The sequence below is a fragment of the Melozone crissalis genome, unplaced genomic scaffold (genome assembly GCF_028551555.1).
Source record: "Melozone crissalis strain CALT ecotype California unplaced genomic scaffold, PUWL_Pcris_2 ptg000009l_1, whole genome shotgun sequence".
Taxonomy (NCBI): Eukaryota; Metazoa; Chordata; class Aves; order Passeriformes; family Passerellidae; genus Melozone; species Melozone crissalis.
The window spans coordinates 5,103,952-5,336,057 of NW_026535787.1; the positions used below are offsets into that span (position 1 = coordinate 5,103,952).

At 42.6% G+C, this 232,106-nt stretch overlaps 6 protein-coding genes and 2 non-coding genes across 14 annotated transcripts; 4 read left to right on the forward strand and 4 right to left on the reverse strand.

Annotated features, from left to right (window-relative positions):
• Nucleotides 1–4,604: 4,604 nt before the first annotated feature.
• Nucleotides 4,605–78,485, reverse strand: DCAF6 (DDB1 and CUL4 associated factor 6). 4 transcript variants are annotated; one of them, XM_054270250.1, is made up of 21 exons: nucleotides 78,358–78,485; nucleotides 62,513–62,574; nucleotides 56,263–56,355; nucleotides 53,487–53,672; nucleotides 50,041–50,154; nucleotides 48,854–48,989; nucleotides 47,792–48,006; nucleotides 45,927–46,020; nucleotides 44,506–44,625; nucleotides 44,044–44,289; nucleotides 40,062–40,229; nucleotides 33,106–33,165; nucleotides 27,521–27,626; nucleotides 25,511–25,626; nucleotides 24,695–24,778; nucleotides 24,220–24,529; nucleotides 13,848–13,986; nucleotides 10,723–10,879; nucleotides 9,124–9,212; nucleotides 6,521–6,626; nucleotides 4,605–5,049 (listed from the first exon to the last, which is right to left on the reverse strand). In XM_054270250.1, the coding sequence occupies exons 1-21, from the start codon at nucleotides 78,449–78,451 to the stop codon at nucleotides 4,985–4,987; spliced, it is 2,760 nt and encodes a 919-aa protein (XP_054126225.1). In that variant the 5' UTR covers nucleotides 78,452–78,485; the 3' UTR covers nucleotides 4,605–4,984. The 4 variants fall into 4 exon arrangements, with proteins under 4 accessions (XP_054126225.1, XP_054126223.1, XP_054126222.1 ...); XM_054270248.1 differs by lacking the exon at nucleotides 40,062–40,229 and having other exon boundaries at nucleotides 24,220–24,526; XM_054270247.1 differs by lacking the exon at nucleotides 40,062–40,229.
• A 661-nt stretch (nucleotides 78,486–79,146) lies between these two features.
• Nucleotides 79,147–86,146, forward strand: MPC2 (mitochondrial pyruvate carrier 2). Its single transcript, XM_054270469.1, has 5 exons — nucleotides 79,147–79,317; nucleotides 82,593–82,633; nucleotides 84,097–84,181; nucleotides 85,299–85,410; nucleotides 85,906–86,146. Exons 1-5 carry the CDS (start codon nucleotides 79,212–79,214, stop codon nucleotides 85,943–85,945), a joined length of 384 nt encoding a protein of 127 aa, XP_054126444.1. The 5' UTR covers nucleotides 79,147–79,211; the 3' UTR covers nucleotides 85,946–86,146.
• Nucleotides 86,147–88,759: 2,613 nt separating this feature from the next.
• MPZL1 (myelin protein zero like 1) lies at nucleotides 88,760–122,190 on the reverse strand. Of its 2 annotated transcripts, XM_054270351.1 has the most exons (6): nucleotides 122,114–122,190; nucleotides 108,325–108,485; nucleotides 105,019–105,232; nucleotides 101,062–101,194; nucleotides 99,438–99,511; nucleotides 91,947–92,035 (listed from the first exon to the last, which is right to left on the reverse strand). In XM_054270351.1, exons 1-5 carry the CDS (start codon nucleotides 122,187–122,189, stop codon nucleotides 99,478–99,480), a joined length of 618 nt encoding a protein of 205 aa, XP_054126326.1. In that variant the 5' UTR covers nucleotide 122,190; the 3' UTR covers nucleotides 91,947–92,035; nucleotides 99,438–99,477. The 2 variants fall into 2 exon arrangements, with proteins under 2 accessions (XP_054126327.1, XP_054126326.1); XM_054270352.1 differs by lacking the exons at nucleotides 99,438–99,511; nucleotides 122,114–122,190 and adding an exon at nucleotides 97,666–97,771 and having other exon boundaries at nucleotides 88,760–92,035; nucleotides 108,325–108,630.
• Nucleotides 122,191–126,023: 3,833 nt separating this feature from the next.
• Nucleotides 126,024–126,095, forward strand: TRNAP-AGG (transfer RNA proline (anticodon AGG)). The gene has a single exon. It is a non-coding gene; the product is annotated as a tRNA-Pro (tRNA).
• Nucleotides 126,096–126,482: 387 nt separating this feature from the next.
• On the reverse strand, nucleotides 126,483–126,554 carry TRNAP-CGG (transfer RNA proline (anticodon CGG)). The gene has a single exon. It is a non-coding gene; the product is annotated as a tRNA-Pro (tRNA).
• A 2,908-nt stretch (nucleotides 126,555–129,462) lies between these two features.
• Nucleotides 129,463–152,452, reverse strand: RCSD1 (RCSD domain containing 1). 2 transcript variants are annotated; one of them, XM_054270423.1, is made up of 6 exons: nucleotides 152,345–152,452; nucleotides 136,421–136,528; nucleotides 133,940–134,029; nucleotides 132,630–132,701; nucleotides 131,117–131,311; nucleotides 129,463–130,577 (listed from the first exon to the last, which is right to left on the reverse strand). In XM_054270423.1, exons 1-6 carry the CDS (start codon nucleotides 152,348–152,350, stop codon nucleotides 129,870–129,872), a joined length of 1,179 nt encoding a protein of 392 aa, XP_054126398.1. In that variant the 5' UTR covers nucleotides 152,351–152,452; the 3' UTR covers nucleotides 129,463–129,869. The 2 variants fall into 2 exon arrangements, with proteins under 2 accessions (XP_054126398.1, XP_054126399.1); XM_054270424.1 differs by lacking the exon at nucleotides 133,940–134,029.
• Nucleotides 152,453–160,191: 7,739 nt separating this feature from the next.
• CREG1 (cellular repressor of E1A stimulated genes 1) lies at nucleotides 160,192–165,987 on the forward strand. Of its 2 annotated transcripts, XM_054270364.1 has the most exons (4): nucleotides 160,192–160,567; nucleotides 162,501–162,620; nucleotides 163,909–164,093; nucleotides 164,467–165,987. In XM_054270364.1, coding segments are annotated over exons 1-4 (633 nt in total). In that variant the 5' UTR covers nucleotides 160,192–160,240; the 3' UTR covers nucleotides 164,468–165,987. The 2 variants fall into 2 exon arrangements, with proteins under 2 accessions (XP_054126339.1, XP_054126340.1); XM_054270365.1 differs by lacking the exon at nucleotides 164,467–165,987 and having other exon boundaries at nucleotides 163,909–164,094.
• An 8,213-nt stretch (nucleotides 165,988–174,200) lies between these two features.
• CD247 (CD247 molecule) lies at nucleotides 174,201–219,615 on the forward strand. Its single transcript, XM_054270467.1, has 8 exons — nucleotides 174,201–174,480; nucleotides 213,833–213,939; nucleotides 215,099–215,152; nucleotides 216,396–216,479; nucleotides 217,126–217,161; nucleotides 217,829–217,885; nucleotides 219,077–219,118; nucleotides 219,550–219,615. Exons 1-8 carry the CDS (start codon nucleotides 174,201–174,203, stop codon nucleotides 219,613–219,615), a joined length of 726 nt encoding a protein of 241 aa, XP_054126442.1.
• Nucleotides 219,616–232,106: the final 12,491 nt, after the last annotated feature.

Sequence of the window (232,106 nt, forward strand, 5' to 3'; positions counted from 1 at the left end):
CGGTATAATTTTATCTAAAAAGAAAAAGAAACACCTGAGAAAAATTGGAAAGAATTTTGAAGTAGCTCTTCCATGTCCTTGTGCCTGGAAAGATGCTGTAGTGCAACCAGCATCCAAGCCAAAAGGTTTTGTCACAGTGCCTAACACTATTTTTGAAGCTATGTTCATTTAAAGAACTCTTCCTTGCTCTTTCTAATCCTGGGTAAAATAACCACAAATTATTTTAAAGCACAGTATTTCAAATTTGAATGCTCATGGAATTAAGTAACAGTCCCAAACACTCTCCCATGAACAAAGTGCTGAATGAGCATCCTCAGAGCTGTCTACTGACAACTATAACAACATTAAGTCGGCAAGAATTTGCCCAACTCACCTTGCACAACTATGAATGGTCATCACTCTCTGAGGAACTGAAACTCCATCTTGCAACTTGGCCAGTGTCACATTCAACCCAGCATTAAAAGTACCTAGTGTTAATTATCATTCCTTTAGATGACTTGACTGTGACAGGTTTGTTTTAAAGGTATGTGGTTTTTAACCAAAGTTCTTAAGAAATGAGGTGAGGAAGGGGAAAGTCTTGGAAACAGGGTCTGAGCATGGAGTCATCCTGCAGAGGGGAAGGAGAAGAACTGCAGTGCTGTTTGTGAACAGCTGCAGATTCCCTGGGATTTGTTTTCCAATTAGTTACAAAGCTCATTAACAAACTCTATTTAGAGGGTTTTCTATTTAAGTGAGATTTTCCTAAATTAGTAGCCATCAGTTCTTATTTGGATAGTGAATCTGTCAAATTCCATGGCCTATGCCAGTGTACAGCCTGCAAAAAAAAAAAAAAAAAAGGCAGCATTATAATATGGGTAGAATAATAATCAAGGAAAAAAGGAGCTTGCTTTGAAGAGTAGCATATCCCTATTTTTCCTCTCAAAACACCTTGCTGTGGGTTGTAGTAGTAGTTGTTTTTTGAGCTTCAGTTTGCTTTGCCAGTAAAGGGAAATTAATCTAGAGGGGAACATTGACAGAAAGTTCTTAAAAGGCACCAAGAAGGTGGATGGTGCCTTTTCATCAAAGAGAATGCAAATGCTAAAAGGAACATTTAAACCTGTGGAAAATAAATCTCTATTACCTTAAATAACTCAGGCTCAGCAGTACAGAATGCCACTGAGAAGACAAACTGGATACTCACGCAGATAAAGGTATTTGTGCACTTCATAATTCATGGAAAGAGCTTAAAATTGATTTCACCCCACATTTCAAAGACTAGTTCAGTCTGTCCTTAGGCAGGCAGTGACCTCACAGATGCCTCCTGTGTCATTCCCTGTGCTTCAGCTGAGGCTTTTGGGGGTGGCCTCTTGTTGAGTGTGTGACTGGATCAGGAGGAATATGGGCTGGGATCCAACTGCTGCTAATTGCAGCTCATTTCTTCACAGTGCTGCCAGCTCTGCCCACGGAACAGGACTATTCCCAAGGATTGTGAGTGATGGCCTGAGCCTGGCTCAGTGGGATCTTTCCATAAAAAAACTGGCTTTCCATAAAAGAGTGGCTCAGCTCTCCCAGGCACCCCCTCTCAGTGTATTCATGCCCTGCACACAACCACACACACTCAGTGGTTATTTTGTTGGTGCAAGGCCAGTGAAATCCCTATTGAACATTTACTTCTGGAATTTCTTCCTCAAAAACATCGTCTGGGATATTCTCAAAGAGCTAAAGGTGAACACAGTAGCCTACTGTAACATTTATCTGCTGCTTAGGTAAGAAAAATTCACAATCCAAGTGATGCAGGATGCCTTTAACAAACCTTGTCCTGCCTCCATCAGGGGAGGCATCAACGGCAGAACTCAGAGTGGTTTGTACAAGCTCAGCATCTTTGTCATTTAAAGGAGATTCTGTCCTACAGGGACCATCTGCCCAGGCTTCAAAACACCAAATTATTTACCAGGAATTGTGGCAACATATCAGAGAAGTTGCTTTTGATCTTTGCAATGGTGTTAAGAATATCCCTCCTAGAAGTGACACCTGAACCCTTGCTCTTCCCAGTACACAAGCAATGACAGTGCTGAAGTGGACGTGCAATCCTCACAGCAGGAGAGGGTGCTCCCTGTATCCTTATCAGCATGCTGCCCATCAAATTTGGGCTGCTATTAGACAATAGAAGTTTTGGATATGTCCAAGAGCAGCAGGAACGGGGCACTAGAGGGAGCTCCAGCAGCACCACCCACCTCCGAGCCCCAGCCTGAAACCAGACCCCGAGCAGAAATTTCCTTCTCCAGTTGTGATGCTTTGGGATGGCTTATTGCCTTGACTAACTTCTCTGCACATTTGGATAACATTTTCCAATATTCTTTTGCAGCTGCAAACTCTGGAATTGCCAGCATTCCCCATTTCTGCCAACAGCTCCTATTATTGTATGGTTCTAGGAACTCAGATTTAGCCCATTACATAAATGTTAATTAAAAAAAAGCCAACCCAAACACTATAGATATCTTTGTTTTAGAAAAACTGCCTGAAAAGCTTAAATGAAATTTGAAAAACCCTCCACATATTACATTTTTTTCCCTTATTGAGATTAAATCCTCCTTTTAATCAGTAAGCCAGCAGCTGTGCATCAGGAATTAAAGCTAATATTTAGCTTTTGAATAAATAAGAGACATTTTGGGAATAATGTTCCTACTGGGGAACTGTGGGGAAAAAAAGACAAGATTATTCTGTTGGTATGCTCTTTGCTGGCAATTGCTATAGCTAAAGCAAAAGTGGCAGAAGCAGCTTTTTTATTTTTAGAAAGACATCCACAGTGATTTATTAAACCTCTCTGGGGAAGACAAAAGCTATCCTCTCTGTATATTTACTTGAGGAAGAATTTATTTTCAAGGCAGAAAACTAATAATTTCTAAATAAGAAGAGTCAGGCTTCTGTAGAAATCCCAGGGCTAATTTTGGAAGAAATTATCTCAAAAATCAACTACAGAGAACCCAACTGCATCAAACAGTGTGTTACTCTATTTCATTCACAAAATTGCTCAGGAGCCCCAGCAGAAAAGCAGAGAATCCTTTTTTATCTATACACTAAACACCTTAGATATTTCCTGTATAGTTCTTTTAAATCTAATAAGAGCAGAACCCCTGTTATAAAAATTCAAGCTTAATTTACATGTGATAGAAAAACATTGCTCAGTGCAGTGCTATGAGCAGCAAGGTTTGAATAGTGCTAAACCCCTGTGTTCCTCCCTTTCCAAACAGATCCACCATAAACTCATAAAACATTCTTTCATTTCTTACTGATCTAAACATGATTAAAATGTTATCTCATGAGAAAAAAAAAATCCTACAGTTATGCTCCCTTCTCCCACAGAAGGGCCACTTACTCCACCAGAAAAGACAGATATCCATATTAGCTGTTCCTCCCACTCCATTTCCTTAACAAACAAGCACCTTACCTTGACATTTTCTCCTCTCTCCTGCTGATGTTAGGTGAACATCAAACACTGAGCAGATCTCCATCCTCTCTCTGTGGCACTGACCTCCTCAGGATGTGATGTTTCCTGGGTTTCGCAGCACTCCAGTGTTTGAGGTGTCCGTTCTTCTCACATCCTCTGCCTCAAAAAACCTCTTTCCCCAACAGTTATTTTCTCCTTTGCCAAATTCTCTTCACTGCATCACTTCCAATGATTTCTTAACTGCTCCTTTAAAACAAACAAGGAAACCACCCAGCCACCCTTATCCATCTCCTCACACTTTTCCTCTCCCCTTATGTTATTTTTCCTTTGCCCAAGGGAATGTCTTCACTGCTACTGCCAGCTGAGTTCCATATAATTCCCACTTCTCCTCCCTCACAAATTTCTCTTTATCTCTTTCAGTTGTTTTAGTTTTCCCTTTATGTCCCTTCAGCCTGCCTGCACTGTGAATCAGGACATCAGAATGTTGTGCTAATGTTCTTTTTTATTTAGTCTGGGGAATTCCTTTTGTTGATGTCAGCAAAGTTTGTGCAGCTCGTGTGATGAATGTGTATTTGAATGTCAGAAGGATAATGAAGCCTCCAGTACCCACATCCCCCTGATTTAGAATTCTTCCCAGCATTCTGTATTCCCCATGGAGCCTCTCAGCATCTGCCATCCTTGGCAAGAACTGCCATTGAGCAAACAGCTCTTTCCACTGCTCCACCTTCCTTCCTTCACTTTCTCTTCCCCAATGCCATCCAGAAATGTGTGCAGGAAGGTAAAGCCCATAAAACAGATGGAACAGCCTTCCCAAAGAACTGCTCCTAGGAAACAATGCACAGGAATTTTTAAATTCACGTTCCCTAAATCCAGTGGAAATGAAGATGTACCTGCTGCTGTTGCAAAGGCAGACTCAGATCTATCAGTGAAATACAACTATTTCACAGCTTTACAGACCCAAGCACAGAGAGATAATTTTTGCCTACATAAGTGTGGGAAATGCAAGAATCAAGAGACACGGGGTCTTAAAAGTCCCCAGTGCTCACTGCAAGAAATAATTGTGCTTGTCACTTCACAAACACTGTAAGAAAGAATGCAAATACTGCAAAGGCAGCAATGGGGTTGTAGTTACAAGGTGATAAACCAATTGCTGCTCAAAGAAAAACCAGAAAACTACTTAAAACAACCAAATCTTTTAATTAGAAAGCAACAAACATGCAAACAGCAGGTATAGAAATTTATTTGAACCAACGTTTTTACTATAATGAAAGTTACTTTAAAACATTGATCCAAGCTCTCACATTTGCTGTTTAAGGAAAATATTGCACTTGGCATCATCTAGCACCCCTCATACATGGCAAAACATTTTAAAAACATTTTTGTTTATTTTAACTTGCACACTCTCCCCAAGTCATGCACACAGTCATTCAAAAAAACAAAAGGTTAGGTTATCCAAAAGCAATACCTCAGAATTGCACTAAAGCTCTGTAAGGAAAAATATAATTAATGTCTTATACAAATTTCATTGACTTCCAGGTGCTCACACACAAGTGTTGGTTACTCTTCATCTTCATTTTCATTCTCCTGGCCAGATCCTTCTGATCTGTCACCTTCCAATCGGTCTGCAAAACACAGATTTAGTAAAAAGAACTTGCAAAATTTTCTTTTTCTGGTAAATATTTATTACCTGTTGCCTCCCTAGACTATTACACAATGGGATATGTCTGTGGGTTTTAGGGTAGAAGAAAGTCTGTGTGCACTTACAGCAGAGAGTGGGTAGAAATGTTACCACAAGAAAGAAGAAAAGGAGAAATGCCCTTAAGGATTTCCAGGCATGAAAGCAAAATCTGTGTACAAAAGGAAAAACCTTGTAGCTGCTGACTGGCTGTCAGCACAGAAAAGATGAATGCAAGTATAATACTAAAATGAGATGGTGAGTACCAGGGACAGAAATGCTGTGCTGGGGAGCTGAAACTACAATAGCTACAGTTAGAAATGTGGATAGTCCAGAAAGTGGGGGATCACTGCCTGTCACTACAATACATCAGAAAAAGTGCCTTTGGATGTAAATATTTAGAGAAAGGCAAATACAGAAGTGTGTGAGGGAACATGACTGGCTCAAGAGCAATCACTCAAGCAACATGCAGTCAGGTTTAGAAACACTCCACCCAGCCATAACAGATTTTTGCTGAAATTGTTGTAGCTGAAGTGTTGGGCAGTTCTTTTAGCATTTCACTCAGAAGAGATAATGACAACTGAAGGAAACACAGGGGCATGGAGGTGCAGCACTGGGCTGGACACATGGCACCCTCCTGGCTCCCAAGGCTCACAGAGCAGCCAGATGCGAGAGAGGAGCAGCTGCTGCCACCAGGCACAGCTTCCTTCACACCTCACCCCTGCCAGCCACTGCTCTGCTCAGCCAAAGCCCCCAAATTCACTACTTCCCATCACTTTCACCTTCATCTACAGGTCTGTTGGGTTTTTGCCCCATATACCATGTCAGCCTCCCAGAACTTCATCTCCTTGCTTCCTACACAGTGTGTGATGTCGCTCCACTGTCCTCCATCTTAGGGTCAACCCACTGCACTCAGCTTCTCCAGCACCAACATCCAGTTCCCAGTGATGATTCTTCCATGCAACTCTCTTATCTCCAGTTTCAGCCCCATGGGAACTGGAGGGACGTCCTGCAGCCCTGGGAACAGCTGCCACAGCCTCAGCAATGCCTCCCACACTCCTGAATCTTCACACCTTCCTTCGCCCCTAGACAACTCCCACACTCACAGCCAGTCCTACAGTTCATTCCACTCCTCCCCAATAGTTTTCCCATCACACTCACTGGAAAGATCACTCCTGAAGAGAGCATCTAAAAATATATTTTGCTCTTTTCTTGAGATGAAAAAAAACAGCTGCAAAGATGTTGCAAGTCTCACAGCAAAGAAGCAATTCCTAAGTATTAAGAGAACCTTGAACAACCCTTGAATCTCCTCACCAGCCCCAAGTACAGCCACAGCAACTGAAGGTCTTGATGATTTCCCAGCCAAGCTGCTCTTTCACAGAGCAGTGCTGTGGACAAGCTCTTCAGAGGTCTCTCACCTGCTCTTATGTGATTCAACGAAGCCAGCATTCGGAGCATGAAGGAAGCTGGAACAGTGATGGTGTTTCTGGTCTCCTCCAGCATTAATTCATTACGAGTTATAACCTGCAGGCAGGGAAAGGAAAAAACCAGCATCAGAAATAAACACAGAATTGTACTGCATTGACAGGGGCTTGTAGATACGAAGTTTCTGTGCAAAAGCTATTTTACAGAACCCAAAATTACCATAAGGGAGGAATATTTTAATAATTGCTATTGAATGCTGTTGTCTCTGGTAAGAAAAGTCAGCCAGTGGACTCTGCCTGCAGGTGTCCAATTATCTGTCTAAAGAATATTCCAGTAAGATCATGGTTCCATTGTCCACATGCACGGCAGATACTGAGATAGTGACTAAGAAAAACTTTCTAAATCTTTCATGAAGTAAAGCAGATTGATGAGAGAAAGAGCTGTTTCCAAATGGCAACTGTTGTAGAGAACAAAGTTCTAGCACCAGTGCTGGCCAAGAATGTGGGAAGGAAAAGAGATGAGGTTACCCTCAACTCCTACCTTCATGCTGCTTGAAACTTTTGGAGAAAATCCAAGGAACACAAGCCATTTCTATCCCACTTCAGGAACATTCTTTAGCTCCATAATTCTTTGTAAACAGAGCTACAGCTTGCCTCTAAATGACTTGAAAGAGCCAGTTCCTACTGTCTCATTTTCAAGGAAAAAAAAATCCACTAATGAATACTTTAATTTCTCTTCCTCATTCCTTCCTCATGGTACTTCCTTGCCATCCTTCTTTCTTCCTCCATAAATTTTAATCCCACACTGTAGGTTATCCCACCTTTTAGACTATATTCTTTTGTTATCATTAAGCACAAGAATTTCTTTAGGTAGAGACAAGTCATGACCATTTTCAGTCTTTGCTCCCAGACCAGCTGCTGTAAGACAGGAAAATAATGAAATTCTTGTTCTCTCTGAGACTCTTCAAGTCTGTTCCTCGTGTGAGGAACATGTTCTTGCAAATGTTTGCAGTTTCTTCTCCCTTCCCAATCAAAGCACCTCTTTTCTGTCATTCCCACCTGTTTGCCAGGCACTTGGCACAGCTGATCCCTCCCTAACAGGAGCAAACTGAGAAGGCAGCAGGCTGTTCTTTATTCCTCTTTCACCCCATATTTCTGCAGTGGATCATCAATAACCCCCCTGACAATATGGTGCTGAGGCTTTTTCTCCATTCAGAGGTTTGTCCTCATCCCCACCGTCTTTCCCTATTCACTGAGGTCATGGCCTCTCTCAATTTTAAATACATTTCTGTATCTATATGGAACTTCCCTCAAACACAGTGTTTTCTTCTCAGACTTCCCCCCTTCTCTGGAAAATTCAGTTCAGGTATGTTGGACACTTGTTCCAGCCAAACTTAACATGCTGAGAATTATTTTATTGCTATGAACATCTCCTGTCCCCTACATAGGTCTGTCAATACAGGGAATAAATTAAAAAACAAAAACCATGTAAAATTACAAACAGCACTGCAGTCAATTCTTCTGAGAGTTCTACATTTTTATTAAAGAAAACATAACTGTCTAAATAATTTGCAATTATTAGAAATAAAGGAAGGGAACTAAAGTACAATAATTAATTTTAGCACACAAGCAATACTTCTAAACCCCAAAGGCTCCAAAACATGTCACAACTAAAGCTGTCACACAATATGCAAGGAAGGGTCTCTTCACTCAGTGCTAAAATAATGGCAATGGTTCAAAACTCACAAGTGGATGGTTTGGGGTTTTTTTCAAGGGATAAGGGTTGTGTGTTTCTCTTTGTTTAAAATATATTTAGCACTACTACAGAGTAATTAAATTATTTAAAAATGCCCAGTCTTCTCTTTCTGTAGTGCCCAAGAGATTTCACAAAAAAAGCCCTCAACCTGACCACCCCATAACCAAATCTGTCCTATAATATTATTTACAGAAAACCATATAACATTTAGATACATTGTGTTATATAAATCACTCAAATATGATTATTCAGCAGTCAGCTATATGGTCACCCCAGGCCAGTTGCTATATCCAGTTATTGCTCTGAGGGCAACATGAAAATAATGAGCTACATAACTTCACATTGGACTTTTATAACTGATTGGGCTTGCAATATTTGCTTTATTCCATGAGGTTCCCATGTGCAATCTTAACCTTTAAGTCCCTTTTATGTCACTGAATATTTAATAGGATTGATTTTTGTACTCTGTGCTTTTCTGTATATCCTTGTATTACCTTCAGTTTATTTTCCTCATTTTCCCTTCATTTATTAGTTTAGAGACAGGCACTATGTTAATTTATTAATTCCTGCCAGTTTTCCTTCTATATCTGAGTGTTCACACTTCTTCCAACTCCTTTCATGTACATAATAGCAGATCATGTTATATAATTTCTAGGAGAGCTGAGGAAATGCAAAGTGCCAAGGATATGAAAGTCAGCTGTTCTGAAGGGCAGCTTTTTATTTGTAGCTCATTTGCTGAACATTAAATAACACTGCTAATTCAATATCAGTAATTTGTACCAGAGGCTTTTATAGAATTAAAGACACAACATTACCATGAAAAAGGAGGAAAGGTTCTTACCTCATCTGCAAGTTTTCTGTTAAAAATCTTGGATTCTTCCAGTGGTGACCAAATTTTTATATCATAATCAATACCCGAAGAGGCCAGAACTGGAAGTAAATAACAGTAATTCTAAATTAAATGTGTTATGTTTATTGGTATTTTCTGCTCTTAAATGGAAGAAAAATATTTCACTTGAAGCATTTATTTGCAAATGTCAGATCTCATGCTGAACAGAGCTTGTAATTACCAAGTCTCCACATGAGGTCTGCTCCATAGATTATTTGTTTTTGAATCTATCCATATAGATATGAAGAAAACAAATGCAAACATCAAGATTCCTTGTTTTAAATTTGAAAAAAATCACCGAAATATACAAAAGATAGAAGCAAAAAGTAAGAGCAAACCCAGCCACTACTAATCCATTTCTGCTGATAAGTATATGCATTAATAACAAAGTTTTAGAATTTGTAGATCCAGTACAAAGGCAGAACCAAGATAATTTCAAATGCACCTTTGATAATTTCAGTGAATTTCAAGTAAATTTACTTGGTATTTAAATATAAAGATGCAAGAGATGTTGTTATAAATAAACTATGAAAAATAGGAAAAGCTGCAGAACATTCTCTAGATCATTGCACAGCAGCCACTGTAAGAATTAAAATTCCATGGAAAGCTCTCAGTAACTGGGAAGCTGAACAAGAGTAACTGTCCTGGAAGGAGGAAGGATGAACTCTCTTAGTGGTGACACCTTCAGAGTGTGACACACTCCAACAAGACATCAGCAAAGCTACAGGGCACTTTGAAAGGTGCTTCCAAAGGGAGTATCCAGCCCAGGACCTTTACAAGAACTCAATTTCAAAAAAAAAGTTCAAGGCTTGTAGGACAATATTCTACGTTCCCCTAAACTATTTGAAAAACCTCCAGCCTTTTTTAGCATTATTATAACAACTTTACTTGCTAATTTACTAATAGCTGACTCTTACTACACAGCCAGGTAAGCTGTGAAAAAAAACAAACCTCACAAATACTTTCCCTGACTGTGTCAGAGGCTGGAGGATGGTTCAGATTTCCCAGCTACATGTGATTCCTTCTACTGCTCTGGTCCATCTTTTCTATGAAGGATTTCGTCTAAACACAAATTATTAGGATTCCTATGAATTTTATTAGCTATTCTAATCTCACAATGCCAGTGAGAGGGAGACACCCACTTCCACTGCATTTTTTGAATAGAGCCAAAAAGAGACCAGATTCCAATATAATTTCCAAATATTGCTGGCATTTCAGCAACCCCATATTTCTCTCATTAGTGTCATAGAAAACATTTTATGTGTTGAGGGCAGCAAAAAATTGAGATTCTTCTTTTTACATCTGACAGTATTTCTATAAATTCTGTGCCAGGAGTAGTTTGATTTCAATAAATTTTTGAGTAAGAAGGGATTTAAGGGCCAAAGGTCATTAGTAAGAAACAAAATTAAAAGCACTATTATCTGAATTATACAGGGAAATATGAACAACATCTCACTAATCATTGCATTGCTCTGTTGAGACAGAGTTTAGGACTGAAATGCTCTAGTGCAGATAAGCTGGATGTGCAGAGAGTGAGAATGCTGCCCTTACTGGGGTCAAAGGGGTGAGGCTGCAGGCAGTTCACCACGTGGTTGTCAGCCTCCAGCAGCATCAGGTGCTCAGCAGTGTGGCGGTCCCAGATGAAAATGTGGCCACAGTCTGAGCCACTCATGACAAAGTTGGATCCCCAAAAGTTGGCTTCCTTTATCTGCAAGAAAAGCAAAACTTTGTAAGGCCCAGCCAGTGAAAAGAGCACACTCCTGTGTCTGTACGAACAGTGCTGCTGAAGGAAAGCTCAGCCCATGCAGAATTGAGATTGAAGAAATTTTAAAGGAAACATTTAAAGAAGAGTGATTTAAAAAATGAGAGTTTAGGAAGTTTTAGATTTCCTGAGCAAAATAGCTGCAAACAGGAAAAAAAAAAGAGACAGGAGTTGGGGCAAACTGAACAGTATAAAAATAAATGTCAGTAGATCTGCCACTTTCTGAAGTCACAGAAATTATACTGGAGACAGGGGTATGCAAAGGAGTTTTTAGGAAAAGTTTGGCCAAGTTAAAGTTTGTGACAGGCTAATCCATTGGGCATTGGGGGGGGGGGGATTTTCCACTACAGAGAAACAGGAGACAAGACAGAAGCTTGTGATACCCTCTTCAGAAATCCCTTCTGATTTTACTCAGCATAGGACCTCAAAATAACCATTGTGAAATGACATAAATTTGCTATCCTGTGTCCTCTACAGGTGAGAGGCTTCATGGGGTGGCAGAGGGAGCAGGGACATTGCTTCAACAACAGCCAGAAAATTCAGTCACAGTCACAAATGTGAGCTGAGAGCTCCAGAGCACTGGTGTTTGTGCTGCAGGAACAAGCCTGGAAGGCTGAAATGTAGCTTTGGTAGCCTTGTGTGTAGAATGTTATTTTGAGAGCCAGCAGTGCCTCCTACAAACTCTTTTCATTGACATCCAAGGGGCAAGAGAGGTGCCTGTGCAAGCAGGAGCAGCCTGGGCAGCAGCTTGGATTCACACAGAGCCTTTACAATGCTGGAAGTTCAGTTTGGCATTTAGGAGTAACTCCAGCAGAAGGGACAGAATTTTGAGTTTGAGACTATTTACACAGAACCCTGCTATGAATTGTTTTCCAGCTAAGGCTCTAAAGAGGGCCATGCCTGGATCCTTATCTTTCTTTTTGCAGACATCCCTCAGAAAATGCCCTGAAGAGAAGGGCAGAGACGTTGCCTTGCTCTGTGCTTTGCCTCAGCTACCTTGATACAGATTCATTAGGAAATTGAACCATTATGCTGTTAGAAATATGTGGTTTATTTCCAGCATAAGTATGCCCAGGTTTAAATTTCAGGCTTGGTAGATCTTTGTCTATAGAATATGTCCCAATGACTGCAGTCAGTGCAATAAAGTCATCCTGATGTCTAAAAATAAACCAGAGAGGCTGCATTCCTGTAATGAATTCTGATGTATTAATCTTTCAGCAGCTTTTGTCTTATAGCTCCTTTTAATACATATTTTCATTATCCTGTTACATCTAGATTATCCCCAATAATAAAAGAAAATTAATTTTCTATTTTAATTTTCAATCATGACCTCTTCCTGTGTCATGTGTGTTCTCTTACTCATACTTCTCAATACTCATAAAACCTAATTTTAGCTCCCCAGAAATGAACAGAACAGAAATTCACATTTAAAAATTTTGGTTTTCAAACATTTCTAAAAGTCATTTTTTTTAAAAGCAGGACTATAAAAAAAATGTAAGATTGCCAAATTAAGTTTTTAAAAGTAAGGAAGAACCAGAATTATTCCATTTGCTTGCATAACTTGAATTCACTATATATGCATATACACACACTCATATGTGTGTATGCACATGTAAAAATTATATACATAGATATATAAATGGTTCATGTAATTGACAACACAACTTTATCCCTGGGCTGCTCAGGTGTGTAGGAAACAAAGCTTTTTTAAGCTCTCTCCTTCATAAATTTGAAAGGGAAAAATCATTAGCTCTTGCCTTGCAGGAATGAGGGCATTACTTAAACCAGCAGATCAAAAAGAAGTTTGCAACCATAGAGACCAACAGGGAAAACAAAATTACATTTTCTTTCATTCTGTGCATTCCTTGCCATAGGTGCTTGTGTGAAACAAGGGCAAAAAGACCAAGAAACCAAACAACAAAATCTCTTAAATAATCTATATAATAACAGCTATGCAGACAGAGACTGAATTTAGATGAACTCACTTTTAGTACAAAGTGCCTGATGCCAGGAATTTTAAACTAATCAGGGTTTGATCAATTCAAATACATTTCTGTAATACAGTGCAGAACTCCTTGTCATTAATCAAAGTGTATTCTAAACCCTGTTGCTTATGTAGACTGAAATATGAATTTAGTCAAGCATTTTCCCCAGTGTAATCAAAGCTATTCACACAAACCCTAGAAAATGGTTTTTTGGGGGTAAAGGGACTACTCCTCTCATCAGCTGCAAAATAACACACCAGCTATTTCTGCAAAATACCACCTAGAACTCAGAACTTCACATCTTCAAAATATTGCAAAAACCAAAAAGAAGAAATAGCAAGGAAAGCAGCATCTGTTTTTCATGCATTATTGCTTTACAAACACAGTAACTGCGTTTTTCTTAAAATACAGGATTTTGTGTGAGAAGTCGAGGCATCTAGTAGCTAAATTGTAATTTAATAACTAGCACTCCTTCCTTTTTGTAATTCAGAGATATTAAGGTTCTTCAGAACTCTGATTTGATCCTCACTTTCCCTTCCAAGCTCTTTAAATTGAAAGATTAAATACTAATTTTGAACAGCATGGAAGGGAAAGTGAGGATTAAATCATAATTTGGGAAATAGGCACATTTTACGCAACATAAGCTGAGAGAGAAAATGAAAAAGAAGAAAAAAATGAAAAAGAAGAAAAATAGCCCAAATTTCAATGGATGTTAAGAGGAGAGAATCTTAAACTCAGGAGTATTTCAACGCCATTCACAGTGGCACGCGTCACACTAATGTTAATTTTCACAGAGCAATTCTGTGCCTTGCAAGTGACACAGAAGGCACAGTGCTTGCAGAGCACCCCCAGATCCCTTTGGGCAGGGCCAGCAGGGGCAGTGCCCTGGGGGAGCCCCTGAAGCCCCAGCCCCAGCCCCGAGGCCGTACCATGGTGCGGGAGTTGCGGTGCCCTTTGTAAACCATCTTGATCAGCGGCCGCCGGATGTTCAGCGTCTCCAGCTCCTCCATCTCCTTCCTCTCCTTCCTCCTCCTGAAGAGCTCCTGGATGCGCGCCACAGCCGAGCGTCTGCGAGCCAGAGAGAGCAGCACTGAGAGCCCAGGCCCTGCCAGGGGCTCCCAAACACCAGCATTAGGCACTCCACCACATTCTCCATCAGTTTGACACAGACATCAGCATCATCCCAACTGTAAAATTACAGACGTGAATGTTTTCCATCCTGGCTTACAACAAGAATAGCATGCAGGACAGTGGAATGGCAAGTGATGCCAGGTTTTGTTCCCCTCCATAGAACAAACTTCAGCTGCTGGCAAAATTCACATGCTATTTTATTTTCATCCTCCACCCATACTGAGGTAGCAAAATTCTGTAGTGGGAAAAAAAAAAAATCTATGCCAGAACAGAGCAGAAGTTTTTAAATTTTAAAAAGCCATTAAGGATCTAATGTGTCTCTCAGTGTGATTTAGTTTTTTATAAGATCAAAAATTTTTTTTAAAAAAATCTATGCCAGAACAGAAGTTTTTAAAAAGCCATTAAGGATCTAATGTGTGTCTCAGTGTGATTTGGTTTTTCATAAGATTTTGTCCAATGTATTTCTCATCATTATTTCTCTATAACAAGATTCAAGATTTAGACAGCTTTTAAGAAGTTCCTACTAAGGAAAACATAATTTGAGATCAATTATTGGAGCACCTATCCTATATGGTAGCAGTAAGGTTTACAGCTGGAGATTTCCTAAAATAACAGAGGAAAAAACAAAAGCCAAATTATGCAATTTGTTTTGTGAATGTTTAATTCCAGGAATTTAATTTTTTATTAATCTGTGAACAGACTTTGGCGTCAAATTTTTCCTGTTTAGCTGTTCAGTTTGCAGATCGCCATAATTCCAGCTATGACCAGATAGTCACATCTCAGTTCTTTTTCTTCTGTCATTCCTTGTCATTATTAGCTTTAAGGTCCTGAACAAAGTCCAACGGGAATGTCACTCTCAAGAAGAAGCAGGTACAGATTTTAGCAGAATGCAAGAGTGAAATTATCACAGCAATTTATATGATCCTAAAAATTAAACTGATGCAGGAACCTCACTACACTGCTGCCCAAAAGTAACTTGAATTTGTTTCTAAATAATGTTTTCCAATGTTTTAGTCACTGAACCTGGAGACTCCAGCAGCAAGTCCTCTACTCCAGAAAAAACCCCCACCAGATCTATCTCATCACTAATTCTCTCAGGCAGTGATCTGCTTAGATTTTTGTCCAAGTTTTTGACACAATTGAAAGTTGCACCAAAAAGTTAAAGGTGAAATCAATATTATGCTACAGCTAAGCAAAGGAGAATGAATGTAAGTCATTAATGCAAATTTATTTACTATAAAAACAAATAAACGAATGAACCACACAGTTTTACTAAGACTGATCACCTAATACAGCTAAGCTTTCCAAATAAATTTTAATACTTTTTTTATAGAAACCAGAAGAGTTTTGAAAGCACCAGCCAATAGATCCACTTAACAGTGTGCTATTGATTATAATAAATTTCTCAGATGTTTGCCTAGCAAACAGCACCAGAAAAAGTAGACTACTACTACTTTCTTGGTGAGAGTTTTCTATCCTTTCAATCCCAAGACAATTTCCTGCTTCATCTTTTTTATACTACAGTAAATAAACACACTGTATTTTTTAGTTATTCCTTTTAATATGCCAGCTTTCAACTTTAATCTTCAACAGATTTAAGAGAGTTCTTCACAACATCTTCATACAACAGAGGAGTAGAAAAAGAAGTCTATGTTCTTTATCTACTGTGCTTTAAAGATCACTGAGTTATCCTCCTCACCAGTTTGCTTCTACATAAAGGAAAAAGGGTGACAGACACATGATAGGCTGCATCAAACACTTACAGAAACTTCATTCTTTGTGCAGATTTAGGTTTTACTTGCTTTTAAAAAAAGATGGGGTTTCTGTGAGAAAGTAAAAGCATCTATCATTTACTGTGGTTCCTTTTTGTAATTTTGGTGCATTTATTTACCTAAATTAATTAAAGATGTGCAGTGAAGAGGCTGGGAAGTTAAACATCATTAGGACTGAGAGAGCAGTAGACTTGTCCAGCTGTTTCAGAAGGGTTACTTGCTGGACAGCAGTAACAAGTCTTGGGATTAGAAGATGATATTAAAGTAGCTAATTGGTAAAGCAAAGTACCAATTTCTTGCACAATTTTTCATCCAAACATCTCTATGAAAATTGATCTCCTCTTCTCCATTTCCCTAGGCTGAAATATGCAGACATTACAAAAAAACCTCAGTACGACTCAGCAATCAGAATCATGCATTTTTAAATAAGAGCAGAAGCACAGAAGCAATTTTTGGTTAAAACTGTCTTTCAACTAAATGGAGCTCTGAATTTAACCTCCACATTTGGGGCCTCATTTCAAAAGGCAGGAGTGGATTTCTATTTAGTTTCCTTGGAAGCCAATGATTACCTTCACCAGGGAGAAGGCAGCCAAGCACACACAGCTGTCATACTGGGATTGAGCTTTGCAGAAAGCAAGAACATGGCAGAGGCTAGTCTGCTCCAGAAAACATAAACATGAGCCCAATTTAGTGACATTTCAGAAGAAAGATCATTACAGGAAAAAACATTACAGGAAAAAACCCTCTCTCTGAGATAACTACAGATTTTCTAGAATTATTTTTAAGTCATACACGCGCAAGAATTTTAAAACCTGACATAGCTGTTTTCATTTGTATTTGTGATGAGCAATTCCTGCCTTTGCCAACACAAACACAGAAGCAGCCTCATCACTTGGAGCATCAGTGGGTACAGAAGTGTGCTGTGCAATTTGAACTGTTCTGAGGTCAGCTTGAGCTGAGCCTGGCTGAGAGCTGCTGCTTCCCTTCCACACTGCTCTTCCAAGCACAAAATGTCAGACAATGGAATTTAACACATTGAGTTGGCTCTCCTCAGGCAACCCCATCAATGGGTACAGCTCTAGGAAGTATTCACAGAGCACTGCTTTTCCCTTTATGATCAGCCAGGTTTAAAGCCCTCAAAGTTAATAGTTGTAATTAATTATCAAAAGTCCATTTAAATTAAGCCCGAGATTAATGGAGTAGGGATTCAGAAGTGAAGCCATATTTTTTTACTTAAACATAGGTTCAAGATAGGCAAACAAAAAAACAAACCCACAAAAATTCTGTGATGCAAACTGATCCACAGCTATATATTATAAATGGAGAGAAATGGAAAATATGTATACACATAAGCTAAGTCTTAAAATATATACGTTGTCACATAGGGTGATTTCTGTATATTTAGAAGTTCTGAAAAAAAATTCTGTTTTTTAAAAACAAGAATCTGTACAATTTGCACAATTAAATACCTGGTTTGTTTGTTACAGGACAATAATGTAGTGGCTGCCATAAAACTCATCTGGTACCTGAGATAACCCTGCTTCTTCCAAACACCATTATCCAGGCCGATAATGGTCAGTCTCCTGAGCTCAGCTCATGTCTCCCTGCTTCCTTGCTCCATCCCTCCTGTCTCAGCTCTGCACTGAGTATTGAGCTCAGTATTGATTCCTTCAGTACTGAGGATTTTTTTCATTTCCCAAGTTTCCAAATGTAATCACACAAACATGGTCTATTTTTCATAGTAGACAGCTTTGGGCTGGAAGAGACCTTAAAGATCATCCCCCAGGCCCCTGCCAGGGACAGAGAGATTTTCCACTGGACCAGTGCTGAGGACCACAAACCCTGATTCCTTCTCTTGAGCTCTCTGATGTTAACACTTAATTTTTTATCCACTCTTGTTGCCACCTTCTCCTTTGCACTGTTTTCCCTATCCAAAACAATTGCAGAGAACCTAAGGCTTATAACCATTAACTTAGATCTTATTTCTCCAGTGCCTTATGGTCATCTGGACAATGCTCTCAGGCACATGGTGGGATTCCTGGGGATGTCCAGTTGAGTTGGACTCACATCTGGGTCCTTTCTAACTCAGGGCATTCCATGGTCCTGATATTATTTGTGTGTGTATCTAAACTACTGCAGCAAACCTTGATCCAGGTCTGGCATTTCTTCATTGATCCTGTAAAGGAATCCAGTTGCCAGCTACCACTGATCTGCCCAAGAATTCCAAAGGCTTGTCTTACCCACCATGTTAAAATAGATTCCTTGACTAAATGCCAACATTTGATTATATTTCTGATATTGATGACTTCCTTTAGGAGTCTCTGAACCTGTGGAAGAGATTTACTGCTGCTGTCAAATTTCAAGCATTAAGACAGCTCAACACCAAAGGCAAAACCATCCTGTTAACAGCACACTGATACTACCCCTAAAGCCCAAGTTATTTCACTGTTGATCATACAAAACCAAATGTTTACTGTAATGCCCTCCTAGGTAATTCCCCAGCTTTCAAACACAATCAATGTTTAAACTATTCTCAGTTCCAACACATTTAAAAATTTTCACCTGATATGCTGATGAATGATGATAAAAAGCAGAGAAAAAAAGACTGATAAAACATTCTATGCTGAATGCATAATTTATTTTAAATTAAATTTATAGCAATATGAAACTAATTCCCCTGGGCTGTGCTGAAGAGCTAAAGAACTCCTTGGTAAGCATGCTGAATATAGAAAGAATGCCTATTGTAAAATTGCAAGTACAAACAGCAAAGATTCCTGAACCTCTAAGAAAGCTGACGAGTTAAATCCAGGTATTCCAATTGCAGCTATGATGAAAATATAAGACAAAGAAATACAGATCTGCACCACTTTCCTGGAGGCATTTAAAATAGAGGACTCAGGCTAAGTATTTTATGGAACCTTATCCTGCACCTTTGCCTTTTCAGCCACAGAAAGCCAAGATGTTAATTTTCATCATTGTAACAACTTTGGGCCATTTCCCCTCTGAATGGCCTCTGGCTGAAATCACAGCAAAAAGTTTCTCCCTCTTACAGCATGTGGCCAAACACAATTACCCAAATTGCCTTATGTGTTCTTACAACTGCTTCCCTCAAGTATTACAATGAAGAATATGAGATCAAGTGATTTTTTTTTCATTTAACTTCATTAAAAGCAATATAATATAAAATTTAGCATCTATCTTTCTAAATGTGTATTACCCAGTATAGCTCTAATAATTATGCTTAGTTCCATAATCTTGTTCAGGCAAAAAATATAAATGGTTTTTGATCCATGTAGTCTTATATTTTTGTCCAGAACTGGATGTTCTCTACTACCAGACAAAGCAAGTCAGCAGTAGTCCATGCAAATAGAACTCGTTCCTCAGCAGCTCAATTAAAAAGAAATAAAAGGAATATTTCTTTTCACAAGCTACACACTTCTCAAATTCCATTAATTTCTATGGCACACGATAAAAATGTTAATAGGTTGTAAAATGTATACACTGCCATTTCTTTTCAATTTCCATGCAACACATGCAGCTAAATATAACTCAAGCAATATGCTCTGTAATTCATAGCATTTGAAGTACAGCAATTCTTAAAATGCCAGTTAGATATGAAAAACCAGAACCTGATAAATCCAATATATGGCAAGAAAAAGGAGGGGGGGGGGGAGGAATAAAATAATTAATTACCTCATTATTCTATCACCTATCGCTGTTCCTCTGATATTATATCTAGTAAAGGGAATAACAACTGAAGTCATTCACAAATGCTAGGCACCATGTTTTTCAAAGGTTAGCATCTCTTACAAAATGTGCTCTATGAATTCCAACTGAGAAGGCTCCTTCCCAGTGTATGAGTCAGTATATGAGACTACTTGTATTTCAGCAAAAATAGTATTCAGATTATATAACAGTACACAAAGTAAAGTTTTAAAATGCAGTAATTCTTCATAGATCACAGCAGCTGTATCATCATTTCCATTTTACATTTGTATTTCTTTCATTTTAACCTTAGTTAAAGCTAGTTGTAGCTTTTTCCAGGCTTAGCCTCCGCCCCCAGATCAACTTCAAAGTCCAGACAAAATTAATTCAGTCATTTAAGTAGGAAATCAGCCCTCAGAGAGCTGTTTTGACTAATTTGTAAAAATTAAGATCAATCAATTAAAAACTGCACTCTCTGTGTATGAAGAACATTTTGCACAGATTTTTTTTTCCCCTCTCCCACAGATTACAAGGTACCACCCTCTGTTTGAACTAAATTTACTGGATTCAGGAAGTTTTAAAGGAGAAATGCCCTTGCATATGTCCAGACTGAAAGACCTGCACATGTTGTCTTATTTGTCAGAGAAGGCACCTTTTCCTGGGGATTCCCTAAAATACACAGGAGGTTATTTACTCTGGTGAGTATCTGGCAAAACTGCTCTGCTGTACAAAAGAGGTTTTAAATTTTTTTCATTTTAAAATATTCTGTGCACTTCCTTATCCATTTTGTTAAAAAGAGCATGCATTGACTGGCCCAACAACATGAAAAAATGAAATAACTGCTTAGCTTCTTCTAGTCACTTGTGAAGATCATTCCTACAGTGATATCAGTGGTTACAGAAATGCTGCTGAAAAAGTCTCAGATCTCACATTCTCAATTATTTCTTGTAAAGAAATGTCCTTCTGTGTCAAAACTCTTCCTAGCTGACTCCTAGTCACCATGCAGCTGACTTAGCTAATCAATCTAAGGATCATGGTATTTCTCCACATTTTGTGCTACTATTTAAAGTTCTTTCCAAAATATTAAAGCAGGTGCGGACTTTGCCCAGTCCTTCCTGATAGCTCAGTTTTAGGTTAGTTGGTGAGAAACCACCTATTCTCATTATGTTTTGAGATTATAAGTATCCACAATATGAGATTATTTGAGAAAAATATCAAACCCTCAGCTTGAAAACATTACAACTACAAATAAAATTCAAATAATGGGAGCCTTGTACAATTAGATTTGCAAAATAAACAATATTTTTTAATAAATCTGGAATCTACATTCATCTTAGTAAAATTAAGGTGAGATGCAGCAGGAAGTTCTCAATTTATTTAGAGCTCTGTCTAACAGAGCTATCAGAACGGTAATTCTGCCACTTTTTTCTTTAAGAGGAAGCTACAGATCATAATTTCAGAGTACAGAATCAGAAATCTAGCCTTCTGTTTCAGTGGAGAAAACTGTACTTCACAGTGGGAAAATGACTCAGACAGATTCCTTGATCTGTAGAATATTCTGCTCAATGTAAACAAGAGCTATTTGGTTTATGAGAAAACACAGCCTAAAGAAAAACAAATTGATTGCAGACAAAACCAGTAATGCTACATATTGGAAAAGGCTTATTAGTCAAACCTTTTTTTTCATTCTGTTTCAGAAGGCTACAACAGCCTTTTAAAAAATTTTTTGTCCTATAGAAAAATGAAACTTTTTTTCTTCATTACATAAAATATGTTCACAAAAGGTAGATTATTGCAGCCTGGTCTTTCTTCTTCAGGAAAAAAAATAAAACACAGCCAAACCAAACCAAACCCACAACAAAAAAGACCAAAGCAGCTCCCCCTAAGTATTCTACAGAGAAAAAAAAATCTACTTTATTACTCAGATATTAATGTCATTAATTATCTTATAAGATGACACATTGGAAAGTAAAGTATTAGATAAACTCGGAAAAAAGTGAGATTTAGTAAAGGAATTGTTAGGTAACACAATTTACTGAGTGAGGAAAGAGAAAAGAAGCCTCTACTCCCTGGGGAGTGGAGCCCCAGACTTGCAGGCAATTGTGTGCCCTGTATTGCTACTGGTCCTTGAGCAGGGGGTAGGAATGGAATCATGCAGCACATTGAGGGTGGGGAGCTTATTAATAGAGGGGACTGTAGGGCCTTGAGAAAATCAGCAGCATAAAATTGAGTTATACACCTCTGAGCTTCCTTCTGGTGAAAGGGAACACTCATTAATTAGGAATGACAAAGTAGGGAAGAGTGCAGGGTGTGTCTGACCACAAGCCCCCACTGGAACAGTGACAGGCAAGAGAGGAGGAGGACTCAGCCCCAGCTCATTGTGCTCACAGAATCCTCCCTAGACCAAGAGTAACAACCACAGAATTACTCCAGCAAAACCCAAACAGTGCAGGGGGCTGGGCTGCCACATTCAGGCAAAAAGTGAAACGTGAAGAAGAGACAGAAACCAGCATGATGGCAGGAAACCCATGAATTTTTACTGCTAAGAGTGAGAAAAACTTGGCACTCAGTCTGAGGAGACAAAACCTGAAAATGGACAGGATGAGCATCATTCAATGATGAGCACTGGGTGTAAAAAATTATTTCAATCAAAACAGAATGTTAGCACAGAACAAAATGACCAATTTTAGTTCATGTACTCCCAAGGTAGCAGCAATGTTTTGAGTTAGCTTCCTACTCATTAAGGGACATGGGGGATTTTATATAAATTTGATCAGTTTGTGAAAGGGATTTTAGGTTATAACAACTGCCACGGTACTACTAGAGAGAACTTCCAGTTCCTTTCACTCTAATATGAGATATAAATACCAAGAGGCCTTAGAGCTATAGCTTTTAGGACCATCAGTGTCTGCTTCCCTTCTGAAAATCCAAATTCCTTTCAGCACACACAGGATGTCTTACTTTTCCTTAGTGTCTCAGAGTGCATTTGGAAACTCCTGAAACCTGAAGAATAGGAGGGAATGTAATGCTCAGTAGCTAAACTGGGAAACTTCACTGCTTGCACACACACAAAAGCAGAACAAAATGATCTGGTCAGGCATTAAACCTGAGCAATGAAAGCCTACAGAAAATCCTAAACCAACTGACTATGAAGCAACTTTTTTTCAGATTTTATTTGGGGGGAGAATAAGGGAGCAGGGGACTGCATAAAGGATTTTAATGATATCATTCATTTGGGTGAATGATCTTTCCTAGGAGATAAATTTAAACTGTTACAGGAAAAAAATCTCACTGCACAGAGAGGAAAGGAAGCATGTCAGATAAATTGTAACTTCATTTAGGATGCCCCCACTAGTAGGAAATTGTAACAGCTGTGTGATACCTGCAAGTGTAATTCTTTTCACATTGCTACAGAAACTATTACATTGTAGAGACAACATGGTGCATGAAGGGAAGCTATGAATCCTGCTTGAAAATGGAGATGGGATTAAAATTGCAGGGCTTTTCACAGCTTGCTCTTCAATCACTGGATCATAATGAACATTGGCTCTGCAGGGGAAAATATTTCTGCCATTCCATATCTGCCTACAAATACTTAGTACTGCAGGGAAAGTTAATGGGTTAAGACAGAATCTGTGTATATTGGCTTCTTCATAAAAACTGTCATTTAGTGAGCAGAATTACTTGTGCTTTGTAATAAACAACCACTGACTGTTCTTTTTGCCACTACTGACAATGTGCTGGCTTACTATTTCTATTGTAATTGCAAATTATTCAAAACCTTCTCTAGAAACAGCTATTAAATTCTTCCTGATTTCCTAATGAATATATATTGTAAATTCCTGTGAAGAATCTTCATTGCTAGCATAAGAAATTAATAGCACTGTCTTTGAACAGAAGTACAGCAAAGGTATGTGACATGAGGTTAAATTACATCTACAGCTAGTAAAGAGGTATTGTATGAAGTCAAACAACAGAAATGTTGCTTAAATAATTTTATAGTTTTGAAACTAGTGAAGAAAGGTATTAAACCAAAAATAGCAAATTGAGGGTTCAGCTTACTGAATGATCAAACAAGTATGTACAGCTCTTCATATAAAAAAAGCACAAAGCTTACTAAATGCATGTTTTATTCATGGTAACAGCTAGTCTACCTTTTTTTAACTGACATACATAGTAATATTTAATAACCAACAAAAGGAAAAGGATTACAGTTTCTCTTTCAGAGAAAAAGAAGAATGAAAAATTGAACACATCCATTTTAATATATGTACTACAAACACACCATTGCTGCACAAGAGCAGTTAAAAGCTCTTGCTTTGCCAGAATAAGAACACCTAAAGTATAACTAAAAGAAAATGATGGTCCCTGTCCCCAAATCTATGAACTTTCTATAGGTATGACTAGATATGCAAATACTTAGCACTGAGGTATTCAGCAGGCAAGAGATCAGCATAAGCAGGTATTAGATCTGCCAGAGCCTTCCTGGCTTGCAGGGAAAATGCAGCTGTACAAATCTTACACATAGGCAAATTACACTCAGCCATCAAGCTCTTGGCCAGTTGTCAAAGAACAACTTTGAGGATATGAGGGCTGAGTTTCTCCATCTTTCATTCAAAGCAATGAACAAGAAAAGAGAAAGGAAAACAAAAAGCAAGAAGCATTTGCCAAGCAGAGCAGGCGTTGGCCTCACCTGTGGCCGGGGCCTCCCCGATACCTGGCCCCGGGGATGAGGACGGGGTCGTCGTCGCTGTCGTCGGTTTCCTGCAGCGCCGAGCTCCGCGCGGAGGCGTCGTCCGGAGCCGCCAGCCCCGAGGGTTCCGGCTGCGTCTGGGGCTCCTCGCTGGCCACGGGGCTGGGGGCACTGGGGTCACTGCTCTGGCTGCACAGGGCTTGCTGTGCCCCCTGCTCACTAGAGCCTTCTTCCTCTGTGTTCCCAGAGACAGCGTCGGGTTTTTCTGCTTGAATTCCGGAGTGCGCAGGACCAGCTTTATCTGATACTGCTGAAGAGCAAATATTGGGGAAAATAAGTCTCAATAGCAACTATAGTCTATTTTAGAAATGGTCAGCAAAGTTAAGTTATGCAAACTGAGTTCATATTTCATTCTCTACTTCTTATAACTACTTGAAAGAGTACAGATACACACTTGCTATGTACAGATACCTACTTGCTTCTGTTGTCTCTGCAGCTTCATCTGTATCTTTCAGCTCTTCAGCACTTGCATCTTCCTTAAGAGATTCATCAGAACCCCCTAAATTAAGCAATTTAATGGAAAACCACATGATTTCAATTAGATGCACACTTGTAATGTAAGCAAGTCTAAACGACACCAGCACTCCTAGAAGAAACCAATCCAAGCAATCCACTCCAAAGTCAATGTCTCTACTGAAATCTCAGCTATCAGTCACATAAAAATCAGTATATATAAACCTATCTAGTTGACCAGGTCAACACACTAACTAAGAAAAATGTAGTCATTTCTTGTTCCTTAATGTATTTAAAAGCCTATGCTATGAGGACTTAAGCAGCAAAAATAGCATTTGTACTCTTAACACAGACACTAACTATTATTTCTGAACACAAATGAAGTTATCAGTCTATTAAAAGGGATTTTTTTTTGGTATTTTTCTGGAGGTAGTCATTTGACTTCACTGCACTTTTGGCAATGAACTGAGCAAGACAACACATTTAATAAAACACAGTGAAAGCTTGAAGGAAATGTAACAGAATTCCAAGCAATCATTTATGACTGCAAAGTGCAGTTGTTCTATTTTCCTATACAAATCAAGGCACAATATCCCCTAAGAAGAATAATGTTTTTACAACTAAAGACAAGGTAAGTTAATGTTTATATTTATTACAGCTATCTCAGGTTAATGTCTTCTTTCCTAAAAAAAATTCATGCTTTATTATGGCAATGGGAGTCAGGGACATAGGAGGGCAGAATTTTTGCCTTAGCATTAGAAATCCCAATGTTTCTTACTTGTTTCTTCCCCATCAGGCCCTGATTCATCCAAAGCTTTTGTTTTTACAGAGTCTTCTTGGCCTTCAGTTTTGCAATGACTTCCACTCCCTCTAGAGCTTGAATTTATGCTGCTCCTGGCAACGTAACATGGAAAAAGAAAACCATTTAGGATCATGTAAATACACAAATAAATAAATAAGATCATTTCAACAGCACAGCCTGACCAACATTGTCTATCTCACTGCAGTAAAATGAGAGCTCCTGGCAGCAGCTACAACCAATTCTCAGCAATTTCAAAATTCTCTCTTATTGTGTCCATTGCCACTCATCCCACACAATTCCTCTGCATCACAGAACCTTGTTCTCTCCTTCCTATATTTTTTTTTTACCTTTAAAGAATATTGTCATTGCTTTTCCAAATATTGTAACGATTTGGTTTATTTCACTATTTGCACACTTTTTAGATGTGTAAAAAAATCAGAGATCATCTTATTAGAGGTATGACAAGCTATCAATTGAGCACTAATAAATGTTATCCCATTCAATTAAAAATTTGATTCAGATAAAAGTCTCCAGGCCCTTCAACACTAATTAGCATTCCTCTACCTTTCAAAGTATGGACTTTCAGTTCTCAAAGTTTTGTTATTTCTCAAGATTCACTATAAGCTGGTATTTGACATTTACTCCCCATTCATGTTTAGATAATTATTGTGGGACACCATTTTCTCTTTACAATATGGAAAACCAATCCTCAGGAAATATGTAAAATGTCCTGAATGTCACTGAAATTCATGTTTTTAGACTCTCTAGCAAAGACTTTCAGGAAATGAGGTCTTGTTGCTGAGCTTTCTAATGTGATGTGGCCTAAAACTCAGGCAAATCATTGGACAAAAGCAGAATTATAAGCATGATTCTCAATAATTTAGAGTGTCTCTTTACAAATATCTTCTGACTTGTGGATGTTATTAGCAAATATTTAATATGCTACATTGCTAGAAGCAGCACAGATCATGCTTAGTTGAGATTCTTGAGAATTCAGTCTAGACTTCAGGAATTTTATGTCTTATGTTAAATCAGAGCTTTTACTCCTTTTTTTGAGCAATATTCTGTGTATTCATTGCTGTACTGGATTTGGAAGCTGTAGGCATAATTGTGTTAACCCTTTCAGTATTTCTTCTAAATCCAGAATTTTCAGCATTGCTTCTGAATGGCCAGACAAGAAGGATACTGCTAGACACCAGGTGGAGGATTTCTGCTATTTTATGTCTCATCTCTCTATAAACCTTATCACAGCCTAAGCAGTAAAATATTTTTTTGACTTGTAGGATTTACATGTCTTCCTCTATTTCATTTTCAAGCCTTCCAATTCTCAGATTAGGGAGTTATTTGTTCTCAACTGCATCATTTTGTCAGATGGAATTGCATCCTGCTCCTGTTGCTCCACTCTTCAGCACAATGTTTTTAGTCAGCCTCTGAACTGACAATGACTTGCAACTTTGTCCTACCAGAAAATGCTCCTTCCTCTCACTACCCACACCACACTACCCACCACCAAACTCCATGGAATTTGCTGACTAACTGCAGAATTACATAAAAGCATCACAGCAAAACTATTTTTTTCAAAGTTTGCTGGATATTGGAGGAAAAATCAGTGTTTCAAGTTTCCAAACTGTGAGCAAAGTGCATGTGTTGTGTCTAAAGCCACAGCACTTAAGAGTGGCTAAATGTGGCAATTTCAGTGTTTACAACTCAGGAACTGAGTCACAGAAAGACTCACTTGCAGAATAATTATGTGATTATAGAGATTCACAATAAATACACAAAAACAAGTCTCTTGTATAAATTTCACATTAGAGTACATCTGTCTTATGTTCTGAATGCATTAAGACTACAGCCATTTCAAATTGTGTAGATACATCTAAAAACAGACATAAACCACAGGAAAAATAATTTATAGCTGTGACAGACAAGTGTTATTGATATGTGCTAATCATGAACTAGTCAAAACCAAAATTAACTTGTTCTTACCACTCATCAGTGAAGTCCAGTTTTATTGTGCTTGTAGTTGTTCCTTCTGTACTGTAGTGCAAACTTAAAACTGGTTCACCTGTTCCTGTTCGTGGCTTATCACTCTCTGTAAATATGGGATTGATAAAGTTTGAACAGGCATTAGAAATGTACATAAAGTTGCTAGAATTCTGAAGATTAATTTAATTATCAAATGTGGCAGTAACATATATATTGTCTGTTTAAGATCTCTTACAGCCCAAGCAAAAAGTTAAAAAGTTCCAGAGTAAACACACCAAGTTTGCAATGCTTGTAAAATGGTCTCACATTGTATGTAATTATAAGAGCAAACAAAGGAGATGCTGTCCTTCAACATGCAAGTAAATAAAATTTCAGATAGGTATGTGTACACACAATATAATCATTAATAAGCAGATCCATTTTATAGCAAATATATTAATAGGATTATTTTTAAGTGGTATTCAGTCTTTTTGCCTTAGTAAATACACATGAAAACAAGATTATAGATCTAGACATAATCTAGACATCTAGACATAATCAGCCTAGAAAAATCACCATCCTGGACTTTGTTGCCTACTTAGAACCCAGACAACTACCAGTACCCTTAGCCTGCTGTAAATTGTCAGTCACTTGTCATAAAAATACTGTAAATTCATGTTTCAAGAGTTTTATGCTTAAAACCTTATTTTAAATTATGATAACTGCAAGCAGAAGGGAGCACTTGTAAAATGGGCTCATTCACAATTTCCAAAAGCAACAGAAGTGAATGGAACTGAAAACTACAGCATACTGGTCACTCTTCTGCTGCAGAGATGGTTCTAAGGATGTTAATGGGCTCCTTCAGAAGAGAACTGCTCAGTGCCATCCATCCATCCATCCATCCATCCATCCATCCATCCATCCATCCATCCCCTTAAAGTTCATGGTCACCACCTATCCACAAATGGCAAGTTTGCCATCAGTCCTGAAGCTGGGCATTATTAAAAAGTTCATGGAAAGCAGCATCAGATGGAGCCTCACTACACAGGTGCCATTCTCTCAGAGGAAAGGTTTATTTAGTGTATTCAAATGGCCACTAAAAGTCTCTGCAGTCTTGCTTTTCCTGACTACTAAGCCTTTTATCTCAGGATTATTTGGACAAAACCTTCTGTCCTTTCTTCAGTTTCTAGAATACAGAAATGGGACTATAAATATCCTTGCAGTATTGGCAGCACGCTGACAAGTGTAATAAAGGAAAAGCTGCAGATCATCTTTGGAAGTCAGTTAAAACCTAATGTTGCATTCAAACACAAGCCTACAAATTTCCCCACTAAAAAGGTTGTTGTCATAACAGTAATGGCTACAATATTGGCACAGGACACTTAATTTTAAAGACACAATTAAATTATAGCAACTATGAGATAGCACATCAGAATTTAAGCTAACAATCAATGCTCATATTTTTAAACTGCTGACAGGCAGAAGCCCACTCACAGGATCAGAGCAGTGATCAGCTGTGCCAAAGAACCTTAAATATGCACTTCTACATGTTCTGAAGAGAAATTTAAAAACCCAAAACATACTACAAAACCCCTGAAAAAACAAATTAGAATACTTTTTTTAAAATGAAAGAATTAACCAATTACAACCATGACCCCAATAACGCACAAGGTATGGGCCCCACTCCATGGGAAGAAAAGCTTATAGCCCTTTAAATTAAAAGTTCCAGTTACATCCTTGTTAGAGTGGAGCAAGGATAAAACTGATTAAAGAAAGTTTATTTAAGGAACTAGGAACCTATGAAATGTAAGGAAATATTTTATAGTGCTATATAGACAGTTTGAACAAAAGTGACATTCTTCCTTAACTAAATGGGTTCTTCTCTATTTTTTGACAATCTATGATTTATAAAATCTCTTTTTATAAATGTCTGTTCAGACTTCAAACATCCCTTCCTCAGCAAGTAGAAATATTGATTGATCCCACATATTGCACAAGTCACCAGGAACTGACACTGAAAGCCAAAAGTGAGAGTGGGAGAATTCTTCAGCTTCCTTTTAACAGCCTCTGACAAGACAGATCTTTGAGCTGGGAACCCAGCTAAAGACAGACAATTTCCTGCTGTGAATAATCCAAGACAACCCCCAAATAATGACTTTACTCATGGACTTCCTACTGCTGTGCAAGGTTGGCTTCAGCACAAAACCACTTAATGCTGCCAATCAAAGTAACCAAACCTGGCTAACTGAATACCAGGATTGTATTTCTTAAAATCTCAGGGTCTGAAAATCCAACCAAGATGCATAAGGACTGGCTGCACTTACTCTGGAAACAATGCTTGTACTTGTCTGCACCCAAAAATTTGGAAGAATTGCTGTAGACTTCACTAAAGAGGACATTGACTGACAAATTATTCTTACAAGTTTCTGGGAACAGATAGCTGTAAAACCAAACTGGATAATAGCATTTTCCTAAATCTACAATAACACCAACTAGAATTTGGATGGGGTCAGTTTCTTCTTTCGAGTAGCTTTAGGGCATAACACAGACACTACTAAGAACAAGAAACCTTTTAAAAAGATGAGAGAAGAATCTGATAATAAACTGCAGAGAATTAGTTGTGTGGTTCAATATTTGATATTGAATTTACACTGCTAATGAAAGTTGACTTGGAGCATCTGTGAAGAAAATGCTTTGCCTCCTACATAACTGAACATTCTTTCAGTTATGAAAGAATAACATAAACCCTACAAATCTTGAACTCTGTTTTCTGGGAGAAATGTGATGGCTAAAGACTGCCCAGATTAGAATGAAGCTCTGTTCTCTTCTTCTATTAATTCATCCCATCAGAGCAGATCTACTTCACATTGAAAATGAAGGGAAGGAGAGGAAAATGGTCCAAATTCTGTGATATAGGCAGTTCAGTTTATTAGTCTGGTTGCCAACTCTAGCAGAGTAATCATTGCTACAAGAGAAAGCTGTAGCTTGTCAACACCTTACTAAATTTCATTCTACATTCCTCAAAAATACCTTGAAACTTTACTTAATTTTGCAGCCAAACACAAGATATTTTGAAGATACTAACAACACTGTCTAAAGCACACTCCCATTAAATGGTCCATTCTCCAGGTGCCCACAGCAAGGAGACACTTTTAAACTATCACTCTTAAAACTGAAGACAAATTTTCATTCATAACCTGACATGAAAAACAAATCCACAAGCCAAACTGCATAACTGACAGCAACAACCTTCACACCCACTTTTTCCCTTAGAAAATGAACCTGTGCAAGTGTAACTTCACAGACACTGGGGCTGTCAACCATAAAGAGTCAAGTGCATAAGGACAAGTTTACAGATTGCATTTCCTAATTAAACTAACATTGTAAGGAACTTCAAGCCAGTTTGCCACATCTCAGATGCTGCCCTGATCACTCATCCATTGGCAACCTCATGAGAAGAGGATAGATAACTTCTCATTTAAAAAACCCAAAATAATTCCTATCCAGCACTATGTTCTGTGTGAAGACCTAACAGAGATACTTCTGGAAGGGAGAAAAATTGACCCAAAGAGGAGAAAATAAGTTGTGTATTTCATAAAAACAGGAATTCTGTGAGAATTTAACACATGAAATTCAATCAGGCCTCAGGTTCCCTCTTTACTCATTCCAACTAAGGCAGTACCTTAAAATCCTAACACTGCAATAGATCTAAAGGCCAACCCTCCACTATGACAATCTCAGTCCAAAACACTTTTAAAAAATCAAGTGTAGATGACTGTGATCCACTTCAAACTATTTTGTACACACAGCAATGACTTCTGGGTTCTGCTGGACTATCAGAATGTTGGCATTATAAATGGATGGGATTGCAAAAGAATAAAAAGATCTTTAAACCCAAAACCATTCTTAAAACATGAATGCCAACAAGAGAAACAAGTCCAACAGAAGACAGCTGATTCAATTCCAAATTAAGAGAAGGCAGGAATAAGAAGGAAAGGTAATTCTGTATGAGAAGAACTGTTAAGACCTCCTTCATTAACTATTTACACTGTTTTGAGACTTCAAATGGAAGTGAAACTAATGCAGTTAAACTTCAGAAATTCAACTAGAACTCAGCAAACTATTCTTTTTGGATATCATTTGCACAAAAGATTTCCTAATAAATTTGCTCCTTTTTCAAGCTCCTAGTTTTACAAATTAGAAGTAACATTGTCTGCTAACAAAGCAGAAAAACATTGCCTTAAAACAACTGGAGAACTGGTGTACTGAAAAGCAAATGTATTTTGGGTTGGTTTTTTTCTACATATTAAAAAACCTGAAGTGCTTCTATGAGAGGAAATCTCTTAGTTCAAGTAACTTAATGAGGAAAAAAAACCCCAGTTTTCCTAAATTTTTAGTTGTAAGAATCTTAGGAAACTTACAGACTTTCTATGTTAGTTCTAAGTTATTCTACTCTGATCAAATAATGTTTTATTCTGAGTTTAGAACTGAGATCATAACTTGGCCACTTGTTATAAGCAAGGTTTCCATCTAAATCTGATTGTTGGAATGATGTAGACTATTAAACCATGAATAATTAACAAATTTACACATGGAGGTTGAAGGTTACTTCATCCCAAAATGTATTTCCACAAAAAGAATTCATTTTGTCAAGGTGCAGCTTGATTTCCCCCCCAACATTCTGGCATCCTAAAGGAAGCCATAATCTCAATAGTTGCCAAACAGATATTTTTCAGAAGAGGGATTTCAAAATGGCTTTTTAGTTTGGAATGTGAAAGAAGACAAAGCTGTTTTGTGGGGTTTAAGCTATTAAATCTCTACAGACGCTTTGATATGGAAGCATAATGCAGAGTGTATGGCAATCTATTTTTAAATTAGCATCTATCACTCCTTAATTATTCAGCCATAAATATTCCCTACAGATGACATTGATGCAGCTGGAATAGGGTCACCTCTGGCCACTGCAGTGCTCACAGTTTGGAGACTGATGCATAATGGGCACAGAGAAAGCTCCCAAGCATTCTGTCCACCCCCAGTCCACAGGGATCCTACAAGAGACACCAGTACCTGTTCAGCAGGAGGGGGGAAGGACAAGGGATACAGAGGGAAGATGCACCTCAGTTCAATGGGTGCTCTGGAGTTACTCAAACTGTGCAGGAATCACAAAGCTACATATTACTCATGCATGAGAGAAATAATATGGCATTATGAAATTAAAGGTTATTGCAATCTCGATATCTGCCCTTTGATCCAAAAAGAACCATTCAGAAAAAACCCCAACCTGTTTAAATAATTAATTTTACTTTGCATTTTACAAAAATATTCCAACTGTCTGTAGAACACATGAGACATTTACTGTATCTACACTGAACCGTAGTAATTGCATGAAGAACTGAGCTTAGGATGGTTTTCAAAAACAACAATTAACCTCACTCAGTTAAACATATTGATCATTAAATAATGAGTTTCCAGCAGATCTGCTTACAGAATTCTACTATATGTGGATGAACAGCATTTTTAGACTGTTTCTCATCATGAAAAGCAACTTTAAAAGAAGCATTGCAATCAGCTATGGCTGGGTATAGCGCATTTCCTGTCACACGCACCCTGTGGCTCATCAAGTGACATGGATCCAAGCTGTTTGTTAACCACTGAAGAAGGAGAATCTGAAACAAAAACGAGATTTCAACTTAAAACATAAGCAGCAGAGAACTGCACAGCAATGTCACGATCATATGTTAGTTTAAAATAAAAAAGCAGCAACATAAGGAAGCTTTGGGTTTGTTTAATGAGCAGCCAGCCATATTGCATTTTCTAGGCATGACAGAAGCAAAGTCACTTGTTTCAAACCATTATTTATTCACTGAACAGCCTGAAGCTTGCTGACATGTTGGTAATGAAAATGCCTGTCCATTACCAAATATTTTACTGTGTTCTTCACACTTCTGACATATCAGGAAAAACACGGAAGAGTCACGACTCCTAAAGTCTTTGCTCCAGCTACCAAATGACACCAGTATTTCACACCATGTGCAAAATGTAAATTTCAGAATATTTATACTTCAGCATAAAATACTCCATAGCATACCAGTACCTCCAATACTTAAACACTCTTTTAATAATACTGTTTTAAACATCAAAGCACCAAAATACATCCCAATTATATGACACTTTGGTAGTTCTGCATTCTTAGATGCTGCACCTCTAGAGAACAAGTCTTGATCAGTTTATCACAATACCACACCCGTCAGTCTTACAAGCATCCTCATCAATCACATAAACAAATAAATAGAATAATCATCCCCCTCAGCAGATAAGTGCCTTTTTTCCCCCTGGACACTACCAGTTAATAACTATCACCAGCACTCATTCACTGCACAGACACAACAGATGCAATATTCAGTATTCAGTATCTTCTGTGAAACTATTTCCCTTGTCACCTCTGAAGACCAGATCTTACTTCTATATTATTTGAAGATAAGCTGATGTACATAAATTAATGCAGCATTCTAAAGATATTGGCTAGAGTATCATATCTTGGTTCCACTTGATAACCATCTATTATAAGCAAATCCATCCTAAACTGAAAGGATTTAATATCCTGTATTACAAACTGAGTCACAGTCTGCCAGCATCACAGCATGCTAAGTGACTTTTAACATAAATGTACATCCTATATCAGGAAAGCAATGAAATAATACTCTCTCCTACAGGAAGCTCCCTTCCAGCTTTGAGCCAGACTCACCAGAGAGACCTGTTTTACAGTACAGCCATTAGACCTGCAGAATTGACCAAGCTGCTTCAAACACACATATTCTCAAGCAGTTGTTCACTCCCAGGCATTGGTGGAAGCAAGGCAGTGTGCTCCTTTGCCACACTGACATCCAGGAGCAAGGAAGGGGAGGAGGAGCAAAGGAGAGAGACCTGGAAAGTCTGAGGCAGTGTGCTCTGGAGGGTACCTTGCTTTGGGAACATGCACAGCTTATTTCTATAACTGAGGAACATTAAATTGGTTCTGGTTTGTCTTCCTTGCTCAACCATGCCCATGCCTTGCACCAAGCACACCTAAGTTAGACCACAGAATTTATCATCTAGATTTATGGCATGCAGCTATTAAGTAGATGATTTGTAGCATTAATATATTTTACTTTCCAAAACTGAAGTGTGCTTTATATATAATACCTAAATCAGAAGAGAAGGATTTACAGGGGAGTTTTTTCAATGGACTAATAAGCCACTTTTCATAAGGTAAACCAGAGCAAAAAGCTGGTGTACAGATGCTCCACGTCATGAGATGATCTTGTGTTCCAGCAGACTCAGCACAGGAATCTGTGCCTCTTTCAAGGGCTGGCTTTGATTTTGGACTCACAAAGTTCCTGGCTGGGATTAACTTGTATCAGAAGGGCTAAAGGGAGGGCAGATCCTGCACTAGAAGCTGAGAAACCTAATGCATGCAGTGATCCCAGCCACGCTCTGTTCCTGACCTGCAATTCTTTCCAAAAGTTCATATGCCCTTGTTTAAAAGGTATTTTGTGCTGCCAAATATTTCACTTGGCTGGAAAAGTTCATCTCATCAACTCTGTAATTCAGACTTGTATGATCAGAAGACTGAATTAACATATATTAATTAGAAACATTAAGAAATTACCTCTACTACCCTTTCCAGCATTTCTAATTTTATTAAGACCTCACTCTATACAGCAGTAATTAAAAAAGTAGGTGTGTTTTGCCATATGCATCATTCAACCACAGTAAGTGAAAATGAAAAGGTTTCCAGGTAGAAGTCCATGCCAAAGGAGGTTTAAACCTCCCACATCTCACTGTTACACCCAAGTCTCCATACAACTTCGTGAATGCATTTCACTTTAATAAATGAATATTTAACCAACATATAGGAAGCATCCTAATTACCTGAATTAAGAATAGAATTGTTTGTAGCAATTTGAAGCCCCTTTGTTTCCTTTTCCAAGCACCCTGAAGCCACAGATCACCAGCACCCCTTCAAGTGGCTCTGCAGTCTGGAACCCCCACCTCAGGCAGGGGAATCAGCATGACCATGAAACCAGCCTAGAGAAGTTCAGGTAAATGCCTCTTTTTTTAATATATGGCTTTGTTTTGTAAAAAAATCTGAAAAATATACTTTCATAATTTCTTATAAAGCTTTTGAAAAAAAAGCATTACCAAAACTGTGCCATATAGTTAAAAAAACAAACAAAAATCCAAACTCTTACCTGAGCCTTCACAGGCTGGGTCTACATCCCAATGCAGTTCACCACTGGTTGTAATGTCACCAGTACATTCTAAACTGGAGCACCACTTAAAGAGGGAACTGGAGATTCATAAATTTGGGGAACCTCAAACAGAAAATAGAAGATAATTTTAAGGTCAGTTATATGCTGAAGGATCTTCCTATAGTTTGGGCAATCAGCACCTGACTTGACCAAAATATTAGCATGCCACCTCAGTTTTGGTTGAAAAAAAAATCTTCCTTGTATCACCAGCTTCAAGGTGAGGTCTAAAGCAGTGAGAATTGTTTTAAAGTCCTAAACATGATCCATGTAGAGGAATCTAAGAAATTAAATACTTGATTTAATTACTGTAAATAATTGCTTTGCACAGTGAATATGCTCTCACTTATATATTGTGCACTTCAAATATTATTTCTACATCTTCAAATAAAATTCCTACATTTGAGTGTTAGCAAAGAATCTAATGATCAAAATTGCTGTCATTCCCTTGTTCTCCTCCAAAAGCTTTAACACAGAAATTAAGGTCCAGTTTGCTCTGCTTTAGAGACTCAATGTATAGATCAACCAAAAGCTTAAAAAAAAAAATCAATTTGCAGCACAGGTTCTGCAATATGCCAGCATGCACATGTATATATCTGCATTCCACAGCAAATGCAGTACAAATCAAATTTTTTTCCTCTAGAAAAAAAAAGGCTAATATTGATTCATGGTTTTGTGGGTAAGATTAGGTACAATGACCACTGCAGGAAACCTTGATCTATAATATGTTTTTTCTTTTTCACTTCATGACCAGCTGGTTCACATTTCTGTTACTTTTCAAATTGGATTCCATCTCCCTGAAATTCTCAGAATGATAAGTGATGTACTAATGGTGATGCATATGTGGCATAGCAGCAATAACAACAGGTTAAAAAGGCTTACCTTCTTTGTTATTTGCATATAGCACATAATTGCAGTTGTTTAAATACTGCACAGAATGTAAATGTTATGAAATGCCACAAAAATGCAAGGAAAAACTAGGTTTTTGAGGGAGAAATCATACAATAAATAAAAACCCAACTAAACTGAAATATTTACTGCTGTTTCCCTAATCAAATAAAGTGGCAACCAAAAAAATCTGAATCCATTCAATACCTAAGCAAAGGCTTGAAGACAAAATAGATCTGATCCATGCAGCAAACACTGCTTCTAAAATTCAGCCAAATTCCAAATTTAGTATCCACCAAAACAAAATCTCTCTCATCTGAGACCTTTTGTCTCAGAGTCAAAACTCATCTCCCTTTCACATTCAAAACTATAAACTTTTGACCATATTTTTCTAAATAGGTTAACTACTACAGATTGATCTTACAAATTCTCATGTAACTGGGAGACAGAATAACTACCACACAGTCTAATTTTCTATTAAACCCGTAAAAGCTTTCAGCTCTTGACATTTTCTACTTGTAATTTCTTACATGGCTGGGATATTTTTCTCTTCCTACTCAAGCTTCTGTGCCTGCAAAGATAAGGAGTAATAATGAAGTACAAATCAGAAGAAGTGGCCATGGTCTCACCCTGAATTCCCTCCAAAACTGCAATTGCAATTTATACAGGTTTTATCAGAGCAGGGATTAAGAACCTGCAGACACATTTTGTGGTGTAATTTTTTTGTTTGAAAATTTACATCTAGTATGTGCCTGAAAACAGAATATCTGCTTCATGACAGGGCAGCAAAGACAACCTTTCAGGAAAAAAATAGAGATTGTCTCTGTATAGGAATTTATTACTTTTAAAAGACTCCAAACAATTCAAAACTACTCATTTATTTCTCTCCTACCATATTTCTGAATAACCAGCTAAACACAGGGTTAGAAAGCAATTGTGTCTATGGAGAAGCAAGGAACCAAAAATGTGCAGCACTGGTTTTCCAAAGGAATAGATTGTGAATAAGCAACTTGCAAAAATCTTGGGAGGTCAGAAAAGGAAAACAAAACAAAGAAACTTTCAAAAAAAGAAAAGAGCAAGTACAGAGAATATCAGAGAATATCTCCATGTCCAGACTGCAGAAATCTTATGAAGTAAATAAGAAGTGCAAAGGAGATCCAGAGTCAAAAGAAATGAGCTTCATTTGTTCCCTCCAGAGCAGAGGAAGGAGGAATGCAATGAAAGAAGCTGCAAAGCACAACAGGAATATATTATTTTTACACATACAAATAGAAAGGAAAAGAGAATGTAATCTTTTATCAAATTTCTCTAGAACTAATTGGCCAAACATATTAAATATTTTCAAATTTAAATTTCTCTTTTTATGACTTCCACTGCCAATACTGCTGAAGACAACAATTCCACCCACCAGACCAAACCTCAAGAAGATACATCCCAATGAGCTGGAGCTCAGGGAGAAAAATGGCTCCCTTTCTGTCTCCCCAGAAATAAATGTTTCCACAGCACTGAGTAAATCTGTCTTTCAAAGCAATTATTTAGTAAGTAAAATGGTTAAATTTGCAAATTCATTGTCATGTAATGCATGATATGACAATGTAAAATGTAAATGTAAATTAATTTACATGCAGAAAGAGATAAATGTTTGAATATTAGTTTCCTCCAAGGCTGTGTCTGTGGCTCCTGGTGATCCCAAACAAAAGGATTGAATGTTTCCAATAGTTCCCCTAAAGTTCTAACCATGGGGGAACTAAAAAAACTCCAAGAGGCAGTCTTGGGGAGGTCCAAATTAGGTACAAGACCCCTCTGTCTCCCAGTCAAAGCATCAGCTAAGCCTTTCCATTTGTGGCACTATGGATCCCACAGTGTGCTGTAGGAACCCCACAGGCAACAGGGAGTAAAAATATTACCTTGCATCCTTGAAGAAGCACTAAGGAAGAGATGGGAGAGATGTACCCAGTGAAACCCAGACCAGCACACCCTTCAGAGGTAGCAAAATCCCCACAGATAAACCTCCAGACATGGCTGTAAACAAACTTTATTCCTTACTTCAATTCCGTGGGAAGCAATTCAGCAAAAAAAAATTTTAAAATTAAGCCATTCCAAAAAGGAAATGGGAGATCAAGATTTATTGACTGTGTTACAATTTTTTCTCTATCAATACTTAAATTTGAGTTAATAAATTCTGATATTCAGTTTGCTGGGGAAAAAAAAAAAAAAGACAAAACCAAAATTGGTAGATTTTTGGGGTGGTTTTTTTTTGTCCTGGCAGGAACCTGCAGCCCCCTAAAATGCCACCACTACCACTGCTCTTCCTGTTCTGCTACAGGTAAACAGGCAGCCATGGGTGCCATCCCTAAGATAGGCACACACCCTCCCAGGATGGACTGGGTTCCAAAACCCTCTAAAACCTCATTGCAATATTTTCTAGTGTAGAAAGTTATTCAAAATTCAGTAACTGCATGTTGTGACTGGAGCATCAGCCACTGTTACATTAAATTGTTCTGTGGAGCTCCAGATTAAGGAATAGACTGAACCATAGCAAGATAGCTGTAAATGTGTGACACAATCCTTAAAAGCAATTTAGCCACATCTCAACTGTCACAGGATTTATCCACAGAAGAGACACTGCTAGACATGACTTTGCAACACAAAATACACTGAATTCTCACACTGCATGCAGCTCACTCATTTTTACATGGTGCCACAACAAAGTTTGCTTCAAGTTTATGCTTTAGGGTTTGCCTCTTTATGCATATGCATGCTTCTGCCCTAACTTTCTCAAATATGTTATTGCAAACATATTTGAGGCTTTCTTATGATCATTTTTAATTTCAGTAAGACAAGAGAGAAAGAGGATGGTGAAATGACAAGTTGCTCTGTTCAAAAAATGAGAGCATATCTGGGCACTTTGGCTAGGTATAGGTATTTTCACTACACTTATTGTAAAGCCATAGCACCGAAGAGTGCCAGAACTCTGTTTTACTGAATTGTTCCTCTGATTTAGAACACATGCTACCCCAAAGCCAAGTTGTAAACGTTAATGCTGGATACAAGTAGCACCAAAATGTAATTTCAGTGTGCAATTCTCCTTCTACTCAGAACACAGCAATTTCTTGCTCAGCTGCTCTAACAGCCATTGCACAAGCCTGATACCATGCACCTAGAAAACCATTTCCACATAGTGTCACTCAACCCAAACACGTTAGATCAATAAACCTGTCCATCCAGGTTTCCCTGCCCATGTGATGATAAACACCACCACATGCAAGGCAAGACAAGCAGCGAATGCAGGAAATGCCTTGTTCTGCAGGAGAAGCATCTCAGCAAACAACAGCAGCACAAGCTACAGCTACATCACTGCTGGAGAAACCTTGGCAAGTGACAACCTGCTGCCTGAGGGTCCTGAGAGGAGCCCTTAGGGGTGGGCTGCTCAGAAGAGGAGGGCTGTGGTGCAGAGCCCTCAGCCAGCTCTCGCTGTCTCTGCTGCTCTGCCTTCTTAAGCCTCAGTCGCTGCAGGCCCCTACGGATTATTGCTAACTCGGGTCCCATTAACTCTGACACACAGGGAGGGAGACACACAGGGGGGAGAGAGAAGCAGTGAGCAATCAATATTTGGAATATAGAGGAGAGGTGAGGGACTGACTAAAGGGACAAGCAACAGGCACTAAGTGTCATTACAGTGGAAAAAAAAATTACTAGCAGCCAGAAATCATCAAATAGAAATAATGAAATTGGTTTTCTCTTCGTAAAGGCATCAATCACAGGACTGAAATATCCAGGATTTGTGCCATACAATACAGCCCCTCCCCATCTCCAGCAATGAAACCATTAAACAAAGAATTAGTTAAGGAAAATAGATACAGCCTGGTTACATCAAAACAAAGCACACAACAGATGTATTCATTTTTTTTTCATTTCATTTTGATGACCCTAACACACAGAATAAATGGGAATATTTGGTGTAAAACTATGCAACTGTGGTCTACAGGTAGTGTTTCAAAATGAATGTAATAGCTTCCTGATGGTTCAAAAAAAAAAAAACAACCAGGTAGATTTTGATCAAATCAAACCAGTGCAAAAAGTAAACTGGAACTATGAAAAGAGGTGGCAAAACAACAGCTAAACCAAAAAATTGACTTCTCTATGAATTCATTTTTAATTTCAGACATTGCCTGTGCTTAAGGATTCACAGTCTGAAATCACTGTTAAGTGGTCCTACAGACAAAGTAATTTATAGGATCAGAAGCAATCCTTAGTAGCATCCTGTTAATAGATTATTCTTTTAGTCCCATCTTTAGAGGCTTCACTGTTTTCATCATTTTGTCTTTATTCATTTGCCAGTTAAACTATTGTGGCATGTTAAGTTCATTGCCTGATTACCAGTACTTTTGCAAACTGCTATAAAATGAGGTGACCAAGCAATTTTTTATTCTTTCCATGCTCTTTGCAGATTTCCTCCACTTACACAAGTGCTGTGTGGCAAGTGCTTCTCTTTAAATAACACAGATTGTGTCTTTAATAGCAGTGCCTGAATCACACAATGTTAAAATAGTAGAGAGCATTACACTGGCATGGGGCCTTTCAGCCAGGCAAAAGCTTAACAAATGTTCTGTAACCCTTATCCATACAGTGAAACAAATTTTCTTTTATAAAGAGAAACAAACCCAAAACTAGAATCTAGTAATTGGAAAGTCAGTGACAAGCACCAGTTAATACTGAATGGTCATGAGGTTTAATGTACTTAGTCTAATATCATTTCTGGGAAAAACATACTCTCAGTTTATGGTTCATAAGGTGTAACAAAAATAAAGATATAGTTCCTAAAAGGAATGTGGCATCAGGGAGATTTGCTCTGAATTATTTTCATGTCCCAGAACCATTTATTATTTGGAACCATTTTTATTTGGAAAGAAAAACTCCAAATAGCCTAGGGAATACTTTTATGGGAATTTCAATGATGCCTAAAATTGCAGTTTTCAGTACTTGCTGCTGATTCAGTTCCACTGAGTTAAGAGACAGCCACAATTTAAGATGTAACAAGAACTACAATACTAAATCTAAAAGCTGCTATCCTGGATATGCTCAGTGACAACACCTTTCAATACATTCCAGAATATCTAAGCAAATGTTTATTTTGCCAGCAAATGGAGTGAAGAAATAGAAATAAATAAAAAAAACTCAGTTATTGTCACATTTCCATTCAAAATTTAAAAGCAGTTACCTTATATCAGAACACATATTAGGGTTAAGCTTTGTACTAATTAGCCAACTGGCCCCCTGCATCGCCTCCCCATGTGTATCTGGAATTTTATTTATGAGAAAAACTGTATTTTATTTTACTGTTTGTTGTACCTAGTGTTTATTAGTGGTTTAAAACATCAGCATCTTAAAACTAATATACAAAAATTAAGTTTCCACTGAATGGCATAAGCAGGGCAAGAAAATAAATTTGTAGTATTTTTCCTTTGTGACAAGCATGACAATCTCCAGCAATTGTTCTCATTAGATACATATATTAAAAATTATTCAAATGTTCTGGCAGTAACAAGCTACTGAGATTTTGCACTGATTTTGTTGTTTAATTGTAACTTAAATGTTCCAACTTCTAGAATACATATTCTGCTAAAGAAATCTATCCCACCAAGACCCAGCACCAAACCATTTCTGTACTGACTCATTTTTGAACAGGCACTTCATCTCTTAATATTTTAAAAACTAATTCAGATATAGAAGCTCAAATGCTCATCACATGACACGTTTTCTGGAACACCAAACCAACAATAAATTGAAACTGTATACTTATGCAAAGGTTCTGTGATTTCAAACACAGGATTGCCATGAGTGCCTGTGTTGAGTGTAGAAATGATTTATGGAAAGCTGTTTACAGGCCTGGGTTAGGAATTCATGCTCTGATTCTAAAGAAGTTATTTCCTGAAAACAAGTTCTTCATTTGCTGATTCTTTGCTACAATAGTCAAACTTGTATCTGCCATGACTTTACACAAAATAGGGGCTGAAAACCTTTTTTCCTTTCTTCCACCTTCCAAAATGCCTCCCCAGTCACCCACTTCTTACAACATACCTCTGTCTGGCCTTCCTACTCAGCCCCACTGTACTGAAACTATTCCTATTAGCACTTGCCCTCTCCTGTCAGCCCAAAAAAGCAGCAGGTTTTATTCACCTTTAAATGCAGGTGAACAAGGTCAGGGAATCCTGTCCTTGATGCAGAAGTCAGATTTATAAACTACAGACTGTGAGTCAATAAAATTTCACATCTGAGCACAGCCACAGGATACCAGGGTACTTAAACATTGCAAAATGGACATTCCCAATGCAGCCTGCTCATTCACAGACCCAGTGCTACTCCCCTGCCCAGGAGCTTCCCCTCTTCCTGAACTCACCATGTTACCCAAAAACTTGTTTTACAGTCATTCTAGTATCCCTTTTGCATTGCTTCTGAAACAGGATGCTTATAAGGTGTGCAAACACCTTGCTCTACTACATTTATGCCTGCATGAGTCCTGTAGACAATTTTAAGCTGCCAATCTGACACCCTGGTTAGATTTAGTCAAAGAATCTAACAAATATTATATAGCAAATTAAAAAGCATCCATTGTCTGTCAACCAAACATCACTACCCCTTTCAAAACTAAATATATTCTGAAATCTAAAGTAAGACTGAAAAAGAAGAAATACTCTTAGAAAAGAGCTAGACTAAGAAATAACTTCAGCTTCATGCTAGCAGAATAAACTTTTGCTTAGAAATTCAAGCACATTCAGAGAAAAATATTTTTCTGGTCAGCACAGATTTCTTAAAATGCAGGCTAGAAAATGCATCACAATTCTAGAAATCCTCTCTGGTGCATTGTATTTTTGAAACTCAAAAAGTTTCAATGACATAGCTTGAAGCAATTATGTTTAATATGGTAGATTCTGACACTGAAATGTTGAGGATGGAGGTTCCTCCTGAAGGAGACATTCCCCATCTCCCCTGATTTTAACATGCACAGGTTCTGCTATTCATTGCACTGGTGCTGCTACAGCCAAATCCCAGTGGAAGAGGGCAAGATGTCACTATACTCCATGAAGACAACAACAGTAAGTTTAGAAAAATAGGCAAAAAGTTTTTATTTCTACCTCAAAATACTGGTGAACCCCTTGCAAATTTCCTTTTCAGACAAAGCTATACAGTTGATGGTTTTACTCTTTCTTTAAACCACAGCTGTAACCACTAGGTAACTATAAAACACTTTAGTCTCATTAAGGATGTGCAAAGAAGAAAACAGATGGAGATCCACTACCCAAAATATCCTAAAAGAGAATTGTTTCTTATTTTTCACAAACAATGACAAGATGGATTTCTTCTCACCAGACTGATGCAGCACAGGCTGAGTTGAGGCCCCAAAAGAAGGCCTTTGCTCATTATCAGGAGAGGACAGTAATGAAGTTGAAGGGGGACTTTCTGTTGAAGATGATGTTGAAGGAGCTTGAGCTGACATGGTAGAAGAGGAAGATGATGGAAGCTGTTCAGAACCATCTACTTCCATTGCAGTTTCTGATTCTCTACTAGGTGCCATGTTATTAGTAGAAGGAGCATCAGTCCGATTAGTCCCACCTTTGATCAAAAACAGAACAAAAAAGCAAGAAAAAGAGCTCAAAAGTAAACTTACTCTGCCTCTAACGATCCCTGTGCACTATCATTCCTGTAGCAAATAAATGTGCTCAGTTTTTCAGTGCACTAAAATTTTATTTACACCTAGGAAAGGCTGATATTCCAAGCCTGCACATCCACTATAAACACAATTTCTGTAGTTGAAAAGAAGGAAATCACCTCTGGACCGTGATCTTCCCCGTCCTCGATTGCTCTGTGCAACTTCACTGGCTTCTTCAAACCACCTTGACAGCATGTCTGACATCCTCTGCATCAGAGACACATTGGGACTCTGCTCCCCTGTAGAACAAGTGGTGCTGAAGTTTTATCTGCAAGTTTACCAAAAAGTACCTTTCCCCCCACATTTCTTCCAGGAATGGAGACCACCCCTCACTCCCTTCTCCCACAAGAAACAATTCCCTTCAGCCTGTTCCCAATGCCCCTGTCTGTCCTCATTTTCACAGTACACGTCTCTGACTCTCTGCTGGGATCCCTCATTCCCCTCCTGTACAGCTCTGACCTTAAAAAATGGAATTGCAACAGCCAAAGAAAACAGACTAAAGGTGGTTACAGATGCCATAAGGAATATTATCAACATATTAAAAAATGTGTTTCAGAAGCCCATAGGCAACAGAACCACATGCAGATTGTAAAGGAGCAGATGGGATCACATCCCCCAGTGTTTCTAATCCACTAATTCCAAATAATGGAGGAGCAAAAGACAGACTAAGAGGACAGGCTCGTGTTCTCTTCCTAAACAGCATCTCCTACTGCCTGTGTCAGGTACAGAATCCCAGACACTTCTACTCTAGTTTGGGGAAGCAGGAAAACGAGAACAACACAGATAATCTGGAAAGGGAAACTGTAGGCAGAAAAGGGAAGAAGATTAAAGGGAACTAGAGTCAAATACTTGGAACCCCACAGCTTGTCAGATTTAAACAGGAACACATTATAGATGAAAATTAAGATGAGTGACAAAAAAGGCTCTGCCCTGCTTTGGTATTCCAATTTTTGATACCCAAGCATTCTTTGGAAATGCTTTATTTACTAAATTCTCAAGCAATTGAGTAATATATTCTAAACATGAAAATTTAAGCGTAAAAATTTGCCACCCTGTGTTACTAAATGACATTGTAAAAATGAAAAGTATAACATAAAAATCCTATTGCTTTGAATTCCAGTCCCCTAATGCAACCATTAAAGAGCATTTCATTTGTAATTGTGATTGCATATGAGGTGTGACTGGGAAAAAAAGAAATAAGTGCTAATGTTAGTCCCTGAGCAATGACAATGAAAACAAAAGCTCTCCTTTACTTACAGCAGCCTAAATGAAACAATATAATTTTCCTGGTAAGAACATTTTCAATATTTTCAATTTTAAAAATCATTGTACAATAGCAGCTCTGTGCTAAATTCTAAGAATTCCATCTTAAAGCTTGGCTGATTGTTAACTCAAGGACAATCTGAAGCACGTATTTTGGGAATACGTCAGAAAAACTGGAAAATAAAACCCAAACCAAAGCAAGAAAAAACCCAAAATGAAACAAAAACCTAACAAAACACAGCAGCAAAGACCCCCCTTCAAATGCAAATGCTTTTACCATCTCTCTCCCTCTCACTCTCAGGCCTTGCTCTTGGCCCAGTATCTGACCAATCCCCTCTGAGCCGCAGACGTTTAACAGGAGGCTGACGTAACTGGGGGAGAGAAAAAAGGAGAGAAAAGCATCACACAGCTATTTATGTTCCACAGTACAGGATTCTGAGCCTAAAGATAAATCTCTATTTTTTTAAGTCACCTAAATTCATATCTGTCATCAAACACAGAACGTCAGCCTTATGTTCAGACTACCCATGAATAAGCACAACACTTATCAACAAAATGCACAAGTTTTAGCTTTAACAGTCTGAATAAATGACTCTCAGAACCAATGCAGCTTTTATTTTAAACTAGCTTCATAATGTTGAATCTTTCTGTAGTGACCAGTAATAATTAAGGTTTTCTTAAATTCAGCCTGAATTCTGCAGAAATATTCACCTCTTCACATTAAAAATTATATAAGAGTTTCAGCTTAACAAAATGTGGATCTGTAATTAAGCAAAAGGAAAAATACCAGACATTAAAAAAAGAGAACATTTTATGCAAATAAACTCTGGTTTATTTTCAACCTAATTTCTTTTAGCTTTTATAATACTTTTTTTACAGCAAGAAGTATCAAACAATCTCTAAATGGGTGGTGTTATTTTCAGCAGCTTCAAGAGAAACAGGGAGTGCTTTGCTCATTTAGAAAGGCAGGTCAGAGTTTGAAGTCAAGTGTATTGGCTGGATACTTCTGGCCTTAACAAAAATAAAGAAACCAAACCAAACAAAATCAACCAGCCAACCCAGAAACTGCTGACAATTTTAAACTAAATCCCCTGTGGTGAAAGCACATCAAAGTTTTAATTTTCATGACTCCACTAGCAGATTTCAGAAGAAGTCTTTACATTTCTTCTACTGTATACAACTTTAAGCCAGGCTGAAATAAAAATACTCAAGCAATAACATTTTTAGGGACAACAAGGACAAAGAATAAGCATTTAAAAGCAAAATTCCTGACTATTCCTGACTAAGAAAACACATAATGTAAAATGTGTTTGAAAACATTTAAAAATGGTTCCAAACAGATTCTAAGAAAAAGGAGGAAGGAAATGTCAACATCACACTTCTCACAGCAAAAAGGAAACAGGAATCATCATCATTATCATCACACTGATCCTGCAGTTGAGGACAGCAGGATGCTGACAACTCATTGAGAACTCCCTTGTGGCCTCGGACTAAAGACGAGGAACTCAGGATACAGAGTTTGTGAAAGGGTGAGCAAAAACACCAGTGAAAAAAGCAGTGGATTGTTGGAAGAGTGCAGGGAGAGACAGAAACAACTTCACTGTAGTTAAAGGCATTTTTTTAATATTAATCAGAAAATTTAGATTGGAAGGGTCAGTATCATTGTAACTGAGCTTATAATTGACAAGTGCTTGAGTTTTGAAAATTTTAATACTGCTCAGTAACAGTGGCTTGCCTCCTTATTCTAAACAACCTGTACTCCCTCATATCTGCCAGGAAATGATAGCTTTTACCAAGGAGTATTAATATTTCATTTCAAGGAATATGCTTCTCATGGCATGAAAGTAAGAGAACACAGAGTGACCTGCCAGCCTTGCTGGCCTTATGCCCCAAGGTTCAGGCAGATGCCTTCTCATCTCTGAGAGAGAGGGAAACCAGACGAGAAGGAAAACCAGAGTGACAAAATATGGTAAATAAATACATAAACAAATATGTATTAAAAATACACAATTTTTGTGACAATCTACTTGTCACATCAGCAACATTATTTTCAGATTAAAGGGGAACACAACTGATGGTATTTCTTATGTGCTGCAAGCTATAAAACATAAAAGATGAAAGGAAGTCATCTTAACCACTTGCCTCTTCCCTTCTCTCTTCTGCAGAAGGGACTTTAAGCTCTCGTGCTGTGTCATCCTTGGGATCAAACAAGTAAATGTAATCTGAGGAGTAGCTCACAAGGATCTCTTGGCCATCTTCACTGTAACACAGGGATGTTACCCTGCAGGATTTGTTGTTGAGGTGAGGAGGGACAAAACGCGCCACCATTCCAACAGTGCCCCTGCCAGCATAATTCCCTTTATTAAAAAAATAAAAGAGGGGAAAGAGAGGAGGATGAAAAGAATTACACATCTACTATTGCAAATTTTCAACAGCTTCAATAAACCCCTTATTTGAGATCCAACAAAAGAGAATCAGGGAAAAGCTAAGTATCCTGTAGTTTCTGCAATAATTTTGATCTGGAGAATGACATATCAGATTTTACAATCTTTATTATTTTTGTTTATAAATTCTACATACATTAAAAATAATAAAAAATGAAAACACACTCACTTATATAAATGTCTCACATACCCACCACATGATGTTGTATGGAAGCTATCTGTCAAATGTGGCACAAATGGAATTTTTAGAATGAAAAATCACAAAATAACAATGCAAATCTATATCTACACACAAATTAGAAAGAAATTTAGTGCCTTTGCACTACAAAGGCAAGCACAGTGCAGGATATTATGGATTTCATGAGATCTCCCATAACAACCATCAAGCTCCACCATGGTAGAGTACAAGACAAGAACTTAATTAAATTTCAGGTGGACCACTGGAGGCTGCAATCCCTGGCTTTTTGGAATCCTGGAATCACATGTTTCAAGACAAAATAAGAGAAATCACAAAATGTCCTTTTCTGCACTCAGTACACAATGCATTCTGAGATGCATGAAGAGATTAGACTTACTTTGAAGATTTCTACATTAGCAAATATAGAGTGAAGTGACTCTACTGTTACAAAGCACAGCTCCCAGAGAAGGAAGCTACACTTCTGCAGTGTTCCACTTGAGCCATTCACCACCTGTTTTGAAAATAACCTGAACTGGGCACTGCTAGTGGGTAGAAATGGTCTCTGCACCATGTGGCTCCTACCTGTTGCCCTTGTGCCAAGCATTCTCCTGTCATAGATCCTCACTGAGCTGTCAGAACAGCCCACAGCCAGGTAGTAGGGGATGGGTGGACAGATAGCAACAGAGGTGGCAGCACGACGACAGTTTATTAAAATATCCTGGAACACACAAAAATACAGCATTGAAACAATAGCTTGAACATTTGAAGTATAATTTTTTGTTTTGTTTTGTTTCACTACACAGGGCCCTCCCTTAGTCAAGGAGATTTTGATAAAATAGGTCTGGCCTGTGAAGACAGATCACAAATGTGTTATCAGAAAAGCCACTGCACAGAAGGAAAACTATCAGAGAAAGAAAGCTGGTACCAGAACAACTGAAAAAGAAACCTAATCAAAACAAAAACACAGGAACATTGAAAAATAGATAAGCTAAACAGACTTATAAACTACGTTGCATCTTGGATTTCCTTATGGAAACACAGTAACTGTCAAGGTGGAAGAGCACAAAATATGCAGAAACACTTTAAATCAATTAAAGGATTAGAGTAGGTTCCATCTACAGGCAGATAACTAGGTAAAGGAGAAAAATGAAAGAAACCCCTAGAACTGGTAAATGTGCACAAGGCTGACCAAAATTAATCAAGACTAGCAATACATACTTTGATAATTTTGTTCCAATTCAATATTAAAATTGTTTCTAAAATTCAAAACCAGTGGTCACTGGTAATACCAGTAATCTAATATAATTCATTACTAAATCTTTTATTACAGAGGGACAAAGGATGCTCAAGAATACAAGGTTGCAGGTGATTCTCAAGGCTCATATTTTGCCTCCAGTTTTAGTGTAAACCACACTAAAAGATTCAATTTCAACATACAATTTTTTTCTACCATATCTGAAGCCTCACACCAAACATTTTTATATTTTTTTTAAATTAAAAAAATGCCAAAAGAGATAATAAATTTTAAAAAGAAAAATGAAAAAAGCCTCTGCAAATTTTATTGTTCCTTGAGAAACATACTGTCATCTCCACCAATGATCCTGAAATCTATTACTTCTAAAATTCTTCAAAATACTTCAGAATTCATATCATGAGTTTGTGTGATGCACAGCTCTACATTTAGGTAATCTTTATTAAAAGATTTTTATTTCCATTTTATTTTACTTATTATTATTATTGAAATCTTTATTAAAAGGTTTCATCCTTACATCTTTACAATCTTCCTTCGTGCAACTTGTTTTGATGCGAGTATCAAACCATCTCACAGTGCCATCCTCACCACAAGAGAGGAACGTGTAGGGATCATTTGGTACTGTCATAATCTGCTCAAAAGAAAAAAAAAATTATTAATGCCTCCAGAAAAAACACTAAATTAAAAATAACAGGATCAATATTTGGAGCAGCAGTAAGGCTCAAGGACTCAAGTCAAGCTTTCCAGTGAAGTAATGAGAAAAACAGAAAAACTGATGATGTTTCTTCATTTTCAAGAAAAGGCTTGAACTGTTGAAGTCAAAGGAAACTTTTAAATGTCACATAAGATTAAATATCAAGAGGTCAAGGTTTACAGTTGTTTCCATTATCTTTTAATACACAACATATATTTACTGCAGTCACTTTTCAGATACCTTATCAGTTTGCTGCAACAATCCACAAAAGCTCTGTTTATTCTCTATCAAGTAACAGAAGACAATTACAAACAAAGTCCTCAGAAGTCTGAATGCCCTGAAAATACTAAATGGCTTTTATTCCCATTGGGTTATTCCTTTACATCCCAGGTAGTTCCCTGCAGCAAGTCTGCATTAAAGGCTGCTACCAAGCTACCTCCTCACTGCAATATTTTAATTTCTTTTTTGAGACAGCACTGTACTGAACCATTTTCCTAAGCTCAGCCCTTGTCCAGCTAGGGACAACTCAGATGGAGTCTCACATGAATGGCTTTACACAAAGCCTCCTCAAGACAAAATAAAAAGGCAAGTGACCATAATGTTAAATATGACCTGAATTCCACAGGTCAGTGAATGCACAGGAAATATCAGTTTACTCACACTCTGTCTCTTAGAAGAGAAAACAGATAATGTTGTGGCACTATTTTTATTTTCCTACACTCCTGCTACTATCAGTAGAAATTCATAAAGCAACAACAATGGTTAATAGTGTAATACATTCATGGAGCACAGAGCATGAGTGATTCTTTAACATTTTAAATGAGATGATTTATCACTCCCACCTCCCAAAATTCTTAATAAAAGTAACTTATGGATATCTGCAAATCTCTCTACCTGAAATGGGGTTACAAAGGTAACAGCTGAAGGCTTCAGCCTCTCTTCTAAGGCTCAGCACAGTAACTGAGACAATGCTTGCTGTGCCAAATAAGAAGTGTAACTTGCAGAACAAAGGCAAGGTTTGAATACCAACAGAACTGCTGAGCTATGACCACAATTCTTCAATGTATCAGTGTAACATATTGAAGACTGGTTTTCACTACATATTTCATTCAAATTAACTTCATTTGCATAGCTATAAAAGTTAGCAATCCACTAAATTCTTCAAGCATTTAGCAGAGCTTCCAGTGAAAACATTTTGCTCCAATAATGTTGCTGAATGTGAAAAGCTCTTATTTTTAGTAGCTGTGTTTTATTTTTGTTCACACTGATGCAATTTCACCCTATCCATGTAATATAACTTGCACATGGCAACTTTTATGTCCAGTGTTCACAAACATCCTAAGTTCTTTATAAGCACTAAACCAAAGAGAAATGGAGAAGTGCAAGCCCCAATAATTGAGTCAATATTACTACATTTAAGTTCAACAAGTACATTATAAATATAAAATTGGTTTTTTACTAACTAAAAACTTGTTTGCTACTTAACTTTAAAAGTGTATAGCTGTATGATCACTTCACTGTATTTAAAACAAGAAAATAAGAGGTGTTCATAAAAGTACATTCCCTTTCTGAAATGTAATTCACATGAAGGGCAATAAAGAAAAGATTTGGCTGAGAAAAAACAAACTTGTCAAGGTCTTGTACAAACAATAATTTTTTCAGAAGCATGTCTCAAGAGCCTCTCCCACTCTTAATCTATTCTCACTCAGAACTGAAAACAATTGTACGAGTATCTCACAGTTTACAACAATCTACACCAATTTCCACACTCCTCTGTTTCATGTTTTTGTAATGTCTTGAACTGCCACAAACTCCAAGGGCTGCATAAATCCAAACCACATTCAAATTTAGAATTGGTACCTCAGGGGCAGCTTTTAGCTTTTGTTATTTAGAGAACCCAGTGAGTCAAAGTTCTATATTTAACATGATGATGTGGTTACATACAGCTGGGCAGTACCATCACAATATTTAGAAATTATCTCTCCACTCCAGGAACCTCCCAACCTCAGTGCAAAACAGGATAAGAAAAACAACCTCATAAAGGGACAGAGTTGTTAAAACAGCCAGTGTCATATAGAGGTTTTGATATTCCTTCCATTAACAGTGTTTAAAAGCAGCAAAACCCACCAAAACTGTATCACACTCCTGTCATTCAAAACAATAATAATGCCCTCTTGTTAACATATTTGGGATGATTTTTATTCAGCAATAAAGACCATTTTGATGGTGCAATATAGCAGGGAAATGTAATTGGTGTAATTACAACCATAAGGACAATTTTACTACAGGAACAAAAATTAACTCTGGCAGTACTTCAGCCACTTTCTTGTTTCACACACCTCAATTCTTTTTATGAGAAGTTTTAAAGATTTTATTCATTTAATATGCAAAGAAAGTGATCTAAAAGCTTGCTATGAAATCTGAGCTGGATAAATAAAAAACCAATGGATTTGGGATTTTTCCCCTGTGTGTGTACTGCAGTAGTGTTAAAAAAGCCCCAACAGATAAATAGTGAAAGAAACAGGAAAATTTATAACCTACCAAAAAAATTACAATTTTCTCTGTTTTAAGCATAGTAAGTTTTGCAAGAAGCATCTTTTGCTGTTATTTAAAAGAGGCAGATAGACCAACAAATCTTTCTATTTTCCTAACTTAAGTAATACTTTGCTTCCTCACTGGCCTAATTTATATGAACAAAACTTCCAAGGGAGGACTGAAAAGACTGTGGCTCAATTTACACCTGAAGAGTTAACTAGAATACACAATAGAAAAATTATCTACAATTCTAAACACATTTTTCAGATTAAGTTATTTACACATGCTGAGTTAAGCATTTCTTAGAAGAATCTAAATTGTGAAAAAGGCATGAAACTGCTGAAAAGTTCAGAAGAGAGGGGAAGGGCAGGGGGGAAGAATAAAAATGAAAAAGCAAAACAGTCACTTCCCCCACCCCCCAGCCTACCTCAGGAAGAAATTCAGAGCTCAATTTTAATCTGTTTTGCTCAGCTCAGTGAAGGTGAATTCATATGTGCAAAGTGATGTTAATAGCACCGCTTTCTGCAAATTTCTCAATTTAATTTAGCACATTTCTCTCTTCAAGTCTACTTTTTAAATGGGATAAAAAAACAATTCAAAAAAGACAGAAGAAAATTTGTAACTCTCACTGTATTGCAACAAAGTTCTCAGCAGTCTGGTTGAAATCTTGGGCAACAATACAATAAAATACATATTTTACTGATCTTAAACTTCTGATTTATTTCAGGAGGTACCTCGTAGGTAGTCCCATAGTGGCAGGTGTACTGGCATTGCCTGTTGGTCTCTGCATCCTGTTCAACATTCGTGTAGAAAATGACTCCGTCCCCGGAACAAGAAACAATCTGCTTGTCATTGGTGCATGGCAGGAACTTTGCACTGAAAATATTGGCTCTGTGTCCTGAGCGAATCGTTGTGAGAACCTAGAGAACAAAGGAAAAAAGGAGGCTGCAGCAGGTCAGTGTTTTCCAAGCAAATAAAGCATGGAAAAAACTCAGACTGTGAAATACCAGTTATGCACAGGCTGCCAGGGACCTACAGTTCAGTACAACACAACACACAAGCTGCCTTTACACCAAATTTCTTCTAAGAACAAAGTGGTTCTACAAGAGAGATTTGCTCAGGCACTTGCACGAAGCAGTCTGCAAAATGCAAGGGCAGGAATGCAGCTGCCACCTTTGTTTTTGCAATGCTGGTTCCAGAGCCCATCAGGTTTCTCAAAGTGAAACATTAGTCAGGGTGACGGTGCAGCCCCTCAGCACATCTGTGAGGAGAGGCTTAGAAGATCTGGGACATTGTAAGCCAAGAAGAATAAGGTACTGCAATCCAAGCCAACTTTATAGACTTTAAAATTTGATGTTACTCTTCAACTCACTCTAAAAAAGGAGAACTGATGTTTATAAGCAAGAATGTTTTGAAGCTAGCCAAAAATAAACATTTAAGGACTTGATTATACAGGGAAATAAACCAGGACTTGACTTATACTCATTCATTAACATTAAAGCAGAGAAATATATGATTTACTTCACCATCACAGCTGATTTTAAACACTTTTTAGTGACTCTTTATCCTTCCTCACATATTTAGTTTACCAAAACTGAAAAAACCTCCACATGCTTTCCTGTGAACAAGTAAACGTTATATTCTTATTTCTCCCATCTGCAGCACTTGAAGCAAACTGCATTTTCACCACTCCCATTAGGAAAGAAATACTCACCAAGTTGTTTACAGTATGAAAATTACTTCCAAATTTCCACTCAATTAACTTAATCAAAGGAAGTGTTTTGCAAATGAAGTTTTTCCGTCAGTAGCAGCTCATGACTAACAGTTCAGGAGTGCTATTTCACACCTTTTAAATAATTCCCACAAAAAAAGTTTAACAGTTTATCTGCATATTCTGAAAGATACAAAATATTGATGGCTGAAGTCTATTTTTGCTACTCTACCTAGATAATAACAGTAAATATGGAAATAAGGATATTTGCCAATATGACAGAATTACAACACAATAATGATACCAATTTGCTGCCTTTTCCTGTATAGATTCTCTTACTCAAGCCAGAAAAAATTAAGCTAACATAACTGTAACACTCATTAAAAATCACATCTCTAGTACATTTCAGGAATAACACTGATTATCGAGTCTTCTTGCTGGTACCTGCTGTTTTATAATTGCATTTGCATGTACTGGAGAAAAAAATAATTCAAAAATCATCTTCTCCTCTGCTGTTACAAAAAATAAATAACTCAGCTAACTGAGTGAAAAATAAAAAAAGAAAATAAAACATCTCCTGCATTCCTCATTAGGTTTAAATAGACAAGTAGCACACAACAGGGGGGGGAAACCGTCCCATGAAAGCATAAAGCTTTAAATTGCAGCACCTTTTAAAATTTTAAAATATTTTAATGTAAAAATTATATAATGAGCAACTCTCCCTAGTAGGATATGAAAATAAACTCTGCACAGTAGATAACATTGAACATCCTTTATTTGCATGAAAAATTCTTACTCTGCAAGTCACTCCACCAACACTCACTTTGGAATATATCCATCATCCTCTTCACAGCTGTCTCTGATACCACTTTTCCAGCAGAACTCCCAGTCCAAGAGAAACCCTACCTAGTGATACTGATCTGAACTTTCAGGCTGACACCAAAACTGAAAGGAAGAGATGAGGTTTGGAAGCTCTGGCTTATTTGGGGAGGTGAGCAAAAGGACCTTACCCATAGGCCCAGGCAACACTCCAAACCACCACAACCCTTCAGGAAAGCAAACTATTATTTTCTACTCAAACTCTCTTCCACCATACCTTCTGTTTCTCCCACACATTTAATTTTTGAGCATATCCTCGGGGTTTAGTTGTCAGCCTCTGAGAGGACACAGCTCAGAGCATCTGTTCTACCAAACTACCAGCAGTTCCTTCAAGGGAAAGGTGTGGGACAGTGCCACTACCTGATGGATGCCAGCTGGCACTGCTGGGAGTCTTTCAGCTGCATGGCAACCCTTATTTCAGTACAAATTATTCTCCATCCACATGCAGGCACACCAAGGCAATGTAATTTTTCATTGGAGTGAACTATTTTAATCAAGATTGACACCCCAACAACATTACACAGAAAGACATTACATACAGTACATTACACAGAGCAAAAAATACAGTATTTTAAAAGTGAGAGGAAAACAGTTTATCTGACTACAAGATTTCATGAGAATTACTGAATCCTATTGCTGGTCCTGACACTAATCTGTGGTGAGACCATGTTCCCTTTGTGCCCAGCCATGTACCGTAAAATGGGATAATACCAATGTCACAAAGGATTAGAACTCTCAAGTTTTAAAGCACTGTGAGGTTTTATTCCCATTTATATACACTAGGAAGTGCATGGTATTATCTTTTTCACATAATAATTAATATCTGAAAACTGATATATTTAAAAATATCTTTTAATACCTTGAAAAACAATAACTGGCATCCTATTTGAAAATCAACAAGCAGCCAGAAACAAACCTACCTTTCTGCTATAGGGATTAGTAATGACCAGGTTGGTGTCATCTGAACCAGATAAGATATATTCTCCTGTATCATTCCAGCAAATTGTATTCACCTGCATGAATAAAAAAAAAAAATTGTTTAGACTTACATTAATTCAATTTTCACCATATTACAACATCAAATTCATCCAACACTACAGAAATAGGAGTAAACAAATTCAACTGAAATGATGTCATTTCTAAGCAGCTAGCATTAAAAAAAAATTTATGTTTTTAAAACAAATTGATAAGGGAATCACCTGCTTCACCTATGGCATCTCAATTACTCCCTCTGCTCCTCAAGAGTTCGTCAGGTAAATTAAGCTTCCCACAGTAGCCACAATTTTACACACTCAGGTGCTTTAATGAACCAAATCTACTCCACAGAGAGTTCTCTGAATTTGAACTGGAGGGCATCACAGTGCTCTCATTCCTGCATCTTCACCATATCCAAATTCTGACAATCCATTGCTTTGCACACTTTTCAGTGACCACACCTTCTCAGGGAAAAGCACTGCAGAATCCATCCCAGATCCCTTTTGAAAAATGTGAGTAGGCTGGGAAAGAAGAATCCTACAGTGAGGTACAGAATTGTACTGGGAGAGCTTTACAACACATTTCCTTATCAATTCTCCTTGTCACAGGACTGTGCTTAATAATGTGTCAGTGAAACAAAGCTGTGAAAGCACTCAAAATCCAGGAAGCTCAAGAGGTATCCTCCAAGCAGCAGCTCATGCACAAGCACCAAAGACTGCATGCAAGACCATTATTATTTCAAGTAAGGCTCTAAAATACCTTTTAAGTGTCAAACTGCAGCCATCACCATTTTCTGCTGGCTAGATTCTGTTGGCAGAACAGCTGCCTTAGTGTGATGCACCAGACTGGATTACAGAATTGGTAAAAAAACCACTTCGTTCTGAATTATTTTCTTATGCCTTTTTAAAAATTCACATGTTTCAAACTGAGCCCCCCAATAAAAATATTTTTTGTTTAAAATAAACACACCCATTCTAGTTGCTGTTTTAATGACAAGTTGAGTAGACTTTAGTTGCAAAATCAGAGTTAGCAGTTTCAGGTGGATCACAGGGACAACAGCACCTTGATATTCTCAGGTGCAGGAACTTGAAGAGATCTTGGTGTTAAATAAACATGCCTATGCCAGGGCTACCTCAGTGCTCAGAAACAATCAGATATTGTCAGGATTTATTAGGAAATGCACAGAAGAGCAGGATATACATCCATGCATGGCAATCCCACATGTCCCACACTACGCAGTTTGGTTCACATCCCACTCCTGTATTATCCATTTCCATTACTGCCCACTTGGAAAGAGAAATCATGACAAGGAATTACTGGGGTGCTCACAGATATCTAACACTTTTTATGGCAAGAAGCAAATAATTTGTACTACTCTAGGGAAGGGAAATGATAGAAGCTTATGAGAACATGAATGACACAGAAAAAGTAAAAAATAATTTTTTGTGGATCTTCACAGTACAAGAAATGGAAGGCCTTAAATAAACAATCCAATGACATGTGGCTTTTTAATGAAACAGGAAATCATTGTTATAGAACATCCTAAACACCAGAAGTGGAAGGATATACATATTCATCAAAGAGAAATGAAAAATGATCAGAAACAAAGGTGCAGCTTCCACCTCTATCTACCCATTTAACATGATGTGTTCTCCAGAACACCCATCAAATACTGTCTGCTTGCCCTGTCTCAACTTCCCTCAGAAATATGTGCTGGCCACTTTCAGGGCCAGGTTATCAGGCTCCACTGAGCTTGGGGATGACCTTGCATGGCTACTCTTATGATTTTATAACTCTGGCTGCCAATCACCAAGAACCACAATTTCAACTAGCCCCCAGAACCATCTATCATTGAAATAACCTGTCCTGACAATGGCTGTACTCTAAAATGTTGTCAAACATTGCACAGCACTACAGCCAGGGCAAACACACAACCCAGCAATGTTTATTTTCATCTACATTTCCTCTCAGGCAGAGAAGTATTATTATCATTGCCCTAAAGAAACCAAAATGCTAATGTAAGAACACAGGAATAGAAACAACAATGAAACACTGAAAAAACAAGGAAGCTACCGAAAAATTTAAAGTCATGATATGAGAAAGAAAAGTTAGCACAAATGATGAAACAAATTGAGGAGGTGGATGTGTATATTTATGTATAAACCCAAAATCTGAACGACAGCAAAGCAGAGAAACATTGAAGATGCAAAGGGGAGATGAGATTGTCTAAATTGCAGCATCACAAGTCTACACAAGACATCAATCATTCTCCTCCAAAATTCCAATTTCATTGCAATTATTGCCTCAGTTGAGCAATTTTAATATAGCCTGACCAGACCAAAGTTGGTTCAAAAAATAATCCTGAATGACATAACCAAATTACTTGAGGTCTGTAACTAAACAGGTTTTTTTATTCTGTACCCAATCACCTTCTCAGCACTGCTGGCAATAAATAACTCAAAAAGTAAGGAAGTTTTTCAGTGAAATCAGCTTGTTTAGAGTGTTTTTCACTCCAAACTAGAGACTTTCCAGTCGATATACACAGTGTTCAGTACAACTCACTGACCAACACTGAATAACCCAAATAAATTTGCATATGGATCACTAAAAAACCAGAATTTTAAAAAGTTCTCTTCTCATCCCATGGTAGTAAACTACTAAAATTGCTTTAGAAAATTGCTTTTTATTTTGAAAACATATTGTACTACCTGCATTGTCACTCAACACCCAACTAAAAGTTTAATGTAACAGTTACTATTCTGAGTTTGGAAACCTTGGGAAAAGGTATTGGACCCAGAAGAAAGGATACAGCAAACACAAATGACAGACAATTACTAACAAGCTAAGAAAAGCCAAAGGGTGTGAAATTAGTTTTTTCTATTAAGTACTCCACATTATTAATTGTATCTAATTTTATTTGTCACTCATCTAGCCTTGCAAGGAGTCAGTGGGCACTTCTGATTCATTAGTCAATTAGTCAGATATAAATTTACTATCTCTCAAAGACAGTGCAGGAGGCAGTGCAGCCAATCCTTAAAAAACAAAAAAGCAAAGTCCTCACTTCCATGCAAAGTGACCTCAGAATCAAGTCTTTTGTGAACAGAAGAGATCAACAGAATACCAAAATAGAAGAAAAGAAATTTAAATGGCTGTAGATATCCAAAATATCAGGAATGTCCCCCAGGCAAAGAAGGGGTAAAAAAAGGCAGTGCTTGTCATCTGTGGAGTACAAGGTGAAAATTGTTTCTAAGAAAACACAAACTCCCTGTACTGGGTTAAGCCTGGCTTTGAGGAGGACATCTGAAAAGGACTTGTTCCCAAGTGCCATCCTGAAGGAGATGAATGCCATGAAGAATGCTGGTTTGTTATTGATCTGAAAATGAGACTGTACATAGAAATGAGAAGTTACTCCTTCAGATAATATTCTTTATTTCAAAATGTAGTATTTACTCATGTCAAATGCTTCATCTACGTCCTGCATTTCAACCTTCCTCAGCTTTCACAGGACCAAACCAGGAAGAAAATAATCTGTATTTTTACTGCAATTCAATGTGTTTTAGAGTTTCTTTATCCTCTACTTTCCTCACACTTCATTGCTGCTGGTCCAGATTGCTTCTCTTTCAACATTTCTCCTTTGGATTTAATCACTTTATACAGAACAGCTCACCTACCTCTGCACATTTCCTCATCTTCTTAAGATCCCTTTACAGCTAACACAGAAAATGGCAAGTTCTGGCATACAAATGATCTTACTGAATTTGACCATGTGAACCTTGTTCAAAGAGGCAAATCCTGCCCTGGAAGGAAGATAAGGCTACTGGCAGACATCAATAATTCTGCAGAACCAATTCAATTACTTCAAACAGTGCTGCTAGACACTGTGTCTTCAAACCAAGGGGAAAATGGGACTGTTTCAAAGGGAATTGTCCCTGAACTCTGATGTGAAAATACTCAGATTTTAAACAAAAGATAATATTACTGTTACAAGAGTGTGGATATGTGAAGTAATTCATGGAATATTCCCTTCCTCACAGATATCCTGCCTGGGTATGATTATACACACAGTTCTATCTCCCACAGGATCTCTCTTCTGTCTAACAGGCAGGAACTTGGACTTTATTTTTATCCTCAATTAGTAAAAAAATTTCTTGCCTTAAGTAAGTTGTCCACCGTGTCCAATTACACAGCATGCTTTATACAGAAAATACAAGTCACAGCTTATTCAACAGAGCAATGAAAAATTCTTAAAAACACCAATCAACCAAACAAACCCAAACCCCTGCCATCCAACCTTCATTAAAAAAACCCAACCACCCAAAAACCAAATGCAGAAACACCTTTTAATGGGACATTATGTCATTAATTCCCTACATTTGAAATGCACGCTAACAGTTATAGGAAAAATAAAAAAAAATAAAGCCTAATTACCATTGATGGTAATAAGGAGCTTAATCAGTAGAAGCATTGTAATTTCATTGATTTCTATGCCACAGATTTTTTAAAAACAAATAGTAAGAAATTATACTGGGTGGTTGTTAGCCTTAAAAGATAATTCCTTGCAAAAAATCACACAGTAAATGAGGTAGTACCTCCCAATATCCCATTCCTTAAAGCTGGAGAGTTCTGAGCAAATTTAACTTCTAAAGACATTTTTTCAAACTGTAGTATTTTAATACTGTATTTAAATACTGTAGTATTTTAAACACCTGCAGACAATGCTGTAAGTTTACAATTTAAGCATTTTCCACCCACTGAAACAATTAGGCCATATGTTAAAGCATACTTTCAAAGCTAACATAATCACATCAAAGTTAGTTTTCAAATAAATATCCATCAGGTAGATTAAAGCAACATCAACAGCCAACACCAAATCTGCAATTTCTATTACATGACACAGAGGCAGATAATTGAATAGAGATCAGTTGCTTAACATTTAACAAGTAGTGAAGAAATATTTTCCTATATTCTATTTTAATAGGAAAAAAATACTTTTTTTACAAGGAAATAAAGAAAAAATAAATAAAAAGCCCTAACCAACTTCAGGAAAAGAAACTTGAAAATTTTAATCTTAAGTATTTGAGGAGATGAAAAATTACTAAGAGAAGAAATTTGGAAGCAAAGTATCACTGTTACAATCTTGAATATGAAAATTAATAAATACACATAGAATCATAGAATTGTTTGGGTTGGAAGAGACCGTATATAATCATTCTTGTAGCATTTCTTGAAAAAAACTAGAAATGTATATATTTGTTTCATTACACCAACAGCATCTGAACCAGAACATTGAACTTATAATGTAATCAACACAGGAAAAGTAGCTCACATTTATACACAGCAATTCTGTGTATAAATCCTGGCCTTTCCCAGACTTCCCAGGCTCACAAAAACACAGGCACATCAAAATCATACTTCTGATCCTGAGAAGGCTGGATGTTAACAACACTTGTTCCTTAAAATTACTACTGGGTTAGTTTAAAATTATATTGCTCCTCAATTAATTAAAAGTCCAAGCAACTCAAGCTAAAATAATCATTATGTTTGTACAGTTTTAGAAATACACATTAAAGTACAAAAGCTTGACTTATATTTTCTTTTTTATAGAATAACTTCATTTTTCAGATATCTTGTACAACAAAAACCATAAATTTCTGATCTAATCCTCAAATGTAACATGGCAGCCTCTTTGTCCTGAACCTAGTTTAGGTAAAAGCTTTATTTAAAAGGATATGTTTTAAAATATCTGGACCCCTTTCAAAAATTAGTGTTAATATTCAAATAAGCCTTTCAGGAAGGCTTAATTTTGTTTCCATTCCCTATTAGTCAGCATGTAGCACCTGATGATTTGCTTTTTGAAATTGGAAAATAAATCACTCAAAACACTAATAAATTTTTAATTCAATACAGTATAGCAAAAAAAAAAAAAAAGACTTCATTTCAAGGTTTAAGATGAAAATGTGAGAATGTGTTTAAATGGCAGAAGAGATTAATTCAATCAGCAATAGACAAAAGATATTCAAGAAGAAACAAACAGCAAGAGAATTCAGATGTGGATCTCCACAAGCAGAGTGGTCCTGCTAGGCTTTAATGTACAAATAAAATATATTTGCCTTTTTAGGTTGAGGGACTATTAAAATGGCAACAAAATCACAGTTTAACAATTTTTAAAAAACAAAAAAGCAACAAGTGACTTACACATCCATCATGCACATTCAAGGTTGCTTCAAGTTTTAATCTTTGGATGAATTCTCTTCTCCCTGTGAAGAAAAATACCAATTACATAACTTCTAAAAACTGAAGTAGTTAAGAGCCTGCTAATGACTACTCACAGGTAAAGAACCAGAATATAAATTTAAATCTTGAAACAATTCATATGGTTCTCCTTTTCAAATCCTAAGACAAGCATGACATTTACTGGTTCTTCCAACACTTTTTTAATAAGAGTGCAGAAATGCAAAACTAACATTTCACAGGTTCACAGGCTGATGCTCCCTCTAAAACTAATAACAAGAAAAAGGAAATTAATCCTGTGGTTATTTGGTTCACTTAGCTGAGAGGGAGCTATGATGACACAGTTCAAGCAGTACAACCCTTGCATTTGGGAAATTAACATTTAAGACCAGTAACATTCCATTTCATACCAAGTATGTGAAAAGAAGAGATGAAGGATAAAGGTGAAATCTATAAACACATATGAAGACAAAGCCCCAGGAACTTTCATGTCTTTATACCCTATGTACAAACTGATTTTATCACTGCACTCAAAAGCACTACTGTACTAAACACATGAAGAGGGAAAACAAAAGTACAGTGACAAAAATGTGGTCTTTTCCTGAACTACATGTTTCAACACATGGCTTCAACTCTCAGGTTATACTGAATCTAATATTCCCCAGAAAACACACTCAGAAAAGAAAAATACTGGTAAATCTAATATTTTTAACTTCAATCCCCAAAGCTCTTAAACTCAAGGACCATTTCCCCTTTTTTAATTCTGTTAATACATGTCTCGGAATAAAATTCCAGGTAAGAGCATCAGACTGTAAGCCTATGCCAGGCTGCACTGCTTCCAAATATGTAACCGTGAAATTCACTCAAAATGAACCTTAAAAACCTAGAATCAGGAAAAGAACAGCAAGAGACTCCACATCTGAAAAATCCGACATTTGTGAATTTGCTTTGGTTCAGCTCAAGGCAGAGCCATGTGAGAGCTCAGTGCTGTCTCTGGCAGTGCAGCACATATTTGGAAAAGTAGCTTCTCCTCTCTCCTCTTGCTGCTTCTGAATGCTTTTCATTTCTCCCATACACTCTCCAGCCCTGCAAAAGAAGACCTACTATCCACAACTGGTCCCTCCCAACCTGTCTGGAAGCAGGCACTGAGCATCCCTGCCCCTCTCCCTCCTCCCAGGCCAGAACACCCTTCCAGCAGCACCAGCTCCTGCCCCCCATCCAATGTTCACGCAGCCTTCCCCCACCAGAAGGTCTGGGCGAGATACCTCAGTTTGGCTGGAAGTAGAAGCCACCTCCAGAATTCAGAATTGCTCATAACACTGCTTAAATACCACATTAGATGAAGATCATACTTGGGCAAAATATTTTTTCTGTTTCAAGAGGAGGTACTTAGTGGGTGAAATGGTTATAAAGTGCTTGCACTTAAAGCACATCTGAGCCAGCTTTAAAATGATAAAAGCCAGACTTCCCTCATGCCTCAGTCTATAAACACTGAACTTGTGACATCTCACGTGCTACAATTTCTGCTAACCAGGAGTAACCATAATTAGAGAAAAATTAAAATAATGACATCTCAAGCGTCATGCTCTATTAGCAAGAATGCATTCTTGGATTAGGAATACACATCTACCTAGTTCACTAGGCTTTCTTTACCACTTCTCCTTACCCATTTTCCCCCCTCCAGGAACACAATCCAGCTGTAGATTCTTAATTGTTGTTTTATTGTACCTTTCTGTGAAATCCTATTATTTTTTCACATCAAATGATTTCTGTGCTTTCAATGAAGATTCCTACTTTCAGATTAATTTGATTTCTTCAATTGCTTGCAAGTAAATGTGAGTGCTAAGGTGGGAAATATCACCTGCTGCATGCTTGGGTATCATTTTGCACAACAGAAACTTTAAAATTTGCTTCTGGGGTGCTCCTGTAATGCAAAATACAGAGCAGAAATACATGACCTCCAATAGGATAACTTCATTAAGAACTGTATACTCCATAGACCAACACAAAAATACAGTGTTTGCCAGAGCCATCACACTTTCATTGAAGAACAGAAAAAATCTGATAGCAGTGGATGATTGTTGGGCATTGCATCACGTGCATAAAATACATGTGGAACAAGGTGATGTCTGCAGAGCAACAGGCAGGTGCTTGCTGAGAATCCTCTGTACACACAAACATCAAAGATGATTCAAACTAATTTTTAAAAACAAACAGAACAACAGATTTTTCTCCTTCCTGTATGCTCTGGTTTTAATCCAAATCACTTAAACCAGCAAGTAAGAAACAGTAGCTGTGTTCAAATCACATTTTCAGTTTCAATTTGTATTTCCTTACAGAAATTTGTTGACAAAAGATATGAACAATTTGTTGCTGTTAGATTAGGATTTTTTGTCTTAATAAGAACACAGTAACCATACAAATTTTGGTAAACCTGAGACACAGGCATAAGATGTCTCATACACTCAACACTTGGCCATTTAAAACATTATTTTAAAATTGTTATGATTGCATATATGATTTGTTATATATGTGTTTAGTTATTTATCCTTTGATCACTTTTTTATCTAAATATTTGAGAAAGGAATTAAATGCAAACAAAATTACAACATAAATAGTTTCTATATTGCCTAAAGGAAAAAGGGAACAAGGAAGAAAGCAGTTAAAATGTTTTTCCTCCAAATCCCCTCTTATTTGATTAAGTACTAAAAGCAGTAAGACTACTGAATGGATTGCTTGTAGATTATCTGATCATTCAAAACTAGAACCACCAGGTCTTAAGTGGTGCTTTTACTCTTAAATAAAAACCTGAACAACATGAATAAACTGATCTGAAGAAAATACTCCCTCTGCTTTTGCTTTTGTTAAAAGCTGAGCAAAGTCAGTGAATCTGTGCTCCTTGTACTTCAGCAATGACTCCCACAGGTTCACTTGGTTTGATAAAAATGCTTAGCAGTAAGTATTAGAATTTGTCACCTGAATATTTTTGTCACTGATCCACTTTTATGACATTGAAAAAAATTAAGAAGCAGTACCTCTTGGTTTGTTTTATATTTACTCTTCAGCATCTCAGCTTTAATTGCTGGACTTCCTAACAGTCAGATGCTCCACATCAAGGGCTCTGCTCTCCCAAGTGACAAGAATCTTCACAATCCTTAATTCTCACTCACCTAATCCAAAAGCTGCCTGTTCCCTCCACTGTCCTACAAAGGCAGCTCTCCTGGCTCCCCTTTCAGCTACAATGATGGATGAAACCCAACCTTCTGGCAAAACCCCAAAAGTACTTTCCTCTTACAATATCAGCATCAAGACCTCTATCATGTTTAGATTTTTCCCACCCCAATACTCAGAACAGGCTCTCAAGCAAGAAACTTCTTTCGCCTTAACCATGTAGTACCCCTAGAAAGGCAATAATTTAATTCTGTGAAGGTGCTTCAATATATTGTTTCCTATATTCAAATAAGGTCTAGGACATGGATCAAGTGATCAAGCTGTCATGACCAAGATTACCTCACTGGACACATGGGGTTTGTTCAAAACTGCGAAGGTGAATTTACTAACAAGAACACGATAAAGCAAAACAAAAATTAAGCCCTGGTAAATTTCAAATGGCTGTGATGACCTCCCTGTGTTTACATAGCTGAAATTTGGAAAGCTGCCAATTTAATGCTCCACCCACCCCCTTTCACTAGTTATGCACCAAGTGAAGCCTCAAGGTTCAGTGCTACTCTCAGTACAATGACCAATAACATTCTCAGTTTTTAGCCATCCACCTGTTCTCACCAAACATTATGCACTACTGAAGCCTCAAGGTACAGTGAAACTCTCAGTGCAGTGATCAATAATTTTTTTAGTTTATATTAAGCAGGAGATTTAGGGATCATTCTTTGTATGAAAGAAGCCTCAACTTGAGTCATTCATGATACAAATTTAAATATGAGAAAGCAGGGGAAAGAGAAGCTGCAACTGTTTCTTTGTAACTTTATGTATTCAAAACATCCACTGCGCACAAGGTCAAACCAAACACTGCCTTGCAATTCCCACCTGGAGAATTACCCAGCCTGGGTGTCTGGGCAGAGCTCTAACCTCACTTCAGGGAGCAATACCAAAATAAAACAGCATCCCTTGTACTCCTCACTCACAGTCCTTACAACACCATTTAGGTCACAATCCTCAGTTTAAGAATTGCTGATCAGGTGCTTCCTGTGTGCCTGTTTTGGCAGAGAGACACATACCTTTCTTTTGTAAGTAACTTAAGTCAAACCTGCTCCAGAACTGATGACAGCAGACAAGTTAGATGCTCTGAGCATGCAAAACCTTCATATATTTAAAACTGGGCTCCAAAGTTTCCCCTTGAAGAAGTACAGATCATTTCATTATGAAGGTTTAGCTTTAAAGCTCACTTGTGCTCCACAGAAATTTAACTAAACTTTGATCCAAAGCAGCACCAGCACAGTATAAGATGTTAAAAGACAACCCTTTTTCAGTAATAGACCCCATTTATCAAATGAACACTCATTTATATCAAGCTGGCTCTTTGCAAGGCCGAGTCCCTCAGCGCTGGCTCGCTGTGACATTTGGAATGCCCTAGTTTAAAGCTGAAATGGAGCCAGCATCTGTTCCCAATGCAGAGGACATGGTATCCTGCACTCTGAGTGCATTTCAAAACTTCTCTTGGTTTTTCAGGGTACCATTTGGGCATTTCTGAAGTAACCCCATTTGTATATAGATTATTTTGCTGGATTAACTACATCAAACTCTTCTGATCACATCGCAACACAATTTTTCCAGCAACCAGAATTCTCCATATACCATAAAGCAAACAGGATTACACATAATAAGCACTGAATTAACTTCCATCAAGGTAAGTTAAAATTCTTGAAGATTAATTACAACCTTAAAAATCACTTGTTAGTTATGTAGGCCAACACTGGCCCTACTTTATAGTCATTGTGACAAAGGCTCAAGCAATTTATCAAAGGAAAGAGAGGAAAGAGTGAACCAGCAGTACTGCCAGAAACCAAATCCATGGGTGTGACCTCCAATCCTTTGAACAATGCTCTCTGTTATATTTCCTCACTCTTCTGCACAACTGCAAAAATGCCAAAAAATATAACTCTTGGTTCTGTCAATGTTTAAAAGATCACCTTTCAAGAGACTATGATCAACTATTTCACTATGGTTTAAGTTCAAAGCAGATAACTCAAATTATTCTTTGTTCTTAGTGATACATCACAAAGCCTGAAAGAATGAACAATACGAAGAAAACACAATTTTTTTTTTATTTTCTACAAAGAGACTTCTTTGCCATTTTAATATGTCAGAGCTTTGCTACTAACCAGCCAGCATCAAACAACATTGTGCTAATCAAGCCTGTACTCAAATCCTAAGATAGGCTCAAGTAATGAGCTTTAGGTAATAAGAAACACAAAACTTTCAGATATTATAACACCAAGACAGAAACTACAGAAGACAGGACACTATGCCCTAAATTATAAATCAGCAACCTATAATATCTTATAGTGAGCATATTAATATAAAATCTGATCTCAAAAAACCCACAAACAACAAAAAAGACAAAGAAAAAACAAAAAAACACCAAACCAAACAAAAAAACAACCAAAAAAGAGATCTGCTGAAGTTTTGAAAAAAAAAGTAGTTCAGCAATGTTATACATTTTAGGGTAGTAAATAAGTATTTTGGGAAATACTTGTGTTTAGGTTTGCTACTACAGAATCTGCAAAAACAGGTTCCTGTAGGTAAGAGCATGGATGTTTGGTTAGTACCAACAGCTGTAATTTAACTTTGAAACAAGTTTTGGATAGTGAAAGCATACACTCCCAAATATAAGCCTCCACTGGGCTCCATAACTGGGAAGGTTACAAGCATTTGGGCTTTAAAACAATGTCTTTGATTTCTGTTTGATATTTACCATGGTTTATGCCTGAAAGATAAAATTTCATAAAATTCAGCTGCATTAATACAAAGTATTTAAGGTGTTCTCAGTGACAAAAATGGACAAAAAAGGATAAAGTACAAGTACCTTTCTCAGGGAAGGCACTTTATCTGTGCTGTACTGACTGCTGCTAAGTGGATTTCATTCACAAGTACACCACATTCTGACAGATATCCTTGCACTTCCCCTCACACTGCCCATACTTGTCTTCTGTATTGTTCTTGCCACAGATTGCAAGAGAGGTTTTGTGACAGGAGGAAAAATATGCCAGTTTTCAGCAACTTTGGTATTTATTCAGTCCTTTAAAGTAGTCTGATGATCAAATAGAAACTACTCACTGAGACAAAAGGCACTTGAAATTTTTATATTATGCCACAAATATTTCTGATTTCTATAGAGCAGAGGACAAAATTCCCATGACAAAACTAAGAGCAGCTCTATCTATGTAAAAGATAACACATACCACCTTACTCCTCTAAACAGAAAACTATCTGGCATAGCTCAAGTGATTAACTGGACATAGGATTAACTACATGAAAAAGCTTTTGCTGTTTTCTCCACTAGCACTAAAATAGGACTCCCAAAGAAACACCTCCAAATTCCAAAACAGATATCAACACAAAAACAATAGTTACCAGATCAAGAAAAATACACTTTTGCCCTGATTTCTTCTCCAAAGACAAGTCAAAGGAGGCTTCTATTAACAGAAGGGAAAAATAAATATTACTCAGATTGTTGCAAGTTGGAGTAAACAGTATTACTGTAGGTTTCAATACACCTTTGGAAACGCTTTCCTTTGACTTTTACAAGTCTTCATCTGAAACTATGTGGGCAGCAATGTTGAATACTTTCTTATAAAAATGCCATCAATGTAATAACCCAGCCAATCCTTAACACCACTTGGAGAAATACACATCAGGAACTCTGCTTTATGTTCCCAGGTGCTACTGAGCACTGTGACACCCAAGGTTCATTAGGAGCTGCACCTCCAGCAGGAAAAGATGATGCCCAGGAAGCTGAAATGCAGTGCTGCTCCACCCCAGTGCAGAAGTTAAAATTGCTCCTAGCAGAACCAGGGTCTCTCACCTCCAAGCACTCGGGCAAAATGAACACTGGAGCATGTGGAATGGCCAGGAGAAGGAAAGAAAAAGTGGAATTTGCTTTTAAGGGATGTTCTCTTTCCTGCTGAGGAGGTGTGTGCCCCCACTGTCACCCAGTCCTGCCATCACCTGCCAGTGCCTGCTGCTTCTCCCACTCCACCAGCAATTCCAGACGAAGGCTCTGGGCAAAATTAAAGCCTACTATTTAAAGTTGTTTAAGCTAACTCAATACTCATCTTTAAACAGATTAAGAAGTGATGATACAGAAGCTTACCAGCATATCTATAGCCATGTCTTCTAGCAAAAAGCACCCCAGGGCCTGCCTTTCCCTCAAGTGAAACTGCGAACTTGGACAGCATGGAACTCAATTAAGGCATTTGACATTCTGCACACCTGCCTAATTTAACACACCATTTAATCCTGGTAGTATAGGAATTGTACACTGCTGGGTTTGTTTGGGGGAACTTGGCAAATAGATATATAGATACTATAACAGATATGGGTCATAACCCCATGAGATTACAAATGCAAACAACAGGAAAACTGACCAGGATTAAAGACAGATTACATCAAAAATTGAGCTCAAGTAGAAAGTTGAGCCTTGATGGTAGATGACTGTTAATTTAACAGTGAACTGACATAGGTTATGTTATAGATGGGTATTTAAAAACAAATGAGGGGGAGGGGGAACCTTTTAAACCCCCTTTGTTTAAAAACAAATAGGGAAAAAAACCCTTTTAAAATTACATTGCCTGTTGCATTAAACTACATGTATTCATCCTAGGCAACAAAAACCAACCTGTTTAACTCCAAAGACTTTTTTTTTAGTGAAGAGCATTCTCAGGACATAAGTGTTTTTAAAATAAAACCAAATTAAAAAGGATCCAGATTTTTTCCTCATTTCCTAGAAAGGTAAATAACAGGAACAGACTGCAATAACTGTAACAAAGCAATGCAACCTAAATACAGAGGTGGATTTGGTTTAACAGGTTAATTTTAACAGTTCTTTATTTTGGTGACATTTCAGCAGTCCAAAAAGGGTTGGACAAACACTGATGGCTCAGAACATGAAGTTCACAGGGAAGAGAAGGGGCAGATTCTCATCTTGCCCATGATATCTGTTAGAGAACAGTCAGCATTAATGACACACTCAATCTTCCCAGAGACAAGCCTGCAGATCCTTGAAGAACAAGAGGAGGAAAATAAGGGGTTATTAAAATTCACTGACGTGACTCAGATTCCATCTCACGATATTCACATTCAATATTTAATGATTCACACACACTACAGCACTTGGGACACATCTGAATCAGCAGCTCACAAAGCTCCAAAGACACAAAAAAGCCAAGACTTGCACTCAAACAGTGAAAAATGCAGCTTTGCTCAAAGGCTGACAGAGTTTGTGTCTGAACTGATCCCTTTCCTTAGTGCCAGGACAGGACTGGTCTCAAGTGTCAACAGGTTCCTGGTACATGACCAGTTATATCCCACCAGACTATTCTGGGAACACTCAAGGATAGAAGATCAGGAATCACATGTAAAGTCACAAGAACTCACAGAGCTGCAGTGCAACATCTTGGAAGTGACTGAACACAGGCAGGTTTAATGGCCTGCCCTAATGCAGTTAATGGAAGCAATCCAACTGGAAGAAAGCTATGGGAGGAAAAAAGATTTAAATAAATAAATAAAGGAGAGAGATCTAAAGGATCTCTCACATCACTGCCTCATCCTGAAATACAAATCCAGTACATGCTGTACACCACTTGTTTTTGCAGCGAGAGACAGCTTTCATGTACCAAAGCTCATTATTAGAAGATCAAGGTACAACTTAACTACGAGGCTGTCTGAAACACTCAGCATCAAGGCAGGCACTTATTTACAAAGTAAACACATTTCCTGTACAGTCTTTAACAGCACACAATGTAAATGCAGTGAAATATTGCAATCAAAAATGAAAATGTATTAGAAGTGCACACAAATGTCTGCAGTCTTCAGCTGTCTGCAGAAGAACACTGAGGCTCCAAAGGATATAAAGCAAATACATTTGCATCCTAAGACTGAGTATATTTCAAATATTATAATACATGCAAAGCCTTGGGACTACAACCCACTTACACACACTCCTACTACCTGGCAGCCATTAACACACATGATTAATGTTCTGTTAATCACAGATATTACACATAAGGTTAATCCCTTAAAATCAAAAAGTACATCTGCATAGTTCTCTCCATTTGAAGAAATGATGACAAATCTGCAGACAATCAGAAAGGCCTCCTGAATTTCTGAAGGACAGAAAATCAACAGTCTGAAACAGTTGTTTTCATCATTTCTTTCTGGCCAAATACAATGCCAGAAATCCACCTTCCATTTTAATTCATATGTCAAAATGCAACAGCAGCAAAGCAGTTGGTGGTTTAGAAAATTAAAACATCAAAACTCAGTAAGTAGGTTCATTGATAAATTCTGATCTAGGCAGTAGTACAAAAGATTTTTAAAAAAGAAAAAGAAAACCCAAAAAGCAGGTTTCTGCAAAGTAATCCCACCAAAGAACACAATAACGTGATCCATAAGGGTCTTCAGTTTTACACAAACAGAAGCTGTGCTACTCTGAATCCCCAGCATCCTAAAAACAGCCATTGGAAATAATTCTCTTATTTCAGGACAGAGTGACAGAAGGCACCAAGTAATCCCAGACCCTGCATGAAATTCTTCCTTCTTTAAAAAAAAAAAAACACATAAAAATGATCATCAACAGGTTATCACTGAATGGAAGCAAAATGAGCCAACACTGTGGAAAAGAAGCAGTAACAAACCATATCAATTAAACCACAAAACACACAGGAAGATGAAACTGAAAAAAGGTCAATGATCTCAACCACATGCAAAGATTTCTAAGACAACAGCAAAACAAGCTGCCAAATGTACCTAGATTAATGCTACATGGCTGTGCCCCTTGCAGGTCCCAGGGGCTCCTGTCCTCCACTCCCACAGCTCAGTTAGCCTATGCTTGAAATAAGCCCAAAGATAACAGAAGGCTGATTAAACTGAAATTAAAGCTAAGCATTCAGCACTTAGGCCACAGAAATACTCATCTAACCTTAATCCTTCCTCCCAGCTCACATCTCTTTCTGGTTTTCTGATATGTACTAAATTATTACCAGCCAGCATTTTTTTATTTGTTGTTTTGTCCAGATGATTCTGTTACACTGTGCTTTTATTATCCTTTACCAACATTAAAGGCTTTAAAAGGGGTGTCTTTATTATCTGAGCTGATTTACTTTGAAGTAGGAAAAAAAATCATTAATCCTGTATGTTAGGACCACCCCTCATATCTTTCCCTACAAGCTATTTAGACATACATATAGTGCCCTTCTGCTCCTTGGCACCAATTTAATGAGATAGTATCAGGGAATTCATTTCAGACACAGTCTCTTGATTAAACTCCTCCAAATTCAATTTGTTATCAACAAGTCTCAATGCCACGTTGTTCTTTCAATAGCACATCTGTAATTTTTTAAGGACTGTAGTCACTAAGCCTTGATTTTATTAACAAGGGGGAAAACTCCAAAGATATCCAGTTTAAGGCAATACCTGATCACTGTCCTGTCTTGTGGATTTTTCAATTAAAAAGCTACATCTCTTTTCTGCAATGCTCTTAGGCATCTTCAGCTTTTCTACACAACCAGTGAAGATCCAATGACTACACCAAATTTCCTGCCTTGCTAATGCTTCCTGCCTCCTTCCAGTATTAGACTGAGCATGTAAAAATTGTTCTAGATGTGTTTTCCTCCAGCTCATTCATTACACAGTGAACTTCAATTCTGCCTCTGCCTATTTCTATTATTCAGAAATCATTTCTATTGAAAAAAACCTGAGGAGTTCACTTACATCTTTCTATCCACGTCAGTTAGTCAAGTTCCACAAAGTATTTGATGTGTAATAGAATATATCACTACAGAACTGTGCTCTCATAATCAGACCATCAGGTACATTTATAATGCTTCTTTTTCAAGCAGCAGTTAATCTGTTAGACTTGAAGAAAAAATAACATAAAACACCTCTACCAGATCTGGAGTTTAGCTATGACTCCAGATGAGTTGTTTTAACTCGTGGTGGAAAACAGAATTAATTCCAGAGGTTTAGGACATGAAATCTAACAGTGTACCAGAAAAAAACCTAAACATCAAAAGTATAATGCAAAGAATTTAAGAAGAAAGGCTGATTAAATACTCTGCCCATCTCCAAGTTGACAAGAACACCAGCTACAAAGCTAATCATGTTAAAGCTGTCTGACCCTTCTTACTCTGCGTTATTTTCAAAGACCAACATATCACATATTAAAATACAGCTGGAGCAAAAACTGGGGAAAATAATGCCTTTCTTTTTGGTTGTTGTCCCCAGCATTCAAGTTTCCCTTCTGCTGGATTTGGTTGCTTTGTTTGTCCAAGGAAAGCAAAACAGAGAATGAAAGTTCACAGTGTTTTAAGGAAGTATGTTAATTGCACTCTCACACTCTGGGCAATGTGTTTTAGGAAATACCAAATGTTCAACAGCAACACCCAATTCTATGTTCATTCAACCAGCCACTACTGCTTTTATAAACTGACATGAATGGAAGGCAGTCAGTATCCAAACTAACCAGTTATAACAGCAATTCTTGCCTGGTTTTCAACCCTACTTATGAGCAGGGCAATCAGCTAACTTCAAAACTGTAATTAGCTCTGGGGTTACTGTGGTTCATCCCTACAAACAGGGAACTGTTGAAACCTAAGTAGCTCAGTGAGTTCTCCCTACATACAAATATTCACAGATCTCTTTTTAGTAAGAACTGCTGAAGCTTTACAAAATTTGATCACTGGTTTCCTTACAGCGAGTCTTTTACAGACTTCAAACTTTTCCCAAATCTTAAACACCAGGATGATAAAAACTTAGTAAGATATGAAACAATCTTTTAAGAAGGGGGAGTGCGAGCTCATGGGAAAGCATCACAATGCTATCTCTAAGAAATTTACTAAGCTTAAAAGAAAAAGAAGGAACCAAGATTTCAGAAAATAGTATCTGCATGAAGATACCAGAGATTGGGGAGAGCTGATTATTTTGATATTTGCTCCTGTTGTATCAAGCACCACAGCTTCCAACAACCACTGTGAGCTAAAATACAGCATCAGTTCCTCTCCTTTTAAACTGAGAGATTTTCTCTGGATAACCTGCTATGTCAGACAGCAAAAACAAACCAGTGAAACAAAAACCCCAAAACAAACAAATAAAAATAAAAGGGAAAAGCCTTCATTCTTCCTGCTGTCCAAACAGCCATTCTTGGCAGCAGGACCCTTCACAGGAAAGCAAATAAACACATCACATTAAATACTTCAGAGGAATTATGGATCCCTCTTTCTGCAAGAAACCCATGTTGCCATTTCTCTAGCCAAATTATTATCTGCTATATTTAATCCACACAGAGGCCTTTTTTGTGCTGGCACAGAACACTCCACCTGCCACCAGAACAGGTTTGTTCGCTGGTGGCTGAAACATTGCCACAATGATATAAAATTGCAAGATTTGGAGATTCCTGTGAAAGTATCCTCAGTAATTACACTTGCCAGCTTCAGGGCAGAATTCCACTTGGATACTACAGTTTGCACCAGTGTTTTTCAGGGTAAAAGCCCCACCATGAGCTACTGAAAGCAGTCTGAAACTCAGTTTCCATCTGTGATCCAGCAGCAGGGCTCCTCACACAGTAAGAGGACCCTAAACTGAATTAAAGAGAGCTACTGACAGCCTCCCCCTGGGCTGCCTTCCTCTGGAGACCTCAAATACAAGAAGTGTCTGAAATTGAGACTAATTAGCCTACAAATGCAGAAGGAAACAGAGCCAACAGAGACATTGCTGAGAGCCACATCTACCCCCTGTCAGCGCAGCAGGAGCTCTCACCAAGGGATAACATCTGAAGGACACATCCCAGGGACGCACCCACGGCCCGTGCCCATGAGCTGCTCCTCTGGAACTCTGTCCAGAACTGACCAGGCTTCAGAGCAATTACTGAGAGACCTTGCAAAATCAGACAGTTTTTTTACAAGGCAAAATAAATTCCAGGGGTGAGCTATCTGCATGGAAAGGTACATTACACAGATCCTTCCTGGAGCAGCTGTTTTCAGAAGCTGAGAGAGGCTATTTATAGAGTGCCACTTGATTGCCAGTTCACATGAAGCTAAAACACTGAGTAAATAGGAAACAGCAATTAGTTCTCAGATGTCTTACTTCAAAACATGGTCACTGTCGATATTTCTGATATTTTACACTGTAGCGCAACACAACCATCCCGGTGAAGGGCTCATTAAGCAAACACCATTCACACAGACACATCTCCCTCCCAACTGCGTTGTTAGTCATGGATTTGCTATAATGTTTTTCCTTTGATTTGGTGGTTGAAAAGGTGCAACAAGCAAAGATATATATAAACTACATAATTTTGTACCTCAATCCATAACTGTTTGGACAAATTTACAAAGAAATTTTGCCCAAACAAAAACCAAAAAATGCACATGGACAATGCTTCGAGTCTCCCACTACTCCTAAGTTACAATGAAATTCCTGTCCTCCATTTGTTCTGTCTGCCAGATTGTTGAAACTCAACTAAAAAAATAAATTATAAATAGGAAGAAGCCTCGCTTCCGACGCAGATCAGACCAGCAGTGACCATCAAGCAGTGGCACCCAGCCGCCCACTGCAGTCTGGACCAGTGGGCCAGAGAACAAAGCTCCTACACAGGAGTCTGAAAGAGAAAACACCCACACCTACACTGCCCTGCACACAAAAAGGCACAGCAACAGGCCTCTTCTCTGGGAAATCTGCACTTGAACAAGCACACCTGACCAGCAGCCCAGTCAGTGGGTTTATCAGGGCCATAAATGCCATTTGGGGTAAAAGTGCAGTGGTTCCACAAGACAAGCACACCCTGTGCCAACCCCTGGTGAAAATCAGGAGTGAATAAGGACTGAGCACGTCTTGCCACCACCAATACAGATCCCAACATCAGTTCAGTGGGAAGGCTCTCCCAGGTCCTGCTCTTTCAAGGCTCTCAAGCAACTGAACTTGTTTAGGTGAAAGGAAGAACAGTAAATATGAGACCTTAGCCAAGGCACCAGAGTTCTGTTTTTAACTAAAGTTACGTGCATTTTATTGGAGCAGCATCCAGAAAAGACATCTTGGTAAGGCTGGGAAGATGATTTCTACTGTTCAGAGCTTAGTACTTCAACCCTCAGAGACACAACCACGTTGAAGCAGAAGAAAAAAACTAACAAAGGTCTTCTTTTTCAAAAAAGGCACTTCTTCAGAATCTGCATACTACAGTCCTAAATTTAACATTGAGCTTTTTTGCTCCAGAGCAGACAAAAACAACAACAAAAAATCTAGTCAGAAGGATTGATCACTAAAAGTTAGAACGATCCTCATTTAAGGCTTGGCCAAGCACAGCCTGAGACATTACCAAAATCAAAAGCAGCTAGATCGTTAGTTCTCAACCTTCTTTTTATTTTAGGACTCAAAATTTCTTTCCATGGGACTTGTGCACTGCACACACACACATCCATCTCTGTAACCGGTAGAAACCTACCAGCAATAACCTTGATTTCCTCGATTAACCTTTTGTGGATTACTGAGCGCTCAGGGACCACAGACGGAAAACTCCTGAGTTAGGCTCGGTAATGCGATATCCCACCTTAAATTCCACCAGGAAAAAAGCCAAACGACAGACCATGACCACCGAGCACAGCCGGCAAAGCCTGCGAGGCACAGATCGACACTCGTTTTACAACGCTGTAAATCAAGCTCCATCTCGAGTACTCGAGGTTCGCACTCCAAGGCAGGAATTGTTTTGCCACACGAGCACAAAGAACGCGTTCCCGACCCTCCGAGCCATCGACTCCGGAGAGACCCTCCAAATCCACAGTGCCACTACTTCCATGGATCTCCCCACCTCCGAAAACACGGGAATAAATACCGGTGTTTAAAAATATTTTTGGTAACGTTTTTTTTACAGAACCTACGCCACGACAAAGAATATCGACACGGAAACCTGCCCGCGGCCTCGGGAACTAAGAGTGGCGCTGGCTTTAACTTGGAAAGTGACAATTCCTGGCTGGGGCACGGAGGCGAGGGCAGCCCGGGGCTGCGGGGACTCCGCGGAGCGCTTGGGGACACAAAGGGCGGCGGATCGGCTTCCCCCGACCCCGGGAACAGCTCCCGGGCTCCGGGACAGCGGCCGCGCCATGATCCCGGAGGCGTCTCCGTGCTTTGTTCGCAGCCTCGGGCAGCTCAGCGCCGGTAAACCCGGAGCCTGCCCGGCGCCGGGCACGGAACGCGGCACCGGAGCTATTTTGAGCCGCCGCCCAACTTCCCGGCTGGATCCCGGCGTGCAACAGTTCCTTCTGGGCAGCAAGGGCGGCGGGCGAGCGGAGCCGCGCACCGAGGCGCCGGGGGCTCCTGGCGGGCCCGGGCCACCCGGCAGCGCGGAGGGATGGGGCTGGGGTGTGCCGGAGCACCCCTGAGGGCGCGGGGGGCCAGGAGCGAGTTTGGAGGAGGTGTCGCCGCCCCACACGGGGCACAGGAAAGTTCGGAGCTGCGGGACAGCGCGGCCGAGCGGGGGAGCGGCGGCGCCTGGAAGGGGCTCCGGGCCCCCTCCCGGCTTGGTGGGGCGCCAAGGACGGCCGGAGCCCGCGGGCACCCCCCGCCCCCGCAGTGCCCGTGCTTACCGAGGTAGTGCCGGCGCAGCAATCCGGGCTCCTCCAGCCCCAGGGTCCGCTTGCGCACGTCCCAGAGCAGGTGTGGGCAGCGCCCGCGGGACATGGCCCCGCGCGGGCGGCAGCGGCGCGCGCCGAGCGGGGGGGGTGCGCCGGGACCGGCCGGGCGCGCGCGATCACCATGGGAACCGCCGAGCGGGCCCCCGCGCGCGCGCCCCGCGCCCGCCTCGCGCCGAGGCACCGACCGCGAGCCACAGGCGCGGCGGCTCCGGGACACGCCCACCGCGCGCGGGGCCACGCCCACCCCCGGCCGCGATGGGGACCACGCCCACCGGGCAAGAAATGGGGGGGCACGAGGGGCCCGAGATTAATGGGCGTCTCGCGCGAGCCGGTGACGTCGCTCCGCCCTGACTGAGAGGAGGGCGCGTCATGGGTGTGGGCGATGGCATCAGCGCGCTCGGCTCCGCCGGGAACAGACCCGCCCTGTCCACTGAAGCGGTGTGACGCCGCACAGCGGCCATCTTGGCTTTGGGCGCATTACTCGCAGCGCAGCGTTCCCCCGTGCCGGCCATCTTGAGGGGAGAGCGAAGCGGAGGCGGCCATCTCCGAGCCGGGCGCCTTGCCCTTGCGAGGGCGGCGGACGCGCCAGCTCTCCCCAGGTGCCCGGGCCAGCGCGCTCAGCCAATAGCGCGGCGCGCAGCTCTCCGCCCCCTGCGGCGGTGGCCAATCAGAGCGCGGGCTGGCGGTGGGCAGGTCCGGGGGGCGGGGCCGGGGCGGAGGAAGGACGCACGGACGGGACGCGGCCCCCGCTCGGTGCCCGCTCGCCCCTCGCTCCCCGCTCCGAGCCCGCTCGCCCGTGCCTCGCCATGGCCGCCGCCGCCGCGGGACTCCGCGCCTCCTACCACCGCATGCTCGACCGCATCGAGCTCATGCTGCCGCCGCGGTTCCGGCCCTTCTACAACCACCCGGCGGGTAATGGGCGGGGGTCACCTTGGCTCCCGGTTGGAGCGGCGGGAAGGGCGGAGCGGGGGATGCGTTCCGTGCGGGTGCGGGGCGGGATCGGGGCCGCGGTAACGCGGGTAGGAGCGGGAAAGCGGCCCTGGAGCGCAGTCCTGCTCCGTAACGGGGAATCGGTTGTGTCTGCGAAGGGAGAATGCGATCATCGGCGGCTCCGGGAGGGATGCGCTGCTGCCGCTGTCGCGGTACCGCGTGGGATGCCAGAGCCTGGCCCACGGGATCTCGTGGGTTTAAAGGGACCTGGAGGCCTCGGCAGCCGATTCTTTCAAGAGGATGTGCTGGAAAAATCATAGAATGGTGGAGTGGTTTGGGTTGGAAGGGATATTAAATATCATCCACTTCCACACCTTCCACCAGAGCAGGTTACTCCGAGCCCATCTAGCCTGGCCCTCGACACTTCCAGGGTTTCTGATCCTGAAATGTGCCCTGGTCAAGTCAGGCAGCCTTTGGTTTTATTTCCTTTCTGCTGAATCCCAGCTTCTACCAAAGCAACTCGTGCCCTTTGCTGGAGGACTCCTGTGGGTAAAGATTGAGCTCCCCTCACCTGACCCACAGTTTACCTTTCCCCGGGGGTTTGAGCTATCAGGGAGAAACCTCCTGTAAAGTGATCTCATTCAGAGCCATCTACGCGGTGTTTGGCATGTAAACAAATGGCGTCGGTTGTTAAAACGAGCTCCCGATAAAATCCTGGCATTCCATAGGCTCTGTCCCCACTGCGCTGTGTCAGTGGCACAGGCATCCTTGACTCTTCACCTACCAGGAATATGCCCAGTCAAAGTGGACTTTGGTTTACAGTCGTTCCCTCTATCCTCTTACCATGGCTCTTTCTTGGAAGGAAAATCGTTGCTCTAAAGAGATCACAAAGAGTGAAAAGTGCAGTTCTCAAAATGTTTGATTTGTACTGAATTCACTTGACCAATGTATTTAACATTAACGTATTGTTTTTATACACAAAGAGACAATATGCCCAACACTGAGAGACAAATTCCACTGGTGGGAAATGTGGCAGCTTCCAGATGCTCTTAGTGGATGCAAGGCACAGCAGGTACTGGGAACATCCATGTTCCTTCTTCAACAGAGCTGTAGTGGGAATTGGAGAAGGTTTTGCAGGTTCTCTTGCAGTGCCTGTGGGCTGCTTTTGGTCATCACCATAATGTTGTAATTAATAAATCCATTTTTAGGGATTCTGTGTGTATATGTATGTTATATATACACACACATATCAGTCATGATCTATTACTGATGGTATAAGTGAGAAAAGTCACAGCACAAGCAAGTATAGAAATTGAGCCCCTGCAACTTCTATTTTAGCCTTGAAGGTGTGTCTGTGAGAAAGTTATGCAATAGATGGCACTCTGACTGCAGAAAAAAAAGTGGGTTAAAAATGAAAGGCTTTCTATTATCTCCAGTGACATATAAACCTCTAGTCTAATTCAGGAATATAAGCATCATTGTCATGAAATTATAAATCACTTGTGAGGCATGAAGCACTTTCTGGCATAAAGAAAGCTTCCAGCACAATAATTGGTGCCTGTTACAAAGTGTTACTTTGGCTGGCATTGCTGGAGGACAGTGGAGGGCCTGGCACACCAACTCCCCAGGCTGCCATGGGAAAGCAAGGGCTGAGCTTGTGCTCCCTCCCCTTTGGCCTCTCTGGTTCACTTTGCCTGGCTAAACTCAAGTTTTCAGCACAAAGGCTTCTTATATTTCATAGAAGCCATAACTTCTGTAAACTGGTGACACGTGATATCCAGATTAGCCTCTTGTGTTCCCCTGCTCTCTTGTGCTGCTGTTCTATTCATCCTCAAAAAATTCTGGATGTCAGGAGCTGGGAAGAACTCAGCCAGGCTGGGTGCTTGCTGCAGGGCCTCCAAGGAGAGGTGTTTGACAGTCTTACCTGATTACAAACTTGGCTTGGTACCTTCCCTGTCTCCAGCTGTTTCTTAGTTCTGCAGTCAGCAGTTTGAAATGGTTGACTTTCCTATTATTAATAAAAATCAATGTCACTCTTATTGAAAACTCTACTAGCTGTTTAGGGAATGTCAGTTTAATAATTTATACCCACACCCTCTAGTACTCCAAATCTGAGTTTGTGTTTTAGAATAAGATAAATATTAGTAATTAAGGTTACTCTGTAAGACTGATTTATTTATAACAAGCTGATTTTGCAGCCTGATACTGACACACCAAATAAGAGAACAGCAGCTGAAGTTTGTATCTTTAAAGGATGAACATTAAGCTGCTGCTATCTAATATTCAACAATATTAGACAAAAGATAATATGCTTGTAGTTATTAGATGCAGTTTGAAACTTGATCACAAGCAGGGTGGGTTAAAAAGGGCTTTATGCAAAGCTGCCAAGCCAGTTTTTGTTTCCCAAGTCGTAGTTTTAAACTTGAGGGTGGCTAAAACTAGAAGTACAAGTAGTTAGTGCAAGTATTTTAAGGGCTGAATTATTAGTGAAGAAATAGCTCTCATAAAAAGCAGGCAAGCAAAGTCCTGGTGGTGACTCCTGTGTAATATATTACAGTGAAAACTTGGCTTCATCTTGCATGTTATCAGAGTGCTGAGCAGTGCCGTAAACATTAATTTTTTGTGATAAAATTAGAACAGTGTCCTGACTGTTTCACAGGGGGGTTGGTACTTTGGATTGTGGTCTCTCATTTAAGGCTTGGAGCAGAAGTCCCAGATTAATGATTTCTGGCATAGTTGTAGGTGTGGCTTTGCAGGGCTTTCTTTTAACCAACCACTGGCTATTTTAGCACCACTGAAAATTATATGTATTCATAAAAGAGTTGTTTTTTCCCCAGGTCCCATGCCATTGGATTTTTCTCCCTTCCTTCTGGAGATTGCATCCTCTTCCCCATAATCCTGCTTTACCTACTGGTAGATTTTTGGGGTGTTTTTCCTGTTCCTAGGCCTTTTCCTAACTCTTTCAATTATAAATGCCTTTTGCCTGCTCTGGTGTCCTCAATTGCTTAAACATGGACATACAAAATCCGATCCAGCTGTTGCAGAAATGTATGGAGTGATTACACAACTGAAGGCTGATGCACTGGGTTGATGAATTATGAGTATTAGGTGCCAGAGCAGTAGGAAATGCAAATAAAAACAATTCATTATTTAAAAAAAAGAAAAACCAAAATAAACCAATTTAAAGTTACCGTGGGTATTAAAAACAGCCACATTTACTAAATGATTTAACTTCTTTTTTCTCCATCCTCCCTCAGGTCCCAAAACAGTGTTTTTCTGGGCACCTATTATGAAATGGGTAAGTACAAGATGCCAGCTGGTGTCTGGGTGTCAAGCCCAGGGAATCTGCAGCAACACACTGAGCAAGCAAGAGCTTCCCAGCAGACACTTGAGCCTGCAGAAAGATCAGAGACTCTAATTCTTAATATATGGGGAGGAAGGAAATTAGCCTTAATAAGAGATATCACAAACTGAAGGGGATACAGCATGGGGAAAATGCTTTGTGAAGAATTGTGCTTTTCACTGGCTTTCACAAAGGCTTTGTCTTGTGAAACACCAGCTGTTGCTCAAGGTAGGCATGATGCAAACTCATAAAGCCTCTCTTCTGAGATTGAGGAATTTGAGAAATATCTTAAGGAAGCCAATTCCTAAGGCTCATAGCTGGAAGCATGTCAGAGTGCAAGGTAGTCTTGACCTAAAAGACAAAGCCACATTGCCATTGTGGTCAGTTCTCTGCCTCCTGTGAGGTTCTGCTTCCCACTGCCTACAGCCCTGGGCTGTGTCTGTGCCCAGGTGATGCAAATGCCACCTCCTAATTCACTGTGCTCTCTGAGGTGTTGCATTGGTACAGATAAAACAAGAGCTTTCCAAACCCACGAGGGTTTGATCTTGTCTGATAACAAGGATGTAACCTGCTCTTACCACTGCCAGCTGCTTTGTAACTTTGCCATTGTGAACCCCAAGGTTTTACAGGCCACAGGCAACATTGTGCTCTAAGCTCCAGCTTGGTTTCTTTGGACTAGAGCTGCAGGAGCCAGGGTTAACCTTCCCTTCCTCAGAGGTTCTCCCTGGAAACACCCTCCTGAGCCTGAGCACACAGGCAGCTCTTCTGTGCCCAGGGAGTCCTGGGTGAAAGCACTAGGACTATCTTACTTAGGGGTTTGTTTGGGGCTTTTTGTGAGCTGGTGTTACAGGAACATGAAATTCTATTTCCAGCAGAGGGCAATAACACAACAAACAAAGCAAGCAGTGTTTGCTGCCAATGTCAACTAGATCAGCCAAGCTATTCCTCAATTCGCCTGCATGTTTTCTACTATTACTGAAATTATTTTAAAAAAAGCACTTTTACCCCCTCAGATGAAGCTGAGTGAAGACTCTATGGGGTGAAGTTTACCAGCAGTATCTTAGCCTGACCTGTGGGAAGAAGGCCCTTATTTAAATAAGCCTCTACTTGTTGCATGAAAACAAGGGTGGATTTTTTCAGCTGCTATCAAGCAGCTAAGTTCAAATTAACCTTGTTCTTGAATTAATACAAAACTGCCAGTGGCTGGGATTTTATTGCCACACAGTTGTAGCTGCCGTAAGTGTGTTCTTTTTCCTACCACAAAGGACTGGAAATGGATGGTGTCTCCCAGAGTCTAATTGCTCACAGAATGCATCCCATCTCCTGCATAATGCAGGAGCTGTGAAGCAGCTTCCCCTTGTAAAGCCTTCATATGTTACAGGAGGCCCAGACTGTGCTCACTGAATTTCTCTTTGCAGGGCTTGGTGGGGGCTGGACTGGCTGACATGGCCAGACCAGCAGAGAAGCTCAGCACAGCACAGTCTGCAGTTCTCATGGCCACAGGTAAAGCCACACTTACTCTCTGTTTTCACACAGAATCTTCCATCAGTACTAATACACTTCTACAGAAAGCCTTAATTTCAACATGCTAGCTGTCACTATTGCTGTTGGATGCTGATTCTAGGCCAGACCTCTACTTGTCATTAAATCAGTAAGCATTCTGTAATTATGTAACAGTTTTCTACCTGTCTCAATTTGGCATTGTTCAGCACAAGTTGCTACGAGTTAGGCATGAGTGTCATCCCTTACATGCATACCATCCAGTACATACCTGTAGATGTCCCTTAAGTTACCATGATACCATTCATTGCAGTAAGTGACCTCTTTTCCTTCAAATCAAGTAATTTTGAAATCAGTCCAGGATACAGTGACCTTTTTAGAACAAGACTTCAAGGGATTTAAGAATGGTAGGGTAATTACACTAACATAAATGGAAAGAATTTCCAAGTGTTCCAAGAAATTGGAAGCAGTGGCACATGGACTACTGCACTGCTGTCTGCCAAGAATTCTCACACTGGCAGAAACAGTATTCTGTAATCCTAGAATCATTTAGGTTGGAAAAGGCTTTTAAGATCATAGAGTCCAACCATGAAGCCAGCACTTCCAAGTCCACCACTAAAATGCATCTCTAAGTGACCCAAATAGACTTCTTAGAAACACCTCCAGGGATGGTTCTGCACCACTTCCCTGGGCAGCTTTTTCCAATGCTTTTCCTGTCTCAAAGGGTTCTCCAGACTGATATCTGATGCAGTCCTGTGCATTCTGCACAAGTTTTGAATAATCTCCAATGTAGTGCAGCAAGCTGGATAGACAGCAAAATACCATTACCCTGACTCTTCTGGAGAATTAAGGTCTAGGCTGCTGTAGACTACAGAGGATCTTTGATATTCAGACTATGACTTACCTTACTGTAGCTATTTCAGAAAAATGCAGTACATACCTGTAGATGTCCCACTGGCACTCTTCACTGAGAAAAAGGTAGTTATAAGCAAAGAAGTTGTCTAACATGAAGTTATGAAATTTGTTTACTTCAACTGACCTATGAATCTGCCTCCAAACGTAGGGAAATAGCTGAATATTTATTTTAAATAGTCTTTAAACTTGCCATTTTTTTCAACAGGCCTTATTTGGTCAAGGTACTCCCTGGTGATTATCCCTAAAAACTGGAGTCTGTTTGCTGTGAACTTCTTTGTTGGCTGTGCTGGTGCATCCCAGCTTTTCCGAATATGGAGGTATGCATTAACAAGGGTACAAGTACAGCTAAGCATTAACCAGCAATTTATAAATGCTGCCAGCCTGTCAGTGCAACAGGCAAGAGGAACTGAACCATTGATGAAATGTTACAGAATGTTTTTGCTACATTGTTAGTTTTACAGTTAAGTCGAGTGAAGCTGTCAATATTTTCAGTCTAGCTAGAGCTGCATCGAATCTGTGTCAGTTCCAGCTGGATCAAAAAGGCTTTTAAGCAGAGCAGCATTTTTCAAAAAAATTGTTTCTTGGATGAAATTTTAGGAGTTTTCTGGCTTCAGTACTGGCCAGAAATGTAGCAAACTTAGCTACTTTGGAACTTCCTACAATAATTAAGATATCCAATCCTGAGTTTCCACCCTCAAGTCCATTGTAATTTTAAACCTCCTCTGGTGAACAGATTGCTAGGAAAACACTGTTATTGTAACTGGTGTTCTATTCTATTCTTAGCCTGTGCTCTCTCTTTTTTATTCCTATAGGTATAATCAGGAGCTAAAAGCACAAAAGCAAATGCAATAAAGAGATGCTTAACCCAACAGGTCAAATCTAGCAACGCACAAGCCCATCCCCATGGGACCTAGCTTCACTAATTTTAATGTTTTTTTTCTCTGAGAAAATAAAGGAGGAAAATAAAGAGAGCAAATGTTTTCTAAGTGCAAATAACCAAGTATCTCCACACAAATAAAGGGCAACCTTTTAAAATGAAGGCAGAATTGTTTGTCTTGTATTGTCTCTTTAAAGAAACTGGCTGGATTTTGTCTAAAAAGAATTGCTGAGCCTCACCTTATCTGACTCCACTGAACAGTGCTGGGAGTGACACAGTACTGGTGACAGCCAGAGCCTCAGACTGAAGTGATCTCTCCTGTCACAGTCAGAAAACCACCTGGGTGAGGGTTTGCCATATTTCAATAGCAAACAGTAGTATTTACATTTCATTTCCTGATGCTGTTGCTTCCCTGGTAGCATAAGGATATTTGTTCCAGCTTCAGCTGTGTGTGTCTTCATTTGTTCCCCAGCCACCACTGCCCTGAAAAAAGAGACAGCAAACAAATGTGCCACTGGTGTTTTAGCTTCCTTCACAACCCCAGGCAGAAGATGGGGGTGTTGAAGCACCAGACTTAGAGTCAGGAATTCAATGCAGGGGAAAAGATAACTGAGGCAAGGTAGGTTCTGATGAGTCTGTCAGCTCCCCTTTTCAAAGGCTGTGCCACCATGAAGTCAGTTCTCTGCTCTGCCACAGTTCCACTGGCATGTCTTGGTCCTTGTGGCTTGGTCCTTGGTCCCAGGGTCTCCAGTGGCAAGTTCTGCAGCTGTGTTGGCCACCAAGTGGCCACAGTGACTGAAGAAGAATACTGCTAGGAAGAGAGGTGGTGTATTCCAGTCCCCCTCCCTTCCCAGTCCCCAACCAGGTAAGACTCATCCAGCAAACCAGTAATGGGAAAAAAAAAAGTGTATTAAAATATTCACAAGATTACAATAGAAAACATTAAAGTCCATTCAAGAAAAAATATCCAAGATAACTGTTTCCAGATGAGTCTGTAAAAGCAAAAGCACTAACAGTTGGTACACTGGCTCTTCATGTAATCAGGCCATGCAATGCATATCTAGCTCCCTCACACAGATTATACACCTGTCTTACAGGTGTTTGTTGTCTTGCACACCTCCAGGACAGAGGTTTATAAAAGAAAAGTACCCAGTCTATGTTTTCAATTACATTTACCACATAAGAACAGTTGGCATTGCAGGGAGACAGAAAACATTGCACAGCACACTGATCTCCAAAGGCATTGAACTTATATTTTAGAGTGCAAAAATACCTGTAAATGAAAGGGCTTATTAGCTTTAGGGCAGTGAAGAGAACGGAAAGAGAAACCTAAAGAACAGAATAATTGCTGAGCCTTGTTAATATGATTTTGTAGCCTCCCATATAAAATGTTACACTGCAGAGGTGTGGCCATAGCCCAGAAGTCCCACCCACCTCTCTTGGTGGTTTTATTAAGGAAGTATTTCCATCACTGTGATACAATAACTTTTTGCATTTGAGGTCCTTGGCAGATACACTAGTGATGTAGAATTCCAAGACAAGATTCCTCTACAGAGTGAAGGTGTTCTGGTCACAAATCAAAAACTCCATACCTGACCTCAGTGAATCCACTCTAAGGTGATGCAGCTTTTAAGTTGCATGCACACCTCTAGTGCAGTTACAAGACAGATGGTTACCCAGACAGTTCTCACAGGTTTAAAAAGTTTAAAAACCTAATTACAGCTCTTGTCACAAACTGAAGTACCACTAAAGCTTTGAGAGAAAATAAAACCCTACAGGTCTCCAGTTATAAATGACACATCAGGCAATGAGTTGCAGGGGCATATCTGCCCCCCTGTAAAGGCTCTTAATGCTAACATTTTGTGAACATGATGAGCATCTTCCTCACAGAACAACTGCTGAAGTCAAAAGGGGCCATGGAAACCTGATGGACTGAGTACAGCTACCAATTTCCTTAGCTTGATACCTTATTTGTAGTCCTCTTGAAATTCATTTATGGTAATCAAAAATAAGGAAGATTTCAGTCTGATCCCAGTTTTGTTTGCATGATGAATAAGAGAGAATTTATTGCAAGTCTTTCATCACACAGGCCCTCCCATGTCCACTATCCAGGAGCAATGACCCCTCCTGTTTTAGTCACTGCCTCAAGAGAGGTGCCTGCTCCTCCTCTGGGCTGCTGCAAGCCTGGCATGCAGCCCTTGTTTTGAAAATAGATGATCCTAAAAAGAGCTGGCAGCAGTGCAACAACAGGACAAGGACACCACCCTTCATGTTCCTCAAAATCCAAGCTGTTCTTTTCCTCCTGCAAGGAACAGCATCAGCAAATTAAGAGAACAACAGCAGCAGAGCAATCAGAGTTAAACTTCTGGTCACCAGAACAGCAGAACCAGACCTTGTCTGACTGAAATCTGCTTGCTCTACCCATCAAGGAAGAGAAGTCCTCTGTCTCCTGAGGCTTTTCTAAGTAAGCCAACTCAGCATCAGTCCCTTTCATCAGCACAGGTTAACATATCATTAAACCATCTCAGATAACCTGAGGAACACAAAGTTCACAAGTGTTGTCTCACAATGCCTGAAGTTCTTCTGACTTCAGCATGAATACATTACTTAATAATTATATTGCTCACTTTTCCATTACCAAAAAAAAAAAAAATTAAAAAAAATCAACAGCCTTGGCACTGGAGTGGGATTCACAGATTTCTGCCATTCCTGGGGGAAGACTTTTGTTTCTTTCCAAAAGGATGTTTAGTGTTTTTTAAAAACACTTCCAAGTTCATTGTGCCTTCATAAAGAGGACCCAAGAAGCCTTGCAGGGAGCCTCCTCAGTGTAGGCAATATGAACATACCTGTAGCCAGACAAGAGCCATGCAAGGAGATGTCTCCTCAAGTCAGTTAAAATCAGCCAGACCAGCGTGTCTCCTAAAGTTAGCACCAGATCAGTCCTAAAGTTAGCACCGGATTCATGTGCTTCCTAAAGTTAGCACCACATCAGAATTGTGCTCAGATTTTCCAGTACATTCCAGCAGGAAAAGAAGCAAACATTAGTAGCAGACTTCAGAGGCAAGGCCAGCCCCATCTTCTCATAGCAGCAAGTTTCTGATCGCCACATTCATCACAATTCTCCTTCTTACTCAAAAATGCTGGGGGAGCAAGATGGTGATGCACAGGGATGAACACAGGCAGATCAAAATCAAGTTTCTCCATTAACCACATCCAAAGCATAAGTGTTTTATTAAGTGTAAAATAAATGTTGGGAAGTAATAGCCTGATAGATAAGGAAAGCAGCAGCAGCAGGATTCCTCCTGAGCTTAATCATAATTCATACTAGATTGGAAGGGACCCATCAGGGTCATCGAGTCCAACTCAATCCTACAGAACCACAGAATCACACACTGGACTGGGTTGGGAAGGACCTTAAAGATCACCTGGTTCCAACCCACCCACCATGGGCAGGGAACCTTCCATCAGACCAGGTTGCTCAGACCCTCATCCAACCAGACCCTGAACACCTCCAGGGATGGGGCATCCACAGCTTCTCTGGGCAACCTGTGCCAGGGCCTCACCAGCTTCTGAGTGAAGAATTTCCTCACTACAGTCACCAACACTAGCACTGCAGCAACCAAGGCAGTGGATCTTATCAACAGAAGGAAGCTTGAGTGGACAAACTACCCCTGAGCATTTCTGGGGTGAGCAGGTCCCACTCTGTCAGCTGCCAGCACTGGGTACAAGCACCACAGCCCTTCATGTGCAGTACTGCTAAAAAACACATGCTTAATCCATGATACAGAAGAAGATATTTAAAGGTCTCCTGTGAAGAAGAAATTTGTCCATTTTTCATCTTGTATGTGCTATTGCCAATAAATAAAACGCTAAAATATTTACAGAGCTGTTAGTTAGCCACAGCTCAGTTCTCTACAAGACTTGGCAAATACCTGAAAACCGATGCTTTAAAACTGAAACATGCCCTTTTTTTGATACCAGCCAAATCTTGGAAGAAGAATTACACAAATTCAGATATTGCAGGATTAGCAACTGACATATGGCAGAATAAATTAATCCATGATTTCCTTCTGAGCCCCAGTTTTAAGAAGCTGGTTCTGGCTTTGAGGACAATGTCCTAAGATCTACCCAGTGCACGTGTACAAAAATAAAGCTGTTGATTTCTAATAAAGGCAGCTGTTGTCAGGAAACCAGTGAAGTCTGATCCTGATGGAAGAATATACTGTTGGCATACCTAATTTTCTTGGGAAAAAAAACCCCAATGTACACAAAATAAATATTTAAATTGCACTGTCATAATTAAAGGATTATCTAAAGTGGTTGTGAAAGGGTCTGCCATGGGCCTGTAACCATTTTTCATGTGCTTGGTGTTAAGAGTCAAATGTGGGCTTGAGTTTGTTTGGAACAGGTTGCCCAGGGATGTTGTAGAGGTCCCACCTGTGGAGATGCTAAAAACTGGGCACAATGCTGGGCAGCCTCCTCTGGCTGAGCCTGCTGGAGGAAGGCCGGATGATCTCCAGAGGTCCCTCCAACCTCAACCATTCTGGGACTGATTCTGAAACAGACTGAACTAGGAAATGGGCAAGAATCAGAGAAAAGGGGTTAGTTACCATAGACCAAACTGAAAACTATTTGCTGCCAAAAAACAACCCAACACAAAACAAAACCACCACATTGGGATGTACAAAACAGAAATCCTTCTTCTATATGCCACTTTGAGAAGATCTCTGCTGGAAGGCCACTTCTAGTTTTGAGCACCAGATTTCAGGATACAATGGGTCAGCAAAAGAAATCCTCATCAGCAGAGATCTTTAATAATCTAGGAGGAGTTTAACCCAGAAAAAAGAGGCTGGAGAATTGTATTCAACCACTAGACTTGCAGAGATTAAGGAAATAAACTGCCCATCCGCATCTTCTGTGCAAATATTGGTCACACAAAAAAACCACACATCAAAAAACCCATAGAGCCCTAGATTTCCTCCAGAAGTTGTTCAGCCTGCACTACAGGCTTTTAAGAACAGATAAAGCACTTCCAAGGAGGTGACAGTGGCATAATGGAGCCATGGGAGAGACGTATGGGAGTACTACAGCTTCCAGATCCCTTGGAGCCCTTTTTAACACATGAAATGACAGAGCTTTGAGGAAGAAATATTTCACTGAAAGGTTCAACAGAGTCTGAGGTAACCACCTACAGCTACATCCTCCTATGCCTTTAACTCACTCTCCTTTGTTTTCACAGGTAAACTACCATTTCACAGAATTAGATCAACACTACCCCTGTCCCTTAAAGGACTAAGCTTGAATAGCTGGGCTCATGGAGAAGTAAACAGTTTTGTGACCCACGTTACACAGGTCAGGTAGGCCTAAAGGTTTCCTTCACTCACACTGCTAAGACATACATTTCTGATAGCTAGGAGTCACAATTTGGCTTACATGACCAAGTGAGAGGGTCCAGTTTACACGAGAAGGCAGCCTGTACTGAGAATCTGACCAAGGAAAGATAAATACCCTGTATACATAAAGAATTCTGAATATAAAGAAAATGTCTTCTTTATAGTCACCTCAACAAAAGAAATTAAGCCCTATAAGCAAAGAAAAAAAGAATCTCCAGGTCAACCTAGGCATCTTCCAGTTTCTCCATTAATAATCAAGATAAAAATATTTTAAAATTGTGATCTGAGTTTTCACTTTCTCTCTCGTCACACAAGATACAAAAAAAAAAAAAAAGAATATTGGCAATTTATAAGCAAAATTCTTACCGCATTTCAACATGCAACATTGGTCTCACTTCTGTACGATTAAATAGACTATTTACACACAATACATATATATCTCTCCCTCTGTATGCACATGCATTGGTCCTAGCCTAGGCATCAAAGGCCACATGTGAGAGTTCTCTGGGTCAAATCTTGCTCAAGCAATTCCAGTCTGAATGTGTGTTGTCCTTTGGATGGCTGAGGATCTCAGTTCTTCCGAATGTCGGCGTAGACCACAGACTCTGACTTGTTGATCTTGTCGCTGTGCTGTCCCCCGGAGTGATCTAACTGCGCGTAAATGACTGGGCCCTGCGGACACAAGCAACAGGCACGGTCAGCTTGGTCACAGCTGCCCACACTGCCCCTCACTGCCAATGGGGCTGCAGCCAGATGAACGCTAAAGCAACACCACGGAGCTTCAATGACTGCGAAGGGCACTGGGAAGCGGGTGGAATGAACCCTCAGCTGCACATGAGCTCCAGTCTGCCACCTTTCTCCCCTCAGGAGCGTGCCAAACAGCACCCTTGCCTCCCTCCAAACCTGCCTGCTGCCACAGAAAGCAAAATCCAGGATCCCTTGCTCTGAAAAGCAGCAATTCTCGTGTGCTATGTAGCAAAGACATGTGGCTTAGACAGATGCATGCCAGATTTAATATTGTTCTAGAGGAACTGTTCCAGAGGTTACCAGTCAACAGCAGAGTGTACTTCCCAAACTGCTGCTCAGGTCCTGTAAATCCCAGCATGGCTGCACCACTTGGAAAAGGAAGCTGCAGCCACCCTGGGACTCAAGTCACTGCCCAAGCCAGTGATGGGGCCAAGACTTGCACAGCAGTGAGCCAGAAGTACTAAAATGCTGCAGCAGCACAGAAATCTTACCTGACCTCCGAGCCAGCCCAGGCAGCAGCAGCTCACAGACACCTTGGGCAGCCATGGCCTCACACCCTGTGACATTTGCTGGGGTGCATTACAGCCCTGTCTTTCAGCTGAACATGTGAACACTTCCTTAAACACCACATCCTCTAAAACATAGCCCAGGGAAAGCCAACTGCAGCTACTGATGACAGGACTGCAACCTCCACGGAGCAGAGCTCCAGCAAGACAGGTGGGACCTTGATGGCAAGGGAGCTGCAGCTCCCATGCTGAACCCCCCAGCTGAGACAGGCACAGGGCTGCCACCACACAGCCCATGCAGGAGGCAAAGGGACTGTGTTATCTCAGGATGACTGGGGGGGAATTAAAAATAGAGAGCTTTTAGCTGAATTGTGGCTTTTTCAGCAGTTTTTCCTTCAAAACCTTTCATCCATTAAGTGTTCTGGTGTTCCTTATGTCCCAGGAAGAAGTAGCCTTCACTGGCACTCCTCTACTCCCTTCTTGCCAGTACTTTTGGAATCCTGACAAATTACAAAACATTTGTATAGACCTGATACAAAATTTTTTTCCATCTATTTTCCAAAGCAATTATGAGCCAGAGAAGAAAACAGACCTTCTGTACAGAAAATTAAACTGTTGAAAGACCACAGATACCTTCCTGCACAGCTGTTTTCCCCCCAGTACAGTGGCAAGGCTCATACCTGATAAATACCTTGTTCTCTTTGAGAAGTGATTTAAATCCACATTTTATTCCTTCTGGGTGAAGTATTTCCAAAGTAATAAAGAATAGAGGAAGAAGATTGACTGAAGGGTGAAAACTTGCAAGTAGGTATCAAACCCTGAATATAAACAACACACTGAGAAAATGAAAAAAAAAGACACTGACGTCCTAGAAAACCCTGGATTTCAAATCTCATTATAGCTACTTTTTAAAAAAACTTCTCTGCTATTTGCTTTCATGTTGGTCTGGTCTCCAACACTGTATTGAGATTAATAATTCCAATCAGATCACAGTGTCTATATAAACTTCAAGACAAAGTAACTCTGAAGTTTAATTGCAAGCAGTTTTGGAAATCTCTTCTGCCTGAGGCCATAGGTCAAGGGTATGATAAATTCAGCTTGAGAGCACTATCAGTTAAAAAAACTATAAAAATAATAAATCTATCTGCAGGAAGTACTCACTGTGACATTCCAAATTTTGTTCAAGTAGTTCTGCTGGGTCAATTGTCTACCAGTGGAGTTCACTCAGTATCAGTTAGCACTGTACTGGATTTTTGCCAGTTTAAACATGGTCACTGTGCTGCCAGCAGCATGTTAGTGCTGTGGAGAGACTGACTGCTGTGATCAGCTGATCCAAACCCAGCTATCGTTGTCTCAATTTGCTCACTGTCAGTCAACTAAAAAAAGTGGTAAATAGCCAATACAGAGAAAAGGACAGACCAAGGATTTAGTGTAGTGTTCATCTATTTGATTCACTGCCAATTGATTCTCTAGCTGACTATAAGCATCACCTGGGCCATTTTAAAAACTGTCTTAACAATTCAGAACTTTAATCTAATCCCAAGTAAGCTCATCCTGACTCTTCAGAACCAGAAGACAGACCAGCACTGCTATATAAAACCAGCATTTCCTGAAGCCTTGCAATTTTTCCATTCAGAATTGAAGGGAAAAAGAGCAGCAGGTGTACCTGCTAAGGGTTTGACAGCAGTCATTAATTGTAAGTTACAAAAAAGAAAAAGGAATTACAAAGTTAGACCACCATGGTCCAACAGGAGTCTATAGAATATTCAAATTTCTCAGATTCTGAATGATGTTGCAACTACTACAGATTCAGGCTCTGGGAAAGTTATCTGAAATTTCAATCAAGATTCTTGGCATTACAAAGTGCTCCTTCTCAGGGTCCTGGGATCCAAACAAGGACATCCATGTGGGAAATCCATGTAGTTCTTGCCTTCACTGTAAATCATTTCTTACCCACACAAATAACAGTCCTGGTAGAACAGCAGTCACTAGAGAATGATGGCAGGGACAAGAACCACCACAGAGAAATCTGACAGGACAGAACAAACCTGCTGAGAAGGAGGGCACAGTGAAAACAAGCAGAGCTGATTCAAGCAGCTGAACACTCACAGAATCAGATATGCAAACTCCAGAAAGCAAGGTACACACCTAAGTAACTTGCACTCAAAACAAAGGAGTGCAGGCTCAGTGCACTTTCAGCTGAGATGTGATGCAGAAAAATACTCAATCACTGATTCCTGAACTGATACATAAATTAAAAAATGAATAAACTTCATTTAATTCATTTAAATGCCACTCTAAGAGCCAACACCTCTGCTACTGTTTCTAACTTGCAGAGGCAGTTTTGTTTGTATTCACAGTTCTTTTCCACCAGTGAAGTACAAAGCATTCATTCACTTCCTACACACCCTACCTTGTAGAAAAGCTCCAAGGAAGACCACAGGCCTCTGCTGTTTGACCACAGCACTGACTGTGGGAGCCACTGGTCTAAAACTGCCAGGCATTCCAAGAGACAAGAGTGTGCCTGAATCAGCAAACAGCCTGCAACAGCTCTGGGAACTGCTAGGAATGAGTATCTGCCTTTCACCTCAAAAGCTTGAATACTACAACTCATTTCTTCATTACCAAGAAACACTTGTGTGTGATAAAAGATCTCAAATATGTTGATTTGCCTGCTGATAGGACCCTTAAAGAAACAACCAAACAATGGCTAGAAGCTAACAATGTAAGTCCAACTAAATGAAATTTAGCTTCCTCACCTCATTTATTTAAATATTCTGTTCAAAATATGATCTACCCTGATTTCACTGTGGATCTTTTTAAAGAAAAGGAAATATGTTTAGTTGTTCTGTAAAGATGGGGCAAATGCTCAACAGGAGGTAGAGAAACTACTTGCTGCTACAAATGTCTGCCACAAAAAGAAACTCTGTTTGCCTGACAAAAGAGATTAAAATTCTAAAAACTAAACTAAAACTGAATGAAATAACAGCCATTTGCAGTATTTTTCAGTTGAGGTCAGCAGTGCTCACACTTTGTGTTTTCCTTTAGGAACTTACCTGCAGGGAGAACTCTGTCAATGAAGAAACAGACTGCAGTGACTACAGAAGGGCAAAAGCACCCTGACTCTGAGTTAACAATACAAAGTTTAGATTTACTCTGCTGCTCCTTCTAGCACAATGAGACTCAGAACCCTGGGGACACGGAAAGGTGAGGACACTGCAAGTTTTCACACCAAACATTGGAGTATTTTTGCTGTGAGGATGCAAGCACAGAACAGCATCTGTGTGTAGCTCTCAGGGCACTTGCAAGTACTCCTTCATGCCATGACAACAATTAGCTTAAACTTTTGGGGTTTCTGACCTATGGATGTTGACTCCAACAGCTACTGTATCATAAATCTCAGTGTGCTGGTTTTGCAAAATTTTTTTTTGAAGGAGAGATGGTGGGAATTACTTGTCTCACTCACCCATTCCAGAAGCATCTCCCATGATCTAGAAAAGACAACTTTTATCCAGGCCTTATAGGCAGCCTGCTGTTACAAGACCTAGACCAATCAAAATCTGACTATTTTTAAATCCTGATTTTATAGCCTCTGTGAGGAACTGATCTCTGAAGGCAGAAGGTAGCTTTGTGGGTCTGTGTGCTGAAACTTTGGAAATACTGCATGGCCCTGAACAAAATGCATTTCAAAACCAAACCAGAAGCCCAGCAGAGTAGGAGCTTAGACTATACTGAGCTGACTGTCAGCACATTTATTTTTTCCTGTATTGTTAATACATCAACACACATCTCCATTATTGTCAGGAGAAATTAACAAACCAGGTATTGGCTTCCACATACTACACTGCTGCCACTTGCTAAAAGGGGGTTAATCAAGAAAAAGTCCATTTTGAACTTAAACTCTCTCAGGACCTGTATCTACACAAGAAAATTGCTAGGAACACTCAAATCGAGGGAAGAAACCGCTTCCACATAAGGAAATCCTGTACTACTAACAGGTAATGATCCACTGCATAGAATCCCTGCCTGACTCATGCTCTGTCCCCTCCCATGGGATGCTAAGTCTGGATAAAAGCCACTTTTTCCCTTCAAAGTCAGCAGAACTTTGCCAGACGCAGCAAGCACAAAGACTGGCACTTTCAAGCCCACAAAAGTTGGGAGGCTCCGCAGAAGAGAGCTCTGAGCAGCACAAATCATCTGCAAACTGGTCAGCACTTAGCTCCTCCCCTTGTGAAGGAAGTACGTGCCATGGAGCATGAGAGTGCAAGGCAAATTCCTCCCCATTACCATCCCAGAACAGACTAGGCAGCTCTATGGGGTGATCCATATCTGACAGACTGACTGTGTCTGTGTTAAACAGATGCTCACTGACCACTCCCCATCCTTGCACTTCACTACCACCTGTGCATGTTAATGCACAAGATCACAACTGTGGCTATGATATCTTCTGAAAAATCTTTTCCTTAGGATTTTTTCTCCTGAGAAGCCTCAAAACCAAAATGTAAACAATGGTTATCTGCTGCTGTGGAATGCAACAGGTAGATCTGTGACTGGTTAATGGCCAATCACAGTCAGCTGGCTCAGACTCTCTGTCCAAGACAAAAGCTTTTGTTATCATTCCTTCTTTTTCTATTCTTAGCTAACCTTCTGATGAAATCCTTTCTTCTATTCTTTTAGTATCGTTTTAATATAATATACATAATAAAATAATAAATCAAACCTTCTGAAACAGAGTCAGATCCTCATCTCTTCCCTCATCCTCAGACCCCTGTGAACACTGTCACACACAACCATGGCTTTTTTATAATTTAGTATGAAAAGTGCTTAAAACTCCATCTCAGCTAATACAAAGATGCTGCTCTTAGAACTGCACCAAGCCTTGTACAGCAGAGCTCAGCAGCCCCAGCTCCCTGCGCGCCCCTTGTGCAGCACACACACTTTCACCAGCAGACAGCCCCTGAAGCACGAATCCCACCCTGCCTGGATGCTCTCCACAGCAGCTGGCCCAGGCTGGGGGAATCCTGCCTGGGGAGCAGCAGGAGCAGTTACCTGGTGTGATCGGGCGGGCACGCTGTTTACCAGGCCCTCTGTGTCGGAGGGCGCCTTCTGCGGAGCTTGCTTAACCGGAGACATCAAGCTCTCAGAGGTACTGCAGCTGACGAGGTGGCAGAGCAGAGTTTGCACGACAATGTTCAAGAGGCACACGAGAAACAAAACAAAAAAGAACAAAACAAAAAGAAAAAAAAAAAAAAGAAAGAAAGAAACAAAAACAAAAGACGAATGATGGCAAGATGAAATGCGGCAGGTTACGCCAAAGTAAAAAAAAAAATGAACATAATGGACTCTGAAATAAACACACACAATTCTCCATCTCTCCCGAGACATTTCTCTGTCCTTCCTCTGAGCTTCACTGGGAGGAGCAGCTATTAACATAGGACAGCAGCTCCTCCACAACCCCTGGTCCTTAGATACTCTCATTCAACTCAGCCTCTCTAAAATCATGTGTTTTCTCCTCAGTTAACAGTGGTAAACAGCAATTATCTTCTACCTAGAAGCTAAACAATGCCAGTCACTGAGGCAAGTGTTGTACCAGTGCTAGTTAGAGCCAACACTTGCAAGAGCCACCAGCTCTCTCTACACAAGCAAGGTACTTCCTACCCAACTCTGCATTAGTTCCCTTGCTTTTATAGTTAGGCTGTGAGTCCAGAATAATTCTCCCAGCAGACACCAGTCTGTGGAGCAACTACCTTAAGAGTCACACAGGACATTTATGCTGTATGCTCTCATATAGCTACTTGAGTATCTAATCAGGCAAATCATGGTTTTCAAACAAAAGAATGGTCTTGTGGTGGGAACCAACACCCCTAAAAGAAGGCTGCTGGTTTTCACCCTCTGATTGCTTCTTTTCATCTGCTTAAAGCAAGACTGAAAAGAAAACAAGCCTGTGAATAGAAAAATGAATACCACAGAGCAAATGCCCTTAAAAATGGTGACTTCTGGGCAATGCAGTGATGGGTCTCTCAGTGCTAGGTCTACCTCCCTGTACCAAAGCACCCAGCAGAGTAAAGTAGCCTCCTCCTTGGCAGCAGTCATAGGAGTGCCCTTGCTACATACAACCCTCCTAACCACTGGGCATCCTTTTTTCTCAGTCTTTGTAGACAGTGTATAAATTGAGTACAGAAACAAATGAGGACAGTGACATTAAGCAGATCACCTCCTCACAGGGCAAGCATTTTTTACCCTTTGGTAGGTCTTACCATAGCAGATTTAGCTCCTCATACATGCAGCAGTTAGAAATAAGATACTACCCCAGCCACCATGGCAAGGGGTCGTGACTGTCTCAGAAACAATGCATCCCTTCTGTTACCAAAATTATGTCATCATTAATTGCTTTATTCACAAAACTCCTCAGATCTACACTGTCTAAATGTTATCATTCAGGTTCAAGCAACTAATCTACTTAGCTTCCTGCAAGTTTTCCAATATCCGAGCTGTCTGAGCCAGAGGAATGCTTACAGGGATTTTACTTTTATTTTGACACAGAAAGAGCTCTGAATTTCCTATGTTTTAGTGAATGCACTGGCAAATTCACTGCTGGAAGAGATGGAGGGACATCATCTGAGATAAACAACAACTCCACCCCAGTCAGACACGAGACAATGAAACCCAAGCACCCAGTGAAATGCATCATCCCTTTGCCAACAGATTCCAGCACAAATTACAGTGATGTTAGTAGAGAGCTAGCTGGTTAGTCAGCAAAGGAAGGGGAAATGTGTACACACACACAGGTATTAACAGCAACCACCAACTTGATTAGTTACCATGGTGTCTAGTGGGACTGGAAGAGAAGACCCAGCCCTGTTACATTCCCAATCTGGCGTCTATATCAGGATCTCTGTAAGGAGAGGAAGGTAAGCAGGATCCGATCCCAGCACACCAGGGCAGAAAGAAAACAAAACAAAACAAAAAAATACCCAAGTCAGAGCATGAATGGAAACTGTGGCCATGCAGGGGTTCCAGATGCCACGCAGGGCCCCAGCCCACCTCAGTTCAAGGCAGAATGGTTATCTAGGAGTAAGTGCTTCTCTCCAGCACCACACACCGGGTTAGCATCATGTGGAAGACAGTCCGTAAGTTTGGAGGGGGTCACAGCACACTTGGCTTCCTTCTACACATCATGCAGAGCTGGCATGGTCAGTGAAAGCAGGATTTAAACCTCAGAGATTACTTTCCCAAGAGAGTAGTTTAATCTGCTACAAGAAATGACAGTGCATCAACTACTGCTCCAGGCTCAGCACCTAGGTGTGTCCTCCAGCAGGAAGGCACTGGAGAGCAGGTCAGTGGGAAGCAGGGCAAGCAGGCCACCTCAGGCACACTGCTGGGGCATGACACTGCAGGGTTCTGTCCAGTTCTTAGGGGAAGGACACATGCAGAAAAGGGAAAACCAGGCTTTCCACACAACTCTGAGCACACACAGCCACCCTTGCTGTATTTAGCCTTACCAGTGGGCAATAGCCAACTCACTTTGTCTAAGCTCTCCAACTGGGAAAAGGACAGGGCAAAGTTTAATTTGGAAATCCCCACAAGCTTATTTTTGGAGTTATTTTCTTTTATCCCACAGGCAACCCAAAGAACCTGCAATAAGCAGGAATATTTGTTGGGCAAAGAACAGAAGAAACTTGTATGTTTTAGGGTTGTTTCTAAGACTACATACATAATTTTCATTCTTTCTTAGAGAAGCAAATTACCAGCTAATTAGAGAGGAGAAAAAAGGAAGCACCTCCTCCACCAGCAGCAAGTTTCATCACCACAGGATTCTCATCTGCCTTTGTCAGTTCTTGTTGCTTTTTCATATGCCCACTCAAAGAACTGTGCTTCACTTTGGGTTTATTCTCCTAACACTAAAAACCCTGCAGGGATACTAACAGTTAACAAAAAACAGACAGTGAATGAGAATGGATGCAGAGTGGCTACTCCTTCCTTACTTTCAAGTGTGGTGATGAAGGAGGTTTTGACAAGTATTTTGGTCCAGGCTTAGGAGGCAGACATTGGTAACAGAAAAATCCAGTCCTAATCTCAACACACAGCACTCCTTAAAAGTGCATGTGTGGTGCTTTTCCTTCGGAGGGGTAAGGAGAGCTGGAGGGAACAGATCAGAGCTAGAGTGTCTTGGATTAAATGCTCTGAGGGCATGTATCCCTGTGTCTGGGGATCAGCTCCAACACCTAGTGATTTTCAGGTGCAACTCATGGTCAATAGGTCTCTTCAAGCTCAGTACAGAGGTAACCACTAAATGCAGATGATCACAGTTCCACATGACCATAGCTATCTCTAGCTGTGATTGCCAAGGCTTGGCTGAAACAACTCCTACCCCCCTTTAAGCCCTCCCTCTGAGCCTGCTGCTGTTCCTCACATCAGCCAGGGGTGAGGAGGGAGATCTCTTACCCAGAGTATCGTTTTTTAGAGTTGTTCTTTCTGATGACAAGACACACGACAATAGAGATGAGCGACGAGAGCCCCGTGACCGTACCGATGGCGATCCCCGCCACGGTGGCAATGGGGAACGCAGGCAGGCTGTCTGCGGAGAGAAGGGAGAAAACATTCAACTCTTCTGCATCCCTGCTCAACACAACTGCAAGCCACAAATGCCCCTGAGCCTGGGTTCATCTAGAGCAGGAGGCACTAATGTAATACCCAGAAATTACAGCATGCAGCCTGAGTGGCAGTGGCAGCAGGCAGCCAGCAGAGTAACACGAACAGAGCACACACCAGGAGTGTTCTTAGTGTCACCGTCCTTCAGGAGAGAGTTCATGTTGAACCAAAAATTTTTACACGTCAGGGAACACAAGTGACAATGAGGACAACCCTGTCTCATATTGTATCTGAAGGGGAAAAAAACCAGGTTACAGCCATCTGGCAATTCCCAGCGAGGTCAACAGGAAGAGGCAGGCACGCTTGAAAGCAGATTGAGACACAGCACATGGCTAACCCACCAGGAGTGCTGAATGCTGGGTGTTCTCCAGGGAGCATGCAGCACACAGCACAGCTCCCACCCAGCATCACCCTTAGCAGTGTTTATACATGACTCTGCTGTCTCAAAACACAGCCCTGTACATTTTTATAGACTCATTTTTGAACCTTCTTAAGTCAGGATCATTGTACAATACCAGGAAAACATGTAGAAGAACACAGTGTTGCTTTACTCACGTTTTCCCTAATATTATTTTGGGGGAGAGTAGGTCAAAAAAGAGCAGCCAGAAACAAAAGCCAATCAGAGAATGAGTACAAAATACCTACAAGTCAAAGAATACACAGACTACCATTACAAATGAAAAACTAAGTCCTTTCCTTCCCCCCACATCATGTTAACACAAGGAACATCTCTGTCCAGAGGGTTTCTTACAAGACTCCATGCTGCTCTAGCTGCTTATACCAAAACCAAGTGAATCAACAAAAACTCCAACAAGTAAAACCTACACCTATATAGAAAAATCTGTTTCAGACACCTCCATCGAATCATCATAGAATTGCTGAGATGGAAGGGAAGTCTTGAGATTGTCTAGTCCAATCCCCTGCTTAAATTAAGCAGGGCCAAGTAGCACAGTTTGCTCAATGCTCTGTCCACTTTGGATTTGACTGTCTCCAAGGACAGGAGACTCTTCAGGCAACCCAGCTGTCATGGCTTGACAGTGGCCCTACACCAGGCACCATGAGAGTCACAGGCTCACCCTCCCCTGCCACAGGTGGGCAAAGGAGGGAAAAGGAAAAAAGTTAACAAAGGTTTCATGAGTGAGATAAGGACCAGGAGAAGCATTTCAAGGGCAAAACAGGCTCAACTTTAGCTGCAATGTGAAATGCATTAGTAACAGAGTCAGAGAAGGATACTGAGAAGTAAAATAAGCCCTTAAAATACCTTCTCCTCCCCAGCCCCTCCCTCCTTCCCACTCACAGCACAGAGAGACAGCATGGGGGTTTTGGTCAGCCCTTCACCAAGATTTTCTTCCACTGCTCAGGGAGTGGAATTCTTCTCCTGTGAGGCTGTGGGATCCCTCCCACGGGGGACAGCTCTCCACGAGCTTCTCCAGAGTGGCTCACTCTCACAAGCAGCAGCCAAACCACACCTGGTGCAACGTGAATTCCCCCACGGGCAGACTGTCCTCCCAGAACAGCTGTGACATCTCTCTTTCCATGGGGTACAGTCCTCCAAGGACAGGCTGCTCCAGCCTGCAAGCAGGGCCCTTTCTCTCCACCAGGTCTTTCACTGGATCACAGCCTCCTCCAGGCATCCACCCACTCTGGCATGGGCACCTCCTACAGGGGCTGTGGGTGGATCTCTGCCTCCCCTGTGGATCTCCATGGGCTGCAGGGGCACAGCTGCTTCACCAAGGCCTGCAGAGGAATCCTGGCTCTGGCACCTGAGCACATCCTTCCCCTCCTTCTCCACTCACCTTGGTGTCTCCATGTTGTTCCCCCTCATATAATCTCACCTCCTCCTCTTCTCTGTCTAGGAGCAAAAAACCCTGTGACCTTGTTTTGATTTTCTTCTTAAATATGTCATCACAGAGGCATTACCAGCCTCTCATGGGCCCAGTTTTGGCCAGCAGCATGTCCATCTTCTGGGCCATCAGCCATTGGGTCTGCTGGACACGGTGGGAAGCTTCCAGCAGCTTCTCACAGGAGATATCTTAGTGGTCCCCTGCTATATCCAAGCAGGCAGTGCCAAACCAATCCACTACCTACCATGTAGGTACTGCAGTGAAAAGCAGCTCAGTTAGTTTGGCAATTTTTTAAAATGACGCCACCATGGAACTTATTAAATGCTTAATGCAAAACCTAAAGCTAACCTATCATCTATCAGCTCATTTAAATGGGCAAAGAATGAATATGGCTTTGAACAGTTTATACCACCAGATGTACAATTCAGAACCATTAGAGGCACGCACAGTAAAAAACCAATGTGCACAAATGTCATCATGTATTTATTCCAATTGAAAACATTGCTCCAGCTCAGTTCAGGATGAGTTACAACCTATTACAAGAGCTTGGAAACACATTTTCAGTCATCCTAAAAATGTGAAGAGAACTGTTGCAGCATTTTCTCCAATGGTGAGAAGTGTTTCAAATACAGGGCTCCATTCAGAACCAGATTCTCTTCCAGGTGCCCCACCTATGGGGAAGCCAGCATGCAAGTCTGTTGAAAAATATCAGCTGAATTAGTGTACTGAGGTCAGTCTTAGCTGCTTAACCTGGACTAAAATCTGAAAAGGCTTTTCCAAGCCAGCCTGACTTTGCCAAACCAGCAGCTGCTTTACTGCTTCTTCATAGTGACAATCATTGTGAGAAAATAAACAGATCCTATTTTATACAGGCCTCAAACTTTCAAGAAACAGAAAGTTATAAGTGATAGCTGGACCTCCAGAGGTCCTGCTCAACCCAAACTGTTCCATGAAGAGAAAAATTAGGTAGAGATCTTGCCTAGATAAGAACATGGAATGACCTCCTGAGCAGGGGTACACACCTGCTCTAGCAGCAGAATCATTCCAATTAGGACACACAGACAGGTATCTTCCCTAACTTATTAAAACAAATGGAATGCTGCATCAGCGCTGCCATTTATGAACTCAACATTTATTCTTGTCCTTCCTGAATTATAAATTTGAAATGCAATTACTGTAACAACCATTTCATTGTACAAAACATCACCTTTTGGCTGACCTCAAGTTGAGCAATCCAATGTTTTGGATGATAAAGGCAAATAAAGAGCCAAATTGAGAAACAGAATCTTAGTGCTCTTCAACTGTGACAAATGTTGCCAAATGCTAACCAGAAGCCTCGTGTAACTACAAGTAGCCAGGCTCTGAGGTTTTTAGGAGCCACCATGGATTCTTTGAACACCTGAGTAAAAGAGACTGAATGCACACTCAACACAAATACCTTTGCATGGAACACAGTAGCATTTCACTTTCTGTCTGTTTGGATCAGATGTACAGTTTTGCACTCCATTAAGTATACCAGAAGGGTTTCAAGCAAGCAAGGGTTTTCTCCTTGCTCACCAGACTTCATAAGTCACCCTAACCCTTGAAGCAGCATAATGCAGGAAATATATTCATAGGACTTCAAAATGAGAAAATGTGTTTTCATTAAGCCTTCCATCAGCTTTTCCTAGTAATTGTTTAAACCACAGGAATCAGTGGGCATAGAGGAAAAGGGTATGACACACAATTTTAAAACAGCTAACAGATACTGGCTCCATTATTAGGACCTGGAAGAAGAGAATTAAAAACCAGTTGTTCCCTCCAGGCCACTCCCCCACCCCCAATAAAAGTGATTTAGACAAGGAATGGAGGGGGGAAAAAAACAAGTGAGAAGGAAAAAAATCATATAGGGTGAAGGAATGAATACCTTTCTCCACAACTCTAACTCGGATTTCTCCTGGTTTGACAACAATGTCAGGTGGGTTCTTGACATCACAAATGTACGTGCCGTTGTCCCGGAACTGCATGTTTGATATTGTGATAGAAGCATCTTTCTTGTTAAGATCTCCAGCCCAAGTGATCCTGTCTTTAAATGGTATGTCTTTTCCAGGGTATGACTTCCCATTAGAGTAATAGAAAAACTGCAGTCAAGGAAAAGAGGATACAAGAACAACCCAATTAGCAAGTACAGAGCCACTGTGCTTCTCCCACTATTCCAGCACTCTCCCAGAGCCAGCTGTGTTACCAAACCTCAGCCAGTAGCTGAGGTTTTTTCTCCTCCTGCCTCACCACTTCTGTGGTCTATCAAGTCTGCCTTGTTGCCTCTTGATAACACAACCATGTTTGTACCTCAATCACACCAGAACAAGAGACTGCCAGTTTCAGTTTTCTGCTGGTTTTGATTTGTTTTGTGGTTGGATTGGCTGGAGCTTTTTTCTGTTTTGCAGGGGACCGAGTTTTGCAGACAAGGAAGTGGGGGAAAGAAAACAACCTGGTAACCTGATAATAATTAAAGGACAGAACACTCCTGGAACACAGCCATCTGTCTTTCAGGCACAGGAAGCCGCCTGCATCCTAGCAGAAAAAGGATACCAAGTTTCCCATTTGTGTTTTGCTGTGTGTTACTTGCAACTAAAGCACAGCTAAATTAACATGCAATACTCTCCCTTCCTTCCACCCCCTCAGAAAATCCCATGACCAATTTAGAGTATATCTAGCTGTTTTGCAGAAACCTTCAGGTAACTAAATATAACTGTTTCCCAGTTTTTAAGTGACTAAGCTGCACATTGGCTCTGCATTCCCTATACATGACCAAAAATCTTGGAAGAATAAACTTCCTTAGTACAGGCTAAGGAGGAACTGAGTATTTCCTAACCATACCTGCCCAAAATTGGAATTTACAGCAGTAGAAGTGCATAGACTTCTACAGGACAACTCTGCCTTCAAACACATGGGATACCCTAAGAGAGGCATCAAGGCTGCAGGAGAATTGCAAGAGCACATTCTCTCTTAATTGGATATTCCACAGGACAGCAAAGTAAATCTCATCAGGAATCAAGCTGAATTCCCTTCAGTTCAGTCTCCAGAGAACAATGAAAGAAATTCAGGACAATATTCCAGCCTCCTCTTCCTCCTGCCTTATTTACAAAGCAGTGGCTCTGCCACAGAACAGCCTGCCTACTGCCCCATATTTCCATTCAAGTCACCTTCTATCCTTTTTCCTGCCCTTGATCTCAGGTTTGCTATTCCAACACCCTCTCTATCAGACCTGCAGTCTGAATATCAGGCCTTATCACTTGGCAGCACAAATCTTGTTCAGATCAGGTATGTGCACATCATGGCCATCTGTCCGACTTGCAGGCAATCTTATTTGTTGTCTACAGATTAACATAAATTCAATGAAGTATTTCATGTGGTGGAAAGCTGGCAAGCACACAGCCAGCTGTCAACATTTTGGAGGGACCCTGCATCAGTCTGCAGCTTTTCCAGCTGGATTGTAACCTTTAACACAGCAGCACTGCATTACCACACCCCTGTGCACAGGGGAAGCCATCCCACTGAAGTCTAAAATGCCAGAGGCAGATTCCTCAGCTCTCTAGATGTCCTGACCTGGGGGAGGAGAAATCACAAAGTAAAACATGTCCTGAAACAGAAGTGAAGTGCCTGAAGCCATCCCTTGCCTGTGGTGGAGTGAGATGAGCCTTTGGAACATGTGGTGAGGGGAGGGGACAAGCAGGAGAAGCTCCCAGTCGAGGCAGCTTCACCACATGGCCACAAGATTGCCAGTGTGATTCCAAAGGGACACAGATCACCCTTGTAAAGAGAAGCATGGGCTTACCTCAGACATAAGCTGAGCATGAGATTGGTCTTTCAAATTCACACCCACCAAGCTATGCAACGCCATGACTCAGGCTCATAAACAAACATCCCCTCTACACTTCCCCAGACCCTCCAAAGAAACAGGGAATTGACATCAAATTATGCTGGGTCCCTGCAGCTCAAAGAAAATTTGCTTTTCTTTCAGTTGTGCTGATGGCTACATCCAGGTGGAACACCAGAACTGACTTCAATTCCAAAAACAATGTTATGTGCTGAAGCTGTATTCCTACAAGTGAGCAGTGATGCAGAAAGGGAACGGCAGAACAGGATATATGGGGAGCGGAAATGCACCAACAGATGGCTTCTCTTCACCCATCCTGTCCAGCACTGGCAGGAAATGTGCCCCACTTCCCTTACTTCTCCCCAGCTCCTGCTTTGGAGTTGGGAAGAGCTCCCTCTTCAAAACTAAATATTTACTTCACTGAGAATTCAGAAGCTTGTCCTTCAGAACTCTGTACACCGAGCAAGATGCTCACACACTGGTTTTGACCATCTCTGAGCACTGAAGAGCTCCTAGAGTTTACATGAGCTCATGTCTGTGGCAGAGGGAGGGAGACAAACACAAACAGGCTGAGCAACCTGCTGTCCCCACATCTTCAAAGGCGTCCCAGAGTTCCATGTTCTGCTTCCTCTAAATTCTCATTCACTACAAGGAACAAGAAAGAAGCACAAGTGTCTGAGGAAGGAGAGGAAGAAGACAGCTATCAACCTACCAAAGCCATTTCTTTGAAGATTTACATCCAAAGGATATGAGCCCCCTTGGGCCCAATATACAGGAACTGAGCCATGACAAATATTATTTGCCTAAGTTCCTTGCTAGCCTGATTTTTCATTCGTCAAGTAACTATAATATGAGGATATAACTGCTTCCTGATTTGAGCTATTCAATTCTTTTCTGAAACCAGGGAGACTGGTCTTACTTTAAACCCTCTCAAACAGAGGCTATACAGTACACAAGCAAAACAAACAATACACAATGCAGGACTGCAATTACAGAGGTAATGCAAATTCTCTGACTGCTATGTTCAGCCAAATGCAAAAGGATGGAGGATTTACAAGATTCCTAGATGCTCATCTACCTCATAACGTACAGCTTCCATGTCAACATCCCTCTTTTAAGAATAACAGAGTAACTAGAATATTCTGTGGTCACTGCCCACTGCAGTCTTGGCAGAGATCTAGCAATATTTTCATACAGCACTATAAAAGCTCCCTAAAATCACAGCGATGGAGATAAGGCCCACGAAGGAGGGTCCAATCCATATCTGCTTCCTCCTTAGCACCAACCAGAAGACCAGAGCTCAGCTATGCCAGCCTCCCCTCCCAGGTGTGCTCCCCTCCAGCCATTGCTTACTGAGATACGAGTGGCTGCTCCCTCTGGCTGGAAGCTCCAGGACACAGATGCTGCACTGCTGATCACCTCTACGGATGTGAACGTGCACGGCAGCTTGGCGTCCGTCCCGTTCTCCACAAACATCTCCTCCGGGGTGTTCACCTCCACTGCTGACACTTGCACTGCATGGCAAAGGGAAGAAAGGAGGAGAACAAGACACATCAGTGCTGCTTTGAGAACGAGCAAGTTCACATCACACTGCCTACAGGGGCAGGAGACAAGAGGCATCAGTAACTCCTGCGTCGGGTGACTGCACAGACATTGCATTATACCTGCAATCAAACAAGTACAGAGTAGGCCAAGCACATTCACTTCTCCTTCCTTGTATTATCTGTGACAGGATGTTTTCCACTCACAGATGTTTCCCCTACAACACTTTGTGGAAGTCAATTCTATGGTGCAAGGGATGAGTTTAATGCTTTTTCGTACCAGCTGACAGCAGGCATTGTAATAATTAAGCCTCATCAGAGGAACTAACAGCCTGGCCCAGCTATTACTCAGTTTCCTTTCTGGCACACATCTTGTTTCACATCTCCAGATTTTCCTAGCTGTAGGTAAAACAAAGGCTCACCTCCAGAAAGCTGAGGAGCAAACTTCTCTCACTTACAGCTATGCCTCTACTCCTGCTCTCTGCCATGCTCCCAGGTCTGCATGTGCAAGGCCTCACAAATAATCTCTGTTATAGTTCAGAAGCACAAGAGTAGTTTAATTTTTTTCTACCTTCTGCACAGCAAGCAGACCACAACCACCCCCTAAATTTAAAGTAATCAGTGTTGATATTGTGCTTGCACTGGTAGTTTTCCTAACAAGTCATATTCATGATGATTTAGAAAACATGTTGAAGATATGCTTTATCTAGCACCTTCTACACTGCCAAGGCACTATCCCTATCTAGATTTACACAGATACATCTCTACATTCATTCAGATTTATGTAGAAAAGCAAAGCATGATCTTGGGACATCACAAGAGAATGTCAGTGCTCATGTCACATCCACGTGAAAGCAAAAATCATGTCAGGTCAGTGCAGGTGGGTGCATATGAAATGTGTGTTCCTGGTACCTCAAATGTAAGTTTTGATTTTTATTAAACTATGATTTTCAGCACAGAGATGGTAACAGCAATCTACTTCTGTTCATAGGAGTCTATGTTTCTGGGCTGAAGCACCTTAAATCCCCTTGTTAGAACAGCAGAACAAACCTTCCTGCTCCATCAGTACTTCAGCTGATTTGCTTCTCAGTTTTGAATAAAGTAGCTCATACTAGGCAGACCAAACAGAAGGATGCAAGTTGAAGACTGTTCAGATAAACTAAAGAAAAGAAAAACCCACCTGTTGTACTTTGGACCTGATTAACATAGAAGATTTGATAATCAAGATGCCTTGGCAAGAACAAACAGAGCTTTGAAGACTACCAGAAGATTGAATCAAGATTGGCTGGCAGGAAGACTGAATCAACTTCTGCAAGCAAGACATGTTGCAAACTGTATGAGTTTATTTATGGGATGACTAACCAATCATTGTAGTGAAAAATTACTAGCCTTCCTAGATGGCATATAAGCATATGTAGTCCACAATAAATTTGGATTCTGATCACCACTCAGTCCCCTGTCTCTCATGATCACCAATACTCACCTACCTTAGTCCTTAAAACATGAAGTTTGAGTTTTTAGTCAGTGACAGCAAGCAGCTCTGCAGCCCTCAGAAGTTGGACAGCAAACACCTGACAGAATGGGCATGCAAGCAGGGGTGGGAGGAGCACATCACAGTAATTGCAATAACCAAAACCAGAAGAAACCATTCATTAATTCTGCTGCTCAGACCCCACACTGTTCACTTCCAAAATTCACTAACTCCTCTGTCCCATCAGGTTCTCTCTTGATACCTCAAGATTCTCCTCTCATCACTGCTCTCATTTCCAAGAGAAAAAGCACCCAAAGGGGGTGGGGAGTAGGGATGGTGAATTTTCCTCATGAGGTTTTTTCAGAGCTTCCTTTCTCTTGTACATACTCTGACTATGGGCCAAAAAATATTCTCTTGTAAAACAACTACCAAACATTTATTTGGAACATACAAAGACTTCTAGCAACCAAATTAAATGAACTGAGAGCTGCTGTGCTTTATGTATTTTTTCCAGCTAATAGTGTAGAAAAGAAAAATAAAATAAAATCCATTGTAGTAAGTCCAAACCACAGAACAAACCTCTCTTTCAACCATAAAATAAGCAAGATGCCCTCAGTATTCGTGTAGGAAGAAAAGAGCCTGCACAGACACTGTCTGCTTGTACACGGTACAGAGAACTCCTTGCCACACACAGGCAGTGGGTAGCACAGATCTGCCTAATCTAAAGAAGTCACTGTTCTCACTAGAACTGTAGTGAAGCAAAAAAAAAAAAAAACCAAAAAAAAAGGACTTCTCCCTACTTCTTCCCTAGTCTGGGGAGGAAGGAACTGTGTAATCCTGTACACATATTTCTATCAAGTTATCAAGTTTAATTTTCATCTGTCCTATTGCTGGCTCAATTTAATGTTCCTCTTTGCTGATTTCTCCCCTCTGCCTCTTTCACGGCTTCAAAAATTGTTTTCCTGCTTCTGTTGCCTTACAGCATGAGACACAGGCTCCTTAAATCATAACCTGACTATTTGGCAGAGAGACCTCAAGATTTGTCAGTTGTTCACCCTCAGCCCTCTGATCCCATACTTTTACTGATATGGTGGCTGTTCCCACTGCCTTGAACTCTTTGGCCTCCTCTGTCATAATAAAATCCACATGGATCATCTCCAGCTCTAGCTCTTTTCCTCCTCTTTGCACATTTACCAGGATTACATCCACCTTCCAGCTCCTACACCCATATAAATATTCCAGTTGGAGAAAGTTGAATTTTGAGTCATATTTCAGTCACACTTAGCTACTGCTCTATTCCTCAAGCTTACTCAGCCTTAGTTCCTCTCAAGAGGAAAAAATGATCACAGGAAACTGTCTGAGAGAGAAGAGTGCTTTAGGAAGGGAAGGTCATCAAGGTACAAAGAGCAAAAATAAATATTTGCTCTTCTCCCATGCATCCTCCTTGATCCCATCACCCTGTCCAACTGCCCATAGCTCCACTATTTCCTTCTGAACATCTCATTTAGCCTTCAGTTGCTTTTATTCTTTTCAGCAGAAAAATGGCTCTCATTTTCTCACCTATCATCAAAATAATTTGAAAAAAAAAACCACCTGTGCCTCTTCAGCCATTTATTTTAAATCTCTAGTGTTGTTCACTCATATTCCTACTAACTTACTGATCTTTTCTTATTTTTCCACCACAGATCTTCATTCTTCACCAATGTTCTCTCTACTCTCAGGTCTCTCTTTGCTCAGTATCTTGCCTCAGAGACCTCATCTGCCCAACAAGTTCAAGCTCCCATCCCTGCACTGACTGCTCAGATCTGTGTCTCTGCTCAGGATCTGTCTCCTTATGCTCTAAGAACAGCCTCAGACTGACATCTTTGTCAGTGCTGTCAGCTCACACTAAATGGGACTAAAGCAGAGCTCAGAGCCCTCCACAACTGCTTTTACCACCATGGACCTGCCATGTGTCTCTCCAACTCAACACCTGTGCAGCACTTCTGACTTTGAACTCTTCCCAGGTCAAGGCAGAGTCTTTCAGAGTTTCCAGTCACCTGTTCAGCTGACACCAGAGTAAAACCTCCAGTTTGTACCTTGGCCTTCATTATTGTGATGTCCTTTTTGCTCTGGACAGATGGACAGTTATTGGTCATGATGAGAAAGACTGACTGGTGATCAAAATCCAAATTTACTGTGAACTACACATGTTCATATACTATTCTAGGAAGGCTAGTAATTTTTTACTACAATGATTGGGTTGATCATTACATAAATAAACTTACACATTTTGCAACACCTCTTGCTTGCAGAAGTTGATTCAATCTTCTTTCCTGTCAGCCAGTCTTGATTCAGTCTTCAAAGCTCTGTTCTTGCCAAGGCATCCTGATGATCAGATCTCTTATGCTAATCAGATCCAAAATACTCTGTCTTGGGTGCCCCAACAGACAGTGCCAGAGCAGTAAGTGCTGCAGCTCCTGGTAACCAAGCTGCTCCAGGGGTGACATCACATGTGCAAGATCACTGCTAGTGGGAATGACACCAAGCACCCATCCCTGTTTCAGTATGAACACACTCTTGTCCCCAACCACATTATAGTATTGGTCTCATCCAAAACTTTTCAAATCCTAACTGTAGCACCTCCTCCTAAATGCTGTCCCTCAGGCTTGGGAGGATCTGCTCAAAACCTGCAAAATCCTTTCACTTCCTTGGAGCCCCCCAAAGCAAGTGGTAACTGCATCTGTATGAATCCAACAGTGCCTAAGCTGCCAGTGCTTGGAGATCAACACCTTTTAAAACTGAACTCATCTTTTCCTACTTTTACTTGTACTCCCTGGTTGCTAGCACTTGCCTCCGTGATTTTTTTTGTAAATATTTTGGGCAAGAATTGTTTTTATTCTACATTTTTATGTAGAAATATGGTTGACCATTTGGTTTGGTAGCATATCACAAAGAAATTCTTCTGTGCACCAAAGTTTTACACTAATTTACACGTAGATAATTAAAACTTCTTTGCAGACCACTGTTTCTACTGAGATTATGGATCCAATGAAAACATTATTTTAATTAATACTGTGAACACACCAAAATAAACTCAATTCCCCTGCATTCAACTCAATTTGATCACTAAGAGACCTAACAAACCAAGAACACAAACAGCTAGCCCTGTAATCACAGGCATGTTATTTCTACCAGCACAAACACAGCCCACATGGAAACTTTCCTCACACTGCTAAATACAGGATGCTTATGGCTGCTACCATTCCCATCCTACTCCAGCAAGAGTGTTATTCCCCTCTTTTTGAAATGGCCAATCATCAGTTTATTAATTAATACAAGCAACTTGCTTTGCTTATCTTAAAGGCACCTGGTAGTACAGCCATGTATACAATTTATAAATGAAGTCGCTTATGGATGTGAGGTCTTGACAACATTCAGTGTTTCAGCGTCTTTCAGAAAATTCAGGGTTTCATTATCTTCACTCTGGTCTCCCCAGCAGCCCAGAAGTTTCATCAGAAAGAAGGATGTGCTTTTTTCTAAGGGCCTAAAGTCACAAAAACAATACACACTTGAGAATCGGTGCTTTCATTAACAAATACTCTTACTCAATGTCAAGTGTCTTGTGAAACACCTCCTGTTGACAGCATTCTCAACTAGGGTTGCATGGCATTTAGTCCTTTCCCCCACGAAGCAGCTGCCCTGTACAATCAGCATGAAACAACAGCAGCCAGACCCCTACAAAACACCCCAGAAAGCCAGAACAAAGTTACAGCCCCCAACTGCAACCACAGGCACTTATGTCCCCCCAGACCATTTCTTCACTGTGGATAAAACACCTGGTGGAGAAGCCTTGGCTTTCCTGCCTTAGTAGACAGTAGACATGCCAAAATTGTTCCTGTGAAACTGCACAAGATCTGTTAAAGCACCCAGATGCTGGACAGAACTTCCACACAAAGAGTTCCTTCACATCATTTAGCCTTGACAGAAAAGCAGAACCCATGCCTTCCACCCAGGAGCAAGCCATGGTGTACTTCACAAGGACAACACCACACAGGTATTGAGAGGCCACATGTGTCCAGCCCCTCCTCATGGAGACTGTCCCTGCAGGCCCCCTGTCACCATGGTCTTTATGTCTGCACTCCATACATTTACACAGGACACAAAGGAAAACAGCTACAGAAACCATGACTAGACAGAGTCACACCAACCAAATCTAAGTTTCAAAGCAACAAAAACTAAATTCCATTGCCTCGAAGGAGGACAGAAGAGTTAAATTTCACTCTCAAATGCCAGTTCACCAGAACAGCTTTTAGCTGCTGCCACAGCATCTCCCCAGGTTGCCAATCTTGTCAGGTAACCCAGGCTGCTGGAGGAAACAGAGCTTCCTGTCTCCAGTAACACATTCCTGCAGCTCCAGGAACCAGAAAGCACAGCTGTGACACCCAGCCCATGAACACCTACCACCTCCTGTCACCATGCTGCTGGAAACCTTCATCCCCCAAGCAGAGACAAGCATCTGCTAAAGAAACATTCACTTTCTCCTGGCCTCTTTGCACATGCAGCAAAGCACTGCCTGACTCAACAATGAGGGAAAAAAATAGCATCTTGTCACCCCAAGTGAAAGGAAAGCAGTTTCTCTGAGAAGTCTTGAGCAGGCTGTGGCTAAGCTGTCAAAGCAGATAATAACATCCATGTATCTCAGCCCTCCATACCTCCATGCACCTACTCTGACAGGACTTAAAAGACAAATCTCCAGAGCCACCAAACTTTGGTACTTCCTTCTCCTCCCACACCTCAGGGTCAGCTTTTGGCATGTTCTCATCCATATGACGCAGAGCTGCTCATTGTTCTGCCAGGGAGCAGCAAAAAAAAACTATGCTGAGATTTACTTTCAAAGCCCATGCTTTAACCAGAAATTAGCAGAATGAGAAACAGCAAAAAGTGCCTGAACTCCCTTGCCAGGCAACAGATTTCTTGTTCAGTCCTGAGGAAATAATTTCACTGCTACATCACTCTCTCAACTCTCTCATCTCATAAAACAGAGATGCTTGTAAAGGTGCTCAGAACCATGAACAAGCAGTGTAGCTGCACAGCTTCATGCTCCTGTTACAGCACCACTCACATGTCAGGTTTGGGCAGATACTCAGTCTCGAGGCAAGTAACTTGTGGTTACTTCCAGTGCTTTTCCCTGGGGATCACACAGCAACAAACACTCCCCTGCCTGTGCTGCAGGCTGGGACACCAACCAGCAGCTCAGGTACTTTCCAAACCACACATTGCATTTTTCTGCTCAACAGCCCTGAAGTGGTTTTCCTTCCATGCCCAAGTAAGTTTACAAGAGCTGCAATGCAAGTAAACAGTTCTTGTTGACAAAGCCAAACCAAAAGAGTGGAGAACCCAAAGGGGGCAAGTTAAGTAAAGCTGTTCAAAGTGCAAAGGGTACCTGGAACAGCTGATGGCAGCTCTTCTACCTCTAAGCCTGCAATACCAACAGAGCCACTTAAAAACATAGCACATTATTTTCTGGACACAAGTAAAGATGCCAGAAAATGGGAACACAGATTACAGAAAGCCAGAAAAGACAGAAAAGTCTCCTTGAAATACACCAGATTTTTCCCCACAAATAGGGAATGAAGCTTACTTAGCTAAAGATCTGAGAGGAACTGAGAAAACATCTCAACACATGGCAGAGAGAATAAAAAAAGCATCCCACCATCACAAGCATTTCCTAAAATTGCTATAGCAATCCACTAAAACTGTCACAACTACTAAGAAAATGAGAGTATTAAGGATCAGAAGTTGTAGACTAAAAAACCACAACCAAACAACAGCAAAACCCAAATCCATGGAGTGGACAGTAGAGACTGACATATTGCTGGCTGGGACAAAAGCTTCCCTCCAGGCTTTTTTCTTTTTTGGGTTATTAATACCATCTCAAGTGAAATTATGTTAAAAACATCAGTCATGTTGCCAACTGCTGATGGCATGCAGCATCTTTTTGACAAAATCCATCATTAGCAGCATGGGAACCACCAATTTCCAAAACAAACCAGGCAGTGGATACACAAAGGATGTGGATACACTGTATGTTCATGGGGACACACAGTGCAAAGCCTACACATCAGACATAGGGAGCTGCCCTTTTCCTGACCCTTTTACAGTAACCAATTCACAAAGCTGCAACCAGCTCAGTCCATACACAGCAAGAAACATCTGCAAAAGCTGCACTTTGCACCATCCAAGGTATCATTAGCATTCCATGAGCATTCACTCCCACCTGCCATCATTCCTGAACCAGAATCATGCCCATCTCTTGCCAAGCGAGCACAGAATTTTTTCCCTGTATACAGAGAGACTCAATTAAAACCTCTTAAATAAAATGCTACCATTTAACTGAGCAGTAAGAAAAATGAAATTACATCACTGAAGTGATCACCCTCCTCAGCTGAGAGGGTATTCATGCAGCCAATCTGTTCTGGTGTGACTAGAGCTTACTTCAGCAGTTCAAGCCAATCCAAAGCCCTTGGAGGACCAGATTCCTTACTGATCCATGGACTGCTGAGCATCTGCAGCCAGCTCTGGCACCAAGCTTGCAGCAATCTCACATTTACTTGCTACTGAACTGCTGAGCAAACTCATAACCAGCTATAACCTGCAGCAGCACAACCACAAAACCAGAAGGAAAAGCCCATGCTAAATATTTCAAAGCATTGTTCCACAAGAATTTGTCAGTGGTGGTGCCAATTTAAATAGCTCACATGCACAGTCAGAATGAGATGAATCTGATCAGGAACTCATCTGTGTTCAAAACAGCCCTTTCACCATTGTTTGCTTTCAAACCAGACCAACACCCTAGCCCAGTCCACTGTACACTGTTTGTACAACTGAGGAGGGTTAGGAAGCACCAAGCTGGAGCCTATTCAGCTGCTTTTTCCCAGGAACACTTCCTTTGTGAAGAATTTATGGCCTTCCTCATAGCACACTACATCACCTTCCCAGTTTACACGTGTGGTGATTTCTACAGCCATCCCTTGGACTGGAGCAGTGCCTTCCACCCTGCCAGACCTTGATCTCAACACCTCCTGACACAGAAACCAGTCAGATTCCAAAACTCCTGCTGCACATGCAGCTTTATGGAATTTACTACCAAGTGGGAGCCCTGATCACCACCTTTCACTTGCCCACATTACAAAAACAAGTTACTGAATAACAGGTGGCTTGCAGCCAACAGTAAATGCCTCCAGCAATGGCCATTTCACCCACCTGGAGATGACCTGCCCTGATTTACCTCCACCTCATGAGCTGAAAGCACCACCAAGCACTGACAACTGCTACACTGCCCAGAGTTTAACCCTCCCTTAAGGATCAGAATCTCAATCTGCTTTGAAACACAAAAGGTAGGGTACAACCAGTGTTTCCAGGCAAGCTCCCTTCATGCCCCTTAACACCAGTATGTAAAACATCAGTAAATGTACCACAAAGCATCTTTCTCTGCAGGGCTGGAGGAAAGGGAGCTCACAAGAACAACTACAGCCTTCCAGCTCTCCTCATGCACTTTAAGCCAAAATCCAGCAGCAGCAGCACTGAGTGCAAAGTGCCAACTCAACAGACACATAAAAATGCAGGAGCTGAGGCACAGCAGGCAAAGGGAACAATGTACAAGGACTGGGGGCAAACCCCAGCAGGCAGCTCAGCCCTGCACAGCCCCTCACTCACACCCCCAGCGAGACCAGGGAGGGAACTGGAAGTGTAAAAGTGCAAAACTCGAGGGTTAAGATTAAAACAGTCTAACAGGGAAAGCACAAGGCATCACCCATCAGCTTCCATCAGCAGGCAGGCGGTCACCACCTCCAGGAAGGAAGGGCTCTGTCAGGCATAACAGTGACCTGGAAGACAAATGCTGTAATTCCAAGCAGCCCCTTCCTCCTTTTCCCAGCTTTCCTTGCTGACCATGCCTGCTGTGGTGCCCCCCCAGCCCATCTGCTGGCAGGGAGGGGTGACAAACAAAAGAGGCCTTGGGGTGTGCAAGCCAATGCAAAACAAGCAACCAATGCAAAACATTGTTATGGAGGCTCTTTTCACCAGATGTCCAAAACTTAGCACCATCCAAAATTAATTCTGTCCCAGATTAGTACCAATACATTTATTTGATATAAACATTTTCCAGGTTTTTTTTTTTTAAAAAAAGCTTATTCAGGACAAGTAACAGAATAGCCCTTTAAAGATAAAAGAGATTGTGAGGCAAAAACTTTCTTTCAACCTGCTCAGCAAAAAGTACTGGTGTTTACCCTGCCTTAGGATGCATTGCCACATCATCTGTGCTGTGGGTACTGCTTACTGTTAAACCCTAATCTGAGTAAACACTTGCTTTTCCACATGACTGCTGTTGGAGATAACAGTGAATCACTGCAGTTAGAGCTCCCCAAGTCTCTTTGCTGGCAATAAAGCCAGTTCAAAACTTCTTGTCCTCTCCTGGCACAGCCTTCTCTCACACAAGACATTCACATCCTCTCCATTGTGCTAATCACTTCTTGTGGGGTGCCACTAACCCAGACCACTGAAATAATACAGACAAACAAAGCACACACAACAAAACAAAACAGAAAACAAAAGGATAGATGCCATAAGGATGTTAATGTTTTCACACACAGAGCTTCCAGCTTTCTGATGTATTCCTAGGATATCCTGAGTTAGCATTCAATAGTTCAAAAATGCATTTTCTTGCATACCAGGGTGTTAATTTTGTTATCTACATGCAGGTATATTAATGTATGCCATACATGATGAAACCACATCACATCACAGCACACTTGGAGAACTCCCACTACAGGGGCTAACAGTAAGTTCTGGATAGATGACCTGATGATGATCTATAGGTCACTTCTCCAGAAAAACAGTTACCCTTTAGAAACTACTCAGACTACAATCTTTCGAGACAAACAGCACAGGACAACACCAGGTTTCATTTTTTTGTTCTTCCATCTCAAGTCTGTATGGGACACAGGATATCCAGCACTAGTCAGGACAAGATGGGTCCACAGACAGGCAGGGGAATTGCTGTTTAATACAATTCATTCTAATTAATTGCATTAAACAGGCAACACAGCTATGCTATTAGTCACACAATTAATTGTCAGAGACAGTCTGCTGGGTAGCTGGGGCCAAGCAGCATCTGTCTATGTTACCTCATTTTATCACCCAAACATTAAGGTACAGACTTTTCAACATACTCAAGAACTTTTTGCTGCTGCTGCTGCTGCCAGCAAGGTGAGCTGGGAGTTTGTGCAGCTTTTGCCTTTGCAGAACCCACTGAGCAGAGCAGGCAAGGCACTTTTCCCACCTGCAGCATCAGTGGGCTGAGCTTAAAACGACTAACAGCTTCTGACTACAGGAATTCTGACTAAAGCTGGCACAGGCACCAAGTGAGCACTGCAACCCTGACTTACACTGTTATTTTCAGGAAACATTTCAAGCAGCAACTGAAATGAGCTCCAAGCAGTAACAGGCACTTGAACTATTCAACATCTCAATGCTCTGCTTGTTACTGACCCATGTGGATGTGCCCACGTGCACTTGTGTGAGTGTGTATAAAAGGGGTGCTAGGAGAAAATTAATTTCAAAAATGATCAAGCTTTGTTGGTATCAAAAAGAAAAATAAAAATATCATAGTTATTCTTTGCAGTAATATCTAGATATTTTTGAGACTATCAGGAGTAATGAGGCACCACCCTCAAGTCAGACACAGGCAGGATACCACTTCAAGTCATAATTACATGGCTTACAAATGCACAATTGCAAAATACTCCATTTTCTTGATACTCTTGGCTGTTTGCTCCAGGCTCGCTCATGCACAGAAGAGATTATACCTAGATTAACCACTTATGCTACAAAATGTCCCCAGAATCACAGACAGCACATCTGACAATGATCCTTCACTCTTGAAGGACTGGGGTTTTCAGATGACTGAGCATAAAGAAGCAAGATCAACTCCTACCCCACACATGCAGGGGCACACAAGAAAATAATCCTAGAACTGTGTTATCTGTGCCTAGCTGTGAAGCAAGCAGGCTTGGCAGAGCAGGCTGTGGTGTTTAATGGGGCCTGCAGAGCAGAGCACCCTGAGCAATATTCCCGTCTCACTGCAGGCTCCTGGCCACAGGAGCAGATGAAGAGGGAGCAGCCACGTGTGCAGCACATCACACACCACACCTGAGCCAGGGAGCAGCACAGCCCTCTGCAAACACCACTCCTGCCCCTGCCAAAAAGGGCAGGTCTTGATTTCTGAACCTCTCACGAGGGGAAAATCCAGCATGAGGAAAGGGAATGGGAAGAGGGCCCTTGAAAAAACATCAGGAGCCTGAATGACACAGGCAAGAAGAAATGCACAGCACTGATTACCCAGGACTCCTTAGCACCCCAAACTCAGGGGAAGGTCATCTTTTCCTTCTCATCACCAAACTCCTTTGGGTATGCAAAAGAGGTGAAGAGCCTGCACTCTGATCACTTATTCCCACGTAAAGATGTAAACCTTGCTTTCCACAGCAGACAGGAGGAGTAAGGATGTGCAAGGAGGGAAGAAGCCAACACAGGAATAAATTCAGACCTTCTACAATGATCTCCCACAACCCACAGCATTACTGTAGCTGTACCTTTTGTTGTGGTCAGGGGAAAATATGCTTCCTTCTCCTCTTGCCTTCATATGCATTTCCAAAGATCTCAGTTTTACTGTAATAAATGAATATTTAACATCTACCTACTTAATCCTAAATACTAAGTCTTTCTCTGAAGATACACAGGAAGCCTTAGCAATCTCTACCTCTTTATTGCAAAATGCACTCATCTTAAACAAATGCCCTCTGGGAATAGATTTAGGAAGAGGAATAATATTAATAGGAATTTGACATTAGGAGGAAGTTCTTTGCTGTAAGGGTAGGGAAGCACTGGAACAGGTTGACCAGGGAGCTTGTGGATGCTCCATCCCTGGAAGTGTTCAGGGTCAGGCTGGATGGGGCTCTGAGCAATCTGGTCTAGTAGACAATGTCCCTGCCCATGACAGTGGGATTGGAACAAGATTATCTTTAAGATTTGTTCCAACCCAAACCATTCTAAAATTCTATGAAAGAAATTTTAAGCTCCTGACTAAGCACAGTTTCTTAATAAACCTCTTCCCAGACAGACTTATGGTTTTACACAGTTTTCTGGACACATGAACCGAGGAGGCATCAGGTTTCTTAATGTCTCCTACTGAGGTACTTCACAAAGTTTTATCCACTAAGAAAGTGCTGCCAACCCAAAATATCCATCATTGGATATATATCCATCATTTGGGGCATATAATACTGGATATTCCCTCACTGTCCATGCCCAGCATGTACACACAGTGAGCTGGGGTGGGAAATGCGTGTAACTTGTCGAGTCCAAGTGATGCATGGAACCCTTTGAGAACATAAGCCCAGAGAAGTGAAGCATCACTCTTGCAATTCCTACCGCTCCACAGCCTCGTACTCCTCGCTGGAAATATTCCAGAACCATCTGGATGCAATGCTGTGCCATGTGCTCCGAGCTGACCCTGCCCGAGCAGGGAGGCTGGACCAGATGACCCCACTGTGCTCCCTTCCAACCCGACCCGTCCAGCGATTCTGCACTCCCCACCTCTACGAGTCATGAGCGCATCACCCGACTGACACAATTCCCCTCCACCCAAATTCCTCACCACTGACCGAGCCAAGCCATTCACCACAACGCCAGCGTCCCCAAGGCTCGGTCACGCCGTGGCTCTCCCGGCAAACGCCACCCGCGTCCCCCGGGAAGGAGCCACGGCGGCGGCCGCTCCCGGCTGGGCTCCGTGATCTCGGGGATCCTTCCCAAGCTCCTGGATTCTGTGGAGCCAGCGCTGACACTGCGCATCACTGCCCCGGCACCGCGGCACCCCCGCCCTGCCCACGCCGGCTCCGGGAGCTTTGTCCCGGCACACCGACCCTTCCCCCGGTGAGGACGGGGGTCCTCGGCCGCCGCCAGCCCGGCTCCGAACCGGGTGGGCAGCGAGCGGCAGAGCCGAGCCGTGCCCTGCCCGCGGAACCGCCCTCGGCCCCGGCAGCGGCGCTGAAGGGCGAACGGGCGGCCGGCCCTCCCTCGGTCCCTGACTCACCGGCGGTGAGGGCGGCGGCGGCGATCAGCAGCCACGCCGCGCAGGGCCGCCCCGCGCTGCCTCCGCCCGCCGCCATCTTCCAGCCGCCGCCGCCTCCCCGCGGCGCCCTCATTGTCCGCCCCCGGCCCTGGGGCCCGCCCCCCGCCCCCTGCCCCGCCCGCCCATTGGCCGCTGCTGCCGTCAATCACACACACCCCCCGCGCCGCGCTCGCCCCGCCCGCGCCCTGCCCCGCTGCTCCAAGGTGATTGGACAAGAGAGCCATCAGTCAAGTCCAGATGACCTATGGACGCAGGGAACGCGTTGTCCCGCCCCTCAGCCGGGCGCGCCGCTGGCGCCCCCTCGCGGTCGGCCGGCGGTGCTGCGGAGGGCGCGGGCGCCGCGGGGCCGCTCCCGCCGGCGCATCCCGGGGGACACAGAAACGCTGGATCACTGGATCGCCGAGGCTGGGAAAGACCTGTGAGAGCATCCAGCCCGACCTAGGACCCAACGCCACCACGTCAACTTGACCACGGCACTGACTGCCGCGTCCCGCCTTTCCTTAAGCACCTCTCCAGCACCTCCCTGGGTGGCCCATTCCAATGTCTCATCACCCTTTCTGTGAAGAAATTCCTCCAAATGTTCAACCTGAACCTCCCCTGGTGCAGCTTGAGGCCCTGCCCTCCTTGCCCTGTGGCTGAAAAGGCCAAACCCCACCTGGCCCCTTTCAGATGGTTGTAGAGGGTACCAAGGTCATTCCTGAGCCTCCTTTTCTGCAGGCAGAACATCCCCAGCTCCCTCAGCCACTCCTCACGGGGCTGCCCCGAGCCCTGGCGCTGCCCAACACTCACCCTGCAGTGCAGGAAGCTTGTCCCAGTGCCTTTGGAGGCACGGTACCAACCATTCCAGCTGGCACTGAACCTGTCTGGACCCTCACTGAGAGGCACAAAGGTGACAGGCACTCCAGTGGAGCTGTGCTTCCCACGGCCAAGAACCACCAGGAGCTGTGGGGTGACCGTGGCCCGTAAGGACCACAGTGGTTTCATCATGCATGTTTTCCCAACCGTGCATTTTAAAGAAGTTGCACAAGCTGAGTGATGTCTCAGGGCTGTTGCTCACTGCATCCCTGAGCTCCACAAGCCTGGGGTGCTCTGCTCATCCCAGTGCTCCATGGGTGCTGGTCCTCACCCAGATCCCTGTGCCACCAGTTTCTCTGCCACTCCCTGGACACCTCATCACATCTGCAGGTGAAAGAGGCCACAGGAAAAGTCACTCTGTGCCATGCTGAGCTGTGACAAAGCAAGCCTGCAAAAACACAGGCAGATTATTTTCTTTCCAGCTGTGATGCCAGACACCACCTTAAAATTCTCATGGGGTTTAAAATGTAACAGCTTGTGCATCCATTATTTATACCCTAAGGGAAAGCTCTGGTTCCTCATCTAACTGCTGTACGTGTTTTCCAGAAACCCAGCCTAGCAGAAATCCAGGGCACCTCTTGGGAATAAATATCAACAGCACAGGCAACTCTTTGTGTTACAGGGAAATATCACCTTGTTTGGCTGGCACCTCATTTGACTCCCCTGGTGGGTGGGTCTTCAGCCAATTCATCAATACCCTGCTTTCCAAATGGGGCAGAAACTGATAAGCAGTGATAACATTTTCATTCCAAGCCCTTTTTCCTCAATACTTCCTCTGAGCTCTTCCTTTCCATGGAATCTTCACCCAACCTAACTGCTCTCCTGGCAGGCTGGAAGTGCTCTTACCAGCATGGAAGCATCTCAGTCCTCAGAGATCCCTGCTCACCTCCAGCTCCTTCAGTACTGCACAGTTTAAAACTGTTCACTCCTCTGAAGAGGCCAAGCTTCACCCTTCTGGGTAATTTTGCAAGATAGTAAACCTAAAAAAAAAAAAAAAAATTTAAAAATTGCATTTTTCTTATTCTCAAATTGACTGTCCTTCACAGAGCTCACATGTTCCCTTTTTGTGTCCTAAACCTGATTTGGCCACACACAGCCCTCACCTACCATTGTCCCTTCCCTGAGATTACATTGCCACAGGAACAGCCCAGACTTCCCTGTTTGTTGTGTAGTAACACAGGTGTTCAGTACACACAACACCTGGGACAATATCTGGCCTACTTACAGCAGAAAATTCTTTATCCAGATAGATATGATCAAATTACTCTCTTCTGCTACTTCCAGAGAGGAAACAGGGTGCTGGGACAACTTAATTTGTCCCAGGGAACATATATGGCCTCTTCTTCCTTCTTGCTGTGTATGTTAGAAATTCAGACCTTTGTTATCCTTATTAACCTTTGTTTTGGAGAGGTTTCTAGTAGCTTAGAGGATTTAGGTGTTTAAAAAAAGGAGGTAATAATTTCTAGGAGGAGGAAAAGAAAATTTTAGACTGATTTTACATTTTTAGTGTTTTTGATTGTTTTTTCTTTAGCCTGCATCTCTGTATGTCCTAGAGGAATTGTACAGTGTGCGAAGATATGCACTCCTGCAAAAAATATCCCACCCAACACACTCACTTTGAATTAGTAATAGAAGAACATGAGAGAAAAAGGGGGAAAACCAGGCTCTATTTGTACAAGAAAGCATTTTGTGTCCCTCACAGCAATATTTTTTCTTCTGCAAGTTGGGAGGAACTGTGACTAGCAGATAATGCCACATTCATGTTTACTTTGGTTCAACAGGAACACAGGGTTTTTCCCAAAACTCAAGAGCTGGCAGCAGCACAGTTATTGCATACAGACTTTGAAGAGTTTGGGAACTATTTTTCACAGAGTCAGTGTTGTTGAGGTTGGAAGGGACCTCTGGAGATCGCCCAGCCCAACCCCTCTGCCAAGGCAGGGTCACCTTGAGCAGATTGCACAAGGAAATGTCCAGGTGGGGTTTAAATGTCTCCAGAGAAAGAGAATCCATGACCTCCCCGGGCAGCCATTCCAGTGCTCTGGCCCATTAGCACAAAGAAGTTCTACCTCATGTTGAGTGGAACTTCTTGTGATTTAATTTGTGGCCACTGCTCCTCATCCTGGCACTGGCACCACTGAAAAGGGCCTGGCACCATCCTCTTGCCACTCACCCTTGAGGTATTTATGAATATTGACAAGATCCCCTCTCAGTCTTGTCTTCCACAACTTGGCTTTTTCATAAATTTGATTGAGAAGAATGTCTTGGATCACCCACTATGCAAGGATGAGTGTTCTCAGGAAAACTTAGGATGGAAAAGGACGGGATAGATGAGCTATTCCAGTGGTGAATGGATGCTAAGGAGCAATTTCAGTCATGATAGCCTTTCCTGATAACCTTGATACGTAAGAAAGCACATAAAATATAAACAATTTGTCTTCCTGTCTCTTCCTCCTACCTTTTCCCAAGCTTCTTGGAATATATTGGACTGTAGGCAAAATGAGTTTAGAGGCTGTTACTGTAGAGAGGCAAAGGCCAAGGTAACAGTGACCTCCACCCTGGCCAACATCAGCGTTCCAAGACTCTCTGTTTAAACAGCTCTGCATAAAATCATCATCTGTAAGTTACGAAAGTAACGTTACCTCTACCCGGCTGTGGTGCAGTTTGAAATGATGGAAATGAACCATGGATTTCCCCTCGCCGCGCTGGGGTTTGCGGCCGGGCTGCTGCGGTCCATGGCTCGCCGCCTACGAGCAGCTCACACCCACCGGGAGATGGGGCTGCCCTCAGGAGCCCGGGGAGCGCCGGCGGCCGCAGGGAAGCGGCTGTGCCCCCTCAGGGACCGGGAGCACTGCGGGAATTGGGACGGGCCGGAGGTGCAGCCGCAGGGAAGCGGCTGTGCCCCCTCAGGAGGCGGGAGCAGCAGGGGAATTGGGACAGGCCGGAGCCGTCCCGGACAGGGGCTGCGCGGCGCCATTGCAGCGTTCCTCTACAGGCAAGAGGAACAACTCCACATGGCGGCTCGTTGGTCTAGGGGTATGATTCTCGCTTAGGGTGCGAGAGGTCCCGGGTTCAAATCCCGGACGAGCCCTGTTTTTCTCTTTTTTTAATCATTTTCTCCGCAGCAGCAGCGGCTCTTGCACACAGCGAAGGGGCACGGAGGGGACTGACAACGAGACCCACTCGTTCTTTTTTAGTGCAAGAAAAACCTTAAAGAACTCACCAAGGACCGGCCGCTCCTCTTCGTCTGGCACCGGGCGTCGCTACTCCCGTTTTTCTCAGGCATACCTTCCCCTTCCTCCTCAACGAGCCAGCGCTGCGGGGCCGCTCCTCGCCCTTCCGCCTCGGCTCGCCGTACCGGCTCGAGCGACGTCCCCGCGCCCCCGGTCCCGCTCGTGGAGGCCCCGAGGCGCAAAAGCGCAGGAGGGTCCCGGGGCAGCAAAATGTAGGAAGGGGGCTCCCGCATCCCCATCCCGGCGGGCTCGTCCGGGATTTGAACCCGGGACCTCTCGCACCCGAAGCGAGAATCATACCCCTAGACCAACGAGCCGCTCTGGTGGTGCCTTCCCAGCTCAGCACTTCACTGCCATCCCGCCTCCTCCCGCCCAGGCCGCCCACGTCAGCGTGGGTCGGTCCTTGCCGACCACCGCCGGCGGCTTTTCCCAGCGCTCCGGAGCACACTGCTGCTCTCCCGAACTGCGGGGGCCGCGGCCATTTCTCCCTGCTCGCCCTCTCCGTCACCTTTCCCAGGGTAATCCCTGGCATCGCCCTCCCCCGACCCTACGGCTCCGCTCGTTAGCGACGGCTCCGCGTGTCCGCGGGGGGGGGCAGCGGCCCGCGCGGCGCTCCGCTGCTTTCCCCCGCGCACACCCCGCTCCCGCGCTCATCCGAGGGGCGCAGGAACAACGCAGTCTTCCCATTCCCATCCCCACTTCCACTCCCATTCCCGCTCCACGCGCGGTGGCGCTGGAAGCCGGGCGAGCTCGTTCTCAGGGGAGGCGGAGGAATGGGACAACCCAACGCCCCCCATCCCCCCCGCCCCCAGCGGGTTTGGTTCGTGCCGGGCCGCGCCTGCGCTGCGCCCCCTGGCGGCGCGGAGGGGTCGCACCGGGCGGGTCCCCCCGCGTGTCCCGGTGCGCTCGGAGCCCCCCGCGCTGATCCACGGGCGGGACAGGCGCCCATGGGAGCCGCAGGCACCGCCCTGGGGCTCTGAGCACACAGCACCCTCCTGGCTTGAATCCCGCGTGTCCCTGATGTGCTCTGTCCTGCTAATGCTTCCTGACATCCTCGTGTTTCCACGCCTCTGCATCCCAGAGTTTTTTCAAAAAGTCCTACTCCTCCCTGTTCTTCAGTAGTTGCTCTCTCATATTAAGTTTAAATTTTGAAGTCCTAATGCCAGTGGACTTCTCATCCCTTTTTTTGCCTGCTGCTACCAATTCTGTCCATTCTTCCTCAGGCTTCTTCATTTCTCCAGGAGGAAAAAAAAACACAGAGATTTTTGTTTTGCTTTGGTTTTATTCCACCATTTATTTATTCCGTTTCTCCCTCAATTTCCATTCCCGTGCTCGGGACACACACACACGTTCTCTGCACAGGCACACATGTATCTGTATGTCCAGTAAGGCACAACCACTCACATCCACTGTGCTGAGAGAGGGAACAGGGGCAGCCAGCGATTGCAGCCTGCCTGGAATACAAACTACAGCAAGCAGAATAAAATGGATTCAAAAGGCAACAGGGCTCCACAGCATGGCTCAGAAGGGTGTGGAGGTCGTGTCTGCCAACCAGCCCATGATAACTGAGGTCCCAGCAAGTGTGACCTCAGTCCATGTCACAGTATGGACATTTTCTGTGTGGCCAACGCAGCTCCAGGCACTGCTGTCAGGAAACTGGTCAAGCGAGGGTCTGACATCCACCTTCCCCCAAATATCCTCCAGATTTAAACTGTAGTGACTGCCAGCCCATGACTTTCAGTAGCCCAAGAGTGAATGCAAATCTAGTACAGGGCATAAATACTTTGGAGGGACTGGCTGCCTGAGCTTCACCAATTCAGCCAGGCAATGCCACTGGAAATTCAGCCAGCTAAGACTTCTTCTTTGACCTGCACACAGTGAATTGGCTGTTTCCAGGAAGCTGGGATGCTTTCTGTAATGACTGGTTCTTGGTGGCCACACACCAGAAGTTTCAAAACAGACTGGGTAGGGTTTGGAAGTGAGAAAGACTGAGGGACAAGCAGCCCTTCTAAATCTGGACTGGAGCCCAGAGCCAGATAAGAGAACCTGCCCTATTGACCTACTCAGCATGTTTTTTCTTTGCATACAATCTGCTGCTTGTCATTTTCCACCACAATGAAAGCACCCCAAAGCTGAAGCACACAGGACCTACCAGCCTACCACAGGTGGCTGTTTCACAGATCAGCCCACTTCAAAGGGATTTTATTTTTATATTTTATATTTATATATTTTTATGATCAATGTTCTAGGAGCTTTCCTCATATTCAGGGTTCACATTGTCTGCCATACAGCACATATGGAGAAACAGTTATGTTTCCTCTTGTTAAAACATTATTTACTGAAGTTTTAAAACCCAAAGAAGCTACTAAAAAGGCACTGTACAAGTATGTACGTATGTAACTGATGAACTTCATGTAAGACCACTGCAGGGGAGAAGAAAAAGACATTTTGGAGCAGGATGAAGAAACAGAAGGACTGTGAGTGGTGGTGGCTGTTGTCTCCAGGACAGTGGGTATCAGGTCCCCAAATATCACCAAGGAATTCCAGCCAACACCTGAGCTTTGAACCCTGAGGAGATTGCAAACAGCCTCCTGTCCCAGCTGTCCCACAACATGATGGTGCCAAGCAGAGAGCCAGAGTGGCCACTCAGCTCTGTGATGAGTCTGGACCTCAGGGGATTTCTGCATTCTGCTCCTCTCCTGCCACTGAAGGTTTTCCAGTACCTTCCATCTCGATTGGGTTGGATGGCTCCTATGCACAGGTTAAGTCTCCTCTGCCCTGACTGGGTGTGTCCTTTTGAGAGGGGAAAATAAGTAAGGAAATAATGAAAAATAATCATGGGTCTAAGCAAAGACAGTGCTGGGGAGTGCTGGGGGTGCTTGGGTGGTTTCTGTGCTAGGAGGCAAAGGTGAGCTGCAGCCTCACCATGGGAATCCTTCCCTCAGCTGCTCCTGGCCAAACCAAGGAAGCATTTGAAGAGGAGGTGGTTGAGGTGGGACAAGACACATCCATAGGCATCTGTGGCTATGTCATCAGTGGTTACAGAACACACAAGGAGGAGCATGGAACAAGGCCTGCTTCAGCCAGTGGAAATCCTCTTTTATTACAGTGGCAAAGGGCCATGCTTGCATGATTTCAGAGCTGATCATGAAACTGGGGTGCCCTGGGTTTGCTGGCAAAGCTACCAAGCTAAACACATAGGGAATATATATATATATATATGTACACATGTTTACATACATGTGAACACATATAAATATTTTATGTAAGGAGTCATACTGATCTAGTGTATACATGGCTACTGCTGGGGAAATGTGCATTTTACTGCAAGTACTTCCAGATTGCTTTCAAAACAGCAATGCAGGAGGGTGCCTGGTGAGCAGAGCCTCTCCATTATACTGAATGCACAATCAGCTTTGCTTCTTTCCCATCATCTCTGTAACATCACCCAGGAGAGCTGCTTGCTTTGAGTACCCTGCTTCACAGTCTCTGCACGCCTGAGATCTGAGGCTTTGACATGTGGGGAGCAGCAAAATCATTGTTGTGTTCTGTCACAGTTGCCATTTTTGCTAACAGCAAAACCCTCAGGTGCCTCAGGAGCCACCACCACGCTGGCCCATCTTACCTGTGTGTCACAGCTGTGCTGTGCCCTGGTCCTGCGTGACAGGCACTGAAGGCTCACTGGCAGTCCCTAATCCCACTGCATCCTGCAGTGGCTCAGGTGCCAGCGCTGTTTCCTCAGTGTCTGATGTTCTCTGTGTGTCTGTGCTCTCACTGCTCTCCTTTGTCTCAGCTTCCTCCTTCTCCTTGTCTCCCTTTCCTTGGTCACAGGCACTGCTTTGCTGCTCTTCTCCCTGGGGACTGTCACTCATCTCATTGTTTCCAGAGGGAGGCTGAGGAGAGTTCTCTCCTGGGCCATCATGACACACTTCCTCCTCCTTTGTATTCCCTGTGTTATTCTTGCAAGGAGCAATTTCCTCTGCCTGCTTTTCCCCTTTTTCCCCATCTTCTGATCTACTGGATCCTCTCCTTGATGGGGGCTTCTCACCAGACTCTGCCTGTTTCTCCTGCTCTTTGCTCCCTTTTTCTTCCTCCTCTGATCTGCTGGATCCCATCCTTGAGGCTGGCTTCTCATCAGACCCTGCCCGTTCCTTTTGCTCTTTGCTCCCCGTTTCCACCTCCTCTGTCTTGCCATTGGGCCCAAAGACCTCATCTTCCCTGGCACCATTTTCTGGAGAGGACAAGCTGACCCCCAGATCTTCCCCATCTCCGCACTCGGACAGAGACCTCCGGAACCTTCGGGAAGGGGGCCGGCGCTTTATGGATCCTCGCGTCCGCACCTGGGGGCAGGGAAAGCAGACAGCAAAGCAGTCAGGAGAGGGGAACGGAAAGCAGGAATGCACAAGACAGGAAAATGCCTCTGGATGCACCAGTTGAAATGAGGCAGATGAGGCAGGTTGAGGAAGGAGTCTGTACTCCAGCTGGTGATGGTCAATGCAGGTTAGAGCTCCTCACTTAAGTGCTGAGCGCTCTGGTGACACCTGAGAAACTGAGAAACTCTGTGTGGCCCTCCAAACTGAGCCTCAGCCACCTCAGACATTTGCTGGCACCTGCTCACAGCAGCCCCTGGCACCAGCCACCCCATCATTGCCCAGCTGAGGTGACTGGGTCCTGCCCCTCCATCCCTTCCTTCCCACACACTGGCAGAGAGGAGCCTCCACACAGCTACACTGAAATGCTCCCTGGAACCTGCTGCACTAATCTTCTCTCTTGGCCACACTCTTACAGCAGGACTGAGGGCTCAGCCTCCTCTTCCTCCTCATCCCCATGCAATAAGCAAGCTTTGTGGAATGGAGAAGTCCCAGCACGTATCCCCTACCTTGTTGTAGAACTGCAGCTGCGTGCTCTCTGGGGGCTGATCAAAGCTCACCGGCGTCTCGCTGGGCTGGCACTGGGTCCCTGGGCTGGTGGGCGTTGTGGGAGGTGTGCTGAATGGAGAAACCAGGACTTTCACCCCAGGGCTTTTGGGAGACACTCCCGGCAGCAGAGCAGCTGGAGCAAAAGCCAGATTGGCCTGCAATGAGAAATGCCCATCAGGGGCACGCGGGGCAGCAGCGTGCGCTACACACCACAGCCACACAGGGGAACCCCTGCCCTGCCACAGCTCTCAGCTGTCACAAGCCACACACCTCCTGGCTCTGGGTTCCTCCTGGTGACACTGTCAACAAACAAGCCTGGGCAGAGAAGTTATGACTGGACATTTGTCTTTCCCTGGCAGCTGGAACTCAGGACATGTTCTTTTGTCATCCTGAGGCCTTTTGGGATTTTCCAGTGACCCAGCCAATACACCACAGTGCAGTGGCTGAGCTGGCAGAAAATCTGAACAAGCAGCCAGCAATGGTTCAAGATTTAAACCCTTCTGCATGTGTCTAACAGGAGCTTGCATTTTCTAACCTGATCTTGCAGAATGACCTGTGCAGCTGTGAGAAGATCATGGAAAGCAGCGAGCTTGTGATTAACTGTGGCAAAACACCTCCTGCTGGCCTCTCACTGGGAAGCTCCCCTAGGCAAATGTCCTTGGGTGCATCAGGAGGGACAGTGCTATGAATAGGCTCAGGTTGTGTCAGGGTGGCCAGGAGGCTCTGGAGTGACACGTGCTGCTGGGACAGGCGGCTGGCAGGGGCAGGGCACACTGTCTTCAGGCCATCGAGTGCTGAGCTGCCCTCAGCAGCGCAGATCAGGCACCAGAGAAGCACAAAAAGGGCAGAAAGTGCTGGGTGTGCTGTGTGTAGCTGCAGGAATCCAGAGGAGGGAAGTGCAGTGCAGAGCTCCCAGGCACACACAGGGGACAGCCTGGAGCACACACCCCACTGCCAGGATTGTCACTGCCTGTGCTCGAGGCCAGCTCCCCAGTGGAGAGCAGGGGACTCAAGTGAGGGACACTGCTGTGAGGAAAGAGCTGGAGGAAGTCTCAGCCAGGGCTTCCCTCACTTTCTCTCAAGAGCTGCACCTAAACTGAGGCCCTGCCCCTGCTCAGGCAGAGCTGCTGCCGTGCCCATGCCCAGCCATGTACTCCAAAATCCAAATGATCCTGATCCATGCACTGACATGCTTATGGGCACACCTGGGGATCACTGGACTGCTTCTGGTGCCCAGTACCATTACCAGACCTGCTCTGCCTTCCCCTTTGTGTGTGGTGGGGCTGGATCCTCCCCAGTGAGGCCCTGTTTCCCTGGCTGTCACCCCTGGCTCCTGCATCCCCTTCTCCTCTGCAAGGGAAGGAGCTGTGACCAGTGTAAATCAGTTTTAATCTGCTGTGGGCAGATTAAAACTCCCAATAAATGTTATCTTCTTTTTCCCAGGGAAGCCACGTGGGCTCTGCCAGGACCTACCTGCAGCTTTTCAATCATGGGTGAACTTTTCACCTTGACCTTGGGAATGGGGCAAGCATTTGGCGACCGCTTCTGCAAAACAGAATGAAACAGAACATCACAGGGTGGTAGGTGGAAAAGAGGAAATACAAAAAAGGCAGAAAACTTGGAAGAGATAAGCAGAAACTGTTTGTAGGGAAGCAAATGAAGCTTCATATAGTGCTCCAACACAAAAGTTTCTTTTTCTTCATTCCTGACCCCATTCTCCTTTTGCTATCTAGTCATCCTAGGGCTAGATATATGAATCCCTCTTCTGGGCAAAAAGGGCTGCTTGCTGTCTGAAGTGTCTGAGTTAGGTGATGTGGGATGGCTCTGCTCCTACACTGCCTTCATTAAAGTATCTAGCCTGTGGCACAGTTTCTCCTGGTATTGTTTCAGGACCAGGCAGATTAAAATTCTACCTCTTAAACCCTTAATGTTGGCAAATATTGTGAACTTTCTGTAATGGGAAAGACTTTCTGCCACCACTTGAGTAACCAAGTTAAAGGATATCCAATTAGTATAAGCAGGAAGGGCCTAAATGGCAGGAAAGGTAGAGCTATGAAAAGGCTGGAAGCAGTTTGAGAAAGAGAGAGCATTGCTTTGAGAAGGGGCATATTGCTTTTTTCAGAAAAGGAAGGAATCTAACATTTTAAAACTTAATGTTCCTTTGGCAGCAAGAGCCTGTAGCTCACAGATAAGAAGGACAAAGAACTACCTGCTTGTTAAGGGCAGGTGACAATGTGAAATTTGGTGGGTAGACCTCATACCCTGAAATACTGAAGGACAGAAGTGACCAAAGAGGGCCTGAGGGTAAAATTTCATAAGTAGCAGCCAGCTTACTGAGACCTGCTCATTCCAGGGTCCTAAAGAAATATTCAGTGGGTATTGCCAACAAGCCCTCTCTTCACTCTGGATTAATTATTCCTTTTCCTTGAAGATGGAAAAATCTCACGAGCACAACTATTATCCTCATTACGCTCAACAAACAGCATGGGTGCTCCCTGTTCAAATCTAATAAATACCAGTGGTTCCTCAACAGTGGTAACTGGATGGATCCATCAGCAGCCAAAAGCACCAGGAATGGGCTGTGCAGCCATGCTGCAGGAGCAGGGAGCAGCATGGGGCTGACTCTGGGTCAGGACATGTGTGAGAGCAGGGGCAGGTTTGCTGCTGCCTGATGGATGGCTCTGACTGCAGCCTGACCTCTCTGCCACCTCCAGGCTCGTGTCTCAGGAGAGAACAGGCTGCAGAGAGGAAAGACCTTGTCCCCCTATTAGATTGATACTCACTTGCTCATCATTGTCACTTGTCTCAGTTTTGTGGGAATACAGGGGAAGGGAGCAGGGTGGTTTCCTCCGAGTTGGCTTATGTGGTGGCACCTAAGAGAAGAAAACAACCAACTCAGCAGCAGGGAAATCAGGTTTCTTAAAAAGGAAGTGAAATTCAAGCACCAAAGGGCATGCTGTGTGAGTGACCTGCTCATGAGGCAGGGCTCAGCCTGCCCAAATGAGTCATCCAAAGGCAGCAAAAGATGGTATTGGCACATGGCTGTGCTTGTGGCATGTAGAGCCCAGTCCTAGTGTTGGAAGAGCAGTTTGTATCTTTTTCTTTGTGCAACACACACTCTTCTAAGCTGTGGAGGGTGGAGAAGCCTTCCCAGAAACTTTGCCTGCAAAGCATCCTCCTGGAAACCCCTTCACACTGGAGAGGTTGTTACTGTTCTCTTTCCTGTCATTACCAGGATTTCCTCTCACTGAGTCTCAGCTGCCTGGTTCAAGATTTCCTCCTTTATGTCTGATATATTTTGGGGCAAAAAGGAGAATTCGGACTTTTTCAGAATTTCAGCCCATTCATTTCTCTTGAATGACATAAAGCAGTGCACAGGGACAAGGCCTCAGCTGCAACCTTAAATTTGACTAAGAAACAAATTCTCCAGAGGAGAAGGAGCAAGGCAACTTAATGGCAGGGACACTGATTCCTTCTGAATGTCCTTGGGCTCTCAGAACTAAGAGAGAGCTCCTTAGGAAGGAGGGATGCATAGCACATAACCATTGCTCTGCTCTTGCAGCCAAGCTGTCTCTATTTTTATGCCAGGCTTGTAGTCTCCTGCCAAGCTGTTAACACACTTTTCATGTGTTAAAAAAAATAATCCAAAATAACTGGCTAATATCTGTAATCTTGGATAATATCCACAATTAAATATTTGCATAATTTTGTTACCTTCTCACAGGCTGGCATGTGAAAAGTTGGATTATGGCATCTTTGCCCTCTCTACAGTTGGCTGCCTTGGAGGAGCTGTGGACCTGATGTCACTTAAATTCTGGAGGTGCTGCACCCAGCCATGGCACTGCTGCATCTCTAAGCAGTCCAGGGCAGCCCTGCCCTTATCCTTGTGTCATGCCAGGAAGCAAAAATGTGCCTTGTGGAAACCCCACCATTCTGCAGCCATGAAACGCTGCACTGTGCCACAGTGGATGTGCCAGAGGTTCCCTGGCTGACAGGGTTCCCCTCTGCTGGCATGGGCCAAGCAAGGGTTAAAGACCATCCCCTGGGTCATTAATCTGAAGCCAGCTTGAGAAAGCTGGTGGGGAAGTGACAGATGGCTTGGAGAGAAAAGACAGGAAACTTTGTGCTCCCCTGTCTCTGGAGAAAATGAGTTTCTCTGCACTGTGAGGCCTCTCCACGCTGCCCTGGCTTGGGAGCAGCAGAGGTCTGCAGATAACACAGGAGAGGTCTGGGAACTTTCTGCCTTCTGAAGGGTGAGGGACCTAGTGCAAGTAAATCCCAAACCTTCAGAAGAGGAAATTACTGTAATGGGATGGACTGTGTGTGCTGGCAACTGGAGGGAAAAAAACAGAGCTTGGGAAAAGACTGGCTATTCCCATCCTGAGAGTGCTAAACTCTGACAGATGATGGCATGCCAGCCTGCAGGGCAGAGGTCACCACTGCATCCAGCCAGGGACAGGAGGGTGACAGGGAGGATACCCTTAGGCCAGGCTGGGATCCAGAGCTGAGGGGCAGAAGGGAGCAGCTCAGTTTCAAAAGGTGCCTGAAAAGGGCCATCAGCAAACATCTATGCTTCTAAAAGAAAAAGGCATAGTGATATAGGAGGCTCTCTGAAAATGTCCTCCTTTCATAAATAACCCTGACTTTTCTTTTCTTCCTAAGAGAGGTATTCCAGTGTTTTGCTTAGCTGGAGAAAGTCAGCGTGTGAGGCAGTGCTTGGCATAGTGGGATGTCATTAAAATAGAGTTCAGCATGATAGAGATAGGCACAGAGTCTGAAATATCATTGGGAAGAGGCAATGAAGGTGAGTAAAGAGGCAGCTTTCTCTCAGACCTACACAGCAGTAATAACCTGGAGGAAATTCCCTTTTGATGACATGCCACTGGCTGCTACACAGCATCATCTGTTGTTTGTGTCTTTTCCCATCAATATTGGCTACTGCATTATCCACTGCTGCTGCCTGCCCACAAAAGCAGCCCAAACAGGACATGCATGCACTGCTGTCTGCTGCTGTTGGGTAAATCTGTGCACCTTACCAAGCTCTGCAATGTCCTGGTTAGGGTCTCTCCCAAGACAAAACACTCACCCACCAATCAGCAATGCATGGAAGATGCAGCCCCAGCTTGCATTGCACAAGGAGATGAATCCTTCGTGCTGATCCAAAATCAGGGTGGACTCATGCTCAGATCACTGATGTTCCAGCAGGAAGAGACAAGTGATTAACTTCCCTCTCATTTCCTGCTGGTGGCTGCAGAGCACCTTACCTCTTTTCCAGGGATATTGGCTGCTTGCTCTTTGAACTTCCCTGCTAGCTGAGCCACTGAGGGTGATGCTGACTTGTCCACCTCTGAGTTGGTCTCTGCTGGCCTGTTCTGACAAACCAGGAACAACAAGTTGTGAGTGAAGGCTGGAAAAAGCAAGCCTGTGTATGTGTTACAAAGTTCAAGAGTAAGCAAGGACTTGAAGCAGAGTTTCTCACATCTGGCATCAATCAGCCAGCCTGAGAGCAAGAGGTTTTGGAAGACAGGATTTAGCAGCATTTTCAAATATCCCAGAAAATCAGTAATTCATGCAGAGCCTTTCAGCTTCAGCTGAAGAGCCCACACTCAGTACTTTTCAATGGAAGCAAACCAGGTGTCTCAGGCCACGTGTCTGCTCCTCTCATCCTTGCAGTGAGCAGATGCAGCAGGCAGTAATGTACATTCCCACACACATCCTCAGCCCTCTCACACCCTTGTTACTGCCCTGGTCACCATCAGCCTTGCTTTTCCAGTGGTTCTGCTGTGATTCCCAGTCCTCACAGCAAGCCAACATCTGCTTGGAGATGTGTCCCTTGCTGCTCTGCTTTTTTCTCAGTGCAATATTGAGGTGGGAGGGGGGGAAGGAGGAAATGCCATGGCTGAGAGAAGCCACCCCTCCCCTGGGTCTGCAGCAGGCTGAGAAGCAGAAGGCTTGTGCTGGAGTCTGCATGATGCAGCTCTTCCCACACCACACTGCCCTCGTGTCATCCCACATTCACCTTGTTTTCTTTGCTGTGTGTCTATTGAGCAGGGTGAGTAGAAAGCCTTGAAATCAAAGCTGTTAAAGGAAACCTTTGTTCTTCATCTCTAGTATCTGATGCTGGGGAAACCAAACCAGAGGAACTGAGAATAACCAACCAACAATTGTTTTTCCAACCAGGAATAACAAGCCTGATTCTGTTAGAGGTGGAGAGCTCAGAACAAGAAATCAGGCTACAAACCATCAGTAAGGAACCTCACACTTCACAGCTCCCTGTACCACCACCATGAACCCATGACCAGCACCACACTTCTCACCCCACTGCCTCAGAGCCCTTTCTGTTTCTCAGTTTTTGTTGGCATTGTAGAGAAAAGCCTTTCCCTTTCTCAGAGAGCTGTAAATAAATACTCCCAATAAATGTTATCTTCTTTTTCCCAGGCCCACAGGCCCCTGTAGGTGTCTGCCATTCCCTGTTAAATTTCCCATACACTTTGGAATAGCTTTCCTGAATCCAAGGAATCATATCAAGCTGTCTCGTCCCAGTGACCTTCACGCACCTTCCCCTCATCTTTTCACCTTTCACTGGAGTAATTACAGCAGGGAAAGTGGCAGATAATGGAATGGAAGAAAGAGTGAGGCAAGCAGATCAGCAGGGCAACCTGCTGCACATGAAGAATCTTGGCTGGGCTAAGTGGGGAGGGACACCAGTTCTAAGATGCAGGCTGTGTCTCCCTGCTGTGAAGGGAGGGCAGGCTGGAAAGAGGAAAGAGCAAAGAATGAACTTGGAGAATACAGAATGGACTGGGAGGCTTGGCTCATCATATCAGCTTCTGGGCATGGTAGAATGGACACCTGAAGTAAGGACTCAGTTGAAACTGAGCAGCTGCAAGTGCTCTGTCTGTGGCAGAAAGGCTGCCTCCCTCGTAGTCCATTTTTCCTCCAAGAGCTTCTTTCACAGCCCTTTGCCTTTTCCCAGAAAAGACACTGAACTTCCTCTTGGCCCCTCTGACCTCTTGCTTTCGGGGTGAATTTTTCCTTTCTTTCTCTTTCTTTTCACTTCAGCCTGGAAACACAGCTGCCTTTCTTTGATCAGAGCTGGGAGGGTTCCATGGGTGTCCTGTGCTGGCGGCTCCTGCGGGCGCAGGAAGCTCTGAACATGCCATTCTAAGATTAGCACCAGTAGCCCAGGGGCTGTGTCCTCCACAAACTGCCAGCTGCACACTCTCCCATTATGGAAAATAAAGGCAGGAAAGGATCCTTACTCAGATCCCTTCTGGCAGTTACACTGCTGTGCTATATCCAGCATTTTTTACAACTTTTTTCTCTGCCTCAGGTGATGTGCCAGGCTCAGTCTCTTCTGGTCAAAGGAAGGTGTTGTATTTGGGTGCAAAAAATTCCCTTCCTTGCACTGTAAGGAACATAATTCCTTTGATTTCCAGGAGCTGGGCTGGCAGTCTCCCTCTCCTCCTTCCACCACTGTGAGGAAGGTGGGAAGCCTCATTTTATCACTTTCAACCCAGAGCCCTCAGCCCTCAGCCTCTTCCACACCTAAGACTGAGACATCTGCTTCTCTCACCCCCAAGCTCAGTGCTGGCTCTCTCCTGCCCCACAATATTAATTATGCAATCTTTCCCATTCCTGGTGATGCTGCCCACCTTGGTGAAATAACCCACCACTACTTTTCTAAATGGTTGTGAGAAGTAGCTCTGTTCATTTTTTTGCTATAATGGTGCAATTACTCACAAATTATTTTTGTCCTTTTGCAGTCAAAATTCTTTTCCTTTTCACAAGAAAAGCATAATCAGCCTGCATGGGCTAAAACCACTGAGTTAAGGTTAAAGGCTTAGTCCATCAGTAATTTGGTGACTGATATTCTGAGATCTTTTGCTGTTCCACAAAAATAAGCATTGTATGTTCTGAGAAATGTCAGACAGAGCTGTAAATGGGAATTTAATTATACCATCAATGTAAGCATGGCACTGTCTGCAAAAAAAAGGAAGTGCAACTACCAAGTTCTCTGTAAGGGGCTTGTTTCACTTTTCTCTTCCAAATAAATTTATAAAACTGAGTAAATTTGAAAACGGTTTTCAAAACCATGTTTCTTCATCTGCTTTTAAAACTGAGCCTAGTCCCTGTTAGCACTGGGGAAGAAAGTTCTGCCTTTATCTGTGTCTGAGGTACAAATGTGCCAGTCTGAGCCTCCCAAACCTCTCCTTCCTTATGCATTGGTGTCCTTACCTCTCCTGTGAGAGCAGAACTGCCCACCAACCCCTGGCTCTGCAGATTGTGTGAAGGGAGGCCACTGTTTTTAGCACAGATCCTGCTCCTCTCACAGGCTGCCTGGGTCCACTGGATCCTCACAGAAATGACCTGCTCCACTAGGTCCCCACAGAAATGTCCCACCATGTACCTGGTTTGAAAAGAGGAAAGTTCTACTGGCTGTCATTCAGTGCAGAGTTTTGGCTAAATACCAGCTGAGTAACAGCAGAGATCCATACTTCCCTAACCTCCTTCCCTCCCCTATGAATCCTCTCACTCATCTGCTTTTGCAGGTAGGACCTTCTGGCCAGATGGGTCACCTTTTATCTGAGAAACAACACCTCCACAGCACCTTGCAAGGCTGGAGTATTCAGCAGCTATGAAATCAGTGATGGTTACACAAATTTTGGTACTGGTCCTGTGCAACTATCAGCCCAATTCTCATGCAACTGCATCTAGACGTGATTTTGAGGCCAGTCCCTGATCTCCATGGTTTGAAAACGTCCTGTTTTCAAAAAAGCTTCACAGGAATGATTCCCTGTAGCCTGTTCTCACACCAGCCCATCATGCCAGATTCTGTGCTCACACAAGTGCTACAAAGCTCCAGTGTGACCCTCATAGGGATCTTTTCATTGCTGCATACACAATCTACCTCAGCAACAGCAAATAAGGCAAAAATAATTTTAAATACAGTGTCTCAGAGGCAGATACAATAAGGTATCCAAGGCTCAGGGCCAGTGACTTGATTACAGATTCAGAAAGGGTGATATTCGGCACCCAGTGCTGCACCATGAGAAGGGAGTTGTCAGTGTGCTAGAGGAAAACAAGAAGGTGTCAGTTTTTGGGGCACAGTTTCATAAGCCCTGGGTTTCAGACAGCTTCTGTTTCCAACCACTCATTCTCCCCTGACCTTTCCTTTCCCCCTTCCCCCCTCCCCTGCACCTGTGTGAGTTTGTGGGGCTGTGCTGTAAACTGGAGCACTGAAATGATCAGGGCTTAAAATACACCCCTTAACTCTTTACAGGGTTATTTTTAACCCGGATCATTTCAGCCTTGGAGCTCACAGCATGGCCCACCACGTGCTTGCCCTGCTGTAGTGGAAAGGGAGGGAGAGGTGACAGGGCCAGCCTAAAGCACAGAGGAGAGGGCTGGAGCTTTAACTGCTCCAGCCAGAGCCAGAGGAAATTACATCCCTATGTGTCCTCCTGTTCTGACAAGACAGAAAAATCTTATTTTTGCATGCCTGCTGGTAGAGGCTGGGCTGGTCTGTGCCAATGGTGTTTCATGAGGTGCAGCCAAGTCCAGGCCATGACCTGTGAGCCACCACAGGGAGCACATCACTGGTAAGGAGTTGCCATTGAGCACCCACAAAACACCCATAAATACCATGTCAGCCACCCCCAGCAGCTCTAAATCAAACAACAGCAGTCACAAAGTGTAAGCAGGCTCTCTCTGCTGCATGGCAGAGGCCAAGCTCTACACCTGTAAAACCTGCTCAGCTAAGGAAGGGAAGGGGGATGCATCTGTGGGCAGAAAACTCCTGAAGTCAAAATCAACCATCACCACACTCTGCCTGGAGGCCAGAACTGGGAAGCAGTGCTGTGGTTTTGCTGGGATTAGAGCACCAATCCTGACCAAGGCTGGATTTCAGGAGGGAACAGAGCCTCTTGCAGGCCCTCGCTTCCCTGCCTGGCTCAGGTCTCCCACAGCAAAGCATTCTGCACAAAGCCTTGCCAGGACTGACCCTTCTCGTTTTTCAGTGAGGTAGCTGCAGGACTCGAGGAGCCAGCCAGCCACAGCCCTTGTCTGCACAGGAAAGCTTACACCAAACTGAGCCAGCTCTCCCAGCTTGCAGGGCAAAACACAGCCTTAATCTGATCGAGGTGCTGCTTTTCTGCCCAACTGAACTCATTTGCAAATTGGCTGAAAGGAGCTGTTCTCAAGCTCACCAGTGCCTGATTCTGACACAGAAAGCAGCATTTTGGGAATGACACCATAAGCTGCATCAGGGAATACAGCTCCTTTCAGGGTTCCCCAGGGGCTGGAGGGGGTGAATGTCTCCTACTCCTGCACTGAGGTGCTGCCTCTTCCCCAGAAAGGTTCCCCTGCAGAGCTGGGGTGTGATGGACTGGAGATGTCCTGCACATCTCAGACCAAGCAATGGAGAAGTGATGACAGCACAGCTCCAATTTGAGGTGATGATTTCCATCACCAAGAGCCAATCTCTTCTCCCTGACCCATCTTTGCTGCAGCCACAGAGGCAAGCTGGAGGCAAAGGTCACTGAGCAGTCACACAGGGCACTGTCTAAGGTATGCTTCCTGTTTATCTGCAGAGGACATGAACTCATGCTCTGGAAAATGCACCACAAATGCATTTCGGTTATTTTGGCTCTCACATTTTTTAAGTGCAGATAAGATTAGATGGGCAGCTCACAAGGAAGTCCTCTTTAAATCGACTAAAAAAGCTCAAGAGTAGTTTTTAATTAGGACTGGACCCATGCTACTGAATGGAAAAACCTCTCTAATTTGTAGCTTCATTCAAAGTAATTTCTCTGTCTCTGATATTTAGACGAATCCCAGCTTGCACTCTCCTGCCAACATAACCTGAACTCATTTGTTTATCTGTACCCAAGTGAGAACATCAGTGGCATCAGGATCATACTGAAAGGGGAACATTGTTTGGACTGGGAAGGGAGGGGCAAGTAAGCAGGGTATGTTCAAAACACAAACTCCCCCAAAAGAGCAAGCCGAAAGAGGAGAGGGTGGGAAAACACCTGAATCACAGCGTGAGGAATCAGGCAGCACAAAGCAGGAGGAGCTGCTACCCACAGGCCGAGCCTGCCTGCTCCCTGTGACCCACAAAAGCACAAACACAGGCTGAACACAGATTGCCCAGGAAGTAGGTGGGATCTCACTGCCCTTGGCCCATGTTCCACATCCCTAGAAGGAAATCTCATGATGCTTGTTCCGACTGCAGCTCAGCACCACGCTGGGCCCCTGGCTCAAGAAGCAACACATCCCAAGTTGTAAGCCCTGAATAAACAAAACTCTTCTTGCTACTCTGACCCCTCTTCAGCCCAGCAAAGCATCCTTCTTTGCATCTCTCTCTTTACTGTTCTTCACAAATCATTCTCACTGGAGACCTTCCAGCTCTCTGTTTCAGGAGGGATTTGTGTGATTTATTTACTCACTTGGCGTCTGATCTGGCAAGGAAGCTGCTCCTTGTCTCATTGTAGTAAATTTTAATTATTGGCAGAAGCCCCAGCTGGAAGTGGCTGCAGCTGTGGCTCTGTGATACCTCCTAGCCAGCCCTGTCCATCACTGTGTCAGTGCAGCCTGCAGCACCTTGGGAAGCATGGCCAAGGCTCCCACCTGCCTTTCCTACCATTTATTGTACAGCAGGGGTGATGTTTACTGTGCTGTGTTCCACCAGAGCAAAGGTACCCTGTGAGCCACCTCTGCACCTTTCTCTGGTGGGGCCAGGCTAGCCCTGAGAACTTTGTGAGCATTTACAGCATTACCACAGTTACTTTCCAGGATATTCCAAGAATATCTTGCAGGTCTTTCAAATGTATCCCAAACACTACCAAAAAAATAATAGTTTTCTACTTCTATCTTTCTGCAATATTTTCTTTGATCAACCTTTACCAGAATGCTAAACACCTCCATTTCACAATTCCAATGAGAATTTTGTGAGCTTTATGAATGGCAGCATGCAGAGTCCTCATCCTTTTCCCCCAAGCTGCCATCAGATGGCTGAGCAAAAAGGAATAACTGGTCTCAGTGTGCCATGGGCCCCTCACTGCTAAAATGCAGGAGTGAAACATCATAGAAAGCTGAGCAAAGAAAGTAAGATTTCCACTTCAGAGATACAAGAATAATTCAGGAACTGATACCTGGCCATAAAATCTGGTTATGAAAGAGAGTAAAACTTTTTTGAGGAGTATAATGATGACCCCAGCATGCCCTGCAGAATCCTTGGCTGTTGTTTGCCAGGACTGGTATTTTGAAGGTTGTGCAAACAGGTTTCTAGTTTGACTTGCATTAAAAGGGGTTAATGTCTCATATGAGAGTGTACACAACTGTGCAGAACCACTGCACATCCAAGATAAAGCTTCATCTACATTGTGAAGCCTCAGCCAGGGCAGAGGAAGCCTCCACATCTGGTTGATGTCACACGCAACAGATTCATTCCTGCAGCTTTGGGGAAAGCAATCTGTGAATTACATTGTGATTGCTGGAGCTTGGGCTCCAGATTTCTGAACACTTTGAAAAAACAACAGGACCTCAGATTAGGCTTGGGACCAGTCTGAGCTCCTGGCCCCAAAGTTGGGTTTTAGACTCCTCTGACCCAGCCACACATCTCTTCTGTGCATATCTCTACATAGCTGGAGATTGTGGTTTCCTGAGACAAGGGACTGCTCGTTAATTGAGAAGTGTCAACAAAGTAAAGAAATATTGGACGTGGAAGTTTTGGAGGCAGTCAGGAGAAGGTAAGGAGTCCTTCAAGGCAGTCAGTGTTGCTAGGACCCAGAGATCCCCAGCAGCTCTCCTCAGTTCCCTCTGAAAACAGCACCTCTCACAGCAGCCCTAACAAAGATTCAACTAAAACTCCTAAAATACAAATGGCAGGAAAACACTTCTCTTGAACTCTTACTTTTTGAAGTATTTTCAGTGGAGAGCAAGCCTCTTGCCTGAGGGTAAATCACTGCTGGCCTTTCTCTCAGAGTCTATTGAGTAAGTCAGCCACAAGAACAACACACAAGTATGACATTCCTTCTCAGAGTGGCACCCAGGTCAACCTTATCCCACCACAGATAAGTGAATATAGGATGAGTGTGTGCCTGGCCTCAACTGCAAGGCAATATCACGGGTGATAACGAGGAAGGAGCTCTGACCATAACCCAGGGCAGAATAGTATGAGGAATGTGGACTACAAGGGATTGTTTGTGTTTTAAGAGAAAGGGCAGAAAAATTCCACTTTACATAAAATATGTAAAAATATGTAACACTTCCCTGAGTTTGGAAAGAGTTTGCTTTAGGGCAACATTCTTCTCAAGACTTGCAGTGATCTGGTCTTGATTTTCTCTTTCTGAGAGTTCCCTTGTGAAGTGCTGCCATCTTGGCACTCGGGGTCAAGCACTGCCCAAAGGGTAACGTGAGGATTTTCCAGCTCAGCAGCTTCCATCCAGAAGACTGCAAGAAAATCTCTCAAATGCCTCATTTGAAAATTACAGAGGGTTGGATCTGCCATATTTAAAGGCTAACCAAAGCAAGATTTGGGGATTGGGTAGAGGCTGGTAAGTAGCCCGAAACCAGTAAAGGGACAAATGATAAGTAGCCCAAAACTAGTAAAGAGACAAATTTTTCTCAAAGGAAGAAGCACTCTCTTGAACCCATCCACTACACTGTAAATAAATGGTTTGTGTACTCCCAGCCTTGCCTACTGAAAGGAGAGGGGAAACTCCTGATGGCTTTCCATCCTTTAGGGGTTTGATGTACCCAGGTCTCTTTGTCCCCATGAGGTACCAATAGCCTGAGTGTGCTGGGCCATGGGGACCACTGGGTGGTGGCTGGAGTGAGATGCTGTGGTGTAGGCAGTGCCAGGCAGTGCCAGGCAGGAGGAGACAGGCAGAGGAGAGCAGCCAGTGCCAGACACACAGGAGAGGAGCTGTGTCCCTCACAACTGAATTAGAGGAAACATCTGCAGACATCGGGAAATTCAATGAGGTGGATAAACTATCTACCTTCTGTTTCAGAGAGGGACTACAATGAAAATTAAATGAGATAATAATTATTTTAAGCAAGTTGTTTTATCCTCTGTGCCATGGTATGTACCTCTCAGGAGTGTCTGGCCTGTGCTTGCCAAGCTCTGTCTGGAGAGATTAGGAAAGGCAACAAGAGTCACTGTGAAAGGCACAAGTGAGATCTTGAGTCTCCCTTTTGGCACTGAGAACATTTGGCAATTTCTGGTGTCTGCATGTTCCCAACACTGCATGGGCTGATTAATCTCAGCAGCATTACCTCAAAGCACTGTCAGGAGCATGTGCTGAGAGGGCAATGTATGGGCTTGTGCACTTTAATGCCTGCACAGCTACTGCTGCACACCCCCAGAACTGGTCCTGAGGCAAGCAGGGTTTCACCTGTCAGGAGAGCACTCAGGTGACCAGGCAGCTGTGTGAGGTCTCCACTGCCCCAGCAAAGTTTGAATTCTTTCCTACATGTTGGAATGGCTTTAACAAGCAGGCTGCCAAGTGCTTGCCCTAAACCCTGGATTAAAACCCATCCCTTGCTGGGCAGACCAAAGGGTTTGAAGCCCCCACTCTCAGAGAACAGCACAGAGCCCAGGCTTCCTGAGCAAGTGTCTTATTGCTCCTGGCAAAGGCTGCCAAGAGTGGTTTGATCCAGCACCACCATGACCAAAAGAGGCAGTGAACTGCAGCACCTGGTCCCTGGCGGGCAGGGTGCCTGTGCAGGGGCAGCATGTGTGAAACCTCAGCCTGTGCCCTGCAGAGACACAGGCAGCTCTTGGCTCTGCTGTGCCCTGAGCAGGAAAAGGCATCTGGCTGTTCAGCCATGGCTCTCTGTGCAGGGGATGGCAAACCAGTTAAAATCAATCATGTAAATAAATTATTTTGTGTGCGTTCCTTTGGGAATCCGTGACTGAGGTGACCACAGAAACCTCCAGGAAAACATGGGTGCCACTGTTTCCTTTTCTGCAGAAAGGGCTTTTTGTGAGATGCCTGATCCTGTTTGCCATGCTCAGAGTATTCTAATGGCAAAAGGAGTGCTGGGAAGAGATAAGGACGTGGGACAGGGGGAATGTAACAGGGACCCAAGGACAAGTCAAGCAGGGCAAATCCAGGCTTGTGCAGAAGCAGCATCCCAGGCACTGGTTAAGTTTGAATATAGAGCAAGCAGGTGCCCAGTGAACTGGAGGAACCTACAGGATCAGGGAGTGACTGCAAGATATGGATTGCAGCCTTGCCATTCTGCATTTGTCCTGTAGTTGATCTATGACATGAGAATTCCCCTCAGCTGCTCAAAAATCCAGGGAAGAATTTTAGTGCAACAGCTAAAATGAGATTTGGTCCCACAAGCCAGAATGCTCAAGAGGAAAGACACAAAAGGTATTCAAGAAAGGACAAGGTGACTCCTATTGCAGGGAGAAGACAGGAGGTTGGGATGGGAGATAGGAAGGTGAAATAAAAGGGTGTTAAGTACCAGTGAGACCGGAGGGGGAGAGGCTGTGGGACATACAGTAAAAAGAGATCATGATCATCAGGATTATTTGGTTTGTAAGATACATAAAAACATTTGCCTGCAGACAGTGACAAGGAAAAACAGGAGGGCTAAGCAGAGAAGCAAAAATCTACATTGCCAGCCAGGCCAGCTGCCTACAGACAAGGTGCCCAGGGTGTCCAAGAGAGCAGGGAAAACCCAGAAGCCTCACTAAGGGGTGCAGTGAATTCAAGGAGGAACGGCCTCCGCCTTTCCTGTCGCCTTTGCAATTGCCTCACAACAAGCCCAGCACAGCTGCTCACAGCCAGGCCCAGCAGCCAACATGGAAACCATTCCAGGCAGCAGGAAAAGGACCCTGGATAAAGCTGATATCTGGCTGGATGTGCTCATACCCAGTCACACAAGTGGAAAAAGAGGGAAAAGCAGGGAGGCTGTGCCCACACAGGGAGCACGGCAGCCTTTCCCTGGAGAGGCTCCATGTAAGGGGGTTCTCCTGCCACCTGAAGCAGCACAGCTTCAGAAGTGCACTATACTGGGTTTTGAGCCCACACACAGCACACAGGGCTCTCCCTTTGACTCTTGGGGGTGCACTGTTGTCTCTGTTCAGAGGCTGAACTATTTAAGATGACACAGCTTCAAGAAATAAAAAAGAAGTACAGAACTATTGAAAAGCTGGTAGTTTACCATGTGGCTTCTGTAGGTGGAACTGTATTGCAAACCATCTGACTACAGCTCTACCACTGCAAACTGGAGCTCAGCCATCAGCAACCTTAAGCACTGAGACACAAAAAGCAAATAGCTGAACACAACCTTAAGCACTGAGACACAAAAAACAAATAGCTGAACACAGATCTCTACAACTACTAAGTCTGACTACACTAGGAGACCAAATTAATACACCTCTTCCCTTTATGAAGTCCTGCAAACTCAGTGTCTTGCTGTTTCCTTCGAGTTAATACACTTGTTTTAAAAATACTGGCTCTATTTATCTGGAACAAACAGTTTCTAAAAAAAGGGGATTTTTTTCCTCATGTGGCCTTAAAAGAATGGAGTTGGTGCTGCAGACCTCTTCTCTTGCTCCAAGTGAACACCAGGGACACATTTGAAGCAATTGTCCATCAAGTTTACCATATCTCTAAGTCTCTTGGGGGAAACAGCTTGTGCTGCTTAAATGGGAGTGCTATCAGTAAGCCAGAACCTTGCAGCAGATACACTGAGCATTCCTATTATTTGAGGTTATGAAAATTCAGATTGGGATGCTGAAAATAAAGTCCCTTGCTCTGGAATGCTCTGTCAAATACAGCCCTCAGTTCCTCACTTAAAGGAGGCCACAATGAAGGAGGCCAGTGGGAATTTAACAAGAGGAAATGGCCTCAAGCTGCCCCCCAGGAGAGGTTTAGATAGGATGTTAGGAAAAATTTCTTCACTGAAAGGGTTGTTCAAGCACTGGAACAGGTTCCCAGGGAAGTGATGGAGCCACCATCCCTAAGGACATGGCTATGTAGCACTTAGGGGCTTGTTTTAGTGGTGGGCTTTGCAGGGCTGGGTTAATGGTTGGACTTGATGAACTTACAGGTCTTTTCCAATCTAGATGATTCTGTGATTAACCTGGCAGCAGGATTTCAGTGTCATCTGAGAGCTAATGCACCACTTCCTTAAGTAATGGAAGATCCCCACTCTCCTTCAAGCAGCACTACTTTTCATTTCTCCAAAATTAAATTAGGTGAACACCTACACAGTTTTCAGCTTAGTTCAGGAAGACATCGGGGTTTTCTGGTATGTCAGGCAGGATACGGATATAAAGTCCTGCCATGAATTCCTTCTCTCCATCTGATGGGAGCCCTGTAGCAATAAATACTGTCTGAAAGCTTGGTGATACAACAGACAAGAGCTATAGCAGATATCTAAACTGCAGATAATATGTCTGAAGGAGGGGAATGGGTTATTTCTCAGAAATCATCCATTGAATAAGTAAGTCGATGAGGTTGTGTTGTTTTAAGAATCCACAGACACTCCCAATGTGGAATTGCTCCGCTGGAGCCAAGGGCTGATCTGTACCCTGGCAGGGTGATGCTGATGTCCTGATTTACAGCTGACAACAGCTGTTAGCAAGATGTTGCTCTGGCTGGCCTGGAGAGCATTGCTTCCCCTGTGTCTTCAGCAGCTTGTCCAGGCAGCCTCTGGGATGTGTCCTGGAGACTTCCAAGGGCTGCTTCCAAAGGCTCCATGGCGGGAGGGGCGTGCTGGCAGCTCTGATGAAGAGCAGTGGTGGTCACTGTGAGATGTAGCTGCTTTCCTGGTGAGCTGCCTTCACCAGCTGCTTGTTCAGAGCTCTGCTCCTGGCCAGGGTTTCCCTCAGGATCCTTCTCAGCTTCCCAGTGCTTCCCTTCCAGACATCTGTTTTTCTTAATGGTCTGGGAACTGTACACAGCTTGTCAAGCTCCCCCAAATTAATTGGTGCCTCTCTGTGTATGCTTCCAGGCCTTCTTCTGGGGAGCTCTTGCTGCTCTAGGAGAGTAAGGGGTGAGCTAATGGAGGAGCAACCAGCGAAACCTCCCAGGCTGCCCACAGGGCAGGAGACAGGAAATAATGTGGTCTGTAGGGCAAGTGCTCTGCTCTCACGTGAACAAGGAACTCTAGACTAAGACACAGAGTGGAGTGATGGCCAGGAAGGCTGGACTTGCATGTGCATTAATTCAGTGGGGAAAGAAAGGCACAAACCATGTTTATCCTATTGTGCCTTGAAATAAATCATTATTTTATGCCATCTCAGCCATGGTGCTCCTTTAAGTGCCTTGCTGTAGCTTCAGACATGAGGGAAGGCTACACCCTGCTCTCACCTGCAAACCCTTGGGAGACCCTTGGGCAGCTGCTCTGTTCCATTGCTGAGCCAATGGAACAGCCCCTGCAGCAGAAAAGGTCTCAACCCAATGGATCTTCTCCCTTGGCTGCCTCACAAGGGGGCAGGAAAAAAAAAAAAAGATGAATTTCAACACGAGGAGGCTCAGACTCAAGATGGGATGGGGGGAGGGATTGCTCTTTGCCTAGTAAGTGGTTAAAGAGGATGAACTTTAGGCAAGTGCATATACAAAAGGCATAAATTATCTAATCTGAAGCTATTCAGAAGGTTAAATTAGAAACTGAAGTCACTGAACTGTCAAAGAAGGTGCACAGAGAATGCAAGATGTAGGGACAGTTCAAAATACTTCTGATAAATGCTGTAAGTAGAGTGTGGTACCTCCCATTTAAACTCAGTTAGAGACAGCCTAGCTGGAGCAGCATAGGGATTCAAACTCCTCTCAATTTATCAGGCTTGGAACAGAAAATCAGAAGGGTAAATGAGCCTACACAGAGCTTCCAACTACAGAGGCTTCCAGACTCATCAGTTAGGGCTGTGCTATCTTTGTAACACATGGCTATTAAATTAGGTCTACACTGGATACAGGCAGGACAGAGAAGGAGGTTCATATTTATCTAAGCCAGGAATTTAGTCTAAAAAGGCACACAGATATGGAGTGGAGGAAAGTGATAGCAAGCACTCTGCCGGCAGCCAGCTTGAGGTGTGAGTGCTGAGCTGTACCCACCGAGATCCCTTGTCAGCTGGACCCTGGAGGGCTCAGTGGCCCCAGTGGCACGGAGGACCTGGGGCTGCAAAGCTGCTTTCCCACCCTCTGGCTTCATCCAGAGTCTCCAGCCTGCAAGACTCCTGAAAACTGGGCCAAACACTGGGGAAATGAACCCAGGCAGTTGTAATTTGCTATTATGTTTGAAAGTGCCTGAGTTTTCAGCCCAGTCTGGATTGGCCATAATGGTGCATTGGAAATTTAGTCTTTTCCACAGGTAAACAACTCATCTCTATACCCTAAGGAAAATGCACCAAGCAACTCCTGAGCTGCAGCTTGGCCTTTGACATAGATTATTTTTTGGTGATGTGAAGAAGATAATGATCTCTGTTTCTGAGTGAAACTGCTCATAAAATTCTCCCAAAATGCTTTAATGGAGAAACCCAGTATTTGTAAGAGCTTTGAAACACTCTACCCTACTTCAGTGCTCCATTTCTTTTACCTGCTGGCTGATTGGACCCTCTACATGTTCTTTCTCTCTGGCAAGAAGAGAAATTGAAGTTCCTTCAACCTCAGGCCCAGTTTCCCAGGTTCAAGCTGGGCCACCAGAACCAGGTGTCCAGGAAGTGTGGGCTCAGTGCCTGCACAAAACTTGCTCAGTGAGTGAAGCTCACTAGGCTCAGCACTAGGAAGCTCTGGCCAGCAAGGCCCTAAATTCACAGGTGTTGAGAAGAAAGATTAAATTCAATTTTTGATCTCTGGAGTCACTGGAATGATCCAGTGATTTTTCAGTACCTTACTTGGCTATGACAGGATGATGCATAACATGAGAATGAAGTCCTGATGTAAGTGGAAAAGGCAACTTTGCAGTGAGCTGGGAGATGAAAGACAGTGCTAGGATTGTTTCTCTTTTGTAGGAGTAACCAGTGTGTTCAGGAATCCATCCCTCTCCTTCCACTCTGTGCTCTTCACAGACTGTCTGGAGTACCACGTTTGCTTGCACAGAGAGCCCCTCTGCCTCTAACTGCGAATGAACACCTTCAAACTGGGAATGAACACCTTCAAACTGGGAATGCAAACCCTGGCTTCTCACAGAGGGACAGTGTCAACAACTCCATGCCCCTTGTAAAGACTAATTGGGAAACCAAATTAGACTGTGCACATTTTCCAAGTTAAACGTGCCCTCACTGCAAGGCCCAAGGGGTGACATTCCTGGGAAGCCTGGCACCCCAGCTCGAGTGTGTGTCTATGAAAACAAGGCATGTTTCATCTGAGCTTACATCAGGAGAAACATGGCACTTTCAGCAGAAAGTATTTCAAGATGATTGACTTGAGTCAGCCATTCCCAACACCACCATTCCCATTTTAAATGAATGGGAGGGGAGGAAGAGAGAGGTGAACTGCCTTGCCCAGGAGGGTGTAATACAGGAGAAGGCTTGAACATAAACCCCAGGGAAGCCAGAGTCCTGTGCCCACCCTGAGACACGAGATCCAGCTCTCCTGGAGCACAGGGTACACAGAGAAAAAGGGACAGAAAACCTTCTGGGGGTGTGCTACTCATCTACCTCACTCAAGCACAGGCTCTCAGGTCGCCTTCCCTGACCCAAAATGTTCCAATGAAAGGAAAATGAGACCTCCCAACCCACCTGAGACAGGAGCCACACACAGCTGAGGGTGTGAATCACAAGTGCTGCTGCACGGGTGGGGAAGGAACCAACCCCAAGGAGCTTGGAAAGTTTGTTCTCTTATGCCCCCATTTTTAATAACTCCTTAAAACCTCCTTTCAAAATGATACCTTTTAAAATCTAACACAGCTAGAGATAATGTTGGAGATCTAACACATTTAGAGACCAATAAGTAAATGGCAACTTTTCCTCGTTCCCCTTTCACAGAGGTAATTTCTTCCCAAACCATGCCCCTGCTTTCCAAATCTGGATTAAAACCTGCAAAAGAGTCTGAGGTGCAGGACAGGAGTCGGGGTGGGAGGAAAGAGACCTTTATCTGAACCCCAGCAAAAAGATCTTTTGAAGCTGCCTTCAGGGAGAAATTGCTTTGCAAGGTGGAGCTAAGGCAGATCGCGGAGCCAGTCACAAGCTAGTGGAAATAAAAAAAAGTTTTCTTTACCTCCATGTCCTGCAAGAAGAGAGGTGTCCTCGGGGCAATCCTTCTTCTCCACCCCTTTCCCTGTTATCTGTGGGAAAAGTTCAGGAGAGGCAGAGCAGAGCGCGGAGGGCTGGGAGATCCCAGCTGCTGCTCAGCCCGAGCGGACAGACGGACAGACAGAGCCCGGCCAGTGGCCCTGCGCTGCGAACAAGGAAGAAGGGCGGGTGGGTGAGAGGAAGGGAGGGAGGGACGGGAGGGGAGGGGGAGGCAAGGCAATCAGGGTTTAAATTTAGACACAAATCTAAACAGATACTGTCCTTCCCGGAGCGCCGGGCTCTGGAGACAACAAGCAACAAGCTCTGCCTCCGCGCCCAAGCTGGGGGACACCGCGTGTGCATTTCCTCTCCCTTTTTTTGTCTCCTCCTTCCTATTTTCTATCACCTTATCTTTACTCCCCTCCGTTTAGTCTCTATTTCTCTCCAATGCTTGCAGTTCCTGCCCTGCTATCTCTGCTTCGATCTCTGCTGTCCACACTTCCCTCTCCCAGGGTCTCTTGCCTGTTTGTGAGGGGAGAATCCCTTTCTTTCTAATGGCAGCTTTCCTTTCTCTTCCTCCTTTTCGGTAATTTCACTCGGCAATGAACTGTCTTTAGAAAGGCAGAACAGGAGGAGAGCAATGGTGATTATGGGGCTTGGGTAGAATTTAAGGCGTTGTCCTGGTGCGCGGCTGGGACTCCCAGGAAGGACAAATATCTGCTGGGTGATCCCGCAGGGAGAGGACAGGGCTGAATTGGGGGCACTAGCAGAGGGTGCCCATACAGGGCTGGCACTGTCCAGCTGTAAAGCAGGACCAGCTCTTTCCACCTTTGAATTCCACCCTGAATCTCACACCACCAGGTCGGAAGGTGTGGGTTGCTCTGCTCTCCCTTCGCAGGGATGTTCAGACTCGTGCACTGGAAGCGAGACGCTCCCGTGGTGGTAGAGAAATTCAGATGGGTAAAAACAAAGCTCCGGGATGTTTTTGCTGCGGTTTCCCTTTCCACGCTGATCGCAGCGTTGTAAACCGGACATCTCTTTTAGCAACTGTTTGCATGTGCTCCTTCTCAAAGAATTTCAGTCCCCACCTCTCGAGAGCAGGGTGGTGCAGAGGAATTTGGAAACGCTCCCTTTGTCTTCTGCCGGCTTCCTCGCCCTGAGTGCAGCTGCAAAGTGACACAATGTCATATCGTCATTTTGGCACGGTACCTCGGGGGCAGAGGAGAGCTAAAGCATGTTTTCTAGAAGGGATGCATGCTTCTCCCTTGCAGTGTTTCACAAGTCCCTGCTGGCTGTGGCTGAAAACGCTCCAGCAAGGATTTAAATGTGAGCATCATGATAGCCCAGCTCCCTGTTACTGAGAGGGTTCTCCCAGTGCAGTTAACTGTTGCTGTCCTGCACGCTGCAGGACTCCTGTGGAATTTGCAGATTTAAATTGTGGTCCAGTTATCTCCCAGATTCAATATACAATAGTCACTCTGTCCTTAGCCAAAAGAATGATAGGCTGAGTTGCTGCAATCTGGAGACTGGGCAAGAGGACTAATTAATCTTCTGTTGTTGAAACACTGGATTAGATGGATTAGATGAAACCCCTCTGCTGTAAGCAACCACAAGATGCTCCAACTGTAGATATAAGAAACTAAAATCTCAAATAAATATTAAAATGAACTACCACTTGTTTGGAAATCCCATTGATTTCTTCAAGTCCTGACAATGGTATACATTAGGATAGGGAATAGAAACTGAACTGAGAAACAGGGTTGAGGCAGGGAGGGCAGGATTCTTCCACTGCCCATGGTCTGCCTGCTGTGGGACAGCAGGAGGATTCCAAGGTGAGGGATTTCACTGGACATGGGTCACAAGTGTTGTTTTCTAGATATCTGCCATGTAACACACCGTCAGTGACACCTCCCATAACTCTTTCCTGCTGCTCAGGGACCCTTTCAGTATTTTCTTTTTGCTTTCAGGGGCTCTGCTGTGCAGAGGAAACCATTTGCTTAGGTGTACAGAAAAGGAAACTGCTAGGGAGAGGCAGTATCACTTCACCCATATTAGTAAAGCAAAAGCTGTTGCAGCTGCCCCACCACAATTCTTCACTCCATTTATTTCTGCCTGCAAGTATCTTGCCACAAAGCAAACCTTTTCTGCCTGCTGGATTCCCAAATGCCATTGCTCTGGGCATGGTATGCAGTATCAGAGCATTTTTATAATTTTGTCTGTACTTCTGACACTTTTCCATGCTAAATCTCCCTTCTTGAAGGAGCAAGGGGTGAATGCACAGAAATACAGTGTCTGTTTTTCTCCAGACAGGAAGACATGAAGACATGAGGTGTGGATTTGTTTTCCTCTCTCTTGTTTCTGGACTGAAAACCACTAGAAAATCTAAACAAACAACTCACATGCTTTAGCTGCAAGACCTCTGAAACAAACCTTATTAAGGGAGGTTCTAGAGAGAAACTGGGTGTTGCACATGATGTGCATTTGCAAGTATTTGGAGGTATCTTCCAGTATGACTCTTTGCATCCTTCTGTATGTCCCTGCTTACAAACCTGGGATGTAGCAGTGTCTGTGAAACTAACTTGTTCTTATATCCAAAAATAAGTTCCACATCTGTTCTGCTCTGCAGGAAAAAAAAAAAAAAGTCATCACTAGTGCCATTAAAACAGTAAAACAGGCTCTGGGGGGAAATTTCATTTGACTGAGAAAATGCTGCAGTTGTGGCCCCCTGGATTTTGCAGCTTCCTGTCTGATTCTTTTCAAGACATGTGAGGCCAACACAGCAGGTTTGCTTCAGAAGAAATGACTGGCACTCCTGCTACAGGCAGCACGTGGGAGAGAGGTGCAAGGAACTCCTTCATCTGGCATTCCTTCCAAACAGGTGGTGTAAGGGGTTCTGCCATGCTTGGAAACACCATGGGCAACATTTGCTGTCTTCTTGCATTATTAAGGATGGAGAGTGGAGATTCTGCAGGGTGCTCAGAGGGAGCAACAAAAAGGATGTGCAGAGCCATGGCTATGCTTTACCCAAAAACCAGTTAGTTAAAAGTGCATTGGAGGGCATCTGAAATTTTGTCTCTGGCATTGGTGTCCATGCAGTTATCTCATTTGGGATGCCTAGCTGCCAAATCTGGCAAGGTCTGTTTGTCAGGGTGGTGGGAGAGCAAAGGGTGGAGGGAGCTGTGGGTTCCTGCAGGACAGATTGCAATTCTGTGCTTTGTTAAGACATTTGTTGAGGGTTTTAGTAGAGCTCACCTGTCAGTGCCAGTTTCTGAGGTCGTTCTGTCCACCCCTCTGCCTGGCCTTGGCTGCTGTTACCCACATCCTTTCCTGGAATTCACACCACTAACCAGCAGCTGTTTCTATATTGGGCTTTTGACCTCCTGAAAATGGGGTTTCAACCCTTTCCGTTCCCACTCAAGCAGCTCAATTCTCAACTGAAAAATAACAAAAAAGGGGAGGGATAAGGTAACCACCAAAGAAACAACATTTGCATTTCAAAGATCAACCGGCTCGCAAAGCCAACATCCTGTTTTGGGTTGCCTTTACGCATCAGGTCTGTCACTTGGCAGCCCGACAGGAAGCGAACGTGAGCAGCGTTTTTCTATGGGAAACTCGCCTTTGGAGCCCACCCTTTGCTGCCTGCCCGGGGCCCTCGGCGCTGGAACAACGCCGCTGCCGCTGAGCCTCGCCCTCTGCTTCGGGGGCTTATCAGCAGGAAATGAACTCCGCTGGAACGCTCCGTGCCACTGACGGTGCTGTGCTCGGGTCTGCAGCTGCAGGGAAGCGCTGCTGAGAGCACGGACACACGGACACACGGACACACACACACACGTGTGCCAGGCTCGCTGCATCCCTGGGAACTGATGTCAGTGGGAAAGTCCCGGTACCAAAGCGAGTTAAATCGAAGGATGTGGTTATAAAGTGGCTCTCACTAAGCTGAATTGGAATGTGAGTTTGTGTCTTTTTCGTGCTGGCCACCTAAAAAAGTAGGCGGTAGATACTGACTGAAAAATTGAATAATTTGACATGTTCCTGACTGTCAGCTGGTGCCCAAGTGCCAACATCGTGGTTCAGACTAACCAGGCTTCTTAATTAGGGCTTCCTAATTGCCAGTTCTGGAAAAGCCTTCCTAAAAGCCTGTCCCTCAGCAGAGTAAAGTTAAGCAATGGTGCATGGCACAAGGAGAATTTCACCTTGTAATAATGGGATCACAGCGAGGGGGATCACCCTGGGCCCACGAGGGGCTGGGGGGGTGGTGTTCAGATAACTGGTGTCATCTCTTGCAGCACCCGAATGTTTTTGGAGAGCTCTTCTTTCTCCTGATCTGCTTGGCTTCAGAGAACAAACTGAGCTGGGGTGTTAAGAGGCATGGCTGCATCCCATTGTACTCATACAGTGGTGGGACAAATATTACCAGCATGAGCCACTGACAGCTTGCTTCCAGACTGAGCAATTCCTCTAGGGTTACCAGTTTTAGTACTCCAGGCTCAATATAAACCAACAAAACCAATCAGAATGTGGCTACTGACACAATTCTGGGTGTATGTGCTGGTTTTGATGTTCTCAGGCCAGTCCTACTGCCCATCTCTCAGTGTCCCAGAAAGCAGCACCACAAGCAGTGGCCCTCACCAGCAGCTTCCCCAGCATGCAGCCCCAGCTCTGACTGAACAGGATTTTCTGACTGAAAATGGAACAATATTTCTGTCCCTAACAGCTTGTGCACAGAGGAAGCTTGCCTTGCCACTGCCTGTGTGGTGACTATTAAAAAAATAAAAGGACTTTTGGCTGAGCACCAGGCCAGCGCTGTAATAACTTTACCTATCTTCTAAAAAATCCACCAAGGGAAGAGTCACAAGCTGAATTCCCAAGCAAGGTAATTCAGGAAGTTTGAGGGTGACAACAAATAAATGTCTTATTTGTCTGTGCTGTGTGCCACCTGTAGCAGCAGCAGCGGAGCTGACACCTCCTCAGGAGAGAATCCAACCAACATTTTTAGAAGCAATCTGCATGGTGGGTCTCATGTGGCACCAAGCACTGGCACTTCAAAGCACGGAGCGCTTCAGCTTTTGCCAGAGCTGACTCACAGGTCAGTCTCCTCTGTCACAGACGAGTGACTTTAATCACCCCGGGGAGTGACTTTAATCACCCTGGCTGCCGTTTGGATGGGAGAGCCGCCCTGGCTGGGGAATCGAGCGCTGCACCCAGCGAGGCTGCACAGCCCCGAGGGTTATCTGGGCACAGAAAGGTTCCTGCGCACGGACAGACTGCCTGACCGAGACAGGAAGCCTGGAGCAGAGCACAGCCAGGCTGTGTCTGAGCAGAAACCGTGCCCAGCCCATGCAGCAACCAGAGAGAGCTGGCTGGGGAAAAGCAGCTCTGAAGAGGGCCGACAAAACATGACACAAGGCAGGATGGAAACCTTGCCCACATTCTCACTAAAATACATCTCCTCCAGGGACACAGCCTGAAGCTCATCACATATAAAACACACTGAAATGAAGATCATTCCATGAACTCGATCTTGGAGGAAGGATATCTCCATTTATGGTGAGATATTGCTGTCTATTCACTGGCTTTTAAATGCAGTGAGGCCCATGATTTGGAAAGGAGAACTAGTAGTGCCTACCAATACTTTCTTGACCGTGTTATGCAAGGATGCCGAGAGCCCCTAGACAATATTGCAGCACAACAGAGAGAGAATCCTTCTCCTTTCTCTGAGATCTAACTGAGGAAGTGAGAGAGCCTAGTGGCTGCACATCAGGGGTTTGGAGCATCCTTTTTTCCTTTTTTTTTCCCTATGAAAATTTCAGTTTGTCCTGAGCATCTCCAGGAGAAGGCAGCAGCAGGAGGCTCCATGTATCTTTGAGAGGAGCAGAGATCTCTAACCATGGAGGACAGCAGGGATCTCTAACCATGCTCTGCAGGCAAGGAGTATACTGGAGGAAAAATTATTTTATTCTGCCTGTACAGGACAGCAGATAAACAGCAGGGAATGGATGGGTGGTGTATTTTCCTTGCTGAGTTCAGCCCAACAGGATGATCCATCTGGGCTGCTATAAGCTGTGGGTGCTGTGGGGCACCTGGGGCACATGGTGCTCACAGGGCAAGTTAATTTGGTTTTCTCAGTGCCACATTGCTGTTTACATAGCGTGGACATACTTGGATCCAGGTGGAAATACAAAAACCCACCATCTTTTAGGACCACTTGAATCAAGTCTCAGTATTACCTCAGTTTAAAGCATGTCTTTATACAAATCTTTATAAGGTTACTGAGCACAAAGTGATGGGTAAGTGATGCTTGGAAGAGCCTTCAGTGGAAGGTGGAATGGTGTTCAACTGACAAACCCAAGCATTACAGAAGCAAGGGCTCTGACATACACCCTGCAGTGTGCAAGAGGTAACACCTGTGCTCTGCCCAGTGGCAAACCATTCTGTGGGCTTTGGGCCCAAAACAGCTAGTCCCTGCTGTGATATATCCCTGTGATTAAAGGATAAGGTTTTCCCAAGGGAAGGCTGGGCCTCAAACACCGGTGGTGACAGAGAACCAGTCTTTGAGGCTGATTTAGCAGTGGGCAGGGATAGTGGGGCCGATGGTGCCACCCCTTGGATTGCAGAATCACAGAATTATGGTTGGGAAAGAACTTCAGGATCCCCGAGCCCACCTGTTAACCCAGCACCCCGTGCTCACCATTAAAGCGTGTCCTCAAGCGCCATCTCCACGCGGGTTTTGGACACTTGCAGGATGGGACAGACTTCCCCAGGCACACAAAGCAGGGGCGATGCCGGGGGCCGGCTGCTGCCATGGCCTGTCCCGTGTCACTCTGACCCCGCAGAACGGGGGGTGTCGGAGCGGGGGGCCTGGCCCGGCACAGGCGGGAGCCGCCGGGGCATCTCCGTGACATCCCGGGACACAGCAGGGACATCCCGGGACATCTCCGGGAGCCGCGTCCCGCCAGCGGCCCCCTCAGGCCAGCGGGAGCGCTGCCGCCACCTTCCCTTCTTCCCGCGCCGGCGCTCCAGGGAAACGGGATTGTGAGGGGATTCTGTGGGACGGGGCCAGCGCGGTGAGGTCCGAGCAGGCCAACAGTGGCACCCTGGCCTGGAGCAGGAGTGGCGTGGGCAGCAGGAGCAGGGCAGGGATTGTCCCTCTGCACTCGAACGCTGTGTCCAGTTCTGGGCTCTCACTTCGGAAAAGGCCTTGAGGGGCTGGAGCGCGAGTGCTGTGAGAAGGCGCTGAGGGAGCTGGGGGTGTTGAGTCTGGAGAGAAGGAGGCTCGGGGGGACCTCACTGCTCTACAGCCACCCGAAAGGACGGTTTGGCCTCTGCTCCCAGGGAATGATGGGAGCACACGGCCTCAAGCTGTGCCGAGGAGGTTCAGGCTGGACATTCAGAGGAATTTCTTCACAGAAAGGGTGATTATTCATTGGGATGGGCTGCTCACTGGAGGTGCCCAGGGAAGGGCTGGCGGTGTCACTCGGTGCCGTGCTCCGGGGCACTCGGCGGGGTTGGGCCCCAGCTCGGACTCGGCGATTTTGGGGTCTTTTCCATCAATTCGGTGACGCAGAGCTGGGCTCCCATTGGCTGTCGGGCCGCTGCTGACTCCGCCTCCTCCCGGGCCGCGCGCTCGCGGTTGTTTACCTAGTCCGCGCTCATTGCCCCGCCTCCAGCGGCTCTCATTGGCTGAGAACAGCGGACCTCGCAAGTCTATTGGCTGAAAGCGGGGGTGGTGGCTCTTCACTCCCGAGGTTGTCGCTCATTGGCTCGGGGAGACCGGCAGCGCTGCTCCCATTGGTGAGGCAGGGCGAGGCTCCGCCCCTCCCGGCCGGTGGGCAGGCGGTAAAGGCGGGCCCGGCAGTCGGGGCCCGGCGCCGTGCGGGGTGCGATGTCCCGGTGCGCGGCTGTGCGGGGAGCGATGTCCGCGTCCTCAGCCGTGGCGCGGCTGCTGCTCCTCCTGTGCGCCGCATCGGGGCTGCTGCTGGCGGCCGTGGCGGCCATCCCGCCGCCTGAGGAGGCGGCACGCATGGCGCGCTACGTCCTGCACAGTTGCGACTGGGGCGCGCTGGCCACGCTGTCGGCGCAGGAGGGGCTGCGCGGCCGCCCCTTCGCCAACATCTTCTCCCTCAGCGACGGCCCGCCCGGGCCCTGCGGCGGCAGCGGCGTGCCCTACCTGTACCTGACCGACATGGAGATCTCCGTGCAGGACCTGGAGGTGAGCGGGGCCTGGGGTGCGGAGTGACCCCGGGGAGGACGCTCGGGAAGCAGCCGGGGCAGTCAGGCCGGCGCTCAGCAGCAGGCGGCGATTGCAAGGCGCTGGTGTGACAGCGCTGGTTCGCAGAGCCGCAGAATCGCTGGGGCTGGGAGGGACCTCTGGAGATCCTTCAGGGTCACCTCGGGAAGGTGACACGGGAACGTGTCCAGGTAGGGCCCTCAGAGAGGGAGACACCGCCACTTCCGTGTTCCAGAGCCGTGCCACCCTCTGCATAAAATTCTTCCTCATCTGTGTTTTAGTTTATGGCTCTTCCATGGATGTCGCCCCGTTTGTCAGCCCTGGGGACAATTACTAGCCCTTGAGCAGTGCTGTCTGTGGTGACAGTCGGGAAGGCTCTTGAGAAGTTCCTGCTGATCGTGGTCTTGAGAAAGAAAGGGCAGCACCAGGCAGAGCAAGTGTCTGCAGCTTCCAGAAGCACTGAGGAAAGAAATGAGGCGTCACGGAATGTTTGAACAGAGGAAATTTCACACACAGCAAAGTCAAAAAGGAGTGGAACTTGTCAGTGTGGGACCTAAGCAAAGAGCCTGCTGAAGGAATAGTTATTAAATATCTGGAGCATACTGTAAAGGGAAGCACACATGGAAAGGCAGCTTTGGCATGCTGAGACTCTGAGTGTGTAATTGGCCTTGTCCCAGAGCTTTTATGGCCAAGAGTTTGCTAAAAACCTAGTGAAATAGCAGTCATGCCTCCTTTAATGGATTTGTTTGTTTTAGTAACTTATGACATTAGTAAACACAAAATAATGGTAATTTTTTAGACTGTTTGATCATTTTTTGTTTGTTCCCTGTCAGGTTTTAGTTTGTTACCTTAAAATAGTTGAATTATATGTCTGAGTACTGTAGAGAGTCTAATTCATTTTGCCTGGTACCTTTCTTTCCATCCCAGATACAGCTGTTTGCTTTCAGAATAACATAAAACCCACTAGTATAAACTAATGATGAATATTTCCTTCAGAAGGCTCCTCAACAGGTCCTTATTTTGCTGCTTCAGGGCAGAAACTCTTGACACGTGATAGTCACAGGCCAGGAGAATGTGCCGAGTAATCATGAGTCAGCTTTTTGGGAGTTGAGCAACTTCCTGTCTCTCAAGTGGCTGCTTCTGTTTCAGGAGGTCACCTGTGCTCTCCGCAGTTTTCAAGTGACTGTGGAGGGTTTCTCTTGGACATGAGCCCTTCTAATGAAACTTTTCAAAGCAAGGGAACTTCCCTTACTGGGAGATAATGACCCTTAAGTACGTGGCATTCTGCAATCCTGTTTGGCACCAGTGCTTTTCAAGCCACGGTCACCAAATTAGTTTTTAGAAAAACAATCAGATATGTGTTCTTTCATCCTTCAAGTTAGGTGTTTCACTTAAATAATCTGAATTTTTAAAAAAAAAAACTTCTAAAGTTCACTTTAAATGGCAAAAGAGCTGTTTGGAAGAGCCAGGAGGCTGTTGTGAATAGATGTTTTTGTTTTAAGTAATTTTACCAACAGTTGTGAAGCCCACTTGCTTTCTCAGTAACACTTTGCCCTTTCACCTGATGAAGTTCACTGTATGTCCTTGTCTACTGTCCTTTGTATCTGCAAATTGTAATATATCATCATTTGCACGTGAAATAGGTGGGCTGAATTCATTAAGGAGTCTTGTTCTGTGATGTATGCATTTTATGTTAACAAGCTTCAGCACACCTCTGAACTGGGCTTTATTTCAGCTTCAGAGCTCACCCAAGGAGCCTTTCAGATGTAGTTAGAGCAGAGCTGTCACCACCTTTTCCTTTCTGCCAGTGTTATTGAGCTGAATAAAGTACCAAGAGCTGAAAATGTGGGTGTGACATTTTTTTTCACATAAGAAAAGTAAGCATAAACCTCTTATCTTGCTTCTTGCATTTCAGGTCAATTCAAATGCCTCCTTGACTGTGTCTTTGGCACAGACTCCTTACTGCAGGAAGCACAAATATGATCCCCAGAACCCCCTCTGTGCCCACATCATCTTCGTTGGGAGCATTGTAAAGGTGAGCAGCTGAAAGCTGGCACTGGGCAGGGTTGTGTGCATCAAATACAGATTTGTTTAGTGGAGGGAGAGGAGACAGGTGAGAAATTCTGTGCAGAAGCATAAGCTGAGCTGTTCTGTGCTGTGATACCCAAAGGCCAGCTCACAGTTTGTGGGAGGAAAAAAAAAGTTAACCCTTGATTATTGCAGGAGCTCTCTTGACATGCCTTTAGCAAGGAATTTGGGGAGACAGTAATGCAGGGAATCTCCCTCATTGCTGTCATGTGTTCCAAAACTAAGTCTGAGGCCATTATTTTGGAAAAACCTTCCTATTTCATTCACATCTCTCTTGCTCAGTTAAATTCTTTGGTTCAAACAGTGTGACATGCCTGCTTCTGAAACTCTGTTCAAGTAAATACTATCCTGAGCTACAAAGTTGCAGATATTAGAGACAAAAAGTGTGCATTGTGTGATCTGGTGGCATTGCTGCCAGGGCAGTGCTCTTTTGTGCACCAGTACTTTGGTGTCTTGTAGGAGGAATTGAGAACTGCATGTGTTACTCATTGAAGATCCTAATTCCATTATTGGGGATAATGATTGAGGATGAGAGCTACTCATCACTACTCTCTTACTGATAGTCTCATTCTTATTTGGTGTTTTCACAGCTCTGATATTTGCACATTGCACTCAGCAGTCTTGTAGTTGCTTTCCTGAGTTTCTCATTAATAATGGAGTTAATTTTATTTAGGTGGTTTTTCTTATTCTATACCCAGAGCTCTAAATGGTTGATTTCACCCTTTAAACATCTGCACATTGTATATTAAGTGCCATCACACTTTTCAGCTTCCCTTCTCTGTAGATTCTGTTATACCATCCCATTTGTGTTTGTGTGTTTCTGAGCACAGTTGTATCTGTTTCTGTCAGTTTGAATGAGCAGGTGCAGAGGAGGTGAAATTACACCTAAGACATCACATTATAATAATTCACCTGCCATCCATACTTCTCTGTTTTGTGGTTTGTTTAACAATCAGTTAATCATCAATTCTTATGTTGATGAAACACTCTCTTGCTCATGCTGACTCTAAAAGCAGCATTTTGATTTAATGGTGAATCCACTAGTTTGTAAGTGTTGCCTGTCTCACACAGTTGCACACCACACTGAGGATGAGCAGCCTCAGCCACAGTAATGAGCCCCTTGGGACAAGACATGGCTGGACTCAAAAAACACACTGCAGTCAGCAGAGGTTTTTTAGCTAAAACTCATCTTTACATGACTATCTTATTGTAACATTTTCCTGGCTTTTGTTTAGGTGAATGATTCAGAAGCAGACATAGCCAAAAAAGCATTATTCACTCGCCACCCTGAAATGGAGAGTTGGCCCAAGGATCACAATTGGTTCTTTGCCAAATTCAACATCACCAATATTTGGGTCCTGGACTACTTTGGTGGATTGAAAATTGTGACACCAGAAGAGTACTACAGTGTCAAGCCTTAGTAAGTACTGAAGTTCTTCATGGCTAACTCTCATTATATTTCACACCTGTTAACAGGGAGGAGTGACTCCTGTAGAATTAGCACAGTCACTGTCCTCTGTTTGAATTAATTGCAAGACTGATGATGTTTTGGTCCAATAATTAATAGTAGTGAGACTCTTCAGCATTTCTGAAGCTGTATTAATGGGATTGCAGCAATATTGCTGATACTTCCAAAAGAAAATTGCTGTTGAATCTGTCCTTATGATTTTGAAGTATAGAGAAATTGTCTTCTATTGTCTACATAAAACCAAGTCTTCCAAACTTTCAAATATATTTTAGCACAGTCAACATGAATTCTGCATTAATTTCACTCCTATTCTTACTCCTTGTAGGTGGAAGAAGATCCTTGGTGATGCTGATATGGAAATGAATGGCTTTGGCTGTTTTGTGAAAGATTTATTTTTTCTATGTAGTGTACAGCTGAATTAATAATATAATAAATCAAACACCTTGCATTGTTAATGAGCATGTATTACCCTTATGAAGCAGATTTAACTTCTCACTAACTTGAATCATGTCACAATGAAAAACCTTTGTGCATAAGCAATAACTAAATTGTACCCACTGGATGTGAATTTGGAAAGGTGTCTGACAGTGTGCATTCAGAAATGTTGTATTTACTGGAATCTAAAGCAGTAGTCCAGTTCTAAAGTGCCTTATTTAAATAATGTTTCTGAGCACTTTCCAATATTATTTTTAGTACCAGTTTAGTTTAGAATTTTATGGTGAAGTTCTACAGGATGGCTCCACTGATGGAATGGAAAGCATTGTCTGTATTACAGTGACAAAGGATGTGCTGAGTTTGCAAATCCTGTTAAGAATTTTCTCTGCACATTGATAAACTCACTTTTTTGAGCCATTTTTCTGTTTTATTGAATGTGCTGTAGAATACAGTTGTGTTCATGCCAGCTGTACTTAGACCTCAGGATGAGTTCTTGGTAATTCCTCAGCTGATGATGTGCCCTGACTCTGTAATAGAAGTAGATCTGTAGTACCTAAAACATCTGACTCAAGAGGAGTAGTGTCTTGTAAATTCAGTGAGAATGGTGTGAAGGATAAATGTTTTCTGAAATACTCACCTTTGTTAATCTGATCAAATGGCAGTTCATCAGCTTTTGTTCCCCTCCACAGCAGAACTGAGCAGATTTTGGGGTCTGGAAGCCTTAGACAGCAATTTTGGATTAGTAACCCAGAAGTGAAAAAGACACAATACAGTTTGACACAAATGATGCATGATTTCTACAGAATGAAAATTAATCGAAGGTGTGCTTAAATTAATTCTGTGTTAACTAAGTTACACCCAACCACAAAAAAAAAAAAACCTTTTTAACATCCTCTCCAATCTGTTGTGCACTGAGTTCACCAGCATTAAAAAGTATTTATGAACAAACAAATTGATTTTACAGTGAGCAAATATTACCTAGTTGACCTAGAGTAAAGAATTTAGACTCCTTAGAGGAGGTTGATATGTAGGACAGTGGGATTTGTCATATAAGATCCCCATATCTTAATGTTGTTGTTATATCACTCCTTTTCTCAGATACTGGGATGATTTATGAAAGTATTTTTTATGTAACTTATTAAGAATTCTTTCTTCATAAGGGGAAGGAAGCTATTGGTACTGTTCAACTATTTTAAAACTAATTTAGGATTAAAAAAAACTTACAATATAGAGACATTTATGTTGAATAGGTAACACTGCTATTTAATGTGAAATTGAAAAAAAAATTATATAAGGTATGACAGTTGTGAAAACTCAACTGAATCTCTGTCATGGACTCAATACTTTCTGTGAGGACACCTGAATACATTATGTGTAACCCTGTAATTTCTAATGTGTGAGACTGATGTTGCTGGGCTTTTGTTAAAATTAAAATATTTTTTTGACAAGTGGTGTCAAGCATTATTTATTGCATGTCCAAGAATTAGTCTCTCTCTCCTGCTCTCTTTCATAACAGCACTCTCTTTTCAGTGTTCTTGTTTTACTGTTTCTTTGATATCTTTCATTCTTGCTAGAATTAATGAGAAAATGTTCCTACTTACCCCTGCCTTCCCCTCCTTGGGTTAAGTCTGTGTTTTTGTACTTCACATGCTTTCCTGCATCCAATGCTCTGAAATTAAAAATTGCAAAGACAAATGCCATCATTCCACACATCTCCAACTTCCTTCTTCTACCAGCTGCTTCTGCACCCCCACATTCCATGGCTGGTAAGGCAGGGTGAGAAGCAGGAAAGGTCCTGACATTGCATAAACAATAAATCATTGGTGTGTTATCAGGGCTGTTTTAAGCACAAATTCAAAACATAGCCCCAAGCAAACTAAGGCAAAAAAAAACCCCAACCACAAAACCCAAATGTCCATCCCAGCCAAAACCAGTACACCACTTTCAAAAGTATTGCTTTCACTTGAGGGTTTGGTGTGGAATAAGGCTGGCTTTGTTTCTGGTTTTCTTCTCCCTTTACTATCAGTTCCCAAGTATTCTCTCTTTGGAAGTGGAAGGGCCTTTTTTGGTAATAGTAAGATCTTAAAACAGTTTTGTAATGCTACTGCAACAACTGTAAATCATCCAAATATCTTCACTTCTGAAATCTGGGAAGACCCCAACCAGATGTGTCTTTGGGAAAATGATGAGCAGCAGACTGGTTGAGCTACATGTACAGACCTGGATCTGAGAGTGAATAGAGAAGAACTCTGGAGTTGTATCTGTTCATCTCACTGAATTTTGGTGTGTTTTATATGTAGAAGTGGAATGTAAAGCAGTTCAGGTTATTAATCTTCTCCATTAGTAATAGGTGTGTAAATGTTTATATCACCAACACAAGAAAGACATTAGCTGGTCCTATTTTTCCTTACCTCTTTTCCCTGTGTTCACCTTCATTCTGATCAGCTCATTCAGGAATTTGTCAGCATGTTTCCTTTTTCCCTGCCATCCAGGAGTAATACTGTGACTTAGAACAGGAGAGGCTGAGTATAATCAATTGATACAGCTCTAAGCAATGAATCAGTGTTTTGATTTCTGTGTCTATTCTCTGCCAGGGCATGCTTGGAGTACCTGAGCATATTCTCAGCAGCAATGAAGTCACTGCACTCATGGCAATCTGACACAGGATAACTGCAGGCACCTCACTAAGCCACAGGATGTTTGTTAGCTGGGAATCTAATAAGGGTAATCACAACCTGTCATGTTCTGCTTCCTACTACATGTTCTTCCTTCTATTGATCTTGCTTATTGACATGTTTGTGTTCCTACTTCTTGATTTTCAATTTGTTTCTTGTGTTTTAAATGGAGGACTTGTGCCCAGTAGGCTCTTGCAACATGCAACACCATTACACTATAGATCTTAAATATATCAAGTATTCATTTAATCCTTTATTCAGTTCTCTCTGGAATTAATTTCTAAGCTGTTTAATATTGTGCCTGTGATCTTCACAATAAAATAGAGGTAGGTCAGGCAGAGTATCAGACTAACACAAAAAGTGTTGCTCGTAACTTAATGGATTAATTTGTTTGCCAAAGGCTTTTCCTGAGCAAAAATACTGAATCGAGAGAAAATCCAATAAAGTGATATATTGTTGTTGAACACAAGAGGGTGCCACAGACTTGCATTCGGCTGGAGTGTTAAATGTTTAATACTTAAAAATGGTTATTGAATTCATCATAACTCAAAGATGCTGGAAAAGCAAACGACGGGGGCATAATATGAACAAATTCTTTTTCTACAATGCTTTACATTATGAATGCTTCCCTCCATAAACACAGCAGCCTGCTGGCTGCAAAAAAAAAAAAAGGAGCATTCATCATTGTTTTGTGTTTTGTAATCATTTTGTGCTATGGAGAGCTCAGAAGTAATATCCATGAAAATGATTTAAAGGTTTTTAAATTAAGTAACTCTAGTAAAGGAAATGGAGACAGGTATAGAATGCCTCGGAACATCGGCTGGGAGCAGCCAGCTCCAGACCCAACAATGTTTATTTCTGTCAAATCCAGAGAGAGGGGGTTCATTGCTGTGACCATGCATTGGTTTAGGCTTATTAAGAGCTGAATTAAACCACTTGACTCTGATTTGTAATTTCCACCAGCTAATTAATCTTGGGTTTTTCAAGTGCCCCCAGGCTGCTCTCCGGTGGTTTGGGTTGCCCTGATGATGTGCAGGTGTTTGGGTGATGAGGCAGAGCTGGGAAAATCCTGAAGCTCCCCCTTTTTCTATGAGGGCTGTGCTCGAGCTCAGGCTCTCGCTGCTTGCTCACTCCTGCTGTCTTGGCCTTAAGCCTGACTCAGTGTGGCTGACCCTGCTTGCTGCCACCCAAACTCTGCTCTTCTCCAGGTACTGTGGGACTGCTTCTTTTGGGGTTGAGACACTGCCCTGCCCTCCTTGCCAGCTCCGCTGCTTGGTTCTCTCTAATAATTGTATTTTCTCTGCTGGGGAGCTCAGCCCTTGAGTTTCTCATGCAAGCCTCTTGCAGTTACTCTCAGGGCTCTTTGACTTAAGAACTTCTGTGTCTAGAGGCTTCCTCAGAGTTTCTAAGTTGAATTGGTGTGTAAAAAGATTAGGCTGTATTAATTCTGGGTGTAGGGATTAATGTTCTTCACAGATTGGTTTTCTGTGGAAACAAAGCTTAGGTAACATTTCTGGGTACTTGCCTTTGTCAGATTTGTTTTTGCTTTGTTGGATTCAGATTTGAAATGGGGAGTCTGACCTCAAAGCTAGCAAGCTCCTATAAATGTCTGACAACTGTGAGCTGGGGAGAGGAAACAAACCCTAGTTCACATATATTAAAGGTTTAAAAGTCCTATTTTGAAAATTTGTGTTTCGTTAGTTGTGCTGATTGTAGAGCTGGAGTGCCCTGGCTGAGTGTGACTCAATGCAGTTAGTACCAGAGAGGGTGCAATTCTGTGTTGTTCAGGGGATATTAGGTTTAATCAAAGAACCTGATAGCTGTAATGATGATTCTGAGTTATTTTCTTTCTCTAGCTCTTAATAGCCTACATTTAAAAGCCTCAAAAATTTCCCATTTCTATTTGCTTCTGATTCTTGCAGCTGCTAGGCTTAGTTTTGCATAGAATTTCTCCAGTTTAAACAAAAGAGATGCCACGTTTCTGGTGGTGGGCCCAACAGCTGCTGTGGGTCTTGTGGAAAGAGGAGAGTCTCTCCCTTGACCTCAGTAGTATTGTCAGTGTATCCCCACAGGTCTAGAACCACTTCATGTTATTTTTGCTACTGTCACTGACTCAGATTGTAAATTTACTTTGCATGATTACTTTTCCCTTCCCCTTACCTAGAAAAATGTAGATACCAGTTTGTAGCACTCATGTAAAATACTTGTAACTCATCTTGATACCCTTAGATGACAGGAATGCTTTATTTGAAGAATAAGATGGCTTGTTTTTAATCTGTGAGTAATTAATTTTAAAGCTTTTTAAATAAATCTGTGATTGTTACAAGCACAGAGTAAGCTGACAAAACCAAACAGAGGGGATGTGTGTGCAAAGGGGGAGACAGTGTCAAGAAATACTGTGTAATTGCATATCCAAGCATCTATATTTATGTGAAAACATTGAAGATCATTTGTGCTCCTATAATGTTTTTATGCCAATGGAACCTGTTAAACATCTTCCAGCGTTAACAAGTAACTGTTTCTAGACTGAAAGATGGCAATTGTTTAGAGATAAGACAGAGAAAATAGTTGCACAAACCCTTAGTAGCAAAATAGTTGCAAAATCATACAATTCCTATAATTGTATGATTATAGGAACATTGCACACTAATTTCCTGTTGTCTTTTAGCCAAAAAACAGTTGTCTAATCAAGCATGAATTGGACTTTTAATTTGTTTTAAATGCTTAAATGAATTTCAGTTAATTTAATTGAGTTTTTCCTCAGGTAAGCATTTGAAACATGCAGGAGAGGTGTATGTCAGGGGTAAAGAGGGGAGGAGAATAAAGGAGAAGTAGATGCTTGCCACAGACCTTAAAATGTGTGTGCTTTTCAATATTTTTATATTTATAAAAGGCATAGCCTGATAAGTCATGTTCTGTACAGCCAAGCAAGAAAATACTGAAGGTGTTCTATAATTAAAGAGAGCATTTCGAGCATGTGTGTAGTGATAGTCACAGAATTTTTCTACATATACTGCAATGTAATTGGGGAAACTCACCTGCAGTTAACAGGGTTGTTGGTGTTGCCAGGAAGAGTAGCTTAAGTAACTGAAAAGAAAAGAAGCACTGTTCCTCCTCCTTAAAATATGATATAAGCAGTGGTCTCTTGAGTGCATTAACGACAACAAAATCCAGAGCAGATCATAAAGGTGTCACTGGGGAGGGAAAAATTGGGTATTACAGATTCACTAGTCTCAAAATTGAGCATTCAACGAGGGTGCATTTTAACTTTCTCCTAACAAATCCTTTATAGGTTTCCACAAACCCTGTTGCACTGAAGATTTTTAAGACTATAGCAGGAAAAAGGAAACTGCCAGTCACAAAAATCCCTGAAATAATGAAAAGTGATACGTTTTTGCATCGCATCAGGGCCTGTTTATAATCTCCCACAGGAAACATGCACTCCTGGCCATATTTGTCCTTGTGGTCCTGCACAGGTGTTCCTTTTTATGTTTGGCTTTTTTTTTTTTTCTTTTTCTTGCTGCACGTGTCAGGGTTTCTCTTTGCTCGATGCAGCTGCAAGGAGTAGTGACAGTCAGGTGGGTTTTCCTTGGAAAAGCAGTTTTTTCATACACAAAGGGGAGCAGTTGTAGCAAGAGCAACTCCTCCTGTCTCCCTGTTGGGAGCTGCAAAGCAAGACCTGTAGTTAGACGCTGTCTTCTTTCCAGCTCTCCATTTGCTGGCAAAAGTGCAGGGCAGGGACTAATCCTCTTGGAATGCAGCCATTACCACTAAATAAGTATTAATTGCTGCATTCCAAGGGGATTAGCACAGTTGAACCCAATTATGGCAAATCGAAGCTGCACTGTAAGGCACTACAGTGCATTGAGATGCAGTGAAGCAGTGTAGGACTGTCAGTCTCCAACATTTTATCAATAAAAATTGTGGGCTTATACACTATAAACAGCAGACCATTTCTTTTCAGTGTCTTAGTCTGAGTGGCATGCCTGGCTGGAAGCTACAGCCTGCTCACCAGTGAAAATTGTTGCTTTTTTTAACACCCATTATCTTTGTGTGAACATCTCAGAAACGTTTTTAATACTTGTTGAGTTAATTATGGCACTGCAAGCATCACTCCCTGCTGGACCAGGGGCAAGGCTCTGCAGTCTGTCTGGATTCTCACATCTCTGAAGTCGGCCAGCTCCTCCATCAGGTGATGTAGGAATTAATTTTGCCTGCAAGTGTTAACTATATCAAATAGGCTTAGGAGAGCTCCTGATAACCGACCTGTTCTCAATCCCAGCAGTCTGCAGTGATGATTACAGGCATATCTCTGTGGTAGCAATACAGGAGCCAGAGGGCAGTGTGTAGTTATATATATATTTTTTAATCCTCAGCTTGACTGTGGTGTGGGTTTGTTTTTTTTAGTTTTCATTTATTTCCTGTTAAAACTGCAAACCCTGCTGCTTTTTTTTTTTATAGTACAGTCAAAGCATAACCAGTAAGCATGAAAAGGGAATGCTTCTGGGAATGAATCAGCCCCTTGCATTAGAGCTGTTCCAGGATTTTTTGTGTCCAGAGAAAGGATGGCATATGGATGCACAGAACCAGTTGAATGTATGCCTTGACTACTTTATGAAAGATCTTATCCTTACAGATAATGAGCTGCACCTTAACCAGCATTAAACACACTGAGCTGTACTTGGGGACCACTTCAGTTCCCTGACCCATTCTGCTTCAGGAACCACAGATCAAATATTGCAGTCTTCCCAGTGCGGGTAATTCTTGAGAATGTACTTCCCTCCACCCATGTGTTTAGATGAAGAGTCAAGTTTAGCTGAGAGCTTTTCTTAACACAGCAGGAAGAGTTTTATATTTCTACTGTGGCCTTGTCTGCATTGAGAAAAATTGCTGCTGGTTCAGCTGAACGAGGGTTGGCATTCATTTCTAGTCCAGGGTTAACAAAGTCCTTACAATCTGACTGAAGTGAGTAAACTGAAACATCAGTATGGTTTAAACTGTTGGGAGAAGTGCATTTGCAAGATTGGGCAATGCACAATGTGGGCAGGAGGTGCTGAAGTTTTTATAGCTCCTGGAGATGCAAAGACTAGAAAGGTTGAAAAGAAGGTGACACTCTAAGCAAACCATTCCTCGTGGTAGAATTGCAAGCCTTATGAACACTGAAAAACTTTTTCCTAGAGAGGAGACCACTTCCCCTTTATCTTTTCCTCTACTGCTTGTCTGCATGTGATTTGCATCTCTCCCACACCATGCTTGTTGTGAGAATAATTCATAACACAAGCATGAGTGCTTTTCTGTATACTTTGATTATATTTGGATAATGATAAGCTTGCCTTAGTTCAAAAGCTGAGGTATGGGGAGGTGGGAATTTCTAGGGGCGCCGTCATGCAAAGCCTTTTTCTGACTCTACCCACGCTTCCAAGTGAAGTCCATATACTCAATTTCTCTGACCTTTCCCTATCTAGACATGAAAACACACTGGCCCAACTGCTGTTCTCCCAGTGTGCCTACTGTTGCTATTAATCTCTCTTTCTTATACAGCTCTTCATTTCTTTTCCTTACCTTTGGCCTCAGCTCTTTATTCAAAGTGATAATTTGCTGGCTTTCTGCCGGAGGGAGAAGCTATGATCAATAACAGGAGGAGACAGAGGTCAGTGGAATAGTGATGAGCAGTGCCATCTGCTTCTCTGGAAACACCGTTACCCAAAAATATCAATAACTAGGATGATATTTCAGCTTTTGGATGAGGCATCAGTGAGATTGAGGCAGCCAGCTGTGAGAGCAGGGGTCTTTTTTCTGCTCACTAATTCCTTGTTTCAGCCAATCTTCTGTCACACAGAGATGTGGACAGAAAGGGCTTTATCCAGCTTGCACTGGAATATAGAACATGTCCCTGAGCACAGCATTTCTGGGGCTAATGACACCTTGCTCAGGTTCAGTGCATGGCAGCTCTCCTGGGCTGTGCTCTGCTTTCTGCCTGGGGGTGCCAGAGCCCATCTCCAGCCTTTTCTTGGAACTTTTGGCGCAGAAGAGCCACAAAGAAAACCCTCCCCAGGGCTGGGAGAGAGCAGACTCCATATCACAGAAGGGTGTGCTGCACTATTACACCTGGTGCTAGACTGCTACTAGTGTCTAGTACTTTTGGTACTGACTGGCACAACACATAATTAATCAATTAAAGGAAGAGACTCTTTTATCCATGTATTAGCCTTATTACTCCAGACAGCAAGGTGACAAATTTCTTCCAAGAACTTCAATTTACTTTGTCTTCAAAAGTCTTACCTTTTTGTGTGCACAATAATTCTCATCCCACCATACTTCAGGGAAATTTTTGTCATCTGTTTCTGGACCTCCTGGGGATGCACATTCCTCTTTCTTTTCTAAGAATTAGAGACAGGAGAAAAAAAAATATGCATTGAGATGCTTGTACTTCCTCTCAGCCTAAGCTCTGCTCCTCAAGTGCATTATTAGTATTACTGTTGTAAACATTAAACATTCAGTGATCTGTTGAGCCAGATGTATTTTGATGGGAGTGAGGCTGAGCTTTAAGCCATTAGGTTTATCTAAGCTACATTTTCAAGCTTTTCTAATTCACAGTTGTCCAAAATGAACTTTCATTTATTAATGAAAAAGTGAAAATTTTTATTTGCCTGCATTCGAAAAGAGGCAATAAAAACTCAGAAAGTGTGAGTTAGAAATGAGTTTTATATCTTTATGAGGTTAGACAACTATATTGTTCAAAAGTGACTATAACTTACAGTTTTAAATTTCTATTTATGCCCTGTGCTGCACACTGGGAATAGTTGCACAAACCACTTTTTGAAGTCAGGTCAAATTCGATACCAGAAACAGAGACCAGCAGCTGCTGAGTGGGGATGATCTAGGAGCCATCAGACAAAGTGGAAAAAAACCAACTCACAGCAAAAACCTTGTTGCAGAGAGGAAAAGGATGAATAACAAAGGAAACCCCAAACATCAGTACCAAGAAGGCAAACCCCAGCCCTCAGAGGCTGTGAAGGCAGAGGAAGCCGGCAGGTGGACTCCGAAAGCTCTCATAGGAGCTGAGCCTCTTCCTGTGGCGGCCACACACCAGCACAGCCCGTGGAGGAGCTTCTTCATCTTCTTCTTCCTCTTCTCTCCCGTTCCCAGCACTGTCTGGCCTGGCAAGATGAAGAAGTGGAGGAGGATCGCCATCCTTGCCACCCTGCAGGCTCAGCTCCCAGGCACAGGTAAAGGCGGGCTTTGGGTTTGCCAGGGGTTCCCGTAAAGCTCTTTTGAGGAAAGGCTGCGGCGTTTCACCACCATTTTGGTAGCAGGAGGTGTCTGTGTGAGCACCTTGGCCATGTCTGCCCCCTGTGAAGGAGAAGGGGGATCTGCTGTGTTGAACTGGCCTGGGATAAAGAGGAAGGAAGGGATGAGGGGCACTTCTCCTGCTTGAGCGATGCCACAGCTGAACAGTAACTAAACAAAGCTCCCAAGCCTCACTTGGGCAGCTTTCCCTGCGATTCCAAAGGGGAGGTTTAAGGCAGTGATGGAAGTGTTGTCACTTGAAGTAAACTGCATGGAGAGGTTTCTCATGGAGCTGGGCTGCGGGTTTGTGGCCCACAGCAGAGCTGGCAGGCGGGAAATGGGGCACAGGTGGTGACAAAAGGGCAGGGCCCTTCCCCTCATGTCCCTGCCGGCTGCTCCTCTCCACCAGACACAGCACAAAATGAAGCCATTTCTTCCTTTGTGTTATTTATTTGTGTGGTGCACAGGCTGGCCCTGCCTGGGCACTGAACGGAGCAGCTTCGGTGTGCACAGATCTTCCAAAGTCATGTAAAGTTTGAGAAGGAGGCATTTACTTTTTAGGAGCATAGTAGATCAAAAGGCCAACAAAATTTACATCTGGAAAAGACCTCAGGTGAGGTCTGAATGTGCCATAGGCCATATCTGAGCTTGCGTTAGAGCCAAATCCTCTGGAAGATTTCCCCCTCAATGTACACCCTGGCTGTACTTAAACCCAGCATCCTCCAGAGCTTGGATGACTGCCACAGACATTTTATTGGAAAGTTTTCTGGGGATGAGAGGAGGATTTTGCAGCTGCTTTCCAATGCTGTGGAACCAGTCCTGATGATTTCTGGTGTTTTTCTTTCAGGAGGGTTTTGAGGGGATTTATGCTCCGTGGCAGGCCATGATTTGTGTTTGTCTTCCCTTCAATGTCTGGGGCCTCTGTCCCTTTCTGATACTCAAATATGATCCTGTACTTTAGTATACTTCTCATACTTTGTGCCTTGCTCTGTATCCCCAGATGCATGTAAGGCTACAAAAGAATGGCAGTTACTTTGGGTCAAAATCCATCTGCAAAACCATCTTTTTACATTTCCTCCTTTTTAACCTGTCACGCAATGTCTATAGTTCAGGCTCCTATTGGTGCATTTGCAGCAGAAAATTTTGAAAAATATGTAATACAGCTTGCAGAGGTCTCTGGTGCAAAGCTCTTGGGGTATTCGCACTCACAAAGAATAAATGGTTCAAGTTGTGAACCGGGTACTGTTGTCAGTGATTTGGAGGTGACTGCCTGTGGATTGCAGGGGAAGTATTTTTGATTGGGTACCTATAATAGGTTGAAGTATAGCAGCATTTAGCCAAAGAGTGTGGGTAAAATAGAAGAAATAGAACTAAAAACTCATGGAATTGTTGCCCTGTTATGGGTACAGAATAGACAAAAACAAAAATGTAAGATCTGTCATGAAATTTAGTTCAATGATGAGACCAAACAGTTGGGTTTTCCAGCTCAGAGCTGTGAGCTGAAAGATTTTCTGCTGCCTAGAGTGTTTTCAAGCTTTCTCAGAGTTGACTTCTAGAAGGACTTGTAGGGAAATGAACTTTTAATTTTTTCATTAAATAATCTCAGACAGATTCAGTACAGATTCAGTAAGCTGCATACCTCCTCACAGTGAGTTAATTCCACTTCACTATAAAGTGTGTATGCCTATTCTTTAAAAGGGCAGCTGAAAGATGCCACCAAGATTAGCACTGAGGAACTTGCAAAGCTTTTCTTTTTGATCTTTGAGTTCTGTAGTAAATACACCAGGCATGAGGGAAAAATGTTTTAAAGTAATTCTAGAGATGGGCCATGAATTCTGATGCAGACTTTGAATTTCTTGACGCCAGACCACAAATTTCAGAATGCTCAAATTTGGCCTTTGAGCAATTACAGAGGGAAGGCATCTCACATTTTCAATTACACATTTTTATATATATATACAGGTTTAATTTTCTTTATTTTCCCTCTTCAAAGGCACAGAAGTGTACATCTGGAAATCTAGCTGAGGTCTTCCTATAACACCTCTGTTAAAAAGTCCATGAAAAGTAATAATTTTAATTATGAGCAGATGACTTTGTTAGTCCTGTTGTTTGTCGAGACAAGAATATTAGAAGACTTGTACCTGAATATCACAACTAAATGGCAAAAACCTTCATACAGTTGACACAGCTTTAGTTCTGAAGTATGATAGGCATTGATAGTAATAAAATAGTCCTGTGAGCAATACTGTAGAGTTGCCCCCCTATTTTTTTGAAGGCTGATTGGAGGAGGCTTTGATTTATACAAACACACGCCATATCCCTGTATATAAATGTACGTGTAAGAGTTTAAGAACGGCCCTCCCCGTTCTGCACTTTACAGAGCCACTTTTCTCAGAATTGTCTGCTAAGTGGAACTGGACAGTGCCCCGTTTTCAGCTGACTCTGTGGAAACTACAGCAGTGCTGGCCTTTACCAGATGTTACTTGCACAGCTCATTTCCACACTGTTTTTCTGCTCTGCATATCTCTATCTCCTGCCCATTGGGTTACTGTGATGCCATCAGCATTTTTTAGTCAGTTCAGGGACAGGTAATAGGTCTTACCTTACTTCTTTCCTTCTCTCCCATCAGATGATTTAGCTGATCTGCAAATGGCAAGATTTGTAAACCAGGAGTTGTTTACAAGGTTGTCTGAGGAATCCAAACAAGTAAATTCAGATTTTGTTTATACCATCCTCGTGTCCTTATGCGCTGTCTTAAGTTCTCTGAGCTGCGTTCTTGTTACACCTGGGGGGGAAAAAAATTAAAGGCTTAATTTTACATGTTTTATTTCTTTTATTTCTGCTGCCTGTTCACAATGATTCATTAATAATTCATGGAAAAAACCCTATGAACTGGCAGCATGGAACAAAATGTAGGCAATGTAGCCTTTCTTTGTGAAGGGACATTTGTTGAGCCCTAGCAGTGCTATGTTCAATTCTGTAATGCTTGTTACAGAGCAAGTGCTTTCTAGCTTAACCATTCCAAGCAGAATTCCTAATCAGTGAAGTAACAAAGTAATGACCACATTCCTTTTGGGTTTTTTTGTGCACTAGATGAGAAGGATATACAAAATACAGACGTCTATCTGCGAAATATATTTTTCCTTTGTGTGTCCTTCTTAAGTAAGACCATGTAGATAAAAAGCTGAAGTGGAGTTAAAAAAGGAGGTTCACTAGCAGCTTAAGGGGACAAGAATTTGATGTCTAAATGAATGTTCATGTCAGCAATATTTTTGACAACCATTTTCTGTTGTTCACATAGACTTTGAATGGTGACTAGGATGAAAAATAAATTTTTAATTTTTTTCCTTGCATATTTCCATTAGGAAATATGGATTATTTCCTAACTCTTTCCAAATTCTAACCAAACTCCCTTAAAAAAAAAAAAAAAGAAAAAAATGGTTTTTTTACATAATTGCAGACAACCATCAACAAGTCCTCCCACTTTAGAAGTAATCATCTATTTGAATGTCTATATTATATGTAGAAATGTAAGATGCATCAGCTATTCTGGCAAGAAAATAGAGGACATTTTTAGATGGCATGAATGGAAGATGCAACGTTTTAAAAATACGTAGAATGTGCATTCTGCTAAAGGTATCTACTTTCTCCGTGTGCATGTTAAACTCGTAAGCATATTCTTGACTTTTCACTCTTCTGCTGACTTTGGTGAACAGATAAATTTGAATTTCACTGCTGATTTTTTTTAGTGTTAAGAGAGCAATTTATGCTATTCTAGAGTCTGTGAGAAGATGAAATTTTTCAGATTTTTCTGATTTGTGTTGTTGCCTAAGGTAATATTTTGAGACTGGGATTGAATATTGTTTTCTTAATTAACTTAAGCTCTGGTCCTTTAAGAAGTATATAGTATTTTTAGCTTTTAAAGTATGACAGTCCAAAGCAAGGTTTTTTTCAGGAAAGCAATGAAAACATTTATCTCCATTCTGTCCTTTGATTTATAACTTCAAATATAACAGATAAAATGTGCAGGCAAATGAAAATCTTGGTTTGCAGTTCTTCGATCCATTCACCCAAACACACAAGCCCTGGAAAACAGCAAAATGCTTGTGTTCAGCCCCAAACAGTGGGTACATCCATCTTGGTGGAAGTTACACTTTTTTCAGTCCTTTGCCAATATAACTATAAAAAATAGAAGTAGAAACCAGCTAGTTCCTCAGCCTCAGAGGTCACAAGCACTGGTGAGTGCAAGTTCTGCTTAAGTGATAAAAGCCATCTCAATTTTTGAGCCATGCAGATTGGAAGTATTTTAAGTCCTACAAGTTCCCTAGGAGTAAACCATCAACCTTTGGAGCCCATTGTGTATTTTGTTCTTAATCCTTGGTTATATATCTGTTAAGCCTTACAAGAACAGCAACTCTGGAGTTTTCCATCGTTCTGTGCTTTTGGTATATGGCAGTATGGTAAATACGTGCTTGTGGAGCCTGATGAAATGCTTGTACCATCTGGCCTATTTCTTTTGTGAGGTGTATCTGTAGTGAAAACTTCACCTCTATCCTGACTCTTTCTGAGTAGCAGATCATTCTTTTCAGTTTGTTGTAGTTTTTTAAGTGAAGGAGAAGCCATAATGATAACACAGCTCTCTGAAAACCCAGATAATGCGGAGGTGAAATATATACCGAATTAGAATTCAATGGAAGGGGACAGGGGAAAAAGATTGGAAAATTTTCAACAAATGATAGAATAAACAGCAGCAAAACACACTGAATAAGTCTGGAGGGTGGCCAGTTGTAAATACTTGTGGACTATTTTGTTTGGTTTGGTTTTCTTAGGAAATCTCACAGTATATGATTTATCTACAATTCAAGCTGCTGTCTTAGGTGAAAATCTTAACTTTCACCGCAAATAAACTTTTCTAGTTTCCTGGTAAAGTTTTCTAGCTAGTAAGTTAACCTTGAAATGCAGCCTGCATGGCTCCAGAAAAAATAAAAGAGAAAACTAGCTATAGAACTTGTCACTTCTAATTTTTTTTAAGGCAATTGCTGTTTTTGGGGGAGCGATAGCATGCTGCAGTGATCATGGTTACAAACACTAAAAATAGTTTCCTTGTAAAAAAAAAAAAAAGCAAATGAAACATTTTGACCCAGAGAACACTTAGAGAAACTTTCCTAATACCCCTCCAAGTTTGTATAGTAAAAATGTATTAATAGATTTTATTATTTACATCAGAGTAATGGTCTGAAACACTTTTATAATGGGATAAGGTGCAATATCCAGGAAATTAATGAGGGAATATTAATTTGGGGGGTGTTTTACTTCAAGGAAGTGTACACTGGTCATTGAATAAGGACTAATCGAACTAAAAACCCGTTTTCCTTGTTGTTCTTCCAAATTTCATAATGAGTTTGTTCCAGACAAGAGCATGGGTGTTTTTCATTCATTTCACTTAGAGTGTTGCTGTTGTCTGCGTGACAGCCAAACGTGAAATAAACAGAGCCAAGTATTTATAAAAACTCTTCCCAGATATTTAACACATCAGTGTGTGTTGTAAATTCATTCCAATTCCCCACGGTGTGTATTTCCTCACAAAGCAAACTGAAACTTGAGGGAAACAGAACAGAAAAATCTCCAGATGCTGACCACTGGATGGGTGGGAGCAAATCGAGGCTCTTTGAGTGAGCATGTGGATTTTGGAGCAGGGCTCAAACTAATGAGGTACTTTGTTTTCAAAACATTTATTTTGAATTAGTTAATGTAAAAATCCAGCTCAAACTAAAACTGAACATCCAGCATTTTACTTCTGAACAGATCAATCTGAAGGAAGAGTTTGGTATAATCTGACAATGTCAGTTTTTAAATACTCTCAGCAAACTCAACTTCCTAATGGTGGATAATGTGCATTTCTAGGTATCAAATGTTCATTTTGTCACTCAGAAATAGCTGAAAAATTTAATTACTCCTTTAAAATACATATATATAAATTGGATTCCTGAGCTGGGATCTTGCAGCTCACAATTAATACAGCAGAATTTTAAACCTTTGCAAAGAAAAATTGTAGTGCGTATCGTATTATATGGAGTTGTAAAATAAAATTGCTACAACTTTGGTTATTTCTTCAGTTGCATACCAGCAAGCTTCAGTCAGGGAACCCCACATCAAGTCTTTGGGAGCAGAAATTATTCTGGTTTTTATCCACTATGTGTTGTTGTCATTTATGTAGTTTCCCATCCAGCCATGTAAAGCCAGCTCCAGGAAAGAAAGCATTACTGGAATTTGGAGTTCTTTCTTTCTTTCTCTCATTCTCTCATGGACCTTTTTATCTCCATGATGCAGATGTGCACAATGTCATCACTTTGGGCTTTAATGTAAGTAATTTCAGCAGCGCTTTGTGCATGTGTGCAGGTGCATTTCTGGAGATGGCAAAAATAGAATAAGTCTTACAGGTTGGATTAATAATCATCCTCTGAGGGAAGAAAGATGGAATACAGACTGAGAGGAATACTATATTGTTGGTATCTTGTAAAAAACCTCTACCTAAAGACAGTTTCTAAGAAGCAAACAAATAATTCTTATTAATTACTATGAGAAGAGTTGCTCCGTTCATAAAATGTTATCCGTGTAGCAAATTAGTATCTTTGGATAATTTTTGGAAGAACGCTGTTTAAATTCTATGTATTTCTTTCAAACAACTTGCTCCTAATGTTCAGGATTCATTTGTTGTTTTATGTTATTTTTTGATTTGTTGCCTAGAGGTAAAATACCTGAGTTCATGTCCAAAGGGGAACTCATTCTGAAAGTCGAAGTCATTATAGGCTAGAAACTCTTAAGGCAATCTGTAATAAAAAGAATTTCAAGAAAAGTATATGGAAGCAGTGCTGTATGAAATAATGCAAGTGTACATTTTTGTTTGACTTTTAATTTTCATATTTCTCAGGAAATTTAAAAAAATCTTGCATTTAATAGTCTGTTGGAATTTGAAGAGATACAAATGCAATACAACCAAAGTAACTTATGTGATAATTAACTGGAGGCTTACACTAGAAAAGGATTTGACTTCATTCTTGTTTGTTACCTGCATTTTTTCCTGCTTATTTATCAGTGACATCTTCATTACTAAGAGGCTTCTGGTTCTTTCAGGACATGTACATTCTCTGCCTAAATTTTTCTGAGGGGTTTCTCTGGTGAGTGATGCGGAAGAACAAAATATTTGTAGGTGGTAATCTGAAAGAGAATTAGTGAAAGCAAATGAGAAAACCTTTGAGAGAAGGGAACGGGAGTCACTATACCCCATCACTTATTGCCTAATATTTAACTTCTTGAAACTATTGATCTTTTAAATGTAAAGCTGAGCATTCACGTTTTATGAACATAACTATAGCCAGCAAGCCAGAGAATATAAATAATGTTGACTCATCTGGATTTCAAGCAGAAGGTCAAACACCATTCCAGTTACTTTAAAAAATGAGCTTCTAACATATGCCAGAAAGGTTTTCTAAAATTTACCCTCTCCGAATACGCATCTAAAAAGGAAAAAAAAATCTCTAAAATCTCTTGGATAAAATTACTTTTAATTATGCTGTCAACAGGACCCGTTGTCATTTTCATTGGAGCAGGGAGGGGTGGCAGCTTTGCCTGCCCACAGCCCGTGTTCTGGATGAGCAGGGCGGAGCAGGGAGCGCCGATTCCCATGGCACAGAGCTGCATCCTGCTCCACCCGGCTCGGGCACAGATGGGTGGCCGCTCACTGCCGATGAGCTGTAAAATGCCCTCATCTGAAAGCCCAAACCATCCCCAATTTTGGCAGATGGCCCCAGTTTTCTGCATCAGGCTCAGTACAGTTTGCTGACAATCCGTATTTCTTTTTCTCCAGAAAATTATTCCTAATTTTATTGGAAATAGCACACCATTGCCCACTGGTATTTTTGTTTGTTTGTTTGTTTGTTTTTTAACACAGCAAGTTTGCAAGAGAGAGTATTTTTTTTCAGGCTATCTTGATGAGATCTAAAGTTCTGATGAGGACTCTTTGTAACTTCAGAATTATTGTCCGCTCCCAAAAGTTTGGAAAGAACTAGGGATCTTCAAGAGTTCTGCTTTTCTTTTTCCGAAGTGGTTTGCCTAAAACATAATCAAATATTCAATGTTGTGCCAACTGGAGTAATTAATTGACTTTTTTTTTTTAATTTTCACAATGTAATCCATTCTGATCACATCTCCAAGTGTTTCTCCTTGACTCAAATGTTTAAAAACCCCCGAATTCTCTCACAAAATTATTTCTTCCTAGAAGAAGCAGTTTTAATTTATCTTGCTTTGAACTCTCTCCTAAATTTCAGATGTCTCTAGTATTAATGTGAACTAGGCAGAAGTATTATTTTCCCTCTCCTATTCATGCAACTAAATTAATCTCATTTTTCCTAGTAACTCAGATATTATTTCACTACTTGACTCAAACCCCAGCTGCACTATAATGCATTTGTTTCTGCTGTTAGCTATGTCTCTCCTGATGGAAAAGGAGAACTGCTTATTTTCAGGTTCGAGACAACTTTTTTTCTTCTTCTTATAACTCTCTTAAAGAAGTTACAGATATGAACCTTCAGCCCTATCTTGTGGTAACATCTTTTCCAAAGTGTTTTTCTCTGATTTTATCTTTCTCAGCTGCAAAGAAGTAGCTAACAAGTTTGCCCCCTTTCTCTCTTGCTCTTCTTTTTACATCCTGAACCAAATGTTTATTTGTTAGACATAATGTTTGTAGTAGAACAAACATCAGGTTTAAAACAGAGCTAAAAGGGAAGCAATTTCTGCAAAACTTCAAAATATCTTAGCATTTCCTCCCTCCCACCCCCTTCTATTTTCTATTAGGTTAATCAGAATCCTTCCAAAGTATTTTTGTGAGACACCAAAAAGTCAGTGAGCAATTTGTGTTCTGCATTGGGAAGAGGGAAATGCAGATCCAGCTCTTTATTCTGAATGATTTGGAGCAGGAGCCTGAATGGGGCTCCCACATCCTCAGCCATTTGAGAGACTCTTGCTGATTTTGGTGAGAAATTCTAACAGAGTCTAGAAAAATTCCTTAGTTAAAGGGTCATCAGAATTTGCTCCTGATGAACTTGACAAGCCTACTAAAACTCTCAACCTCAGCTGTTGTATTTTACAGGATCAGTTTAATCCTTTGCAGTCAATTAATGGAGTATGTGTCTCTATTTTCCCATCCACACTGGCAAAAATTGTTGTGCTCCCTTTAGTGGCATCTCTATTCCAGCACAACCAGGATCACTGAGCAGGTTCCTCTGTGAGAGACTCTGCAAAATGGTGCAGAGGTGGGGCTGTCCCTCATGCCTGGTTATATAAAAATAGCATTATTATGAGGACTGATAGTACATGCTTATATATGGATGGCTCTGCCACTGCTGACACCACATGAAATTATACAGGACTGAAAGATTTAGGAGGTGGCTAGCAAATCTTAAAGATATGCAGGGGTCTCAGGGATTCAGCAACACAAAATTTGATCAGCAGAGGCAGTCTGAGAAAGCCCAGCACGTGTGCTGACCTTTCCTGAACAGAACGATTATCTGGAGGGCTTCAGGTATTTAAAAACATCTGGCAAGCAGTATCACCTCTAGATGTGCTGTGACTGTAATGTGGGGCTGGCAATTAATTTCTGCCAAACTTTCCCCTTCTAATTAGTTCATGTCAGTGTTTTAGTAAGTGCCACTTATTTCAGCATAGCTAATTTAAAACTAATTTGGCTATCTTGCTTAGGCAGCTGCCCACTGGTGTTAGCAGGAGTTTTACTTCAGACAAACTGCTTGGGCATTTACCCAGCTGCTCAGCCAGACTTTTGCAGCTCACACAAAGATCTGTGCTGGAGGAAAGGTGCTGTTATCAGATAGCTGGAAACCAATTTAGTGATGTTTTTGTGAGCTGCTGCCACCTCCATAAAGACTGCAGCATATGCCAACCGCTTGGGAAGGAGAAAGTTTCTCATTCTGTGCCTTTGGCTTCAGTGGGGTCTTCACCTCTTTTGAAGCTTTAGGGTCACACTATAATAAAAACAGGATAGTGTTCAGCCTCATCCACAGTTAGAAGATATCTTATGCACAAGGAAATGAGTGCCTATAAACAGTTATATTATCTAGCATTTCTTTGTCAATTTGCATGTATAAATGATTATACAAAGCAGTTTAATGAGATCTGCAATTAAAAAAGGTATAATTCCTAAGGCAGTTTTGTTTTGAGGTTTTCATCTTTAACTCCTCATTATCTGGTTTTGTTGTACTTCTGATTATTTTGAAAGTTTCTTCTGGTGCTTTTTAATCCATCTGATTAGGAAGATAGCTATTAAGATACTAAGAAAAATCAATATGAATGAAACGTAACATTTTTAAATCAGGCAGTTTGAACTTTGGAATCTTTTTTGAAGGATTTGTAGATAATTCTGGCAATTCCAATCATCCCCAATGGTCTTTCTCCCCTTAATGAAACAGTGCTGGTTTTTAGATAAGGCAAGGAAATAGAAAAATGGAGTTGCAGGTTTTGTACTTGTGGTTGATGATTTACTCTGCAACCTTTAGAAATCCACTGGAATGTGTGTAGGCTTTCCAATAAACTGGAACAATAAATTCCAGCTTAATTCCAGCTAAAATGGGCCATGCTTTGGCCTTTTTTGTTAACTGTGCATTACTTATCTGGTTGACAATACACAAAGAACACTTAGAAAGTGTTAATGCACGTGGTCCTGAAGACTGTATGGTACTTTAGAATTTGATTAATCAACACACAGGTTTATCTGCCTATTTCATGATGGTGTTTTGAAAGCTGAGATCTATCAAGCATCCTTTGGATTCTCCAGAGCAATGTGCTATATATATAGGAAATTAAGTAAGAAAATTATGTATAGGAAATTTAAATAGTGCCTGCATCTAATTTGCTGCTACATTCACACACACAGTGACATGTCCTGCTTACAGGACAGCCCTTAGCTGCCTTGGGAAAACAGCCAACTATTTCCCTTCCCACTCTTTGAAAAGCCTTTGTAATTCAAAACTCAATTGAACTGATGAGAGTAAAAAGTAAAACAAAGATTAAGAAAGTAAAAATTAATTATGGATGTGCTGTTAGTCTTCCTCAGGTGGGGATAGAGAGAAAAAAATGATGTCAGTGTGTTATTTCACAGATGCAAAGAAGCTAGAGCTCTTTAGGAAATGTGCTTGAGAGCTGAAGAACATTTATTGCTCTCCACACAACCATGCATCTGTCACAGCTCTTAGTGTGATGGCGTTTAGCCTGGTTGGCAACCAAGTGTTGTTTAGAGACAGCCTTTCTGGGATCACAAAAATACAAACTCAATCATTGTAGTTACCTACTGCTTACTCCTGCAGGAGCATCTGTGCTAAGACCTGACGATTGTAATGTCTAAATATCTTATTTAGGCTAGTTAAAATGTGGTATTTTGGGTGGGAGTAGTTGTTGCCGTTGCAGTGGATGTGGAAGCTCGGCTCTCCCTGCCTGCCTCCCCCTGCATGCTGCTCTCCCCCCAGGTAGCCCCTGGCTGCCGAGGATTTGCCCTGTGCATTAACTATTAACCAGGCATCAAGGCAAGGCCCTCCTTTGGGGATTGGCCGCAGTTTATTTGCTCTGAGTGTGCAGACCTCTGTTGCCTCAGGCACCAAAGAGAGCACCTTGGTCTTGAACTCGCTGGTCTGGGGCTGCTGAGGAGTGCAGTCGCCTGAGGGGAGCTGTATTTCAGCAGAGCTCTTGTTCTGCCTGCTCGGCTTATCCAGGGTAATACCTGTAAGGGAGCTGGGAATTGCTCCACACCTGGCATTTCCCTATTTTCTGTGTCATGAGTGTGAACCAGACAGGCGTGAGTTTGACTGAAAGATACTTCAGGGGGTTTGTTTTTTTCCCAAGCCTTTCAGTCTTTTCATTCAGCCTTTCTGAGCTGAGAAGGAAAAGTGTGAAATATTTGGTGATAGAGCCCTTAAGCCAAGTGGCACTCTGAATGGAGTTTACATATAATTAGTCAAAACATTGCCTCTTCAACATCTGTATGTAGCATGTAAAGGAACACCCACTTGAGTGTTCATGCAGGGGATGATTGCTGCCTAAAATAGACTGGGGGAGAGAAGATGAAATAAAAATGAGAATATGTGTTATTAAAAAAAAAAAAAAAGGCTATAAACTGATTGCTGAATTACTTCAGGAGGGCCAGAAGAAGGATTCACACTATCCAAATAGCTCAAATCCTTACTTGGGAACCACTGGCTGAGTTGATAGAATGGACTTTTTCAGGTTGGCTGTAGGAGCCAAAGTTTGCCAGGGAGACCTTCCTCAGTCCTAATTCATGCATTTGAGAGGTGTATAAGAAGAGCAGTGTTTGATCAATCCCATTACAGACATATTTATGTTAATTTAATGGTTAAATTCACATGTGCTCTTTGGTGTATCAGCATGAAAATGTGTTCCATGTCTATTATCAAAACCATTTTTCAATGTAGATTTCAAGAGGATCAAAGATAATCTTTAGCATTTGTTTACTGCAGCCTGCAGCGGTATTAAAATTGCAAAATCTATTGATCATCTATCATCTTTTATCAGATAAACAGCAGTTTCCTGTGGGTAAGTGAAGTTCTACTATTAGATACATGCAGCCCAAGGTGGAGGGAATAATGTTTTCTCAGCAGGTGCCAGGAATAATGGAACATTTCTTTTTTTTAAGCTTTGCATTACTGTTTCAAAGGCAGTGAGGGCTATTGCTGCTGAAACCTCCTCTGTTTTTCTCCTACTTCTTTCCTTTTTACTACCTGGATTTTGTGTTGTGTAATCAAATGGTGTGGGTATGTCTTCCTAGTTATTTACCTCCCCACCACCTGAGATTTATTATCATTTCTGTAATAGTAAATGGTTGGAAATATGCAAACAGAACTTGAAAAATCCAGAAATGTAAATTCATTAATATCATTTAACTTTTGTTCCATTTGTCTTTCTCTGACCATTCTACATGTGTATCCCTGGATGTTCTCCTACACACATATTTACTGTATAAGAAAAAAAGGCTCTGTGTGTGTGCCTGTCATCTTTTAGAATTACATTATTGGAACTTTAGGGCTGGCAAATTTCCTGTCTTTAAAATACTGAATTTGTTGAATGACAGGAATAACACCTTTGATAGTATTTGAGAGATGTATAACCTCCCTGCTGCAAAAAAGATGTGATTAAAACTCCTGCTGCTTCAGGAGAATTTAAAACTGTGAGTGGAAAAAGGAATAGTACAGATCCTTTTGATGGAATTGTGAGACACAAGTTGTTTTTTTCCCCCCTGTATAATCCTTTCATACAGAGGGTCTCTGAACTGTCAGCAGTGCAGGAAGAGCAATGGTTGCTGCAACTAAGTTTAAAGAAAGGGCTTTTCAGCAGCCTTCTTGCTTGGGTTCATTAAACAATGATGGACATGAATATGTTTAATTCCTCAATTTTTGTTGCTGATGACCTTCTTAGCCAGCTTACATATGAACATAATGCAGTTCTCTGACATGCAGGTTCTAAAATTTACATCAAGCCCCAGTTTTCTGAATAACAGGTCTGAAGCTTCTGGTGTGGCAGTAACTGCCTGTGCAGTTACCATTAAATACAGACAGCTTGCCTGTTGAACTTGAAATTTAAGAAATAACATAATGTTTTATTTAGATTCTTCTTCAATCAAATGTCTGAGTTCATGACAGGAGACACCTAGAGAGCTGATCACAGCCATGGCAGTTCTGTCAGCTCCAGAAAGGTATTGATGGCTTGTTCTCTTAGGGGAGAAATAAGCCAGGAGAGCAAACCATTAAACCAGCACCCTACATCCAGGTGGCTGTGTGTGTGAGTGTGAGCCCTACTGGAGTGCAAGGAGCAAACAAGTGTAGGTGTCTGTGCCCTCCCATAAGGGAAGAGTAGGGGTGATGCTCTGCTATAAGGAAATACTCCTTTGCTGTGTCTTTTTTGGTCAGAGGGGCCTGCTCATGTTGTTTACCCCCAGGTGTAGGTCATTGTTGTGGTCACATTCCCTCTTCTCCAAGAGAGCCACTGCTGGTGGGTGGGGTGTGTGGACTTATGGAAGGACAGAGGCCTCAGTGCCTTGTTCAATATGTGAGATGTCACCTCCATGCCCAGCATTGTGCATCAAAAAGTAGCTGTGTGGGTGCTGAAGGTAGTCTAGGTTGGCTACACCAGACTGCTGGCCCTTATCAGCACCTCAGCAGGTATCACTGTTGCAGTATGGATGGAACATCTTTTAAAAACATCACCACAAATGGACTCTTGTGAAAGCAGACAGAGACAAGCCATGGTGCAAATTAGTTAAGCTATGCTAAAATTAGCTTCTTGGTAGTTGACATTACAGTGAATCTAACACGATTTGGTCTTGCAAGGCAGACAGGACTGTGATTTGTGTCTTTACCTCATCCCTGAATTATGTGATAGCCTTTGGTTTTGGCTGGGCTGTAACGTGATTTGGGAATGTGGTTGACACCATCTACCTGCAGAATAAATGATGTTCCCAGCATGTCTGAGCAATTATCTGATGAGCACATTCTCCTCCTGCACTGAAGATTAAAAATAATCTTTTAATGAATCAGCACTTGCTACTCATCTCATTGCTTTCATTAATCTAAGAATTCCTTAGGAATTGGAAGTACTTCATAACCCATAATAGGTCCTCATCTTCCTCTCCTGAAGTAGTATGGTCTTGTAATTTCTATTCTAATGTGGTAAATCAAAGTGCAAAATGGTTAATTGTTTTTCAGAAAGTCTCTGTCAAAGTCAGCAACAGAACTCCCACTTGCTTTATCCATTAAATAACCATATTTAATCTTTCTATGCTTGAATTCATGGTGAACTAATAGAATGGAAAACCAGACTAGAGCTGGAAAGAAACTTTTTATGTAAAAGTATATCTCAGGAGCTTCGCTCATGAGCTTTCAGCTAAAGCAAGGGGAAGTTGTTTCATGTTGCTGGTTCTGCACAAAAACTGTGAAGTAAGAAAGTATAAGTAGAAACTCATATTAAGATAAGAAAAGTATCTCCATAAAAGCTGTTGCAGCAAGAATGAAAAGGAATGGAAGATAAATGCATGTAGTAGGTGAGTTGTAAGATACTCTGCATACCTTTACAACCACCAAATTGGAAGAAATTTTAAAAATCATCAACCAAAGCCAACCTGATTGACAGCACTTAGATATATCTAAGTGTCATGTCCAGCATGGAAAAGCCCAGACATAGCAGTATGACACAGAATATGATTAAAATCCATTTGGTGACTCATAAGAGGATTCTGGGGATGCTGAAATTTTACTAAATAGTAGAGCCCAAAAGGACATGTGCAAAGAAGATAAGGAGTAAATGAGATACTTCAGTGAGGATTTAGGTTAAGATAGAAAGGGCATTGGAAAAGCCTTAACTGATATTAGATACAAGGTTTGAGTGTGGTTGTTAAAGAGGTACTCTCTGTGATACTATCCCTGTTACTGGCAATGCTAAAGATGTGCTGAAAACCACAAGGCAGCAGGATTCAGCTTAAGCAACCATCTGTTGGATGGAAACAGTGAAGCTGGCTTTACCTTGGAGGAGCTGGACATCAGCAGCTGACATTTGAAGGGGATTAAGATGAAAACAACCTCCAAAAAACCCACCATGGATGCGTTGTTCTGCAGTGAGCTGGCAGAAGGGTGTTATGGCCAGGAGGGAAATCTTGCTATGAGTCTGTTTTTCTCTTGAAAAGGCAATACTGCAACTGCTGCATTAAATTAGAGGCTTCAGTGGAGAAAGTGCATCCTTCAACCTTCTTGATTTGTTTCTTATTTCTAGCAACATGTAAATAGAGAAGTACTTTGTTGTTTCCAAGCAAAATACACATGGAAAGCAGGAATAAAATCTTGAGTTCCCAGGGGATTGCTGTGAGACTGGATTGTGTGTCTGCATTAACCCAGATGTCTGTCCAAGGATTACTGCTGGGTAGCCAACCCTCAGGTGGGCTGCTACTGATCTTAGCAGAGCAGCAGGATGATGAACGTTTGACTGCCTCAAAACGCTGGCATCTGTAACTGGAAAGGTCTCTAAATTTAAAACAGCAGGGATTTTCCAAGGTGTTGAAAGGGAATGGGGAGAGTAGGTGGCAGAAGAGCTATCATAAATTTTCTTCAGGTACAGAGGCTGAAAATGTTTTGAATTCTTCCCCTTCGGGCTTGCCTTAAGTTGAGGACCAGAATCAGAGGGGCTTTCAGGAAAGTCGTGTGTGGGTGTAGAAAACGAAAGCATGGTAAGGCTACAGTCTTCAAATTAATACAGAGAATCAGTTCAATAATGTCACAGGGTCTGAAGTTGTGGTATTCATTTTCCTCTTGTACAGGAAACCCACAGTGCCTCTCACAGTGCTGGTTGTCACTTGGTGTGGCACAAGCCTTTCCCATTTGTGGTCCTTTTGGATCCAGGACTGTCGCTGATCTGCCACATGAATGTCAAATGGCCATTGCCTGCTTCTGTGCCATACCCCTTTGTTGCTTGTTCACTTGGGTTCTGATTGTGTTGCACCTCATAGTGTATTAATTAATGCACTAATTGAAGCTAGGGTTAACCAGAAACACAAGTCTTGGCAGGGCTGAGGCACATGCAGTCTTTTGACGACAGCTGCTGTATTTAAGCAGGTGCATGTGTAACACCATAAACAGTATCATCTACAACTGCAGTGATTGATGGCTGGGCCTCAAGACTATTTAATGATTTACAATGGCAATCAACTCTTGCTGTTATCGTTTTATGGGCACTGAACATTCATCAATGAGAAATACAAGCCTACAGCAAGGCAGGTTGCTGTTGGGAGTTTCACGTGGAGGTCAACTGGATAGCTGAGTACCTCTGTCAAAAGCCTCTGGGTAATTTAAACTAAGAGCTTTGTGGGTTTGGTTGGGTTTTTTGTTCAAAATTTTCCATCAGTCTCCAGAGACAGTGCTGTTTTCTCACAAGAGCATCTTAGAGGCTGCATCTCTTCCACTGCTGACTTGTTTAGGGTCAGAGAGCTGCTTCAACACCGAGACCGTGACTCCTTTTTGTTTTCAGTGTTTTTGCGCGCTCCTTGTGAAATGCGCAAGTGCCGGGCTGCTTTCCCCTCAACTCAGCAGAAAACTCAGCTAGCACTGCTGATCTCTGTGACAGACCAACGGGTGACAAACTGCCTTGTCATTTCAATCAAAGCCACCCACACTTGTCATTAGGTTTATCCAGGGTTAAACTGTTCATTACATGCCAGCCCGGCTGCCAGGGGTGGCTGTTTTTCTTAATCTCGTGTCATAACTGTTGTAGGTCGGAGGCGGGGATGGAGGCACCTGCTGCCTCAAGTGACAGCTTTATTCTGGGAGCTGCAGACTCAGCTGAAAGAGAAAACAAATGGGGACACAAATTAGTAGGCCTGCAGTTCACAGGGATAATGTGTTTTGTCAAATTAAGAGTTTGTTTAAATGAAATTATACAGCAGTTCTCATCTCCTTCTGCTTCCTGTATACCCTAATTTTGGACTTGTCTGGAAACTTTGGTTTTCTTTTGTATATCCTTCTCTCACATGAAACTGCTTTTTAGTATTGCTGGGGTTTTGTTTTCTATTTTTTGTTTGTTTGTTTTTGTTAAGAGTCCTTGATGTTTTAATTGGAATACATTCAACAAAATTTGTACTCCAGGCTTTTGATTAAAAAAGGCAAATGTATAAGAAGAGGTGATATGGACTCAGCAAGTGTAACCTATTTACACTGGAACAATATAACTCCAAATAAGTTTGGTTTTGTTTTTGTCATATTATGTTTCTGGATTATAAACATATTTTTATTTATCTTGACCCTGTTCAGTGCCTTATCTCTTGGAAGTGGGAATCTTGCTTTGAGTATGACAATGGCAGGCTTTGCCTACCACTTACTACAGCTAAGTGGAAATAAAGAGTATTTTTAAATTTTTAGATTTTTCATTATGCACTGTGCTATTATTTGTAAAAAGCCAACCTGGACTCCTGGGAGACAGCTACTCCCTGGGTAGCTAAGGGAAAATAGAATAATTGGATTTAGATTTATTTTTCTCCCAGCCAGGAAAATTTTTTGGATTTATTTTTGTCCCAGGAAAGAAAATGACTGCATTTGAGTTATTTTGAGTAAATATTCTATGATAGATTTTTTTATATTATAACATTTACAGGTGCATTAAAACTTTGATTTAATTTTCATAGTATGTTCAAGTACTGGGAATAGTGCATGTGTACTTTTTAATAACTTAAACTACCTAAATTCTGGCAATACTACAACTATTCATTGCTACTGGATAACTTTAAATGAACCAAATATCCTAAGCAATTTCAGTAACTCAAGCCTTAATCCAATATAACCTATTATAGCCTGTTTTCTTATATCCTCCTGGTTTAATCAACACAATATAGATAAAGAAGCATTTAAGATAAATATATAATTATGTGTTACATCTATTTTACGTTATTTTTAACACAGCATTGATATATAAAATGCCTCAATATGCTGCATGCTAAAAATAAGAGTATTCTAAGAATGCTGAGGCTTTCCAAGAGAATATACAGCTTGTGTCTCAAGTTGGGCTCTGGGGCAAGATTTTATTACCACGGCCATTAAAATAAGGAGGTTTTTTCATACAGAAAAGCAACATCAGTCATCTGACCTGCATCTTTCCCTCAGCACTCTGAACAAAAGGGATTTTATCAGTGGAGTTTCTCTCTGCTGGCTAAAATGCTGCAAAAGCAGCCTGGAGTAGTTTTTAGGAACTTGCTAAAAATTTTTCAGTCAAGTACCTGATTTGTTCAGGTCCTTTGTTGATAAGGCAGAGCAGGTGAATCTTTTGGCCTGACACAGTGAGGGACACAGACCTAGACCTTCCATTTGGGATGGATAAGTGGGACCTCAAAGCTTGCACAGAGCCAGGCCCTCTGCTGTTACCTGGGATTATGTGGCTGCAGATGGTTTGAGTTTGGTTGGAATTTTTTACTGGGTGATTTAAAATTGGAGCTGTGGGATGCATGTGGAGTGGGGAGAAAGGGTAAGATTAAAAGGAGGGGAGGAGAGAACGAGGCAAATGTTCTGTGAGGGTTAGGCTTCTTGCAGAGACAGCCGAGGTGAGAACAAAAGGGGAAGCATCAGAGGGTAAGCAGCAAAGGATAGGGTTAAGGGGAGAATTGTAGGGATGATAGCCCAGTAACTTACCTTTATATCATCCTTTTCATGTTAGAAATGATCCTGGGAAGCCAAGCTGTGGTTCAGAGGCAAGATGAGATTCAAACACTGCTTTGATGGTGACCCCTAAGGCAAAGGTAGAAATGACCTTCCTAAAGTTTTGCTTACACAGATGAGGATGAGCACAGAACCCCAGAGAGAGCTCTGGATTCATCTCATGAGGGTTGTGGGGTTGAATCTCACATAGCCTTAAGCTGTGACAGTGGTACCTTCCTTGCAGGTGAGCACATAGGTTTGGATAAACATATATGCTGTCCATCAGAACTGTCCACACCAGAGTTTGCATTCCTACCTTTTAACACTTTGTGTCCTCAGGTATTTCTGTTATTCATTGTTTGCACATAAGTAATCCTTACTGTTCCTCCACTGGCTGGTAAAATTGGGATTGAACCATTACAGGGTCAGTTCTGTGCATGACACAAAACCAGCAAATGTGCTGCTAATTCCCCAGGAACAAGAAGAGCAGGGATCAGCAACAAATCTGTTCATGCTGCACCTCAATGGGCTGAAATGTTTCAGGATAAAATCTTTGGGAAATACACAAGAGAGGAATGCAGAAAGATAAAATGCAAAGTAGATTTATCAAAGATTATGAGGATAACTAAACTGATTACTTGGTGAATTGTTATTAATTATCTCCACAAAGGAATGGATGATGGATTTATCTGAATCATTTTTTCTGGTGCTACACAGAACAGAGAGGTGGGAGGTATTGTACCTGATGGAATATTCGTCCTGTAGATATTGTAATATTGGTCCAGTATGATATGCAGGTGAAAATTTGGGTCTGAAGAGATGATTAGTGAGGATCTGTAAGATCTGATATGGATATTACTATTTAATATCATGTTTAACAACAATGGCAGAGAAATATAGGAGTATGTTAATAAAACTTATAGACGACACAGGTTTGGAACACGTATTTAACTCAGAAGCAGTCTACAATATCAGACAGAATTTCATGGGCATATGATAGACATGCAATAACTCATCCAATGTGTGCCATTTTTCTTTGGTTTAAAAATTCCAGAATATGACCACTTTATTTCACTGCAGATTATGTCTTTAGAGCTAACCAAACAGAGGTAAACTGCTTAGCTCATGGGTTCCCTTCCCTCCTGTCAGAATACCAGGAAAAATTAGATGTAAGTTGGTATCAGAAGTTCAGCCAAAGTTTGCACCAACTTTAATGATGGTTTGCACCACCTTTTAATTCACTGACTGCTGTGTGAATTACATAATTCTTAAACATTTTTTAAAATTGAATACAAGTATTGCAGTGCTTTTTATCCTTTGCTATGTTTTACTCAATAAAAAGGCATCAGTGTGATTCAGATATGTCAGAAAACTCATGTTTGCTGCTGTGCTGCCTTCTGCCTCAGTAAACAAGAGGAGATCACTGTTTCCTCTATAAAACAAAAACAGAGAAATGTGTTGTAGTGTTTCACCCACTTCAAGCCTGTTGCCAGTTTAACCTGGATTTCCGTGCCCTGCTCAGTATTTCCCCTAGTGATTTTTATTGGGGGTATCACACATGTATTTACCTTCAATGTGTTTCAGTGTCTATCAAAAGAAACTCAGTATCAAATATTAAATACTTAATGGTCATTAATATATCAACATTGGATCCTGTTCCTTGAGTGTACTGTGAAATTTGGAGGGAGCAGGATGAGAATCTTAGTCTAATCCATTTTTTTTTCTGTATTTTTAGTCAGTGCTGAAAGCATAACAAGTTTGCAGGGAAATGTGGCACTTGGAAGGAAGGTAGTAGACCAAAAATGGTGGCTTGGCTTTTTTGAAAGTATCCAAAACGGGCATTAATGCCTGCCTTGCTGCATAACTAAACAGTCCCATTAAACATTTGCTCAGTTCTGTCTGTTACAGAACTGCTAATGTATCATATTTTTCTCAAGTATCCTGTGCTTTTGTTTTCATTTACATTTGAATGCAAACTAATTATTTATAGAACCCTTTTTTTTTTTTTTTTTTTTTTTTTTTAAGCATGTAGGGTTGGCAGTTCAGTGCCTCTGCTGTTTCCACCATATCCTATCTAAACTTGCTGTTACCTTTTCAGTAGTCATGTGCTTGCTTGCCTCTACAAGTTTTCCTCTGTCCTTCTGTGGCTGGCACAGGAGCCCTTGCTGAGTTTGTAGCTTTGGGAGTTGCTGAATGTTTCTCAGTGGTCTGTCTCATATTTTTGCCCTTGCTGCACCTCGTGGATATCCATCTGAAATTTGCAGATGTGGAGATGAACTGGAAAGGTTTTTGCAGTGGGAAGGGGTGTAGGGGCAAGGACATGGACTCAGGTGGGAGAAGGTTCTGTAAACTCCACCAAGAGCCAGAGAATCCCCCAGCTGTGACTCTGGGGCACAGCTGGAAAATCATCCTGGCACTGTGGGGACTGAAACAAGCAGCAGAAAACCCCACAGAGAGTCAGAAAGACGATGACTTCTGTGAACTGGGGTGTTTCTGTGGGTGAGGCTGCCTCCCGTGGGGTCACCTTTTATCGTAAACAGCAGCGAGCAGCTGGGCTGGGGCTTGCCCAGCAGAGCTGAGCCACACACAGCTCTCTGCTGACTTTGTGCTGAACCAAATTGCACTCTGGGGGGCCTGTGCCACTCACCCTTTGGGTTGCAGGCTGGGGGTATGGCTCTGTGCAATACAGATGAAGGTGGGAAATATCCCAGAAGAGATTCTGCAGCACTAAAAATGAGAATGTTTTAAATAAACAGGTTTTGGCCATTCAGCTGTTGAATTTTCTCTATCTGAAATGGTGTAGACTAAATTAAAATTCAGGATGCTACAAAGTTACTTGTATAACTGTAGTAAATTAAATAAATAAGTTTTGCTCTTCCAATACCAGCACAGCAAAGAGATGTTACTAAATCATACCAGAACTTAGATCCCCAGACAGAGAGACTTAAAAACTCTTTTCCAGAGTCAAGTGAAAAACTTTTATCTGTTTAATTGTGAGCTTTTTAAAGAGTTTTCTCATAACAACCAGAAGATTCTTTGATTTAGAAAAGACGTATTGTTTGATATTTAAAAATGAGACTTCATGAGAATTAAAAATGAAATATCGCATGAAAGTGTACATGGTTTTATATGTCCTTTGATATTTTAGAAAAACAACCCCAAAAATTCAAAGTTTCCATTTTTCAGAAAGAAAATATTTGTAAATTGTAATCTCTTCCAAAGCAGCTCTGAGCTGTGGTGTTCCATTACGGACCTTTCAGCAAAGACAGAGTGCTCCTTCTTTTTTAATATTACAATGGATGCAAGTCAGCAGCATGAAGTATTAAAACTGCATTTTTGCCACTCTTTAGTGCCACAAGATTTTGTTTTTTTTAAGAAGAAAACCAACAAGAGTGTTTGCAATGAGAGCACCATTTTTAGTTATAGCAAATTTATGAACATAACTTGAACTTTTTAGCGTGCTAACTCAGCTAATAGTCTGGGGCACCAGAAGATATGAATTTCCATCACCGGACTGTCTTAGAGCACACATACCATTTTCTGCACTGGGACAAAAATAAATTGAGCTTTTCAGCTTTTTTGGGTGAATTATCAGGTTCATCTCAAGGTTGAAAAGGATGTTCAAGCAGGCAATTAACCTACCAGCTGAAGTTAAAGCTTTGGTTTGCTGCTTTGAGGCGGATGTAATCTGGGCCCTGGGCAGTCACTTCTCCTTTAGCACAAATGAACACAAGCATGAAATTTAATGTGTTCTTACTTTTGCAAAGAAAAATGTTCCTGTAACGTGGTCTAAATACCAAATGCAACATAGTATGTGCTCACAATTAAAGATTTTATGGTCAAAAGCAAGTAAGAAATAATGTGTTGATTTTTTAAAAATACTATTATTTTGAAGTCCTTTCTTTCTACTTCTGTTAACAATTTAGTCTTTTTTAGTACAAACATTAACAGGCTCTACTTAATGTAGTTTGTGTACTTTATCATCTTGCTTTCTGGTGCCCTGTAACTTTTGGTATTTGAGGCTCTGCTATCTTTTAGGCTCTCCTAGTGCAGTACTTTGAAGGAGACACACAACATGCTCTCCCACAGACTTTTCCTTCAGCTTACTGATTAACTATTTAGCTTCTGTGACTGGTGGCTGGGCTTTGACAAGTACCCAGTAGCTAGGAACACTGTAAATAAAGAGAGAAAGAAGCAAACATCTGATTTCATGGCTCTTTTGTCCATGCAGTTAAGGACACTGTAAAGCACCACACAAACTCTGCAATAACCTAAGATACCTTGTGCTGAATTAATTTATTAGCCTGATTTTTTATCCTCCAAAAACTACAACTCTGACCTGTCCTTAATCTCTCACCTTTCTCAAAAAAGTGATAATTTTTCTTCAAACCTAAACTGCTGGGGTTCATGGGGTTGACCAGGTCTTTAGGGATTTTTCTTCAAAAAATAAATACACCCCTTTCTTAACTTCTCAATGATAGAAAAATGTGGATGTGTGTATGGCAAAGACCCTGATTAGAAAAAAAAGAGAGGATGCAGCTCTTTTGTCATGATCTTGGGATGTGAGGTGTGAATGAATGTAGTCTGCAGCCCTCTTGATTGCCTGTGATAACAGATGTCCCAGATAATAGGGTGTTGAAATAGATGATAGTGACTTAGGTAGAGCTAGCACGTGGATGTGAGTACTAACAAGTGCATGTACTTTTGAGGTTCTGCACTGTCCCTGATGTAGTTGAGTTGGCACTTGGAGTGCTGGCAAAGCCCAGGCTGTATGCAGGAAAACATTACATTCTCATCCAGAAAAACAGATTTTGGCCAGGGAGAACAGGCCTGTCTGTCTTTGTATGATGTATCCTTGCTGTGCCTGGGGCATCAGCTGTTCGCTGGCTGTACCAGTGTGTTCAGGGATGCTCCCTGAGCTGAAGCAGGGCTTGCCCACTGGTAGGGCTGTTTACCACTAGCAAGAACAGGACAGAAAATGCTGAACAGACGAAATGCTTTAATTTTCCACTGTTTTGTCTGTATTGTTTAGGTCTCTTCCTTTAAATAGAGGAGTAAAATTACAAATGAATCTGTAGTTCCTCTCTGCTTGAGTGGAAAATATGTTATTGTCTGTTTTTATGAATCCATTCGAAGCTGCTTACTCTTCTTTTCCACAGACAGAAGAAATGGCTGGAGTGAGTGCATGTAGATACAGGCACACATATAAAAATATGTGTGAGGGTTATGTGGTGTATCCATGAACATATGTACATACACCCTTGGTCTATGGTATTGCACCTGTGTTTCTGTGGAAGGGAAAGACAGTGAGCACGTTGCACATGAGAGAAAATGGCAATGGGTGAACCCAAAAGTTTGAGGCACTCACTTAAACTGAAGAGCATCACTGATTTAGCCAAGTCCTGCAGCTCTGGAAGATGGCAGGAAGGGAATCCTGTTATATCTCTGTATTTCTTTCAGTGTATCTGTCACTGGCTTATCAATAGTCACTTCAGGAGGAGAATGCTCTGAGGCTACATAAATGCAAAATAATGGGGCAAAGGCAATACCAGCATTGTCAAATTGAAGATGTTTATCAAAAGTTCAGTATAGATTTTGATTATTCCAACTCCAGCACGTGTTTGGAATGAAGGGGTGAAATGTTCTTGAATAAGAAGAAAGCCTTCAAATACAGATATTTTGATGTTTTTGCATCTCTGCTGGTATTTTGTGATTACCTAGAATTTCTATTTCTTATGAGAAAGATATAGCCTAACATCATAAGACTTGGGTTTAAACTTCTGAATGGAAAACTGTTTTGTTGCTTGCTCACAGGAGCCAATACAGTATATTCCGGAGAGGACAAACAGGGCTTTTTTTGCCCTTTGTCATAATAAATTGACTTGTTTTTCCCTAAATCTATAAAGTCAGTTATTCAGATTGAAACTTTCCAGTTGCTCATTATGAAGAAGTGGGAGTTGGCAAGAAATATTCAGAAAATTCATGCTGCAATTGATGGTCCTGTGCATAAAAGAGGAGAGTTTGTGTATCCATGGTTGTTCCATATGGATGTGAAGTTGGTTTTGTGTCTGGCAATTTTGAATCCAGAGTCAAAGCTGTCTTCTGAAAAAAACCAAACCCAGAAAAGTGTTTTGCCTTTAAAAACAAATGGAAGAAGGAAAAACAACTTGTCACCTTCCCTTTCTGCCTCAGCCTGTCTGGCAGCATCTGGACTCACACTGCCCTGTTGCAGCCGTAGTCTGGCACTACGACACAAGATCATTGGGTGTTGTCTTTTTCTTTTTTCTCCAAGCTCCCAGGATATGCTGAGAGCCAAATTTTCCAGCTCAGGCAGCAGAGGTGCAGGACATTCTGTGTTGAGGCATTGGGTCCTCTCTGCTGAGCTCTGCAGGCATGTCCTATTTCATGGGTGAACGCAGTAACTCCCACAAAGACAGTCATGTTTTGAAAACAAACAAACAACCTTTTCCACCACTCTTTAATTTAAAAAAAAAGTGTTGCTGTGTAAGATGGTGTCATACACATATTGCCTGGAGGGTGTCAAAAGGGCTTTCTTTGGAGCCAGGTACTTCAAAGGAAAAGCAGTCCCTGCTCTTGCTGTGTGGTGTGACGCCTCTTTGGTGGGTTGTGCAGTCTTTCTGCAGGGTCTGCCTTGGAGCAGAGCTGGGACACTGATCCCAGATGTCACTGCTGCTTCCTGCCTCTGTGGGGTCACCTGTCCCCAGAGCTGCCTGTGTGTTTCTCAGAGGATTGCTTGCTTAAGGCCCCAAGTTTGGGAAAACAATACCTGTGACCCAGACTGAAGGTGCTGTGCTTGTTCATTTGGTTGGGTTTTTTTTATTCCTACTGTAAAAAAAGAGAGGCTGAAGAGCCCTGAAATTATAAACCCTGCTCCTACACTTACTTTATTTTGAGGTAACAATTTCTACCTCAGTTAGAGGAGTTTTCAGCTGCTCTGAGCAAGTGCTTTCCCAGCCACACCTGGGTTGGCTGTCTGAGCAGAGGAGAGTCTCAGATGTGTTTTTGCCGGGGCGGTGTGTGGGGGGTAGATCCGTATCTGCCGAAGGGAAGCGTCATGTCGCGCTTTGAGGTTTGAGGGGGCCCGGGTGTGCATGAGTGAGGGACCTGGAGCTTGGCTTTGTTGCCACAGTTTATAAGTGAAAGGGACTCCGTGGGCATGGATCTTGTGGTTGCTGGCAGGCAGGCGAGCACGGCCCCCAAGAGTGTCTCAGTAGGGAAACAAATCTGTATAAAATATTCGAGCCATTTCATAATCAGCTTCGTAGCCAGATCTCCAAAATACTCAAAGGTCTCCCAGAAATCAGGTGTTTTGAACAAGGAAGAAAGGTTGAAGTAAAGGAATAGGGAAAAAACCCCACGATTAGTGATGTTAACCTGACTGAAGAGACAAAAAGGATGGAGATTTCTGACAGAAGGAGCCAGCCTGTGTTGTGGCAATGGGGGTCAGAGCCAGCTTGTGCACTGCTGGAGGGGAGCATACAGGGAGAAGGCTTCCTCCTCCACTGAGCCCATGTCCTGCCCCTTGGCAGGCCAGAATAAACCAGAAAAATCACAGGTGAGCTGCTGGGCAAGCAGCTCCTGAGCAGCTCCCGAGATGGCCTGGCTGGTTTGTGCAGCTGCTCTGTGGTAAATGATGGGGGATTTTCTGGGGCTGCACCAGGATGCAGCAGCAAGGTGCTGGAGCAAGAAAATTCATTTGTTTTTCTGAGAGTGTGGCATCAAGCCCTGATTTGTATGGTCCACACTGAAACACAGACCTGATCTTTTCTGACCAAAGTGCAGCACATCCAGAATGTAAAAGAAAGGCAAAGGTAAGTCATGGTATCTCTGGTATGGTCTGTACCAAGAGGAGTGCATCATTAACAAAAGCTGATCAAAGGACAATTAGTGCTCAGGATGGAAAGCTGTAACACAGAGGTGAGCCAGTTGGGTAGGTGTAAGAAATGTGATTTATCTGTCTGCAAAGGATAATAAAGCAGTCAGGCTCTCCTTAACTATGGCTATAAAGCTATTATTAAAACCAGCCTGGAGAGTGTCTGGTGTGCAATGCCAAGGGGGGCAGCAAATAAAAGAGTGTCCTTGGCTGATGTCATGGCAGTGGGTTTTCTGTTCCTCTCTGGACTTTCCTGACAAGCATTGAGAACACCATTACACTGCAAGTACTTGTTCGTGCTCCAAGTCCTATTTTGTGTAACTTTTTACAGCACAGAGTGATTTTACAAATGGGACAGCATGGAACACTCTGGTAACTATAGAAAATAATTTGATGACATCACTTTGTTTTCTGTCATTTCCCACCATTAAGATTGTCTGCATAAAATGCACTTTCTTGGCCTTTTGACAAGTACCCAGGAAGTTTGTGCAGCAGTTGTTCGAGTGGGATCATTCAAATTCAACATCTTATAACCATCTCCATGCTTGTGCTCTAGATTTTGATTCCTGTGTGACCTAATAAGGTTAAAAAGGATATTTTAAAATAAAGTCAGGCATAGTTTTGCAGAAACTGCTGGTGTTCTCTTTTGACCTAGTGGTGCATTTGTGAATTGAGGAACTTGGACAAAAACAACTGGGAGTGTAATGCTAAATTCTCTATAATATTGCAAGCAGTATATGGAACTGGCTTTTTCACTTTTACACTTCTGGTCAGTAATAAAAATAAAATACAAATCTTGACTGAAGATAAGGATATCAATTTTGCTTCTTCAGTTGTAATTTGAGTAGTCATTGAGCAAAATGACTATGCATTATTTCCATAAAAATGCTGGTGCCATCAGACTCCCCCACAACAGAATAAGCACAAAACATTTCTGTGGAAATCAGTAGTCAGTAGGGTTTCTGGGAATCAAGAGTTCACAAGTTGATCCACATGTGTTAATAACATTATTTAGAGTTTTCATTATTGATTTCAGCACTGCTGCATACCTTTCTGGATGGTAAAATTTAAGCTGTCCATCTGCCAGTAGAGCTTGATCTTTCTGAGTCTGCAGAAGATGTTTCTGATGGGAAGCAAGTCTGTGCAAACAGACAAATGTGCCCTCTTCACTCCAGTTGCAGTATTCTGCTAAGAGAAATTCAAATGGCAGAGTTTGTTTTGTTTTTAAAACATGACTTAGTGACACTTCCCAAAAAACTGAAAGTACAACTACTTTTGAAATATGATTTTTGAAAAATCTTAATTATACAGGTGTGTCTTGAATTACAAATTGGTTGTGCATGAATTCTAACTATGCCCAATATCTGATATCGGGTTATTCTGCAGACAGCTTAACTAGAATTTAATCTCTTAAATTGCAGAATTTAATCTCTTAAAAGCTGCAGAAATTCTAATCTCTGAACAGCCCACCAGGAGGGTATTTCTCTGTTGTAGTCAGCTGAGAATTTTAGGTGAAGCAGTATGTTCAGTGTTATACTTTATTTAGCTTTACCTAGATTATAAATAGCAGCACAAAACTGTCACTCAATTGCTGCTTCTAAAGAGTACATAATAATTTTGCATAGGATTTTACAAGTATTTTTTCACTTTTTATGCTGCCACCATTATAACAGTGTTAGGAATGTTACAGGGAAAAGAGAAGAAATGGCTTTTATTGCTGTAAACTATGTCTGAAAACCGTAGTGTTTGCATCACCAATTGTTAACATGGTAATAAAATAACTGAACAGATTTTCTCTGTCCCAGCTGGTCAGACTTTCTCTTTTAGGGACTTTTTTCTGATCATAAACTTACAAGAGTGAGATATTTAACAGTGGGACACTGGAGGAGGATGGGTCTTGCTAGCAGGGAAATTTGTTTTCAGGGAGCTGTGGCACTAGTTTGGTGAAATAATATTGTCTAAGGTCTATGCAGATTTGCCTATGATTTCACTGTTTAGGTCTCATTGTTTTTTCTCAGCATATATAATTAAATGCATCTTTATGAAATGAAATTAATTAATTAAGATAATGTTTGCTCTGTAGCTGTATCTATATCCCTATATAATTTAATTTAGATAAAACCCACTATGTGACAGTGAATGCCGTCGTGTTCAATAAATTTCAGGTGCATGGAATCTGTTAGGAAATTACCTTTTTTGTCCTGTCCGAGCAGAAAATTGACTGGCAGCAGAAATACATAGTGATTTTATTTTTCCATCATTTTTGGTGAACCAGTTTTATACCCTATACAATATTAGGTAGAGCAGGTTACAAAGCCAGATTTCTTTTGCTTTACGTGCACAGACTTTGTGCATGTGCTGTGCTCTTTTTCAGTGGAAATGCAGAAATGTTTGGAGAATTAAATATGTATATTTGGTGCTGTGCAATGAGCTGAACCATCCAGTCCTTCCTGCTCTTTTGCCTTGTAGTAAATCTAATGTAGTTCTTGCAATGGACTTGGAGTAAACCACTGATAATTTTTGTTGATAAAACAGAAATACAGCTTTAGGATATATTTCTAGAAAAAGAATACTTTTAAATTAAAGGGTTCAGAGGCAATTTTTTCCTTTTTTTTCCCTGACTTCTAATGTGTAGGCATGTGAAAATCAATTGCAGAAGAACAAACTGTCAGGTTACTCTGAAATCAGAGTAGAATACAGAGAATTTAAAGAGTAATGAAAAAGTTTATTTTCCAGATAAAAGTTGTGTAGAGTATACTCTCCAAATTTAAATTTGTTAGATTGAGTAAATATTTTTTGTATAATGAAATGGAGTGTGCTAGAAAAACATTTGTGTTTATATTTGAATTATAGATGCACACTGCCTGTTTCTTGTGCATCTTTGAAGGTGTGCGTGTCTGCTCTGTGGCTAAACCCGTTTTCATTGAATTAAATGGCCTTTGCTAATTTGAAATCAGTGGTGTGGGGAATGAATCCACCCATTTTGGAATCTGCTCTTTACTGGGAAGAAAACCAGGACATTTTACCTTCACTTGAGTTTCTTCCTCCGTTTGGATGCGATAAACCCCAGCACAATCCTCGTCGGTGCTATTGGCTCCCACAGCTTCACCTTTTTTTGTCTGTAAGAACAGGGCAGCATCTCCAAATGGAATTCAGGGGGTAGATTGAAATAATTAATGCACATCTAATGGCTAATTCTGTGGGATAACACTTTGCTTATGGGATTAATTCCAGGCTTGCACATGGCAGAAACTCCTGGCGGCACAGATGAGGCCACAGCAAAGCACCTCAAACAGGGTCCCTGGTACCTTCCCTCCTCCCCTCTGTCCTATCAGGAATACACACCAAGTCCAGATGTGAATGAACAATGGATTCATCACAACCAATCTCAGAAAAGCATTTGTATTAAGGGAGGACAGTGTTTTGTCCTCTACAAGCCCATGCATTTTCTGGCTACCCCGTTTTTTGTTAGGTATTTTAGATAGTGCGATACACAATAAAGGATTCTGTGCAAGAAAAACTTGTAATGGATAGAAGTAGAAGAAAGATTTTTCTTACAGAGTACAAAAAGTAAATTAAACACTAAGGATCCTTTTAGGAGAAAATTTATTTTCTGTGGGCATTTGATCATTTGGCAATTTTTCACTCCATCCAGCAGTTCTGTGACTGCACTTTCCCAAACTGTGCTTTCAATAAAGCTGACCTAAGCTCCCAGTGCTATGAAAAATGGAGCTCATATAAATTTCCTTTGCATTCTAAATCCATCTCAGCTGCACACAGAAAGCAAACAAATACAGTTTCTACACAGCCTTTTTATCTCTCTCTCCACATCCCAGAGGCTTCCCAATCTGGCTTTTTGTGGGAGAGAGGGGCGGTTTAAAGTAAACATAATTTCAAAATTTTCATCCATTTTAGAAGCAGCATTAAAGATCTTAAAAGGAATATGTTTTATGAGGCTGACAAGCAATTAGATGAATGCAGTGGCAGTACAAGTGCTTGATTCTACACTTACAAAATTAGTTGGAATGAGAAAAATCAGAGACAACATAATATCCCATCTCAAGTGGCTGCTGCAGATAGGTGCTCTGAAACCTGAAGGTATGAACAGAATTATTCTGTAAAATACATCTGGTAAGTGGCTGAGAGCTGCTTGTCTATGTTAAGATGGAAAGAATAAATACAAGGGATCTAAATCCTCTGAAATGGCTGTGCCACCACTCCAGGAAAACAAAACTAAACTAAATCTAGTCATAAGCAACAGAATAGCATTTCTGTTTGCTAAATTTCTGGAAAATCTTTTAACAAAAAATCTTGAATAAAAACCAATAGAGTAAATTTAGTGCTGTGGATGAAATTAATTTAAATTACTCATGGTAGCTCACCTTTCCAGATTTTCAGTGTATTCCCAGGTAATTACTGGAATTAACTTGACAAATTTTAATATTAGTTGCACGCAATGGGTAAATCATAATTACTTCATCTGAGTTCCAAATACTGCCAAAGAATGGTTTGAACTTATAGTATAAATAAACAGGAAATTTTCTTTGTGATGAGAGATTGGTGTCCTCTTCCTTGGGTTTTTGGATTTTTTTCCCTACAAGTCTGTTTCCACAGAGAAGGAATTAAGTAGGTACCAGCTTCCAGTGCCTGAGCTTTTGATAGCACTTCAGTATTTTTGACAGCTAATGCATTAGTTTTATCTTATAGTTAGTGAAATAAAGGTGTTACATAAAGTCATTAATGATAAGGAAATTCTTTCTTCCTATTTCTCCCACCCCACACCAGAATGTATTGCTTTCTAACAGTCTTTATTCCAGTCAAAATTTATATATAAGCTCTTCATTCTTGCCATTTCCCACCTATGTGTGAGGTGTGTTTCAAAATACAGCACTTTGCTTTCCCCTTATCCTGTAATGCCCTCTGAGATAAGGTTTTCTAAAGTTGGGTGTAGTCCCTCAGGTGTCTCTTAACAAAATGCAGCAGTGGAGATGTACCAGCCACAGTTTTGTCACCTGAGAGAGGAGCACAGCCTCAGCAGTGAGGTGTTAACAGGGATAAATGAATCCCTGCCCCACTTGCAGATCCATGACAGAGCCCTTTCTCTTCAGCAGCGCTTCGCTCTGCCATCAAATTTTAGCTGCATAGTTGCTGGATGATATGGAAATGTGAATGCTCCCAAATCATAGGAAGGGCATTTCACAGGTGGAAGAAGCAATTCCTTTTTTATTTTTTTTCCCAAGTGGAATGTGTGACTCCAAAGAGTTGGGTTTGTTTGAGCCCCTTCGCTGAAGGAGTCCATCGAGGACCCAGGCAAAGTTTGTTGTGATATTTCCATTTTGTGAGAGCTCATCCATTGGCTCTTTTTTATGAGGCCTCTGAAACACTTCATGTGCTCCTTTCAGAGAGAAATATCCCCCAGTGGTCTTAATATTATTGCTAAGTTTTGTTGAGCAATGCTGCAGGAAAACTATGCAGGGAACTAATATGAACCCAAATCTTTAATCAGCCTTTCTCTCTACTCTGTACATAACTTGCCGTTGCACAGGGGAGGTTTTTTGGCCTGTGCATCCTCAGGCAGGGGCAGGACATGACACAAACATTGTGCACTAAGTGGGTCAGTGGCAGGGCACTGCTCTGAAACCTCTCCCTCCCAGTGTGTGCAGCTCCTGCAGGGGTTAGAGCCTCAGCCGTTGGTGCAACCTCCTTCCTGCCCACTGCATCTGCAGATGATTTAACCATTTCCCTCCTTGGCACCAAGCTTCACCAGGAATTTCTTCACCCTCAGAAGCTTTGTTGCAAGTGGATGTTGCAGTGAAAACATCTTGATGCTTTGCTAGCCTTAAAACAGTCTGCTCCTAGTTGTCCTGCTAAAGTAAATCTTGCAGCCTTCCCACCATTTTCCCACCTTGTATGTCTGCCTGCCCTGTGATTCAGTCATTTATCTGCTGAAAAAAATATGAGAAATGTTTTGTAAGACTTGAGTGACAGCTACTTGGGTTTTGAAAAGTGTTCCTATGAACTTAACCTAGAAAAGTGGATGGTTTCATTGCTGGGTGTTTGGTGTCCTTCCTTACTCTGGCTCTTTTGGCACTGGTTAGATCTGGCACTGTCAGTGAGTTCAGGTGAAAATTGATCCCAGATAAAGGAAAAAAAAAAACCCTGCTGAGATTCCAGTAGGATTAGCAGTGATGAGTGTCCAGGCATGGCTTTGAGCATACTTGAGGGATGGCTCCTGTCACTGTCCCAGCTTTGGTGCATGTTGGCTGCAGGGGAAGGAATGGCTCATGGGCTGACTGCTCTCTGTAAATGGCCTCCTTGTAGCTGCAATTCTCCCTCCAGCACCTCCACCCTTAGCTTGTGTTCTTGAGAGGGATTTTTTACTGTTCTGCTCGCAGCAAATCAAGGCAGTTGAAATCAAGCTCAGGCTGGACACCAGTCCTGGTGAGGCTCTTGCTGGGCCTGTGCATCTCTGCATTTAGTTCCCACCATTTCCCACCAGGTGGGACAGCCCACCTGGGCTTAATGACTTTTGGAAGTTTGAAACTATAAAATAAAAATAAAAGCGTGTGGGAATAAATCTCCTGTTTGGGAATTGTTCTTCTTGGTATCAGTAGATTTGATTACTGGAGCCATGAGCTAGCTGTAAAGTCTAACTTAAAAATGCCAATTTACAGTACTTAGGGAAATGTCTGCCACTCTGAGATGTGCTCACTGAACAGAGGAACGCATCTGATTGTGACCAGCAGCATCTTGTGCCTGGCTCGGGGTCTCTTCCTCCAGCCTTGCAGCTGTGAAGTCTCTTTGGGATTCCCAGGGGGACAAGGAGGCTCAATTCTCTTATGTGGTCCTCCATCATGTGCGCAGGGTTGTGGGAGCTGGAATGAAAAGGCCACCTGATAGTAAATCACTCTGGAGTGAGTTACTGCTGCGGGGCAGAGTTGGTAGGGCAAGGGAAAGGCTAAGTGACCTAGCAGCATTTGAATAATAATTCTTGCCTCTTCGTACACTCAACACCAGATTGAATTAAACACTAGAAAATTTACAGCAGGGAACACCTTTTGCATTAACTGGATTAAACTTTTGCTGTCCCTGATGAAGATGGGTGTAGTAAAAGCACTTGTGCCTAATCTAAACCCCCTACAAAAGCTGACAGAGCTGCAGAGCTTGCAGCTTGTTGGATATCCACGTCTGCAGCTGCCCTGTGCACGGTTTGCTGTCTCTAGGAGGCAACACCAGGCTTGCTTCAGGAAAGCCCTTTGCACCGAGGCCTTGCTCAAGTGAGAAGTGAAAGCAGTTGCTTTTTCTGAGAATGACTGACTGTTTTGATGAAGCAAGGAGTCCCCTTCCAGAGATGAGCAAGGCACTCCCCTCCTTTCTGTTTCTGACGAGGCTCTGGAAGGATTTGGAGGGTGAAAGGCTGCCTTGTTTAATTATATATTCAAAGTTAATCTTCTCCACCTTCAGACTGAAAAGGTAGATAGGTTTCCTCTTCCCACATATCAAACAGCAGCTGGAGATATACTTGTCTTGCTCCTATTACAGTACCCTGGACTTTTTTATTAGAGTCTTTATTCCATGATGTGCTAGAAGATCATAAAATCATAGAAAAATTTGGCTTGCAAAGGACCTTTAAGATCATCTAGTTCCAAACCCTTTGCCATGGGAAGGAACAACGTTTAACCCCATGTGGCATTATATTTTCCTTCTTTTGACTCTATTTCTTCCAAACAAATCAGAGGGAAACTTGAATGATTTGAACTTTTTGTTAGTGCCTCCCTGGAAGGGATTGTAAAAGGAGTAGGAAGGGCTCACAGGAATCCTAAAGCGCTTTACCTTGACTTTCCATAGGGCTAAAATTCATTGGTGTAAAAAATTGGAAGCTAATGGCCTAAAATACTTTCCTTTTTAAATGTAATTATTTGGGCTGCCCAACATTTGGTCTTGTAACCTGAATCCTGATCGTATCAGCAGTTTCCTCCAACAACAACAACGAACTCTAATGCTGAACTTGAAGGGCACAGCTTTGCTTTGGGCCATGCTGTGTTTCACAAATATGTGATGGAATATTGATGACAAATTAATTGAGCCTCTGCCTTCTGCAAGTGAAGGAGAATTTGGCCTCTGCTTCTTCATCCCTGAAGGGTCACAGGTTTGTTTGTTGTTTCTATCTATGAGTAAAACCCATAGAAAACTATAAATATAAGATAGATACATTCTTCATGAACAGGATTATCTGTAATAATTTTAGCTGGCTAACTTGTAGGCATTTAGTCTGGGCTGTCCTTTCAGCTGCAGGCCTGTGTACACTTGAAGTGAAGCACCATGCAGGGTACTCATCTCTCTCCTCTGAGCCCAGGGAGCTCTCTTGGGTTCAGAATTTTGCTCTCAGATAGCAGCAGTGAGGCAAGACCATCACACCCAGCATCATCCAGAGTCACAGGGCTCGCTGTCAGTGGAAGATGGTGGCGTCTGAGAAAAGCTGCCCAGCAAGCAGCTCTGGCAGCTCTGGGCTGTTGGGAGAAGGCCCTGCAGGATCTGCCTTTAAACACCTTTGTATGTAACCACAGTTGCATCAATAAATCTCTTGTGCTGGGATTGGTTTTCCTGGGCTTCACTGAGAAACTCGGTTTCCAGGAAGATAAAACGCTTCATTTACAGCTGTGTTACTGAATTTTGGTAACCCCTAAAAGTAAAATCCTTAAATGAATCACTGAATAAGGCCCATGGGAGAGAAAAAAATTTATGGTAGACAGATGTGATCTGGATTTACAAGTAATTCAGCTTTTACGGTCTGTATTTCTCAAACTATTATCAGGAATCATGGTCTAACCCAATCCAGATGCACACTAAAAACATTGGATGAGGAAAATCCTATTAAAAAGAAATGTTCTGGCACACTTCAAGGGCCCAGGCCACGTTCCAGTGATTCAGTTCAGCTGGTCCCCATTGGTACTGGCTGCACTGGGCCAGCTCTGTGGATTGGACCCCAGCCAGCTTTGGGGTGCAGCCTCCCTCCCTCATGTCATGATTTGGAGCAGTGTCTGGATGTGGTTCTGGGACTCCTGTGTCTCTCCAGGACTGGAGCAGCAGGCAGTGTAGGCAGGAGGCTGAAGCTGAGTTTGCTGCCCTGTGCAGGAGAGCTGGAGCTGGGCCTGTGCCGGGGTTTGAAGCTGTGAAACCACGCAGGGCTCTCGAGGCGGGCGCCGCAGTGCAGCCTCCCTGCCGGCCCCAGGCTTCCTCTGCCGGGCCCTGGGGCTGCTCTCGGCCTCTCACCACTGCCTTTTTCTCACTTGCTGTCCGCAGCACTTCTCAATTGCCTTTTTTCTTCCTTTCTTTTTTTCTTTTTTCTTCACCCGTGCTTCAGAAAGTAAAAGGCCACAGGGGGTTGTTGCAGAGCTGCTTTGGGGAGACGCCAGCCTCACGTCCAGATGCGGGAGTGCAGGGACCTGCAGCAGCAGGAGAGAGTGCCCAGGCACAGAGGAGAAAAGGGGAGAACAAAATCCAGGCTTTGGAAGGAGGAGGTGCTGGGAAGAAAGTTCTCAGGGGCAGAAGCACAGGTGCTGACAGAGCTCCAGGTGTAGGCAATTGGGATTGAGGAGGGCTGGAAACCTGGGTAGTGCTCTACTCAGTGACTGTCTCCTCTCAGTTCTGGTATGTGAGTATTGGAAAGGCACTGTGAGGTTAACAGAGTGGGAATCATCAGTGAAATATTTGCTGTTTGTGCTTTGCTCTGTGTGAGACAGCTGAGTGTGGCTGCTCCCTCCGGCCTGGCAGGTTTTGCTCTGCCCAGCTCCCATCATCAGTTCATCTGCTGTGACCTTGGCCTCAGCCCCAGACCATGGCTGATGAGGGACACAAAGCACATTTTGGTGGTGCCTAAAGGACTGGCCTTGTGTTTTGAAGAGCCAGGAACCCCTCCTCTAGTGATGTAAAAACCCAAACTGGTCCCGTTCACCTGAATGGATGGTAACTGTTTCAACTGCCACTTGTTCATTGTGCTTCCTATCTCTTTGACCTTTCTTTCAATAGGCTTTCTACCTTCTGCCTTTTTCTCACTTTCTAGTCCAGAACCCTGGTTATTATTTTCAAAGGTTATTATTTAGAAAGTGCTTTGTGCATTTTGCTTTGTTTAAGAATACAGAAATCAAACATATTAAGGAAGGAAATAACACAACCTAACAGACAGGACAAGGGCAAGTAGCTTCAAACTGCACCAGATTGGATATGAGGAAATTTTTCTGCACTGAAAGAGGAGTTAAGCATTGCAACAAGCTCCCCAGGGAAATGGTGGAGTCATCATCCCTGGAAATGTTAAAAAAATCAATAGATGTGACACCTCACAATATGCTTTAGTGGGCATGGTGGTATTTGGCTGAAGGTTGAACTTGATATCGGAGTTCTTTTCCTACCCTGATAATTCTATCCATTTAATTGGGTTTTTTCCAAAACACTGGACTTTGTCATAGTCTCAAAACATGTTTTTCCAGGGACAAACACAGGCAGAGCAGCAGGCCTTCCCTCACTGAACAGCTTTAATCCATTGCCTGGGATGCTGGAGCCCCACATAAGCACTGTGTGGGCACTTGGTTGGCTCTGCAGAGTCAGCCAAGGTTGACAATGGTTGGCACAGGGCCACAGCTAAATCCCCTGCACTCTTGACATCTCCATATTCCTCTATGTCTCCGGCTTTGTCTCCTCCTGGTTTGGGGACTTTATTAGTGCTGGAGAAATATTGGACTTGAGAGGATTGTGTGAATATGCCTGGCTTTGGTACAAAAAGAAGGATTCAGGGCCAGGATACCCAAAGAGTACACAAAAATGCTGCCTTCAGCAGCATCTCAGATGTCTCCAGGCTGGTGTAAAATATAGTCCTGTGAACTGTTTAGAAGAAAATCTCTGGGAAGGCAATCTCAGCTCGTTTGTTGGTTTTATATACAATGTTGGGAAAATAATGTAATCTCTCTGTCTCTGTTTACCCCATATAAATGAAATTTTATAGTCCTGAGGAAATGTGGTGAAGGGTATTTTTCATAAAGTGCTTGAACCATATTTTTTAAATGACAGAAAAAGTGGGAAAAGAAGGAAAACCTTCTGGGATCTCAATTTATATCCATGGATTTGTTTCTAAATGCATGATTTAGAGAAAAAATGAATGCAGGCTCCTAGTTCAGACAAACAAACAAATCTACTCTGTGGTATTTTTTCTGGGTGTGTGAGGCTGTCAGAGGGAACAGAGATTGTTTATCTTCATCAAAGGGCTTTTCAGGTTATTGATAATTTTTGTCTTTCTCTTTTGAACTCACTCCAAATCTGCAAAAAGCACAAGTCAGATTAATTTTAAAGTGTTTGTTTCTTTGCTTTTTTTATATAACTGTGTAATACAAGCTTTTCCTTGGGGGATGGACATGGAGCTGTATATTGGATCTATGGTTACTTAGCCTTTGATTTTTTTAGTTATACTTTGTGAACTTTCTACATCATTATTAGCTGATACAGGGGCAGTTTTATCAGCTTTATCTGCTGAAACCCAACAATCTTAAGGTTGGATTAAGATTGGACGTGGTCAGTGTATAAATATTTAAATGGTGGCTGAAAAGATGGAGACTCCCTTTTTAGGAGTCACATGGAAAATATGAGGGGCAATGGGCTCAAGTTACTTTTGGAGCACTGAACGTGATGGTGTCAATCTTTCTTTACATTTAGTGCAGAATTGAGAAGCCCTCCCCTAAAACTTTGTCCAAACAATGTATTATCTCACACACACTTGATGAAGGAAGCCTTAACCAGGCCCAGCCATGAATCCCTTCAGGAGATGCTGCTGGGTTTTCCCAGAAAATAAACTGGTCCTGTGTTGGTTGGAGGAGCTTGCAAATATTTCTGTCCATGGAGGTACTCTCAGCTGGCTGAGATCCTGACAGTCTGGCTTAACTGAACCTGTTCAGAGAGAAGGCTTGACTTGCCATTTTCCTTTTTGACCAGATTAATCCTATAATTCTTCTATTCAGAATTCCATCTCCTTTGCCAAGGGGCAGTGTTTCTCTCACACTGGCTATTATTTTTCCATGGAGTGCTTGGCAGCACTGCCCCATTTATGCTGCCAAGCACCCAGTGACTCAAATGACTTTGTTTGCTGATGTGTCTGATCTTTTTCTGCAGATGCTGCATCAGTTCTTGGCCTCACAGATCCCAGGCTCTGCTACATGCTGGATGGATTCCTCTTCATTTATGCAGTGGTCATGACAGCCCTTTTTGTGAAGGCAAAGGTCAGTCTAACCCAACACAGATGCATTTGGATTTGGTGGTGTAAGCTGGGCTGGAAAGTGGGAGTGGAGGGGAACCATCTCTTGGAATGAGACCTTTCTATTCTTTTGCTTTCTTTCTCTCTTTTTCTTTATTTTTTTCCCCTCTGTTTTTGGTGTCTACTTGAGCAACCTAAAGCAGTTCTTTCCAAAGAGTATATGAGACTGTTTAGATGTTACACTTACGGATACATCAGAGATTCTGGATTTTGTAGATGGGAAGTGACTGATCAGGAGTAATGTGGATTTTTTTCTCCTGCTTTGTCATTGGAAAGAGAGGAAGGATGCACAGAACATACAGGGAAAATGGCAAGCTTGTGAAGGATGTACTAAAATGTCTCAACAATTCAGACATCTTTGATACTATGAGTGTGATGATGCAACAACCCAACCACAGGAGAGGACTTGTGTAATTGTTACAGACATGGTTCTATGCCTAAATATAGACTGAGCTAGAAGGTTACTTTTAATAAAGAATTGGATGTGATAATAACTCAAAAAGAGTAAATCAATACAGAATGTAGTTTGACAGGGCTTTTGTTTAAACACTACAATACAAAGCAGCTGCTCTCATTGATCCAAAACTGCCCCTCTTTACCAGGAGTTTTGGCTTAGCAGTTGATTTCTCATAAGTATTGTGAACAGCTGAGCCAAAGAGCAGCTACAAAAGGGATAATACTTCACCTCTTTGCTAACTGCCACTCACATCAACTTATTGGGGTGGCACCAGAGTCCTGCATGCCAAGTGCTGCTCCTGAGGGGTGCAGGGATTCCCTGCAGGAAGCCCAACAGCTTTGCAGGCAGCTGGAGAGCCAAAGTCTCAGGGAGGCACAAGATTAGGACAGGAAGAGAATGGAGAGACAAAATCTGAGGAGGGCAGGTGTGTAGGGAACAAACTCAGAAGTTTGTGAGCTGGTGTTATGTGAAATAAAATGACTTGGCTGCTGAGGGCAGGCTGCTGTGTGGATAAAAGTGCTGCTGCAGCAGGGATTTGCACTGCCTGTAGCCACACAGGGAGCTGCTTGTGGGTTGCCCTGTTTCTGATGAGGGTAACTGGCAGGAGAGAGGGAATGAAGGGACTGTGTCTCTGCTCATGGAATGGTTTCTATGGTCTCTCTTGCAGCTCAGCCAGGCCTCTGAACCCCAGCTGCGAGCAGGCCAGGATGACGTGTACAACGTGAGTAACTGCTGCTCCTTGTTCCCCAATCCACCATCCAGACAGACCTTTGGGGCACAGGGACACTGAACTGGCTGCTGGTCACAAAAGCTTTGGATGAGCCAGCTGATGAGCAAGGCTGTAGATGTGTGCAGCATGGCAACTGCAGGGAGGAAAGGTAAAACCTCACAGGGACAGCTTGTGGTGTCACCACTCTGGCCAGATGCTGGAGAGCTCCCTGGGCTGTTGATTGGGTTCCTGATTTGGCCCACCGAGCCCTAGGTTGGCAGGAGCCCAGGCTGTTTGCTGTGCTGCCCCATGGAACAAACAGGTTTGTGAGAGCTCTGGGTGTGTGTGCAGGCACTGCCCCTGTTGCTGTTTGATGTGGGCTGGGCCAAGGGCAAATGCCAAGGGATGCTGTGGAGCTGCCTTTGCACCTGCAGCTCGTGCACTCTCAAGTGTGTGGGGCCTGAGCCACCACAGCCCCTGTGCCTCCATTCCCAAGCTTTCCTGTTGTCCCACAGCAAGTCCTGCTGTGCCAGATCATACCAGAGAAGTGCCTTGCCCTGTGCCCTGACCAAGACAGTGAAAGAGGACAGAGACAAGATCCTGCCTGAGCCTCCTCACTAAATTGCCCACTCATGGCAGCATTAAACTCTAACTATTTTTGCTATGTCTAGATGTCTTTTAATTTTTTTTCTCACGCTTTTGACCATAGCCACATCCTGTAATGAGTTCTGTTTAACTCTGCAATGTCTGAACACTAATGCAATTTCTTTTGAGTTTAAGTGTAGCCCATCACCTTTCAAGTAGTGCTCTGTCAGCTGTGTTATTTTGACCTGAAATCTCTCCTTTGCCCTTGTCCAAGGTAACCTTTTCCGGCTAAGAACTGTGTTGGGCATAAAATTTCTGTAGCTCCTTAATGCAAATTTAGATGAGCAGCTCTGCAAGAAAAATGAAGCTCGTGGCTCTTCACTCTCCAATGGGAAAGAAAGTGTGAAAGTCAGAGTCCCTCCCCCTCATGCTCTCTGGTTTTCAGCTCATTTCCACTTAGGAAAGGTCCTTGATGCAACAGCTTGCAGCTTTGTGTCATTCCCATGGCTTAAATGTAGACATTTTTGTTGACAGTTGCATTAGGGAGTATAAAGAATTTCTAGTTCAGTGATAGTCCTTGTGAGCTGAGCTGGGCTCCCTTTCTTTTCTAAGATCTGTTCTTATCTCATGATCACGGTGTCCACGCAGCGCTTTCTCTCTCCCGTTTCAGAAACTCTCCCGCGGGCACAGAGACGATTACGATGTCCTGGGAGGAAAGCGAGGAGCAGACCCCGAGCTGGGCGGGAGACACCAGGTAACCTCCAGGCACATGTGCGCCTCTGTCCTTTGATCTGGTGCCTCCTCCCACGCCGTGTCACGGCGCCGCTCACACAGCCAGCCACCCCAGCGCCTTCCTGGGCAGGGAACGACGCGATCTGCGTCGTAACCCGGGCGGCAGCAGCGAAGCTCCCCCTCCCCTTTGATGTCTGCCCCTCGCCGGGCCGGAGCTCGCAGCCAGCGGGGTGGGAAGTGACACCCGGGCCCGCGGCGGATGCGGAGGAGGCCCGGCAGCGGTGGGTGTTTCACAGAGCTCGCTGCTCTGATGCCATCAAACAAGCGCCCACAAAGCACAGCAGCAGCCAAAACAACTCTTTGTGCTTGCTGCACGGCCCATCGCTTTCAAAGGAAAAGGGAGGGAAAACCTCCTGCATCAGCAGGTGACAGCTGTAGTGGCTGAGCAGAGAAGAATTAAGTTCTACCAATTGCTAAAGTGAAATTAATTTCCCCCAGAACAAGTTGTCTGAACAGAGCCTTATGAGTGGAGGCAGGATGGACTGGAATGGGCAGGGAAGGTCCACAGAGCTGCAGCTGTGCCATGCAGCAAATGCATAATCACATACAAGGTGCTGAGGGATGCTGGTAGTGCAATGTATGGGCAACTTCTTTCTTCTGTTTTACAGCAGAGGAGAAAGAACCCTCAGGACACTGTCTACACTGTGAGTAGAGCACTCTGGAGGGAGCACAGAGGGAGGGATGGCTGGGAACAGGAGATTCTGTTTCATAGGAGACTTTCCCCCCTGCCACCCAATTTCAGCTCTGGTTGAAAACCCAACAGCTGCTTTTCAAGACTTCTCTTCCATTCCACCCAACTCTTCCCAGCAGACCCTCTGTCTTGGCTAGAAAATTTCTGCTCGCTTCCGAGTGACAGGAGAGAAACACTGGGGAGGTGTGGAAAAGAACTTGGAGCAAGATACCTGCTAATGCCTAATGCTAGTGACTAACCAACCTTGACCCCATGTGATTGCTGCTGCAGTATTTCCTGTGCATTTCCAGGTATTCCTGTGCATCTCCAGCCCCTGTGCCTGCTCTCTGGCAAAGGCCAAATACCAGGGCATCAAAGAGGGGCTGCTTAGGAACCTCTTGATGGAATTGATTTGACTCTGGCTAAATGTGTGGTCTATGCTCCAAAGCACAGACACAGGAAAGTTGATTCTCATGTCTTAACTTGGGTCTTTGGTGCTTGAGAAATGAGCTTGTTTCCAAGACCTTTACTGCTATTGAATGAGACACTCTGAGTTCAGCTGGTTTTGAATGTGGCTACCCAGGGGTAGCCTTGGCTTTTCCATTGTCACACTGACTCTTTTCCCCCCTCTCTGCCTGCAGTCACTGCAGAAGGACAAGATGGGTGAGGCGTACAGTGAGATTGGAATGAAGGGAGAGGTGAGTCTTACTTTCCTTCCTACTGAAAACATGGCAACAGAAAACATTTCAGCTTTTGGCCAGAAAACCCCTAAAAGCTGCCCTGGCTGGAGGGGCTGAAGAAAGGTCTGGTGTCAAATGCTGCAATGGTCCAGCAGCACTGGAAGATTTTGGGGCATGTTTCTCCAGAGCAGCTCAGAGCTGCAGGTTTATGGTTTCCCCTCCATGGGCTGCTGAGGCTGGCTGGTATTCCAGGATCAGGAGAGCAAGTGCCAGCCCCTCCTTGTGCCTGACCTCAGACAAGGAACAGGGGAAATGTCCTCCTTCCCACGGCTCTGCTCTCAAATGCTTAAGAAGGCACACATCAGTCACAGCAGAGGGAGAGCTTTTAGCTCTGTGCACACACTGCTGGGGGAGGAGGGCTTCTGTCAAAAACAAACCATCTGGGGACACTTGTTCATGGCAAAATGAAAAATTGCTCTGACCTACACAGGTTCTATTTTATGTCAAAGTGTCATATATATATATATATATATATATATATATATATATATAACCTTTCATTTCCTTCTGACACATGAAAAAAGGAGCATTTCAAAACAAAGTTTAGTGTTGAGAAATGCTGAAGCAACACCAACATTTAGTATTTTCCCCTTTTTTATTCTAATGCTCCTCTGTCAGAGTCAAGCTGCGTCTATGAGCTATGGGGTTATAAAGTTGCACCGTGTTTTTTGAATGTTTCTGTTTCTGGAGGGACAAGAACACCAAAGCCCTTGTCCCACTCACATAAATATATGATCATTTAATAGCTTGCTGCAATTTTAACTGTAACAAGCACTACTCCTTGACACATTTGTGATACAATCTAATACTAAATAGTGTCTACAGAAATGCTGCCAAATCTCTATACATACAGTGAATCAAAGAAATAGCAACATTCTAACAGTATGACAGGAAAATATGTCAGCCAATGAAAACAATTTGTTTTTATTTCCTATCCTCTCTATTTTCTCCTAAACAGCCCTAGCAGCATGTCAGGGCTGGTCCAGACCTCTCAGGTGCTTTCCTGTGCAGAGCAGAGCCCAGCCCATGCACAGCTGGTACATCCTGGACACCCTCAGCACAGCATGGGGGAGCTCAGAGGCTTCTTTCTTTTTGCATAATCAGGAAAGCACCCATTAATCAGTCTGTGCTTGTTTTATTTTCCCAAAGCAGCAGAGGCGGCGAGGCAAAGGCAATGAAGGTCTCTACCAGGTAAGCACCACCTCCCACAGCTGCTCCCCTCACCTGTGGTTGGATATCCAATGGCAATGTCAGGGAGGCACAGAGAAGGGATTTTATGATGATTTTATGTCTGTTCATTTAATTATTGATGCTCATTTTAGCATCAGTTAGCTCTTAATAATACACAAATAAAATGTACTCCAAAGATCTGCAGAACCAGTTAGGATCATTTGCTGTAATCATATTTTCATAACCATTATTCAGGATGTACCTTGCTTTCAGGTAAGTAATAGCTATTTGTACCACACAAAGACTAAAGAATCACTCAGGAGTAAAAACCTCTGTAGAGGGAAAAAGATCAGACTCCTGCTCCTGAGTGAGCCCCTGCCAGTCAGCCGGGAAGAAGTAAGCAACCACTCACACTCATCCCTCACCTGTTTCTCTGGTTTTCTCTTTTCCAGGGGCTCAGTGCAGCAACCAAGGACACTTATGATGCTCTCCAAATGCAGCCTTTGCCCCCTCGCTAGGTGGGAGCCTCAGAGGGGATGGGCAGGAGTGAGAGATGCCCACCTGCTTTGGGGAGGAGAGGGGGGAAAGCCTTTTTCATCCAGCACAAGCACTGTGTGTTTCCTGTGTGCAAGAACCTCCTGGGGTTGGTGCACAGAACCTGGACCTGGCCTTTCCTTCTCTCTCTGCTCCTGAATTATGTAACTGCTTCTGCTATTAGAATGTACATATCTGTAAAGTTGTTTCCAATTATAGGGGGTATTAGGCTTTTTTTTTTTTTTTGGTCAGGTTTGTGTTGTGGGGACCAGACCACACCTTCGAACAATCACAGCTATTTCCATAGGTCTTCCTTGTCTTCCAGAGTATTAAGACATGGAATTATGGCTTTAGTGCATTCAAATAATTTGCAAAGATTTACTGTATTTACTTCCTGTAGTATTTATCTTAAGACTATTTCACCCTTTTTGCTTTAAATTTGCCTTTAAAAAACTGCTTCAGTGGAGGGCAACTTTTTTCTTTAATTATAAAGAGTGACATGATGTTACCATAGTGAAGCAGAGAGGCTGAATGCCAACCTTCCAGTAGGAAGAAAATAAGCACCAATATCCAAAAAAAGATCAAGCAATAGCACTGCCACTCATCCATAAATATGAGCCAGGTAAGCTGAGTGAGAGACTCCTCTGAAGGCAGAAAAACAAAGAAAACTAGGAGATGGGTTCCCCTATTATCACTTCCAGACAACAAACTGTACAAGAGCCAACATAAATGCAGTTTCCAGCCCAGTCTCTTATGAGGCTGCCTCTAAAAGGTGCAGGCATCACTCCAAGGAGGTACCAGCTCAATAGTGTCATGTGTTTTTGATGAATTAATAAAACAGTGCCACAGTCCCGTGTGTGTGTGTAGGGAGCAGCAGTGGGAGTGGCACGAGCTCCTTACCTGAGGTATTCAGCCTGTCTGCACCAGCCTGCACCCAGCAGCACCATCTCCCAGGGAAGCTGAGGAGGACAGGATTCCAGCTGGAGCTCCTACACACATCCCAGAAGCTGGGATGGGCTGTTGGGAAAATGCCCCAAAGCCAGGTATCAAAGGGACACTCACCTCCTGCTGCTGCAGCCTCAGTTTTGCCTGTGCCTCGCTGCACAGGGAAGGCTGGAGGAATTCAGCAAGGACAAATCCAGCCCAGCAGCATCAGAGGTGCTTCACCTCGACTCAGGAGCTGACTAAGCCATCTCACCAATCCTCACAGAAGAAGGCTGTGGGAACAAGAGCTGCTGTTCTGGGTGCTGGCCAAATGAGGTTATGTCTTCTTTCCAGGGATTGGGTGGGTTAGCAGCAGAAAAACTTGCTGAAATGGGTGCTATGCAAGTTCCAAGGCAGTTTTACTTCTTTAAGCAGTAAAACTGTACCTGCAGTAGGTGCTTGTAGCTTTTAAAGAATATTTGCAATAAATTAAAGAAAAAAAAAAGTAAACTGAGACGTGGTAATGAATGTTTCTCGCAAAAAAAAAAAATTCCTAGATCCTTTACTGTTCTCTGCAGTGACAAGAAAAATTGAGAGAACTGGGTGATAACTGAGACAGCTGAGCTGAAAATTACAGTAAAGTTATGCTGCAAAGCACTTGACGCAAGAACAAAGAGTGCTGAAAACAGCTTTCTCTTTTTAAATCACCATAACTGTATCTGCAAGATGTAAAAGTCACATGCTTTAGCAGTGTGAAATACCAACCACCAAACAACAGGAATGAAATTCTTTGTGGGGGGATAAAAAAAATCAACTTTATCCTCTTTATATTTCAATGGATACCTTGATTTCAAAAAGCATCCAACGCTGGTTTTGGGGCCACTCCCTGTGGGGCTGAGCTGAGTCCTCTCTTTGCCTTCAGGAAGCGACTGAAGCTGTTTCTGCTTTTGGGAGAGGAGCTGATAAATACAGAATTAGAACAAAAGCTTCAAGCAGAGTGCATAAAACCCAGGCTCTCCTCCAGCTTAACAAGACAAAGGGCACCAGGTCAATCTTCTGGCCCAGTCTGATGCACAGGGGAAGGGCAATCAGCCTCCCCTGACACATTTAAAAACTACAAACAAGTGCATACATGTTAAAACACTTGGAAAATGGTTTAATGATGTTTACAACAGAAATGAACTGTACAATTACAGTAAGTTTAATATATATAAAAAATTACAGCAGACAAATGCATCTACACAAAATCTACCTTTTCATTCTGATTTACTGTAATCTACACAATCTCTCAATGCCTACAGCTATCTGTAGGCAACCACTGGGAAAATAATAATAATAATAATATAATAATAATAAAGGACATCTTTAAAGAGACAGCATTTCGCCTTCCTCCTCACCCTTAGTGTGATCAGCAAGGTTTTGAAATGTGTGGGACTCTCACATTTCAGTCTCCAGAAAAGCTTGGGTTGCGTTTGGGTAGGGTACTCCCACAATGGCCCTTGATTTCAAGTGTTCTGCTGACCTCAAGTGTAAAAATGCAGTGTATGAGGAAGGCCAAGGAAAAAAAAAACCTCCCAGCCAGTGTAAGCAGGCAGTTGCACAGAGCAGTGAAACCATTAGGACCAAAAACTTGTCTTATTTAGAAAACAAAGCAAAAAAGGACTGCCCAGACACTACAAACATTCACAAATCCTCATTTTGAAAATTATGATCAGATTTAGAAGAAAGGGCTTGGTTTCCCACTCCCAATTCTTCATACAAAGGGGTAGTTTTCAAACTAACACTGCAAATACATTTTTAAAACAAAATTTGAGCTACTTCCTCTTTGGCCCACCCCTTAAAAACAGTGAAACCCCCTTTGCACTGAGAAAGAACCTCAGGTCAGTGGGGGAAAACAAAAGAACATGCTGTCTCTTTAAAAAGAAAGAAAGAATCCCAGTTGGGAGCGGCCATCAGTGAAAATGCAATCCAAATTGGCGGTCTGGTGGAAATTCCTCACGGAATATTATGTACAGTTTAAAAACCCTTTGTAGTTGGTTTTTCTTTTATTATTATTTATGAACACCTAGGCAGTGAAAACCGTTATGTTAATACATACATAGACACACCCAAAACATACAAAAATACTATTATTTCAAACTACTAAGAATAGGACAAGTTCAGTTATCTCCATGCTATGACTTTAAGAGCATTACACTGAAACAAACAAGAATTTAAACGACAATTTTTTAATATCCCAGAAATATACCAAAATATACATCTAAGCTTTGGAATTACTGAGGTTAGACTAATGCAAGTGCTGGGTAATCGTACTTAATACACAAGTCTAAGGTTCTGCAGGAAAGAAATTATCTTTGGTATCTGCATCAGGCTAATAATATTAACATTTGGATTTTGCTTTGGGATAGAGCTTGTCTGACCCTAGAACCAAACACCCCCCAATCAACTGAGATTAAAAAGATCCATGTAAAAAGTTCCTCCATTTGCAATCCCCCCCCAAAAGTTAAAAAGTCACAGGCATCTACCTAGCATAAAAGGTTGAGAAATACAATGCATAGTTGCACAGTGGTGCTGCAAAAATAAAAGAAATCTAGAAAAAAGGAACTAGAGGAGAAATGAAAAGCTGCTTCTTCTTCTTCTTTCAGGGATTTCTCACAACAGGACAGCCTCTTCCAAGCAGTGAAGGGGGGGGAAGCTCAGAAGTGCACCTCAGCGTGTATTAATCAACATCACCCAGCCCCCAGAGGGTTAAAGCACCCAGCAGAGCAGCCAATCCTGCACCCAAGTCTTCAGCTCCTCAACCCACCTGCGAAGCCGTGGCCTCCCTTCCCAGCCTGTGCCCCAGATCTCACCCTGGGGCCGGGAGTTGCTGCCCGGGCCGTTCTGGAGCCCCAGGCCAGGCCGGCCTCACAGGTGGGCTTGGTGCTGAAGACGCCCTTTGTCTTTGGTTTGTTTGTTTGTTTTGAGTTTATACAATCATTAGGAAATCTTTGGTTTTGGCTGGAAATTTTAAAAGAACAAAACAAAACAAAGAAACCGCCCCCTCCCAACTTATAGCAGCCACCGTGACCTGACAAAGCTTCTCTTTCCCATGGGGGTAGGGGAACTACATTCAAATAAAGATGGACCGGGTTAAGGATGCAGCTTCTGGCCAGGTTGGGGAGTGGGGAAGGGATACAGGATTGTCAAATAATAAAGAAGAAAATTAAGTATTTGGAGATTTCTATTCTTATTCCTTTTTTTTTGTTTTTTTGGTCATGGTAAAAAGTGAGTAGCATGTATGCAGCACTGGGCTGAGAGTGCCTCCTGGCCCTGGAGCTCAGCGTGGCTCTGGGGTGGGAAAAGGCAGCGTGGGTGGCCCTTTTCCATGGAGAGTGGAGGGGAGGGGGTGGATATTCACAGACTAATCAAGAGGACCCCTTGTAACCAAAGGAAATAAGATAAGATTGCAATTTGCCCTCACTTTGCAGTAGCTTTTAAGCAGCGACATTCAGAGGCGTTCGGGGGTCACTCCCCAGGTTGCAGGTCACGGGGTGCTATAGGCCAGAGTTCAGTGTTAATCAAAGGAGGGAGGGCAGACTTGGCAACTCTGTGGGGTTTGGAGAAAGTTAAAGCAAGTTACTCAGTTACGAGTTAGAAATGAGGTATACGACAGCTCCTGTACCTGTGGCGGATAAACACCCCACACCTACTCACACCTAGCCTTAGATACTACCACAGAGGAAGGAAATGGAACAACGGCATGGCGGGGACGCAGCAGGAGCTCCTGCCCGGGCACTGGGGGCACTTGGGGCCGGAGCTGCTCCAGCCCTGCCCCGCAGCGCTGCCTTCCCTTCCCTTCCCTTCCCCGCGCTGCGGGGAGGCGCGGCCCGGCTCCCCGGGAACTCGCCGGGAGCGGCCCGGAGCTCCAAGCCTTTCTCTTTGCGTTTTCCCCTCAGACTCGCTCGGGTGCAGGGAGCACCGGGGTCACAGAGGCCGACACATGGAGAGTGAATGGGGGAAGAACTAAAGGTTTTGTCTCAACTGCCTTGTTCTCAGGACACTGTCACGGGTGCTCTAGTTCCTCAATCGTTTCTCAAGGGGGTTGTGCGATCTCCACGAGTTGCCCCTTAGCATGCCATTCCCTAAGGTCTTAGGAGTCCTACTGTTAAATAATCTCAGGGGTTTATAGCACCGCAACGTGCCGGCTTGGAACGCACACGAAGTTATGACATTCAGGGAAAAGGGCTTCTGTAGCTGCTGCCACAGAATTCCCCAAAGGCAGTGTGAATCCTGAAGTGGGGCCTACAACAGATAAGACAATTTTGGGAGGGAAGGGGAAGCTAACGTGATAAATTAAGTATCTTACGGTATTATGTAAAGCTCTGCCGGAGAATATCCCCCAGCAGACCGACACAGTTTTAAGACAGATCAGCGTTTTGGTCTGAGCTACTTGACAATGTCCTGTTTGGTAGAGAGATGAAATAAGGCAGAGGGGGTATGTTCCAGTTCTGGGGCTGAGCCTCAGCAGCACTAAGGAACGCCAAAGGTATCATCTTCCCTCGCCTCCCACAAGCTGTTTCATTTCCTTCCTCAGATTTGTTTTCCATAAAGCACACCTTGTTTTCCACTTCTTTTGTTCCAAGTGCTCTTTTCTTTGAGAAGTCATTTCTTCAATATCCCTATTACCTATCTATAAATCTAACTAGCTCTTTGAAAAGTCACACAATATTAATACCACTTTTACATAATGTCAGAACAACAATTCTATTAGTAAAGCTTTCAGTGAAGTTCTGCAACCCAATTGGTGTCCGGAGGAAGAGTAGCTGGACAACCCGCTCTCCCCCTTCCTCCCTCCCTTTCTTCACAAGAGCTCACCAAGTTCACTGATAAAACAGCTCAGCCCAATAGCACGATACATGAACATGTACAAGGCTACTTTGGGGAGCAAAGAAAGGAGTCTTCAAGGTCCCTCCCTTAAGAGAAAGACCATCTGCAAAAGCCGTTGAACAGACTCTGACCTTGGACTACACTGCTTCCACATTTGAAGGAAAGAAACAGTTTTCCCTGACTGTATCCCAACATCAGCCTAAGACCTGCAGCACTGGGCAAACCCCAGACACCGTTTGTCTTCACAGAGCCGATGCAACTCCATGCAGAAAAGGTGGGAGTACCCGCAAGAGATGAGGTCCTTAGAGGAAGGGACACTGACCCAAAGCTCAAAAAACCCCCACCCAGCTTTTCCTCTTACCCGCTCTGAGAACAGCAGAGCTGACAACTTATCAGTGCCTTTGGTTCCCTATGAGGCCACGGGGAATTCTCCCTCCCCAGTGGAGCGGAGCTCCTTTAGAAACGCAGCTCTGGCTCCCGCGCGCAGCCGGCGCTCACACGCACTCGCACACACACCCACCCACGCACACCCTGCCCTCCTCCCCCGCTCCAGCAGCCCGGGGGAAACGGGCAGGGAGCCTTGGAGCCCGCACGGAGCTGGCTGCAGCGCCCTCCCAAGGCAAGAACCACTCGCTCTTCTGCTACTGCCACCGCAACACCGAGACATCGGCCAGGAGAACGACCCGGTCCCTCGCCAACAACGCCTCAAAGCTCCTCTCCCACAACCTTCTCACAGTATTTCAACCCTTTCAGGCAGACCAGCCAGGTGTTAGGAGTAGGTTAGCTTTCACCTCTCTCAGTTTGGTTTTTTCTTTCATAGTTTTTGGTCTAGACAGGATTAGCATTGCTATTAGAAAAGGAAGTGTTTAAAAAGTTTTCCACCTATTATCAAGCACTACAAGCCCTACATTCAGTAACAAGACAAGGGGGATAAAAGGAACCTGTTTCACTTTTGCTCTCCCAGATAGATTAAGATGCGACAACCATTCTTGTCCCTCCCTGGAGTTAAACACAGCGGACCCAGTTCAGCTCTGGAGCAACTCAACTCAACCAAAATGGATTTCCAGCCCCGAGGTCGATCCCAGCCCAGTACAGCCATCTCTCCCTCGAGCCTCCCCGATATTTGCTGCCTCATCTTCAGATCCCAGCGAGGGACAAGGAAAGGCCGAGAGGGAGGGAAGTGTGCGCACACTCGAAAGGACCCTGAACAGCAACCCCATCAGTAACCTGCATGCCACCACGTGCTGTGCTGCAGATTAGACCACAGATAAACCAACCAAACAACAATCCCAAACCCAGGAGCGACAAAATGTTTCCTTTGGCAAGACAGATACAAGGAAAAAAATTTATGAGCAAACATTTTCCTTCTAACACAGTCAAACCCCCTTCTCTGCCCTCAACATCCACCCACCCCCACCCAACCCTATAAAGTTGTAACCTATAAACAGGATCTCAAATACATACAGCATAATCATGTTTATCAATCATAATAAACCATCAGTTCAACTAAACTCTACAGCTAGAATTATCTCCACTATTTATAAAGTTTGCTTTTCTCTTCTGATTTTTTCAGTTTAAAACCAGTTCTGCGACAATGCTAAGCTATGCTGAGGTATTTTATGAAGGTGCCAGAAGCCAGCTGCTACCCACAAGTATTGTTCTCAGAGCTGTATGGTGCTACCTTTCGCTGAGGGAAGAGGGGGAAGGAGCAAGGAGGGAAAGAGGCAGAGGGATGGAGACAAGGAGGGAGAAAGGGGGCCCAGATTATTCCAGTTATGGACGGTTCTTAGCAGGGCATCACTGATGGACCCAAAAGCAGCCCCAAGACAAAGCTCAGTAGCTGCTTCATGTTAAGGAATTTGGTCAGAAAATAAGTACCTGATACGTTCTACATGCTGACCTTATTTGTCCACGTGATGTCTATTCTCCCACAGTTAAACTATTTGTCATTTCAGTGCAATCTCCCTAACGCTCTTCTAACAGCATCCCAACAGGGGTAAAAATTCAGAGCATGTCCGCACTTGAAGTATCCTGGGAGAAGTGGCAGACAGATCAAATGCAGATAGATAAGTTGAAAAAAATCAAGGGTTTTTTTTCCGTGCATTACTATGTCCATGTGTGAAGATATGCAAATAGAGGAATTGCTTTTCATTGTTCCAAAAGCACTGAAATTCCTTGCACTGACACAGAGGGAACCAGGTACCACTCACAACGTGGAGACAAAGATATTAACCTAAGAAACTGTGAATTGTGAGCCAACAGCTTTTTGACAAAAATATCTTGTCAAATATCTTTAAAGTATTTTAGGGGAGTCCCCTCTGGAAAGAAGAGAGAAACTCACAAGCAGCAACAAGAGATTTAATGAGAAGGGCAGAACTTGTGCAAGGTAAGTATCTTGAATTCTATATTGCTACAGTACTTTGGGAGGGAGAGGGCAGATGTCCTGGTTGCAAAAATAGAAAGGGATTAGAGTTGGCTGTGTGAGAACTGACAGCCATAAATGCAGTGGGGAGCAGCAGGCCAGCTTATTCCTTTGGTAATACTCCACCCTAGGCATCATCCAACAGGGACACACAGGCCCTGCTGGGGTACAGGGTGTGGAGAAAAAGCATTTAACCATTTCAGGTAGAACAGGAACAGGGAACAGTGACTCTTTGTAAAGTTAATGTGGCAATAAAAACATCTACATTTTAAACTTCCAGTTTAAAACCAAGTACCATTGAAAGTTTGGACCATGCATTATTTTATCCCTCCTAAAACACTCTAATGACCATGAGAAGCTACCTGTCTCTTTAAGATAATTTTGTATCTTTATATATTTCTTTATCTAAGAAAATATGAATTAATATTTAAGGTAAATTAGACGTTGCTTTGGTTTAGTATCTGTGGTATGGCTCCAGCTGTAATAGTTGTGTTGCTCCATTTGCAACAACAACAAAAAAAGAGGGAATTCCCGTTTTAAGGAACGCTGCTTTGCAGGAATGTGCACAGAGTTAAGGAATTAATTCTCCTGTGTCCTTCACTAACTCAGCTACAGAAATGTGCCAAAGTACCCTGTGTGAGGCTTACAGAGGTGGCATTTGAACATTAGGTCACAGTTCTAAAAGATGTCACATCCACACACCTCACAGTGATTGATAAAAACATACTTCAACTAACAGGTGTTGTACAGCGACTCAGAAACAAAACAAATGCTCTGGAGGAAATCTAAGCAGATGTAACAAGTGGAAGCAGCCACACCTGGCTGTGTGTACTTTCTTTGGGCTGTTTGTGAATCCTTCCACGGTGACTGTGGAGAGTGGGTTCTAAGGTGATCAAGTGTGCTAAAGCCAAAGTGTGTTAAAGCAAAACACGTTTTTCTTAAGAACAGAAAAAAATGTCAGCACCAAGCTACAAGACCAACTCCTGAAGCCATTCTCTAAATTGTTTCTGACCTTCTGGGCATATCTGTGTTTGTTTTCCTGGAAATCTCTTGCTTTTTGAACTATCCCTGTCAGCAGGGAGAGCTTTCACCGTATCTTTTCTTGCCTGGGTACTGTGACATGCTTGCAACTATGAAAAGCAACCCTCTCACCTTTAAATACAGAGACATGGAAGTCTGAAAAAGAGATGCTATTATCCCTTTCCAACACACCACCAAACTTCCTGTGATCATATTTACTGGGTTTGTACACAATTGTTCTTGTTTCTTTTCAGATGCAACAATTTCTGCTGCCAGCACGATGATGATTTAAAAAAGAAACTTCTGCTAAATTCTGGTCCATGATCTCATATTCTTTTCATTCTCTGAAGGAGCACATGCACTCTAACTTGGCAGATGTACACCCACTGCCAGTCTGATTTCTGTCTTTCACCTAAACACTGGAGGTAGCCAGCATCCATGAGGAAAAACACCGATAGGGATGAAAGGTAGGCTGCAGGAACAACAGTCAGTCAGTCACAGGGATGTTTTAGGGGACAATGAATCAGAGCACACTGGCAATGGATGCCATGGGATATGTGCTGTTCGGATATTATGTCAGTTTCTGCAAACAAAACCAAGCTTTTTTGGATATGTGGCTACTCTGAGTTTCCAGTTTCTCTCAGAAAAAAAATCGCTAAGAAATTCCCTGGAATCTGGGCCCCAGATAGGGTGATGGGGTAGAGAAGAGGAGGGTAAAGAAAGGGGTATAAGGTGCTCACACCAAAGCCATGTGACCAATGCAAAGGTAGTCAGGAAAAAAAGCAGATTTTTATAATAAATAAACCATCCAAGCTGCATTAGTGTTCCAGATATGTACTCAACAAGACCCTCTCCCAACCACAAACCAGCAAGAATGGGACATGAAAACTCATTCAGACAGCTAATGGCACAGTCTCCTGGAACTGTGGAGAGAGGATTTTCCACTGATTTAAGGCCCACCTTTCTTTGTGTTTCCTAGATATCTGCAAGGACCACGCCCCCCACCCACCACAAAACCCTTGGGAGGAGGGAATCCATCCGAGACGAGCCCGGTGGTCTCCCCCCAGCAAAAAAAGCTTCCTGATAAATTGTACTTTTGCACAGGCGTGAAAGTAAGCAGGGACTTTCAGAGTCAGGAACAAACGCTACAGCTGCGGTTTTCCCCATCCTCTTACCTCACCCAAAACAAGCCCAAGGACTTGCATTCCTTTGGTAGAAACTACAGACCGTGCTGTGGCCTCCAGACCAGCACAGTGGGTACCAGCATCTTCTCTTCTACTTTTTCCCTACCTCCCTGAAGCTCACCCAGCTGTACCTGTTGCTGCTCTGAAGCTTTTGCTGTGGGCCATTGCCATTTTTGCAGTATTATTCATAGCCCTAAAAGTCTCCTGCACAGCCTGAAGACGTAGAGACGTATCAAAAATACAGAGATTCATCTATACTGGGGGGATAAAGGTGAGACCTCTTGGATAACAATCCTCTGACACTGCCATTCTATTTACACATCAAATAAAAGAAAACAAATTAAAATCAAGTTCAGAGTCTGCCCCAAGGATAACACAAATTACCAACCAAAAAAAAAAAAAAAAGATTAAAAACAAGCAGCAACTTTTATATAAAATTAATAAAAACAAAAGACAAATGAAAAAGAAATTGTCAGTAGCATCTATCGCCTCTCTGCATCTGAACTGCACTTACACAAACTAGTCCATTAGTACAGCAGCTTGCTAGAAATTGACTTTGGTTCAAGCTTAGTTTTAAAAAAATAAAACATAAAAAAATCAAAAACACATAAGAAACGGTGGACGGACATTTGTTAGTTTCCCTGCTTGCAGTTCACTAGTTCTGAAGTTTTAGGGGTAATTGGTTTAAATATCAGTAAAACAGGAAGGTGGAGAGTTAGAGATGAACAGAGCAAAACCATGGTGGTGGGGGGAGAGATAAGGGGTTCTGCCACTTGAGTGCAAACACAACTCCCACATGCTCAGGCCACAGACCAGACCATGTGTGCAGTTTAAAGTTGCTGCCTTCTGGATCTTGGATGAGAAGCTCCAGGATCCCCCTGAATCATCAACAAAACGAACATAGCTGCATCAGCTCATTAGTTTAGGACACTCTGGTGACAAAAGAAAAGGGGGTGGGTGGGAAAGGGACTCTTCTAATACCCTTACTAGCTAAAAGTAATTTAGTTTTGTACACATGGCAGAAACCTTTAAATCCATCAGGAATGGAAAGTTTAACGTGAACTGCATTGCAGCGATCCAGTCTTCTCTCTTTAAAAATCTTTTTTCTTTTTTGGTTCAGACATTGGATTGTATATTTAAGAATATACGGATCTAACTTCTGTACAGTTCATTACTCCTTTCCTCATCCACAAAAATATCCTTTGCTCCACAGATCAGAATCACCCTTAAAGAGTGAGTTGCAGTGCCAGGCCTGGCCAGAGGCGCCGATAGCCGCGCTCACCCTGCAGCTCAGAGACCACACGAGATCAGCCCGGGGTGTGCAAGGCCCCAGAGTGGCTCTGTTGTGTTGGCATTAACAATGGCACCTTCTGTTCCCATAGTCCTGGCTCCTGTCTTTTGCAGCCAGAAGCACTTTTTGTTTTATTAGGAAGCTCTTCTAAATAGTGTTGGAAGCATCAGAAAAGGAATATTGCTATGAATGGGGAGAATGTGACCTTCTGAAATCTGGTACCGACTCACCTAGAGGGTGTCTAGGACTCTAGATGCTGCTTTACATGCTGCCAATTAGCCTGGGTCATGATGGTTTTTAAGTATTTGTGTGTGCTTTTGCACAGCAAAATGAAATCTATGGAACAGAAGAGCCATCAGTATTGTCACACAATCCACACTCGGGAGGTCACATCCTGCTCTCTGGAGTAAAAGGAACCAAGCACACAAGGCTAAGAGCAGAATTTGGCTGTTTTGTCTAAATATTTGAGAGGAGAAGAACGGCAGTTTGGAGTAAATTCCTACCTCTGCTTACCAAGCAGAGACCAGCTGGAAGTTTGCACACAATGATCTCTGCTGCTGCTCTGAGCTTCCTGCACAAATGATGAATATAAATTCTTCTGATCCCTACAAGTAGGCATTAGACAAATTCAAGGATGAGGAAACTGTTCAGAACATTTCCAGAAGATTAGGATAGAAAGTCTATTTGTGCTCCATTCTTCCTCTCCACCCCCCCACCCTCCCCCCATGGTGTGGGAGCTCGCTGAAAATAATCCAGGAGCAAAAG

Bases quoted from the DNA above. Each gene is read 5' to 3' on its own strand.
- CREG1 (XM_054270364.1), top strand. From the start codon at position 160,241: ATGTCCCGGTGCGCGGCTGTGCGGGGAGCGATGTCCGCGTCCTCAGCC. The intron at 160,568-162,500 runs GTGAGCGGGGCC...CTTGCATTTCAG, and splicing joins TCTCCGTGCAGGACCTGGAG to GTCAATTCAAATGCCTCCTT. The intron at 162,621-163,908 runs GTGAGCAGCTGA...GCTTTTGTTTAG, and splicing joins TCGTTGGGAGCATTGTAAAG to GTGAATGATTCAGAAGCAGA.
- MPZL1 (XM_054270352.1), bottom strand. From the start codon at position 108,630: ATGCAATGTCTGTGCAGTCACCCGACGCAGGAGTTACTGATGCCTCTT. The intron at 105,233-108,324 runs GTAAGCAATGGC...CCTTGACTGCAG, and splicing joins GAGCAGCCACTCGTATCTCA to TTTTTCTATTACTCTAATGG. The intron at 97,772-101,061 runs GTAAGAGATCTC...CCACCTCGTCAG, and splicing joins TCTAAAAAACGATACTCTGG to CTGCAGTACCTCTGAGAGCT.
- RCSD1 (XM_054270423.1), bottom strand. The intron at 132,702-133,939 runs GTGAGTATCAAT...TCTGTTTTGCAG, and splicing joins CAAGTGACAATGATGAGCAA to AAGCGGTCGCCAAATGCTTG. The intron at 130,578-131,116 runs GTAGGGGATACG...CCCTGCCCCCAG, and splicing joins AGCTGCAGTTCTACAACAAG to GTGCGGACGCGAGGATCCAT.
- DCAF6 (XM_054270250.1), bottom strand. From the start codon at position 78,451: ATGTCCCGCGGGCGCTGCCCACACCTGCTCTGGGACGTGCGCAAGCGG. The intron at 50,155-53,486 runs GTACCTCCTGAA...TCTTTTGAGCAG, and splicing joins ACTATGGGACTACCTACGAG to ATTATGACAGTACCAAATGA. The intron at 24,530-24,694 runs GTAGGTATCTGT...TTTGCTCTTCAG, and splicing joins TGCAGAGACAACAGAAGCAA to CAGTATCAGATAAAGCTGGT.
- CD247 (XM_054270467.1), top strand. From the start codon at position 174,201: ATGAATAACAAAGGAAACCCCAAACATCAGTACCAAGAAGGCAAACCC. The intron at 174,481-213,832 runs GTAAAGGCGGGC...CTTTTTCTGCAG, and splicing joins GGCTCAGCTCCCAGGCACAG to ATGCTGCATCAGTTCTTGGC. The intron at 219,119-219,549 runs GTAAGCACCACC...TCTCTTTTCCAG, and splicing joins GCAATGAAGGTCTCTACCAG to GGGCTCAGTGCAGCAACCAA.
- MPC2 (XM_054270469.1), top strand. From the start codon at position 79,212: ATGGCCGCCGCCGCCGCGGGACTCCGCGCCTCCTACCACCGCATGCTC. The intron at 84,182-85,298 runs GTAAAGCCACAC...TTTTTTCAACAG, and splicing joins TGCAGTTCTCATGGCCACAG to GCCTTATTTGGTCAAGGTAC. The intron at 85,411-85,905 runs GTATGCATTAAC...TTATTCCTATAG, and splicing joins CAGCTTTTCCGAATATGGAG to GTATAATCAGGAGCTAAAAG.